General features: G+C 41.8%; 3 protein-coding genes across 6 annotated transcripts; all 3 read left to right on the top strand.

Annotated features, from left to right (window-relative positions):
- The first annotated feature begins 1,077 nt into the window (after window positions 1-1,077).
- On the top strand, window positions 1,078-59,222 carry PARVA (parvin alpha). The gene is made up of 13 exons (XM_010211804.2): window positions 1,078-1,345; window positions 42,022-42,111; window positions 42,211-42,281; window positions 42,972-43,074; window positions 45,151-45,291; window positions 47,212-47,327; window positions 51,084-51,142; window positions 52,212-52,231; window positions 53,522-53,583; window positions 54,230-54,298; window positions 55,652-55,753; window positions 56,007-56,079; window positions 58,865-59,222. Exons 1-13 carry the CDS (start codon window positions 1,210-1,212, stop codon window positions 58,939-58,941), a joined length of 1,119 nt encoding a protein of 372 aa, XP_010210106.1. The 5' UTR covers window positions 1,078-1,209; the 3' UTR covers window positions 58,942-59,222.
- A 33,845-nt stretch (window positions 59,223-93,067) lies between these two features.
- On the top strand, window positions 93,068-239,235 carry TEAD1 (TEA domain transcription factor 1). 4 transcript variants are annotated; one of them, XM_088525821.1, is made up of 13 exons: window positions 93,068-93,214; window positions 146,296-146,549; window positions 201,193-201,257; window positions 204,099-204,161; window positions 211,915-211,926; window positions 213,058-213,192; window positions 213,384-213,430; window positions 214,266-214,327; window positions 216,293-216,417; window positions 226,738-226,911; window positions 236,312-236,452; window positions 237,920-238,072; window positions 238,994-239,235. In XM_088525821.1, exons 2-13 carry the CDS (start codon window positions 146,402-146,404, stop codon window positions 239,105-239,107), a joined length of 1,239 nt encoding a protein of 412 aa, XP_088381947.1. In that variant the 5' UTR covers window positions 93,068-93,214; window positions 146,296-146,401; the 3' UTR covers window positions 239,108-239,235. The 4 variants fall into 4 exon arrangements, with proteins under 4 accessions (XP_088381947.1, XP_088381948.1, XP_088381949.1 ...); XM_088525823.1 differs by lacking the exon at window positions 93,068-93,214 and adding an exon at window positions 203,948-204,010; XM_088525822.1 differs by lacking the exon at window positions 211,915-211,926.
- Window positions 239,236-280,590: 41,355 nt separating this feature from the next.
- On the top strand, window positions 280,591-281,856 carry RASSF10 (Ras association domain family member 10). The gene has a single exon (XM_088525944.1). The coding sequence runs from the start codon at window positions 280,591-280,593 to the stop codon at window positions 281,854-281,856; it is 1,266 nt and encodes a 421-aa protein (XP_088382070.1).
- The last annotated feature ends 6,502 nt before the right edge of the window (window positions 281,857-288,358 follow it).

Raw genomic sequence — 288,358 nt, forward strand, 5'->3', positions numbered from 1 at the left:
GGCTTTTTGCCTAAATTGTTAATTGAGTGATTAAGTGGGGACTGATGGTAGTACATCCAGATGACATTAATGCTGTTCTAGGTGTCTCCTGGACCAACTATCAGTCACAGCAAGTTACTGCTTTTAAAGACATTTTCCTCCTAAGCTACTCATCTGCAGATCAGCAGAAGATTGGTACAGGCAGTGGTTTATTGTGCTAAATAACCTTTCTCATATTTTTATTTATAAAGGTAGGCTTCTTTTGTATAAAGGGATAACATGATGCCACCTCTGATGACGCATGTAATGGAACCCTACAGAGCCAACCTGCTCCCCTCAGTCGACTCGAGGCCCAACTGTATGTGGTAACCTGCTCTTGAGCCTGCTTGCAGTTATTTAAAGGCACTTTATTAATGATTTAGTTCTTTCTCATTTATTAGTCGTGATCGTGCAGTGTGGAAATATCCGCCTGTGCTGCAGCCAGATGAATTCCAGTCACTTCAGCCCTGGGCCTGGCTCTGTTGCCCCGCACTGGGATCCGGGAGACGGAGGGGGGAGCCCTTGGGCAGTGGGGGCCTTGAGGTAAACGGCCCGGGTGGACAGCTGGGGCCGTTAGGGCAATGGCAGTGACCGTTAGGATAAACGGCCGGGGCGGGGGGCACTGACTGCGGTAAAGGGCGCGCGAGCCGTGGGCGCCGCTGAAGTAAAAGGCGCGGCAGGCAGGGCGGGGGAGGGGGTCGCTGAGGTAAAGGGCGCGCGCGGCCGTGGCGACCGTTACGGCAGACAGCGCGCACGGCAGTTGGAACCGTTGGGTAGTGAGAGCCCTTGAACTAAACCGCCCGGGCCGTTAGGGGTAAACAGCGCGAATGGGCGCAGGGAGCGTTGAGTTAAGCCGCCCGGGTGGACACGGAGAGCCGTTGGCGGGGGAGGCCGTTGCGGTAAAGGGCACGGGCGGACAGGGAGAGCCGTTGGGGTAAACGGCGCCGTCCGGGCGAGGCGAGGGCAGTGCGGCCCTCCCCGGCGGGCGCGGAGCGAGCGGGAGGGCGAGCGAGCGGGAGGGCGGGCGGGAGGGAGGGAAGGAGAGGGAGAGCCGGAGAGAGTGGAGCAGGAGCTGCCTCAAATGCCTGAAATAATTCCGCTTCCGTTTAGAGCTGGGACCAGCCTCCCACTTCGCCTGGGCTTCAGACCTGTCTCCCTTCATCCCTGAGCGGCAGCGGGGCCGGGACCACCATGGCAAGCTCCCCCCAGAAGTCCCCGTCTTCTCCCAAGTCCCCCACCCCGAAATCGCCGCCGTCCAGAAAGAAAGATGACTCCTTCCTGGGCAAACTTGGCGGCACGCTGGCAAGGAGGAAAAAAGCCAAAGAAGGTAAAAATTTCAGGTTTGCCCATTTCCTGGGAGTTACCTTAAAATGGGGGGTGGGGGGGAGGGAAGGTGGAGGAGGAGGAGACTGGGGGGAGAGGAAAAGGCTCTGGGGAGCAGGAGGAAGGGGCTGACAGGGAAGGACGCGCGCGGTGGGCAGGCGAGCGGCGAGGGAGGAGCGCGCGCCGCCTCGTCCCCGGCGTCCCCCCACTGCGGGGCCGGGGCTCCGCTCTCCTCGCAGCGGGGAGACGCGGGGTCGCGGGCCTCACCGCGCCGCTCCTGCTCTCCGCCCGCGGGCCTCTGCGCGCCGCCACCACCAGCAGGCCGCGGGGTGGCGCGGGCGCGGCCCGGCGGGCGGAGCGGTGCCCTGCGGTCAGCGCCGGGCCCGGGGCGCGCCCCGGGACGGGCTGCCAGCTGGGCAGGGGTCTGGGCGCCGGGGTGTAAACGCAAGCGGGGGGTCGCAGTGGAGAGGCAGCGCCTCCAAGATTGGGACGGTTGCGGCCCAGCCAGGCGTGCCGTGATGCCGTGCGGCTCGATGAAGCTAGACGAGGAGAGCTCCTCTCCAGCCGGGTCGATGTGTGCACGCATGTGGCTTCAGTGCCTCGGGGCCTGCTCGAGATTACCTGTTTTTAAGTTGTGGTGAGGGAAAAACAACAACAGAAGAAAACATGAAGGAAAAAATTCTTAATCTTTTTTGTTTTGACTTGCAGTGTATCAGTTTATATTGGTGTACAGCATGCTCACAATGTGTTGCTCTGAGAGAATGGTCTAATTATATTAACTCTTTAAAAGCTTAAATTTTAACTCAGACTAAGCTGAAAACCTTTGCCTCATGGCAGTAGTCCTTTGAAGAATATTGAGTGTGTGCAAAGGTCTGCTTCTTGGTCTGTTCATGTAAACTAATATGCAGCCCCTACTGAATTTGCCTATTTAAAATCCTATGAGACAAAGAAATGGAATTTGACCTCACTCACCCGTCGTTTTTGCAGCTGATGTTAACTTAAATATGATACAAGTAAAGCTAGAGTAGCATCCACTTCAAAACAAGCTCTCAAATAATATTTATTATTATTAAGTGAGAAAAAGGGAGTCACACTCAACAAACAGTGAAACCAGGCACAGTGTTTCATGGACAAGGGTGATAACTCCTTACTTTGAGGAATGCACCTGTTGCTGTAGCTGTCTCGGCTGTTCTTTGAGGTGCATGTCTTTTAATAGAGGAAAGAAAATGTATTTTACATGATTGTGCTCACATTATGCAGTTTCTTCGGGCCCAGAAATTTATGAAACAGTAACTGGTGTCAAACTCTATTAAGAATCCACTTCCTTATGTTATTTACCCAAGAGTATTGATGAACATTAGCAGCAAGGGACTAGAAACAATATTCTGTGGTGAGTCTGTATTGTAGTTATGAGACCTTTAACTTAGCCTATTCATTGTAGATTTAGCATGTCCTCTATTAGTATCAGACAACACTGTTTTTATCTGTGATGTGCAGTGTTACATCTGAAATCTTCAGGAGTCTGTCATAGACAGCACAGTTACTTTTATCCGTGGTCTTGTAATTTTATTTAAAAAATGTATTGTATTAAGTGCCACTCTGCCACTCTGTTTATAGTTCCGCCTTAAACCAGAGCATGTTCTGACTGCATACCTGGAACCAAAAACTCAGAAGCATTCCTGGATCTTAGGCATTAGTGGTTGCTCAAGTCAATGGAAGTGACTTGAGCAACGAAAGTCAATGGAACTTATTTATCTTAAGATAAATAAGGGGGCTAAATAAGATAAATTCCCTTCCTCTAATTGATATATGCTCTGCTAATATATAGAAAACAGAAACTTACAGATTTTCTTTGGCATTTTACCAGAGAGTTTAAAAGTTAGTGTTTCTAGATTTTCTAGATACCTAAAAAAATAGTTTATTCCACAACAGAAAAAACAATTACATTGTAGTACTATTTGTATATATATCTAAGCAGCTGTTATAGACAGTATATAATTATATATATTAGGTTTTGTATTTTTGCCATAAAAGGCTATTTTGATCGCTGTCAGAACAATATTTTCTTTTACTTCACAATAATAGAGCCAGTGCTAGAAAACTCTGACAAATAAAAAGCTATTAGGATCTGAAATGGTAATGATATAGTCATGCACATGACTTACAAAAAGACTAAAATACACATTGTAGCAAAAGTTCTTTACAATGCAATATAAAACAGATTTTGGCAGTATAATTTATGTATAGCAATCCCTTTCTTATGAATTTCAAAATTCTTGGCAGTAGTCATGATTAGCCTACCCATGCTACAGATGATAATACTGAGCAGCCTAGAAGTAAAGTGAGTTCTCTAGTAACACAGTACAAGTTGGTGGTAGAGCAGAGGATACATACTCTGCCAAAATAGAGAAGGTTGATCATCTATTGTATAATATACATCTGTTATAATGTAATTATTTTAATCTACACGAGAGCAGAACAAAGAATAAGTTGACATACCGTTACTTGATATATCACACATGATGTAAGTGGGGATTAGTCAAATACTGAAGTGTATGTGATTTGAAAAAAATCAATTGTCATTATTTATTAGAAAATATTTATGAAATACAAAATTTGGCAGTAACAAAGGCAAAGCTGCTTAGGTCATCTTCTGTCATGCAGGGTTGTGGCTTGGATTTTACTTACAATATCTCATCTTCATTGGTCTAATTCAAAGATGTGAATATTGTACTTTTGTCTTTCCTGTGAGGGCATGAACAGCTGCGTCTTGCATCTTTTTATCCAGCAAAAAGGTTTAGATAATACCAGATAATTTGATGACCTGTTTACAAGTGAAGTAACTGTCATGTGCAAAATTGAGCTTGTAATAAGATTCTGTCCCTTTCATTTATGAAAAATATTCAAAGATTAAGCTACCGTGTGTGTGTCTTTGAAGAGTTCCAGTACTTTTCTATTGGGAAGTAAGAACCGCAGGGAAGCTGATTTTTTCTTGCCAAGGCCAACCACATTTTTTTTTTTTTAAATGTAAGCTTCTCATAGTACTTGGTATTGTGTAGTAAGCCCATCTTTATATGCAAGGAGAGAACAGAATGACCTCTCTTTTGGGGATGTGGGTGTGTATTATGTTGTCCTATGAATTTTTCATGGAGAGTTCGTTAAGGTCATGTGTGATTGTCCTCCTTAAATTTTCCTGGCATGACATTTATAGACATACAAATTTTGCTCCTCATAATAGCTTACCTTACCAAAGAGTTGTAAGAATTGGAACCTGACACTCTAATAAATCTGTGATACGTTCAGGAACAGAGAGCAAAGTTCAGAATTGCTTAAATTGCATAGGAGCAGATGGAAAACAGACAGCCTGGACCCATGAATTGGGTAGAGAGCAATTACTGCTCATTGTATGGGCTCAGCCAGTTTTCCAATTGATATGACATCAATTTCAGTAATTCGACTGCTCTTCTTCCTAGCTTATTTGATGTTGATGGGCAAGAGAAGGAATGAATTTTCTTTTAGCTTCCACTTACATGATATTTCTTCTTTATCTTTCATATGTTTTGGTTTTATTTCATTTCAGTATGTGAGGCCACAAAAGTCTGAAATTTCTATGTGTGCCTGAGGGAAAGTTATGATGTTAACAGCATAAAAAAAAAGTAGATATGCTATTTCTTAGTAACTTCCTTCCATTTCTTTGTCTCTTGTTATCGTAGTACATTTCTAACAATAATACAAAAATTGGAACTACTATAAATTAAATATAAGCATAGGGTTAAATAAGCTGTTCATATACTTTAAATATATATATATATATATATTTGTATTTAAGGAATTGATTACTGAAATGCTTTGTTGTGAAATTTATTTCTTAGTATACAAGTGTTTTGGTGAATTTTGAGGAGATATTTGTACTATTTTCTTTGGAACTGTTTCCGCAACTTTTCTTTGAGCATTGGGCTATAGATATAAAGGGATATTTTTGTAACAGTAGGGCTTGTCTTTTGCTCATATCTTTTTCTTATGTGGGAGATTCTAGATTAGCTTAAATGTTTTGCAGGCTTTTTTTTTTTAAAAACTACTGCTGTTTCCTGATGTATCTAAAATGTAAATGAAGTTTAAAGCAGAGCTGCTGTACCTTGCCTATGGATATTAGAAAATATGATAGTATTAATGCATAGATGAACAAAATAAATAGGTCCACGTATGCTAGTTTCATACTGGTGCTACAAAGGTATATGTAGCATTTTTTGTGAAGAAATGGTAGGCTTTGGCATCAGTTTTGTATTCTTATATTTACTACAGCATATCACTACGTCAATACTAGGCCATCTTGTCCCGTTAGAATAGCAGAATAATTGTTTTTTATGTCTGACCTGATGTGCTTTACATCTAGTCTTAATGTGAAGCAACTGAAATATGCTTACACTCTTCTTTCTCCTGCAAACTGTGTTTAAGTATTCTCATGCTCTTGGTGTACTGCCACAGGCATTATAGCTGCCTGTGTAACTGATGCTGGACAAAAGCTATTAGTACCACCCTTGAAATAATTATTGCCTTGGAGAAAGTTCTGTAAAGAAGATAAAATACTTCTGTTAGGTGGAAGGACCATGGAAAGTGAAAGGAGGAATAGTAGAGGGAAGGCTCACCTGCTTTGTTTGTTGTCATTTCATTGTTAATCATAGAATCATAGAATGCTTAAGGTTGGAAGGGACCTCTAGAGATCATCTAGTCCAACCCTCCTGCACACGCAGGGTCACCGAGAGCACCTGGCACAGGACTGCGTCCAAGCGGGTTTTGAAGATCTCCAGAGAAGGAGACTCCACAACCTCTCTGGGCAGCCTGTTCCAGTGCTCTGTCACCATCACTGTTAAAAAAAATTTTCCTTAAGTTCATGCGGAACTTTCGGAGCTTCCGTTTCTGGCCATTTCCTCTAGTTCTGTCAGTGGCCCCCACTGAAAAGAGGCCAGCACCATCCTCCTCACTGCCTCCCTTGAGGTACTTATAGACACTGATCAGATCCCCTCTCAGCCTTCTCTTCTCCAGGCTAAACAGGCCCAGCTCTCTCAGCCTCTCCTCATAGGGCAGATGTTCCAGGCCCCTGATCATCTTCGTGGCCCTGCGCTGGACTCTCTCCAGCAGCTCCACATCCCTCTTGTACTGTGGGACCCAGAACTGAACACAATACTCCAGATGCGGCCTCACCAGGGCTGAGTAGAGGGGCAGGATCACCTCCCTCGACCTGCTGGAGATGCTCTTCTTAACACACCCCAGGATCCCATTGGCCTTCTTGGCCACGAGGGCACACTACTGCCTCATGGTCAACTTGTTGTCCACCATGACACCCAGGTCTTTGCCTGCAGAGCTGCTCTCCAGAAGGTCAGTCCCCAGCCTGTACTGGTGTCTGGGGTTATTCCTCCCCAGGTGCAGAACCTTGCACTTGGCCTTGTTGAATTGCATGAGGTTTTTCACTGCCCAGTTGTCCAGTCTGTCCAGGTCCCTCTGGATGGCAGCGCAGCCCTCTGGGGTGTCAGCTACTCCTCCCAGTTTGGTATCATCAGCAAACTTGCTGAGGGAGCACTCTGTGCCTTCATCCAGGTCATTGATGAATAAATTGAACAGGACTGGACCAAGGACTGACCCCTGGGGGAATAGCCTTTCTGAACACACCTACAGTGTATGGAAGGAAAAGAGACCTTGAGGTTTTGCTTCCCTCTTTTGAACTGCATTGTTGAGGGTATCTGGGGAGGACTTTCTGCTCTGCCACTGAATGGATTACTTAGTAGGAAGAAGAATAATTGCCTCTGAAGTGCTTCTGGAAGTGTAGGCAGAAATCCCAGCTGTTGCTGCAGCTCTTTAGATGCGTCGTCTCAGAGGTATACTTCAGTGGCAACTCTGACACTCTTGAAGCTGTTTGTCACCTGCCAGGCTTTGCGTGTGGGTGAAAGAGTAGCTGCTTTTGCATCCCATATCTTTAGGTCTGCTGCCTCTGTCTGACTTCCTTGTCTCCTCTTTCCCCAAGTACTACCCTCTGCAATAAGCATGGTCCACTCAGCACTGTTGGCTGTTATCTTTAAGACGCTGATAAGCATTATGCATATGTTTCTTAGCACGTGTTTAAGTCCAGGAAGGGGCTAGATCACATAGAACTGTAAAACATTGCATATATAAAACACACTGACTGCACTGGCATTTTCAAAGAAACCCATGACACTACCAACCTCTTCTTTGCTAGCAAAGAGGCACAGGAGACCCCAGAGTTGTTATGCTAGGGCAGGCGGACCCAGGCATGCAGTAGGAAGCATATGTGGGAAAACAACATAAAGCCTGGATCCCCTTTCTTTTTGGAAGAGAACTGCAGCCACTAGGTTTGTCCAGATGCTTTTGAAGTAGCTGAAGTGTCCTGGAATTTTATCTTACGCAATGCTTAATTAAGGTGTGGAACTTACTGCTACAGGATTCTTCGGATACCAGAAATAAAAACAAAAGGCTGGTACTGGGTGGGGGAAGGAAGAGGCAAAGGAGAGGACTTAAAATGGGATTGTGTGGATTCTAGATGAAAGAAAAAAATGTCTGTGTTGGCCGACATGTAACTTTCAGTTCATGAAATCCCTGAATGTTAGAAAGGTATACTAAGGAAAAAAAAAACTGTGTTTGCTTTTTTCTGTTTGTAACCCTAAGAATCCATCTCCAGCAACTACCAGAGGGTCAGGATGTAGATCGAGAGCCAGGACTCTGGACTTAGATCTGTTCTGATCTAATACTGCCATTAATTCCATTGTGCTCTGGAAATGCATGTAGGTGTAGAGCCTCTGAGGTCTCTCTCTTCACTTAGCTTGCAAAATTGGCCTTAGGTTAGGTGGCCAAGTTAGTTGCACACTAAGGCTACAAAAGTGTGCAAAAGTGTCCTGTATGTGTTCCATTTGAGCTCTTCCTTAATTCTCTGAACCTATAGGTTTCATACAGGATAAAATTAAATATACATAGAGCAGGTTAAATAACATCTGCTGTAGAGTGGCTGCTCCTGGGGAGGTGAAGGAGAGAGGGGAGCAGAGACGTGCAGCAGGACTGGAAAGCAGCTGCTCTCTGGTGGGAGTGCTGGGCCAGTGTTGCTGGCTGGGAGGAGGAACAGGGCTGGGGGCAGGGGTAGGGGCCAGGAGACAGTGTCCATCTTTGCCCTGTGTCTTCGGCAGCAGCAGCTGTTCTCGCTGCTCCTGGCTGTGCCGTGGGTGAGGCAGCGGTCTCTGCTGAGCTCTCTAGATTGCGATGGGCAGGCACGATAGGGTGCTTGGTGGTTTGGCAGCGCTTGCTGCTGTGGCAGCTGTTCCCTGTCTGTGGGGAAGAAGTGGTGGGCTGCAAGCTGCCAGTTGGGCGATGCTGTCAGGTAGATTGATAAGCCTGGGGCACAGGGATCACAGGCTCGTTGGGGTGGGAAGAGCTCTCTGGAGATGGTCTAGGGCGTCTGAAGGTTCAGGATCTCAGCTGAGGGATGCTGGGGTGGCCCAGTCCCCCAAACTCATGTCTGACTGACCAGGCATGGGGAAGGCGTGGAGACTGCGTATCGTGTCAGTTCTATTCAGTCTGCTGTAGCTGGCTAGGTAGATATTGATTGTCTACATGAAAAGTGAAAAAAAAAAGATTAAAGTGGTAAAGTAAAAGCAGCATTCAACAAGCGGATGAATAGCCTCAAATTCTTCCAAAATACAAGACAGAGCCACAGAAAGAAGAAAAGAATAGCTAGAGACCAGTTCAGACTAAAATGCCTTTATTTTATGTGTTAATTTTTCACTTTCATCTCCAGATTTAAAATACAATATCCATAGTATCAGGCTTATAAAGACGTGTATCCAGACTTCAATGTTAGTATGGATGTAACCAAGTAAAGCCATCAGAAGAAGGTAAATATGAAGTTCTCATTTTCATTTTCAGCAAAGTCAGCATACCGTCAAGGAAATCTGTAATTTTAGAACTGGAACATTTCTCTTGCTATTTAAGAAATCTGTCTTGAAGGGAAGTTATTTTCTTAGCTAAAACACAGCCCAAATGAGAAAGAGATGACCCTTGAAAGGACAATTAATATAGTGCTAGGTGCAGTGAGTGCTATGCTGGAAGCAGTGTGGAAACTGCAAATTCAGATTAGCAGCCTTAAGTGAATCTTTAGCTTACCATGCAACTTCTAATTGGCAACTGGTGTTCAGGCCAGAGAAAACCAAGGACTAGAAAAAATGAAAAACATGGATGTGAATGGTCAAGAATGAGTTACACTGGCAGAGCTGTATTAGGAAGATTAACCACCATCTGTTCACACTAAACCTGCACCTGACTCTAGTCTGTTGCTACTGTTCCATCAAGTGATGAGCTTACTCAAAGTATTGAAGAATTTCAGGGTTAAGTAACAAGGCTTTACAATCTCCCAAATGTTTTAATTTCCATTTAGCTTTGCAGTAGTTGCTGTTTGAAATAATTGCACATGTTCTGAAGTAATTACACATGTTCCTATAAAGTATTCTTACTGTGGGTGTGGGTTAAATACAAAGTTCAGGAAGCCATATTGGTTATGAGCTGATGCTGATGCTTCTCTTTTAGTCTTTCATTTCTCTTCCTGACTTCTTACTGATGTTTGCAGTGACCACCACATAGTGTGCCTTAGTTGACAGATGCCTTAGTTGTTTTTCTTAGACAATTATTTTTGCAAGCAACCTGCAATATTTTTGCAAGACATTCTTGAAAGTTGTAGCCGTGATTGGGGTTTTTTTATTCTCTGTGATTTCTGCTTAATGTAAAGCTGATTCTGTCCTCTTCCCTTGGAGTGAGTGGTCTGTGACACTAACATAGAAGCAGATACGTTTAACTTTTGTTCAAGGTGAAGCCTATGAAATTACATTTGGAAAAGAGACTTAATTGGGCTGGTAGGAGAGAGGCACAAAAATTGTCAGTAATTGCTGCCTTCCTGCAAGAAATGTCCATCCTTGGACAAATAAGTGGAGAAAGAATGGAGTGGAATAGTGAAGTGTATTTATTCATTTCCTGACCACAGAGATTCCTTAGACATGAAAATACAGTCTGACACTGCGAAAGCTTTGAGTGCATCCAAAATCCTAAATGTAGTCAAAACATTATCATTTCCCTACTGAAGGTTTCTTGTGCCGTGTATGTGTATAAATATATATAAAAGGGAATGTTCATTCACAATAAGAAAAATCTGTGACCACATATCTGGTATTTGTACTGAAATAACATGCTGTATTTGAATTTCCTTTGACTGCCTGTGCAGTAAGAGAACTTTCAAGCACTTCAGTTGGATCTGGCCTGTTGACTTTGGTGACTGCACCAGTGCACAAACACACACCTAATTCAGGTGAATTGGAAAGACAGGATGGGGAAAAGAGGTTGTGAAAGCTCTTTTTTTTTTTTTTTAATGCATATTTTCCTGTGTTTTCCTTTGGAGAGATCAGCCTTTTCCAGTAGCTGTATTTTTCTGCTTACGTTCATATAGTGCTTTCCTGTGTGTCATGTCTACTAAAAAATTATAGAGCTGCATGTGATATTCAGTGGAGTTAACACAGAGCTCTTCAGACAAAGTGCAGGACTTTGCTGTTTTGACTGCTGTTTTGGTCTGTGTTAGGACTATGCTCCAGCCTTTCATTTTCCCCAGAGGAAAAAATGCAAGTTACTTCTTAATGCCTGGCGATGGATGTTATGGCCCTAACTCTTATCAGATACAAGTAGTTACGTTGGTGCTGTCTTGCCAGTCATGACTGCGCTTTCCATTGATTGTGTCCATGGAATTGACAGAGCACTGGAACAGGCTGCCCAGAGAGGTTGTGGAGTCTCCTTCTCTGGAGATCTTCAAAACCCACTTGGATGCAGTCCTGTTCCACGTGCTCTAGGTGTCCCTGCGTATGCAGGGGGGTTGGACTAGATGATTTCTAGAGGTCCCTTCCAACCCCAAGCATTCTATGATTCTATGATTCTATGAATTGCAGACTGCGACTTGGGCGTCAGGCGACTGCAGGGCTGTGGTGGAGCAGCGTCCTAGCTCAGCAAACAAGCAGGTGTCATGCTTTGAAAACAGATGGACAAGAGTACAGGCAGCCTAGAGACCACATATGTGCAGCGAGTGTGGGTGTTAAGGTCAGAATTTCGCAAACAAGAATGTCTAAATTGCTGTGCCCTACTTATCCAACTGCGAGCTGGATTAATGAAAGAGAGTTTGGACAGAGAGGTACTTTGGGTACACTTAGTGGAAGAAGAAAGAGATGTTTTCTTTTGTATCTGTACAGGTGGCCCTTTTGAAGCAAGCCAAAATAAGCTTCCTCACCTGGGCAACAGTCTGAATAGGTTGGCAGGGTGTGAATCCATTTCCAATGTGTGTAAAGAAAAGCATTACAGTTTGCCAGTATAGCCTTTCATTTACTTTTTTTTTTTTTTTTTTCTCCCTTAAAAAATTTCTTCCTTGGCCATCAAGTTAGGCTAAGGCTTAATAATTTTTTGTTTCTTTTAACCTTAGGCAGTTCTAAAGCAGAAAACTAGTAATAGTGAAATATTGGTTTAGAAGAACACTAATGTACAGGGGATTCTAGAGCGAATGAGGCAGGGCTGTCAATGGCTCAGATTGTTCTTAATTACAATAATGGCATTAGAGGAGCTGCAGTTGCTGTCGGGCACAAAAGGAGATAATGATAATGTCAGAGTGCTCAGCGTAAATGCAGTATAATGTATTGCAGTACTGGATTCAAAAGATGATATGCCTAACTTGTCGTCAGAGTGCATGAAGAAGAAGAATGGTAAAAGGCCAGAACAGTTCTTGTTGCAACTTTTTTTTTTTTTTTTTTTTTTTGGTAGACTATGCTTTTAGGCTTAAGAAGAAATGGCAGCTGCCATGTGCTTAAATGATGTATATTATTTTTACCAGAAGGTGTCATCACATCTGTCCCCTTTTCTTGGAATTAAAAAATGGTCCTTGTTTTTAGAAGGGAAGGAAATAGGTATTGGCTCAGGACCATCAGATCCCAACCCATTTGATTTTGTTTCTATTAAAAATAGAATAAAAGAATATAAATACTGTAGATCTGGCCCTGAGTCAATATTTCCAACCCCAGTAGCCTCTGGAAATAAGTCCAGATCTGTTTGATGCATGTGATCCCTGTTTATAATGAGCCAAACAAACAAAACAAAACAAAAAATCAACTCTTGAGTTCTGGAGATGTCTCAAAGCTGGATTTGAATTTTGTGGCTAAAGGCCAAATCTGTACTGCATTGCTTGTAAACATTATAAGGCCTATGCTGTTCACTTGAGTTCATTACCATAGAGAATGAGAGTTTACCATCTTACTAGAGAAGGGAAAAAAAAAAAGAAAGAGGGGGAAAAAAGACATCTAACAAAGTGCTTCACAATCTCAAATTCTTGTCGCTGCCTTGTAATTCTGAAATGTAGATAGGAACAAATATAACCTGGGAAATAATTATGATGGTTTTGTTCATTACTGTGAGTGTTTTACTTCATTTATATCTTGGATTGAAAAAAAGTAGCATCCAGCAGGTTTAAATCTTTGTTATTTTCTTATTGGTTAATTGAGTTGAAACTGTTACTTACCATTGAAACAATTTGTATAGAATCTGTATACATGTTATTTTAGGAGTTCCTGCCCAGTGCCAGCACGTTTTGTCAATAACCGTTTTGCATAAAGGGCAGCAGGGTGCAGGTGCTCCGTAGGGCACAAGGTGGCTCCAGTTGACGAGGAAAGCTGGCGAGAGTGCAGTGAGGCCAGAAGGGAGTGGGGAGGGGCGGGGGCGGAATCAGCTTCGAGCGTGTCGGGGCATCGCGCAACAGTTCCCTCTGCCGCAGACCTCTCATTCTGAATGTGAACTGAATCGTCATGCCTCTGCTTGGAGAAAGCTTGTGTCCGGTTTTAGAGCAGGGCTAGTAGATTTTGAATGTGTTTTGCTTCTCTGATTTAATTTTTTGAAGTGCTTATCCCACTGGATTTTGTCAGACATTCTGAGTGAAGTTGTTTTTGTTCTGAGTGAAAGGTAGTAACTCCATGTAAAGAACAGCATTGCCAGAGTGTGCTACAGAGAAAACAGCTTACGTGTGTTCTTTGGGAGTGGAAATGAAAATAAGCTGGGCAGAAGGATAAAGCAGAGATTCAAAGGTTCATGAGAGAGCTTTTCTCAAAGATCATTAAAACCTGAGAGTTTCAGGGAAAACAAAATGAGTTGCCTAGAAAATCTCATATTATAAGCAAACAATCAAAAATACTTTGTGACTCCTGTTGGTCTTGCACTCTACCAGCATTTTTATTTTCAGGTCTTCTGAAATGATTTAGTTTACTGTTTCTATATCTAATGCAGTAATAGTGGCTAATAATGTACCCTTGAATTTTCATCTGAGCAATTCAAAACATTTGAGAACTTTCAAACAAAGACAGGGAAGGGGAAAATGTTGTAGCCCTCTACATGAAGAAACTGAGGCAGGGAAAGGTGAAGTTAGTTGATTTGCTTATAAGACCTTATGCAGAATAAGGGGTGGCAGTTGTCCTATTATTCACTGGTTTCATTATATATTTCTTTTAATTCGGTTGCTTGATAGAGTTTAGATTTTTATCTGAAGAAGAACTTTTAACTGTAATCTCGAACTATTATTTAACAACAGCTTGTCTGTCTTATATTTCTTGTTTGTGTGTGCGTGTGTGCGTGTGTGAATTTCACATTATGGTCTTTTTTATAGGCTAAGTGCTATTGCAGCAGTCATTACATTAAATTAAAGGAATAGCATTTCTTCATGTGCGCTTTGCCTCTGTTAGAGGAGAAGGATTTGGTTGAGAGGTTTAAGCAATTTTATTTAACCGTCTTTAGATCTTTTGTGCTGTAATGGCATACGTTAAAACAAAATTGTAAATCTAACTTTGTCAACTTATTTATTTTAGAAGCCTTTAAAAGTTTAGTTTTATTCTCTAACATCTGTCATTAAATATAGAAAATACACGAGGCATAAGAACTACCTAATATTAAAAATAGAATGGTGAAACCCGCAAACCTTACTTTATAGACACCCCAGATTTTCAGTTTTCAAAATTAATTTTGTCAAAAGTTAACTGTAGACAAAAATACAATTAGTAACTTCCAATATTGGATCCAATCCCCTTGTCCTTCATTCAGACAGAATGCCTGTTAAGGTCAAAGAAAGTTTTGACTGAATAAGGAATACAAAACTGGGCCTAGTTTTAGTACATATAGGGCCAGATTGTGGGTCACAGCCAGCTTAGAAGTATACAGCTCCAGTGACTCCAGATCTCATGCATAATAGGCAGATTTTTCACACTGTTATGATGATACTTTATTAACATGTCAAACACAGAAGAAAAAGCTGTCAGTTTTATGGCTGTTTACAACCTTATTAGCATGTCTTACTGTTTTGTATTTTTGAGCTGAAAATATGCAAATACATCTTTAAAAACATTTCCCTGTTTTCATTAGAGAATGAAGAAAATAGAAGTAATCAAAAATTGGAATTAAGTACTTACATAGTTTGGCCAATTAATAAATCTGCAGTTGCAGAATAGAAGATCTGTGGGCTGGAGCTGGCTCTTAACTTAATGTTAACTTACGTTTAATTAGGCAGACCAGATGGAAACTGGCTAAGCTTCGTATGAAGACTTATGGGAAAAAGACATAATCTTCCATTTTGTCAAAAGAACTAATACCACAGATTAAAGGTTGGTGTTCTTTTCAGAATTTAAAGAGCCTCCTCATAGTGGCATACAGCAAGAAACAGCAAGGGCACTAACAAATTAGCTTAACCCCTAAATGCCAGCTCTGCTTCATTCATTTCCACAGATCACTCTATTGGTCTGCATTAAAAAAAAAAACACAGAGATAAGGATGTCTGTAAATTTTATTTTATCTGGAAAGCAGGTTTGTGTGTCGGCAGTTCACATAGAGAGAGGAAGCTTTGAAGAAAGTGTTCCTGTACAACTGAGTAAAAATTCATGCTGCTCAAATGCTAAGCGATTGGGATCGATCTGACAAACTACTTAATACTGTGCTAACAATAAGTATGCAAGCAGGCAGTTCAAGAAACCATTCATGTTCATACATGGATCAGGCCAGAGTGCACAGAGTTGAACCATAGCCACCTATTTTGTTAATGCTTGAAAATGTAATAGAAAGAGTGAGGTGAAAGTGGATCTGTCAGTTGCCATCTTTGCATATCTTGTTTACAGTGGAAATACTTGTGCAAAGTCTAGCCTGGGAATCTCTTGGTCCTTTGGAGCTGGTAGGAAACGTGCTATTGATTTAAATGGATGTTCTGGATCTTTGGGTCAGAAAGAGGGATGACTACAGTTAGGAATTTGGGGCAGTTGCTGGAGAGGAAAATGTAGGTTCTGCTCCCTATTCTATTGAATGTCCCACAGAATTATCTTGTGCAAAGTGAAACAAGTTCAGCAGAAAGGATCAATAGAGCTCTACTTCAAGCTACTATATAGGCTGATGATTGTAGTGTTCACCTGAAGCTGGGAGTTTTCACCTCAGACTGAAGGAACTGATACTCTTGGTGACCACACTGTTGACTGGGATGTTGGGTAGAGGGAGGGTATTGCATTTGCTTTGAATGGGCTTGAACATCTTTTGAAAATGTCTAAATTGAAGGAGGATGTAAATCATCTTTTATGAGTCAGGATTATGCCTGAGTTTGGGTTTGAGCAGCTGTGTTCACATCCAAAGTAGAGAGTTAGTTATCTGGTAGATGTTACCAGCAGAGCTACATGTGCCTGTAGAGGTGGTAGGTATGTTTTGAAACTTAAATATAAACCAGGCTTAGATGCCTGAAGATATGCTCAGTTCCTTGCAATCTCCTACGAATCTAACTGTATTTCCTTTCAAAACACTCTGGAGCTTTCTTCAATTTTATAAAACATTTTTGTTCCTAAGAGTAACTTGCCTATGATTTACCAGTTCTAAACTTTCTAACAGTGGCCTGAAGTTTGTTACCATTTGGTGGCTGCACCAAGCAGATAAAATTATCTGGATGAGATCAGTTCTTAAGAAGAGTTAGAATATCTTGCAAATCTCTGTTAATAATCTGCATTTACTGACAGTCCCAGGAGACCAAGGTAGGGGATTGAATGAACCTGAAAAGCTCTGTGGCCTGCTTAGGATTCCCATACAATATGCTGTGGTAAGAAAATCTCTGCTGCTGTTCTCTGTGCCTTTCATAGAGCATGGATAAGCGCAGGACTCCCACCCTACACTCTGCAAGGTGGAGGAAAGGAAAACGCGTCAGGAAGCAGCTGCGATTAGAACATATATGGATTTGGTATCCTACTAAATACTCTGAAAGATGTATTGGGGAAAAAAAATCCCTGAGTATGTATATAACTACAGATGCTTTACTCACTTTTCTCACTGTATAAGAGTTATATCCTGAGGATGGAAGAATTTTACTAGTCACCTCTTACTAGACCATGTTTATCTACAGTTACCAAGTGGTGGCACTGGAGATACCGCAGTTATTTTCCATTTTGAGTTACTGACATATTTCAGATAGCACTTGGTGACTAAATATTTGCCCAGAATGGTAAGTTTAAAAACAGTCCTAGCTGCAAATGACGGAAGTAGCATTTGTTTGTCTTATGACAGACGTCAGCCATTGTAAACCGAAAGGACTATAGGAATAGGTAATTTACTTTTTTGAGATGTGTAGGTAGTAGGTAAATATTTTTTTTATAAATATTTACTATGTTAAAAAAAAATTCCAGTAAAATAAAACTTGCATTCCACATCAAAACCTAGCATCTCTTCTCTGACAAATGCACACTACCTCAGTTGGAGAGCGTTGTGCACCCCAGTAGGATTTGACCGAGCAATTATATTGGAAAAGTACAGTTAGGGACAAAATAGCTCATTAGCCTGTGATAATAGTATGTTGGGCATCTTCAGATGGGGATAATATTCAGTTTTGTAAGGGCATAAGTATCTATGAATTCTGTTTTCATTAAAATTCTGTTACAAAAGGCATTGCTGAAATCAAGAGTTTGAGGACTGCCCTTTTGATCGAAGTACTATGCAGTACGCAACTTGCCAGAAACTAATGGATCGTTTACAGGAAATTGGAAGTTAAAGTGAATGAGTCAGTCTACTTCAAGGCTGAACAGTTTCCACTGAACTTAAATAATGAATGCCAAGGCTTAGAGACAGCACAGTCAGCTGCAGCATTTTCTCCTCTTCTGCCTCATCCAGACGTTGTAGAGGATCCTGTGTTTAGGAGAGTCTTCCTTGTCTTTTAGTTCACCAGGCTTTAAAAGTGTTGACATACATGGTTGTTAACATCACAGTAACCTTTGCAGAAGCATCAGCATCCAAACATTTTTATCTGCTGTTTCAAAGCAGTTACCACAGAGTATGGAACAGAATGTGCAGTTTCTGCTTTCAGGGATTTCATCTGCAGAAAGCTACCACACGTTTTTGTGACATCAGTCTCTAGAAAAGGAGAGGAATAAATAAGTAATCTGCATTAGCTTCACACTCTTAAAGGACTCAGGCCGTTTATTTCTTGGCACATACAAGGATTTAGACGTACATATTGAAATATATAAAGCATCAGATAACAGAAGAAAGAGAAAATGGAATAACTCCTAATAATTCTGATTTGTAATAAATTCTGTGCCCGATCATGTTTGTGTTACCAAGATACTGAATGAATCTATCTCTTTGTAGGAAATAAAGGAAAAAATGAACTGTTTCTGTATACACACATAACTTTTTCCTTAATGTGAAATATTTATTTGATGGCTTTGCATGTTAGGAGTGGTAGAAGGTGCACATGACCTTCTGGATAGACCTCAGTTCTTTGTTCCTGCATTGAAAGTCCCATGCTCCAATTTGTATCAATATTTAAAACTTCTGAGGATTTTGGGGTTGGAGAATCCCTTCACATGCAAAAGCCGTGGGTCTCCGGGCGATGCAAGAAGGGTGGTAGAAGTAGGTGGTGTCTCCATCCATCTACTATTACCTGACCTCTGTTCTTGTCGTTTCTGAAGTGCAAGTGCAGAGCTCCTCTGTTGCTCCTAACCTTTTTCATCCTGCACAGTAGCCCTGCAGCTCCCAAACTTAGGCTTAAGATTATGGGTATAAATTTAGGAAAACTTTGGAATGTTACCATATGAAGTTCTTGCAAAGTTGGTCAAATGTTTCATGGTGAAATTTAAGATGAACAAGATTAATGTTATTCAGAAGACTTAGCCAGTCTTTCAATTAAGGAACTGTCCTGGATCAGGAGGGAAGAATTCTTTCTTTTTTTTTTTTCCTCCCCCCTTTCTTTTTGAAAACATATGATTGAGGCTTGTAAAGCCACTAAGAGAATTTTGCTGCACTGACTCTCGCTGGAAGTTCTGTTTCTGAGTCTACTATTTGAAATCCTGGCTAGGGCAAACTCCTGAGTAACTGCATCAGACTCAGCTGCATTAATGGCCAGTGCTGTGTGCCTGGAGAGGAGGATGAGAACAGGGGAGGCCTCTACTTCTGTATGGGAATGCTCCCTTGGCCTCTGACAATTTGTTGCTTGAAAGCTTTTGCACTTACATTTACTAAAATTCCTTGCAAAGATTTTCTTTCTATTTGGCCATTGACAATGTGAAATTTTTAGTATCTTTAATGTGCTGCATAAGGAGTTTCTCAGTTCTGCTTTCTGAAGCTCCATCCCTTAATCTTGGTTGTGTTTTTTGGGGAAAAAAAAAAATCCTTTCTGGCTGCACATTCCTTCTTGTCTTTCTCTATGCTGGTCATATGGTACTGAGAATATGCTGTGTCTTGTATTTGGTGCTAATGCTGTAGTTTGAGAGTCCTGTAAATTAGCTGGAAGATGGAGACTTGAGTCTCTGTAACTTCCTTGGTGCCTTCTCGCTTGTGCCAACCCAAATGTGCGAGGCTGTGCAATGAAAGGGATCAAGGAAATGACACAGAGTAGAATTAACCTTTATGTGTTGATTGCTTCGTTATGAAATGCTTTGCTGGTCTGGTTTACCATAAGGTCATATGAATGCATGTGCTAGCACAAGAGACAAAGGTTTTGTGGGAATGAGAATGAGCAGCAAGTTTGGGCAGAGGTATGATTACTGCTTTCAAAACCATTGACAATTTATGTCAGATTAAACTGCTGGTCAGATTATGGCACAGGTCCCTGCATTAAATTTGGATACTTAACTGTTGTGTGGTTCGATTTCCATGCATGTAAAATGGGCCAGTAATGAGGATTCAATTTGAAAGACCACTTGAGCTTTCTAGATGAGAAGTGGTAAGGGTTATTAAGTGTGAACGCGGTGAATGGCTTATGAGGCAGGTGTGGCTTAAATAAACGGTTTGAAATCCAGTGATTTAGTTCTAGACTTAATTGCAAGTTGTAGTTCCAACAATTGGTGCCACTGTCTGCTAGGATTTAAAACTAAAGCATTGAAGTCTGTCATTTAATGCTTTACAGAACAGTATTCAAGAATATGCACTTATCACTCAACATGTGTTTGTACTATTCCCGTGGAATGCTCTTAATTGACATCCATTAGTTTCTTATAGTGCGTTTAATGCTTATTATTATGCGTTCAGCTAGGTCAAGTTAGCAGAAAAATAAATTTAAGACAGGAATTATTTTTCTCTGAGTTAAAACATAACACTTTTGTAAATGATGTTATCATTGACATAGGAGAGTTTTCAGCAAGAGTATCCTTGTTGACGGAATGGATTTCCTTTCCCAATACTAATGCTAGGTTTAGTATTAAGAGAGAGGTTAGGGGATGTACAACAAAAAAATAAGATACTTTTGCAGAAGAAGAGCCATTAGAGCATATCTAATCTACACACTTCACACATTACACACACATTCAAAAATAGGCCATTTTTTTTGAAAAGGTCGCACATGGTTAATCTTTGACAAATAGGAAATTTTTGTTTTTCTGTATCGAACCAAAATGATTGTTTTGTATGCGATATTATTTCTCACCTAAGCTTTACATATTTTTGACTGCATAGAGAGATGTAAAATTGATACTAGGTAGAGTTAATGGTTTCAGTGTGAGCAACCAGAGTTTTAAATATGAATCCTAACTTTTTTGGCCCCATTAATCGTAAAACTGCCTAACCTGTCTTGCTTACTGTAACACTGTTTTTCATTCTAGTTCATGAGTCACAAGTATATAATAAATGGGATTTTGTTAAAATCTGAAAAACCCCACAATGACTGCTTGCATCTTAATGAGATTTTGAAAGCTAAGAATTTAGCATGTGTATGTCTGCACATATTGCAGAGGGCTTATTATATAATAACTTCAATGAAAATTAGATCCACATTAGACGTTAGAAGAAGGTTGTGGACACATGTTTCTGGGAGTGGCTGAGAGAACTTACTGCAAGGGAAGAATTCACTCATTTGTACAATTCTGCCTAAAAAATACATAGGGTAGTGTTTCTGTTCAAAGCAGTGATAAAGAATTTAACGGCAGGAAGCAATGAATATCAACATTAATTTTTGTGTTGTTTACCCTATAAAAACCTCCAGCTATGCACTAGTTCTGTTTCTTTCCTTTGCCTTCCAAAAATATTTTTAGAAATCAACTAAAATCTTAAAATATTTCAACAAAACAGTCTTTTTTTAATGTCATTAAAACTTTTTCAGAGAAATAAACTCTTCCGTCCCAGCACAGCCAGACAGGACTGCAGAGCTGTGGCAGAACAGCGTTTAAGCCACTCCTTGTGCAGTAATTGCAGGGTTAAAATTGGGAGACATCTGAGCAAGGACTGATCACAGGATTCAGTTCCAGCTGTTTGCCTGAAAACAGTGCATTCTGATGTCTGTAGACTTTTAAATGTTTAAGAATATTTAACCCTTACATGTCTGTGGAACTGTTTTTTTTTTTTTTTTTTTTTTTTTTGATGCTTAGTATCTGAGAATACATTGCAGGATTTAAAGGAGTCTTTACCGTGTTCTCGGTTAAGTGGGGAAATCGAGGCACAGAGCCATGATACAGCTCCCTGGTGCTGCACTAAGAGCAGCTGACTCCAAGACTTCACGCTGCTAGTTCTTGGTGCTCTGGACCATATGCTGGCTTTTGACTCACTCAGTGACTCTTTTTTCTCCCTCCTAATTTTTCCTTACTTTCAAGGTATTTTGTTCGTGTGTTGCTTTAAAGCTTTTCTTGAGGAACCAGCCACTTGCTAATTTATATACCAGATGAGAAGTTGGACATGATCTTAACAAAAGCCTTCTTTAGTTGTGTTCCCCCACCCCGTTTTTTTTTTTGTTTGTTTGTTTGTTTGTTGTTGTTGTTGTTTTTTCCTTCTGGTTTCTGGTGACCCCGCTTTGACTTTTATTACCTTTTAAGAAGTAGCAGGATCAGGCTGTTAAGTTAAAGTGAATTAGGAAATACTCGAACCTCTTCTCTACCCACTGAAATGCCAACCCCATACAGACCACCTAGTCACAGAGGCTTCTCAAAGAAAATCTTAGTGGACATTTTTTTTTTTCATAGAAAAATGTGACATGTATATGTTGATTCTAGCCTACGTTGTAGGATAAAAATAGATAATTGACTTTGTTGCACTCTGGATCCGTCTTGCCTTCCAGAGTTCTACTTTTTTTTCGTTTTTAAAATGAATTTTGGATTAAAAAATTTACTACAGGGTTCTACATTACATTCAAGGAGTTAAAAGTCTGGAGCTGTGCTTGATGAGCCAGATGGTCTTTAACAGTAACATTGTTCATATTGTTTAGATTATCCTGTTGCAAGTACAGTGCCTCGTTTACCTTTTATGGAAGAAAGTGTGGAAAATTGACCACAGATGTAAGTAACCAAGAATGATGGCTGAGGCAATTCTTACCAGGCCTCCCTCTCTAACGCGCCTGATCCTGCAGATAAAAATAAATAGAGAAATGTGAGGCAGCATGAGAAATATCTAGTGTTACCTATTTAAGTGTTTAATTTAAGCGCTGTGAGTTACTAAACTTTATTTTCTTAAACTGAGTTTTCCTCACATTGAACTGGTTTCAGTCTTTCAGTGTAGGTAGTCTGAATGTAGATTTTTATCCAGGTGCTAAATAGAACATCATTATATAGTTTTTCCATTCTGTTTAAAAAAAAAGGGGGGGCGGGGGGGAGAAGCCAACTACACTGACCTCAAACGGCTTATAGTCCAAAAATCTTCATGAGAAGATTGGTACCCGTTTTGTGCTGTAACAAGAGAACACAAACTCCCCATTAATATTGATTTGATTGGTATCAGAAGCAAAGGCTGTGCCAAATTAATTAGAGGTAGTCTATTGTTACTTGTAATAATGGACTGCTGAGTCTGTGAAGCATCTTGCGAGACAGTTCCAGATTGAAATAAACTTTTTTAGACAGGTATCTCTTTTGTGTGGTATTTGGAATTGGAAGGCTCAGCGCTTAAACAGAACAAAGAGAATGTCACAAATTAAAGCAATGAAGCTCTGTTTTATAAAGTCCTTTTGTTTCCTATCACTTTTCTTTCTCTCTCTCTCATTTCCTTCCTCTTATTAGGAGCTGCTGTCAAACCACATTTACTTATGGCAAGTGGTTCCCCTCAGAGCCCCTAAGCTGATATCACTGCATTTGCATGTGGGTGCTACTGTGGTCGAGAGCAGCCTCACTTTCCTGTCCTCCTCTCCTGCCCTGACAAAGCAAAGAGAGTTATAATTATAAACCAATAGGTTTACCATGTGAGGGCCCAGAATCTGAAAATCTCCTGTTTGTTCATCAAAATGGATTAGCTGGTTTGTACTCTGGCATGTGGCTGAAAACAAGATGGTAGATTCCTGTGGCTCTTAATAGCAACATTCTCCTCTTGCACTGAGCCTTGATGAAAGCCTTGATTGATCTAAGAAGTATTTGCTTCTGCCTGTGCGCTGCTTTTATTCTAAATTCTGACAGCATTTCTGAAAGCACAAATTATATCTCTAATTTTTCCAAAGACTTAAAAAAAATTGTCATGAGAAAGTGTCTGTTTCACAGGAAGCACAGAAGTTTGAAGGCTGTGCTGAAATTACTACCCAATCTAGGGAGCTACCAATGTAAAGTCAGCAATTAATACATTCTGCTTTTGAAGAGAAAACCAGCTTCTAAGTTGGAAGGTTCATGCAGTTGGTTTAAGATGCTGCTAAGTGGGGCAAGAGTTAAAAGTGCTTTTAAAATAATTTTAATACCTATATTCAAGCACCAGTTGCTCATATGATAGGCTGAATTGGCAGCATGGAGCACTTTTTGATACATAACTTCAGGGTCTGCTCTCTGCAGAATCTGGAAGTTTATCTGTGTTGGGCATAGCAGCTTTGGCCCAGTGGCAGGGTGAAGAAGGAGGAAGCTGTGAAAGTGCATGTGGGGAGGAAGTAGCTGCATCAATAGCACGAGAGGTGGGAGAGTGGGAAGGAGACCACAGCAAAGCCTGGGGGGACAAGTGGGCAAGGTGATGGTCCAAAGACTGTTATCAGACTGCAGGCAATTTTTCCGTTTTGTTGCTGTTGTCTATTTGATGACCTTTATCTATATCCAAGAGGAATCATGAGGCTTGAGGTATCCCAGTAGCCCCTTCACAGCAGAGATTGTTGGATATTTATCTGTACCTGGGACAAATAGATGCTTAGCTCAGTGGCAAATGTCAGATTTTACTTTCTTCCTGTTCCCACTATGGAGCAATGACAGCTATAGAAAGAGAATTTGGGCACCATTCTGGCTGCTACAGAAAAGACCTCTAGGACTTTTTAACAGCCTCAGCTGTTAGCTGAATTGCAATTGGGCTGAGCAAGCATAACAAAGGACAGAATTTGCTTGGTGTGCTTTGCAGTATCAATGAAGGTGAAAATATTTGAAAAAAAAACCACGATCTTTCAGATCCCTGTTTATATTTGGAGACAAATATAGTTCACAAATGTAACATTTTGCAGCAGAATTGTAAAAATGGATTGACCTGGCACTGTGATCGCATTTAACACTTGGGCTACTCCTTCATTCAGCAGGGAATTATCTGCATTTTAACTCATTCTAACTGGAAATAAATATTAAGATCACCTAAAGTCAGTGTTTCAGAAGAGAGGTTTAAAGCAAGGTTTTCCAAGGATGAACACAGATTTCCATCTAGATTAGTTGCCAACACATGATCCACAAGACTGCACAGATGGCCTGTTAGATAGCAGAAATATTGATCACTGTTATTTTTCCAGAGAAGTAAGTGAGGAAAATTCTCATTATCTGGTTAGGGCCAGCTGAAGAGAGAACAAGGGAAGACCAACAATTCCACCCTACATAGTTAAGATTCTCACATGCTATACACTTTGTAGGATATTTTGCAACAGCAAAATTAGACATACAAGCTCAGGACAGAGAGCCCACTACAGAATTCACTTATTCTGGTAGATTTTTATACCTTTACGCATTAAAAGAGTTACATATTAAGCTTTATAGGAAGAATACAGAGAATGGTTAATCAGTTGCAGCTAACTGAAATAGTAATTCGTAACTTGGTCTCTATACAATAATCTAAAAGAGGAGGTAAAAATCCGCATGGTAGAAGCGTTGCAGTGGCAATTGCTTAATCTTTATCCCTGTATTTTGCATTCTCATAAGCCTGCATCGCAAAGAAAATAAATGATCTCTTTAAAGTCAGTGGTGACTCCTTTCAGAGCCTTAAGCTAGACTTTGGCAGTTTAAATAAACCAGATTTTAGAGTTCAAACCATATTAAATGTTGGGGGGAAAAAGAAAAAATACCCTGAGGGGTGAGACCACTTAATCTCTTCTATTCAAGTGTTGCCTTGAGGTCAAAAAGAGTATAGGGAGCCCATGTTTGTGGAACCAAGACCCTGGATAATGTTCATAAATACTGAAACGTAGCCTCTTCAGCTAACTTTCTTCCAAACAGGATGCGGATTCAAGTCGGACCCTAATAAGACCATACAGTGAATGTTAGGTCACCCAGTTACTGACTGTTGAATTTCTCCGGATTGAATGCACCATGATCTTTGAACAATGGCAATAACATTTCTGGATTAAAATTCAGATTACAAATACGTAGGATAAGCACAGGGTTTACACTGTGAGTTGCAGAGTTACTTTGTTCCTTCTCTGTTCCACAGTGTACCCACACAATAGACATGCTTTAGGCTCTTGGAAAGAGGCAGTGCAAACCCCTGCAGCCTTTGTGCAATTCTGTAAAGGCCTGCAGAAGCCCATAAATAATCCTGCTCGATTTGAATTTGCTTCAGTGGGAGCTAGTTGCTGGCTCTGTTAAGGAGCAAAGCAGTGGTGTATGTATTGACTGCTTTAGCTGAAAAACTAATAGGAAGTTAGGTTACTGCAAGTGGAATCAAAAATACTCTGTGTGCATGTGATGGAAGAGATGATATTTGTTTTGGTGGTGGTTTTGTGGCATTTTGACTTGTTTGCTGCTTTTCATCTGCTTGTAAATGTAGGACTCTGGGAGTGAAGCCCTGCTGCAGCGGCATTGTCAGGGCAGGGAGCATGCTTTCAGTGACGCCAGAGCCCTAAGATCAAGTGACAGTTGCGTTGTAAAACAGTGAGGTCTACTGAGGACTAGCACTACATAAAAATCAGGTGCTTTTATTTTTAAAGAAGTGGTGCGCCTTAGTACGTCTTGTTCCTGATACATATGCTGGGAATTTCCTTTTTTTTCACAAACAAGGCCTGTCTTGGTAGAAGCCAGTTTCCATGACTAAAATTATGATGAGAGCCTCTACCTAGTGATGATTCCTTCCAGGAATAACCTACACATCTGCTAAACTCTGCCAAGAACACAGAGGCTGAATTTTGAGATGAATGGTTTTGGTTAATATGTGCCACAAAGCAGAAAAAAAGAGATGCCTATGTATTTTAGCTCATAGGTAATCATCAAGAAATTGTGTATGGAGAAAAATAATATATGGTCGGGAAATCGAAATGTAAGCCTTGACTTCCTATCCTGAAACTATAAATCAGTGCAACTTTTAAAGCAGTTCCATGACTCATCTGCAGAGGTCATAGACCAAATTTGCTGATGGATGCAGGATGAAACAAATTCGGTTGCATTTTGATGATTTTTTTTTTCCTGCTGCTGATGATAGTGTTTTATTTACCCAAGATAATGCAATTTTCCGGAGTGTAACAACTCCAGCATATGGAACTGCTCTCCAGTTCACTGCTTAGGTGCGAAACTACATGGGAACAGTGGTGCGTCAGTAAATAGCTTAGTGCAAGTAAGGGAAAGTAGTCTCTTAGGATCCTTATTGCTAGCTTGGCAATATTCTGGAAAAAGAGTATACATTGGAACTGATATATTCATGCAATTTTGTGACTAGGACCCAAATGTGAAAGAAATCTGACTCAAGTAACACGAAGATTAAATGGAAGGCAGTGACAGAGTAACAAGAAAGAGGGGTTTGTTAATTTGCAGGCCTGTGTGTGAATCGAGGATTTTCCCCCACACTGCTTGGCAAAAATGTTGAGCCCATTTTGGACCTTGTTGTAAATCAGTACTCAGTAGTTTTTCACTTGGGAAGTGTGATCATGACACTGAGCAAAGTATTCAGTAATCACTTCTTTTGCCTTTACTCCTGCTGAGTAATAATTTTGTGCCACAAGAGAGTTACAGTTTAGATCTGATTTGCATACTGTAACTCTGGTGACTTCAATGTAATTTCTCTATTTTCTGTAGTGTAGATTTCTGTAGATTCATAACTTCTTTAGAAACTGAGGAGAATAATTACAGCATTCAGTTAATTCAAGTCAGCATTTAACAGGTTTGGTTCTGGGTGAAAGTTTTAGAGCTGAGTATGTCCTGATTTAATGGCAGGAAATGGAAGTTATAGTATTCAACAGCAGAGAGTAGTTGAGCATTCCAAGTAATCTAATTTTTGCACGCATATTTTTCTGTTTTTGTTTATGATATAAGGTATCAAGAAGCACATATATTTAGAGTTAAAATGTTATACTGTCTCCTGCAAGAAAAAAAAATAGAGACTGGCCTGTATTTAATAATGCCTAGACCTTGCAAGGTGCACAACAAATAATAGTACATCTGGGGGGACCACTAAGCCTTTTGTAATCTTGTCAGTATCTTTTGAGCAATTTGTCCGCTACAGTATAGGTGAACTGTGTCATGTCAATTATATTTGCATTTTTGTCAACAGTAATTTTTTGTGATTGTCGCTTAGGTCTATCTGGAATTGCCCCATTTGAATTACTTTTGCCAACATTCATCTGTGCTTTTCGGGAGGGACACAGTTTGGTAATTTGCACATTTTAAAATATAAGTGATATTTACCCCCTCCCTTAGCATTACACAGTCTGTTTTGGAATGATTTACTTGCAATGTTTAGCCTTTGTTAAGATTCCTGGTAAATGTTGGGAAGGAGAGGGAGTTGGTGGGTAAGTTTACATAAGCTTTGGGGTAAGCATAAAGATTAAAATCTATGTCTTTTTATTCATTTCCAGGAAAGCAAAGTTTAGCCAAAAGCAAGTGCTTTTGAAAATCACCATTAAATCTTCACATTTAAATATTGAAATAAATTGTTAGCTAGTGCTAACAATTTTTTCTAAGGCAGCTTCCTGGCTGTACTTCCTAGGCCATTGCACTGGTGGTGAAAATGATGTCAGATCTTTAAACCAGATCTGTTGGAAGAGCTCACTATTTCCTCAGCATCATGAAATCTAGACCGAGGTTGCAAAAGGTTGCATATGTTTTTTCATGACTGTGAAAAGCAAGGAACTTTTCAAAGAGCTGAAGTGGTGAACCTGAGTAGGTGTAATGGACTTCTGAGCCCTTCAGTGAAAAAAAGATAATGTCACTCAGCCCCCTAAAGCACTTTTTCAGAAAGACATCAGAATTCTGCCTACTATGTGATGATAGAGAAAGGCAGGAAGATCTTTTGAAGAGACCTTTCTGTTACTGCGATCATATGTTGATGGAGTTTGGCACTGCCATTGATCTGACCTGCAATTTTTTGGTAACCAAGCATTTTCTATGACTCCCAGTTTGAAAGACTCTGTTTCCATTTACATGATTCCTAGCATTTCAAATCTAAGCGGATTAGATTGAGACTTTTTGTAATGAATCTGCATCATGTTGTGTTCCACATACTCATTAAATTGCCTGGGAGAACCCGATAGATGTGATATAGGTGCATCACTTAGAGAAACAAAAAAGCTTTTGATTGGCTTCCTCTCTCCTTTTTGCTGTAATTCTAGTCACTATTGGGTTGTTGTGTTGCGCTATTGAGGAAAGTACGCTTTTCAAAGGCAGCGTGCTTGCCATATTTAGAATTGGTGGTACTTAAAGAAAAATGGCTTGGGGGGGCGGGGAGGAGGTTCTTTCCAACAGATTTTTTCCGGCTAGTATTAGTGGTTGCTGAGAGGGCAGGGTGCAAGGTAGAGATAAATCTGACTTCTGTTTCTCTGACAGTGTGTTTCATTCACTCTTTCTGGAATCGTTTCCGGACTTTAGTAGGATATGATATGGGTGGGATGCTTCTGTGCAGCCCTGAGCTTTAGCAGTGAAAAGCAATATGTATGAGAACAGCAGCACATGGCATGTGGCAAAGGAAGAAAAGGAGTGGGAAGAGATTTGGCAATGTTTACTGCTCTGGCGGTTTGTGTCTTGGGCATAGCCCACAGGTCTCTGTCCATTTTGCGTAGAACAAAGTGAAGGAAACAGAACTATTAAGGACTTGGCCCTATAATTTTCTTATTAAAAACAATCAGTATAAACACTAGGCCAAAATGTGTTCTGATATCAATCAAGACTTTTCTGCTGGCTTCAATAAGGCTGCACCCATTTACAGTAGCTGAGAATTAGACTCTTGATCCCTTTCTGATGACTTAACACAATTTTTTAAACATGAAAGTTTCGTTACAGATCTGGGTTGTTGGCTTATAGGTTTAAATTGGAGTCATGTCAGTCCTCATGTAATCGACACTTCGAAGAAGATCCATGAATGAGGTTAGATAAAAACATATTTTTTTTCCTACTACTATCTGGATTTTCTCAGAACCTAGATAATTTTATCCCATTTGCATCAAGCATGCAGGTAACTTTAGAATCCTACATCTGTATTATTTCTAAGGAAGCAAAATACAATTACAAATGACAGTAATTGACATTACATGCTTTAATTAAATTTCCTCCTCTGTGAACCAAAACCTTTTAACCAAGCATTGCAGTGCTATTTCTGTATTTATTTGTTGCATGGGTTAATGTGCTATGTGGCAGATACGGTATTTATCCATTTTCACAAATTAAGATATCAGTGTCATGTTGCTTTTGAATTGTTTCCTGTATTGTTGGCCAAAACCTCTTGAAAAAGACTTCACTCCTCCCTGACTATACTTCTGTTTTTGCAAAGCTGAAAATTGTGGGGTTGGAGCCCTTAGGAACAGTTTGGGAAGTGCTAGGCCCAAAGCATCCTGCCACTGCACTGTTTTGCCTTGCAGTGATTGTAGGGAAGGGGGAGGCACTTGGGTTTTTTTTAATGACAATCTTCTTGTCTCTGCTGCTGTTGGGTTACAGGAATTGAAAATTAAGTCCCACTTGAATTTATGCTTGTGAGAAATGAAAATGAATTGCACATGAATGTATGTTTAGAAATTCCTCTCTTTGCTGTTCCTGTCCCCCAACTATGCCCTTCAGGCTGTATACTGTCAGCTTCTTGACTTGTTAGGCCCTTTGAGAAAGCAGTTCTGGCAGCTCTGCATTAGCTTTAGCAGTTAGTACTGTAACTACACTCATTAAAACAGTTTACATGGACGTTATCTTTTGAGTGCTACTCTAATATGTAAGATCCATCACAAAAAAAACCCCAAAACCTTTCACTGTTTTTGAAGAATAGCTAGTTTTGTACACATGAAAAAGTGATATGTAAGGAATCACATATATGGCAGATGTTATAGATGATGCACATTGCTGTGGCCTCCATCTGTAAATTTTCATGGGGCAGATACAAACATCTTCAACACCCTGCTTAACACTCCAAGTAGAAACTGGTATTTCTTTAGCAGTACTTATTTCATTAGAGCAATTCTGCTTTGGAGATAATCTAGGACACTTACTGTTCTATTCAGAAATTAAGAAAATGAAGGCTTGGTTAAGAACTTTCAGCTCAGTTTTGTCCTATAATTGAATGCTGTTATTCAGCAGTTCAGCATTCCAGTTTCCCAGTGCCAGAAAGCAATGGGACTCCAGGAGTCAGACTGGGAGCCCCATTACTGAGTGCAAATACAACATAAAATAGCAGTTTTGGCAGGGAAAACTTCTTCCAGGAGTGACCCAGTAACTGCAGACCGATGTGTATCAGGGACTCCAGGACTGGCAGAGAATGTGGCTTCAGAACGGTGATGAAAACATGATGACTTTTTTTGCGAAGGTTCACATCTGAAACAAAACCTGGAGGAGGAATGCCATGTAGCATGAATAACGGTCTTCATTCTCAATACTTGTCTTTTGGCACTCCTATTTTAAGTGAATCTCAACTGGGAACAAGAAGTGTAACCTTTTTCCTGCACTTAAGAGTGAGCCAGGGATTTGTCATTTCCCTCATTCTGATCCAAGTGGAAACAGACTCTTAAACATTTTACAGTTTTTGAGAAGTTTTAGGTTTAGGAAACTTCAGAGCAGTTTGATTTTTATCCCGAGTAAGTAATTGGTCTAGATTACTCTCCCTCTTTGGAAGGGTACACAGCCTGTAACACTAGTTCATCTATTACCAGTGGTTTATTACTTTTTTGATGGCTCATGCCTGTCCTTTCCCCTGCTTCTTAGTTTTGTATATACTTTTGTCTGTTTTAGAGTTTAATCCTTTTTCCACGCGAGTTTTGCCAATTGTTTTAGTGGGAGAAGTGTTTATAGAGGAAGAAGTACAGTGACTACAACTTGAATTTGATCACATTATACCTGCATCTCAATTCTGGCAACAGGCTTCAAGAATTTTGTGGCTCACATTGACTTTGGTCTTTAATACACCTTGTTTTTCAAAAAGCGAAACAAACAAAAAAATGCTTTCAATATTGCCCTGACCATGACCAGGCCTTCCCTATCCTTTAAAGGGAATGGTGACTTTGTCAGAGGTGCAGGGGAAAAATGCAAGTTATATACAGCAAAAATGGACTGGGAGATTGGTAAGAACATGCTTTACATATGCCATTTGAGCCTTTCACTCAGTTATATGACAGATAACAAAAGTACACAGTCAAAACTGCATCCCAGCTTTTAGAATGCAACTTACCAAGCTGCAAAAAGCAGATTTAGTTTCTTTTGCAGATGGTCTATGAGTCTCATGTGGCATCATATTAAATTATATAGGCAGTCAGTCACTTGTTCTGAAGAGATGCTCTGAGCTGAGAGTTGCAATGTGCTTGGACCATTCTGTCGGAAAACAGTCTCCGAAGCTAACACAGCTTCTGAGCAGAGCAGAGCAAAGGGGCCTGCAGATCCGGGGGCTTGGCACACCTTAAAGACCACAGTTCTGCCTGAGAAACACTATGAAGGTGGCCTGGCGACCATACAATGGGCTGTGGAGCATTTTGCCCTAAAGGTAGGAGACTAGACAATTCTCATTCGATTATTTTTTTCTTTGATTTCTGTGAGTAATACTCTTATGAGTATTACTTTCTGTTCTTTGTTGTTTATTTGTTTTCTAGTATTTGGAAGAGTAGGGGTTTATTTTTGTCCTGCTGTTCTTAGACATTGCTTTTCATGATTAACAGGAGAAGATAACACTGTAGCCTGTTCATTACAAATGCTGCATTACAATTTCTGCAATATCAGTGAGATTTAATTAAGAGTTTCATCCTGGGGGTATTTCAGATGAATATGTGACGCTTTTAACATCAGTTTGGTACAGATTCAGTCCCAAAGTAATACTAGATCTGATGTGATAAACAGTGATTTTTATCATTCGAATCTCCACCTAGGGAAAATTGTCATTTGTGATCAAAAGCATGATTTAGATAGGCATTCTCAAATCAGCTGTGTATCATGCAGCAAGCAAACTAATAGTCACATTTAGTATTACATTATTTTCATTTTATAAAATACTTCTTAGCAGGTATATTCAAAGCAGATCTTCCACCAAGAACTGTAGGTTGCAGCTTGTTTCTGGGGAAGCTGTAAATGTGTGAGTACTGTTTTTGAAAAAAAATGTTTAAATCCCACAACTATTAAAGGTTTGTTTACTTGGATGCTTGAATAGTAATTTTCGGTGTGTTCACTTCCAAAATGGGAAAACCTGTGCTGCAGCTATGCTTAGTATCGATGTTTTGGATGCCGAACTTGATAACTTGGTAGTGACTAAAACCCATGGAAGGCATTTAGCAGGAATATTACACTGAGGTGTTTCCTGTGGCTGGCAGTGTTAGACAGATCATAGCAAATACTGCTCTGAACTCACTGCTTGTTTGCAATCCTTGGAAAGAAGGTTGCAGTGCGTGTTCAGAGTGGTGGGTTTAGCCTTACACTGCTGGTGCTGATAGGGCTTGCTACTTGTTTCCTAATTAAGAAATATGTCAACAACATATTCAGATGAACAGTTTAGTCAGGTAATTTTTCTGAGACAAGGCATTTGCAAGTTGGAGCATATGTTTGAGGTTTATAAGGAAAATAGTAAGATCAGAAGTGCACAATAGGGTACCAGGAAAGTGCCCTTGAAGGACAGTGAACAGGCTGGGTGAAAATTATTACTGCTGATTATCATGAAAAGAAGGGTGACCTCCTCACTGTGACATGGGTTTGCAAATCAAGAGCATGGGTACTACTGTCCATTTTACTTCAGACTTAACTGTAACGTCACACACACTTAACTTACTTAAGTGTAACGTCATGGCTCAATTTTTATGTACCTAGTTTCCCTTTTCAAGTGTGATTGTGTCTGCAGAGAGAAAACATATAAATGTATCCCTTAATCTCAAATTGCATCTTGTTCTGTAAAATGGAGTTAATGTTAAGCAGATTGAGAACTTGCTGTGCTTTCTTAAGCCAAACATAATTTCCAGCCTGTGCTACCAATGCCCTGTCTTGCATCATCCTCTTACACTTCTGTAAATGAGTAGGAGCTTCCCACAACCATACGATTGGTCACACTGTGCTGTTTTATGCCAGCTGACCAAAGGCCTCAAACAGCTACCCTGAAGTTGGGAATTGCTGTAGCCACTGTATATTCCTCTTTGTCCCTGAAATGACCCTTCAGTCTGGACAGCTGGGCACAAGAGCAGGAGTTTTTTCACTAATCACATTCAGTTATGCACATAAGTCATAAACCTGCATTTTGTAGCCACTATTATTTTTATCTCTTCAGACTGTTATCTTGTGTTTGCTATTTGCCCACATTTGGTGTCACACTCAAATTTTCCCTTGGTTGACTTGGTATCTAAGAAAGAACTTGAAGCACGAAGGTTCCTCAGAATCTACAAAAGTCTTTTTCTTTTTTCTTTATTTTTTTCCTTCTCTCTGGGTTGTAAAAATATCTGGCTGCTTACTATAGAGCTTTTAATCCTTTGTCACAACGTCATACCTTGAAAGCCACCAGATGTTTTTATGTAAGCTGCAGTTTGAAAACTCTGTCTGTATGCAATACGTAAACCATTTCTCCCTCTTTGAACAGAAATGTTAGCTTCCCAAAGAATGTAGTCATTTTTCTAACTCCTCTGAGAAGAAGTTATTTAGATTTTTGGGATGCAATGGATCCAGCACTTAATTTTTTCTCCTTCAAAAACAAGGCTTATATACACAAGAATAAATGAAAAAAAATCCAGGAAATCATCAGCTTGCTACTAGTGTGCCCTTACATTCCTAAAAACTATTTTGGGGTTTTCCCTTAGGAAAAACTAGAACTTGTCGAGCTGGGAAAGACTTTTTGGAACAGATCGTTGGTTTTGTCTTTTCTGCATGAGCGCCCCGTGTTGTTGTTGGAAGAGCTACTGTTGGCTGGTTGGTGATTCAGAGAACATGAGGCAAAAGTCAGTCCTCTAAAATCAGCTTCTCCGCTCCACAGTATTTGGAAACAAATTCTTATAAGCAGTTGGTGAATATGTAAGATGAACCATTGCCTCCCCTTGGTTAGGGTCAGGACTGCACCAAACAATCTTTCTTGCATGTTTTGCTACCTCTAAATTCCTTATGACTCAAGAAATGGCGGCTGTTGGTGTGGAGGATGCAAACACTCTCTCTGTCTCCATGTAACCCTGAGCAATCTGTGTATTTCTGTGGCATCCAGCACCTTAATAAATTGGAACTCTTAACTGTGAAAGGATTTACTGTAATAAAATAATTTGCATGTAAGGATATCCTGTGCAGAACAGTTAAGAACAACTGCACAAGGATCCTGCTGTGGCATTTGAGACCATTTCAGGAGTTTCAAGCTGCTGTTAGATTTGCCGTAGCACGTTTTCATAAGGTCCAGGAATGGACATAAGATCTTGTGTATGCATAGTTAGGTTTTCAGTAGGGGGAAAATCAGAGTAGTTTGAACTGCTTTTGTTCCTGATGCAGCCTTGTGGAGTTTCTTTTTGTGTGTGTGGTTTTTTTTTTTTTTTTTTTTTTTGTGTGTGTGTGTCTGTTTTTTTTTCAGTGATATTTAAGGACTTCTATAAGGTGACAGGCTTTACAAAACATCTGCAGATACTGCTTATGATTTTAAAAGATGTGTTGAGAGAATACGTTGAAGGAATGAATGGAATGATAGGCATCTACTTAAGCTTGATACCACTTGTTACCTCGTAGAAACTACAGGAAAGTTCTTAAGAAGGGCCTTCTTCCCAAATGAGATGTGAAAGCATGTAAGGTTTAATGAGATCACTTATGTTGTGGCTAAGAAAATCACATGTATGCTTTAAAAGGATTGGTTTTGCTTCTGTTTTTTGTTGTGGTTGTTTCTTTTTACCTACTTAGACCAAGGATTAGTCCATTTATGGAGTATTTTTTTTCTGATTTATTGGAAAGAAGAAAGAGAGCACTAGGCAGAACAATGAGGTACTTTGAGCAGCTTTGGACTTTCAAGAAAGTTCAAGGTAATGAGCATTTAATTTGTACTGGATGCATGAGAATGAAATTATAACATTTCTCCCTTTTTTGTGCACAGTATTTTTATCGTTCTTTTTGCATATGTGCCATGTTTGGTTTAATGGAGAAATGAGAAAAGAAAATAGAATCTTTTTTGGAGACTGGGTACTAATGCAGTAACATTAAAGGGAGGCACATTGTTGTCAGCCAGTTTGCATATTTATTTACTTTTACAAATGGCTGGCTTGGAGTCAGCAGTTAATGGAATGAGAATGATGTTCCTGTACAGATCATTTCCTGAGAAACATTTTCAATTACAAACATATCTCTGCTTTTCTTTCCTCATTTGTTATGTCTTGGAGAATAAATGGGGAGTAGCATTTACAACTTAAGGTTTATGTTCTGAAGACAATTTTAACAATGATCCCCACATAAAAAGGCCCTTTTGTAGTTGCAGACATGTGTTTATGATGTTTTGTGCTGTGAATATCGAATTTCTGGTGGACGCTGTGTCACACTCTGCAAACTTGTAAACATCTATAAATCCATTGGATCATTTTAGTACCATGTGTAATGCAGATTTATCGTTTCTTGTGCAGATTTCTTTTGTTTCCAAGTTAAGGCTGAGCTGCCAAAATGCACATTGGATGAATTATGTATTCAAGAAAATTAGACAGTGCCATTTTAGATTAATATTTTCTTTTCTCTTTGTAGACTTACAAGATGCACATTAACATTAGAAAATAACATTGTGGATATGGTCCAGAAAGCAATTGCATAAGTTTGTTTGAATAAACAATATCATTTTGTGAAAGCTTAAACTTGGAATTTTTGAAAATATTTTTGTGTGCGGGAGCGTGCGTGTGCTCGCTCTCTCTCTCTCTCTCTCTCGTGCGCACTCTCTCTCTCTCTCCCCGACCATGTTAGGTAGTTTGGATTTCTTCTCATGTTTGCTAGTACAAGTTCAGAATTACTCCATTAGAATGATATTCAGGATATAAAAGTGGAGTGTGTGAGGGAGAACTGGAATCATACTGAGCCAATGAGCTGGTGTAAATTGGGATAAGTCTGCTGAAATACATGTAGCTACAGTTATTTATACTCTGCATTGCAGACTCTCAATGAAAGAAATGAAGCTGTGTAAAGCTACTCTTGTGCATAAGCGGTTACAAAAGCAAGCCATCAAGGTCACAAGCATTTGTAAGAAACCTGTTCCTAGTAAGGAGAATATGGAACCCCAAACAATTAATCTAAATTTGACTCTGCTGTAATTGAGTGGATATTGCTGGCTGTACAAGAGCAGCAAAGACATTTCCTATTGGAAATCCACATTTTTCTAAACAGGCTGTAATTTCTGACTGTGAATGTATGTAGCATATGCATGCATGTTTGAATGCGAGTGTATATAAAAATATGCAGTGTAACTCTGGCAAGATGTTGTCCGCAGCTGGCTTTCAAAGTTGTGCTCATTCCAGGAAAAGTAGCTTAGACAGAGACACTGTACATAAAGTTTCTGTCTGCTATGGTAGTTTACAATAACAGGTAGTTTTTCTTTTGGCTTTTTATGTAAAGCTTAAATTCCTGGAGTCATGGGGATGTCACCAACTATCAACTTCCCCAAGGAAAACAAAGTATTCGTAGACTTAAAAATGGTGGAGAAGATCTTGAATGGATTTTATTTAAGGCATATATAAAGAAATGCAAAAGTATGTATGTATATATTTAAGTGTGTGTGTGTATATATATGTGTGTGTGTGTGTGTCTTTAAATCTTTTTAACTGAGGTTAAAAGTAAGAAGTTAAAGACTAAGTGCCAGTAAAAGACTGAACTTAAAAATATTGTATCACTGTGCTCTTCCAGCATTAATGTTCAACTCTATATAATCACAAATTTACAGAATTGATCTATTAGTGTTGTAGCACATGAATGCTTTAATGTTTTTAAGTACAGAATCAGTGATGTAGAAGTACCTGGCTTAGTTCTCAGAGAAAGAGACCATTTAACACTATGTTTTACCTCATTTGTTTAATGATTATTCAGACAGATATGGTAAAATACATATAAGCTGCAGAGAGTACATTGGATGATATGGTATTTCTGTGCTCTGTTAAATTAGAAGATATGTTTTTACTTGAATCAGAATGTTATTAAAACCTGAATACTAAACAGGGCAGGACAAAGCCTTCGGCACAGAAAAATAAACAAGTAAAAAATCCAAATGAAACTGTCTAATAAATACAATGTGGAGCAACAGGCTGCATATACTAGAGGAATTAAGCCAATTTAAACTGTATGGGCAGCACTCCCCTTTCCATGCGTTCGGCTTCCAACAACTTTGATGGCAGGTGCATGCCTGCATTGAAGGGTGAAGTTTGGCTCCTAGCTAGCACTCACATGGATTTGTTAGTGTAGGTTTTTGACTTGTAATCCTAGATCATACGAAAGAGTAAGAACTCTGTCCGGCTTAAAATAGTTGCTATGGTTGATGCTGATAAAAGCCTGTGGACTCCCCAGCTCTGGGGCCAAATTTGGTGCTGGCATGATACGAGGAAGTCTGTTGACAGCTGATATCAGTGGAGTTGCACTTGATTACATCATAACAAATTTGGCAAGTGGAGATTAATCAGAAGTCTGAGGAGGAAAGTATCCGTTCATTAGCCAGCGTTAAAATCGGGATTTCCATATTGCCAGTGCTCAGAGTCTATGCTGTGTGCAACTCCCATAATGCTTTCAAGGATCTTGCATTAAAAGCACATTCAACCCTCAATTCCATTGAGCCCAGTGACTGTAAAAACCTTTAGGGCTGGGTTTTTCTCTCAGGTCCAAAAATACAAAGCCTCTAATTAAACCAGATTAAGGGCAAATGGGAACTGGCCTTATGGTAGTCCATATACTGGCTGCATCTTGGCTGCAGCAGCAGAGAAGGGGAGAGAAGGAAAATGCCCTTCTCTGCTGCCGGGGCCATGCCGCAGCTGGGGAGCCCATGGTGAGGAGCAGGCATCCTTGGGGGCATGCTCCTTCAGCTGCCCTTCCCCTGGTCTCGTGGGGCAACTCTTACTCCTAGACATACCTGCTATCGGCACGTGCCCTCTTCTCTTCCTGAGTTTTTATACTGTAAGACACTTGCTGATGTTGTAAGTCTTTCTTCAAAGTCCTTCGAGAAATGAGATGGTGTTCTTTTAATGTCAGCTGCTGCAAAAGGTCTCCCAAAACCTGTGTACGTTGTTTTTAGTAAAATGCAATATTTGTTTGAGTTTTATGAAAATTAATTAAAATGAATGAAAAGCAGTTGAAAAATGGATTCCTCTGCTGAAACTGTGGTATGCAAACTCATAGCGTCAATCACATTTTTGTGGTTCCTCTATAAACACTTAAGTGTAGTGGTTTGTCATGGAAGTTTTTTGATGGAAATTCTTAGAAATCTGGCTATATTACATAATATATTTTATTTCTCATTGCATACAACTTGATATAATGCATATTTTCCTACCTGGTGCTTTTAATAGTGTTACTAGTCTGTGGCAAAATCTTTCCTTTTCCTATTTTGGGAGAGAAATGCAAAAGCTGCTCTCGGGCTCAGGGTTTCCCCATCATGCTGGGCACAGGAGGACAGAAGGAGTCTGTGGCAGGACTAGCATCAACCTGGAGCGTTCTGCACACTGCAGAATGCTGCATTGAGGAGGGAGAGCAGGGAGCATCTCTGTCCTCTCCGTCTGGCAGATGGGGTCCACCTGGATTCCTCGGTCATTCGGAGCTGTGCTCTGGATTGGGCAGGCTCTGCAGGTGGCTAGGGCAGGTGACCGGCGCAACAAGACCACTGCCTGCCTATGTCAAAGCAGGGATTAGCCTGTACTGCACAGATACAGTACATGCCAGAACAGATTGATTATATTGAGTTCATGTATTTTAATACAATTTTATTTGTATTTAATGTTCCTGTTTCACACACAAAAATATTGATCATTTACTTGATAATGTGATTAAAAAGCTGAGATTGGAGAGAATGTATGTGGTTCTTTGATCACATATTCTTTGTTTGTTTTCCCTTTTCACAGGAATGTGATAAATATGGCGATGGTGCTGTTTTTAAAAGTGTTATGTAGTTGTCACGTGCATTAGAAGGCAAAAATAGGGGATTTCAGTGGGCACCTACCTTGTAAAGAAGGCCTTATGAAAAACTCATCTTTCTAAAGTCCGCTCAGTCTCCTTGGAGAAGTCTCAGCAAGCTCTGCCGTTGGGTCTCCTCCTGGAAACAGGAGCCAAAAGCTTTCCCTAACTGTCCTTCACTTAGGAAAATGAGCTGATTGTTTCCTCCAGTGGGTCCTGCCCAAGCAGAGCATCCAGACCTTTGGGATAGCAGACCACAGTGGAGCCATGTAGCTTGAACAGATTTTATTTACTATGCCCCTCCTGGGACTGATGTTGAAAAAGTTTTTTTGCCTAGGAACCTTTGTGCAGAAATCTTCATAAACTACAACATTTCAGAACAGAAGAACCTCCATGAGGAAGTTTTCTATCCACTAATATTTTTTTAATGTCCATAACAATTTTGAACCTCCCTTAAAAAAACTAAATAAAAATCAAAGACGATAATAAAACCAACAATGATTTTCTCCAGGGAGTGCTAGCTGTTCAAAAATTTGCTATTAAGTGTAAACAGTTCCTGAGATTGTGCATACTAGACCAAATTCATTCTTGCTATAACTCCTCAGAACTTGGAGGAGTAACATGAGGGATTAATTTGGTCCATTGCTTTTAGCCTTCAGTTCTAGAGGATATACAACAATCCAGGGAACTATTATTGTCAACATTATTTTATTGCTCTTTAGAGCTGCTCAGTAATTGTATTTTACAGATACATAAGCAGGATGAGTGTATGGAATGAGGTTAGTATGGAAGGTAGTGGACTTTTCAAAGTTGTTCTACGCAATTAAAAACAGTAAGCATTCTAACAGCCATGAATTATTGCTAAGAATCTTGCATAGATGCATGAGAACTGCTACACAGACTCTTAAAATGTGCATAGGCCATTTATCTGGCAGAGCATTTCACAAAGCGTAGGAAATATCTGGGAAGTTTTAAGTACTGTTACTTAAACAGTTAGTAGTTACACTAACTAACTAATGATCACAGTGTACTGTGTGAAATTGAGCTGTTTTTATTGCACACAAGAAGTTAAGGGAGAAAGAGCTAAATTACAAGGCAGTCATAGGGTTGGGAGCAAAACACAGAATTTCTGCTGTCACTTTCTACTCTTTTTTTTTTTTTCCCAAAAAAATAAATAGAGGAAGGCCTGTCATTTTCAGGTAATGAATCTGAAATGCATGTCCTGTAAAGCATGTATTTCAGTTCATTAAGATACTTAAGTTTAAATAATAGGTGTGCTAAGGACCTGTTCTTTTGAAAGTCTGTAGGCTTTAATGGGAGTGGCCCAGACAAATTGTTTGTCATTCAGAAGATAGTGAACCTTTTCTCTGGTTCTGTGTATCAGATTTATACTGACTGCTTGGTTACAAAGCAGCTACAAATCTGCCTAGTCACTGAAGCCGGTGCCCTCCCTGTGCAGCGCAGTGTGCAGTAGTGTCCGTAATCGTAGGGCTTGGGTATTGGCTTGTGTTGTTTCTCTTCTGTTAGAGAGAGCTGCTTGGGCAGTGCAGGCATCGTTCCGTCTTTGCAACCTGTTAAAACTGGGGTCACCTTGTGGCATGAATGAAGCTGCTCCAAACCATAACAGTCAGAGAACCTGTGCACTGCAGAACTAGTGGCAGGATTAATTTACACCAATTCTCTGGATTTCTCTGTTCTTACTGCTTGCAGAGCCTGTGTCACAAGGATATTGCTTCTTGCAGCATTAGGGGAATTTGGGTCATATTTCGTGACAACTATGAACATGGTCAAATGGTGGGATTTTTGATTACTTCCCCACTTCCATTTCCAAGTTCTTTCATGGCTGGTGTCTGGAATGCATGCTGAGGCAGGACTTCTGAGGGTTTGTTACCTTCCCCATGTCCTACCGCCATGGTTTCTGCCCAAGAAAACTCAAGGTTTCCCACTGGAAACTATCTGCCGTCTGCTCTGACTGGTCTCTGACCTGAATAAAGGAGGGAGCAGCCTCCCAGAGCAGCATGTGGTATGGCTGCACCTTCAGTCCTAAATTGTCACTCCGACTGGTCCCTTGCAGATGTACAGCTAGACCCAGGTCATCTTAAGCAGTGGAGCTTGAGGCATCTTAAGAGCATTGGTGACATAGCTGAGAGGAGTAATTTTTTCTTTCATCTAAAATGATTTGTTTTTTAAACGTTGAGATCATTAAAATGTGAGTATTTTAAAATTTGAGGAATAATGGAGGTTATGACTTAAAAGAAAAAAAATTGAAAGACTTGAAAGAAATTATATTGATTTCTGTACCATTTCCCATGCAGAAGCTACTTGTACAGGTAAAGATTTGTTTGACTGCATCTCCCATATTAGATAGCTATATTTCATTGCTGTAATTATACTGTGGCTTATCTAATAGCGATGTTCCTATAGAGAAATTAATACAATTAATGCTATTTTTAGCAAGAGTGAAATAGTAAATAAAATTGAATTGAAATTTGACAAGCTCTTTTTTTTTTCTTTTTTGTTTCTTTTTTTTTTCTCCTAGTGTCTGAATTACAGGAAGAAGGAATAAATGCCATTAACTTACCTCTCAGTCCAATTCCATTCGAACTAGACCCTGAGGACACTATGCTAGGTAATTCATAACAATTTTACATCTCTACATAAAGGCTTGATGTAAAATAAAGTTTTATGCCTGTAATAGTTTCTAATATCTATCTTTTAAACCTTCCAGAGGAAAATGAAGTCCGAACAATGGTTGATCCAAATTCCAGAAATGACCCAAAATTGCAAGAACTAATGAAGGTAATGAAAAACACGTAAAAACTTTCAAGAAAGTGAAACTTTTTTTAATGGAGTCCTTGCCTATTTCACTGAGCACTTCAAAGCACTTAGATAGTAATTAAATAAAACCATATGGTGCACAAATCTCAGTGAGAAGGGTACATCATTTTTTTTGCCGTATCTTTAGGTAAATCACATAGAGACTAATGATTTGGATTGAAATACCGGGTCCTGATTCTTACTCCCAACCTGTCCCCAATCTAAATTTACACCAACTTACCTCTTCTTGATTCTTGGATTTGAGACTTCTGTGAGAATCTTCATTAAAAATTACTTCAACGCATTTGGCCTCCCAATAAAATATTAATACACTACTGAACTAAAAGTACAAATTTCACTTAAGAAAGTACTGCATCAATATTGTATTGGTCTAGACTTATGTTGCATTCACTCAGCTACCTTAGGAAAGTCGAAGTGGTGTCTCAGTGCATCAGACAAAACTGTTGGAAATAAACAACATGTATTTCTTATCTCCTTATAAACCTAAATCCTTACTAATTTCATCTGATGGCATTTCAGACTGCTTATGTTTTGAATCATCGCAGCTTTGGTATTCTTTTTGTTAAGTATGTTCATCATTGTACAAAATGACATGTGTTTTAAATTGCAAATGAATAGTGTATAATCCTGCCAAATTTGTTTCCCATATAGGTATTAATTGACTGGATTAATGATGTGTTGGTAGGAGAGAGGATTATTGTGAAAGACTTGGCTGAAGACTTGTATGACGGACAAGTATTGCAGAAATTATTTGGTAAGAAAAATATATATGCATGCTTTTGGGATACTTTGTCAGTAAGTGGATCACTTGTTCCTACTCAGTGGTATAAATGTAAGATGATACCAAGACTCCTAAGTGATGTAAAAATAGCAGCGTATTATGAGACTCTTGAGCAACAAGCTGCATGCTGCAGCACAGAGGAAGCAAAATCCTCATAGCTACAGTGCAATGTGTGGTGCTCTCTAGTCGATGAGAACAGCGTAAAGCCTACCTGCAGTGCTAGGGAGGGAGGGTTCTGGTCTTGGCAGTAGAATCCACTCCAATTATATTTATTTTCTGCATATGTGCTGTACAAGCATAACCATGTTACAAGTGAAAAGTAAGTTTGGAAGTAAGAATATTTTAAGTACAATGGTCGATGTTTTTAATCTGTGCTCGTCCCATACTATTTACTTCCACACTAGTATATTCACACTTTGAAGTTTGTCTGGAAAGTTGGAATTTTTCTGATTTGCTGACTGGCCCTTAACGTTACCGAGGTAATGATGCCCAGTGGACTGCAAACTGAGCTTCAGCTGAGAAAGAGATAGCAAAAAGAGGCCATTACTGCAGAGCTGGCATGTGATTTTTAGCTGTTGGCTTGGAAGCTACTTTCTTAGTTATTACAGCTCATAAAGTGTCTAGTAAATTTCTTTTCGGTGTCTTAAACGAATCTTGAAACATCATGTGAGCACTTCCAATAAAGGCTATATAAACTGTTTCCCTCTATGAATGACTGTGCTGTTGAATACATACATTGCAGTAGAATGGATATGGCCCAGACTGGGCAATTTGATTCTCATGGGCAGACATCCAGTGACTTCACACAAAGCGGAAAAAGGAAACCCTAAGAAACAGCAGCCTTTTAGGCAGCTTTCATATGCTAGTAGTCCAGCCTCACTGTGTTTGGGAAGATATTCAACTGATGTGAGAACAAGATCAGCTCTTACAAAGTGTAATAATATGTTCTTTTGTAGAAGCACATTCATAGGAGACAGTGTTTTGTTTCTGTGTTTTTATCAGGGAGGCTTTATTACTAGATTTTCTTCTCTTAGTGTTAATGATCATGAGATTCCTGACAGTTACACAAAAGCATTAGCAACCATTGGCTTTCTAGGTAATAATAATGAAGCTTGTTTAACTTTTGACTCACATTTCTGTTAAATCCGTGGAGCAGAGTGCCACTACTCTTGAGTTAGGATGAACATCACTTACTTTTACTTGTTTTTCATGTTCCAGGCGGGTTGCTCATTTTCATCTTAGTCCGTCCTCAGTTAACTGAAACGTTCATGCTCACACTCTCAGTAGTTTAACAAACTCATTTCTTTTTGAATGATATGTCTAAACCAGTAAAGTTTAACGTGTGGACACAGTTCACACCAGACTTTTATTGATTTTGTTTAAATATGGTTCAAACAAGCTAAGTCATGTTTATATAAGCCCAGCAATCTGTATCCATTATTAATAAACTAGTTCATAAAATGTTTTAAAATCTGTTGTAAATTTTGAGTGCAGACAAGGGCTTATTGTTTAACAGATAAAAATTGTCCATGGCTTTATTTGCTTTTAAGCCTCCAAATATACTTGTTTGCATTTAGGATGCATCTTTCACCTGTGTAAATGTGGTATCACTTCACTTTTATCACAAGTGGGCCAAGTAATATCTGTAAATCTCTGGACACTGAGGGAGAAGCAGTACAAATGGAAGTGGTGAAACAAGTCTTTTTCAGCCAGCTAACATGGAGAATTCACTTCATTCAGTAGTAATAGAATAAAGGTACTTACCTTCTAGTTTGATATTTCCTAAAGGGAGTTGCAATACGTCTTTGCTGGTTGGTAGTGTGGTTTTCATTAATACTTTACTTTTCCCCTGGTAATGGGGAAATAAAGGAAAAATGTGGACTGTATCTTTAGGGGAAGTGCAGAAGAAAGTGGCTCTGGAAGTAAAGACTGAGAAAACTAGTTGTTTAAAATGTCTCATGTCCCCTGAATATATGTCTGGGTGCTTGGCATGTCTTTGTGTTTCTCATGGAGTTAACTGGCAGCTTTTTTTCTGCTATTATCACTCAGAGAAACTTGAAAGTGAGAAGCTGAATGTGGCTGAAGTTACTCAGTCTGAAATTGCTCAGAAACAGAAGCTACAGACAGTTCTTGAAAAGATCAATGAAACCCTTAAACTCCCGCCAAGAAGCATCAAGTGGAATGTTGACTGTAAGTTGCATGTTTCCAATGCTGTTCTCATTTGTTGACAGCCAAGACGTTATTGGTGTTATCTAGAATTCTTGAATATTCTGTGTTAAGGGGAGACTAAAATCTCATATTTATGGTAGAAGATACTCTACAGTAGAGGGAGGTAAAAGGAATGGGTGAACAGATGCAGTATAATCCACTTTCTCTACTGCTGCTCAAACTCCAGTTGGAATAAACTTGTTGTCCAGTTGCCTTTTTAGGAACTATCAAAATCCAATATTTTTGTTCTTAAGCCTGTGTACATAACAGATGAAGTTTTCTATTAGTAAATCGGATGCTGAATGGAGCAAGTACCTTACTTGAATGTAAAAAGTAGGCTGAAGGAAGGGTCCAGAGGCTCCTCTTTTGAATGGCACATACATGTGAATATATATGAATCGTACTTCTGATTGCTGAGGATAAAAACAGAACCACTAATTTTGCTTACAAAAGTCTCATCAAGGTCAGGACTTCAACCATCCTGGGTTACTGTATTAACAATGAATATAGCAATGTCTACATAGAAGGGGCCTCAGGAGCACAGCAGGAGTTATCTTAGGGGAAATATGTTGCAGGCAGTAGGTTTTCAACCCTTTTAGAAAATTAGCCTTTTCAATCTGCTTCAGAATCATTTGACACTGGTGAATATTTCAACCAGAATATAATTGTTATTTCCTGTCTTGTCTACCCATCTTGACCTGGGCTGTTTTGCACCAGATGTACCATTCCCAGCAAATCTGTGACAAGGAGAGAAATAGCTCCGGGGTGGAAGAGTGAACTTTAGGCATTGCTGAGTTAACCTTTATGTGGTCCCATTGAGTTTCCTGTCCCCTTCTGTCTCCCCAATCTCCATTTTTTTTTTATATTCTCTGTTATGCAGTTGGATGTGGGGTGTTCAGAGGGGCCTGACAATTTAGCTTCTAGTTTAAATTTTATGTTTTACATGTGCTCGAGAACTAAAATTTAGCTAAAGCTAAAGAGAGAGGCAGCAGCAGCTGCAGCCAGCTGCAGTACATATCAATGCAAGGCAGGCAGACTTCTTTGTAGTGTTCTGTTAAAGCACCTCATCCCTGATCCCTGGCTCCCCAGCAAAATTTGCAAGCAATGCTGCATTTCATGGGTATAGGTAGGTGGTGGAATCTCCACTGTGTAGTTGAGACTTGGACTGGAAAAATAAAGGAAAATAATATTTTAGTGAATATTCTGCTGCTGTAGCAATGATAGAGGATAGGAACAGGAGGAGGAAAGAAAGTGCTAAAAATCAGAAAAAAGCCAGTGGTTTGATATTTGATTAAAGACTTCCCACAGAATGTTTTTTGATATCTTGTAAGTCGTGTTAGTGTTAAATACCTGTATGAATCCGTCTGTTAAAAAGCTTCAATAACAAGAACTATAACAACTTGATGGGGAATGTTTGAGTCATTGAGTTTAGTAAGTTATTGCTTAAGGCTTCTGCCAAAATAGGCTCATTTGTTATCCTGCAGACATTGTGACACTTAAAAATGAATAAGTGCATGTCATGAATACAAAAATATCTTTCTGATAGCCCATAAATCTTTATTGAAATAAACGGAATAAAGGAACAGCAAGGAGACTGCATAGACTTCAAGTTGCTGTATGTGAAATCTGGCTTTTGCATTAGGTTTAGATTTCCATCTACGCAAACCTAAGGCATTCAGACATGTTGCAAAACCTAACACTGTGGTACTGACACCCATTATTTAATGAGCTGGATTCACATGAGCTGCTGAGCAGGAGGAGACACATAAAGGAGAGGTGCCTAAAAATGCCCTCTGACAGCAAGAGGATAAAAGTACTGTAGCCCCCTGTATCCTGAAAAGTAAAAATACTTCCTCTAGTTAATTTGCATTTTGTAACCTGTGCTTTTACTATCTATTTCAGCTGTTCATGCCAAAAGTCTTGTGGCAATACTTCATCTTCTGGTTGCACTGTCACAGTATTTTCGAGCTCCAATCAGGCTCCCAGATCACGTGTCCATTCAGGTTGTTGTTGTGCAGGTAAGAGAGGTGTTAACAGTTCCTGGCAGAGTTTGTGTTTGTTCATGCGTATGTCTGTATCTTTTTGGCTCACAAGTAACACACGTGTATGCTTCAACCTGAAAAAGGCAGAAGTGCTTTCGTAGTTTGAGCTGTGGCTCAGACTATCCTACTACTAAAGAAGTGGGCAGATTAACATTAAAAATATATGAAGCATATTGTTATAACATAACAGCATTGTTGTTATTGTAATGTATTTATTTATCAGCCAGTATGATCTCTTTAATTATTATTTTTGACAATCTTCTCACTTGTGTAGAGATGCAAGTCATCCTTGGCACTGAGTGATAAATTGTCACTGCTTATTACGTTCAGATTCATGTGAGGTGACTAAATGTTCTTTCAGCCTTATGCATGCTAATTTAGATTGCAGTGTTGGCTTTCTCATAAGCATGCAAACCCCCCCCCCCTTTTTTTTTTTTGCCAGTTTCCTTTTTCGAGTCTCATCCATGTAAGCTTTTCATGTTATTCTGTTTGTTGTTTTTCTTTCAGTTGGATTTGTTTGCTTTAGCTTGTTTGTCTTCCTCTCATTTAATTTGTTTTTCTTTCTCTCCAATGAACTCTGCCTTCATTTTTCACACTGTAACTACCTCTGATTTTATTTTTCACACTGCAGTTCTCTTTATTTTCTGTCTATTTTTGTCTTTTAACCAAAGTAGCCCTGAAGTATCTGGTGCTAAGAGCTATTACTCAGGTTGTGCATGATCGAAAAAATCCGTGAGACACATCTCAGAAACTAATCACTGCTTTTTAGTGTTCACATCAGACAAGTTTGGGAATAAGGTAATTTGCTGTGGGAGAAATTTGAAGGAGAGTCTCAGTCTCCTAGATGCTTCTCCAGAGCCTGATATCCAATTCTTTGACTCTGAAATTCTCCACATAGGATAGAGATGAGAGAGAACCCCAGCAGATCTGTACTTAACTTGTCTAGGGCTTCAGACAAAATTTATTTCCAAGCAATTTCTTTTGGATAATAGAAATACATTAATCACACACTTTTTTCCCCTCAAAATTCTACCAAAATCAGCTTAAAAAGTCAAGACTGTAGCAGGGCATCTTAGGGGACAAAACAAAGGGAGAAAAAAAAAAAAGCTAAACAAAAAGAAGAAGAACACATACATTAAAAAAAAAAAATCACATCTTGCATTCTGCTGTCTCTCCCTATGTCCAGACAAAATTCCCATTGAAGTCAATGGACATAATTCTCATTTAATAGGCTAATGTAGTTCAACAGCAAATCCACTGAAGTCAGTAAAGATAAACCAATTTAAAAACAATAAGTAGTGGGAGAATCTGGCTGACTCTTTTGCCTCTTAGCTACACAGCTGTAGCTCAAGTGCCGCTATAGTGCAGAGAAAGTGGTTGCACCAGAAGAAAATCCAAGTAATGTTGCAGAAGATTTCACCCTGCAGACCCAGATCCTTGCTGAAAGCCAATCAGGGGAACTCCATGGCTCTGCCAATTCCCATTAACTGAGCGTGGGGACCAATATTTTTACTGTAATTGTTTTTGTGACTTTTTATATTTTTATTTTATAGAGTTTTTTTTCTTTAAAAAAAATCTGTCTTTGATATTCTGTGGGACTGTTTCTGTATTATTCATCATGTGCTCTTTGAACTCAATGAAAGGTTTAATCAGCAATCAGCAGAACCAAAAGCCTAATTTACTATTTAAGCTTGCAAGGCTGGTGTTTCAAACCCTGCCTGATAGAGTATGTACAGCAAGACCATGTCCAGGGAGTCTCAGTAGACTATGTGGTGTCTGGTTTTAAATCCTCCTGAACAGGGTTTGCTAAAGATAGAGGATGTAACAGAGGGAGAGAAAAATCAAAGCATGAAGTACAGGAGGACTACCTTAATGCATTTCAGAATTTTGTTAGGTCTAGAAACACATAAAATGTGAGAGTTGCCGTGTTGGTTGTACATGACTTATTGAGCAAAGATATTTATAAAACATATGTCATGCCCAGCAGGTAACCAACAGAATTCTTAGGAAACCTTATGTTACCTTTGGCAGTATTGTACAAAAGCAGTTAACCATGAGAATTATATGAAGTCAGGGTTGTGAGCTGAGTTGGGAAGATTTGAGATACTTGGACCTTTTGCGGTTATTTTGTTTTACAACTTTGCTTTCCTTCCATACTGACAGCTTAAATAACTTTAAACAAAGCTTGTGCTCTATTTGATAATTTCTACTGAAACCAATGAATTTTTGTGGAGAGCTTGATCTGGCCATCATTTTGCCTCTTTTATTTTTTCTTTTTTTTTTTTTTTTTTTTTTTTTTTTGGTACTGCAAAAGATGATTAAATCATAATTTCCTTATGTGCTAGAGCTGGGTTTGAGAGCACATAATAATACTTGTGCATTTGCAGAGCAGCCAGGAAGGATTTAGAATATTTTGAGCATTGGAACAGCATTTCTTGGGTGCCCTAACTGCTGTAAAGGAAAGCTAGGAAATTAAGAAATGCTTAGCAATATGCAAGGTATTTAGTAACAGGCTTGTAACAGCTGTAGAGGAACATCCCCTAAACCCCATCCCGTTGATCTAAACCCAGGACTGCATCTGCTGAAGGGGATGTGTTATCTTCTTCAAGGCAGGAAAATACAGCAGCCCTGTTCATGTGCTTCATTGCTGGGGCAGGAGCCGTCTGGTCTCTTACCTCCCTTTTTAGAGAAAAAGTTGAAAAAGTTGTTTGCATTAAGGACTTTTCCAAAAGGTTACTTCTTTCTTTTCCATGTAGAAGGCAAGTCTAAGACCAGCATAAATATATTTTTTTCATTTTCTGATAATGACAAGGAATGAAGAATCTTGAATAATTGCCTACTGTCTAGACTTTACATGCAGTTGTCAGCATTTGCCTTACTTTCCTCTCTGTATTGCAAAATTTCACAAATCCCAGTGAACAGAATTAACAGAGAGAACACAGAGAGTCAAAACATACGTGCAGAATGCACACCACCAGCAGATGACTGTGATCTGCATGCTGGAAGCAGATGCTCCTGCTTTTTCATTATCCAGCTGACTCAAATGGTGACCATTTAAGTTGGCTCCTGCCATTTTGTGTACTACTTCTAGGCACAGGCCACTAAGCTTCACATACAAGAGGTTTCTTGTATCAAGAGGGCATTGGTGTCAATAGATATATAAGCAGCAACAGGGCTGGGGTCTGGATCAGGCTGTGAATGGATTATCTTCCTTTTTTGTTTTCCTTCACAATCGATTTAGCCCTCTATGTGGAGAGAAGTAAAAAAACAGAATGACTGAAGCAGAAAACGATGTCCATGAACAGGACAGAAGGAACAGCTAGCCAGGGGTGGGAGGAGGGCAGATTTGCCGAAGATGAAGCCTTGGCACCATCAGCCTTGCTGTTCATTGAAATACAAGACTTAGTTTGCCTCACCAAGATATACCTCTCCTAAAATACTTACATATGTGCTTAGGTGTTTCAAATGTCTTGCTGAAATGGACCCTTTGAAAGACAAGTCAGTCAAGAACAATGGAAAGAAATACTTCCTTGCACAGGTGGAGTTTCATGTTTCTTGTTATTAAACAGTAGGGCCTTCTGAAATGTTTGCAAGGTGAAAAAGTATATTACAGTACATTTGAAAATGTTATTTTTCAGGTTTCTTAACAGATTAAATGTGTAGATTACAATTTTTACCATACTCAAAGCATTGAAATTTACTGAGAAATATGTCGCTTTTTATTTTTTCCAGAAACGAGAAGGAATCCTCCAGTCTCGACAAATCCAAGAGGAAATAACTGGTAACACTGAGTATGTCAACACCACTCTTGCCAGCAGTTCAGTAATTGAACACAGATGCATCTCAAAAATTCAACCATTTGCTGATATTTAGGTTTTGGTATTGGGGTTCCAGGAAAGATGATGCATCAGCCAGTGATTGTATTTTAGCCTTTGCAGAAGCTGCAAACATGCTTCTAAAAATAAAAAATAAAAAAAAAAAAGCATTGTGAAATGCAGAGCTGAGAAACTAAAAGCAGGAGATGAGCAGGATAAATGAGAAGACATGAAAAACATAGAAAATTTCTGCATGTAAAGGAATTTATTTTGCAACATTTCAAGTAACATAAACACAATACTGTATTCAGTAGTCCTTTAAACAAACCAGAACGATGTGTCTTATTCTTTTATGTTGAAATTTATTTGATAACAACTAGATTATTTCAGAAAGGAATATAATACAATTAATATTTTGCTAGGCGTTTGGATTTTGGAGATGGAAAGTGACAGTAGTAAGTCTTGTGCATACCATCTAACTGGGCAATTTATAAAGGAAAAGTTATTTCAAAGCCAACAGAAAGCAAAAGTGGAATATTCTAGTTTTTAATGGAGAGAGTTCAGATGATTGACTTATTAATCTTTATGGATTTACTTATATGTACTGCAGTTCTTCAGAACTTAGTCCAGGCATTGCTTTGACTGGAATTGTTTTGCAGTTGATGTGGAAACTGCAAATGGAAAAAGTTTTCATAAAATAAACATGAAAGAGCCCTTTTTACACAGGCAAGGTGTGTTGATTTGGTTCAATAGTAGGAAATCTGAGATCTGATCTCACCATGAGACTTTAGTGAAGCCAAGAGATATTATGCTGACTGAGTCAAGATTAATTCAAATTCAGTTAGAATAACTTGATGAATGTTCTCTTAATTCCATGGGTCTAGTCCAGTTTTCACCAAGCCAAAGATCTGGCCACATATGCTGTTTTCTTTAGCAGCACAATATATTTAAGTGAATTATATGTAATTGTTTTTCCTTTTTCTTTTTTCTTTTCTTTTTTCTTTTCTTTTTTCTTTTCTTTTTTTTTTCTTTTTTCTTTTCATAGGGCATTATCAGGAAGGCATGGTAAGTTCATTTGCTTATTATCTTTTTCTTCAGGCAGCCAAAGTATGCATTAGTTCTTGTACAGATAGACACTTTGATCACACTGCGGAGAGGAAGGAGATGATTTTTGTTTTCCCTGGCATATACATGAATGCAGTGCATGTGTTTATATAAAAAAAGTATATGTAAAAATATAAATGCACACACACGTATAAAACATATCTATAGCAGACTTTTATGGTACTTAACAAAAGGAGAAAAGCATCAAATCAGTCTTTGCATCTCTAAAACGTTTTTCAGTGCTTTTCAGCATGTCTTAAGTTTACAACTTTGTTTTGTTGTTTTACCTCCAGAAAATTATTGTAATAGTACTGATGGTCACCAGTTCCCTGTATAATACAAAATCATGTCTTATGATAAATCAGCTGGTAAAGTTGTTGCCTTTCTTGCATACACTGCCTGCTTACACCATATTGAGTTTGGGTAATTTTTAAACAGTTCCAGTTTCAGTGCAAGTTTTCATGGCTAGTATTGCTTATTGTCCAATACTGAGCCAGGCTAAATGCCTGGCCAACAGAAAACACTGGCCTGAGAAGCTGAGGCAGAATCCCACCAAGAAATGAGCATTTGCTAATAATTTCATTGTAATAGTTGTCCTGAGCAAACTCTTGCTTTGTGTAACACGTCTTCTACAAGTGCAATTGAATCTACTTCAGCAAATTTTATTGACGAATGTGACTTTTTGTGCAGTCATTCTGTATCACTCAGGAGACTCTGTATTACTCTGAGCAATTTTCAAATCTCTGAAAAGACTCAAGCTTTTTTTTTTTTTTTTTTCCTTCTCTCTAGAAGATGGTACCACTGTAGTGGTCCTACCACTGCCAGTTACAGTATGACTAACCATAAATGCAGTCAGCTCATCATAACATGCATACTGTAGCCCACAGGGAAAATTTTCTTAGATGTAAATTCATGTTCTACTGCAGAAAAATGATTTGGCTACTTAGTTCCCTGTATCTGACTGTTTAAAGTTTTATGTACAAAGATACTTGTATTTGTTATTTTTTTGAGAAGTGGAGTTAATAGTTATTCTGAATCCTACTGCAAAACGATGCTTTCTGCAAATAATAGAGAATAATAACAGCTTATGGCAAGACAGAAATGTGCAAAATATATAGTACTTGGAAAACAAAGAATATCCTGAAACCTTTTGCTGACTCTGTCTTCAACAATTGTGGTTTTTAATAAGTGTTTATTATGCAGTCAGACAACTGCTGCTCAGCATTTTAACATCTCCAAATGTTTTTTCAGAACGAGATGCATTTGACACTTTATTTGATCATGCTCCAGACAAGCTCAATGTTGTGAAAAAGGTTAGAAGGACTATATTTCTCAAGTATGTCGTATGTGCATGTCCATTCTTTGTGTGAGCATATTTATGTGTGTATATATATATGTAGTATATGAAGAATACATGCAGAATACAATTATAGTTTGCATACATTAAATACGATTATGCTTTAGACTGAAAATGAAAAATAGCTTATCCATTATTATAATGTTATTTTTTTATGGTTAGCAGCATGAACTTAACTTTAGAACACAGAACAAGATGTAGTTGTCAAAATTTCCATCATATAAATATTCTCATATGGTGTATGCTGAAAAGAACTGGGCTGGTAGATTTGGTTTATTGCTATCAAAGATGTATCCAGTTGACAACTGCTAAGGGTCTGACCTTGAGTATTTTGGCTGCTGTCGGATTTGAGTGGAGTCCCGTTATCTAGTTCTCTATAGTCTGCTACTAGTTTTTTTTTTAAGAATTATTGTTTTTGACAATATGTTTTTTTTATTTGCATTGTGCTTTTTATATTTCTGCTCTTCCTTCTAAAAAAAAAAAGTTTTTTTTTTTAATATCACATTCCAGTTTTAAAAATTGTATTGCAGCCTCTTTGTTTGTGCAGGTTCTCCTCTGACTGGAGTTCATACTATATGGACTAACTTGTTCTCATGTTTCAGACTCTCATCACATTTGTGAACAAGCATCTCAACAAACTGAATTTGGAGGTCACTGAACTGGAGACGCAGGTAGAGTTTTATAGCCTTTCCTAAATGGGAGGAATAGTTGTACTGTGTTAAACACTATTGCCCCACATTTATCCAGAAATATAATGGAATTAGTACCAATGATCAGTTAGGTTGGTTAGGTTGTTATTTCAGCTGAAAACCCTTCAATTCTAAATAGACTCATAAAAAAAAACTTCACCTATTAAGCAGAGATATTATAAAGACAATTGCATTTCTCTAGAAGAGTTTTATGCTTTCACTGACATAAGTAACTGATACTAATTCTGGCATAATTAACTGATGCTAATTCTTTATACTGCTCTAAGAAGACCTTGTGCCAGTCTTGGTCAGGAAAGAACTGTGCACTTGGTTAGGTCCAGCTTCAAGTTAAATAGTTATTTCCTGCTTACCTTTACAGAAACAAGTATTCTCATGGGATTCCGATGAATTTTCAGTGAGACAGGTTCATGCGACTAAAGCTACTCAAGTGTATAGGTAGCTGTGCAGCTAGGCTGCTGGCTTTATTACACCTCAAAAATAATTTGATACATGGGCTTTTTTTTGTGTACTTGGTTGCTAAATTGGCTGGAAAGAAGCTGACAGAAATAACTTATGCCCTGCTGTATTAGAACATCCCCATGTGAACAAATGCAGCAGGTATAAGAAAATTACAAGATCAGACAATAAGGGTGGTATCTGTACCCCAGGTGCAAGAAATACGTGGGTGGTATTATTTATCAAAATAAGAAAAAAAATGTCTTCAAGACAGGCTTTATTCTATGTCTTTCTCAGTGTACTGAGACACTTGATGCCATAGTAATGAGACTGAGACACTCTTTACAAAATATCCATGGATGTTGCTGTTTTTCAGATTGAACTGTGTATGCATTATAGCAATTAGCTATCTTCCATTTATAATTGCATATACTGAAATTTAGATTGACATAGACTTGTGGAACATGGAAGAACATAGTTCCTTGTTTCCTTGTTTCTTTCAACATGCTGAATTGCAGTGCATGCAGTGCAGTTGCACCTTCATTCTGCTTTTCTCACCTCTGGGAATGAAAGCTGTTTGATGGCTGGAAGGGTGGCTGTTCTGATTCCCCACAACTAAGTAAATAGAATATAAATGAAAGCAAGGGTGCTTTCAGACCACCTGTCTTTCCAGGAACTTTATTCTGCGTGTGTGTTTTAGCATGAGGTCAGTTTTGGTCAGGGCGCAACACAATATACTAACTAAATAAAATGTATGCATGCAGTTTAAAATATGATAGCTTGTTGACTGTTTTGCATTAGACAATATATATTTTGCTCATTAAGCAAAGCAATGAGATGTTCGTTCAGGCAGTGTACTGAGAAATGTCTTTTTTACAGTTTGCAGATGGTGTATACTTAGTCCTGCTGATGGGTCTCCTTGAGGGCTATTTTGTTCCTCTGCACAGCTTTTTCTTGACTCCTGATAGTTTTGAACAAAAGGTAATTGGATTTCATTTTTCTCTTGAAAACAAATAAACAAACAAACATGTCCAGCAGTACCACCTTCACCACTCAAGAAAAAAGGTGAAAATCCACAATGGACTGTCTGGATTCCATGGACCAGATATTCCCTTTGTAGAGAGAGTTCTATTTGCTTTCTCCTTCCAAGTTTCTGGGTTTAACCACAGCTTGTTCTGACAGCTTACACTGTATTGTATATGCTTGATAATGACTACCTTCATTATATTACTAGGTCCTTAATGTATCATTTGCCTTTGAGCTAATGCAAGATGGTGGATTGGAAAAACCAAAGCCAAGACCAGAAGGTATATATTTCACTTCTTTTTCTATCTCCTTAACCTTTAGGGAGGATCCAGATCTAGGCAGAATAAAATGAAGGTTAAAGGGCAATCCAACAGGGAAAGACAAGATACATTTTGAAGTGCTCAGATACTCTGTGTTTTAGAAAGTTGATAGGTGCCTTCAAATGTTGTGAGACTTCCCGACTTGCATAGCCAGGGAAGGATTTGTTTGACTAAACACTGGTTACAGGACACTGATTCACCTTGCTTTGTGTGGGACACTCTTGTCATTCCTCTCACAAGAAGTTAGGACTTCTCACCATACAGAAACTGGACTTCCCAACAGGATTAGTAGCTGGGCTTTGCCTGATTACTCACCGTAATAATCAATGTATTTGAGTTTTCAAGACCCATTGCAGAATCACCTTCCGCCATGCACACAGGACTTTCCAACCATAATACTGACTTGATTGTCAGTCTCAGAGGACTTGGAAGAAATATGCTATCAATATTAAGCTAATGTTCAGTTTTACTCCTAATCCTCTGAATTAGCCTCTCTGGAGATTCAGACTCACATCTTTGAATCAGGTTTTGCACTGTTCTGTCCCTTTTCCATCCCTCCGATCTTCCAATTCATAACAGCAACAGACACACTTTAAAACCAAACAAAACAAAAACAAGAAACCCAAGCCTGGTGGGACCACATGTCGCAGAACTGAACCTATGCTGCCTGTGTCTTTAAGCTGGATTTACCCAGCCTCTTTTTTCACTTCTTTTGATGACTTGAGCTCTTATCCACAACCCTGTTTTAACTATGTCAGTGGTGTTTCTGTCACTAACTTTTGTGTTTGAAATAGTCAAAGAGAGAACAGGGAAATAGTGAAATCTAAGGATCCAAGTAAAACAGAGAATATCTGTGATCTCTTACTCCCCATGGAGGTTTAAAATTCTTATGGCATTTAATTTTTCAGGTATTTATTGCTCTAGGGGACAGATAATTTTTCCAATATAAATCAAGCCATAAGGATATTTCAGCGTATATAAGTCATTTCTTGTGCAATTATTGAAATGCTTAATATGAAACTTCCTGTTCAATGTGAATGGAAAAACACATCTGGTTTATGTGTTGTTACATTGGGCACAATGCCCATACTTAAAATTTCCAATAAGCAAAAGAGTATTGAAAAGGATCTTACTCTAAATGTGTATGTTAAGTACTCTGTAAATTCCTATGCTGTTTCTCTGACGTTCTGGAGGAAAAAAACACTGAAAAGTGCTTCAGAATATGAAAAACATATTTAGTGCAAAAAAGAATGTGGTTAAATGAGTATGAAAACTAATGGTTTTTATGAGTTCAACAGTTTATTTGGATTATTCACAATATAATTGAAAATGTTTTAAAAAGCTTTCTATGACCTTTTACTTTAAAAGTGGTCAGAACATTAATCTACTGAGTCTATAATGAATTCATTTGCAGTTTGAGCTCTTCCAAATAACTTCTTGAAACATGTACATCAAAACCAAACCTAAGTTTCTCTTTTTCAAAATTGCAACTAGTAAAACTTTATACATGTTAGTTGAACACAATATAGCAATAGAAATGTCTCTTCTTTCTTTGGAATTGCACCTCTTTTTAGTGTAGTCCTTTCTTTCTGTTTTCATAGTGGGATCTCATGGTAACCTTGCAAAGACTGTCAAATTTGTCTATTAGGAAATGAGGGAGATGTGTGAGTTGCTACTGACAAGAAAGAAGAAACTGGCTTAGACTTGTAAAAACAGTATTGCAAGGTATAGGAAAATGGTGTGGGGCAATATGCCCTTCCTGTAGCTTTCACACTTAGACACAGTAAAATAAGACCTTAGTGTAGATAAATATAATGGCAAAACTACATGGTAATTATACAGTTTACTAGGTTTACTTGCAAGCTCTGAAGATAAGAGAGATAAGAGTACTTACACACTATCTGCTTTATACCTTCATGCTCAATTCCAAAGACCAAAATATGAGATTAAGATACACGGTCAAGAGAGATGGTGCTTTTCTGATGGGCAATGCAAAGCCCCAGCTTGAGATGGTGTGAATATCCCTTGACGCACTAACATATATTCCTGCAATAGTTAATGTCAATTTGTTTTATAGATTTCTTGTAAAATAATATTGACTTTCTCTACAACTTCTCTTGGAAACAGCAAGTATTTGTTAGCGTTTTCTTTCACAGAAATTCTTTACTTTAGATATTGAGTGTCAAAAGACTGAATCAGCCATGTACATCAGCTAACCAAAATAATTTTCAGAAATATCTTCTGGGCCACCTGCACATCTTTAGATCTTCTAGAAAAGCTAGCCTTGCCTTTGCAAATATCTTGCTGAAATTAGGCCTAAAAAAGGAAGTTGTAGCCCAGAATGATCCATGCCCTGCAGTTCTTAAATAAAATAATTTCACTAGTTGCTGCCAGCTGATTTTTCAAAACCATTAGTTTTCAGCCACAATCACCTGAAGATTCAGTTTTGTAAATACACATGACCCTATGAACAATCTGTCTCCTGTAGGTTACATTTGTACTTCAGTACCAACAGAGATTTGTGTCCTTAACTACCAGTAGTTGAAAAACATCTGGTTGAGTTGGTTGAGTTTAAAAACTGTCCCCTATATTTCTACTCTTTATTACCATCTTTGTGGTTGTAATGCTTATGAATATGCATCTGAGCAATGAAAGGGAGAGAAAAGTGGACACTTTATCTGCAAATGTATTGGGCCTATGGAGTTACTAATAGGTTTTTCCCTGTGTTTTTTTTTTTCTCCCCTAGATATTGTAAATTGTGATTTGAAGTCTACACTGAGAGTACTGTACAATTTGTTCACTAAGTACAGGAATGTGGAGTGAAGAATTGATTTGGAACAGCGAAGGAGAGTTAACAAAGAAAACATCATCACTAGCACATTTTTCATCGGTATTCCTGTGCGTCTTTAACCTGAAAGGAACTAAATCATTTATCTGAAGAATTTTTAATTGATTATTCTTGCACTAGTATTTTCATAGTAGATTTACAACTAAGGCTGTGTAAAACTGATCTAAAATATAAAGAAAGATGTTTAGAGGAATCTATCTGGGTATTTTTGGCAAGAATCCATGTCTCAATAATCTCTCAGTCTTCATGCTGTTCTGCAATAGGTGAAAAGCAATCAAAAAGATTTAATTCATATTAGGCTTTGAAATCAATAATAGGAAATTTCTGTTTTGAATATCTATCTGTTTTGAATATCTATTTTATTATTTTACCTATATTTTTTCTAATCTGGGGAGGGGAAAAGTATTCTCTATCCACAGTAAGATGGTTGCATTCTATTTGTGAGAAATATGCACAAGCAGAAACAGTTCAATACTCTTGTTCACATCACAGCTAATAAGAAAAGACTTTCTCAAGCACTTAACCTGATTAATTTGGATTTCCAGTGCTGTTGGGCTTGAATTTTATGGATACAAACTGAAGTGACTACTTATTCCTTCAGAGTTGCTATTACGTGATGCTCTGCTTTAGATATATATTTTTGAGCATTCACCATAAGCACACTTTTAAGATTGCTCACTTGATTTGGTCCAATGAAGAGATCTTTTCTGCAAAGTCCACATTTCAAAAAGAAAAACTGTATAATGCAGTTCCCTGTTTGTATTATTGGCATAGTATTAAGAAAGCAAGAGAATAGCCTCTTTCACTATTAGTAGCTGATTGTCAGGTTGTAAGCTTAGATTCGTTACTAAATGGGATTTAGAATCTGTCACTTTGGTTGATTTTATGATGAATGTATATTTCTGTGTAATATCCAACACCACAAAAAAAAAAAAAAAAGAGAGAGAGAGATTTTTCATAAAAATTCCCTTAGCATTTCATATGCAAAAACACTGCTTTTAGGTCAAAGCTACTCCCATCTGTAAAGGCTTGATTAAAGGTTAAGCTTCTTTGATCATTTTATGTGACTATGAGGAGTACTTTTGTTCTTATCTTGACCAAGTATAAGCTGCGATCTTTTTGGTTTCAGTTTTAAACAAAGCCACACAACAGAACTGGGAATGGATTCCTCTGTCAGACAAATATCAAGCACCAGTCTGTTTCCGTAAAGAAGCCTGATAGAGGCTGTCTGGCGTGAGTGTAAATCATCGGACACTACACTGGCATAAGTTGAGGAGTAAGTTAATCATTTGCTAGAGGTCTTGATGCTACTATTAGATAGCTTTCTAAAAGAAGTTTTTATTCCAACCACAGATTCTTGGGCTCTTGAGTTACACAGTAAGGGAAAAAGTCCTTAGGCAGAAATTATGGGACTATTTAGAAATCTTTGGGCTGTTTAGTGCAGGAAGGAGAATTTTGAATAGTCATCTGATTATGATTGAACTGGTATAGATGAAAGAGAAAGCAATCTGTCCACTATTGACCTTGCTATAAATTTTTTTTTCAAATTTTTGGGATTTTTATTTTAGTTGTAAATTTTTAATGTATAAATTTCTAGTAAAACTCTAGTACAGAGTGAAGGCAAGTAATTACATTCTGTCTTTGATGAACACTAACTGATGTTAAATAAGTTGATACTGGCTTCTGCTGGGGGGGAGCTATAGTAATTATTGTACTGAGAAGTAAATATCAGCTTTTGCAAAAGAAAGGTCAATATTAATTCAAAAGACAATAAACCTGGACGTCCACTGAATCCAGAGATCAATATCTGTATCATTATATCTGTTCTAAATATCTTCATTAAAATGCTGGATTCCTCTATTTTTTTTTAACTGAACTTCTCAAGTTAGAGGTGCAGAAAAGAACAAATACTTGCCTTAGCTAAATCACTAGGCATTTTGATCTCAATGAAAATAAGCATATGTTTTCACTAACCTATTATATCATTGATCTTTTGGAGAAGCTAAACATTAGGAATTTACCAAGCATTTTTTAAGCAAATTGTGAGATGAAACATCTTGTGTATATCCTGGCTGCAATATCACATTGTTCTAACATTTCACTTTTAAGTTGTTCATTTGCAAACCTAGGCTGCAGTAGTTGTAATAGTTAATTAACAAATGTGTGATAATTTTTCTGCAGATCATACTCAGCTGAAATACTTTTTCACATCTCATCAGCAGTGCCAAGACATTTTGAATGTCCTTTTCAGGAGTGCACTTTCCTTAAAGAGAGTTATTCAGGTAAAGGAAAACAGTTAGGAACAGTGAGACTGGGTTTTTGTTTGGGCCTGAAAATACATAATCCTGTGGTCTACGGGTGTGACATTTCTGGAGATCACGAAGCCTGTTAGACTCCACTTTCCATCTTTAAAAAACATAAAGCTGATACAGAAAGGGGAGATACTTGTGCTAAACTGCAGTTTTGCAGAACAGCAAAATGCAAATCTTAAAAACAAACAAACAAAAAGACTGTCCTATGGTAGGAATTCATGTAAATTAAAATGTGTTATAAAAACAAGAGCATCATATCTAAATGTAAACCCATGTGATACTTTTAACACATGCACACAAACAGTAGTATATGCTGCCATGTAGGAGTGGATCACTGCTTATATTTTTGACAGTACAGATTTAACAAGCTATCAGATAAATACAAAAAACTAATATACAGATTATATCTAATATTTATTGCTTTGGTATAGAATATTATAGAAATATAGACTACTACTATAGAAAGTTTGCTCTTCAACATTCAGTGTAGGCCAGCAGCTTCCTTCAGGGAAGTGAAATGTTATCTTAGCTGGGGCAAATTCTGCTGACACCTAGGATGCTTTTATTATATGCACAGCAGTGTATATGAATGTATGGCTGAATGCAGAATTTGCCTCACTGTTTCTATTAGGGTAGAAGTTGTTTATGTTTCAGGTCAATCTTGGTCTTATTTATATTACTATGAATAATATCAAAATCAATGCATTTAGCCCACAAAATAAGATCTGAACAGTACCTGGAGAGGCCTGTTCCTTCTCTGACTACAGAGGCAGCCTCTGGTCTTGAGACTGCTGAGACTGCTCTCTTTGTGCTTTGCCTTGGTTCCTAAGGTCAGATGGCATGAGTCCAGGCCACTGCCTTAACATCTCATGATGATCTCTGGGTATGACCCACTGAACCAATGTGTTCCTATGGGGTGTTCTGTCTCCTGGAGGCCCACAGGTTTCTGAGCCCACAGAAGCCTGTTAGAGGCTTGGCATGAAAGTCAAAAGGACAAAAAACGTTTCCACCATCAGGGCACTATGAAACTGACAAACAAACAGGGTGTTCTCTGCTTCTGTGACTTCCATTTGCTATAGCAGCTGTGGGGTATCAAACTCTGGTGGAGACAGGCCTCTTCTGTCTGCTGACAAAACCCAGGAGATTCAGACACATGATTTTTTTTTTTCAAAGGAGAGCTACAGATTTTTGTAATATGTCCAACAGAGATTGTCAAAATAGTTATCTAAAATCTTAGTAACCTCAGGTCAGCTCCTTTCAAATTTCTTTCCCAGCTCACTAGCATTAAGTCACTTTAAATAACAGGAAAAGATGTCAAAGGAATCCTTGCATCGTTTCACCTGACACCCACACATCAAGCACATAACTGTTTTGCTCTATAGTTCAGGGAGAGTTAGGGACTCGGTGTGTCTGTTACTGAAGTGGATGAGCACAGAATACCTTGTTTGAGCTATTTCAGGGTCTGTAGATATCTCCCTGTTATAGGGGAAACAGCAGCCCTTGCAGCCCCAAAGTTCAGACACTTGAATGGACCAGCGCATGCTGGATAAGATCCTAATCTACTTCTGTTGACTCTGGACCAAGTTGCTTGTTGGCATATTTCCATATAAATCAATGGCATGTCATCAACAGAGCATTTGGTCCCTTCTCTTTTACAGAGGCTTACGTTATTTGTGTATGGTTTACATTCAAGCAAACTACACAACTGAGAGAAATACTACTTGATTGACCTTTGTTTATACTCATTTTCAAAAAATATGTTTTTAAAATTGTATTTCTGACTAGTTTAGCAAACACCTTTTGCCAAAACACAAAGCTGTAAACGAGAATGGCTTCTAAAACTGGTATTTTTTTTCATTAGAAAGATATATATTATATTTAATATACTACATATTAGCTTTAGGTTTACTTTTTTTATTCTTGTTCTATCAAAGCAGTCTTCATGCATTGCCTGTGTGTTTGACAAGAACTCAAAGAAGAACAGTGCCTTTGAAAACTTCTGCAAGATTTTCTTCACAGTACTTTTGTTATTTTACTATGAGTATTAGTGTGGGTTTTCTCTTTACAGATAATGTACACTTAAAGGCAGAAGAAATCCTTTTTAGAAGCTTAAAAAATATTATTTTAAACTAGTTTTAAATATCACATGAAAAATAGTCCGTTACAAGTAGACAATGTCACCAAAATTAAACATACCTCAGTATCTGCAGATTTTTTAAAGAGATTTTGATTCATTAAACATTTACTAGGGCTAAACTTTTGTATTTTGATGATACAATCTTTGTGTCTATTTCTATTTATAAATTAAGAGGTTTTTTTCTGTATTATATTACACATTGAAACACTTTTAGTATCATTTAAATATTTGATTATAAATTTTAAGATCAAATTCATTAAAAAAACACACAATAAAGATTTGCAAAATTTGCTTAAAGTATGTATCTCAAAATACGGTTTAGTCAAAGTTAAGCTGCCTTGCCTTTAGCTGCAGAGTTAATAGCTTTCAAAGGCTACATTTTATGTACTGTGTAAATAAGTGATACTCCATTACTGATTTTGTTGCTTTTTCCTGAAGCTTTTGTTATGATCCACAATAAAATTTGCACCTGAAAATCAGCATTGTATGTTTTTGTTGGACCAAATTATGATATGTTTGAGAAAAACTAATAAGGCTGTATGATTTTATGATCTTGGAACTTCTAGACTCTCTCTGCATCTAACCCACTCTGTTACCTCCTTGTGGGTGTACTCCGTGTTTGTTATTTTTTTCTGTGGGGGCTGGTGACAGCTGGAAGTGGGTTAGCAAAAACAGCCATGTAAACATACACTTGAAATGATTAACAGCAGTGGGTTAGGAAAGTGCTGTACCTAACTAAAAATGGCAAAGTTTACCTTCACTTTAGTAGTGTTTTGCTGAAAACTTTAATGATGATTTTTCAGTAATAAAATTTTTAACAATATTTGATTAAATTAAAATCTTTAAAAATGGTTAAAATGATTGAAATTAAAACTCTTAATTACAAACAAACAAACAAACCTGCATTTGGGAAGCTTTTGAGATCTAGTGTTATAATCTCATTTTGTTATAATCCTTTAATGCAGGAGTTTCAGTGCAGGACTTCGAAGCAGTCAAAGTATAGGCATCTAAAGCCTACAGCCTATAGCCACTGCATGACTGGAATGAATTGAGAAGCAAGCATTTGATCCTTAGTTTCCTTGCAAAGTTGAAACTACCAAGCCAGAGCTGCCTGATCCACAGGGAACGCTAAGGACAGGGTGAGTTATAGTGCCATTCTTCAATCCCAACCCTGGGTATTACTTGGAGCTGGAAAAAAAGTTACCTCCATCAGCTTACAATCCACAGCCTTAAATCCTACTGTATGCACCTACCCCTTTTTTCCAAATAAGTAAGTAGAATTACTTTTCTTCAAACATGGCAGGAAGACAGAAGGTGATTCATCCAAAAAATGCAGGGCCTAGATTTGATACCCTCCTGTGGGGTTGTTTTTTTTGCTCCTTCCTCGGAGAGTGTCTTCACCTGTCATATGAATTTAAGGTGATAAGCTTTTTTCATGTTGTTGGAGGGGCACTCCATGCGCTGAAGTTGCACTTCTGTATGTAAGTTATTTCTTCAGTAACTGAAAGAGAGAGAAAGAAAGCAAGAGAGGGTGCATAACTGGTGGTTAGATTGTGGAAGGTAGAAAAGAGTCGTCTGGAAGAGCCTATGTTCTCAGCCTCCTCTAAGGCCAGTTTCTGCATTTTAACCTAGTAAAGTGATTAAATACAGAATACTGGAAGAGGGACAAGAACCTACAGGACTCCTGTTCCAGTGCAAGGTACCTGCTAATCTTTGTTCACACTTTAACTCCTATCTTCCAGGACTCAGGAATTCTTCCAATTCCCTTCTACACACAGCAGCCTCAGGAGAAGGCATTCCAACCCTCCACAACCTCTGTTAGGGACACATTTCCTCAGTAAAAGCAAATGCACTTGGGGCTGAGTAAGCTCCCATGAGCAGGTGAGCACCCGCTCAGCTGCCAAAGAAAATGGCAGCCACAACTGCATTTTGTCTTTGAACCTGGCCGAGGTTTCTTGGGCTTTCTGTGAGCATGAATATTGGATTGAATGCTAGTGCATTTTTGGATCCCAATTGGATTTAAGGTAGAATGATTCAGTCCTATTGAGACTGGATCAGTTCTAAACATGTGCCAGGTATAAAATGCTAGGGAATTCCCATATAGAAAGCAAGGGCGAAGTCTAGGACCCTTCAGGAGGGAGGTGCTGACAGAGGTTTTGCAAGCACCCACCTTTGGTGCCTGTATTCTGCGTGAAGAGCTGAAGTCAGCCTTGGGTGCTGCTCTTCGCAGGAGCTGGGGAGGGAGGACAGAAGGAGCATCTACTGCTTCCTGTCTGAGATCTCCACCTTTTGGCAGACTGCATGGGCTATTTTCTACTTGGCTCAGTTTAATTTTATGGGGAATAAACCTGACAATGTCCTTTAAGTATTCCTCCCTCTCCTGGATGTTTGCACTGTTCCAATTAGGTGAAAATTAATACTCAACTAGCATGTTGGAGCTCTGAAGTCTTCAGCTGTGACTAATCATCACCATGCACTGCTTAGAACCTTTGATGCTGGGAGGAATGAGTGGTGCTGACTGTAGCTATGTCTCTGAAAGATTAGTCAATTAGATCATATGCCAAATTTATAAGTGCTGTGTTAGAGGAACACCTGAGGGCTATTAATTTATTTGGGGGAATTGGGAAGAAGGGAAAACTATGACCAGTACTTTTTTGTTTTTTTAACATAAACTTTCTTATTTTTTTTGTTGGATGCCAATACCATGCTGTTAGGTGTATATATATATGTGTGTGTATATATACATATATATGTTCCTGTGCACAGTCAGAAACCTCCAAGGTGCTGAGGACTATAGACCTTATCCAACAAACTCTGGATTAACTTTAAGTATGGTTCATGTGGTTTCTTTGTATCTGTTTTACCCAGAAATGGGTAAACATTAATATTGCCATGGGAAGCCTCTGTCACATTTACACTGAGGCCTGCATTGTGTTGTCTTCACATCCAAGCATGTCCCTCTAAATTACAGCCACAAAACCATTACTTTTAAGGCCTGCTTTTCTCAAAAAATCCCTTACAGTTGTTTTGTAAATTAGCTCATAAAAGGTATATGCTTCTCGTCTACTCTTGTGTTCATTAAGAATTTCATGCATGAGGGTTGAAAGAGGGAAAAAATTTATGTCTTCTCATGTCAGGCCCTTGGAGATTAGATAACTGAATCAACTGCAGAGTAGCAGAATGTTGCTGTTCAACTTTGGCACTAGGTTTTTGGCAGATGCAGTTCAGGTGCACTTATTATTGCTGTTTGCCTCATATCCAAGCCTACAGGGTCTGGTGCACTAGCAGCTCCATGAGTGCATGCTATGATAGAGCCCTTGTCCTGAAAGGCTGAAAGGTCTTGCCTGAATGTGGGAGGAGGAAGGCTGCGAGTGAGCTGCTTTGACTTTACACAGTAAAGATGATGGCAGGCATGAATTAGACCTCAGCTTCACCTTTCCGTACCCTATCTACGCCTTTCCTACTGTTGTGGTGCAAAATGGGGAGCTAGGAAGGGACAGATGAGGCTTGTGTGGAATGACATTCCCCAGGGGAAGAAGGCCTGGAGGAGTTGCAAAGGCTCTTGGCCTAGTTTTATCACACTGCCTGAAATAAAAATACCTGCGTGGCCAACGCCAAGCCATTGAAGCAAGTAAATGTGTGGGCTTGGTAGAGTCTGGTGGGGAACTTTCATCATTGAAGTCTGAAGAGGTGCGAGGCCGTTGGCTGGGAGGCCTTTGCCAGCATTACAAGGTAAATGCATGCAACTTAGGCATTCGTCTACATGGTAGTACTCAAACAATGTGATGTGCATACTGTTTTAATGAAGAGTGGTAAAGGTGTCAGTGCAAGATTTCCAAGTTTTCTGAATCTCTACATCTTTCATAATGACTTGCAGCAGCACTTGCCTGAACATAATTAGGAGCAGATCTCAATTCTTAACTGCATAAAAATATTCTATTGTCTGTAATCAGCACTCAGTTCAAACTGTCATAATTTCTATCTTCATTTTTTTTACTGTGTTATCAATATAGATTAACCCATTAGCTGTACAGACTTTATTGTGAGTCACAGCTATATGACTCCTATGAATAGAACACATTTCTGGTTTTAATTAACTTGGCCGGTACCCAAATCCTCCTTACAAATCAAAGATACCAGATTAGTCTTCAATACACTTTTATGGATTGTACTAAACTTGCATTTTTATGAGATAATGCTAACAAACAAAATAATCTGAATACTTAGAAGAAACAAACATTTGCCTTATTTGACAGACAGCTAGAATTGTAGTAAGTCCATTACTTTGTTTGCTTTATAAGATAGAAAATTATGAAAAAAAAAACAAGTAGAAACACTTTCAACATACTGGGAAATCTCAGTCTTGATTCAGATATGTAAAAACTAAATTTGTGGTGGCTATATTTTCAGTAAAGAGCCAAAAAGTGCAGTTGTAGATGACATTTCTCTTTGTGCTTTTCATAATTTGGTGCCTGGAAGCTTTTTTTTCCCTTTCTAGGACAAAATGAAAAAAATGAATTGATCAGGATTCCTATCACTGTTTTTTGGGGAATTACACCGGCTTGTCTTAATGAAGCAGTACCAAACCTCAGTGAATTTACATTCTCAATGTAAATTGCAGAGTCATCTGAGTTCCTAGTGAGTTCAGTTTGAGCAAATAGAAGCAGTACTAATTGTATTTAATCAGGTAGTCAAAAAGAAATATTGTAAGAAAAATAACAAACCTCTCTGACCCTCAAAGAAATCAAGAGCCTATTCTTATTTAAAACTGCACTTCCTTCATGTCACTAGAGGAACCCTCAATGCAAATGAGAAGCAGGCATAGGAGGTACTTGGTCGAGCCTTCCCACAGCACCGCTATCTTGGAAGAGCTCAGAGAAAAAGCGGAGTGTGGGAGGAAGAAAGAGAGAAATGTATCTTTGTGTGAACGCTTTATAATTTGCAATGCGCACATGTAACATCATGAGGGTGGGCCAGCTGGCCGTGAAATAACCTAGAGAGATAAATTCATCGGGGGTATGCTCCGTGTGCCACCAAATGCTCTGTGACTAAGAAGTTAGTGTTCTGCTTTGGCAAATTATGTGGACTTGTAACATAAAGAGAAAAGCTGAAGGAGAAAGGCCAGATTTTTAGAGGGACTTAGTTTGAGAAGCTCTGAAATGGAAACTTGTGCACGAGTTGTTGTTGTTCCCTAGATTCCACAGGTCTGTGGTTTAACCCCAATTGCTTAGGGCACTTAATCAAGGTCTGCCTTCGACTCTGCCAGCTGCTGGTTAGTCCTCATAGGACCCTAACTGTCCTTCACCTTTTTTAAGTGGGGACATTAGACACTTTCATCAAAGCAAAGAAATTAATAGGCACAAATCAGACTCAGCTTTATTTAGCCAGAGCTCTGTCCAGGTTCAGAGATTTTCTGTCTTGGAGTGAGATTGTCCTCCTGTGCAAGCAAGATAGTCTGGTGGCAAATTTACTGCAATTTGCACTTTGCAATCACTGTGGAAATTACTACGTTGGTGATAAGGTTTAGAACACAGACTACTGATATTTTGAACAGTTATGCCACTCTTCTGCTACATGCATATTCCTCAGTTGAAAGTTTTGGGTGTTAATTCCTGAAATTCCACTGCTGATAATTAGACCTTGCCCTTCATTCTTCATTAGCTACAGTAGATTTTCAGTGCCCACGTTACTGAAGGTTGGATTATCAAAATTGCCCAGGATTCCTATTTTATTCTTATAATAATGCCCACCCCTTGGACAGAGCTCCTTAATATAGTCTGGAAAGTACTGTGTGATCCATCAGGATGCAGAACATAATGTGAATATAGGATAATTTGGGGCAAGCTTCTCTGAGTCAGCTCTGCCTCCACTTGGAAACTCACCCCTTAGGATGTCCCAGTCACTGTGTGCTCTTAGAAACAGAGAAGAGAGCTAGAGCTCTCCTTTACTTTGTGGTTAAGGAAGTTATGTGAAGCTGTACTAGCAGAAAGGGGAAGGAATTGAGTCAGATGTACCCTGATATGAGGGGACAGATGTTGCTGGGGCAGCACAGTCCCAGCACCTTTAGTGTTCTCTTTCCTAGCACACACACAAATAGTCTTCTATGCACCTTCAGGAAAGAAACTAAACTATCTTGTATTGCTGGGCCCTTTACATGTACCTGGATTTTAAGAAAGTATTTTGATCCTCCATTATGTCCTTTAGTATGACATGACCTCAGCCAATAATTTAGATATTGAGCCTGTAACTTCTGCTGCTTCTGTGTCCTCTTCCCCGATAGTCCAGTTACCCAGACAGACAGGATAAAGAGTTAAACTGTACTGAGCAACACCAGCAGAAAAATTCCATCTCAAGTCAGGCAAAATTTTCCATTAGGTGAATTCCCCTGATTAAAAAACATAATGTTTGTTCCAGGGAATCAAGACACGCCTCTTACTTAAATGCAATTTCTCTTTTATTGCTGGCTTATTAAAATTTACCTTTTTCTATTCATCAGCATTTTTAATTAACATAAAATTCCCAGGGTCTGGTACAATTTCGCCCCCCGCATATTCAGAGCTATCTTATTCCTTTCTATTTAGACAACATATTGCTGGAGTATGCAGGATTATATTCCATGCCACAGTTCTTTTCAGAGAGGATTGTGACACTTGGCCTTGATCTTGTCTCTCTCTAGCCTAGAGCCCTGTAAGGATCCTGTATTTATTTTTAACTTGTTGAGGGGAACAACAGAGGCTGTCTGACACTGTGCTCCCCTTACACTGTAGTTCTCAGGATGGAGCTCTTAGGAATTAGAGGGAGGAGTGCTTTGCCATTTGGAAAAAAAAAAATCTTACAATTTAATCAGAATACTGTTTTAGCAAACCAGCAAGTTCAATCAGCCAGTCCAATTATGGTGTGGGTTGAGCAAGTCTTCATTCCGGATTCCCTTGAGTTGCTTCTAGTTACGAAATAAAAATAAGAAATTAGGTCAGTTATACTCTATTGACTTACTCTAATCATACAGCTTCTAAGAGCATATAGCCGTGTAGCTTTGCCTAAATTAATATTTGGCATCTTACACTATGACTAGGATTTGCCACCACTTGAAAGCTAAATTGGGATTGCTGATTCCAAATGGCAAATTGCATATGTGCTTGTCTCTGGGCTGGTTTTAACCCTTTCAGCACTGCAGACAAGTATGTTCAATTCCATGCTGAAGAGCCTCCACCATTATCTAAGGAAAACAGAACCTCCTAGGTGCCATTGCCCTACCATTGGTTATCTCCTAGACTGACCGTCCTGAAATCTCATGAGCCTTTCCAAAGGCTCACATTTTCCCTACCCACTTGAAGCTTCCATGAATGCCTAGTTCCCAAATCCTCCCATCTCATCAAACCTTATGACCTACCTCATCTTTTAGCTTAACCATCTCCTTGGTTAAGACTACTGATCGACCCAACAGCCAAGCTATTGAGATCATGCAGCTGAGCTGTCCCACCAAAGGCCTGATTTAAGCACTGTGTCATTCCTGCTGCTTTTTCCCAAGGAAAATTAAAGATTTTGAATGATATTCTCATCTTGCTGCATACAACAGTTGATATTTGTATCCTCCACTTCTCCTGTTCTGCAGACACATACTTAACTCTGTCCCACTCTTCCCTTGTTATAATTTTAAAGGTAGAATTGAATAAGCGCGTTTCAGAATTTTTTTTCCCTAACTCAGTGCATCTTGCAATATAATCTGCAAACTCTTTTTCTTCTCCCTTGAGGATGTTCCTAAGGAAGAAGAAAACTGAAGTCCAACCCAACAAATAGCCTGGGGCTGTTGCTTTGTTCGTGACTGGTCAAATATGTGTCTCTTCATCAAGGGTGCGATTTAGTGACTGCACAATATGGAGACTATGAGTGTGTTTCTCTGCCCAGTTACACTGCAGAACAATATTAAGCTAGAAAAGTGCTGGGAAAACCTCAAAAGTGCCTGAGTTTGGATGTATCCCAAAGAGTTTGGTTTCTTGTGTGCACTTACAGAAATCAGAAGAGAAAAAAGACCTCTAAATGTGCTATTGTTCCTTTCCCTCCTTTTAATTCTTTGCTCCTGTCCTTTTAAATTGCTACAGTCTTTACTCACTCCTGAGTCTTCAGTTCAGCCCTGAATTGCAGGAGCGTTCTGCTTTGCATACAGTGCCATGGAAGCAAAATAGTCATATAATTGCAATTTGAATAGGGGATTTTGAGGAATTAACTTCTCATAGATTAGGGACAAAAACATGAAGCTGATGCATATTAAGGCACTAACCTTATTTTTTATGTACTGAAAAGTTGGAAAATGAAGAAGTTGCGCTTCTCACAGGAAACAGTGTTTTATCTCTGTGTTTCTCCATAAGAATTACTGTTTTTTTAAGCCCTCCTGAAATCAAGTGATAAAATCTGCTTCTTTAAAGTTATTTAAATAATAACTGAAGACAGCCTTATGCACTGGTACTTTTTTGAAGCTTTCCTTCTTACAAAATAAAAGTATAGCTGTGTTTCTGGCATTAGGTGCTTCCCACACTGTGGAGCTGCTTTTTCTGTAAATCACTGTTTTCATCCTCTCTAGCAAGTCATGTTTCCCTTCAAAGCTTGCATGCTGACTGACTCTTTATCATTAATTACAAAGTCAGTGATAGTCTTGTCTCATCATCACTGGACTTGGGTTAGGCCCAGTTTCTAGAAAACAGTAACGTTTAGTATTTTCTATTAAGCTCTCTGAAGCAGATAGATTGGTTTAGGTTACCAACAAAGTCAGAATTCATAGTGTAATATACTAATGTCTTACAAAAGGTAAGTTAGATCTTAACATGTGAGAATTTGGATATTCAGGATACCATGAAAATAAATTCCAGAAACAAGATATATTCATTTTACCTTTCTTGGCACTATATCTTGCTAAGTGAAAAAATCCCATTTCATTTACTATACAATTATCCTCATGTTTTCTTGAATAAAAGCATAGCAAAGATCACATTTCTGGCACATTTGGGAGCAAAACAGTTAAATTGCTAACAAATAATGTTTTGTAGCTTGTATGAGAGCCAAGAAGATTAATGAAATGTTCATGAGAGAGTCTGGCAAGTGGCCACATTCCTATGGGAACATTGCTGCAGTGAGGTTTAACGGAGCATGAGGGACATTAAGAAACAAATGTGTGGGAGTTTTAGGGTGAACTGTAAATGATCAAGAATCTAGTAAAATATAGTGTATTTTGTCTTTGAGGCTTTCCAGGGGATCTCTGTAATATTTCTCATCCTTATCTAAAGTCTGTGAGGAAGATGAGATAGTGCATCCTCCATGAATTCTTTTTTTAAGAGCAGCTGTCAAACACTTGAGCTCTATTGGCTTCTTTGAAAGTTACAGCAGATGTAAGCTCATTAAACAAATGGCTACAAGAAATAAGTCTTTTAGCCTGACCAGTTTTTGTGTAGAAGTTTCTCAGTTAAATGCTTAGTCTGCCAGCCTGCCCAACTCTTGCATATGCCTTTAATTGCAAAAAGCTGTGTTAATTTTATTCTTTCAGACAAGCCAAGGAAAAACTGCATTACTACAACATGATTTCTATTTCTGCTGTACAGTCACCTCCCCTTTCACAGCAGTGTGTCTCTGAAATACCTTATGACGATGTAAATCCATTAATGCAGTATATTTCATTTTAGATCAGTGAATTAGTGAATAAATTTAATTAAAGTTAAGGACACAAGCTAAGTTTCTTCTCTTTTGTAAGAAAAACTTCATATAGTTAGATAACTTAGAAAGAAGTCAAACACTTCTTTTCAGGGGCATGCCAAAAGATAAATTGGACATGAAGCTGTCAGTTGCTGTAAGACCGGAGCAGGCATTGAGAGATGTATGGATTTTTCAGTAAGCCTTCTAAAGGGTTTCCAAATTTCTAAGAGTCATAAATGACCACGAATGGCAAGTCTTAGTTATTAATTTGAAGGAAACCTATGTTCTTACCTTTCCACTAGATGGCAATGGTACATGGTAGTTACGTGTATTTTAGTATAGAAAAACTTTTAAAAGGGGAATTTTATTAGAGGTCTAAATATCTCTTTTAGATGAGAACAGCCGTACTGTTAACATATGCTGTAACTCAGCTGTCTTAGCAGTCACTGTCTCAAGTAGTAAAGCTAATTTTCTTCCTTTGCATAACAAATGCAATATCCAGATTTAGAAGGAATACAGATATGAATAATATGTCTCTTCAAAAGCAAATGCGCCACTGTGATGACTAGGCAATTTAACACACCGGAGGTTGTGTACGAAGCTTCTGCTTACATGCTGGATGAGAGACTTTGCTGATATTAAAACCGAGAGACAAACCAATCCTTGGAGTCATTCGTTGACTTCAGCAGAGTTACATTAGCAATGGATTTGACTCAGAGCTTTTGGATTAGAACATAAGAAGAGCACACATTACTCTGTGAGAAAGGGAGAGAAATACTCTTTCTGGACTGAGTCAGGACGACGTCCAAAATGGGACTCCTTTGTGAAAGCTGCAGCACTACATACTAAAGATGACAATGTTGGAGGACAGAGTGGGGAAGGGGAGAGCCAGCAAATTTTTTTTTTTTTTTTTTTGAAATTTATCCTAACAGGCTGAAGAAATATTCTCAGACATTCAAACAGATGGGATATCAGAATCAGGCTATTTGTGATTTGGCATCCTGTGGAGATTATTTGAGGTCTTTAGGATAAAACCATGACGGAGCTGCTTTTTCCTAAACTGTGGCAGAGTATTGAGATACGTATCAAACTGTTTTGCTGTAAGGTAATTCAGAGTGGTCCACCTGATAACATAGGAATTGTTTCTCAGGGACTATGTAGAAAATGCGTGGACATTCAAACATACAATGTCTTGATAAAACATTTGCCATATGGTGATAATGTACTTCTGGAAGTACAGAGACCAGAATTAATTTTGATTGATACTGCCTACAGAACTTTCATATTTATTCCAGGACGAGTCAAGATCGAATTCAAAATACAAAAGTTTAACTTCCTCCAACCCTAAATGTTAAACAAGCAAGATTAATAACCAAACCTGCACTGCTAAATAGTGTTCTGTTCAGTAATTAAATAGTGTTTAATTACTGCTGTAACTTTATTTTGTACTATCAGCCCAACATGTTATTATTTCTATTTAGATCTCTTTCTGGTTACAGCAGTGAACCAGACACTAACATTATTATCAGTTAAATACGTGGAGAAGAGTTTGATTGGTTTAGTCCGTCTGTTGGAACTGCTGGTAGCCCAGGTGTCTGGAGACAAAAATATTTCTTTTCCTCACTCTGCTGCTCTCCTTTCAGCGTAGGTGTGGTTTACTTGGACTTGCAGTCAGCTAACTGGAAGTCTACCTCATTCCCAACATTGAGCATTTCTCATCACTTGGCTCCAAAGCATAGCCAGCAGGGAACCTGAAGTACAGTAACTATGACTGGCATTGGACTAAATGAATCTAAACTGTTGTCCCACATCCTCAAGGGCTCTGTTGCTCACCAGCATAGACAGGATTCAGGAACCCAAAAATTGTGAGGGATGAGGCCTTACATTCCATTTAGTCCTCTAGATTGTCCCCCATGGGAGCAGTTAAATTGATCTGGGGAAGAACTGAGGTAACTAGTCACTGTAGCTTCTCAGCCTACCATGGAAACATGGCTAAGAAATGGCCTTTGAAGGCCTGCTTAAGAACATCTGTAAGGCCAGCTCTCCCATACCCTCAGCCTTCCCCTCCCCTCTGCTGTTAGAGAGCTCCACTGGAGCACGAGGAAGGTGAGGAGACTCTTCCATACAGTATCCTGGCACCCAGTGCTCTGGTGACCCTACAAATGTGTTCACTGCTGTGTACTGCTGAAGAAAAGGAATAACTTCTGGTCCATTGATTTCTGTGATCCCTTCTCTCACCTCCTCAGAACCAGCACTTTGGTTCAGGAAAAGGATCACTGTTGTGCTCTTTGTTTGCCCAGTATGGCCGTTTCAGTCTTAAGAAAGCAAGCTGGACATGGAGTGCCTCTTTGGAATGGTCAGGGAGGCTTACAGTGTCCCAAAGGTCCCATTGTTCTTTTCAGAAGCTTCGTTGTTACAGCTGTATTAAATCAATCCCCACAGCTGATGAAAATTTGTGTTCACAGTTGGTGGACATGGCAACATCTCATACTTTGCTACATTATTGAAGAACGAGTTGTTTTGCCCAGCTCAGCTCTAGTGCAGGGGTCTTTGCAAAGGTCCTGGAATATTATCAACCAGAATATTAGCTCAGAGAGCATTTGTGAGGATGGAGTTAAGGGAAGAGAAGCAAACAGTAAAAACATATGATCAGGACCTGGTTTGCCCTAGAGGAGCGGACTTCATTAACTGCTGGAATAGGCCCAAATGGTCTTATCTGAGTGGACGATCTGGCTCTTGTCTAAGTATGATGTTGTTTTTATTTTATTTTATTTTATTTTATTTTATTTTATTTTATTTTATTTTATTTTATTTTTGTTTTGTTTTTACATCTATTGGCTTGTGACAGCAAGTGAAAGATGTTGGCTGCGCACAAGGAAATGACAATGCCCATCATGTTATTCTAGCATCACTTAGATTAATGCATATGGTTCTACGTACAGTAGAGCACTTTTCGGTATGCTACTAATGAGTGGACAGTTAGGCAAAGGAAGAAATCTGTCTTTCTTCAGTAACTGAAGAGTGGAAGTTGTGCACCAAAGCATGGTTTCTTTGTTTTCTCTGTCAGCAAAAAGGATGAACACCTGTGTTCCCTTCTTAACTCTGTGCATTACTCTCATGTCCATTTAGCACATAGAGAATCGTCGCTCAAGGTGTTCACATGCTGAGCCCTCCAGATGCCAACTCCCAAGGGTGCACAGGACAGCCCTTCAGTACATACGAAGGTGCAGCCTTCAGAGTAGATCAATGGCAGTTTGGTGGCCTTGTGGCTCAGCGAGCTGTCTGGCTGAGAGTGTCCAGCGCCTTCCAACGGAGCACATCTGGTGGCAGCAAATCTGAGCAGCCACAATCCCCCTTCCTCCTCTTGCACAGGGAATTATTTTCAGTTTGATCTTCTGCTCTTACCTAAAGCCTATTTTTCTGAGTCATGCCCTAGCAGTTCTAAGTACCACACTACAAATGCACTCCAGTAAGTTGGCCATTGGAAATGCAATGGCCAGGTTATATTCCTGGGTGCATACAAAGAATGCTAAATGCAGTCTCCTGTGTAAAAAAAAATCACTATGTCAACACCACTTTTTTTTAGGGCCTGAGTCATTATTTTGTATACATGTCAACAGCAACTCTGCTTTTGATTTAGTGAGGACTGTAGATTCAGATCCTTGGATTTGATTTTATCTTGTCTCAAATTCACTGGAAATGGTCTAAAGAGTCAATACCTTGGTATATTTATGGTGTAACTCACAGTGAAAGTGTAGTACCACACACAGGGATAGTTCTTGGGTCTTGTTTTTTGTTTTTTGTTTTTTTGTTGTTGTTGTTGTTTTCTGTTTTTTTTTTTTAATTTGTAGCTGAACGAACTATGGAAGTAAGCTTTCAGTGTTTGTCATGATTTAGACACTTTATTTACTCATTACACGCATCTCTACAAATTCAGTAAGCTTAAGGAGGAAGCTTAAAGTAAAAACCTTTAGAGGAATCGTTATCTAAATAATTCTCCTCAAGGACATGCTTTGTTTGGTCATAGTGTGGAGAAAGAAGGACACAAAACATGTTCCATCTCCCTATCAGCTGTTTCAGACTATCTTGCTGTCATATTACACCCAGGATTCAGAGCACAGGTATATTCTGCCACCTTCAGCTGATTCATAACCAGAGCTTTCACCCAATTCCCCCTAAATAGCAGTCAGAGAAATCGTTCCAGGACAAGACTCCCACCCACAGCAGACCTTAGTAGTAGATTAGTATATGAGGAGGGCAAAATTGCAGTAATTCAGTAGTAAATGAAGAGAGCAAAATTTCGCCTGTGAGAGGGAATCGTGGGCTTCTTCCTGGTGTACATGAGGTCCATGTTACTGCAGGAGGACTCATCGCAGCGCCTCGCCAAGCAGGGCTCTGCAGACCAGTTGCCATCCACATTCAAACATCTAGCAACACCACAGACTGGTACTAGTCATGCTGTGAAGAAGAGGTGAGGTCTAAACTAAAGTTTCCCAAAGTCATCTTTACTAATTAGTCATGAAAATGAATAAGAAATATGTTCTTTCCCTCAGAAGTCTCTAATCCCGCTTGACTGAGTAGTATTAAGCAATCCTATCAAAGAGAATGTATTTTTGAAACAGTCCTTGGGGCAAAATTAGAGCTTCAAGAATAAGAAATAATGAGGGATGTAGCGGGGAGAGGCTTTTTTATTTTTGGAACAAGTATTAAAGAAGAGCCTTTGCTCCTGAGTCAAGTTCCCATGCTTTTTCATTATGTTCTTTGGCTGAAGTGGTCTTTAGATAACAAATGTGTCAAGCTGTTCTGTCTCAGTAAGTTAGAATTAGGTTATGTCTGCAGAAGAAAGTTTTGGAATAGCTGCAAAAACAATTACAATGCTGCTTGATTCACTGATGATGTTAATTGTAAATCCATATTAATCTGGGGCTGGGCAGGAGTTGCCAGAAGGATTCATTTTCTGTGTACCATGACAGATGCTTGTCTTTCTCTGCTTTTTTCTGGTGCCTAAGACCCTAGATATCCAGTATTTTCTGAAATGATAAACAGTAGCCTTAAGCAAAGTTGCAGTTGGTAGGAAGGTTACAACGGCCTATATAAATCTCCTTACATGACTTAGCTCTCATAGAAGTAACTCATAATATTTTAATCATATTTTGGAAGCCCTTGAATATTAATGCACAGGAAATATTGTGCCAATAGCCAGCTTCTACTTAGGAAACCTTAAGGAGAGTGGTTGTTTGTTTCTCTTTTTGATGTGTTTCTTAACAAGGGAAAGCTATAAGATGCAATCTGGGAGAGAGGATCAAAATGAAAGATAAAACTCCATTTTAAATCAAAGGCGGAAAGCTGTTCTTTCCAGTCTGATTCTGCTTCTCCTTTTATCTGTAAGAATTATCACACCCTAAGTCTGTTGCTGATCTGTGGATGGCTATTTGTGAGGGAAGAATTTCTTTGTTTGGGGCAGTGCATTTCTGAAAGTTTCTCAGATCTGTATGCTCTAGTGTGCAATGGTCTGAAGCTACTCACGTGTTTACACATTGTACTAGCGATGAGGAGCACATGAAAAAATGCAGCTCAATTTTGCCTCTTACAAATGATTTGGTGATTTGTGACATGATAATACCAACGTATAGAGAAGATTAAAGACTCAGAGGCATGGTGTGGGTTCCAGGTGAGGTAATTTCAGTGTGGGTCACAGGTCACTGCTGTAAGTTCAGTATGGCCACATTACCCAGGGGCTGATCCGTAGGTGAGTTATGCAGCTGCCTGACTGAGTGGAGAGATTGGAAATGATACACCATAATCCCACAGATTTCCTGCTCGTGGGGAGTGGTGCTGAGATAGAAACAGCTGCTGAGAGAGTTCGGTAGAGTATAGAAAAGAAGGGAATGTCTCATGTCTGTAGCAAAACCTGCATGAAAAATCCAATGAACTTTAGGGTCTCTTTGACAGTCAGTTACCGGTTCCGTAGCTGTGGGACTGTGAGATCCATGGCGTCACTGATTTTTATAAGTCAGTGCATATTCATAAATGTCTCATTAGGCTGTCCACACACTCAGGAAGACTTTTCTATTTCAAAATTTGTTTAAATCACATTTTCTCAACAGGTTGGAGAAGGGGAATGGTTACAGAACAGCAAAGATGGGTGCAAATTCACATTGGAGAAGATGAATAGAGATCACAGATTTTCCGGGCTTTTTTTCTAGCTAACACAAAACAGAGGAATCCCTAAATTGTTCCTGGGACACAGGCTGCAGAGCCCGTGAAAGAGTCTCATTAAGTGCACTCTCACCCAGCACATCTGTGACTGCAATTGCTAATACTAGCTACCTGACACAGCAGTTGACAGTCTATTCATAACGTGGAAGCTTCTCCATTAATAGCTTACCCCCTAAATAGCTCCTGTGAAGGTGTTTCATGAAATCATAGTCATATTTCTGCAACTTCTCCAGGATGAGATTTGCCCCACGCTAACCATAAAGGATCAAAATTCACCAGTCTGCTGAGCTATAGTTAGAAGATGACTGGGGATGAGAGAAGATGTGAAGTGGTCTCTGTGCTTCTCAGTCCCAAAAATAAGGGCTGAAATAGCAGCAGCATCAACCAGGGCTCTTGAGACTCCTGAGCATCCGAGGGGCTAGAATGAATATCTGCAGTGGAAACTGGCATAAAAACCATTAATTGTGGTGACACTGTGTCGTCTGTGGTTTCCCCTACTCAGATAAGAACCTCATCTATGGAGTTCCAGGGATCTGACCCCTGATTTCATTCAATGTCTTATGTTTCCCTCTAGTTTTTCTTAAGAAAATCTAGTGTCTTTTCTGTAGCTGATCCAAGGAAAAACTGACCTTCCTCTTTTTTGCTGTGCTTCCTCATCCTTCTTTTGAAGGGTAATAATGGACTATCTCTGCCATTCACTTTTTTCTCTTCTGGATTGTTTAAATGAATTTCTAAGTCAGTGACCTTCTGCATCAGCAGTACCATCTGCTTGAGAATGGCATTTTCATCATCTTGGCAAGCAAAGACCTAGAGTTACAGCTCTTTACACAGCCTGTAACTGTGCAGCAAAAAGTGCCTTCTGGAACAACAACAACAAAAATAGATAAAATATCAAACTTTTACTTATTTTGTAAGTTGTCTCACTTCATGCCTACAGATGCAAGTCTAGAGCACAATTTGTTCAGTAGCAGGTCACCTTTCAGGTGAAAGTCAATTATCTGCAACCAGATTGCTCAAATGAGACACTACCCTACACAATTACCTGAAAACTGGGTTAACTCAGGCTTTTCGTGTGAGTTGTTTTCTTTAAGAGTTAGTGGCTTGAATTTTAGGTTTGGGTAGGTCTGAAGTTGTCTAAAGGTCGTCTCCGGCAGCATACCTACTGGTTGTCCCCCGAAGAAGAACGTGAAGCTTGGCTAGGTTCATCTTTAGGAAGGAACTCTCACCTCTGTAAAATGTATCTAAGTGTGAGCTGAAAAGTGCAAACCTTCTGGCTAGCATTTCTTCTAGTCACAGTCCCAGCCTTCAGCAAGTGCAGCTTTCTAATGCTTTTTGATAAAAGGTTCTATATAGGCCAAGTACTTTGTACCTGTTTTTACAGATGTAGTACTACTACAGCTAGGTCTCCATTAGTAAACACAGATTTCCTGCTGTTACCTTATTTATTAAGATGGCTCTTTCTTGAATTGAAATTTGAGATATCTATTACCACGTGATGAGCTGAACAGATGGCTGTATATTTCTAACATTGAAAATACGTTTTGTGCGGTCAATTCAGCTGTCCTGCCATCCAGAAAGTCCAAGTAAAAAATGACGATAAACTAAGTGGTACCTAAAACCTTTATATTCTTTATTAAGTTTTTACTTATAAGCATCCGAAATGCAAATATTTATTTCCCTGGAAAATTGCTAACTTTCAAACTACTTCACATGATATTAATGATCATCCCAACATAGGAGAAAGCAGCCGATCAAATCTAATGACCAGCCTGTGGAGCAGCATTTTAAAATTTGGAATCTCTGTTTACAAAATGGCTTACACAAAATGATCAGATACAATCATTACTTGGACAGTGGGTGGGGACAAACTTGTAATGACTAGTTTTTCAAGTGGCCAGAGTATAAAGCCATGATAGGGAGTAAAAAGTCTGTCCCTGTATCAGCTTCAGACCTGGAATCAGGCACACTTTTAAAGCCCCTGCTGTGCTTTCAGCTGGAGGGAAAGAAGGGTCTGCCGGGGCTTGTGCTGGCGGGTGAATGGTGAGGGGTTGCAGAGAGCCAGGAGGCTGCCCAGCATGGCCTGAGCCTCTTGATGAGCAGAGCAGTGTTGGTAGCATTGCTGTGTGATGCCTCACTTGTAGTCATGCCAACTTACTGCTTAGCATCAAAGTCAATTTTTGTAACATTACTGCATTCTTATTATTTTTCACAACACCAAGTTTTATGGGGTTTCTGTTGACCAATTGCAATAGTAACAACACAATAAAAAATATGCTTGGTTAGTGAGCACAGTGCTGCTAAAGGTCCTGCATTGGCAGCCGCAGGAACAGAAGCTCTTCAGTTATCTGGGAGCAAGTATCTAAAGTCAGCAAGTGGACAAGCTTCCTGAGCCTTGCTCCCCAAGTGCACCTCAGCCCACACCTCCACGCAGCTTATCAGAAAGAGGAAGGTCCTTTTCCAACAGTTGCTGTAAAACAGATGGGGTCAGCTCTGCTCACAACGAAGGAGATAGCTCCATTATAAAAGCCATGTTTTGAGAAAAAATCAGCCTTCCATCTGGACAGAGCAGGATGTGAGGCTGTTTTGGGGAACTTAGAGATGAGAGGGAGTAAGTTTTAGATTGTTTTTTTTTTTTAAGCCCACTAGTTGGATGTCCTTAGAACCACCGTTTGCAATTTAGCTGGACAGTTTTGGACAGTTTATGGAGCAAGGAGAGAGTACATTTTTATACTGCAGTAAATACAACAGAAGTGAGCTTAACTAAATTACCAATGATATCTTTTCTGTTTGCTTTTCTTTAGTATGTTGTTGGAAAGCAGGCCGATTTCAGGAATGCAGGCTTGTAAAATTTTCACTACTATAGTGGGTAAACTGATAGCTTTTGCAAAAATATGGAGCGATGTTTTGACCGCCCTGACTGGCACATAAAGAAAATGTCTTTTTAGAAAAGACAGCCTTTAGAGCTATAAAACTGTGAGGGATTGCAGATCGCTCAGTTTAACCTTGCCCTTAGGCAGGATCACTGACCAGCCTGGCACACCCAGTGAAGGAAGCTCCACCGTCTCCCCAGATGGTCTGTTCTGCAGTCTCACCATTACAATGTAACATAATGTCTATGTAAAATAATGTAGCTTAACAGATATTCTGAACATGCCTGTGTTATGTTTATAGTAGGGACAAGTTTATACTTCCTCACAATGTGAAAGACTGTTAAAGTGAGTTACAAATTACGTTTAACTTAAACTTTTAAGACCTTTTTATATTGCCAGGGCATTATAAAGAGACCATTAATGTAAGTGAAAGTGAAGCTTCCAGTGTTGCTTTCTATCTTTCAGGGGCTGTATATGAGGAAAACCCTGAAGGGTAATGATCATATTGGTTGTATAAAGAAAAACAAATCATGTACTCCATCTCTTCTCTGATAGTATTGCACAGTGCCAAAATTTGAGTTGTCTGGAAGCAATAAAAAGAGTTGTAGAGTGATAACAAGAGAGGGTGCAAGATTTTGAAACCATCTGTTGCATATTTTAACACCTATGCAATAGACTTTTGATGAAATTTAATCATTTTTCTCCATAATTTCTGTATTCCACCTTTCTCAATTTCTTCCTTAACATCTATGAAGAGCTTTCAAATACGCCCATGAGCTTTCAAATACGCCTATGTCACCGCCTGTGTCATGCTGCCTGTGCCCAGATGAAGATGTGCACAATATCCTGCCCCATAAGGTAAGCCTGCAACTCCCAACACCTACATTTTTGCCTGCCCTCTCTTTTGAGGAAGACATTACGGCTCTTTTCTATTTCTTTCCTGAGCTGAAATCACCTGGTGATCTCTAGGCAGCTCCAGGCCTGCATCTTGCACAGTTGTAGAGCAGCCCAGCAGCCTCTCCCCTCCTCCATGACCCCATATGCTAGAAGCAGCTGGTCGGGCAGATCTGTGATCTATTAACCAGCTGCACTTGGCACCCGGAGCTGTGGAGGAGCAGAGAGAGGCTGCAGGTGAGGGTGTGCCTCTGCGCAGAGCCCCTGGCTCGAGGGAAGGCGCGCTCCTGAGCCGCCCGCTGCCGGGTGGCCCCCGCTCGGGCGCGACCTCCACGCGCAGCGCAGCAGCAAGGGCAGCTCGGAAAGTCTGCTTTGTTGCACGATGCGCCATAACTGACAGAAAGTGTCTGGTCTTCTTTGGGAATGCCTATTTTAGGGATGTTTTCTTGCTGTATGAATTGAATAAACCAGTTATGCAATCTGCTTTGGGCCCCACCCTGCCTAACCCTGGCTAGTTAACCTGTAACAGATTGCAAAACTGGTTTGAGCCTCACAGTGAGGAAAACCTTAAATTAGCTTCTTTTTTTCTTTTCTTTTTTTCTTTTTTTTTTTTTTTAACATCAACTGTTAATTGTGGCTGTGGTGCAATGGAAAAAAAAATCAACATACGTGTCACCTGGCCATTCCTTTTCTATGTTTTAATGGCTTCTGTCAAATCTTTGGAGATGAAAAGTTAGGCAGTTAGGAGAAAAGCTGTCTTCTCGGTACTGCAGCTTGGATGCCTAACGTATATTCCATCTATAGGATTCACATATATGCTATGAATAGCTCGCATGTGACTGAGCTGCTGTGGCTATAGCTCAGCTGACTTGTATTACCTTGCTAAGCTGCTGTAATGGCCTTGCGCGTCTGAGCCAGGGCTGGAGTGAAATGCAGGCTGACCTGCGCAGAATTGTACTTCAGCTGTCTATCTTATCCCATGCACTGTCCATGGCTTCTAACACCAAGGCAAACCTGTAAATCAGGCGCTGCAATGCAGAGAGGCGTTGTTTTGCCCCCTCTTTTTTTTTTTTAATCTAAGAGTATCAGTGGTAGGGTCAGCTACAGGAAATTTTTTTTTTTGAAAGAAGGAAGGAAAGGGAAGTAAAAGTAAAAGTACTTGTGTTGCATTTTTGTGAGGGTAATTTTTTGCACCAGCAATACAACCCAAATAAATGAAGGGCTCAGCAAGCCTTTGGGTGCTGAGGGGCTAACAGGTGGTGGTGCATTAGCAGAGTTCAGCCATGTACCACTATTCTTTGCTAGTACAGGCAAGATTAGATGGAGAAACACTGCCCAAGGAAGGGCTTATAGGTTTCTAATTTTGTGTACTGCTATCTGATGCTTCTTCTTTACTTGCCTGTGGCAGTTAAAAGTGACTCAAAAAGCTTCTCTTGACTATAGCTATATATGTAAGGCTATTATTATTAATAAATCAAACTAATTCACTTTGTGTGTGCTTGGAAGGAATTTAGCATTGCTGAATGTTCTGCAGCTAAGAATGTAGCTGCTCTAAATTTCTGTTCTTTCCAGCATTTGCTGATATCAGTTCTGCCTTAGCTTTATTTTACAAGCCAATTATTTATACTTACACTAAAATTTTACCCAAAACTTAGCTAGGGCCTGGTTTTCAGTGAATCTCAGTTCTGTACCCACGTGAATTTAAATGGTTATTTGACTAGAGTAAATTAAAAAGCTGATTTTTAAAACTATTCACTAACAAATATTGGCGATGCAATATTTCAGGGTACAAAAGTTGTACCCATTTGTTTTTATAGTATTTTAGAGTATATTTTAGACTAGGAACTTGACTCTTACATTGTATCGGAGGCCAAAAAAATAACAAGAACTAACAGAGCCAGAGAGAGGAATTTTATAGGCAAATATGCAAGTAAAAAGAATGACCGAAGGGTAGTGTGGTAGCTGAGTTTGCGTTAGGAAAGTGTGATGTGCTAGAGGCATAAGGAGCAGTTAAAATATTGGATAGTGCTGGGTTCTAGTGTTACCTTAGCTATTGGGATGATTGCTTTGACTTCCTGTAACAATTTCCAATTGGTAAAGAGGGCACAGGAGTAGTGTGAGGATCAACTGCTTAAAGTTTATGAAGTGCTTTGCAGATGATAAACATTATGTAAATCAGGAAATGCTGACAGACATAATCCATCTGGGGCTGATCATAAAAAATAACAAATTAACTAATTTGCTCAGGTTTTAGAGAGTAAAAGAAACACATAAAACACAAAGCTATGCAGGTGGTGGAGTAATTGCATTTTGTGAGGTCGCCTAAGATGAAATCACATGTGAAGTGAGGTTAGGATACTCTGAGTTTCATCACAAACTTTTGGCCAATACAGCATCTCATTGTTTAACTTGCTTCTACCCAACTACTTCATGGCCTTCTAGAGGATGTTGCGTGTAGTGCTTACCTGTGACAAGCACAGTGGGCACAAGGACAAAGCTTTGCCCTGTCCGCCTGATGCCCAAACATCAGCAATGCCCTTCCTGACCAGGAGATTTGGGGTCGTCACCACCTTGCTTCTGCAGTTACTTGTTAGTTAATGCTGTACAGTTAGTAATCATCTAGTGGATTTTCTGTTCCATGCCTGTGGGAGGAATTGCTCTTCCTGAGGGACACCTGTTTGAGGTGGTCCTCCATTCCCCTGACCCTTTCATGAGCCAGCAATGCAGCTTGCTAGCTCTCTGTGGGCTGCAAAGCAGCACAGACCTATGGCAGGGGGGAAAGAAGGGCTTCATAGCAGCCAGTCCACCCACTGGAGCTTGCTACACGGCAGAATTCTGAATTTTAAGGGTATTAAAATGCTATTTTAATACAAGTAGCTCTGTCCGTTCAATTACTGTTTGTCATTACTGGGACATGACAGAGAAAGAGCAGTGAGAGAAGAGACCATCTAATATTAATTAACAGTGGGAGCAAGATTGTGATCAGACTAGAGGAAAAACTAACGTCTACATATTCAGCTGAGTTTTCCTTTTCCTGTTTCCCAAACTGCCTTCCTAAATACAGACTGGATGAAAAGCCTTTGTAGTTCCCCTTGGGAAGGGGGAGGAAAGCTCAGGATTTACATGGTGATATTTACTACTAAAAATGCTGTAATGACCATTACAGAAACTTCTGTAGTTGTCATCCTTATGAACTGAGTGCATCTAACTACTTACCCATACAATATTATGATTTCCCAGCAGCTTTAGTTATTTTTTTCTTCTTTCATTACCTAATGAACTGCAAATTATTCTTCATAGTTTTTCCTAGTGAAAAGCCACCTAAGCCTGGCCTTCAAGGATTTGTTGCAATAAGGAATACATTACCTCTCTTCAGATTTCCTATTATACTCTTTTGAGCATTCAAATAGTCAAGTTTAACAGGAAAGAGCAATACATGCTCCAGGAGGCCCTTCCCACTGCCTATTCTTCTCTCCTCCAAAAAAACCTAGAAAGACCAAATCCTACCAGATTTGAATCACCTCACGCACAGTGCTGAGCTCTTGCGGCTCCCTAGCTCTGCCTTCAGCAAACCCTGAGCTTTGAGGGGGTGAACAAGTTTCTATCTTATACCAGGAGAATGTGCTCTGCAAAAATAACAAGGCAAGAGAAACTCAGGTACTTTTTGCATTTCTCATTGTGTGAACAGCAGAGAGCATGGCAGGAAGATGTATCTCTTCTGACTTCCCTTTCTTGTCAACATCACGTTTAACACCTTTTCAGAGCTCAGGCTGTCTCACTTAAGGTTCTCCCCAACTTTTTTTTTGCCATATGTAATTCCCATCAATGAAGAAATGTAGAAAGTAGTATAAAATAAGGGTATATTCTAGTTAGACCTTTGGTGTTCATTCTGTCCTACCTGCCTCAGTCATATAGTAGGTAGCATTTCCACTGTGGATCAGGTTTGGTTTTGCATTTAGCAGAATGCCCACAGGTACTTTGAAGTCTGCACGGAGGAGGGGGATTAATGGGCCTTCTTTGTCAGGGATGTTTTGCGTTCCCCTCAGGTGCTGCCACTCGTGGTATCATCGCTGTGCAGCTGTTGCCAGTGCCTGGCCAGCAGTGTCTGTAGCACGGGGCTGGTGGAGATGGGTCCCAGTGCAACTCAGGCCATCACAGCGTCTTGTCCTCAGCCTGCATCCGTGGAAGGCAGGTCCAAAGGCTATGAGGATTTCTTGCCCCTGCCATCTCAGGTAAGTAGATGGGGAAAGTACCATTAGTCTTTTGAAAAAGGAGCTGCTGCCTCTGATGGGGATGCCTGGCACTTTCTGTGGTAAAAAGTCTTCCATTTCTTTTGTCAAGATGATATAAAGCCTCCCACGTTTTCTGCTGCTCTCTGAAATCCAGCCATTGGAGTTGTTTAAAGTCTTACCTGCTCTACAACGTGTTCCTGTCCACAGAAACAGTAACAGACAAGCTCCCTCGGGTTTCCTTCTCAATAACTGGAAAAGGCTTACTTAGAAAGAACTCATTTTGGAAAGAGGAAAGCCTGGTTCCTTTCCCTGCAGAACTCCCCTGTGGCATCCTTTCTGTCAGGTAAATGAACACATGTTACTGGCCTTGAAGAGCAGAGCTCACTGACCATGTTGCTTTTAAGACCTTGAAATAATCCTTAGGTGTAGATTTTGATCATCCAAAGGAAGCTTCTAAAGGTTTTTAGGTGTTCAAGATAGGCATTAAGGTGTCTATTTTATTATTGTTATTGTTATTATTATCATCATTCAGGTGTATAGATAAAGTACCGAGATTTCCCAGAATACCTACTCCCAAAAATATAATTATGGAAATCAAAGGGAATTAGGCATTCAGGTACCGAAGATTAAAAACACCTCTGCTTCTCTTCTTGCATCTAAATACTATTAGAAATCTTGGCCAAAGTGGAGAGGGGGAATTAGATATACCTTTTGCATTTTAAGTAATTATCATTTACATGAGAAGTCCTCAGAGATCTGTAATTTTGACAAACCCAGGAAAAGAGATTCTGGGGAAATTGAATAGGAATTTCCCCCCTTTTTTCCCCACCAGACAATCATTGTAATGCTGCAAAATTTGTAGTGCAAAATATTTTAAAAAGCAACCACGCAAATGGTTTTCACAGTAATTTGTTTCAGTCAGCGGTGCTAAGAATTATTGCTATTGGTAGAAAGAATGGGCTGCTGTGCTTATATTGTTTGCTCTAAAGCAGGACAAGAGCTGCACCATTTTGGTGTTAGTGATTTCATCAATGGGAAAAATACACAGCCCTGGACTCTGGTCGTGTAATTTAAAAATCTCTCAGTTCACCTTTAGAAATAAGCAACCAGAATTGTCTGAAATTATATATTTCCACTCTCTGTACTATTTTAACTCAGTTGGGCTCTGAGGCCATGGTTCATGTCCTGGCTTCCTCTTGACTCAATTATTGTAATTCATTATTAAATTGTTATTTGTTTTCATTCTTTACACTGTCTGCTGCTTTACAAAGCTCAGCAGCTAGATTTATAATATGGATAGCTCTATTCCATTACATTACAGCTTCCCTGAAGTATTTTTGTTGGCATGTTCAACAACACATTGGTTTCAATATTTAATTTTTTGCTTACTATAGATTAACCCTAATCTACATACTGTTTTTACGCATTTTCTAAAATTTGTGGTTTTCCTAATCTGAACTGCAGTCCAAGTTTAAGGTTTTAAAACAATTTCAGTGTTTGCAACCAAAATGGTGTATTCAAGTATTGTTGAAGTTTGAGGTTCATTCCAAGTCCAGAATGGTCTCTGGATCTAAAGTTTGGAAAGTCTGTCTTGTTTTCATCTGCCAGTAAACTATTCTAGGGATAAGTAAACTATTCTAGTAACTCTGTATCTTTTTGGAGATTTAAAAGCTTCATTTATGTTTGACTGGCTGGAATGAGGCATATAAGTAATTTGCCATATAGCTGGCAGAGCTAACGGCAATGAGGAAGGGACTACAACAGTCTTATTAGACTTTCTGCTGCTGTGAGATCACTACTTAACACTGATGGCATTAACCAAAATAAAAAGTGATTCCTACATGTAAGTCACAGTCCAGCCTCCATTTAAGCATATTCACACTTGCCTCTTTGCAAGTTGCAATAGGACTTCTACTTAAGAAACATTTTGCTGAAAAATTACACACTTATATATCTCCTTTCTGGCTGAGATAAGCATTTGTCCCAAGGAAATGCTCCTGTCCAGGCTTGTCCTAATGTCCCTTTGTTTTATTAAGCTTTGTAATTCTCAGCGCACCTGTGTGCCTGAAGAAGCCATTCATCAACAAACACAGAGCAAGCAGTTTATTAGAGTAAGCTCTCTGTATACAAATGTGCCTCAAATATTCTTTCCTTCCACAGGCAGAGAGCCCACAAAGAAGTCTACCCTTGCAGGAAGGAAATGACTGGGTTAACACACTGCTGCTGCTGCTGCCCTTCCTCAGACCTCACCTTGCTGCCAAAACATGCAGACCTCTCTCTCCCCAGTGGAAATTCGCTGGGATTCCAGGTATGTATTTTTTGAAGTGACTGATATGATATGTTATGATATGACTGCTACAGGGTATAGTCGTGTCTAACAAGAAAGATCAGTACTTGTCAACATTTCCCTCAATTTTTAGAGGCTATTGTTTTTATCTAGAGCTAGAGGGCACTGGGCCACAGGCCCGTGCTCAGCTAGTATCATGATATAGACGCCATATTATTCGCTGTCCATCTTGGCCTTGTTTCTTTTGCCTAAATTGGAATAGTTTCCTAGGACCAAAATTTTGTCAGGACAGCATTTCAGCCGTGAGTTGGAAATTCCACTGTGGATGAATCTTTTGTGTTAATGGGAGATCTCCAGTCTTCCCTGAGCATTTATTTTTAAGCCCTCATTGCCTGTGAAGAACACCAATTCCCAATTCCAGAAGTTTAATCTATAATCAGCATTTTGTGAGCTTTTTTCCTGATGCTGGCAACTAACAATAAAATGCTCAGGCATCAGGCAAATTTACTTTTTCTTTTGGAAAGTGTTCTGGATGGCAAGGACCTACTGAGCTGTGTCTGCAGATACAGGAAAACAGCTATGTCCTGGTTTGTTTGATTCAAGCTCATCCACAATCACAGGTCTAGAAATTAAGGTCCTTTTTTTTTTTTTCTCCCTGTGAGTAGAGGATAATGCTGCACATCTTAATTGCTTTCATTTGTGAGAGCTGCTACAGTTGAAGAGTCTTCAAACTCCTTTTAGCCATTGTCCAAAATCTTGCCATTCTCCTTCCATGTTTACAAAGTTGTGACACCTGGGCCCTGCAGAGGTGTAAAAAGTAGTCAGTGTTCTCTGCACTTTCTCTGCAAGCCCCATGGGGAAAAAAAATCTCATTCATTTAAATGGGTTCCACATCTCTGTGCATGGGGTGAGTACAGTGGAATGAATTTCATCTCCATTGTGAGTCCAGTAACATAAAATTGAAAATCTGTGGTATGAGGAAAGCTATGATTTTTTTTCATATATATATATATATATTCCCGCCTTGGAAAAGTGTCAGTAAACTTTGGTTATACTCAAAAGTCTATGGCTTAGTACAGACATTTGCCAATCAGCTGCAGATTGTTCAGGCTCTTAGGCACTTATTAGGCAATATTATTAGACTTGTTTGAGAAAAGGAAGAGGGGAGTGAAAATTCTGTGTACATGGGGGTATAAGGGGTTCCCCTTTAGGGCTGGGTTTTGATAGGCCTCAGGTGGTCTCAAGAGTGCGATCTCTTGCTCAGTGCGCCTTTTGCCTCTTCTCACTGCAGTCTCCAGCACACAGGCTCTGTGCCTGGAGTGCAGTGCTAAAGCCAGTTGCAGCCTCTCTGCAGATGGCGGCCCGACCCTTCAGTAACTCATATTTCGGGAGGCTCCAGGGTCAGCCTTGGGCTACAGTGATGGCTCTTATCAGCAGGACAGTCTCATGAAGCTGGGTGCTGGGAAGGCTCTGAGAAGGGCACGTTCCTGGCAGCTACAGAGAGACGCGCTTGGCCTCTGGTCTGAGTGTCACACGCTGTACCGTGCAGGCTACTTATTGCAAGTGCTACCAGCCCCACCAAGCCGTGTCAGGAGGTTACACATGATGCGAGCATGTTAGTGTTGCCTGATGACACCAGTGTGTGGCGGTTCTGGGCTTGTAATGTGATTTTCCTTACGCTGCCTGACATTTCCAAGAGTGGTAGCCCTGCTGGGCAGACTTTCAGAGATGGATAGAAATGTATGTTTGCACATCAAAATAGGCAATTTATTTCACAAACAGGCACTGAGGTGTCCAGTTATCCATTTTGCTTATGCAAATACAAGTTTTCACAGGCACAACAGCTGTGCCCGCACTGTGATTGCTTCCATAAGGTAGCTCATATCATAAGACTGCTAACCAGCGGAGACAGGCACGGTAATAACGATGATAGTGCTCAGTGAGCGTCGCGAGGCTAGGGACATGCTCACCACCCCAGTGCTGTGGAACTCGTACACGAGACACGCTGCTGTGGCCATCTGGGGGACAGGAGAGGGCTTCACATGGGGTGAAGCACCCAGTGCTCCTGTTGGGGGCTGTAATGTGAATGAACCTTTTTGCAAACACTCCGTCACTCAAGGGGCTGGGGTAGGCCCGGGGCAGCCACTGGCCTGACTCACATGTCCCAGGATTCGGGGGAGCACCACGGAAGCAGGGGGGTGTTACCGGGGCCGCAGCCTGCTTACTCACTCCCCTCTGTCGGGGCCAGCCCCAGGAGGTGCAGCGAGTGCCTGCAGCGTGTCCCAAACCACTGAGCTCCCCGTGCAGCGAGTGCCTGCAGCGTGTCCCAAACCACTGAGCTCCCTTTGCAAACTCAGTGCCCCTGCAGCTGCCTTGCAAACCATCGCAATCCAAGCAGTTTCCCTAAAGTGCTGCGGCGCGAGCCGAGGCGGCGCCGCTGCTGCGACCTCCGCGGGCCGGGCCGGGCCGCCCCGCTCAGGTGCCGGGCCCCGCGCGGGCTCCCCGATGAGGTCAGCGCGGCGCCAGGCCCCGCCCCGCCCCGCCCGCCGCGCGCCGCGGCCGCAGGAGGCGCGGGCCGCGCTCCGCTCCGCCCCGCGGCGCCCGCTCCCGCCCGCTCCCGCGTTCATCTCATTCCTCCCCTCATTCCGCGCATTCCTCGCATCGCTGGCGCCGCGCAGCCCGGCCGGACCCGGCCCGCCCCGCGCCCCGCCGCGCCGGCCGGGCAGCAGCGCGTCCCTCCGCGGGCTCCGGCCGCGCGCCCCGCGATATAAATAGCGAAGCGGCACATTAAAAATAAGCGCGGCGCTATAAATAGCTGCGCGGCCCGGGGGGCGCCGGGCGAAGTTTGCGCGGGGCCGCGGCGCGCTGGCGGCGCCGGGAGGCGGGCAGCGCAGCGCGGCGCGGAGGTGAGTGCGGCGCGCGGGGGAGCGGGACCGCCCGCGCCGCTCCGCGCCCTGCGGGGGGACACGGGGTGGGGGGAGAAGTGGCCCCGCGCCCCGCCGCGCGCGCCCCGCAGGTGCCCGGGAGCAGCGGGGCGGGCGCGGGGCAGCGGCGGCGCCGCGGAGGCTTCGGCCGCGCGGGCGCTCGCGGAGCCGCAACAGGCGGCGGTGGCGGCGCTCGGCGGTGCCCTGAGTCACGGCGCGGCGCCCGGCGCGCTCACACACGCTCTCACACGCGCGCAACGCGCACTCTCGCGCACCCCGCGCCTCTCTGACATTCCTCACGCTTTTGCCTTTTTTCAGCCAGACGGAAGAAGTTAGCGGTACCCCCGAGTTCGAAAAAAAGAAAAGAAAAACAAAAAATCACAGCAGTAATAAATTAGGGAAAAAAAAAAAAAAAGGCCTGGCGCTTCCGAGCTTCCCGACCCGCCTCGGGAGAGTGGGGCCGTGAGGTGCCCGCAGTTTCGTTCGCCTCCCCCTTGCTCTTTTACTTTAAAAGATGAAAGAAGGAATGTCCTTTTTCGCTGCTTCTTCTCTAGAGCTGCTGCCGCTGCTGCTGGTTAATTGCACATTCAAGTGGAAAATTTTCGGGAGTCAGCAGAAACATTGTATCCAAAAAAGACAAAGTCGCAGTTACAGCAACACCGAGGAGATTGTCCCTGGAAAACTTCCTTTCGGTAGGAACCATAGGGTTATTTATTTATCCGTAACGTTTTACAGAGATCTATTCCACAGATGTCCAGAGCGCTGATGTGGAGGGCCGGTTGCAGCCTTTGTTCCCAGAAGGAGCGTTTTCAAAGGAAGTACACTTCTGGGGGGAGGGAAAAGTTATACAGTGCCGCTTTTGTAGCGCGGCTCAAGCAGCGCGGCCCTCCAAACAACTAAACAAAAATAATGGAGAGAGGCAAAGCAAAACGGGGAGGGGGAACCCGTGCTCTCCTCAGCCCGTACAAAAGTCCGCGCTCCTACCTCTGCTGAACGTAATGCTGCGCGTGATTGTGCTCCTCTTGAAATCTGGTTTAAGTTGAATGGTGTTACAGTATAAAAATATTTATGAAACAATGAAATACCAGCCACCCATGTTTCTCAGGAGAGTTGTTAACTTATTAGAAACAAGTGCCTGCCTTTGATAGTAAGAAATGAAAAGTGACCTCCAGAAGTGCTGGAAAGTTAGGGAGCAGTTGTGTTCTGCATTTTCTGAATGAAAATGGATCCCTATATATATATCTAACGCATATATACACTCATATGCATTATATTTATGTATAATTAAAAAAACCTTCTTCATTATCAAACACTGTCTGGGAAAGAAGCTCCAAGAAACATCAGATTGTGCAGGCGTTTTCTGGTGTAAAGTGTTTTGTATAAGAAAGTAAGCTGAAATGGCAGAGCCTCAGGGAAAAAAAGTAACCGTGCAGCTGTATTGCTCTAATAAACGTATTTGCTTTCCCTTAATGTTGATAAAATTTGGAAATACATTATTGTTAGTTACCAGTTTTGGAGAGATATCTAGATAAAGGCAGAGTGTGGAGATGTACAGATAAAATACTGTATTTGGTAATTGCACGTTCAGTTATTAGGCAGTGCATCCAGGATGGAAATCTCTGTGGGAATGCCCCTTATTGGAAAAATCAAAGCACTACGTGCAATTGAATATGAAGCAAAACAATTACAAAATGATTATAATAACATTAGGGCTTAACTTTAAATTATATGGGACTCGCCATATATCCCTACGTTGGGAATGTGTGTCTGTAGGATATGGTGTGTTCTATCGCTATAAATAGTTGGGGAATACCATTGCAAGTATATTGGATTGTACTAGTGGTAAGATCGTGCTATCAAAAACAACACAGAAGTGGATATTAAATTTCTCACTTGGAGGAGGAGGGAAAGCTAGCATGTTTGTAAGTTTGTATATTAAACATGTATGCACACTTTATTTGGAAGAGAAATATAGGAATTATTACAGTGCATGCTCTTAGAGTGTGAATTGAAGATTTTATGTGTGGGTCACATTGGTAACTTGCATCGATTTAAAATCAAATTTTTCAAATAATTTTGGTTTAAAGGTCAACTTTTTTGAGATGCTTTTCTTTTTCACCTCTGCAGTAAAATGCACACACTATGCTGTGCAGATTTCGAGTTAGTCATGGTGTATTTTCTGTACCAGTAGGGATCTGCATTTTGTTTGATTCAGGTTTATATCAGCAGATCTGATCAAGCAGAAATTTTGGATGCAAATCATTTGTCTCTGTTTTTCAACTTAGTAATCTAGAAATACCTACTTCGCTGATAAACACATATTAAGAGTATTTTGAACATCAATCTTAAATATGCTGTTTTGGTGAGGTAAATATTACTATTTTTTTACACCTGGAAGAGTGTAACAACAGCTTTTAAGATTCAAATTACTGTTTTATATTCTCTATAGTTATTCAGTTATAGTGCTGAGTGGGATGTACACGAGCACTGAAGCAGAGAAAAATTGTGGTTTGACATGAACCTTAGTGAAGACAGCCTCTGCTTAAAGGGGTTTAATTAAACAGCTGAAAAAAGGACAACTATACTTAATTGTGAGCTAGACCCGCCGTGAATTTCCAGCCAAGGAACGATAGTCGTGATGTGTGTGTATGTGTGAGCATGCGTGTAACATGTTTGGTATAATTTGTAACTAGCATTTCTTTTTGTTGTTACTGTTGTTGCTGGACAGTGTAGTGGTTTTGGGTATTGCTAAGTGGTTTTTAGGCTTTGTTTACGACTGAAAACTTCAGGCTGAGTAAAGTCAAATGCAGAGGAAGAAAGAACTCTTGCTTCTTTCTTTTTAAACTACCTCTGTAGATAAAATTGTAAGCAGTCTTTCCAGATAAAATATAAGGAAAAAGTGTAATATAGACCTCTGAATCTACAGAAATAATGGGGTGTAAGCAAAGAATCTTTTGCTTAACAAAAAGTGAAAGGTAAAAATAGCTATGTATTGTGATATAACTCACAGCGCCCAATCTATGAAGTAGGGTGGTTACACAGTTGGAACAATTTCAGTAGACATAATCTGATTTTATTGGAAGGTGCCTAAGGTTGTTCTCAAAACATGATCTTGCATACGGTTTTGAATGTGTGTGTTTGTGAAAAGATTGCCTTCAAACACTGCATTCCGAGTGTATGACTTCTGACTGCACACACGTGCGTGCCCACGCGCTGCTTATTAATATGTTATTTTGTCTTGGCATTAATATTAATGTTTTATCTTTCGAGAGTTGGTAAAAACCGGCACTGCGTTTCTGAAATTATTCTATTTAGGAGAAGGGGGTGGGGGTGGGGTGGGGGGGAAGATTTGTTAGAGCCAGTTCTTGCTCAGGTTAAAGTGATGAGGATGACTCATGTACATAAACATTTGCTGGATCAAATACTAAGATATTTACAGCATATGCTTTATATGCATATTTAGTATGATACTTGATGTCTAACAGAAGGAAATGGGTGCTGCTCTGTGTGCATCTTTTCTTAATAAAAGAATATCAAATTTGATACATTAGTGGTTTTTTTTTTTCAAATTTTTGTGTTCAGCTTTGCTCATAATTTAAACTTGCAGGCAAAATTCTATTAAAAGTTGGCCGCTCCCTCCATTTGTGCTCTTATCCACACCCTGTGCAGATTCAAGGTGAGGGCTGAATCCTCACCTTGAGGATGTGGGTTTTGCTCTTGATCCCCCACCCTGCCCCGCTTCTCCTGGTGTAAATTCAGGTTAATTCCGTTGACTTCCTGCTGACCTATTCTGTACAGCTATACTATATTGCTCTAGTGAGGATGTAAATTGGCCCTTAAATATTATTTTAGAATGCCCAGGTCTTTAGAGGACCTATGTTCAGTATGAGAAAAGTAATATTTATTTAGTTCTGAGATTTGAGATTTAATTAGTATATTGTCATTTTGCAGCACTATGCTATTAATGCCTGCTTCAAGTAGGAGTGTTTTATATTCCTAAACTACAGTCATTTATTATTAAAAAATGTTAAGTGAGTCTCAACTAACTTTTAGAACCTAGAAGAGATAATTTACCTAGAAGAGGTAAATTATCTCCCTAGTGGAGACTGCTGCTAGAGATTTCATGGCAATGTATACAAGTACTGTAAAACTTAAATTATATCCTGTGATATATGACCAGATTAATGACATTATTTATTGTGAAGCCAACTTACTCTAAGCCACACTGAAGACACTTCTAGAAGAAAAATCTCTGCAATAAATTCCTGCTTTACAGCCATATCTTGCCCTCTGTTCTTGCACAAAACTCCTTTTGACTTTTGCAAGTGGAACAAGGATGGAATAATATTTCCTGGAATAATTTTGTGTTTGGTTTTAATGATTGCTCATTTCCAAAACACAGGAGAGTGAAAAGTTGCAGACCTCAATCCTTTGAGGCACCAGCTTTAAATCTGTTCCTTGGATTTGTTATATTAAAATTCATCTAGAATTTTTCTGATTTTGTACTCCTGACCTCTCTTGATTTTTTTTTCTTGTTTTCGCTGTGAAATTCTGATCCTATTGCAATCCCCATGAGTTTTGCCTTGTTATTAATACACCCCAAATTTCACCATCTGTGTTTGATGCAGGTTCAGTAACTTTGGGGCTGTTTCAGGTTATTAAAGTTCTCCCAGAAATAAATTAATTTTAAAATACGAGGAAAGAAGGGAGAGCTTTCTAACAAGCTTGTGTCAAAATCTGTTTTCTAACAACTAATTTGAAGTATCTTGTATGGGAAGCCTGTGAATGCCTTGCAGAGCAGCTCATCATGTGCTATATGCACTTATTTGTTACATGAATTTGTGTCGGTGCCTTAGTAACACTCTGAAAACCCATTCTGTGTGTAAAGCATAGCAGAAGCTTGCCCATTTGGAGAGGACAACAGACCCCTTTTCCAGGCTTTCCAGCTTGTGCACAGGTTTCTCCAAGGCGGCCCATTTTGTTTTGGCACCAGTCCAGTAAAGGTATCACCTACAACTTCTTGTTCTTTGTCTTCTAGTCATTGTTTACTGGAACAGCGTGATTACTACGTCCACATCCTGTCGTACGTTTCCACATGGCCTTCTTAGATTTCTAACTCTTATTAGCTCTTCATTAAACTTTTGAATCTGACATAGTCTGTGTGGTAGCAGAAGAATATGACTGCAAAAGGGAGTTTTGCTAGCGGGTCAGAAGGTAAAACTGGGAATCTCTGAGTGCTGGGGGCAGGGGAGGAAAGTTGAGGATTATGTGTAAAACTATTAAAATGCTATTGACTGGGAATCTAAAACAATGACGAGTGCTGTTGTTTTTACAGATACATAAACTGAAAACTGCTGCTAATGATGGGAAATGTTAATTATGTGAGAACATATTGAACTTATATTCTCTGGCATGAACTTTTTTAAATGCATCAACTGTGCTGCCTTTTATGCGCACAGCTTTCTAATTATCATAATTCAGTACAGCTCTGGCTTTTGGAAAGAGTTCAAGTGCAATCTCAACTTAACATGAAAGGAGCTCTTTTTTTAACGAGAATGTTCAAGAACAATTTGAAAAGATAATCTAAAAATGCTACATACTTAACTGGGTAAAAGTCAGAAAATAAATATGTTCCCATAACTGCCTATCAAAGCAGAACAGATTATTAGAGCAGAAAGTTACCTATTTTTCTCATTACATCTTTCACACTCCTACAAAACACAACTAAAACTGCATTTTTGTAATTGGATACTCTAGACACATCTACTATATATATTTTATATACATATATATATATATGTTTTTCTGTCAATTTTTGAAATGTTAAATCAAGTGAGTGGATTACTGTATTGCCATCAAAAGACTTCCTTGGACAGTACATAAGTAACAAAAATGTTTTTTTGTTTGTTGGTTTTTAAAGTAAAAAACATCTCTCATGATTTTTCTGGTATTAACAAATTGTGTCTCTGTCATGTATTAAAGCCCCCTTGTAAATCTTCCTTATCTATCAGCATTCACACCTTGCCTTCATGGAGCTTGCAGGGTTGTAAATACCAATTCTTTTGAATGTTTTCAAGAGGTTTTTTTTTTTTTTTTTAAAGGGAGAAAATTACTTTAACTTCTACTTGAAATATGCTTTGACAGATTTTTATTTTGATATGCAATCAAATCATTAGTTCTCTCCCTCTCCTTCTGCCCAAGATCTGTCTGGAAAAGGGCTGCATATATGATTTTTTATTTTCATATACTTGTCTTTTCCTTTACTGCAGTACATGCTACATTGCTAAAATGCAAAGAAAGCCCCAGTGAAACAAAATGACTTCATTTGAGCTGGCACTTAAGAGCAGAATTCACTTCCATAGTACTGAAATAAAAGAAGCCAAGTGTTTTAAATAGCCACTCCCCTAGGCCAGAGTGTTTTTAGAAAAGCTCATTGTCTGGGTGGGTGCTGTAGCAGTATGCCTGCCTCTGCTAAATCTCCCCAAGCAGACAGCTCCATCACTAAACTTGACATCTGGTTTACTCTTTGTTCACCTGTTTAAAAAAAAAAAATGCAAATAGATGAGTGCGCTATTGCCCTAGAGCTCCGCAAAAAAATAAAACTGCTGTTGACAGTTTGTCAAATAGTGCTTCCAGCCTAAGACGGCAGTAGCCTATTGTTATGCCAGCAACAGGCAACAGAAGTTGTGGCACCATATGGCTAGTATATGCTTCAGATAAGCTATCTGTTAATTTAGCTTATCACTAGCATTTTGATATGCTTCATGTTTGAATCGCCAACCAGTATGGCCTTGAGTGTTTTTGGTGCCAAATTGTTCCTTAACGTTATAGACATCACGGTTATTCCCTTGGTGGAATCTCTCTTCATTCATCCACCTCATGGTGCCCTGGAACAATGGTGATTATTTTTGGAATTAGCTGGTCTGTTTTTTTTACAGGGTTGTCTTTCTGTGAAGAGATTATAATTCAGGAATGACATTTTGGTTTTAAGGGGAGAAAATGTCAGAACAGACTTTGGAAGAAAAACTAAATTCATAGAGGTTTAGAGGCTGAAAGCTGCTGTTGTGTGGATCTTGACTAAAATATTTATTGTTTGGAGATAAATATTAATGATAGAAAGGAAAATTTATTTTTGTGTTTATCTCATGACTACTGCACATGTGCCTGTTTTTTTTCCCTAGAACTGTTTTGTGTCTTAAAATAAGAGGCAAGGCTCTGAAAACAATTTCATTTTCCACATCCCGTATTTTACCTTTATTACTTCAGTAAAGCAGCCCCTAAAAATTATACATCCATTTAGCAGCTGATCTTTAAGAATTTGTCATTCAAGATCAATGGAGAGTGGTGGAAGTTCCTTCATTTTTTCCTCATCCCCCTATGCCCCCCCAGCTTTTTTTTTCTTTTCTTTTTCTTTTTCTTTTTCTTTTTCTTTTTCTTTTTCTTTTTCTTTTTCTTTTTCTTTTTCTTTTTCTTTTTCTTTTTCTTTTTCTTTTTCTTTTTCTTTTTCTTTTTCTTTTTCTTTTTCTTTTTCTTTTTCTTTTTCTTTTTCTTTTTCTTTTTCTTTTTCTTTTTCTTTTTCTTTTTCTTTTCTCTTTCCTCTTTCCTTGGCCTAATCTGTTGTGGGGCAGGAAGGAGTCTCGCCCATGAATAGAGCCTTGCATTGGGAGCTGCGCTGGTGGCCTAGGGCTGCATGTGGGTGCTGCTCCCTGACCCGCTGCGTGCTCCGCGCTGCCTGGTGCCCCCAGGGCTCGCAGGGCGCTGCGCGCGGGGCCCTTGCTGCTGGCTGTGTGCATGCTGGGCGGCCCTCGCCGGGCGGCCCTCGCCGGGCTCGCCTACCCCCGGCTCCTGCATGCCGTTGTCTCCCTTTGCTCCCTAGCTACCTTGCTGCTTCCTCCGCCATTGCCGCAGTCAGGTCTTGCCGCCCACCTTGCTGTGCTCGTCCTCCTTGATGCTGGTGGTGGCTGTTTGAAAGAATGTGCTGCTTGTTCTGATACACTGCCTTTGGGCTTCCCGGTGCCTAACGACTGAGCTGAGGGCTGGATTGTCACAGAGAAGTTTGCAGTTGACTTATAAATCTGTGCGCTGACACCATTTTTCTGGTAATGGAAGGAGGTCAAAGAGAAGAACTTTTTGTCCTGTCCCTTTTCAGTGTAGCAATGTGGCAGCTCAGAGCAGTGTTTGCTCTGCGGCGGCCCCTCCAGCTACGGACAAAGTGGAGGTGTGGGCAGGGGCAGGAAGCTGGTGGGGAAGGAGGTGTCAGGCCCCTGCTCCGCACACCCGTGCGGTGCCCCAGGTCGTGGTGAGGCACTGCAGGCTGCTCCGAGGAGGCTTCGTGCCTCTGGTGAGACATGGTGCGTTGGCTTAAAGCTGCTCTGGGGATCGCCAGTTTGGTTTAAGATATAGAGCACTTGTCCACGGCACGTCTTGTACTTAGGAACAGCTGGGTGAAAATATTTTCTGTCCTCTGGCTTAGTGCAGATTAGACAAGTGATCTCTCACACTATCTCCTGTGTTGGAGAGGAAAGAAAAGGGGAAGGTGGGGAAGGGTAGGTGTTCAGGGTTCTGATTCTCTGCAAGGTATTTATACATCTTCCCTATGAACTGTTTCTATGTGCCTAAAGGTGAGAGGCAATTTTCACTCCACTGACCGATATGGTTATCACCCATAACATGTGTGGACATTTTGGACTGACGCGGCTGTTAAAACACAGCAAATCTGTATTTATTTGGTACAATAAGGTGACTTCATGTGTTTGATTTTTGTGGGTAAACTTTAGAGCCTCCCATCTGGTGTCTACTTGACCGGGGCTGCTCAGCATTTTGCTGATTCTCATTATTCTTTTGCGACAGTAAATCTGTAGCTCCAAATGAGGTGTGTTTTGCTCATTAAATATACTACTGTGTACTTGCAGTAATTTGTTTCCTTGCTTTGGGCCATGTTTACTACGTTCTTATTGACCAGCTATAGTTAAACTTTTGAAGGGGCATATCTGAAAAATGTTTTTAAAATATACAGCATCCTTTACCAGTTCACATGTGCTAGTAGTAATTGTTTGTTGGTGAGACAATGACCTGTAAACAACTTGATCTCTCAGATCTCCCAAAACAATACAAAAAATAATAGAAGGGCAAGAGAATTGTCATAGTTCTGTGGTACTTGGAAAATTAACGAATATTCTGGTCTCTAGGATGCTGGAAACAAATTTAAGAACCCTTTTTTTAGGTAGCAGGATGCTTTTAATGGTTCCTCTGTATTAAGGAAAGTACAGTATTGTAGGTTATTTATTTCTGGGCATGCAGTACAGGGTGAAGAGCCTGCAATTCAGCTAGCTATGCTTCTGTGCCCTGAGGTAAACTCTATTTCACAAAGGGAATTTTGATTATGGTCTACTGCTCTGTAGCATAGCCGAGGCTTCAAGAGGCAAGTGGTAAATGCTACCAACGAAAAGCTGGATAGGAGCCACTGACGTCATCTAAGTAAATCTGCTGTAGGACTATAGCCATAAAATGACTGCCAGCCACTGAGCGCACTTTGGCCTTTTCTTGTCAACTGTTTTAACTGCCGTTCTTTTTTTTTTTTTTTTTTCCCTTTTTCCCCAAGCAACATGCATTTTGTTTTCTTTCTTTTTGTGCTAGTTGTGCACATGGTGGAATATAGAAATGCTAAACTCGCCCACCCGCCCAGCACTGTACATCATATGGGAGTGACTGCAGATTGCAGTTCAAAAATTAAAAAGTAAACCAGTACTTTTCTGTACATGTGCCTAGCAGAATTAAGCTTCCGTCTTGAGCTATTTTTTAGGTGCAAGGATTTGGCAGTTCAGATTACAGCATACTGATGAGATTTGTGTTGTGGCCAAAAAGCATTTTGATGCACTGGAGGGCATGTGTTCCTCTGGAAGAACTAAAGGCATAAACATGGCTGCTTGTGCATTCTGAATTAGCACAAAAACGCTGGCATTTCTGAGTGCGTAAGATCCATGGTGTTAGTCATGGCTTTCAGAAGGACCAAAGAAGCCCCAGTGACCCCTGAAAGAGAACTTTGTTGTTCTTTCAAACATCTAAAGGTATTGTTACCAGCTGATCTTTGATTGCACGTATTACACATAGTTAAAGAAATAGAGTACATCAACAACAGCAACTCTGGAATGTATCCATTCAAATATAGCCGTAGATATTTGCGTACCTAAGCTATAGTAAAAAGTACATTTGATATGCTACCTGCCCACTACTTGAAGTTTAGATGTGTCAGGGCTGTAACAAAGATAACTCTTTCTTTGACAGTGAATTTTGAATTCATTGTCAACATTCACTTGAAATGAATTTCAGAAATTTTAAGATACTTTTTTTTAACAGAGTATGTTTTTTAAGGAAAAGGGTGCATAGTAAACATATTTATAATTATTAGCCAGTGTGTTCCTTGACAATGTTTGTTTACTTGATTTATTTACTTTTTTTACTTCAAAATGAGAATTAAGCATCACTGACTGTTTTTGAAGTTTATGAGTCTTATGATCAGAAATATATTAAAACCAGTATCTTATCCATGAATCATTAGATGAGTCAGTTCCTGAAACCACTACAAGCCTCACAGTTCTTGGCTACAACTGAAAGCAGGAAATCCAGGCTTCAATAACTTCCTTTCCCAGTACTGGCTATGGCAGTGTTAGTGGTTAGTATATGCTGCTTTTGTAAGCAATAGGAAGATGTATGTCTGAGGAACAAAGGCACTCGAGTCAATTTGCTGAAACTGTTTATAATTTGTGGTCTTGATTTGAATGTCAGGATATATTGGCATATACTACATTCTGCGCTGCAATACATTTTCCAACAGTGATATTCAGAATATGGAACAGAGGGAGCACACTATGGACAGGTCTTGGACAAATCCCATCTCCTCAGTTTACCAGAACAAAAAAGGAAGAGAGTTTTAGTGATATCATCAAACTGCTGAATAGTAATGGAAAAGAGAATTGAACCCATAGGAGTAAATTTGAAATGTTTATTTAGCAGTTACTTTGTTTTATGCTTGTGCAACAAACTATTTTTATGCTGTTTCAGTGCTCCAAAAGGACTTGAAAAAAAACAACCCAAACTTGGAACATGTAAAATAAAAACACATGATTTGTTTTTCAGTTGCTTTTTTTTTTGTAGTGAAAACTGTTTGCCTCCTCATAATCAAGGACACATTGATTGTCTCTGTGTCAGCAGAGCAGTGTTGGCTACAGCATCGTTCTCTTTAAATGTGGAGTGCCTGTACACTGTAACATCTGCTCGAGAGGATGTACTATTTACCTTTTGAGCTAGCGGGACCAGCTTCACGTTTGGTACAATGTTGATGTTAATGTGTTTGCGCCTGGAAAGAATTCAACCCTTTATGTTTTTCTTAAATATTATAAAAGATCATTTGGTATCTTGCACATATTATTTGGTTAATTTAACTCCCTGATTAATTAGCTGCACATAAAAGCCAAACCTACCTTCCGTAATTGTTCCTTCCTCCAAAAAATAGTCTGTTTGTAACAAACTGGGAACACAAGTATTGAGAGCAATGAGGTAGTTAGGCACTGCATAAAAAAGCTATTTTTGGCAGTGTTGATTAAACTAGAATTGATGATGTATATGCAGCATTGATTAAAAATGAATATAGGCAAAAGGCAGCAAGGTTTTTTTCTATTAATAATACATGAAATCACCTTATAAGCAAGCTACAGACTGGATTCCTTCTTAGCTGGTGTAAATCAGTGTTGATAAATTGACCCCAGTGTAACTAATGGCCATTTAAAGGTTATGCTGATCCCATAGTGATGTGCAGTCTGGTCCTTCTTGAATGTTGTGTCTGTCAGGCGGTGTGGGCTGGGAAAAAAGCAGGGGGTCCACACTGTCCTGCAGGCAGCTGAATGCTGAGACCCGTTTTAATACGGAGACACATGCCCTAAGAGTCTTTTCCCACCTCCTCGTTCTGTCCATGGAGGTCTACATTGATGGGAAGGCCTGGAGATAGTCAGCTCCTCGCTCAGGCAGCAATACCAGAGTTTCTGAGGAGTTTTCAGTTAGAGGGTGAGGTTGCCCTAGGGGAACTGGAAACACCATTCTCTCCCGGTTGGTAGGTGTGTGTCAGTACTTTTTTCTGGATGCTTTTCCAATGGCCCATGCCAACCACTCATTTTTCCCACAGTGGTGGCATGAGCGGCCCTCAATGGCCAGTAAGGTCCATCCTGGGATAAGCCATTGGGTTTATTTTGGCAAAATACAGTAGTTCTTGATGTGCTCTATCGCAAGCTGCTCTGTCAATGTGGTGGAATCAGGATATCTCTTGAAATATTTAAGTCATTCAGCTGTGAACAGGTAGATAATACTATATTAAAAAAAAAAAAAAAAGTAAATAGGGTAACTGGTCTGTAACTGAAATTCTGCTTTTGACATTAAACTTTCCCAGGGCAAGATCCTTACTATGAGCAGGGAGCTTCCCAGGGAGGCAGGTGTTTTTTCTTCCTGTGCTCTTGACTGGTTCCTGGAGCTTTGTTCACAGGGGCTATGCCAGGGCCCAGGCTGTTTGCGTGCCCAGGAGAGCCCACGTAGCTCATGTGGGTCCTGCCTGGTGCAGGCAGCCAGATACTGGAGCTCCAGGGTTTGCAGCGATCAGCATCACACGACCTATTGTGGATTTCACTCACTGCATTGTAATTAACTTCTTGTAATAACAATAATTATGATAATTAACTTACTGAAATTACAAAGATGATCTTCACACTACTTTTGCATGTTGCTTTTGGGACAGAAATTTTCTTTGTTTTTTTTTTTTTAATGAAAAATCAAGCACTTTAGCAGCAGAGAATAGCCATGAATTTACACAGGATCAAAGCATGCGTAAAAGTCATTGTTCATGTCTGTGACCATATGAAGGGTAATTTTCTATTAATATTAAATAACTGATTGTTTAAGAACAAAGAGAAAATCTTCAAGTGAAATAAGCATCTAAAAGTTTTAAGTGGGTTATAGTCATGCTTGCTTTCATTTATTTCATTTGCAAAGAAATGTAAATGATTTAATATTGTTTCCAAGTTACACAGTCCTTAACATGGGAATTGTAATGCGTAAGAGCTATATTTTTAGGAAGTTGATATTCTGCAGATGTGTATGAACTGAACATCTTTGTGTTACTATCGATCTGAGAGGTACCCTGTTGCTCTAATGTAGATTTTGGTGTGGGATTAGAAGCCTGGGGCTTTGAATTACTTGCTGCCTGTAGACCAAGTCATCAGTGGCTAGTGATTGATTCATTAATTAAAATCAATTTAAATGGATTTGTAAGCCTCATGTAACAGATTATCTTATTAACAGCATGAGAAAAGCAGTGTGATCTGCAAGGAATGTGTAGCTTTAGACAAAATGTGTCATGATTTTGACGGGAGAATTTTGTGAATTGCTGTTGCTCTAAGTGATCTATGCAAATGGAAGTGCCTTGCCTTAAATCCTACATTAAACAGACTCTTCCTGTTGAGCATTTTTTTTGTTTTTTGTAAGACTCCTCCAAAAGACTTGATTTTAATATAAATGTGCATGCATGTGCTTGTGTTTGTGTACGTGTTCATGGTCATGGAGACACATTAAGTATTGCCCAGAGTCTGACATATTCTGATCTTTGAAACTCCGTTTTTTTTCTTGAATCTCTCTCTCGTTCTGTCAGAAAAAATTCTCAACACGAAAAATCATTTTCTAAATTACTGGGAACAAAATGACAGAAAGAACATCTAATACTGCTTAATCTATGGCCTGGCTGCTCAGCAGTGCTTTCTATTGAGGACACTTGGGACAGCTGGAGGGGCCACATGGGCAGAGGGGAATTCTGGCAGAGGTGAAAGTGCCGAAGAGATGGCAAGGAAAGCCTTCCTGGCTGAGAGAGGGGGGACTTGTCTGTCTTCTTTGCATTCGTTTTTAACTTCTTTTTGCATAGAGCTCTACAGTGAGCCATTCCTGGCAGTTACATGTATTATGTTCCTGTGAACAGGCATCAAGAATATCTGTGCCAAGGCCTCGGCAAAATCAATGGGAATTTTGAATCCAGTTTCAAACAGAGCAGGGCTGTTCCCTTGAAATCATAGGCTTGCCCACAACTTTTCAGTAATCTCAATAATGCGTGTACTCTCCAAAGTGATTTGCAACCCAGGCTACTCCAATAAAGGAGATTTTAAATGGTGCATGCTTTGTTGTAGCATCTGTTCTGCACTTATTCCTTTCTTCCCTAGTTTGTGCTCTCTGTGCATTTGTAATTAGGGGGCAAACTGAATTAAATTATGAGCTCCCTTTTTGATTGCACTGAAGCTAGTTTCACTTCGTGTTTCCTCTGTAGTATTGCAGAAATGAAAGAATCTATAAAAATAGACAATAATAAGTGGTTGCTATCAATTTAAAAATGATAATGACCTTTTAAAATGTGCACTGCTATAATATTTTTATGGCCTTAGAGACATCATCCTTTCAGTGCACAGGTAATTCTTTACAGCAAAATGTTGATGCTGAATTTGGTTTGTTAGATAATCCTAACTGTCATTGGCAGTATGGGTTGCAAGTCGTTAAGCAAAGAAGAGTTTCCAACTGGCTTGACACAGCCAAGCCATTTTTAACTGGCTTTGATGAAATTAAATATGAAATTATACAAATGTGGTCTCTGCTAAGCTAGAAGGCTTTTTTGTCACATGAGGAAAATTGAATAAGGTGTTTGAGACATGTCATGCTGAAATAAGTGCAGCAGCTACTCATTTGTCCTGTAAGAACGCGCAGTGGTGAACATCAGGTTTGCTCCCTGGTCCTCTCATGAGACTCTTTGGTTTCTGGCCCTGGTGTTTACCCTGCTGTGATGCTGGTGGGCTTCTCCCTGCCCACTGCCTCCTGCCAGTTCCGCTGAGGAGAGGAGACCTGCAGAAGCACCGAGAAGTGCCGATGGGTGCGAGACCGCCCCACAGCAGCTCATGCGAGCCCTCGGGGAGCAGAGGTGCTTCCCGAAAGGCCTGCATCGCTTCTGCTGGCAGCACCAGCACCTTCCTTTGGCTGAGCCTGTGGGGCAGCTGCTCCCACGTGGATGTATGTGGGCAGGGAGGAGCTGGCCCGCCGGAACCCGGCCTGCAAGGCTGACGTTGAAGTCCGGGGAGTGTGGATCTCATCATCACTGACACAACTCTTGAATCTTCACATATCCATGAGTGTGAAGGGGAGAGGAAAGTTTTCTTATTGTGATGTACATTAGCTTGTATATTAGCATGCCAGGTTGAAATGAGAGGGCTTGCGCATTAATTATTTGTTTTGTAAGCCCTTTGGCTTGGAAAGGAGCAAGGAAACCCCCCAGCCTTAAAGAATTGTTCTCAGCGGAAGCATTTTCTTTAGAATTAACTTAGAGTACAAGGCAGTGTATGTGCAGGCTGTAGCCCCCACATAGTGGCGGGTTTACGGAGAAGTAGCGCCGGAGTAGGAGTCCTGTGTCCTGACTCCCATTAAAGATTAAATGGAAAGTGCCTATTTTTTTCCTTCAGCTACTTCATCTTACACTTCCAATTCCTCAGTTGTAGAACCACAATTTCAATTAATTGACTTTCTTCAGTTGAATTTCTACCGTAGGGTTCTGGCTAAGAGGAAAAGGACATCGTTGGTAAATAGCTTTTAAATAGCATACTGCATAACCCTGCCATTATGACTTCAGGGAATATTTTCCATTCCACATTTGTCTATAATGTGAATCTTAGTAACATTTGTCTTTTATTTAGGCTGTAAAGTTTTTTTGTGTGTATGTTGCAGATCTTGAGATGTTTTTTATTTTTAAAAATTAAAAATAGTTCAGTTAGCTCAAATATCCCTTTTGTAAGCACATGCTCCTTTACAAAAGGACGTAGTTGTGGGGCAGTGTTGTATGAAATGTAATTGAGTTGTGCAGTAATAAAATTTCCATGGTGTTTTATATGAAGGTCAGTGGTATGCAATTAACTGCTGGACTGGTGACGGATGCTGAGTAGGAAGTGCTGCTGCCCTAGACACTAAATATAGTAATTAAGCTCAGGGGCTAGTATTAAAAGCATAGAAAATACATGACTTTGTCATTAACAGCAGATTTGTGATGATGTTTGGTTTAACAATACTATATTAGATGTAAGCTTATGCCTTAATTTTATGCTTGCAATTTACAGTTTGGATGTTCAAAGAAAGCTGGTTGTTATGAAGCTTGTTGGATAAGGTCTGAGTTAAGAGGATTTGATACTTAATTTCTGTCCAGATTTTAGATGCTTGCTGAGGCAGTCTTCCTACAGGAAGTCATCTGTGTATTCAGAGGAGAGAGCTGTGTGCCTCTGAAAGCTTCTAGTGAGAGATTCTGGCCATCCTTTTTCTGTGTCTAAACCCAGCTGTAGAATGGAGGCTTTCTTGGCTTAACAGTGAGAAAAACGAGGAGTTTATTTGGGTGGTTGGGGAATGGTGTCATTAGATATGGAAATTCAGGTGTGGATTTGAGCAAGGTATTCCTGTTTTACCTAGTGTTTAGAAAAATTGTATGAAGCAGCCATAACATTACTGTTTGTTTTCCCCTTTTACAACTACAGTCCTGCGAATGAAGGCTGCCTGTTCCTATTGTGCTCAGTGCTGCTGCCGTCCAATAACTCTGACTTTGATAACTGGAGAGAATTTAAAATGTACTATGTGATGGCCGCCTGCGCTTGAAACTGCCATAGTGCTCTTCTTACTGTGTGAGGCACCGTAACAAGGCATAGCTGTGAGGAGCACAGGCTGAGTATTCTGCTGGAGCTGAACACAAAGCATCTAAGTGTGAAGACTGAGGGTAAATCCTGTTTCCGCAGAAGTCAAAGTCACAAATGATTGACAGAGTAGAGCAGCTTCCATTGACTGGCAACCAGAGTGCAGAAATTAAGGAAAATTCAGATTTGTCAGATCAAGCCCCCACCTCACCCTTAACCCTCCAGTTTTAATCCCATAGATTTAATTGAACTCATAGTTCTCTTTACTGACTTTCAAAGATAGCTAATGCTTTTGTTTCTCCCCTGTTTTCCAAATATGCACATTTTATGGGAGGATCAGTGGATGTTAATATAAAAGGGCCAGTCTGCGTTGTCTTAGTTCATCTTTGTAAGGATAGTGGCTTGGAAAAAGGAGAATGGTTCCCCATGGAATGCTCTTGCTGTAGGAGGCATTAAAATCTGTTGTGATTCCCTGAGGCTAAGTAATGTGGGAAGCTGTGAATTAACATTTCAACTCAGGACGTGGAAGCATTCATGGATGCTTCAGTGGAACAAACCTTTCAAGTCACGTTTCAGAGTGTATACCATTCCCTTTTTGGACTAAACATAATTAAGTTAATAAAATACTGTAGATTTAGAATAAATAGAAAGTTTAATATCCTGCAATATATACCAATTTCTACCAATTTCTGTTGAAAGTCATCGGATTAGAGCTCTTGTAATCTGTCGGGTTTAATCTATGTGGCTTTTTTGTTACTACTTCTGGGAAGAAAGGTGATCATGCAAATAAAGCATGAGGCAGGAGACAGATTTATATTTGCTGTCTGGGGCAGAGTCATGTGAGGAAATTGGGGGAATTGTTCATTGCTCAGGTTCCTAACATCAGGAAAGTTTGGGAAAAGGCAGGAATGATTTTATGCAACCCATAGCACAGCTATATGAGTCAGTATTTGTAAAGTCCTTTTGATATACCTGCATATAACGTGCTGTCAGTATAAGTGATTGTCTCTGAGATGGAGATTTCCCTAATTCTTTGCTTTACACAGTTTTCCGTAATTGGCTTGGAGTGGCGAGACTGAGTATAATTAAGTCTCATAATTAATTAATATGAGAAAGCCTATGCAAGCACCGAATAAGTATTTCAGATTTTATGATTTGTTCTCTTATGTAAAATTGAATTAATAATACCTTATTACTTAATGCTGGAAGCAATAATCGAGTAATAGTTACAGAGTGCTTTATTATGAAAATTTATGTAAAGAACCATTTATAGGCAGTGAAACTGATGCATAGATGTCAGTCTTTGCAGCAAAGTTGATGCTCCTTTGAAGTAATGTGCTGAAACTGTCATTGGCCAGGACTAGAAGTACCATGTCAGCCTTACCAAGTAAGGCTCCTCACAGACTGATTACACTTCTTTGAAATATTCTTTTGAGGACTGGTCTTTTTTTTTTTCTTTTTTTTTTCCTTTTAATTTAAACAATGGTTTAAAAATATTTCTTAGAGGTATAACAGTAATTTAGATTTCCCAGTATAATAAGAGTGCCCAAACAGGCTAAACAATCATATACATTATTTAGGACATATAATCCTTAAGCATGTTTTATGACAAACTGCTAAGAAACTACTTCTATGGATCTGTAAACATGCATCAGTTTACAGAGTTGAGGGTCTCTTTCTGAGTATAACCTACCAGCAGCATTTCTTTGTCTCTCTGCATTTGTAAAATCGAGTACAGCTACTCAGCTGGATGTTCACTCCAGCAGCTGGACACTGATGTAAACACGGGGCTGCCTGCAGATGTATCTGCAGCAAACTGTGCTCCCCTCAGTGCAGGAAGGATCATGGGTGCTGCATGGCCAGTGGTGTGGCAGCCCTCTTCAGGCAAGCAAAAAGGGAATGAGTCAAAAGCCGAGAGCCCTTCCAAAGAGGGCTCCTTCTGAGAACTTCCACAGCAGAAGTAGGTGGTGGGGACAGTCGTCTCTGGTGAGACACGTTTCATTACAGTCACATTACTAGCATCAGGGAAGCAGCTGCCACTGTATTAACTTCTTCCATTTTGAGGGAAACTTTTTCTCACTCCAAAGCACAGAATTAATAAATAATCCAAGATAACTAGGGAAATCCTTTGGAAGACTGAGTTGCCACCACACAGGCATGAATTCACTGTTGTGCCATTCCCTGGGCCCTGCAGTACTGCTGGCACTGAGGACAGCAAGTGACTGCTGTTTGATACTTTTCTGAGAGTAATGCTTGGACAAGGGGTAGGACATCAGAAAGCTCATTCTAATTGCTGCCTGGAGAGGTGGAGAAAACCATGGAACTTGGCCAGAATGGTGGGAGATGAAGCTTTTCCATGGAACAAGCAATTCAAACCCATAACCAGACCTAAGTTTATCATGTCTCTGACTTGACTGTACCAGCTTTACAAAACTGAAGAATGACAGGGAAGGAGACCAGAGCAGGAAGGATGAACCTGAAGGAATTAGCCTTGCAATCATTCAGCAAAATGTATTTGTACCTGGCAGGAGGCCATGCCTTCCATAGCACCAGTGAGGATCTGGTGAATGAAATCTGCCCGTGAGGTCTATGGCAGCCTGGCCCAAGTGGCTCTTGAAGGCCTTTGCTGCAAGATCAGTCATGGGCCTGGGCAGACAGTGCTAAAGCTCTTCATCTGCAGCTCCTACAGCTCCGCTCATGTTTCGAGTTAAGTGATGTGGTGATGAAGTTACCTAGTGCTAACTGCAATCAATAGAAACCTGCAGAACTAACTTGAAAAGGGAAATACAGGATAGATACTCCAGAACATGCCTCCTGCAGATGTAGTATTATTGATATTTTGTGCGTATCAATTCTTTTTTTTTTTTTGTAAACGGATCATCTCAGTGTAAGATTTGCCAGAGAAAAAGTAGCATTCTCTCTTAGTGTAAGCTATAAACTTTTCCTGTGAGAGCTTAAGAGAATATTTTCATACTTAACGTTTCCTCTCCTTGCTATAGTTCATCTGCCAGTCTGACCCACCCAAGGAAAATAAGCTGGCTCTTTGCCTGTAATTGTCAAAGAGACAAGAGGAGTGTATTAGAAAAAGAGCAGGCAAATGTAAGATTAATCCATTTCGCAGAATTAGGCACAGTTCTAAATAATGCAAAAGGTAAGAATTTAAAGTCATGTGTGTTTCTCTGCATGACTTAAAAAAAGGCAAGATAAATACACTGTCCCTGCTGTAAACTTATAGGAGAATTTTAGGGTAAACTGTTGTTCATAGTGAAGTAGTGGCAGCTGCTGAATAGTTAAAGCTACAGTTGAACTGCCTGCCATTGTATGTGAGATTCTTGTTGTGTCCCCTCATTAAAAAAAAAAAAAAATTACCCCAAAATGAAATCATATTTCTTCTAGAAGTGGAAGGCTTGGAATGATGCCTTGGTAACTTTTTTCTATCAAACCTGAAGTGAAGCTAGCTCACTTGGAAGTTTTAAGGAGTTCACCTACTTTTGTTTAGAGAGAGGCAAACAAAAAAGGGGTGGCAGAGAGGATTGCACGCAGTTTTTTTGTTTTCCCTAGCACACTTGCACTGCCCTACATGAAAGATTTTTTTAAATCACAGTAAAATTTAGAATGTACTTAATATTTAATTAGGTCTGTCCCTATTAAATTTTGGCTTTGCTGCGTTTAATGCAAAAGTCAAATGACTTTTGGAGACATAAGAGAAAACAAATGCCTGGCACTTTTCCCTAAAAGCCTGAATGTGAGTCAGTATCTAAGAAGGCATCTCAATGGAAAGTGAGAAAATAATCTTAAAAAAATACAAAATATTCAGATGAACAGCTTTTAAATTAAGCACATAAATATAGTAGTTGCCACAATGAGAAACTTTTCCTAGCAGTTTTGGCAGACCTTAAGTTAAAAATAAAGACTGCGAGGTAATTATAATAATTATTATTACTACTGCTGTCATTTTTGTTTGTGCTGCATTAGCATTAAGAGGCCCAAATGAACATCCAGTCTCTGTTGTGATATGTTATAAGGAGACATTCTCAGCTCAGGAAAGCTTCCTTTTTAAATGCCTAGGTCAGACAGAAGAGAGGCTGAATAAAACAGAGGCAGAAGATAGGATGTCAGGCAAGGGAAGTCAAGAGTCCTGCTCAAGTCCCACAGGAACTCCTGGCCAGGTTTGCACTTCTGCAAGATCAGAACAAGCTACTGGTGTCTTCTCAGAGAGATTTTACTAGACTCCAGTTAAATATGTCTTCAGGAGGAGGGACTTCAGGATACTTCATTACTTTTTTCTTCCGTTTCCCTCCTCCCTTCTTAAGTAATACCCACTTTCCCCCGCCCCAATAGAGTGTACCTCCCTCTCACAATTTGTCGTCCATTGCGGAGCGTGGAGGTGCAGCGTGCAGAACCAAAAGAGGAAATGTGCTGATTTTGGCTGTTGACCAAAATGACCTCATTTCTTCGCTATTGGAAGTTTGTGCACTTTTCTGGCAGGCAGCACAGTTGAAAATATGATTGCCTAGTTCATGACATGTCTTCATTGAGGAAAATGCTTGCCAGATATTTAAATGCTTTATTTAAATCCATTCTAGTAGTGGAATATACCTGAAAGGCATAGGAAGCTGGATGACCTGGTCAGAGAGAGCAGAAGAGATGCTCAGATGCCAAGGACAGAGGAGACAGAGCAAACCCTCCCCTATTAGGGGATGAGACCCCGAGCTTTTAGCACTCCACACATGCATATGGGCAGAGAAGAGCACAATGCAACCCCTGTGTTTTGTATCTGGAGCTCATCCAGCAGCTCCTGCACTCACCACATTGGGGAAATGGCCCCTTGCCCCTCTGTGGCACAGGATCCAGGAACAGAGTGGTCAGGGTGTTTGGGAGCCATTTCCCTGTGGGGAATTTTGCAGGGAGTTGCCTGCTAGTGGGGCACTACTGTCCCTGTCTCGCCCCAGATGAGGCCTGAGCCTCTGGAAGCTGGTGAGCGATGCAGATGTATCACTGAATGAGATTGTTGTGGGACATGCTTTGCCTTTGGCTTGCCTAGAGGTTCTGATGGAAATGAAACCTGCCAGTGCAAAAGGATGCAACAGTCTGTTAGAATGATTTTAAACTTTTCTGCAAGAAAAGAGGGCATGTTTTGAACTGATGATGAAAATTCAGGTGACAGTTAATTGTTCTTTTTTTTATGTTAACAGTCCTGAAAAAGTTAATTATTCCAGGTAATAATCAGAATATGGATGGAAAAATAGCTATCTAGATGTGAATGTTGATTGCGTGATTGTATCAAAGGTATATGAACGTACATGTACATTATAGTCTCCTAGAAATATGCAATCTTCCCAGAAGAACCTGACTGCAAATGACAGAAATCTTATACTATTTCCCACCCCTCTTGAAAATGTTTTGGGTGTGTCTTGTGCATCAGAAAGAGATCAGGTTGTTGTCTGAAGGCTTTGTCTTGGAGAGCATAAAGGCCACTGTAATAGTTTGGCAAAGGAGTTGAGCAACGTGAATGGCCTATTTCCTTTCACCAGCGTCATCAGGTAAGAGCTTTCTTGTGCCCAGCATGATTGATTCTCCTCTTTGATTTATCTTGCAAGGTTACAATTTTTGGCAACCCACTAACTATTTTGATTACTTTTGGAGACTGAAAATAAAGTGACAAAAGCAAATCTGCTGCAAAGCTGCAGATGTATTGAGGGACCATTATCTTGCAGGGAGCTCTTTATGGGTAGACTTCTAGAATCTGCTTCAAGTACTGGAGAACTTGAAGCATCTCGCCAGATTAGTAGTCTATAATTAAATCCTATCAGGTTCTTCCATATAAAGGCATTCATTGTAAGACATCACTGCTTTTGGTATATGAAATTGCTTGTCATATTTGTTTCAGTGCAGATGTGAAGCTTTGAATTTCAAGAAGGGGTTCCTAAAGGTTGGTTAACTTAGAGGTTAGCTGTTCAATCACACTATTTTAGATGTAGCTGTAAATAAATAATAACCTCAAGTAGGAACTCAAACACATGAAATAACATGCTCAAAAGTGCTTTCAGGTTAAGTGAGAGTGATCATAGATTTTTGAACAAAGCAGAAGCACCATATTTAAATAAGTAATTTCTCATATTGCATACAGCATATGATATGGCTATGTGATGTTTTTTAAAACAGCAAAAACAGATTATCTATGATTGTGTCACCAGATGGTGTATAATGGGCAATAGAATTAAGGATTATGAGACATAACTTTCACTCCTAGGTAACATGACTGAAAAAACCCTTTGTGTCTTATGAAAACAAGATACTCGGGGACTGAGTGGATAGTGGAATTATTTTTCCCCTGCCAGCAGAAATTCTCCTTGACCAGGAAACAACTTTACATGTGTAGCTAGAGAAAGAAGCATGTAATGCACTTAACAATCAAATGAAACTATTTCTCCCTTACTCTATTGCTTTTCTTTTTAACATTAAAACCAAATTTCCATTTAAAAAGGCGCTCTCCCTATTAATGTAACTAAATTGTATTAGTTTCTGTAACTTTAACCTTGCTAGTGTTCTTTGTGATAACTAAACTCTAGAAGGGGAAGGAATAAAAAGATTATATCGACCACTTAAAATGCAAGGCCAAGCTGTTAATGATTTGGAAAAGACATAAGTAATGCAATTTATTCTCTGTTTACCTACCTGAGTTGTGCACTGCTGTAAATCCTTGATTTAACAGAACCGCTTGTGAGAGCAGCATGAATCAGAGTCAATGTTCCAGCGTGGAAGAAGCACAAGGGAACGGGCTGAGTGGGCCGTTTCCACCTCCAAACATTTCCACTGTTTCCACTCTCAAAGAGGCCAGGTGTTCAGGAGAATCATCAGCAGGCATAAGTTTGAATGTCAATACCTGGCTTTCAGTATCAGCATCTGATTCAGATGGAGGGCAGAATTCCATGTCTGTTCCATAGCCACTGCTGGGCTAGCTCCAGCTGAAGGGATGCTGTAAACTGACATGTTGAGTTCACTGACAACAATGGAAAACTTTGATTTATAACTTCATTTTCTGGAAGTCCAGAAGGTCTAAGGATACATATATTTTTGAAATGCATGCAGATGTAAATTCTGAGTGGACACTGTTGGTCACCAGAGAATACCAACTCTGCTTCCCAGAGCACTGTTCCTTTAAATTGATGCATTCACATTAAAGAGAGACATTTAAATAATGCAAAGGGGTAAACTAGCTTCAGTTATGTGTGGTTTTAGCTGGGTGACTCTTCCGGCCTTTTATGGAAATCTCTCATCTAAAGTCCTGCACAATTATCCCCAAGGGCAAGTATTAACCCCATAAAAGAAAGGGTATCTACAGTAACACATCAGACATTACGTATCTGTGTGATGGCTGTGGTTGACTTTAGCTGAAGATGGGGCTTTATTAGAGCATAATGCTGGGACCTGGATAACGGAAAGCTGGATTTCCTTTATTCATGAAAGAGAAAGAAATTCTCTAGGCGAAGTGATTAACCCATAGCACTAATTAAGCACTCGCTTCGTTCTGCAAGTAATGAGGCTTAGTTTTGTAAAGAAAAAAAAAAAAAAGAACCATAGCGGCCTAAATTTGCAGCCTGCGAGCCTGATCATACCCATTTGCCAAGGGAGCTCCAGAGGGGAATTTGGCAGGGTCCCTCCGCACTTTTGGAGCAGGCAGCGGGTGCCCCCAGCCCGATGGCTGCAGACAGAGAGGTCCCAGAGCACCCGGTCGTCACCTCCTGCTGCTGGTGCATTTCCTGCTGCCGCGCGGCTTGCCTGGAGCACGGGGTGGCCCGGGCTTTGAGGCCTGTACAAGGGGCAGTGCAACTCAGGGGCTGATACAGCAGGCTTGTGGGAAAGTTGCTTAGTGACTGAAGCACAGTGTAGGGAAGCAAGTTAGCACTGCGTTACGGGATATGGAATACAGGACTGCCATTCTCCTCAGGGCTGGCTGCCCACTGCCTGGGCTGCTAGACCTCCACTGTGTGTGTGGAGCAGGTGGTGTCACACGCTCAGGCCGCTATGTCTGCTGTGGCCTCAAAGCTTGTGGAGATCAGTCTCTGAGAAAACCTGCACTTGCAGCAGGAGCAGTGAGCTACATTTTGCTGCAAGTGGTACATCCATGCCTCTTGGTCATGTCACTCTACCCTCAGGACAAACGCTGGCCTTTTCAAATATATTTCGAAGTTTATGTGGAAGCCACTGAGGTTATGTCCGCATGTGGAATCCAAGGTAACAGCTACTGAACATCAGATAGCAGCAGCACGCTTCAGTGTATTAGGAAAAGAGGAAAAATATTGTCTCCTATTTAAGATATGAAGTGAAACCTAAGGAGCAGTGAAGCTGGAACGAAGCCCTAGTTGAAAGCTAGACAGAACATCAAAGCCTCAGTAATGCCCTGCTGCATCTAGGAGGGGGTCTTAAATAACTGCATGACCTCTTGTTTGTCCAAAAAATGGAGGGGGAAATTCTGACCTTAAGGGAATTGTTGAGGCTTCTGACAGGTGGGAGCTGTGAGCTCTTGGGTATCAGCTGTATTTAGCTTTTGGAACTGCCTTGCATTTTGCTCCAGCCTTGGGGTTAGAGGCTAGACAGGAGAAGTGGCAGTAACACAGATAGACTGTAGATCATTTTGAGTCCTGGTATTTTATATTAAATTTCTATGTATTCTGATTCATTAAGAAATTGTTTTCCATGATAGCTTGGACTCCCTCCTTCTCTTTTTCCTTTCCTTTTGTCTTCTGTCTTTCTCCACAACTGTTTTTCATTTTTCGTGCGATAAAAACAGACAGAAATATGTAATTACAAAAAAATTCTTTGAACTTATAAAATGCAGGTTGCTTAAATTATGCAGTAAAAGGATAAAGAAAATCACAGAGCAATTTTAACAAATTGCCCTTAACTGGATTGCACAAACAAACCTCTCATAAGAAATCTTAGAAAGGTGTGTTTGAGGATGTAATCTTAGCTTGTGGCTAAGTAGAGTTAAACTTGTTTTTCAAGTTGGTTGTGTATAACTTTCTCATGCTAAAGATTGTGAGCATTCCAGAAGGAAAGTAGTTTGTCTGTAGCATGAATTTGATGGTAAATGTTGATTACTTCCAGTAACTCTGGCCCCTGATCCATGTACAGTGACTTTCTTTTGATGTGTATTATCATTGGCTGCATTGTAAAATACATGTGTAGATATTTCTAAAAAATAGCCTTGATGTTTGCAAATAGTGCAGTTTTCCTATAAACCTGAATATACCTGTTCAGACACAGTTCACTCACACTTTCAGAAATACTTTCCTAACCTGTCAGAAGCAAATCAGTTTGGAAACTTTGCATATGTGAAATACAGTCATACTAAAAATTCCCTTTTTCGTAAAACTGTTGCTATCACAGTCTTGGGTTCCAGAGACTTATAAAGTTTCTGAACTGTTCTGTAGAATGATTAACAGGTTTACTCCAACACTTGTAATTTTTCTCCAGCAAATATTCTTTTGTTGGTGATTACGTAGCATATGCAAAGTAGAGTAAATATTAGAAGAATTACAACATATTTGTGTAAGGAAGCATGCTACCTGCAAATCCTTTCTGTATAAGATCCAAGTTTACGTACATACAAAAACTGTTGATGTTCTATTACAGTTTAATTTGTTAATGAAACACGATGGACTTAGCTCCTGCTATACCTCTCAGGATGTTTGAGGCTAGGCACAATTAATTTATTTGTGCTGTGTGTGTAGGCGTATGCCAACTAATGTAGTGTAAGAGCTTTTATCTTTATGCTCATAATGAAGAGGGGCAGGTTTTTGGCAACTAGACAAGGATTTTCTGATGACTCATCCTCCCTGGATTGTAAAACACTTTCTTGTAAAATCAAAAAGAAGAGTAGTTCCTTAATAGAGGTGGGCTCAGCCAGAATACTTCATATCCTTCATCATCAAGCTGAGAAGCAGAAAGAAGAAAAGGTTACCTGTGCTGTTTTGTTTTAACTGTAAATGGAAATGGGCCTCAGCTGAAAATAAATAACGCTAGTTGAGAGAACATTGTCCTATAAGCTATCAAAGGGCTTAACTAGAGATCCTGCTTAGACTGGAAGAAATCTGGAGCCCAGGATTTGTTAGGAGACAGGTGTGAGTAGCTGAGAAAAAAGCCAAATCCATTCAAATGTAAAATTTAGTATTGCTTTCCATTCACATGAGATATTAGCTGATATCAGGTATATACTGCCCATTCCTGCAGAAGAAGTACAAGCATGGACTATTCTAGGAATCTACTAGTAATAAAACAGTGTAATAAAATAAATAAGGATAATTGGAATGTATGACTAATCTATTTAAGTTTGAAGAGGGAAATATTGCTTTTAATGAAAAATTTTCATCATCATTTTACTTCATAGTGCCTGTCAATGTTTTTTATGCATGCACACTCCTATAAACAAACACTCTCCCACTCACAATTCTGCTGGAAGAAACCAGAGCATTCCCTCATTCCTTCCTTACGCTGTGTCACAATCCTTTTCTTGAATGACTTCTTGGGTAATGAAGCTCCCCCTTATTATGGTGAGGTTTATGCAATTCAGAGTGGATTATTTAAATCTCTGATTTTAATCTCAATTTAAATCAACAAGCAGAGCACTTCGATTTAAATAATTAAGTATAATCTTGCTTTGCATTTTTGCTTTCCAGTTATTTTCCTAAACAAAGGCTCAATTTTATTGGTCAATGTCATCTGCTAACCAGAGCTGGCTGTTGCACACAATTGTGTGCAGCTTACCATTCATATTCTAAATTCTTACATTTTTAATGCTAGAAAGTGATGACTTGCATTTCTTAGTAGACATAAGATTTTTTTTTTCATCTCTTATGATTCTTGAGCAGCAAAATTAGATTTTTTTTAAATTCAATTAGAATACACAAAAGCAACATTTTAAAACTGTTTTAGCAGTTTAAGTTTGATGTACTGGCACACAGGGGAAAACTATATTGAAGCATTTTATGTTTTCATGCTGACACACTCCTCATTTGTCACTTAAGATTCTTGTTGATCTATGTACCGTCGTAGCCATCTAAGTAGTATATATTTTTTTGGCAACAGATTGTGACTGTGCTGGCCAATCTTACCTAAATGTCTTGCTCATTTGAAGCGCCAGAGAGTAGGAGGAGTCACAGAATGAAAGATTAAGGGATTATATATTCTTAGAGACTCTCCTGGAACACATGAATTAGCAGGTCATAGCTACCACATAATGTTAATACCTCCATTCACAGAATAAGAAGGGTGATTTCTGAATTTCAAGCAAACTATTTAAATAGTAGATTTGGATTCTGAATCATAGAATCATAGAATGAGAAAACAATAGTTGAATCTAGATAATATGCACTCCAAAACATTTTTTAAGTGTTTGTTTTTCATTGCTAACTCATAAAAGACCTGTTAAGACAGCAAGTTTGTAGTATAGCAACGGGGACTGTAATATTGGGTATTGCCAGGGATGTTGCACAGCAGAGATGGGAGCTTGCTCAGTGTTAAATGTCCGGTTTTCCTTCTGTTTCTTTCCTAATTGTATTTTTTTTGTCTTCTCGTAAGTTGAGGTAGTGAGTGGGAAGCTGATTTTATTTAATTCATCCCAGATTAATTTATCTGGGTTCAGAAATGTTAGCTCTTAAAATGAGCTTCTAAAAGTTAACAGTGTTTTGGTATTTTCCTATTTGATTTCCTACCTTGAAAGAAGAACGTAGTGGCTTGCGTGCCTAGGAAGTTGAAGATAGCTGGTTGTTTTTTTCCATTGCTGCAGAGTGATATTATATCTGGATTCATATCTGTTCCTGGAAATTTTTAGGCTTAATTTTAATTCCCATATGCTTAAAAGGGAGGGGCTGAATCCCAGGGTTTACCTTCTGCTTCATCTCCGCACAATTCAACAGGGAAAGAGCCACGGTGCCGGCCACCCCTGGCTTGTGTGAGTTCCTGTGCTGCTCGGAGCAGGATGGCGAGGCAGAGCCCGCTCTGTGGGGCAGCCGCGACTCTTGTGCAGCCTGTGGGCAAGGGAGAGGGCGCCAGGTCCTGGGGGACGTGCGGGCCTTCCTGCGAGGGCGGCAGCTCCCGCAGGGTGCACGGGTCCCTGCCCTGCTCCGCCAGGCCCTGCTGGGCTCAGTGCGGCGTCCGCACCGGGGGCACCGCGACTGCCGCAAAGCTGAGCTGCACCTCGGCTCCGCACCCCAGGGCCTTTACCAGAGGCCGCCCGGGCCTCACGCTGTGCTGCTGTGCAGGGCTCTGTTTTGCACTTCATGAGGTCTGTGGCTGTACTTGACAGCAGTAAAATACATAGAATAGATTTACCTGTAAGGGACCTGTAAGGTTATTTTGACTGGAGAGAAAAAAGGGTGTGGGTAGGAATTGAATGGAGTTTAGGGAACTTTTTTACCTCTCCCAGATGAGAGGATCTGGTTTGTTTCATGATGATTTTTTTTAAGTGGAATTCCAGCAGTGCTCTATAAGAGACACCTGCACAAAGAAAATGAATTTCCATGTGCCAAAATCACTCAGTAAGTGCTGTGTTGTGTGGGTAATTTGACAAAAGTTTTGCAGCAAACCATAAACATCTGTAACACACTTGAAATTCTGGCCCCAACTTGGAGCTGCTTGAATTCTATAGCATTTGTAGTAATTTAATGTTCCACAATATGTAATTATTAGTGTGCACCTTAGGACTAATTTTTCTGGCAAGAGTAGAGAAAAGTAGTATTTTATTAACGATGCAGGAAATGACTACCTGCACACTTCCAAGATCCATGTGTTTATCTGTTACTTCTGGAATGTATTTACTTGTCCCTATACACTTGACTGTGCGGCATAGTTAGAAATGGAAAAGAAGGCAGCAAGGTGAAGCCCAAACTGCAGACGTATGTTGCTTTTTTCCCCATCTTGGGAAATGGAGAGGACTGAAGTTTGAAAAAATGCTCCATGTGTGCTTGTAGTGAAGCCCGGGCCGAATCCAAAGTCTCTGGAGTTCAAAGACAGGTTAGGGTGTCCAAGAAATGAATCATCGGGCTGCATGTGAGCATCAGCTACAGTGTTGCACAGGGCACAGTCCTGCCCATCATATGGTGGACGGGGCTGTTCGTGTATTTAAGGAAGGTTTCAGGTGGGAATTCCCTCTCATGCAGCTTCAGCAATGCACAACACAAAAAGCAAAAAAATTCCTCTCTGGGTGAGAACATGCAGATACTTGTTTTCATCACACATCATCTAGGACCAGATTTCCAAAGCGTTCAGTGCGTGTGCTTGGTGCCAGATTTCTAAAGACCTCGGCTTCCTGGAGGCACCTAAATAAGGGTCAGATTTTGAACAGAGCTTAGCACCCAGCCTGCGTAGCTCTTGAGAAAGTCTGGCCCCAACTGGCGGTGCGGAGCCTCCCTGGAACTGCAGGAAGAATGTGCCTTGCCACACACGGCACAGGGGCAGCCCGCGCCATCTCCCTACAGGCTGGCAAAACCTTGTGGAAAAGACCAAACAGCCACAGCAGAAAGGAGCCCCTGGCCCTGCGTTGCAGATGCTGTGGGGGAGGGTCCTTTCCCCTTTCAAAGCTTCAGTTCAGGCATTGTCCAAAGAAATAAATACAGCAACATCATTTAAAAGCCTTTGGAACAATAGTCTCTTCCACTTCCCTCTCTCATTGTGGAGCCCTGGGCCCGGCTTTTGTTTATTTTGTGCTGCCAGCCTCCTGGTGCCTCATTGGTCGGTGTCTGATTTCATTCCTGTGGGTGATGTCAAAAGCTGACCCAGAAGTTCTGGGCAAGTTTGCTCTTAGCTCTTGGTTGTTGTTTTTGTGCGTGTATCCGTGTGCACAAGAGCACTTTTCAATCCTCGGAGGATTCTGTTACAGGCTGAATATTATTCAGCTGCAAAGTTAGTAAGGAGTAAAATTGGTGTCTGCAACTGCACAACACTTGTTTCATACAAATACCAGGAATCATGGGCAGTTCAGGCCCTTTGAAATTATGAAAGCTGTAATTAACATTAATTCTTGTTTTAGTAGTACTGTAGCATAAGAAAAGGGGAGATTCAGATTTTATAAGACATAACTGAAAATCAGGATGAATACGTGGAAAGACTGATTTCACATTCAGGTGTAGTGCTACTACCTTAATTTTCTTTTTATAGCTGTACCAGACATGTAACACTAATCCTTATTTAATATCGTTTTATCAGTTGTCAAACTGATAGTTTAAGTATTAAGTTCTCACAGAGGTGTGCATACCACTAAATATAATAGTTGGTGTTTCTTTTTAAAAAAAATAATAAGCAATGATTAAGGTTTTGTCTGTTTTAACTGCAAACACTCCTATTGTTGCTAAACTTTGTTTTCCATTTTCCTGGACTTAATGTTTGGATATTTTTCCTTCAGCAGCCTCTGACCCTCTCCTGTGTTTCTCTTTGTTAGATAAGTAAAAGATGAGTGTTACTTTATAAGGACATAGTTTCGTATCCTTGTCCTCCGTTACACTGCAGTGCAGTTGCTTGTATAAACATGAACAGTTTTGCTTACTTTTCAATTTATTCAAGTGTCAATGCAAAGTTCTGGAGTTGGGCTCCCCTCCCTTGATTTCTTTTCTCCTCCTCATCTCGTCTCCTCTTCATCTCCCTCCCTGTAGGGAACAACGCTGCGCAGCACGGCAGGCGCCTGCACGCGGAGTAGGGAACTGGTTCCATAGGGAGGCTAAACTGATGCTTCTTATTGCGCAGGAAGGTGTGTTTAAGCTCTTGCGTTACACAAAATACCATACTATGGCCTGGAAGGACATTATGAAATGTCCCTCTCTACATATATTTGCTTTTGGCAGAGGTTTTTTTTTTTTTTTTTTTTTTCTGTGTCAGATTCTATAGAAAATATAGTTGATTGGGGATTAATTTAAGGAGCATGAAATGGCTCTCCAGCTCTTCCTTGCAATTCTGTGTCTTGCGGCACAGCCCTCATTTTCCTGCCCTTGGCCTTTGTTGAACTACCAAGGCAAACAGAATTCTTGCTGTGATTTTCCTTGGAAGCCCAAACCTGAGAGTGCTGTACAAATGTTTCAGAAACAAACGGAAGTGCTTTTTGCTTACAGATAACTCACTGCATAGATTTTAAGCATGCTATTTTAATCTTCTGTTTATGGGAGATGCGTCTTCACCGAGGGTAACAGTTACCTGAGGAGCAGAACATCCGCCCAAGGCCGAAGCAGTGTGTGCAGGCTTGCCCTGGGAAGCCGGGCAGCTCGTGGTGCTGCTTCCTTTTGCTCCGTGTCCTGCTCAGCTTGGAGCAGCAGTGTGTGCGCAGCCCGAGGCCGGCGTGTGCTCCGGCCTGCGCAGGGCCCCGTGCGAGCGCTCGGCAGCCCAGGTGCTCCCTTGTTTCACAAGTGGCTGCATTCAGAAACAGTCTCCTACAGCTCCTCTGGCCCAAGGCAAACACTGCACTGCAACTGGCGTTGCAAGGGTCTCAAGCTTCTTTACAAAGAGCTTTGCAGCTGATGGTGCCTCCAGCTCTGGTGGAAATAGTCAGAAGGGAAAATGATTTTATCTGCGTTCTAAATCTGTTTTAAATGCTGTGCTTTTTATGATTTCCATATGATTCTTGAGGATTTTAACATCAAAAGACTCAGATTATCCTAACTGGTGTAAGAGGTTGGAAAGGTTTTCTTCGTGTTGGACTTTAAATAGTGTCCCTGCCTGGCTGCTTTTGCCCTGGCTTAGTCCTTTTGTGATGTGCAAGCTAGTTGCAGTTAAGCAGACTCCCCCTTTTGTTTAATAAACTGCAATAACTACACTGTTAAGCATTAAAATGCAGAAGCATGGTGCTTTTTAAAAGTTTCCAGAAATAGCCTGCAATGCATTGCAAAAATTAGTGAAGCCATACTTATAATGAAAAACATTCGGTAATGGCCTTTGGATCAGTTAGAAGCTAATTTACTGCCTGTCCTGTGTTTTCTCTCCTCACATAACCTATCACAGATAGGAACAGTGAGGATTTTTTGGAAACTTTTTTTGAGAGGAGAGAGGAAAACCCCTTAGATTTGAAAGTGCAATAAAATCTTTGTAAGGTCTCACTCCTCATAATTACTTTCCCCATTTAGGAAAAAAAAAAAATCCCTTTTATCTCACGGGTAGCTTTCCCACAGAGAAAGATCATGCCAGGGTCGCTGCTCCCATACAATGGCCGATCCAAAGTGTGCAGATGGCCTGGGGAGGCGCTACCTGGGCCCGAGCCCCGAGCGGCGGCTTGTGTGCGTGGGAGGCTTCCCTGTAGCTAAGCCCTGGTGCCCCCATGCCCCCTGCCCGCATGTCTCCAGCAAGCTCCGGAGATGCATCGGGCTCCCTGGGGCGCTGCGACGCTCGCCGCCTTGCCAGATTCTCCCTCGCTTCGGGGCAGCGCGGCAGAGCTGTGCAGCACCCAGCGCTGGAGGCCTCTCACGCGGGGTCGCAGGGGCAGCGGCTGCTCCAGCCCGTGGAGGGGATTACGGGGGCACCGGCTCCAGTGGTTGGAGAGCTCACCCCTTGGCTGGCAGGGCAGCTCGGGCAGCCAGCGAGCAACTAAATGCCTTGCTGGCCTCCCCCTCTCAGCGTGCGTTGAAAAAGGCTCAGCTCCAGCATGCATCCACCCAGAAGTGGTCAAGGCTACTGGTGCATGAGAGCTTCACTTACTGCGTGGTGAAGGATTTATCGAAACTCTGTTTTCCCATTGCTTTGCACTTTCAGTGATGATTTCATACTCCCCCACACAGTAGATTAGAAATCTTCCTTTTGCTCTAATGGCCTGATGTACAGATTTTAATGACCATATTGGACTCAGGTCCTGAACTTCAGGTTAGACCCTTATTAATTTCCATTACTTCCTGGTCAATTACTGGGTTGAACACTCGAAGAAAAAGTATGTTCTGCTGTTTCAGCAGCTACTGAGAATCTGAGTTACACATTGATCCCAATTACACTATTTTTATGCCTCTGAAACACCTTTCCAGGTGCTACTGCTGTTGCCAGTAGCATGAGAAAAGAAGCCATGTATTCTTCCAATATCTCGCAGATATATCAGCTGGAGAAAAATTATCACAGGTGATGGTAGGTTGTGTGCTCTGCCATAGTTCCTGGAGGCAGTATGGGTAAACTACGCGTAGCCTACTCACTGCTAGCGACTTCTTGAAATATTGGGCACTGTGCACCTATTTAAGGCTGAAAACATTCAATTTGTGTTTTTTTGCATAAAATTTCAAGCAAAAACACAGAACAAAAAAAGAAGATTGGTGGGAGGGGGGATGAAATGAGTATCTCGATTTTCAGCATGTAAATAACCACATGCTTTGTTGTGCTTTTGCTGCTTAGCTATCTCTGTAAAACATTTACCTGTTCTGCTTTAATCACCCCCTTCCCTGAATGTTTGCTTTGCACGTGAAACAAAGCCATCCTTAGGACTGTAACAAAATAGTTAGCTAATGTTCATTTAAAAACAGCAAAAAGCAAAGTTAAGTTAAACATTAAAACATCAATCAAGAAAGAAAATAAGAGGATAGGTCCTAATCTGGGGAACTCGGTGCTCAGGACTTAAGCAGATCCTGCAGCTTAGCTTGCTCAGCCGGCTTCAGCTCATCTGGGCTTCTGTGGGCACAGGCCTGAGGTCGCAGCAGCCTCTTGATGTGACCAGCAAGACGTGGTTTTTATTATCCACATACTCTTCATTTCTGATTGCCATCTCTGGGTGCAACTAAGTGGACTCTTCTTGCCCTTGTCTAGGTGAAGTATTTGCTTGTATATCCAAAACTTGCTTTCTCCTTTCACCCCGTGGAAGTAAATCTTTCAAAGCAAAAGAGTACCAGACAGAAAAGGATAATTTATATAGCAGAGAAAGTAAACATGAAGTATAATAGAATCCTACAGAGTTTTATGCAACAACTGTCTTCAAGAGTGGAAAAAAGAGTGAAGTGGAAAAGCAATTGGAATTTATGTGAAACTCTCAGTGGGCTCATAGACACAGATAAAGATTCAGTGCTAAATGCCTGGAAAGAACATTTCCTAGTTTTTGCCCTAAGAATAGTTGTTTGCAGAAATTATGATACTAAAACGGTGCAAGAAAGACACTATTAAATGAGGAAGGCCAGATGGAGCAAACGAGGCCTTGCTGCTCAGATTTTGGAATGTTTTTTTATAGAGAACTTTTTCACTTAATAATCAAATGCGGTGTGAGTAGACAGAAACGGCGGACCTGGTTTCAGAAGGCTCAGCGAGCTTGCGAAGCGTGCCTCGGAAAGTCCCTTGTGCAAAGCACTCGGCATCATGCAGGCCCAAGTGTGAAAGCCAAGCCCTCCAAAAATCAGGACAACTTTACTGGAACGAGATGCAGAAACGAAATATTCTGTGCTCCACAGTGACTATGCACTAACTGACAAGATATGACATTTTCTTCACTTTGTGGTATTAAGCCAAACATCTTTTCCAGCTGTGCTCCTGTGTGTGGATGTGAATATATTTGTTTTTCAATTGTGCATTAATATTCCTGTGAAATCAGTCTGCGTATTAAGCAAAACCTCTATGCATTGCCAACTCTGTGTGACTAGATAGCTGTTCCCTGGGCTAAGCAGAGGTATGATGTGCCTGTACTAAGGCTATTTATAGTATGGGGGCTCCTCTGTGTCTTGTGCTGACTTTCAAAGTGTTGTCCGTAGATTTCACTGTGAAACTGTCAGCAAGTCAACTGATAGTAAGACAGAATCAGTCCTGCCTGGCCGAGAAAGCCTAGGTGCAGGATCCTAGGCTACAGTTGTTTCCCCCGTTATCCAGTCTATGCTCAGCTAGTCCTGACTCGCCACAGACAGCCCTCTGTAAGCTGTATTATCTAAATGAGAAGAGAGAGACGGCCAGGCATGTGCTGCTGTGAGCCAAGTTGCCCTTCCCCTACTTGGAGTATGCTGAAAGCCTGCGAAAGCCCCAGGAGGAGGTTTCCTGCCAGCTCCTAACCGATGCAGTGGAGGGTGCAGGGCAGCAAAAGCCACTTGTGGCTTCCTTATTCTGCATCACTAAGTCCCAGAATGCAGCTCTGCTTTCTGGTTTTGGTGCAAAATCCCTCTCAGCTCACACATTCTGTAGTGAAGCTGTACATAGTCTTAGAGATGAGCTGAATGGCAGTGAGCTGTCCTGAGAGTTACAGCAGAAGCAGGAAGCTCTTAGAAAATAATGTTCACAATTGCAGTGTGGGAGATAGAATACACCTGTCTTATTTTTGAAATTTCATCCTTCGTTGCTGCTTTGCTGCTCAGCTACCTTTTAGTTTGGTGTTGCCACCTCTCATGTACACACTGCCCTCTCCTTTGACCTGCTAAAATACCTGAAAGCATTTGAAGGAGAGTCTGAGTAAATTCACTGTAGTAAATCCTCAAGCCATTCTCAGATCTGCTTTTGCTTTTTGCATCTGCTTGCCTAACCCTGATGTTAGCCAGGAGGAGGGAGTTATAATTCAAGTTATTAGTCCGCCTTTCAAGGATATAAGCTTCATCCCTTCTGCCTGGCATCTAGGAGGGAGCGTAATCTTGAAGTTCAGCTGTCTCATCATCAAAGTTCTTCTTAGCCAATCATGATTTTTTTTCTAAGGGAGTATTTTGCCCTTTTTTAGGTAGTCAGAGACAACTGGAGTTTCTTCAGTCCCGGCACGTCATTCTTGCAAGTCTGATCAGAATGACAGGCCTTCTATCATGGACTTTGCCGTGGAGGAAGGGGAAGTCTGAAATACAGTATACTTTTCCTCTGAGTTGTAATTATGTTTTTGTGGTTGCAGACTAAAGGAGGTTGGAGAGTTTCTATAGGACATCAGTCACAGAAGCTATTTTTGACTAAATTAAATCCTAAAGGATTAATTGTCCACTTCCACTGTCAGCCAGCTTTGAATCTTTTTGACTAAGTATCAGAGAGATTTTTTTTTCAATAGCAACATGGTTTTCTGACCCTTTGGTGTTGGAAACTGCATCCCCATTTGTGTTATTACATCAGAACAATTGCTTGCTTCCCAGTCTGGATTTCAAGGCCTGTGTGTCTGTAAACACGTACTATTTATGCGCCATGCAGGAAGGTGGAGTACTTAAGAGTGCAGGAACACCAACTTCTCCATTTGCAGCTGCAATGTAAGACAGGAGGCATAGGTGTACTTCTCAGTACTTCTGGAGTGATCTGCAGACCTTGCTGGGTGAGCCTTCACAAACCTGTCTGAGAAGCTCAGAAAGTGAGAACAAGTAGGCTCTGGTCTCTGCAGTATCTGTAGCCAGCACACATGTGTTGTGATATGCAAGCACTGTAATGCTGCAGGTCAGAGAGTTCTCTCCAGGAGCACTCTCACCGCACAGGAAAGGGTTGGAGTAGCCTCATGTGTCTTGACTGTGGGAAGTGGGCAAAGGCAGTCTGGGGAGGTCTTGGAAATTAGGGAACTAGACACACCATTGCTCTTATTCTATGAGTTAGTGAAATTTCTATTTAAGAACTAAATGATTCGCAAGCCCAGGGTTCTTAGCTGATACTGCCGTTGCACAGTTTGGTGCAATAAATAACTCTTCTTCTGTATGGACACAAGTGGGTGGTAGGCAGGTTGCTAGGTACTTCAAGCTTCCTAAAACAGCTGCATGTGCTTGTGGTAATCTGAACTTTACACACCCATTCTCTGTAAAATGCTGGAAGTGGCACCTGTGATTCTGTATCTCACATAGACAAATTTAGCTCTTGACCTTGAGGCGATGAGGGGCAATGAGTCCCCCTGTGACACCAGTTCGCTTCAGTGGAACATGCAGCCCTCAAAGTCTCTTGCACCCTTTACAAACATGGGCAAGCATGGGCTGAGGTTCTTTGCATGGTTCTGCATAAGAGGCTCTTCCAGGGCCCTCAGAGGGCCTCAGTGAGCCTCTGGTCCTGCAGGGCAGTTTGCAGAGTCAGTGTCCAAGGTTTCTTGTAAAGCAGTAGAAAGTACAGCAGATGAAGCCTCAACTTTTAATCTTTTACATCTAAAGCAAAGCTTGAAAGCCTGTGGTGATTTTTGGTACCGACACATGGCCTCCCAGAAGGCTGAATGCAGACATCTTGCTCCAGTCATCTCTGAGATTTATGTTCACCATCCAGGAAGCAAAACTGGCCATCTAAAAGCTGAAGGGGAGTACTGGCAGCTTGATGTTAACTGCTGGGCCTGTTTTGCTCAGGGCCCGCTTTAGCAGCTGCAGCCACAAAGGCCTCTCTGTATTGCTGTAGCCTCTTCCCCGAAGTTTGGATTTTCCACAGTAGATCTCTCCTTCTTCACACTCACCTGTTGTTATCCCAAGGCCAGGCACCAGTGTTTTGCTACAGGCCAGCTCATGAGGGGGCCTCAAATGGCAGTCTGCAGCTGACTTACCTCACAGCACACGGGCCAGGGTCTAGGGCCTGTGCCTCCGCAGTAGGAAATTTTCAATGTGTAAAAATTAGATAAGGCCACGGCTTCCTGGCAGATGGTCAGCGTAGCCCTCAGGTGGACAAACTTTATCAGTCGTGGCTTCAAAATCCTTTTGTAGGGAGATCTATAGTAGTCACCTGTGACTTTATCACTTCCCAACTGGATTAAGATGACGTTATGTAGCCTATTTATGGTTGTTTTTAAATGACATCTGAAAATGCAAGGAAGTGCAAAATGCCATCAGATTCTTGTGCTGAGCTTGCGTATTAAGTGAATAGGCATGGTGTTAAATGTGTGCTTACATTCATGCTTACATGTAAGAGACTTAACTGAACAGCACCAAAAGGCCTGTTTGCTTCCCACAAAATCTCTGAACAGTTGATTACCTGTAGAGCCCTGAATCTTTTGGGACCTGGTTATCTATCTCACCAGTGGCCACTGTCACCTCAGTGTATGAAGTATAGGATACATTCGTAGTCTAGCCTGTGGTACATGATTTATGTGTAGTTGTTTCCATTTGGTTAAAAATTGTTACCTGTTTGAATTAAATTTCCTAATGAAAAGCAGAAGAGCTCATAATGTTCACCGTGCATCTGCTGACGTTTAGAATTAGCCCATAAACTCCTCAGAGCAAGAGCTTGCTGTCCCTGTGTATGCCTACCATGCCAAACATGCTGGAGTCTTGATATTAGCTGAGATGCCATTAATAATAAATAGAGAGTAAAAGGAGAATGTGTAAAAGCATTCAAGCGTGTAGAGATGCTTTTAAGTATAATTGTTACCACTGCAAATCTCTGCATGGTTGGCAGCTGGGCTGCACCTCCAGAGTCCCTGTGATTGGAATTTGCACATTCAGAGTCTGCCCGTGATGGGTGCTGCCTAGAGCACCTATAGGGAAAAACACAGAGGGACGGATAAGCTTGACAGTTTGTGTCCAGCTCCCTCTCTGAGAGATTTTAGAATGCCCACATTAGGATATGTCCCAAGGTTAAGTAACTTCTCAGTAATTAATATGTAAATACAGAGGAGCAGTTTTCATTCTGTGCCCTGCCTTTTTGAATCCTATGAAGGGGAAACTATTTCTAGGACTCAGAGTTGGGATGAACTATCTTTCCAACTCGAAGAACACCATGAACCTGCACTCTGCATCATCCTTACGTCCGTACCGCCACGAGCAGCCACATAAAGGCTGAAACTGGCAGTGGGCTGCCTTATTTTTTTTGCACATTTTACTTGCTAATTTTATTTAGTCAGACTTCAGCATTCATTTGTTCACTGCCTGTTTTGATCTGGTTTTTATTATTTATTTGGATTGGTTCGTATTTTGAGTAATATTTGTGCTAGTAACTTTTTCTTTTGCCAGTTTAGCAGCCATACGAGTTTTTAAAGTAGAGTATTTGGGGCTTGTGACTATATAACTACACAATTATTACTTAGGTTAGTAGTTAGTTGTTAGTTAGCTAGGTTAACTTTAGGTTATGTGGTTACTGTTATAAGCAACACAGGTGGATAAAATCAGTAAAATCTTTGGGAGAATCTCTACTGGCAGTTTATTGGTACTGTGTAATGGTCACAGATGATGGAAGCTAAATAGAGCTTCATAACTTTTCTAAATTTTAGCCTCTGTCAGTTAGATAAACTTTTTCCTTTAGGTAAATAATTCCCTTCTTCTTTGGGCATTGTATTCCTCCTGTAAGAATTCTCTAATTTCACGTTTCCAGAAAAAATCTGTTTTAGCCTGGATCAACTGCAGAAAGAGGTGGAAAAGTGCACAGGGAGAGCAAGAATGATTTGGTAGGCACAGCTGTGAAACAGAAATAAATCAATGTGGCAGAAAGGTGAGTTGGGGAAAGAAAATGGAAGAGTTTGTTATTGTAAGTCCACACGGTTAGTAAATCTAGCTTTTGAATTGCAACTGTGCTGTCAGAAAATACTAATTATATTCAATTTTGAAAAGAAAATGGATTAGTAAAACACAGTATGTAATATAACATCTCCCATGCATAGCAAATAAAACAACTTTTGAGCTCTGACTACAACTGTATAACATTTTGCTACATCTAAAGCCTCATAAGCTCATCTGCCCTCCCATCTCTGTTTCACAGTGATATTGAGCCAGGAAATGCTGTTTAAAAAATAATTCCAATATGAAAAATAAATGTCCTTGGATCTAAATCATAATGTTTCTCTACCAAGAGCCAAGCTTCTTTCTATTATAATGTTCATCACCACTTTTTATTTATATATATTCCAAAAAAAAAAAAAAAAAAGTCATTTAAGGAAACCAACTGCTAGTCTGAAGAAGAAAGCCAAAATACTTCTTTTTTTTTCCCCCCCTAGGTCATTTCCTGGCTCATTCACTTTTTGGGTCATGCTTTTTTCCCTGGGTCACCCTCTCCTGCCTTTAATAGTAATAATAAAAAATACTGAAATTAACTAGATTTTCCTAGGTTTTCTAAGCATTTTATTGGTAGTGAATAGAAAAAGGCCTGTTAGGTTTTGAAGGCACTGGATAAGAGCCTGACTGAGCTTCTCAGCAGTTCCAGGAAGGGATATCACAACTAGGCAAAGTGAAGTATAGGAAGGCATAAATAATCACATAGAAAGTCAGTGTCTTGAGGAGAAGTATCAAGAGGACTCTGATCTTTTTCTTAAAGTGTTAGATTCACCAGAAACACCACTAGATTGATAGTCTGGTCTCTCTGAGATACACCATTTTGACAGCTGCATACTACGTGGTCCAGAAATTCCTCTAGCTTAAATAGTTTTTTTACAGTTCAAGGACTTAAAAGCTTGAGAAACTTGAACTTCAAAAATGTGGGTTTTTAATGGTGTTTTGTGGTAGTGAATTAAATTGTAAAGTCTAAACAGCTATCAGCATGAAAGTCCTTTTGCCTCTAATTTGAAATATACTGGAGATGCAATGCTGCAAGTGTTCAGTTTTCCCTACTATAAAAGCACCCGTTAACGGTGTACAGGCAACACTGTGAAAAGAAGAGGTCATTTAAAAAGGCAAATGACAAACATGGTCATTTAAAAGTATGAATGATTAGAATCTTTTTGTCTTTCTCTTAGCTTGTCAAAATATTTTATTGCAGGACTGAGTGCATTCAATAAATTTGACTTTTTCTGGATATAGATTTTGATAGTGTCTAGCCTTTAGATATTGAAAAAACATTTGTGCTAAAAGCACTATATTTATATCAGCCAAGGAAACTATCAATTTTAGCAGGGTATTCTTGGTCACTGCGAGCAGTGATACTTTTGTTTTTTCACAGAAGACCATTGCTGGAATTGACTGTGCACAGTCCTTCCCCCAGAGAATCTGTAGAATGACGTGTATTGTCTTATTTACCACAAAAATAACTCCTATAGATCCCAATTAGAATGATAAAACTCTATTGAAACACTGAAAAACTGTATCCCTTTCTCCTTCAGAGCCCTTGCAATCTAAGAGTGCTCCTGAGGGAGTATTTCTGCCTATGGTGGTCAGAAGAACTGAGCCGGACACTGCAGCACTTGTGCTGTTGCAGGTGCAGCAAGGCCAACATGCAGCTGCCACAACTGCCCCAGGTCTTCTTGAGTTCAGTTGGAGTCTTCTCGAGAAGACATACCCTGAAATTAGTTACAGTAGACAGTTTACAACTCCCGGTGGCAGCACAACAGAGGTGAAAGGTCCCAAGTGAAGGCATTCCTTGCGTTCCCTTTCTGTTTCTCTTTCATGCTCAGTGGCTTCTTTCATTCTTTTGGACCTCCTCCTTTCTGCAGTGCCTTCTAAAAAGCTTATCTGGCCCTCTCTTATTTCCCTCTCTCACTGCACATGGGACAGGGCTGGATGTTAGTCCCAGCTGTGGTAGAGCAGAAAGAAGTGAAAATCCCCAGCACAGACCACCTTGCTGGATAGGCTTGGCCTGAGCAGTGCTTTCCAAGAAATAGCACCAGCTTCAGTGGCTGTGCTGAGCGAGAGGTGCCTCAGCCAGGGAGCACTCACGGTGGGCAAGCTCGGCCCTCTGTTTCCTTTCAGCCCCCTCGTGAGGCCAGGGCAATCCTGGTCCTGCCGCCCCAGGCTGGCCAGTGGGAATGCAGCCTCTGCAGGACGGCCCGTGGAGAAAGGCACGTGGGTCTGTCCCAGACGCTGAAAACAGCAGCGAGGTTTGGGACGCACAAGCAGCTCTTCAGGCAGGGAGAGAGACAGGTGATGATTGCCTGCAAATCTGTGAATGCTAAGTGGAGGGGAGGAAGGAGTGCTGTGGGAGATAGGACAGCGGGCTGTGAAATCAGGATTTCTGTTGAATTTGAGTTCTTCAGACTCCAGTATAATTATGAGCTTTAGGCGCCAGACTTGGGCTTGCTGTTAGGGTTTTTATATGCATTTTGTTTTCTGTTGGCTGGACTATGCCATCTCTTCTGTAACTCTCGTCAGCGTCCAGTGAATTCACAACCCTAATGGTTGCCAGCAAAGTTATTTTTGTGGAAAATTGACACCTTCTGAAGCAGGATTAAACTCCAGTGAACAAGGAGTTGAAATAGACTGGAAGCATAAGTCAGAGCTTAAGGCAAAAATTGCTTCCTCAACAGGCAATAACTACAAAATGATTGTATTTGGTTTTGAAAGTGCCTTAGTTGGTCATTGTAGGTTTTACTTAGTATTTAGCAATTAAAGATTGCCACAGTGTGGGATTGTTCCCGTCTCTCAGCAAGAGGGTGTTTTCTGCTCCCTTGTAGGAGATGCAAGTCCTGGTGTATAAAAACATTAATGTTTTTACGGAGATTAGTTTGAGATGTCAGTAGTAAGTTTTCCTTTATGGACAAAATGCAGGCTATAGATCTGGCATTATCAGTACAAGACAGTCATACTGCGAAGTAAAGCTGATCCCAGCATATTCACCACCTGTGGAAGAGTAGGCGTTGGAGGGAAGTGTGAAATGGAAGAAGCTGGAGTGTAGAAGCACTGTATTAGTCATGCTCACTCCCCTACATTGGAGGCTTCCTTTGTAGTATATAGATAAACAATGCAGACTTAAAATTTAATTTGGCAGGTAATTTGCCCATAACACTAGTACTAGCAGTTGGAAAACAAAAACAGTTAATGTATTTATGTTTGACTGCTGCTGCACTTGGAAACAAAATTGTTAATTTGATTTTTTGCTATACACAAATACATTAGGTGAGGTTTCTAGTATTGGCTTGTGATGAGGACAAGCCACTGAACATGCTGTGACTAGTCAACATGGATCCCAACTCCTATGTGATCTCACATGTTGGTTTCTGTCACTTTAGTTACTGGAAGTCAGAATAGGGCTAGAAACCTGGGGTTAAACCCCAGTCTAATAAAAACTGTGGTGCTGTGGGTTCACCCCTTCAGTTTTTGTCTTGTGTGGATTCTGTGTCCTATCACCAGAACACCACAGCATCCCCAAAATAAGCCTCCCGGTGCTGTCACTCCTCTACTTCCAGGCCTCTCCAGGACTCATAGGCAGGGGCTTATTCCAGTCAAAACAATTGCTCATGGAGATAGGAGAGCTTTGTGAAACTTGGTCTCATTATTTTGTATCTACAAAATGGCTCTGTGTTGGCAGGATTAGAGTCCAGGGCTGTGGCTCAATAGTGGCACTGAAAAAAACTGTTTTCCCTTGATTCCGCCTGGTATCAGATCAGCTTGTTTAGATGAATATGAGGCATTTGCAATGTCCTTGTGCTCTAAAGGTAGGATCCAAGTAGCTGCTTTAAAGAGTTATGGAAGATGTTGGCAGAGTTTCTTAATTTGTAAAATGACTTTGAACTAAAATTTCACTCTTTCAGGGTCTACATATGTCTGAGAAAATACAAGTGTGCGTGTGTGCATTGCCCTATCATGAAGGAGTGGCTGCATGACAGCTCCGAAGCAGAGAGCAGGTAGACTGGAGGGATAAAAGCTGCTAGCTGCTGAATCTCAGGGGCATGTTTGACCCATTGGATGTTGCAGTTATTAATTGCAAAACTTGCCATTCTTCTACTGGGTATAGGGAAAGGGTTAATCCTGTGGCTATTTCTTGTTTAAACAAACGCACCTGAGTAAATGAACGAACCTTTTACTTTACTGTGTCTTTTTTGTACCTTTTTAACAGAATACTTAAATCATTATATAAAATATTTTTTATATAGACGAAAGTTTTATGTTACATATGAACTAGTTGGATGCCGGACCACCCTTCAAATAGCGCTGGTTTTCCCTTTCCTGACTGAACTTACATAAAGTTGTTCAAGCAGGTGGTTTTCTGTCCCTTTTCCCACCTCACTCAAAGCTGTTAGAATGAACACTCATGTTTTTGCAGCCATTGTGGAAAATAACTTTTCATCCTGAAAACATTTTTTAAAGAGAAAAAGAAATTTAAGATTGCAGTAGAAAACCAGTTAGTCATTTGAGAGGAATAAAATAGCATAGTTAGGAGCCTGAAGGATTGAAGGTGGTTTCTAAAGTGCATGTGACATGGGGACCACCAGAAAATTAGGGATGCTAAGGGAATTGGGCAAACAGATGGTTTCAGGGCCATGTCTAGACAGAGCAACTTGTTGCTAGGTCTGTCATAGGTATGAGCAAAAGATCATATGTGGTCCCAGCAGGAAGCTAGTAACACGCAAGAGATCAAGGTCTTACCTAATTCTAATACTTATAATATGTGGTATGTGGTATTAATAGTTGCAGTTTGGCTTTGGGGGTAAAAATTACCTAGTCATGCTCAGGGATGCTGTGGGAAGGCAGTTGCAGCAAAATACAAAGAGGAGATTGTCCATTTGCACATATGAAAACCATTGACTGCGTTTACATAATTCACATACTTCCAGGTAGATGAGACTGAAATAGTGGAAAAAGCACCATTAAATACCCATGATGGCTGGCAGCAAAAAAGGCATCCAGGTCATTTGTGTCTGTCCCCAGGTCCAGACTGGAAAATGATATGTATCGAGGCACTGGGAGAGGTGAACACCCATCTGAGCTGAAGGAATGCCAGGGCCTAATTTCCCGTTGCTGTTGGAACGTAATTGTGAATTAGTGGAGTCCCTTGGAAGGCACTGTGCCTCGTGAAGATGCAAACCCTGCTGGGCCTCCATTAGGTGACAGACATTAAGGCGTTGGAGAGATACATTTGTTAAATTTAAGCAAGAATTGCATCTATTTTTGTTGCCTTTTTTCCAGTCTTGTTGCTAAAAAGCCCATTTTCCTAATGGATACATATTCTAGTTTTTATTTTCTGTTTAGACGTATTTAGTGTTGGCAGCAAGACAAATTGGAGCGAACTGACAAATGCGGGCGCCACATGCGTGCCCAAGCAATGCCGTGCCTGCAGGCTTCATCCTCAGGGACCTCTCCTGTCCTGTGGCCTCTGCTTACAGGTCTCCAGTCTGGGAAGAGTGGTTTTTTTTTTGTTTTGTTGTGTTTTTCCACCGATCAGCAGCAAGTTGGTAATTTTGGTGCTGAAGACTTGACTTACCTTCCAGCAGGCACAAGTCACTTGGCCTGTCCTGCAATTATAATTCTCCTGGGCAAGGGCAGACCCCCGCATGACAGTGCACCCTGCTAAAAGCTGGATAATCAGTGAAAGGGTGAAATGTTAAGAATCCGCACTTCACAAAATAGCAGGTCTTGCCCTAGAAGAGTCGCAGCTGGAATACAGCTGGGCTAAACACGATCCGGTGTTATGCTGGTAAGAGATGTTTTTGTTGCCATCCATAAATGATCCTTTCAGATAGTGCTAGGTACGTATCCCGCTGCCGCTGCAGCAAGCAGCAGCTGGGTTGTTGTGCAGTCACCTTCTGCAGTTGCAGGAAGAATGGTTTCTCCTGAGAGCTGCTAAATATTTTATCCTTCCTTTGCTGTATGTTGGTAATGAGGAAAAGCAAGTCAAACATGATGTTCCGTATTCTTCATGCTACCAAGTGCCAAGTCATATTTAGAATCATCTTTGTTAGTTACTACCACAGTGCAGAATTTGAGCTGGGTTAGATCCCAGGAACAGCCTAATAATTGAAAGCAGCTGGGAGTAAATGAGTGCTACACCTAGGACAAACGTGGCCACTTCAGCATCCCGTGCGGAAGGAATTGTTTCTCAGGCAGTTGTGACCTTAATGGGCTAGGGATTCACAACTGATATGTTAAGATTCACCTATCTGGTGATAAGGTGGTAACTGGTGCAGATCATGTACCCTAAGGAATGGGTAGCCCCTAAAAAGCACTTTGCACGCTGCTCTGGGTGCCAGCTTCAAATTTTGGATGGTTTGAAGCTGACAGTGTTTGCAGAAGGTGTTCTGGCAAGCCAACAAAACTCTGACAATGCCATAGATTTGCAGGCAGTTGCAATCAGAATCTATTTGGTTCCTCACTCAAAAGAAGAGCCCTTTGAAATAATTTTAGTAATCTGTGTGTAATTAAAACTAATGGAAAAGAAAAATGGCTTGGAGTCATTGACTCCATCATCATCCTTACAATAGTAATTACTTCTTAAGAATATAGTTTTTGGGACAAAAATATATAGGTCATCAGCGGTGATATGAAGTATTCTTCTTAGTTGCATAAAGAGTGCAGAGAGAGGAAAGTCATTTGCAAAGGGAAAATTCCCCTATATCAGCCTAATCTTTGCTGAGTAATCTGTTTCAATAAGTACAAAGTGACCAAGTTGAGGGAAGTGTATAGTTTCTTTTTAAAAACAGTTCATATAATCCTAATTTCGTATTCAGACCTAGGTGTTACTTACTGTTGCAGATCTAACTAATGTTTGGTTCAGTAGTTTCCTCATAGTTCATATATATTTTCATGGAACAAAAGTATATTTTTAAGTGAGTGGAATAGAGAGTTGCATTTGAAGGAAAACATCATTTTATCAGTGTTATGTATTTGGGATATTTTGTACCCTGGCTTGCCACTGTCTGCCTTGCCTCTACGATTATGCACAGTTTACGTGCTCTAGGTGAAGGGAAGAAAGTCCTTCCTCAGTTCACCCACTGCATATTGACCCCCATCCGAAAAACCATCCTGCTGCTTCTCACAGCTGCTCTATAGCTCTAGATGAACCTTCATGTCATTCCTCCACCGATCTCAAAGAAAAATCTGAAGCAAGCAGCTTGCAGGCTGTGCATAAGCTGATTTCAGAGCAAGAAAAACCCAGTAAAGTAAAACTAGTCAGACTTGTTCAGTTCTCATGAGATTAATGTGTATGATAGCAAGCATATGGAAGCATCATTGTGTGCAACTATTTGATGGCCAAAATTGCACAGCGTCAGAATTTCTCCCTGAAGTGCTCATGCATTCAGAGAAAAAACTCTTTTTATTTCATTTCAATGGCAAAAATGAATGGCTGAATTAGTCTGGCTGAGTTGTAAAGGAATACTTTATCCTAGAAACGGTCATCGTCTCTCTCCTGGTGCTCTATCTTCTTAGAGGGAATAATTGCTGATAAGTGAAACTTTTACAAAAATGCAATAAAGTCATTATAAGTTAATGATTTCACCCTTGGAAGCTCTGTAAATGATTTACATTTTTATTCTTAGTACAATTTTATATCCCTTCCTCATAAAACTAAATTATATGAAAAATTGCTTAAATATTTCTCACCAAAATTTTCCTGAAAGTAATGTTATTTGAGCTCCTCAAAGAACTTAAAAAAAATCCATAAATGGCTGGATATTGCAGCTACAAAATCTGCAGTATGAATCTTGTTTCTTTTTAAATAAGAGGATTTTTTTTTCAAAAAAAAAAAGAAAAGAAAAAAGAAAAAGCTTGAGCCTATTGCTTGTGAGTTGTCCAAATATTGCAGAGATGCATTAACTGGCATTATAGATGCCTTAGCTTGTTTTTTATTGGAAAAACTGGAATTTTGTACAAAACCCCCCTTTCAATATCTAGCTGCTTTAGCTAAGCTCTCGCTGCCACACACTGCTTGGTTTGTTAGGAGAAGGCTCCTACCTGGCATTTTCCGAGTGCTGCTTCTCAGTGAGTCAGGAGTTCTCCGTGCGCCTTGGACACGTCATGACTTTTCTCCAGCTGTGTTTCCTCAGTCAGTAATACCTTGACCCATCATGGAGATGTACAGATGAATTTTTTACTGATAGCAACAGTAGTACTAGTTTTGTTGTCATTGAAGGCTAAACAGACACCTGTTAGGAGAAACATAATATCTTAGGAAAATCAAACTTTCCACTCATTCATACTTATTATAATTGGCCCCGAGAGAGGTTGAGAAAGCTGGATGCGATCTGGGTGATCGACGGCTCCGTGGAGCTCAGGAAGGAGAGTGAGGCAGCCAAGCACCAGGCATCGTGGTATTCTGGTCTCCAAGCTCCCTTGGGGCACAGCAGAAGGATGGCAAGCCTCTTCTTCCCAGCCCTCAACGTCTGCTCTCCCTTCTCCTTCTGCGCATCTGAACGTACACACATGGCTTCTGCCAGGGATGTTTGGGCATCAAACCACCCAGCAGGCACGTGAGGAAAAAACATCAAGAAGGGGAAACAGCTCCTCAAGCATCAGATGTAGGAAGACTGGTTTTAAGAAGCCTGATTTCCTGTTGGCGTCTGCCATGATTGACTGCATGTGCCCGCTGAAGCTGCCTTGTCACTGGGATGCTTGGGTAACTGCATTATCCTATGTCTGGTGGAGTGTATGCTCCGACTGCAGGTTTTCCCTCCGTAGGCGCCTTTTATGCTCTCTTTGCTCTTTGGCTGCTGAGTTTCATGACACCCCCTAGTCCATCCCCCTGCCTCAAACAGGGCTACGTGTGAGCACGTCATTCCCAAGATGTTTGTGTCACGAGCTCCACACACGCAGGTAGCAGTGCGGTTCCCTGACATCTCTGACCAATCCATTCGCATTCTAAGTAGGGACAGAACATTCTTCCAAATACCTAACCTACATTTTTTCTTGGTGCAACCTAAATTCTTTACTACTTATTCTATTCTCTTAGAAATGGCAGAGTTTCTTCTCTGCTTCTTTGCAGTTACCTTTTTCTTATTTGAAATTGATTATCACCTCATATCAGTCTTCTCTAAATCTAAACAAACACAATTTCTTTCCTGGTACGTCATGTTTTCTAGATCTTACAACTTTCTTCCTCTGGATTCTCTCCAAGACTTCTTTCCTGAAGTGTTGGTGCTTCAGCTATGCATTTACATCTCTGAACAAAGCAGAAGGAAAATCCCATGGGCCTGTAACTTTTCAAATCTTGAGAAAAAAGTTGCCATCTGCAAATTTAGAATTGGTTGGTTTTCACTCATCTGCTCGTTATTATCTTGATATTTATAAAAAGCTTGTTGGATTCCTGGTCCCATTGTTTTTCCAGAATTGTAGTTAAGATGAAGTTGTTCACAAACTAAAAATAAGACATATTCTAAAAAGCATAATTAACCATTTCAACTCTTAAAATCCTTTACCTCAAGAATTAAGAACTTTCTCAAAGATCCGTTTTAATGCCAAGAATATTGAGCTAGTTACAGTAATTATTTGCTAGTGCATAGCTACTCTGCTGCTTTCTAACATGAAAATTCTTAAAGGTGCCATTGCAAGTTATCTCAAAAATATTTGAGTTTGATCTCCTTCAAGAGGGCAGAATTCAGAAAACTGGACAGAAATGATCCTTTTTTTGGCAGAAATCTCTCAGAAACAGTGTATGTTTTTAATCTTTCCAGTGTCCCTGTATCAGTATCTGCAGAGTATTAAAGTATTAAACCTTTTCTAGTTTATATATTTTATATATAAATATATGTGTAAAATATATATTATATATAAACATACCCCAGTGAAAGCAGCATTCAGCACCTGTACACTGAAATTCAAGAAAGCAGATTATTTAAACACACAGAAAAGAAGTTGAACTTTTGCAGAATGTTGTAAGGTTCAGATCTGAAGACTCTTGAAAGACAGTATTTGCATGTTAGTTCATAATACAACTATGGAAGGATATGAAACATATCTGGGCCTTAAATCTGCACTTGTCCTACATGCCTGTGAAGACTGTTGATCTCAGTTGTTGGTCTGTGAGCAGCAACTTTCTGGGCAAGTTCAGGTTTGCCTCGCTTGTAAAGCGAAAGCTAAGATAATGCTTTATTCACACAAAGACAAAATTCTCTTGATAAGATGTTCCAAGCTGCCATTTGGTTTTGATTAAATTCATTGGTTTTGATCAGCTCTGACAAAAACTATCCTTGTTTTTCTAAGTTTTTAAAGTAACTTCTTAACCAAGGAAACATAATGAAAATAAGTAATTTTTTCTGTACCTCATTAAGCTGCGTTGGATGAATGTTCTCTATAAAACTTATTTATAAAACTCAGTATTGCCCCTAATGGTTTCTTCATTGCTAAATGGAAAATATCCTGTTGTTTGAGGGAAGGATATCTCTGTTGTGCATGGGGTCTTCATGGATATATATGTGAACACCCACTACACTAAATATTTACTCAATAGGAGAGCATAGAAAGCAATTGTAATAAAGATATGGTCGGTTTGTAAATGAAAGAATACGTGCATAGAGAGGTGTCTTGAGATATGTAAGAGGGAGAGGCTGGTGTTAAAAGGAAAGGTCTTTTAAAGAGATCTCTTAAACTGCAGTAGCATGCTTTAAACAATCCTAGAAGGTACAAAGAGGTCGGCTAAAATCTGTTTTTATGTGTTTTCTGAGCAGTATTGAGTTTTAATATTTATTAACACAGGGTGCAGGGATGAAATTGGTTCTGTAAATCATCTATTCAGCTATTATGGAACCCTACAACTTCATGTGTGCAAGTGCATCTTCTCTACCACCTTTTTTTTTTAAAATTGGCTTCAAGAATTTAACTCTTTCTCCACCACAAGTTGATATTTTAAGATTTGAAGTTTGTAAATATAGGGAGGACATTTTTTAAATTTAAACTGGGCTGGAAGTCCAGATACTTCAGATGAGGTTTATAGCCCATCAGAAATGTGCAGCACAGCTCAGCTATTGACAGCTTGTAGTATTTTTGATAATCACGTCGACCTCCGGCATAACGGCTCTGAAATATTTCATCACAGCTGGGTCCTTAGAATTCAAGCTAAGGACAAAGTGGAATTGCCTTTTGATACATAGAGCTGAGCTGGAAGTGATTAACTGAGTAGCTCATTATATTCCTGAAAGAAGAGGAAGCCATTTAGTGCTTGTAATACCACTGTTGTATTTTCTTTTATATGCACATTTATTTTGCTCCTTGGTCCTCTGTTGGTTTTTTTTTTTTCCCTAGCAGGTTTCTCCCCTCCTATCACACAGATGTTTTGGAAAAAGTGCATGCTTATCTTGCATTTTAGAGGCAGCTACTACTGCCTCAAAATGATATCCAAGTAGGTAGAAAGGAATAGGAAGGCAGATAGCATAGCACATTAGTGAAAAATCACCAGTAAACACAAGGCAAGATCCAACTTGAATACCAAGTTACATTAATTATTTTAGAGCTTCTCTGTTTTCCTCATGTGCATTGTAATTATTATTTCAGCCTAATGTTGTAATAAGTGTTGCTTTATAGGTCGATAATAAGACTTGGGGCTATGACTCCAGCACATTTTGTAAGCAGAGCATGGGCTGGGCTGGGCTGGAAAGATCCCTATGGCTGAGCTGTATGTTGCAGAAAGCGGTGCCTGGGCTCGGGGAGGTGAATGGTTTCCTCTCTGGGGCACCTCTGAAGGACTGACCCCGTAAACAATACCGCTCTGTGCTGTCCTCTGCTGAAATGCTCAGCTCTGATCTCCATCATGTGAGACCAATAAAAGCTCCAGTAGTCAATTCTCCCTGCACCGTGGCAGTAAAACCGAAACCCTGCTAATTATCCCAGTCAACATTTAATCACTTCTCGTTTACCTAAAATTCCCCATGTATTTGAAGGCTTAAGTGGAAATGATTATTTTCTTTTAGTTCTTTCCCAGGATTGTAGTGGGTATGTTTTTGTTAAATCTCGAGCACAAGGTTCAAATCTGGTGAGGACTGAATCAAGCCCACCGTCCTTCTGAAAACTATGAAAAAAAAAGGTATTTTGGTATTTTACAACTGTTTACATCTCCTTCTTTATGATGAGACTTTGTAAAAAATTGCATTACCTTTTGGAGTGCTTGGGCTTACAGTAAGCAGTGTATTTAGCCAGACTTCTCACGCACTTAAAATTTGCATGTGGTGCCCTCTGAATCCATCTGCTGCCTCATTATCAGTTATTAAAAGGTGTTCAAGACACTTGATTAGCCTTGAGATTACCAGTGAGCAGGCGCAAGCATTTTAAGCTGTGCTGAAATGTTAGGAGCAATGTGAAATTAAGAAACATGCAAGTAAGGAAAACAAAGTTTTTGAGACTTCCTCTCCCATGTAGCGATGCAAGCTTCTGGAAGTGCTCCACACGTACCCCTAACACGGCACGCGCAGCCTCTGATACACTGAGCTGTCAGGGCTGGGTTATCTCTGGGGATGGCCGAGTTCAGAGGAGGAACTGTGGAAAGAACCTACTCTCTTCTCACCTCGTAGAATAAGTAGGTGATAGTATATAGGAGTTCTGAGGGTTTAGTCCACTAACAGAATTTTTAAGTGTAACTCTTGTATGCACGTTTGAACACTCCCGTCTATTTAGATCGGTTAGAGTCACCGAACTCCTTCTTTTCTCAAAATAAAACTGCATTTTGCCTAGACATGTTGATCCAAATCTGTTCCTGGTGTGATTTCACTGACATCCCAAAGAATTATGCTAGAGATGAATTTGGTCTGGTATGGCAGCTTTTTGGCCTGGAGCAAATCTTTATAGCAGAGTTGTATTTCTCTCAAAAATATAAAAGGAACGCTGACAGCTCTGTAGCTCTGGTGGTGTGAGCAGGTGCAGCTATATTAAATTATTTCTTATTAAATTGATTCAGCAACTTGAAGCTTGTAATTTTTGTTCTGTTATAGTTCTGTGACAAAGACCTTTTAAAACAGACAAAATATATATTTTTTCATAATCCCCTTGGTATTACCATTTTAAAGATTTCAGTTTGTGTGTATCTCAGATTCTGATTGTGCTGTTTATTTGGGTAAGATCTAAAAACTACAGGCTTTTGCAGTTAATCACATTGAGCTGTGTCATCGCTAGTGTAATTCCATTTACTCCACTGACATCTGGATGAATGTGAACAATAGTTTTTGCTTTTGTTTTTAGGTTGAAGTGGTTTTAGGCTCTGGTGGTCACTAATGGTGTAAATTGGTTTATTTCCATTCCAGTTAGTGGAAATATGTTGATTTATCCCCCACCTGAGGACCTGGCTTGTTGTTCTGAAGGTGCCAGTCTTAAGCCAGATGAGAAATCATGTGTTGCAGAGCTTTCCCCAATATTAAGACCCACTGTGACTCTCTGTGAATAATAACTTGATGCTATATGCATTCATATAGTAACACACAGAAAATTAGTGAGAAAGTCCCATTCTGACTACCTTATCCTTACACCTCTGCTGGCCTGGAGTAGACCTGTTATAATCTTTTATTTTTCCTGGGTGCTTCCTATGGTTGCATTATTGTCATTACTGGTCAACTGCTGTTAAGTTAATTTAGAGTCAGAAATAGCCAGAGATGTTTACATCATGTCTTTAATGTCTTTTCGGGTTGTTTGTTTGTTTTGTAGGTTTATTTCCTTTAAGACTCCAGGCTTAGGCTTGGAGACCCCAGCCATCACCATTGAGCCCAGCAGCTGGAGCGGCAGCGAGAGCCCTGCCGAAGATATTGAAAGAATGAGTGATTCTGCAGATAAACCTATTGACAATGACGCAGAAGGTGTCTGGAGCCCTGACATTGAACAGAGCTTTCAGGAGGCTCTAGCTATCTATCCACCGTGTGGGAGGAGGAAAATCATCTTATCAGATGAAGGCAAAATGTATGGTAAGTGGTGCGCATTTAGCCTTTGGAAATAATTGTCCCTGTGAAAGTCATAAAGCCCAATTTGTTTTTAGACAAAATTTCTGGCTCTGATTTTGATAATGTTGGAGCAAATCTTGCAGAAATCTCTGAAGTTGAGGGAGCTCTGCTGGGCAGATGCGTCACGCGGGGCTGGCTACACCAGTACCTTCACAATGGGCACTGGGATACAATGTGCAAGTGCAGAACTGCAGATCCAATGAATGCTGTTATCTGGCTGAATGCGAAGGGTTTCAAATGCGTTGCTACTTCAGTGTAAGAAGTACATTAATGATTTTTATTTATTTTTCAATAAATGGTATATGAGAGGAATGGGAAAATACCACTTGAGTGAGCATGTAACGGAATCTGCAATATGAAATTGCAAAGGGATAAAGTTCTTGTCATGTTCGGGAGTCTGGATGAAAGACGCAAGTTAGAGCTGTGGGTCTTCCCCTTGCCCCCCCTTTCCTTTTCTCAGTGCCAATGGCTGTAAATCAGGTGACGTGCTGCCAGCATCTCGTAAATACACACTCCGTCTGGGAACACAGACACGAGGATATATTATCCCAGAGCATTTTGTTTTTTTCCTTTCTAACTTAACGTCCCTCTCTCACTCCCAAGGCCTGTTGCGCTTTCGTCTTTCCCTGCTTGCCGCCCTCGTGTGAACGGTGCAGACCCCACCGGCCCTGCGTGGCGGGCGGTAGTTGCCGCTGCCGCGGGCCGGAGCTGCTCGGCCGCCCCGAGCACAAGCCGGGCCGCTCGGGCCCCGCGCGGCCGGTGCGAGGCGGCCGGCAGGCGCAGCCCCGCGAGCAGATGGTGCCGCAGCTGCCACCAGCTGTGCCCCCCCGCGCCCCCGCATGAGGTAATGGAAACGGGGCCGGCCGTGGCGGGGGGAGCCGCGCGCGGCCTGGCCCGCGCAAGCAGCAGGCCCGAGCGCCGCGCCTGGGCCCAGCTGCCATGTGACCCCGCGGCCCAGCGCTGCGCAGCGCGGCGGGCGAGGGAGGGAGCTGCCGGGAGGCACCTCAGCTGCCGCCCGCGGAAACTTCCTGCTTTCCTGCTTTCTTAATTTTTTTTTCCTTCCCCTCCTTTATTTTTTTCTTCCCCCCTTTCTCTCTCTTCCTGCAGTAGAGAATATAATTTCTCTTGTCCTCTGCTTTCTGCCAACTTCTGTCTCTTTTGATTGTGGGTCACTGCTGTTGTTGTTTTTCCTTGGAAAAGCGGGAAAAACTGTTTAATTAGAGGGTTATGTTATTTTAGGAGGACATAAATGTGTATATACAAACAAGTTTATTGTATATTTAGGGTTGAGAGCTATACTTTCATTTGAACAGCCTGAGCGGCTAAAATAAGGTTTGATTGCCTTTTTTTTTTTTTTTTTTTTAATCGGGATCCCTACATCTACAGTAGATCACTCCTGAAATCTAGTTTCTGATATTTTAAAGCATTGTTTGAGATATTGTGTAAATGAAATTAGCTTATTTTTTCCATGAAAGGTTTTCATTGTGACAATCACTTATTTTAAACAGTTCTCTAATCCTGAATGTTAACATTTGTTGATATACATATGCAAAAACCGTTTACACAGATCAATTCCCAATTAATACTTCTACTTAATAATACTGTACACATGTAGGTGTATATGATAATAATGTGTATCCTAAAACAAACATTGGTAGTTTTTAATCAAAAATGAGTTGTGCCTCTTATGGTGACAGCTCGACTTAGTGTTGCCTTGATTATGAAGAAGAAATGTGTTAGGAAGTGCAGAATCCTATACTAGCAGAATTTACACCCTGACTTTATAGTGGATGAACTCATGTTTTCATTCTTCAAGCTGAGTAACTGCTTTGTAGTGTTTGAGGATTTATTGAAACCATGCTAGGTTTCTGAGGACTTTATAATAGAGTCTTATGGCCCTGAGAGCATAATTGTTCTCCAAGGATTTTGAAATCAAAACAGTGTAAGTGTTTTAGATTCTGTGTGGCATAATGAAAATAATTTAATGCCTTTTAGTGGCATACCAAGTTTATTTCACTTACAAGAGAGACATTGCAATATCTCTAAGCGTCCATAGTGTAGGGGGATATTGTAATGTGTCAGTAATTCATGCGCCATGTAAGACAAAAGGTCAAGAGAGCAGCATTTCATTTTCTGACTGGAATTAGCTTTAGATATAAGCACTAGAACAAATATGATCTTTACAGGAGCAAATATAATGATCAGTCTGGGTGGATTAAGTTAAGCAGTGGTACTTTTTTATTTTTTTGAGAAAGACTTTGAGAAGGGCAGAGATTTTGCTCGAAGAAACATTTTAAGTCTCTGCCTTTGATTTAATGAGAACTTTGCAGTGTTTGTGTACGCCGCAGCCAGCATTTCTTCACTGCTCCTCGTGGCGATCCACAGTGATCCTTTGAAGTGACATCTCCAAAGCTGGCTGCGTTTGGCTGGTGTGACTCTCCACTTGGAGGGACTTTGAGGATTGTCTAAGCTGGAGGGGGCTCCTTCGAATTGCCAAGGCATCCAGGGGCAGGAGGGATGGTGGCGTGTGGGGCAGGCAGTGCTGAGGGCCAGGGCAGAGCCACCCTGGTGGTGCTGGCGATGTCTCAGCCTCAGTTCTTCCCCTGCAGCTGCGCTCTGCTGTGTGGGACTGGAAGGGCATGGGGCTCTTCCTCCCCTTCCCTTCTCAGAAAAGCACCGTAGTGCAGCAGGGGAGAAGGAAAGCAGCTTTCTGATGGAGGGATGACTGGCCTGCATGCAGGGGGCACGTGGGGCATCCTGGCTGTGTGTGGCCTCGGGCACTTGACCCTCCCAGCAGTGCTGATGGCCCATGGGCAAAGTGGGGCTATGAGGCAGTTGTGTCCCGTGTGAGGCTGACACCAGCACAGGAACACAGCTCCTGAAGAAGAGCCAGCAGGGAGGAAGAAAAAAATAATCTGTGTTTTGAAATTTATAGAAAGTAATTGGGTAAAAAACAAAGATCTTCATTTGGTTCAAAGGGTCAAATTCCAGAAATCTTGATTTGGGAATTCTTGAGAAAAAGGGATTTTGAAGTGAAGCCAAATCACTATAAGTGATAAGGTTTCTGCAGGAAAGCAGTGCCAAGTATTCTTTTTTTTTTCCCCACGAAGTACGCATGTGCATGTGTGGCTATGAGAGTCTTTGGGTCTTGGCAATACTGCTACTACTGCAGTATTGCCAAGCAGTAAAAATAAATAAATAAATATGAAAGCTTGCACCAGAATAGAGATGCTCATCCATAAACTGATGCTCTGCTTCTTTGGGGAAGCAACTGAGGAAAGGCCAAGCAAGGGACAATCCATTCTTAGATCCATCTTTCATATGTTTAACAAGGTATTAGCAAGATTTTCTTTTTGTGTATTACGCTATTAAAAAAAAAAAGATAAAATGGAGATATAACGCACAAATATGAAGTGGGCCACCCTATAATTTAATTCACCTCGCAGAGATCAGTTATGGTGACTTTCTCGATTTCTGTTTATCTAGCGTAGAGTAAAACTCCAGCCCATTAGAGGGCATTGGCTGTCCTGTATTTGTCAGTGTCTTACTGCTGATGGTTCAGTTACTTGTAACAATTCCTGTGAACTCACTTATTGGCAAGATATTTGCCTGAGCTTGTCTTTGCTTCTGGAAGCATATTTTGGAAAAAATTGGAAGAATGCAAGCTGCTATGAAATGCAGCCCTGCTTTACCCTGATGTAACACTGAAGGCGCTGGAGTTACCAGAGCAATAGATTTGGCCCCTTGTGTTTCAACTTTCTCCAAAATTTATACCAAATCTAGAACAAGATGTCAAAACAAGTTAAAATTGCCGGTAAGCGTAAAAATGCCTGCAGACTAGTTACCATCAGCATTGCTGACTTAGCTTTAAGGTAGCAAAGATGGCTTTTGCCTTCAAAATAGGAAAACAATTTGATCTTTGATTCTTGATCTTCCAAGTTCTTCAATTATGAATCAAATTAATCATCATGATTTGCATTAACTCAAAACTACAGAACAAAACTGCTTTAAAGGATATTAGTGATTACTTTAAAAGAAAGTTTCACAGCCCATTTAGTTGTGTTATAAAAAATAAATGAGCACTATTTAAAATGGGAAGGTACACAGCAGCTCTTCAGAATGGTTATATGCATTTGTTAGGCATAAAATTTCTTGGCCTAAGTTACTATGATAGTAAAGGGAAAATGGTACTTTTGTCAAAAAAAAAATCTGCTCAGATAGTAAAAGTTTTTGCATGATGAGTAAAAAAGAGTCTTTGTTTCCAAAGCACCTATCTTTTTAGATATTAAAATTCAACTTTGAACTGGTAAATCAGAAAAAAAAATTATATCTGTAAAGCTTATGTGATTCTGTAATCACTAGTACTAGTCTGTATCTTTCTGGGTTGCCATTAGGAAACCAGGTAGCTTTATGAAGAATAAGGTAACATGGTACAAATTATTTTTACTATCCCTTTTAATTTTAAAAGTTCTATGCAAGTTACTGCCTCTATAAAGACATCAGTACCTTATAAAGTTTCCACAGTATTAAATATATTTGAATGCGAATAAGGTATTTGGAGTGATGAAATACCAGATGTGCAGTATCAGGTTGCATGTTTATTCATCTGTTATTGCAATCATTGTATAAAGATACGCTTTTTTTTTGGTCTCTCAGTAACATACACAAAATGCACCAGAGATAGAGCACCTATTATGGAAGTTACTATTTAGGTTAGTGAGATTGTAAACAAATCTGCCTAGAAGCATTCTTGCAATGCTGGGATTGTGCACGGCGTTACGTCACGGTGCTCTGCCTGCATGGAGGGCGGTGAGCCTGTGCTGAGCAATCTGAGCAGGGTGGAGAAAGCGAAGGGCCAAGGAGACAGCATCTGTTTGAAAAGTTACTATTTAAATTACTCAGATTCTGAACATATTTGCCTATAAATATTTTTTTGCAATCTGGTGATGTTCTTGCAACATCACCGTGCTGTGCTTGCAAGAAGGCAGCCTGCATGTGTGAGCTGAGCAGTGGGCACCGCTGTTGTTAGAAATGAAGGATGTCAGGCTAATGTGTAGTCTAGAATTTCTAGAATATGGGAGAACAGAATTTCATTTCTGAGCTTTCAAGAGCAAATTATTAACAGTCTGGGACAAAGTGATAGATTCTTAAATGAAGGAGAATCTTTCTTTCCCCTCTGTTGCAAGCAGCCATTCTCAAGGGAAAGCCTGAGTGGGACTGTAAGAAAGAGCCCTGTGTGATAAGCATATCAGCTCCTACCTGGGGAGCAGGCAGGCAAGAGCAGCCTGTGGGAAGCACCACATCTGCAAATGTGAGTAATGTTGTGCAAGGTCACGCATGGCATGGCAATCATGTACTCCCTTTGGCCATGGCGGGCAGGAGAACGATGTATTCCAGAGGAAATCAGAATAAGGTATACGGGGAGGTTTTGCTGAAGAGAACTTGCACCAAGAAGGGGACCAAGTGCTCTGAAAGTGTTTTGTAGTGTTTTGTATCATTCTCTCTCTCTCTCTCTTTTTTTTTTTAATCCTCTGTGTACCAAATATCTTCTATTCAGACATCTGTTGAGAGGAGGACTTACAGAAAGTTCTTTATAGTCTGTTTATGGGAAGCTCTGTTAAGGTACCTGCCTAGCTGCTACGTAAATTTACTAGTGTTCAGAAGCTACCCTTTTATAGAGGACTATTTACACCACTAGGGTTTGCCTAGAACTAAAAGTGGAAGATACAAGAACAGGTTCAGATCAGGCATTTGACCACTTATGACTCATTTAATGGCTATTTTTATTCAATTGACTATAGTAAGTAAAGTAAGAGGATGTTTTCCCTTTATGAAAATGTTCCTTTAGTAAAACCGTTGTTTAGAAACAACACATATTAGAATGAGAACACTGAAATGAAGTAACCTCACTGGAATATCCATGATACATTTAGGAGATTGTTTAGTATGATTTATATGATTTCATTTTCCTCCCAGAACTGATTTCACAAGCTGAATTTGTGATGCTGTAGTTGCATAGTTTGCAGCCTTAAGAAATAGGGTTGTCACAGCAGGAGGTAGTTGAAACAGCCCTGAGCAGATTGATATAATGTGTTAGAGTTGGTTTCTCAGTATTGAGAGCTCAGGAGAGTTGAAAAGCTGGCATGTAGAAAACATTGTAATACTCATTTATTCCATCTGATTCCTTGAAGAACCCACATCCATCAGGAGCAAGTCAGGTGCTGTATTTCTTGTTCAGACAACCAGGTCAGTCAAATAAGGCCCCCCTCTCAGTTAAGGGTCATGATGGGCTGTTTTATTTGTCTTGATTTTAATGACACCAGTATGAAATTATGGTAGACGTGCCCTCTGTCTTATCAGTTTCAAATACCAGCTGAAATGTCTCTCACAAAGAATCCACTGACTATATCCTCAGTAAGGTTCATATGAGGACAGGGACAGTGAGTTATATTCATGTTAGACACCAGTGCTCTAGGCATCCTTTTGGAAACAGAGGAGGTAAAAATGTAGAAACTATTGATTTAGAAAGAGAGAAACTTGGACAGCACAAATAGCACCTTAAAAGATGAGGTACCTGGAAATAAGTAGTCAAAACTCAGCCCCTCCACCACGAATATGGCTTGCACTAATAACTAGGAGCTACTGGAATAACTGACTTCCAGCAGCTGTTCAAGGGATGTTTGGTGGGACCAGGGGTGATTGGTGAAAGCCACTGCTTCTTCCATGTGGGCAAGGGATTTCACCCAGATGTTGCCGCTCCTGCCCATGGATTTGCTCAGCACAGGTGTGATTACAAACACTGCTACCAGGAACAAGGGACAGCGGGGACACAAAGGCTTTTCACAGCACCTTTGGTCACCTGGGGATATGCTCTCCCAGAGAATAGGTCTTATATTATCCCACCCCATGCCTCCAAGAGCAAGGCTTGCGTGGTTGTTAGAGAGTAAATGCTGTGAGTGTGACGTGATTCTTGCATAATTCCCTGAGGGCTGTGTTATTCAAAATTAATGCGTTTCTTGCCTGTGTCTTGCAGGGATTTCCTCAGAGATGCACACATGACTTCTTTGTGATGCCCTTGAGAAGCTGCAGCCTTATCATTGTATGAATATTTTCCTAACCTACAAACAGTTTGATGTGGGACACTTAGTGTGCGACATCAGAAAGAAACATTTCAGAGTCTCAGTTTCCACATGATTTTAGTCTGACCATATAGCTTAAGGAGTTGGGTGTGTTATTGGATTAACAGTTTACAGACTTTCAGTAGAAGTAATGAGTTGGCTAATATAAGATGCCTCCTTTGAAGCTTTTATTATTATTGTTTTTGTTCTAAGCATACGCAAATTTTTGCATTGGCTGAACAAAGAACGTGGTTTTGCAAGCAAAAATAACATGAATTGGGAGAAGGGGGAGAGAGATGAACATAGATGTGCTAATTCTACGTCCTGAATGCTCTTTCAAACAAAGGCAAGTGACACAGCATGGCTCATTGCAAAAGGCACAACAGTGTGTCCCAAATTCACAAGAAAATTGAAAGCCTGAGAGAGAATTGTGACCCAAGGGAGCTGCTAGGGGTGTCAATCAAACGCCACTAGAATTTTACCTAGAGAGGACTCCAGTACACACTGTAAATAGAAATCATGGTCAGTGCTCGTGATCTCTAGTGTGACAACTCAGTGTCACTGTTGTAACTGTTTAATTACAGCACTCCCACTGCAGCCATCTCCAACTAGGTCAAGCCTCCTGAGGATTTCCCTAGATTCAGGCAGATTTTATTCTTTTATTGGGATCTCCTTGCAATAATTGTGCTTCTAGCTAGAGAGAAATCCAAATATCAGGCTGTTTGGTACCTGCACCATCTTATGGTATTGAGGAACTCTGCACGAATTCTGCCCTGCCTTTGTAGGCGATGCTCTGTGTGCGAGCCGCCAAAACAAATCAGAAGAAAAAGCTGCTCCTTGTTTGCCTGCCCTCCTTGGAAAGACTCGTTGAGGCCCCAAATAAGCCCCAGGTAATGGAATTGGCTTAGGGTGATGAGAAAAGCATCTCCAGCCACTTTGGTTCTGCATCACAGTTTTACCTCTGAACTAATAGGTAACTCCTCTGTCCTGGGTATCCGAGGGGAATAGGAATCTGAACCGTTCCAATCCCACTGGGTAGGGCACAACAGGCTTGTAGTTGTTTGGGGATATTGTTGACAACTTTAGCTAGTAGTAAAATAATGTTCCATAGTAAAAATAGTTTTTGAATCATTTTAACAGATGTCTTTCTGTGATCTGGCAACTTAACCATTTAATTCTTCTTTGAAAAGAATTGCATTTTTATTTCTTCTATTCTTCCTTAGTAAGTTCTTCCTTGGCAATAAATTTTTTAGTACAACTAATGGAGAATGCATGCTGCCAACAGATCTATATATATGTACACGCATATATGTGTGCATACATGTGTGTGTGAATAAAATTTGTTCCCTTTCTGGCCAATTAAAATGTGAATTGGCTCCCAGCTGATAGGATCCCATCCTGTTTTGTTTGGGTGACCGAACTGTGAGAGGGACCTGCAAAAAATATTCTCATCCATGTTCCTGCTGGGTACTTAGGCACATGAGCTACAAAGGCACACACCTGTGTGGTGTAGCTAGATTGTATGGTGTATTTTTTAGCCATGGGACATTTAGTCACCAAAGCCTGTGAAAGTGCTGAGGAAAATTCTGTAAGGGACGGCCCATGGAGGAGCCACGCTTGGACTTTTGCAATCTGCAGGGCAGTGATACAAGACTTATTGGGCCTATACAACAGGGCTGCGGGGGGAGTGTCATTAGCAGATGGGACAGTTCAGAAAACCCTTTGGCCTGGCCTGTCTGCCTCGAAGCCTCTTTTGATCTCTTTGAGCCCACATTTGATAGCGGTTGTCCCGAGTTACAGCCTCCCCCTGACCTCTGCGAGCAGGGAATTCAGACGAGCTAGTGAGCGTGGATCGGCGCCGGCCCCAGGAGCCAGCCGAGTGGTGGTCATGAGGGAAAGAAAGGGAAAGGTGCTTCAGAGCTGGGAACACTGAGCAGAGCTGCGATTAGGTTAAAAAACCAAACCAAAACAAACAAACAAAGTCCCACCAAAAGCCCAAGCCACTTTTGTTAAAATTATGAACTTAGAAGTTTTGCATGCTGTTTTCATTCCAATGAGGAAAAAAGGTATGGAGAGATTAAATAATTTGAGCAATGTCACCAGGAGTTTTATAGAAGAGCTGGGATTTGAGCCCTCTCCCCTTGCCCTGTGCCATCTCTGTTTTAATGAGGTAGGGGCCTCTTTCACGGTTTATCCAGTGCTCCTTGGGGAGCCTGGGGCAACTGTGGCAAAGCCGTGTTTCCTAGACCACTTCCTGTGCACTGCAAGTGCAGGCTGCAGTTTCTTAAAAGTACGATCTCTTAATAACTTGACTGCAGGGTGCTTTGCACCTCTCATAAGGGAATTGGCTAAATGCCATTTTATTATTATTAGACATTTATTTAATATAGTAATTCCTTGAAACCAAGTAAGAAAAGGTACTTGTAGTGCTATATACTGCATGCACATAATGGACAGCTATAAGAACTTTAACTTCTATGTGCAGAAGAGAGAGAGAAAGTGGATGGGAAAGGGAGGCAACATTTAGCCCTATGTTGATCTCCCATGGGATGATGTGAAATGTGTACCTTCCATAGAATAATATAGAGGCTGGTGAAAATAAGATGATTTAATTTATTCATAACATCGTTATTCAAGGAACAGAGAGGTATGTAGTCTTATCCAGAGACGTAATCTAAGAGGTCTTTACTCTGTGCCAAGCTAAAATTCTGCTATTTAATTACTGATTTAGAAAATATCTTGGGCTCAATTTCCTCCTCAGCTACACTGTTATAAATCTAATGGAGTTGTTAAAGATTTATGGCAGTGTAACTGAAGGCAGAATTGGGTCTCTTATGTTTAAAACTTAGTTTGCCACATAAGTAATAATTTCTACTTTCTAGGCAAGAGTTTAAGAATCTTGCAGACCTCTGTTTCTGTAAAAGAAATATGAACTACAGTAATGTGGGTAAGTGATTAATGTTGGAAGGGATGTCTAGGGGCAATCTGAATTGGCTGGTGTGGAAAATCCATGTGCAATTCAGATTTAGGATCTGTTTGCAAATGCCCCATAATTTAAAATGTCAAAAAAAGGGGGGGGTTAGGTTCTCATGCAGTAAATTAATACACTGCTTGCTTGTTCAGTATGCAGCAAGCTTTGCTGAAACAGTGCCTCATACCAGGTGTGAACTCATCCCATTCCCCTTAATAGGGGGTTAACGTCAAAATTGTTGTGATTCTTTAAATCCTAAGAGTATCTAACTAATAAAAAAAAACCCTTTTGATGTTATTTAAATTATATATTTTGTAACTTAAGAAGGAAAAATGTTGTTGTATTTATCCAAATTTTAAGAAATCCCATGTTATCACAGATGTATTTTATCCATTGGCTTTTCAGCTTTAATGAAAGGGACTTTCTAATAAGCAGCTGCCTCTTTCCTCCTTCTCTCAGGTTTCACTTAGGAAACAAGTCGACATTTGAAGTCCCCTCGGAGGGGCTCCGTGCCCCATGGTGCTGCCGGCGCCGCCGGCTCTGGGCCCGCTCAGCTCGGGTGCAGCCGGGGCTCAGCGCTCTGCTGGCCGCACAGTTTGCGGCCTCTGACGCATAAAAGGGCCCAGCGTCGCTGCGGGCGAGCGGAGTTAATCCCTTTACTTCGCACTGAGGTGGACTGAAGCACTCACAGTGTCAGCTACGAGGGCGGTAACCTGCAACTGATGGGTGAGGATGAACAGTGAGGTGGGACCTGTGCTAGCGCCGTCTGTCTGTCCGTCCGTCCGTCTGTGAGTCTGCTCAGTCGGGTCTGAGCTGACGCCCTGGCCCCGAGGTGAGCGCGAGGCTGCTGTGTCCCTGCTCGCTTCCCGCAGCTGCTGCCCCGCGGCTCTTGGAGCTGCGTAGGTTGGATATGAGCATTAGGTCACTCCAGAGATGTTTCCCTTTCCTCTGTGAGGTGCTGTAGGCCTGGGGCCTAAGAATTGTGATACGCATCTATCCCTAAAGATAAGCCCTTTGTGGTAATGTAGATCAATGACTTTTCCTAGCAGCTATCCCAAAGAATAAGTCCTTTACGATAACATCGATCAACAGCTTTTCAGAACAGACCATTTTAATGTAAATACACACTGTAGGCCCAGCATCTACTCCTGCCAGCCTCACTCAGGAAGGAGCTGGAGGATTACTTATTCTGAGCACTGAGCTAACAGTTTTCAGACACAAGAGGGAAGAACAGATTGGGGATGTCATATTGTCTTTGAAGTGTTTTTTTTTTCCAATGGCATTTTTATTAGCTGCAAAAGCAGTAAATCTCAACCTAAATCATTTAAATGCTTAATATAATCCTGACTTGATGCATTAATTCACAATACGTGCGACTTCTACATATGGATTTCATGGATTTTACTTTTTTTTTTTTTAATACTGATTGAACATTAATTAACTGAAAATGAATTCAGGCTTAAATGAATAAACCACTCTATCATTTCTTGAGGTATTTTGCAACCTAAGCGAAGGCTCAGGTATTCCAGATATGATAGATGTGCGGATTGCATAAGACGTTAGGCATTGCTCACTCGAAGATACAGAGTTCTCTCTGCCCTTAAACCCTTTGTTCTCCTGGCTGAATGCAGTTAATTAGCAACCGTCACCATAGCAACTGCCTGGGAGTCCAAAAACATTGTCTCGTTTTTGCAGTTTCGCTTATCACACTGTTTACCTGAAGGGCTTTTCACTGCGCTGCGTCTCATTTGAGTTGGCTGCATGCCTGCTCACGGAAGTGAATTGTCAAGATAGAAAAACACCATGGCAGCAAGATGCTGAGCAGGGCCCTGCATGTGAAAGCAAAAACATGTAAAAAGTTCTGTGGAAACAAAAGTTGAAGTTTGCAATGATTTACATGCAGCTTTAGAGCACGCGACTTGCCAGGAATACTGCACTTTTTCAAGCGCAGCGTCACGTAGCAGAGCCGCTCGGTGCTGCCTGGCTGGTGCCGTGCCCCCAGGGCCGCAGCCTCGCAACTGCAGCCTTCCCCGAGCTCCGCGAGGAAACCTGCCTGCCGCCAGCGACGCGCCATTTCAGAGCGCTCGGCTGGCACGGGCTGGCGGCTGCGCTCCGTGCGCGTTAGTCAGCTGCGCTCAACGCGGCAGCCTTATTTGTCTTCTTTTGCATTAACATAATTGCAAGGGAAATCCGGGAGTGTTGTCTCCATATGATTAATTAGGAAGGAAAGTAGAAGATCTATCCTGCTCATATAAATCAAAGTGCTAGGGAGATTTAGGCTTGTTTGCATTCACTATTGAAATAGTGCTAATGTATGTTGTCATGTATTCATATGACTCAGTAATCATAGGCATGAATTTGTACTAAAATGACTTTTAAGCAGTTCAGCTGGTACTGACAATTAAATTTGGAGTTTATGCAGACCTGTGTCCACATGTATACACCAATGTAGAGGCTTACTTAAAAATATGAGCGTGTCATTTAAACAATAGAGAAAACTTAATGGAATTTTGATCTGACATTTATATCTAGCCTGCAATCCGAATGCTCCTGGCATGAGAGGCCACAAGAGGAAGGCTGCTACCCTATATATAATACATATGTATTTTATACATATATACATATATATACACACACCCATATACTTTTTTTTTTTCTGGACTTTTTGCTCATTCAAATTTGTGAGTATTTTTTGTTGTTGTTTGTTTGTTTTCCTTACGAGGCAGTAAGATGGCTGAGAGGCAGAGTTTAGACTGGGGTAGTGCAGACCGGGAGTCGACTGTTATTAAGCTTTTGTGGGTTCTTGCTATGCTGTCTTCCCTTTTCTACTGACAGCCTCAGGTGACAAAAGCCATTCTCCTTTTTAGGCACGAACTGTGTGAGGGGCTGCTGCATATTGATAAACAGACTTTCTTTAATGTGGCGTGTTTCAAATAATGTTTCCGTACCTTTGAGAAGGTATTGGGGGCTCTTTCAGGATGAAAAGCAACCCTGACAACAATACTCATGTGTACCATTATTCCTGTAGAGCTGTCGGTTGATAGAGGATTATTCTCTGTTCACGCTAAAGTCTCACTCATATTATTTCACATTCACTATCATTACTACTAGTATCTGAATTACAGCAGTGCAGAAAGTCTGTAGTTAGGATAAAGGCTCCATTGTGGTAGGTCTTGTGCACAGAAGACGAGACAATCTTGGCTCTGGCTGTTTACAGACTGTTTTAAAACCAGTAGTGTGAGTTTATCATACAAATAGTTGAGAAGGAAAGAAAATGCTAAAATTATAGAAAATTCATGATTGCATAGAATAACTGTACATTTAGGAGGCTTTGAGACATTCAACATTTGTTATATTCATAGCTCCAGAATGTAAATAAAATGATTTCCTTTTTCCTGCCGCAGTCAGTCTGGGCTGATCCTCCTGAATGCATGGGGAGCTGCAGCTCCCTCCAGGCCTTGCAGCTGGAGAGCGTTGAGAAAGTTGAAGGGTTCATGGGTGGGAAGAAGGAGCAAGGAAAGTAACTGGTGGAAGACAGAAGGGTAGGCAAGGTTGGCAACGGGAGAGCTGCTGAAGACGAGAACAATTCCGAAGGATAAATGGCCTCGCTGTTTCTGGGCAGCAAGCTCTGCGCACCTTCCTCTGGGGTGGGTCATTACACCAGCTTGTTTTCTCAGCTCTTGTACTTGCTTACTGATTAGTGGAAACGGTCAGGAACTTGAAGGCAATCCCCAAGTAACTCCAAACCTTTGAGATTGTTTGGTCACATTCAGAGTTTTTACACAAACTTACTTTGAATGGAAACCACAGAAAGAGACCAAACTGTTAGAATATTTTCCGACTTCTAAAAAGACATTTAATGTTGTCAACACCTCTGAATCTATGGCTTGGCTGTCCTGAAGCCAGGCTCTCTAGGTGTCTGTAGGGGTCCAGAAAAGGAAAACTCTAATGGCCTGAAAATGCCTGCTAGAACTTGACATTATTTAATTAGCTTAAAGTAGAGCTTGGCAGATGGCAAAACAGTGGAAAGGACCTCCCTCTTTAAAAATATGGGCCACATCCTCAGCTTGTATAAACTGGCAGGGCTCCACTGAAAGAGATGTTCGGCTTCTGTCAATTAGCGTGGAAGAGAGAAACTTTTGAAAACTGGCAAAATAATTTATGTGGCTATATAAAATATCACAAGGGCTCAGGTACAGACATCATTTTTAATATTTTTTAAGACCATGTTTCAAAGTAGCTATATCTTTTAACAGTCTTGTTTTTGCTGATGTGCAGCTTGGAGAAAGAATTCAGCTCGCTTTCCCAGAGCTGCATTAACTACACAGTTTTCAGGAGCAAAGTCATTTTGCAAGTCATTCGTTTTTGAAAGTAAGACACCAGTAACTCCTTCTAGTAAAGCCAGTCTCCGAAGTTGTTCACATGCACCTATTATATGATAACAATCAGCATCCTCAAATCAGCTCTTTTTAGAAATAGAGAAATCTTTGATTGAAAGTTGTAAGCACACCTAAATCTTTTCCAGAGAAAATTCTTGCTCATCTGAAGGCTCCCATATGTTTAGAAGCTGTTGCATTTTTACCTTTTAATGTTTCCTATTAGTTGTCCTTTTTTGTTGTTTTTAATTGCCAAGCTAAAAACAAAGCTGACTGCTCACTTGCCCCATTGCATGGTATCAACCTGACAGATTCATTAAATCTATAAAAATATCCAATTAGAGTTGGAAGTGAATTGAACTTGTTGAATTGTTTACAACCTGCTTTCAGACTGGCTTTTCTGTACCTGCTCATTTTTCTTTGATTTAAAGCATCTATGTAATTTAAGAAGATACTGCAGGTTAGCCCCATGCTGGAGCATATTGTTAGACCTTGAAGTACACTGACTCCAAGCAGCAGAATAACTGCAGAAATAGAAATATGAAGAAGTAAAACGAACTTTAAATGAAACAATAAGAGGGATTTAAAATCCTGTTACAGGTTGCTGGACTGGCAGGCTGAGCCGCGAGCTGCCCTGCCATCGGCGGTGCCGGTGCCGCCCTGCGTGGCGCCGCAGCCGAGAGCGGAGCTCCCCGCGCGTGCTGGTGGCGAGAGCCCCGCTGCTGGGGCACGGCCTCCTCCCCGCTCAGCTCTTTGGGCTCTTTGCGTGACCGGCGCTTGCCTCGCCACCAACGAGCCTGGTGATTCATGCTCCAGACATCTCTGGAATTGCTGCCCCCCTCCCGCCACGTGGGCCACCTTTGCCCTCTGGAAGTTATTTTGTCAATAGAAGACGTGCAGAAGAAGTGGTGCCTCCAGCCCTGCTGCTCAGGAGCTGGCGAAAGTGCCAGCAACCTCTGGCAAAAGACTGATGCGGGCAGCTGCGGGCAGCGACTGTTGCCTGTGCCAGCCCCCGAGCAGCCAGGTGAGGGGCCTCTCTGCTGTGAGATCCCAGGGGAGAACGCAGAGCACCCCTCTGCTCTCATGGGAATCTGAGCTTGTGTTCAGTGGGCTAAGCTGACCCAGATTTTCCTCGTCTTCACCATCAAGGAACACTCATGTACCCCCCTATTAATGAGTTGCAAACCTTAGTTAAATGCCTGGCACCTCTGATTAAGCGGATGGAGGGCTCTGCTATTTATGAAACCATCTGTTAAAACTAATGGGTTCTGCTTATGCTGCCCGTGGGTTAGGGAAGTTTTAGAGAGTTCATGGGAGTGGGCAATTATGCAAGCTGCAAGACAGGCATGTGACATTTTTGTGATAAGAGTAATGTGACGTGTTGGCCTATAATATTTCTGTTATCGAAACATCTAAATTACCTGAAAATTCATGGTTAAATGAGTAGACTTGCAATACAGTAATTTCAGGTCTCATTATTTTTACAGCACTAGACTTCATAGCATGCTGTATGAAATACACTGCAATCGTCAAATTGCTTGTGAGAATTGGAAGCTGTACTGGACAATCGAAGGAATTGATGGGCTGGCTACCACAGGCAAAACTTGATTTCTCAGCTTGTTTAGATTAAACTACAAAAGATAACCTAAGGTCATAGATACAAAGCCTAATAAGAGCTTTCTTTGAAGAAAATTGTCTTGCAGGTTGTTAAGAAGAATGATGCTAAAGTACAGAACAAATTTCCCTGGACAAAAATGTTGTACCAGGTTACGCATAAAAGGCCAGATTCACCAGTGCAGCTCTAGAGGAGTTTGAACTCGATTGCCTGCACAATGATGAGGTGAGGTTTGGCCTGAAAACCACCACCTCTGAGAAGCTGCATCATGAAAAATCTGGCCCATAGCCTCTGCAGTTGGGAGAAGGCTGACAAGGATTTTCTTACATATAGTATTACTATTCCATTTTGGGATGTCATAAGCCAGGATTTCACATTGTAGTAGAACTTGGCAGGCAGGTTACTTTATTTCATGTGCTGTACATAAGTAAAAGACCACTCGCTGGCAAAACTGTGCAGCCATGGAAGGTTGAACTGAGGCCACAGATTGTTTTTCATGGTATTCCCTCCAAATTAGGGTTGAATGTATCAGGATGCTAGATGAGAAAGCCAGTGGGCTTTGCCCAGTTTGTGAAGTGATCCCACTGTGTGCATAGCTGCTGCTCTGCCTGTGGTCTCCGCAGGCGGATCGCGTTCGACACCTGTGTACATCCATGTTCTAGTCTGAAGAGCCCCAAAGAACCCATAGAAATCAGTCACTTCTTGAAAATGTAGGCCTAAATACTTTTCTTGCCACAGACAGAATTCCTTAAAATGTAATTTAAAATTGTGTTTAGAGTTCTGATAAACTACCCCCAATATAAACCCACTATTTATAGTAAATAGGTTTCTGTGTGTGCCTGTATGCATTTGACCATTGTGTGTGTGTTTTAACATAATGGGTTTTATTAGAGCTCTGGGAAAAATCAGGAGGAAAAGACATGTGACCGGTGAGTTTATTTACTGCATTTCCCTTTCAATTTTTAGTCTTAAGATATCGAAGTCTATGATGGGTCAGAGGGACTGAGGCAGGAAGGCTGAAATGCAGGCAGTATAAGACGAGAAGAGAATTGCCAAGTCTGTAAACGTGAGCTAGGGACATGAGGAGCTGCTATCTGGGAAGAGAAATTAATCATTAAAGCCCAGGAGGAGAGACATAGTTGCTGCTGTTGGGGTTCACAGGTGCTAAGGTCCCACTCAAAGTGAAATTCAAACCTACGTGCAGAAACAGGACAGGCTTGTATACCTTTTAGGACCAGTCCAGTTTAAACTCATATTAGCAGTGTGTCTGCTTAAGTGCCCGGGTTCAGTTTTGCAGCACGGACAGTGTCACGCATTTCTGAGTCAGCAGTGGGACTTTCGGCTTTGTGCTGGCTTCCCATAAGGACAATTCAAAGGGTTGATTTTGCCCTTTCGGAAGAGCGTTGTTCTGTTCAGTTTCCAAAGCTCTTCACAGATACTTGTGACCTTGGCTATGCAATACCCCTGTGGAGAACGGAGCATCATAACCTGCTTTACGCTCAGAGCCTGCAGAATACAAGGGGAGCAACTTAATGCTTCAAGTCACAATGAAGATCTGCGATGTTGTTGAACATAAAAACAGAAGTCAGAATGCTCAGATGTGGAAGCTTCAATCTAGGCCCTTAAATCCATATACAAGCTACATAAAAATGACGAACCAGGTAAAAGCGACCCAACTTGTACCTTATTAATACTGTTTTAGCCCCAAGGCCTGTTGCTTTTGTGTTCCCCAGCCACAGGTCTACATCCCTTTACTTGCCAGCTCCCAGTGCCCCTAAGGTTGTATCAGGGGAGTATTGCTATAAAATGGAAGCTGTGGGAGGAGTGTGCTAAATCAAGGCATCCCAAGGAGGGCTGCTCGTACCCGCCCTGTGCCAAATGTCTTTGGGTTGCCCGATGCCCTGGAGGCTGCTAGCTGGACATCCACGTGGGTGGCAGCTGGGGACACGGGCGCTTGCTGAGGCTCCAGCAAGTTGAGTGCGAGCAGTGCATGTTGTGGCTGTGCAGAAGCAGCTGACAGGTCACATCTCTCATTAACATCCAGTGAGAGCAAGGAGGACAAAGACGTCGCGAGCCGGATCGCAGAGTTTTAGCAGAAATATTCAGGCTAGGTTAAACAGGAACAGCTGCTCCCGTCAGCTGTGACACACTAAATGGATTGAAAGAATCTATGGCCAAAGAGAGGATCAAAATCAGGAAATGGGGAACTGGAGAGAGAAACTTCAGAAATTGAGATAAATTTGGATTTTGGCTCTAGTTCTGTGCTGTAAATAGAAAATAGCGAATGAAATGGGCACAAGAGAAATGTAAAGCATTTGGAGTTTACGCTATGGAAATTTGGTGTTAGTGCTCTTGACTCCAGGGAGGTACTAAGCAGAAAGAAGGAAAAAAGTCGATAGAACTCAGAATTTACTGGGTAATGAAAAGTAAGTGTATTTGCAAGCAGTGAAGTCCTTTATATAGGAAAATCTAAAAGAAAATATAAAAAGATGCATTGTGTTTTAAGCCCAAAAGACAAAATGTTTGAAACTGATGGTAAATCCAGACCTCTAAATCCATAAACAGGGAACAAGTAAAAGGGACGGGCCCAACAGAGACACTCACAGCCAGTTACTGAGCTGTCCCTGGAGCTCTGCATGGGCCAGCTGCACACAGGGCCCCCAAACCCTCCCAGGGAAACCAGGCTGGGCATGCGTTCCAGGCCCTTGCCACCCTGCACCCTCTCCAAGTCAGGTACTGCTGGTGCCATCCAGCTTCCATCGAAACCTGCTGAATTCAAAGGGGGGTTCTTCTCGATCGTAAAAGTTGAGTGCAATTTAGTGCGTGCCTGGAAAGGTGAAAGAAAAGAGGGGCTTGTTTCTGTCACTGAGAGCAGTGGAAGCTCATCAGCACCTTCAGCAGGACGTGATTGCTCCAGCAGCCTCTCAAACCAACACAAAGACTTTTCTTGACTTCCAAAGGCATGAAGTACTGTCCTCATATGGAATTTTTTATTACTTATAATGATATAATTCTTTATTGTTAGGTGTAGTTAAGTGGTGTGTAAGAAACATCAAGTAGAAGGCTATGAACTGTACAGTCCAGATCTATACAGCAGAATTGTCTTTCAGATGGCAATGATGCAGGGAAGGCGCCAGGACTCGGTACCGCAGCCCTTGCTCAAACAAGACTTTAGTTTCCTGTGGGCAGCAGAAGGCTTGAAATGAATAAGGAAATTGTAGGTCATCTCAGTAAAGGAAAGCAAGTGATTTTATAAGAGCTGAAACGTTTGTTTAAAGCTAATAGGTTTGTAAAATTACTTTGTCGCACTCTTTTTTTCCTAAAGCCCCTCAACTGTAGTTCCTATAATTATGACTCTGAAGTTCAGTCAAGTTATTTGCGAATAGCTGCTCCCAAAGAAAATAAGGCTATTGCAGCCAGGGATGCTGACGAGGCAGTGTTCGATCACTTCGCACGTTTTTATTAAGCAGTGGGTTGAAAGGCAGTACAATTTGAAAGCCCTGTCATATCTTTGATAAATGCTTTCTAACATTGCTGTATTTTGCCTAGTTATGACAGAACCGATTAGAATGACATATATTTCAGCTGTCATCAGTTTGGATTTGCAGAAACTCCAGGAAAAAAAGTGTTTTTCCTCTCCTAACATCCTAAAGGAAAAGACCTCTTTTGCAGGAGGGGAAGTCTGTTCAGTATAGGATTTGGGCAGTGGATCACATTGACAGGCCCTGACAGCACTGTTTTTTAATTATTATTATGTTGTTTATTTATTTATTCACGCATATGGCAGAAGTAGGAGGAAGTTAGTCCTAATGGCTTCATTAGTTGTGGACCTTCTGCAATGTATTTGTTTATTTTTCTGTTCATCTGTCCCAAGGAGTTTCTACTCTTGGATTTGGAATGCAGGGCTACTCAATATAAGTAATGACCAGGCAGGTAGGTTGCAGGTTCTTAATGTTAACATTTAGCTTGATGCAGCATTTTGTGAATCATTTCCATAGTTTCTTTTATGAAGGAAAATTCATGTAGTAGTTTTTTTATGGCAAATATAGAAGCTGACTGAACTTAAATAATGAGCATTATTTCAAAGTGTTCCAACAGCTGTTAAGACTCTCTGTTATGTCAGCTACTATGTCGAAAATACAACAGTAGCTAAAATAGCCTAATTTTATTCTGTAGATTATTAATTTCAAAGTTGCTAATAACATTCATTAGGGGCTTCTGGACAAACACAGACAGGAGCTCCAGCACTTTTCCTCTTTCTAAGCAGTTTCTTAAAGAACCTTTTGCATGACCGGAAACAAAATTTGCTACCTTTCAGAAGGACTTACAAATAAAGCTAGGACAAATTTAAAATCTAAAACTAATTGTCAGAAATTAGGCTTAATAAATGAAAATGATTAAAAAACTAGGATGGATTTTGTCCCTTTATGTATATCAAAAAATACAGCATGAAATGCCATCATTATGAGAGTTAGCAGTAAAGTCAGCCTTGGATCAGACACAGCGCTTGAAGTAAAACAGAGCTATTACTCTAATTTTGCATTGTAATAATTATTTAATGCTCACAATGAAGCCTTGTCCGTCGGGATTTATGCTTTAGCTGTGTCTTACCCACGCCTTGTAGTTATTAGCTGCAGACAAAGCTGCCATTTTTCAAAATGACATAATGTATATCAGTGTGTCAATGAACAATATCAAAAATAGGCATTTGCTGGTATAATACGTTAACTGTATGAAGTCTGGAACAGTTTCCTCTTCGTGTTTGGAAATTTCATTTAGCAGTGCGTGTATCACAAATAGATTTCTTTCACCACCTATGGCTGTCATTTCAAACTTTCAGCAAATCTTAATTTTGGGAACCACCATGTGTGTTCTTGTCATATAGTTTATGCTAATTGTAAGATTTTTCTTTTCATATTTAGCACACTTATTTCATCCTATTAGTCAGCAAGATCACTGCAATGGCTGCCTTGTTTTTTATTGAACTACTGCAAACATGCATCTCTTGCCCTGCTGTATAAAGAGTTTGCTTGTTCCTGTGTCGTTTGGCTTTGGACGCCTTTCACAAGTCTATAGTGAAAGGCTTAGTGCAGTATTGAAAGTGAGCTTTGCATGGATTTTTTTTTATTGTAAGGGCTGTAGGATTAGATCTAAACATTGCCTGTGTCCCCGTAGTTGCGTGAATGGAGAAAACCTCCAGACTGCTCACAGTTTTCACTGCTGTGAAAATACTGCAGTCCTAATATTCAGATTAGACCCTTCTAGTACTGGAGTAGCACTTCGGGTGTGAGCTGGGGGCTTGCACCATTTATGGCCAGGGTAGCTTAGGTATGAATAATCTCTGAAAGTTTCAAGTTGATGTCAGTATCTTTGCTGAGCTGAGGGTGGGAGAGGCCAAGTACTAACACACGTTAAAATTACCCAGTAAAAGTGATGAGAAAATCAGGTGCCCATTGGTAATAAAGCCATGGGCTGTGTCTTGCCCTTGGGAGTCAGTCCTCCTGCTCTTGGAAAAGAGCCAGGTGCTCTCATAGGATAAAGCAGCTTGATTCTCCTTGGCCTCCACAGGACTGTGCCCATGGACACCAGGCAACCGGGTTTTACTTCTGCTTGTATTTCTTGATGTATACTTAAATATCACATAAGTGCCAGCACTGACTAATATTGTATTGAATATCAAAAAGCTTCTCCTTCTCAGATGGCAACTGAGAGGCTGAACTAAGGTAGTGTGAAATTGTCCTGAGGCTGTGGCAAGCTGTGTGTATGGATGCAATTTGTACACGCAGAACAAATACTTATGACCTTTTCCATACTGACTTGTAATTATGAAAGCTATGTGACTTAGGAAGTATTAGCGTCATTTTTTAGCCAACATTTTATAACTGATTTCTAGAAAATTGAGCAAAAGCAGCACATAGTTTGAGGAAAATCTTCTTTTCACAAATATATGTGAAGTAACACTAACATGCAAAATTAATAAATAAAGGAGGTGAAAGGTGCCACCATAGTACAATGATTTATTTTTCTAGAATTATTATTAAACAATATTAGCTCATTAAACTGCATTTCAAAGAGAAAGATCCACAGATGTTATTTGAAAAGGCTGGTCTTATGGACATAAATGTTGCATGTTTTTGTGAAGTTCACAAAAGAAATCCCTCCTTTGGTATTTCCTCTGGGAATTGTGTGGCTGCATGTTCTATTTTAAATGTACCTGTATACTCATATCAAACTCCCCATTTTTCATATAATATCACCGTGCATTTTAGTCCTTAATTTTAACCTTGCATCCAATTCGTAGCTAATTATAAGAGTCTCTGTACTATTTTTCTGCACAAGACACTCTTAACAGGAATGTTTACTCTGACAGATTGTCATTAATCTGTCAATAATGAGATTTTTCATTTTATGCTTAGATATAAGCTCTTTGGGCAAAGGATCATCTCTTTGCTCTGCGTTTGTGCAGTGCTTAGCACGGTGCTGTTTTGGCCCATCATGGGGCCCTCCGTCCCTTTGTCATATGTAACAGTGATATAAATCATCATAGGAAACAAATCAGTGAAGCCGACATGACTTTTTTCTTCCTCGAGCAGAATGGACTGGTCTCTTTATAGCACGCAGCTGATGGCTGGCATAGAATGGCACGGTGAGGCCCTGCGCAAGGCAACTGCAGCCTCCATGGAAGAGCGGGAACAAAAGGCAGCCGGCTCCGTGGCACCTGCGCGTGCCCGAGCACACGGCAGCAGCCCGCAAGCGGCGCGGTTATTTTCAGGCTGGGTGGCGTTGGCGGGCTCCTGCCTTTCCCGAGCATGCCAGCGGAGTTCATAACATTTGCACGGATTTTCTGGCCGCTGACCCCCGCCGGGCAAGGCAGCTGTTCCCCCGCTGCCCCCAGGCATGCGCGGGGCCGACCCTACGTGCTGGAAAGCTGATAACAGCTTGGCCTCCCCCAGCCCCCGGAGCGGAGCGAGGAGGGCTGCTAAGGAACAAGCTGGGCAGCGCGTTTGAACAGGCTCGAGCCCCCTCTTCTGAGCTTTGAAATGAGCTTCTCGTCTCTACAGCAGCTCCTCACAGAGCTGACACTTTGGCCCTGCCTGGGGGCAAAACACGCTTGGTAGACAGGAGAAGTCCTAAGATCTCTGCCCAAAATGAGATTTACTCTTCAAAAGTGAAGGAGGAGTTGCCAGTCAGGGCTAGGTAGCCGTTAACAGCCAGCATTATGTCATGTCTCTGCTACTGCTGCCAGGGCAGGTTGCTGCTAGAAAATACCTTAGAGTTCAGCAAAGTCAAAAAAACAGTTAGGCTTATTTGCAACCACTGTGAAAAATGTATTTGCTTTAAATTACCCAAAGATTAAAAGCGCTGATAATGGAAGAAATCTTACCTATGGCACTTCCAGTTAACAAAAGTTCAGCCAGCAATTAAACTGCTAAAGAGGGAGGAGAGCAGGGATTGCATTTCAAAGGAAAGTTCAAGCAATGCTTTAACAATTATTAATGTATGTTCTTGTTAAAATAATCATATTTATTATGGGTCGAGCCTAAAGAGAAACAGCAAAAATGGAAGCCTTGTTCTGGAGACTGTAGAAGCAGACACTGTAGGTGGTCCCTGGTCTGGGGCCTGCAGTCTAAATAGTTGTAGACAGAGCCGGGGAATAGCAGCAGCTCCATTAAGGAAACGATGGCAAGAAATGCTTAGTTTGCATCAGTTTGACAAGACCCTGGATATTATCTGCTGGCCAGTTCATCTTCCAGTATTCGCTATAAATACGCAAGGGCTTCCGTATGATCCTGATTTAAAAAGAAAAAAAAAAGTGATGTGAAGAGTAGAGAGCTCGTGATTTATTGCTAGTATTGGCTTTCAGAGTCATATTGGAGGCCAAGGATGGGAGATGGGATAACATGATTGCTGTTGTAGTTAAGCCACAGGCTTGCTTCCTGCTTTGCCATACGAACAGAGAATTTTACACCCACTTGCGCAGATATAAATGTCACCCATGATTCAAAGTAGCAGTTGTTTAGTTGCCACTCAAATATTTTTAATTGTGTTCTGCTTATTTTAATCTCTTTTCTTCTGCTTGGCTGCCTGTGTCAGTGACTGCTCACGTACTGGTAGCAGAGTTACGGGTTTCATTCCTGGGCGGTAGCACCGCGGGCGCGCGGCGGGCCGTGCAGGTGGAGCCGCCTGGTTCGCTCTCCTCAGTGCAGCACGGGGAACGAAGCCTGAGCTCTGCGGGCAGGCTGTGGCCGAGGGAGCCCTGGCCTCGCTCCATGCAGCGTGGAGCTGTGCTGCGTGGCGTCGCACGGAGGGAGGGAGGGAGCTCTCACATCCCCCCTGCCTGGTGAGCAGGGCAGAAAAAGCAGCTCGGCCGCTTCGCCTCTTTCCTTTGTGCTGCGGTCGTGCTATCAATGGCCAAGGCCCCTTATCCCGGCTCTGCCTTCTTCGAGTTATAGTTCAGCCTGGGTAGTTATTAAAAACTAAACTGTCTGTAACCCTGTCAGAGCATTAAATCCCCTAAAAGACAAGGAAACAGCCTTCAGATACCGTCACTGCCTATGCTGGGGCAGATAAAATCATCATTTGTGGGTCACGCTGACACAGATCCCTTAATGTACGTGCTACATTACATTGACAAGCAAGTCAACAATAATATTAGTAATAAATGAGCAATTAAATTCCTAGTCATTCATCCCTCTGGGTCTCCCAGTGTGTCTGTTGTGTTTTGCTTGTTTTGATCCTAAGCATTTTGAAGCAAGAAGTGTCTTTATTTTGTGTCGTGTGGTGTGATCCTAACCCATTAAAATGGATGACTGTACTTCTGTTGACTTTAGTTAGAAATCAGTGTAGAAAAGAGCACATGGTGTGATTCAGTAATTAATAATCACCATATATCTTGATTTTAAAGACAGAGTATAAAATTGAACTTTGCTACTGAACAGATTCTAATTCAGATTGTTTTTTGCAAGAGTTTTTCCAACAAAACAGATTAAAAATTAATTTAAAGTCAATTAGAATATTTTTACTTTTCTGGACCAGGAGCAGTGACGAGGGAATCACCATTGCTACGCAGCAATAAAAGATGATATTTTATCCACATGAAGTAAACTATAGGTGTGAGTAATTCAAAGCAGAACTGAGGACATGGGCTGCTAATTTTAATGGAAGGTAGGGCTAGATCCTCCTCACTATTTCAAATAGTGCAGCCTAAACATTTATATTGTTTTGCTGGTGTTTTCTGTCGATACACAGACTGAAGCTTAGCTTTCTTCCAGTTTGTGGCTGTAGCTTGGTTCCAGTCTGTAATGGAAAATTGCTTATTGGACTCTCCTGATCAGAAATCACTGATTATGGGATATTATCTGTAGTGCTTTTATGTTGAAGATTATTAAAGACTGAACTGAAACCACAGCCTCACTCCTTTCAGAATTAATGCTCAGAACAGAACTGTCTTTTCCTGACAGGTTAGTGTTCAGCACATGAATTCTTGCTTCTGTCTTGCCAAGCACATTGCTCGCAGAATTGCACTGGTGGCCAGAACACTTCTAATCTTGCCTCGGTATCCAAACCTGCAGCACCTGGTAGCTACACCTGATAGCGATTGCGCGTAATCAACTACGGGACATTAAGTATTACAAGTATAACAGGGCAGGTAGGGAAGGAGCTTTTGTATGGCACTCTCATGGCACGTGCTCACAACTGAATGTGCATTAGATCTAGTACCTGTGCTAGAGGAAGTAAACATTTTGTAAGTATAAACTTACGTTGTTCTGGAATAAACTTCTCCTGTAGGTCAATTATTTTGTCATGTTTGTTGAACCTTATTTGGAACTCGTACAAGTGATAACTGGCAGGAGCATAACATTAAACCGAGCGAACTACTGATGGGGCCAGGACACCAGTATTTATGTTTCCATTGGAGTACATGATATCAAATGCTAAAATGTTTCCATGTTCTTCCATCTTAGAGTTTGGTGGATTTTGCTTGGATCATTTTCTTTCATCAGACTCTCTCGATATAAATTTTTTCCTTATGGCTTCCTTAGAGCAACTGACTAGTCTAGATCATCTAAAATAAATATAATGTTTAGGTGTGTACATTTTCAGTATCATATTTATTCTCTTCACTCATTCTTCCCAGGAGTTATTAGGCCATTTATTTTTCCACAACATATGGACTCAATTGTTTTCTCTTCTACATCTCTCTTTCTGAAGCATGCTGGATTTCTGCCCTTCATGGAGTCTGGTGAATTCTATATCTTTCTCTTGAACCTGTCTAAATGCCTTTGCTAAATTACTGATAACTCTGTGTGTCTTACAGGTTTGAGTACTGATGTTGCAGTGAAGTCAGCGTAACATTTTCCCCATAGGTCATGACTTGTTGACCAGTGTGGAAATTTATGAATTGCTGGAATTGTGATGTCAGTTGGCAATAAATTCAAGCAAATGTGAACTTTTCAGCTGATATAGAATATTCTTTCAATTACAATTCTACACAGTTAGGCAGAGCTGGTTACTAGCAATGAAATGAGTAAATCCTTAGGAATACTGGCGTTGGCTTCCGCCCAGGGGTTCTGTCTTCCCAGATAATCCTTTACAACAGCAGTTGCTGGCCCTCCATTATGAGACACCCCACTCAAAGTATCACTCAGGTTGTAACGTTTTGTTTTCATGCAATTGCTGATCTCAAAATCTGGTCACTCTGCTCTTGCTCAAGTTCAGTTTAGTGAGCATTTCTTAAAGCTGTTCTAGTTTCTTAATGAATCATTGAGTATTTCGCATAGTTGGGTCACTGTGAGAAATTAGTTGGTGCCTGTGAGTGTTTGCCCTAGATAGGCCAGTGTGCTGTCTCTTAGGGGGCCTCTCCAGGTCCAAAACAGTGAACCACAGATGTGGATGTATGTGAATTTATAGCGTGGGAAGTGGTCAGCAGATTATGTCTAAGCAGTTTTGAGTATATACAGAAAGTTCCTGGGCACTTAGTCGTCACATACAGGGCAGTTTGAGTCAAACTTGCTTGGTCCTCAGAACTCCTGTTTGGCTGCTTTTTGAGACGCTGAAGAACAGTGTTACTCAGACTGTGGCCTGTGGATGTCCGGAGGTCCGTGAGCCATCAAAAGATAATTTGGAGAGTACTGTGCATTTCAAGAACTGAAAAAAAAAAAAAAAAAAAACTGCAAATGTTGACATACTTGCAATTCAGCAAAGAAAATGGAGGAAATGAGATGGTGAGCGATTATTTGATTTTAGCCAATTTTTTTAAACAGAAATGAGAATCTTTGTAGCAGCACTGCACAAAATGACTCTTAGATTTTTTTTTTCCAAGAAATCAAGCTTTTCCTTGCTGCTGAAAGCCTGAGGAAGATTGCTCTGTCTTGAAACCAGTATGGCCTTAAATACCACATGAAGTTCTGTTCCACCCGTTTCAAAAAGGAAATGAGCTGACCTGGGAAAGGTTCAAAGAGGGTAATAAGGAGGATCAAAGACCTTCTCTGTATGCAGGCTTAGCACAAGGAATGAGCAAGCAGACTGTACCTCCAAAGAGGTGACTCAGGGAGCATATGGCAGAAGAGTGTGGGAGTCAGCTGCACAGAGCAGGTGAATGAGGACCAGCTGAGGGCTGCTTCCTGGGTAGTGGTTTAAACTGAGGTGAGAAGGTCAAAGCAAGTGAAAGGAGATGACCCCCCATGCATGATTTAGTTCAGCTAAGGAGCTCCTTGTAAGATGTAGTGCATATGAAGGGATTATGTAGGGTCGAAAAGCAAATACAGTAGAAAAATCCTGTTATACCCTGAGGCTTTGCTTCTGGCTTTGGAAACTGTGTGCCAGCAAGTTATCTGAAATGGGGAGGACCCTGGCGAGTTGTCCCCACGTTTGCGCCCTTTACCCTTTGGCATGAGATGCTGGTGTAGCTGGGCCTTGGGTCAGGCCCCATGCTAGCCCACTCACACCCCTGCGAGCTCCCTGCTCTTCAGGGGGTTCTCTTTCATAATCCTGCGTTCCCTTTGTTGTTTCACTCCTGATCCTCCAGCTATTTGCCTTTCCTCGGGATCCTTGTGCTCCTCGCTGTGTTTCTGCCAGCCCAGACCTCTCCTGTTTGTTACAGATTAGAGAGGGTGATGCTGGGGCACATTCTCTGTCCTAGCAGTTTGGGGAGTGTTTTAGAGGAAATGCATTTTCCAAAGAGAAGCAGCACACAGTAGAGATGTCAACAGGGCTCTGGCAGTGCTTGAATTGCTTTGATTTGCCTGCCCCTACATGTGCCAAGATTTATTTTAAAAGAGGAAAATATTGGTTATATTAACAGGCACAGCTGTCAGGCTATTCTTATTTCTCTCTGCTGTGCCTTTTGCCTGCCTACTGCATCTACCTGTTGTCTCTGGTTTTCTATGCTAAACAAGCTCTTTGAGGACCCTGTTTTTAAACAGCCAGTACCATGAAACTGAGACCTTGAAGTACTGTAAATATTGCAAATAACAATGTTATAGCCATGTAATTGTAATGTGCTACTAATTCCTGTTAAAAGCATCTTAGTGTCAATCTGAGTGTGCTGTGTTATTATGTATTGGATAAGTATTATGGTATGAGAGCAATTCATTTTGCAACTGCCACGTCATCAGGAGCTTTTAAGATGTTTCCAATAAAAGGAAATGCAACCATGAAACAAGCTGGCAATTACTCTATATGCAAATTTTTGCTTTTCAGTTACAGTAGACCAGATGGAGTATTGATCTTAGCCTTTACAAACCACTTGTTGCAGGTTCCATTTTGCCTTTTTGGCCTACAATGCTGTGAGTAGCATTTGTGCAAATGATGGTGCTCTCCATCAAGGCAGACTTAACAGAGGTCAGGAGGAGAGGCGCCCTGTACCACCTGGTGTGGTGACATGTTTCCTGGCCCCAGAGCTTCACAGGTGTGGTCATATTGCAGTACTCTAAGCCTCACCATTGCAGAAAAGAGAACGGCAGTGGGAAAGGAAGCCAGAGTGCAGGCTGGTCGTGCAGAGTCGCAGCTCTGAGCACCCTCCTGTTGTGCAGGGTTGCTGGGTGGACGTCACGCAGAGCAGGGCACTGCAATGACCAAGGCTTGACAGAGAGAAAGGAAAAGGGTGGCGAAGTTACCTTGCTGGAGGGTGTCAGGAAACATGTTACATAAGTCTCTGCCCCAGTTCTGTTGGAGCAATCTGAGCAATTACGGTCCAGAGCGGAAGCTATTTGGTGCTTTCTTGAGATGTCGCTTATGTTTCTTTGTGCAGGAGTTCACTTCTGCCCGCACAGCTTCATAAAGAGGGCTCTGAGGACTGGCCTGCCAGTTCTGCTGTGGGGTGGCCCACGGCGGGTTCGTCCGAAAGGAGCCGTCGCCTCTTTGGCTGCGATGCAGCCGAGACTCAGCATGGTAAGACCCTACCATAAGGGCCTTAGTGAATCAGAGATCTGCAAGGAACATCTCTGCAAAATACAGTCTTAAAAAATTGCTGTAATGTGGTGTTTGGGAGACGTACCTGTCTGGTTTATCTTACTTTGCACCTGACACTGGCTCTCACAGCAGCTGAGGGGTGGCAAAATTTCATCTGTCTTGAAAATTAGAATGTGTTTTGGTAGTGACTTGCAATTGATCCAGTTAGCTAAATACATTTAGGATTTTTAATTAAATTTGAAAAGCCATGTTCTTCAGTGAATGATATTGCACCTATTATGGATTTTTCCCAGACATTTACCTTATGCAAAGTTCAGGTAAAAGAAGTTACTTCTTCTGTATAAACAGAGTCTGCAAGAGTCTGAGAGAGGTTGGACATAGTTCTGTGAATGAGTGTCAGAAGACAGCATAGCTGCCCAAGATTTATAATAGATTTTACTGATTTATTCTGATCTAATATAGAAATGTAACATTTATTATGCTAAGCCTACACCATGTAGCCCACGTACATCTGTCTTACAGAGCATCATCAACGTGATGCAGCAGTTCAATATCTTTGTCAGCATAGCGGAAAAATGCAAAACATTTTTGATTAACTTAGAGAATCATAGAATCATAGAATCATAGAATGCTTAGGGTTGGAAGGGACCTCTAGAGATCATCTAGTCCAACCCCCCTGCACACGCAGGGTCACCTAGAGCACGTGGCACAGGACTGCATCCAAGCGGGTTTTGAAGATCTCCAGAGAAGGAGACTCCACAACCTCTCTGGGCAGCCTGTTCCAGTGCTCTGTCACCATCACTGTTAAGAAATTTTTCCTTAAGTTCCTATGGAATTTTTGATGTTTCAGTTTCCGGCCATTTCCTCTAGTCCTATCAGTGGCCACCACTGAAAAGAGACCATCCCCGTCCTCTGCACTCCCTCCCTTGAGGTACTTATATACACTGATTAGATCCCCTCTCAGCCTTCTCTTCTCCAGGCTGAACAGGCCCAGCTCCCTCAGCCTCTCATCATAAGGGCAGATGTTCCAGGCCCCTGATCATCCTTGTGGCCCTGTGGTGGACTCTCTCCAGCAGCTCCACATCCCTCTTGTACTGTGGAGCCCAGAACTGTACACAGTACTCCAGATGTGGCCTCACCAGGGCTGAGTAGAGGGGCAGGATCACCTCCCTCGACCTGCTGGAGACGCTCTTCTTAATGCAGCCCAGGATCCCATTGGCCTTCTTGGCCACGAGGGCACACTGCTGCCTCATGGTCAACTTGTCGTCCACCATGACACCCAGGTCTTTCTCCGCAGAGCTGCTCTCCACAAGCTCGGTCCCCAGCCTGTACTGGTGTCTGGGGTTATTCCTCCCCAGGTGCAGGACCTTGCACTTGGCCTTGTTGAATTGCATGAGGTTTTTCACCGCCCAGTTGTCCAAAAATAAGTTGTCCAAAATAAGTTTTAAGCAGCATTTGTATACTGTGTTTGTACAGCACATCTGCTTGCTCAAAAGCATGCGGGGCTCAGGATCAGTTGTCCAAGAATGTAAATCTTAATAAAATATTAGTTGATTTTAATTCTACATAGATGTTTGCCCCAAAACACTCTCTGTTGTTTAAGCAGACTTTAGCATGCATAGGTCTCATTTTAACCTCGAAACTAGTTAGAGATACGATTTACAACTATCGTAGATAAATATACAGTATAAAATTTACTACAGAGTGGTTGTAGTTAGATTTTCATGGTACTGGTATCCTTTGTAGAGTGGTGATCAGTCAGAAGTGTTGGGGCCCACCGTTTTGGCTAATAGCAACACCCTATGCAAACAAAACCCTGACAGCACAGTAAAATACTGTTCCCTAGAGAGCAACAGGAGAGAAATCGTAGGTGCACAGAGAATGTATGGAGCTGTGGTTCTGCTTTTCAGAGCACTTATTTCAAGGGGAAAAAAGTTTTAAGGCTTTTGCTTAATTTTACATTTTTACCTGGCATAAAATTACTGGCAGCATGACAGAGAGTGCACTAGTAGGAATAACAAATGACTAATAATAAATGTATATAGCAATAGAACTCAAAATCTTACCTTCAGGTGATTTTCTTTACTAATATTCTCTTGTGTATTTCTAGAGACCTGTCTGCAGGTCATAGTGATTGCTCTCTTGGTTCACATGAGTAGCCAAGAGAGCGACATAGCTGGGGCCTGGTGGGCTTTCCACACTTCCACCTTGGAAAGAAATCCTGTTCCTGCCTTCTCTCTCCTGGGAATTTGTTATTCCGTGAGGACCCTACTGCGCTGCTGTTGTAGCAAGGTTGGGATGGATCACGCTGATATTGGAGAAGCTCAAAACAAATCAGTTAATAAGACTGTCTGAAAAGGAAATAGAAGTGTTGCTGCCGTTGCTCTGGGGCATCATGAAGTTACAGAATCATACATAATCATAAGAGCTTTCCTGTGGGTCCCTCATCAGTGTTTCCCTCCAGCCTGGGGAGTTTTACTGGGTCAGAACCAGAAGGTCTGTGAAGTAAATCAAGCTGTGAAATAAATCAAACAGAGGAGAGGCACCAGGCAGTATGTATTAGTTTTAGTCTGAACGTGTTTACTTTGTTTTCTCCCATTGTTGGCAATCTGTGCAAACCCCTGCTTGGAGGCTGTTATGGAGGAAGTTACAGAATTGAATTTTTAGATGGAACAAAAATGTCACTTTGTAAAGATCAAAATCTGTTCCCGAGCAGAGGAAGAGCAGGCGTTTTGGAAGATATATTAGTTGATGGGGGACGATAGACCCACCTCCTCCTATGCGATCTCTGTAACTGCATAGAATACTGAGGCAACATGAACAATAACTGAACTTGAGGCTGCTTTGCTACCACACTGCCAATACATGCTACTGCGGGCCTTACTTGTACTTAAATTATGCATTCTTTATCCGGTGGCGTCTGGTGCGAACAATCGCCACGCTTGTTCTGTGAGCAGCGCATTGTTCACCAGCAGAGTCTTTTAATGTAGTCAGCTGAGCTGTATGTTCATGCTGCTCTTTAGGCACTTTATTTTACAGTTGTGCATACAGAAGACAACTGAATCAATTAGCTTCTTGTCTCACGAACAGGGCCCGGCTTTCCAGCAGAGCTGCAAGGGTGTGTCTGGGAGGGAGTCAAGCTGGAGATCTCTCTTGGGCAGTGCGTGGGCTGGTTTCAAGTTACTCCATATTTTATTGTCTCCGATTTGCTGAACCTTGGTTTCAAATGATCATGCTTGTTAGCTGTGCTTCTTAAAGCTGTAGGGTCTTTGTGTTCCCTTCATCCAACGTGAGGAAGGACATACATGCTGGATCCTCTGTAAAGTCGGATGGTCTTTTTTACTTGGGGCGTGTAAAAGGAGCCAGAAACTCACTGATGCGCAGTGTGTAGACAGAAGCATTAGGCGGGAGAAAATCTATTGTCTGTATGCCTTAAATTAGAGGGCTGATCTTACCTGCATTATTTTTCGAAGCATAAAAATACCATTGCTATCATGTGCTCTTTCTCTTATTAAATTAATAGGGACCATTCTAGTGAGAAGTATTGCCGTGTTTTGCATTCCCAGAGTGTATCATATCTGTCTTATAGTGTATCTGTGTACTTTGGACCCAATGCTCTATGGTGTGCAGTATTCCTCATTTTGCTAAATGTATACAGAGAATAATGAATTCTTGGAAAATGTATTGTGAACATTGGGCCAGTGGCATTGAATTTGACATTGGTAATAGATTAGCTGGGCCAAATCTGAAACAATTAAATCAGTTCTGGTTATTTTTTATTTCTTTTGACTCAGCAGCCTTCTTTTCCAGTGAAAAGGCTGATGAAAAAGAAATAACTCCTACTTTACCTGCAGCTTCTAATGTAAAGCTTTAAAGGGGCTGCAGTTAGCTGAAGTTCAAGTGCTCTTTATTATTTTCACCTGTGTCAGTCCAGGTTGCAACTTCTCTTAAAACAGCAGCCATGGCACTGTTGTTAATAACTTTCTGTAACAGGGAATTCACAGGCTGACCGTAGGCTGAGAAGAGAGATCATTTCCCTGCTCTGCTGCTGAGAATGCTCTGAGATCTGTGGAGGAAAGGTGCTTCGATCAGAGGTAGCTTTTTTTCTGTATCACAATCAAGAATATTATCTTGTTATCTTCACAATTAAAAAACAGCCAACAAAAAACATTTAAAAATGATATTTCTATCTCTAATAATTCATGGAAGGGGAACTGCATTAACATCTTACTTGTCCTTGTGCAGGTTGCCTATGAGTTTTAAGTCCAAAATAATGATTCCTTTTACCACAGCACACATACAGACATGTATATGAATGGGTATGCTTGAAGGATATGTACTTTCTTTAGGCATACATGTTTCAAAACGTATTTTGTAATATTTCCTCTCTTTAACCATAAGAGGTTTCTTCTTGTTTTCCTAATAAAACACTTTAAGTTTTATAATCTGAAAAATGAAGGCATGTGTTTCTGATCCATTTGAAATAATAGGCTTTAAGAGTTGGGTGTACATCATGGAAAAGCTATAGCTTATCCTGTCATCACCTGTTTGTTTTTTTTTTTTTTTTTCCAGATAAAATAATGTCACTTGCCAGTGCTAGGTTTAAAATTTTATGCTTCCACATCTCAAGATTTGGCTGTGCCTTTACTAAGGTGTTCTTTTAAGAATATATTTTCCTAACTCATATTTAAGTGTGTTGCTCTAAATCAAATCTGATTTTATCAGAATAGCTGGAGACTTATTTTAGTGAAACTATTAAAATATAAGGGCAGAATTTGATACCTTTACGTTAGAACTGCAGAACGCAATGCCAACTCACTGAGTCTGACTACATATGGCTTTAAAGCCAGCAGTGCTAAACGGAAACAATTTGTAAGGTCACTTTTTTCTTTTATGTTTAATTGGGAAGGAATCACTTAATGATTCTAAGACTCTTCCATGTGAAACAGCATAAAAGTGAAGTTGTACCCAAGATGTCAAGCTGCATTCCTGGTGAGAGACTTTCCTAAAGCTATCAAGGTTTTTTTCTGCTTCTTGCACTAATCATTAATAACTATGCTGTTGTCACATCTCAAAAAACGTTCCTATTGACACTTCAATCATTTCTAAAGATCTTGAATGTTCAGCGTGTATAAAAGTAACCTTTTGCACTCTATTAAAATTTAAGAACTGCTAGATTTTTAGTGAATGCCCAAGCAACTGGATCATGAAAGCATTACCTTGTGCCAAGGGCATGATGCGGAGCACTGCTTCCTTTTTAACAAATAATAAGAAGTTTGACTTTTCATTTACACATTCTGCCAATTGCTAACAAGTTTCCATCTTGTTCAAACACTAGATTGATTCTAAGAAATTGAAAATATTGATTTAACCCTCTGCCTGATTTGTGCTGTGGGCACCTGCTAGTACAGTCTTAGCACATTGCAATTGCTTGCCCGTAATTCCTCAGGGGACCACTAATAACTACCACATTTGTCTTTTCATCTTCTGAAATTATGCTAGCAGTTGTCCAAGTCAATTGTGATTCATTTGATACTGCTCTCCTTCAAGACATATTGCAACCAAATAGACTTGCTCACCAGTAATATATCTGATGACATAGTTAGTTCTAGTTAATTGACAGAATGATTCAGGCTTTTATGGATGGCATTAATTGGTCCCTGGTGTCCATGCAATAATTGACCAGACAGTGTAGGCTACATTAGCTTCTCATCCAGTCAGGATAGTGGTAAGATGAGGTAAATGTGGTACAAATGATAAAATGGCTATATTTTAAATCAAACATTTATAAACTGTAGAAGTGGGAGCTTGTGGCATCAAGAGGGTCTAAATAATGGGAATACATAAATGTCCACATTCAAGGGTTGTGTTTTCTCTTTTTTCCCCCCCCAATTAACACATGTGGTAAGTCACATTTAGATGCCTTAATGGACTCTGTTTGAATCGTGGTTTAATGTGTAAAGTAGATGGAAGGGCTGCTGTGTTTACGTGGTACAATTTTAAGCCTGATATTAAGCACTCAAAGGAAGTTAAAGGTGGGACAGCTTCTTGCATTGATAGTAAATACATTTATTTTTTTCCTCAAAGTGGAAAAGAAGATAACTTGTGGAATTATTTTGCATATTCTGAATGCATAACAACAGGCATTGACTGAATATTTAAAGTGTAATTTATTAGGAAAACTGAGATAAACAAAAAACATGCTCTCAGTACGACATGGCCTTGTCCCAGCCTTTCTTGCAGAAGACGCTTGTAAAAATTTGTCATCTCCTTCTTTTCTTACCCCCCGTTTTGCCTGAACAGAAACAGTAAGGCAAGCCGCTTCTGCGTGTGGCTCAAACCAGTACATTGAGAGGACTGTTGCTAAAACGAGGTGAAGTGAGTGCTGGTGCTTGGTGCAGGGGCAGGTTGGAGCTGGGGCTGGCTGAGGGCATCCCGAGCAGATTGCGTGCTTTACGCTGTGCTCGGTTCCTGGGGCTCTGCTGTGGGCATAGGTTGACAGCTCATACAGTAAGGGAAAAAAAACATATATGCACAGGGTAAAAAGGGAATTGGATAGTAAGGTTCATCCTCCTGCTAATGGAAGGTTACTCCCCTCAGTATATTTTCTAATACATTGCCTAATTTAGTTTCTTAGTGCCTCAACATTAGGCGTTCTTTGGAGCCTAATTTAAAATTTTAGGGGTGTCTTGCCTAACATTTAAACTTTTCTTTGTTAAAGTCATTCCACTTGGTGTATATTCTTATGTGTTATATTCTTATGTGTACATCTGCAAATGTAGTGTAGTGGCGGAGCTGACCTGCAAACCTCTCCACATTCAAGACCCACCATCCTCTAGATTAAGCCTTCTGAAGCACTTCTGCCATGACTAATAGGAAACCAGTATGTGAGTTTTTATGAGTTGTTGAATGTCCTGAACTCCCACTGGTTCCAGCTTGTCAGTGGGAATTGAGGGAATTCAGAGATTGCTGGGGAAGCCGTCTTTACAGCACATACATGCTGATTGCAGTGTCCCCACTTTGTTGCGACTTCTTCATAAATCAATCTTTCCAATCTACTGCTGATTTACTGCTCTTCCAGATGCCTTCAGCATGCTGGTATTTGCCTTGGAACTGAATCCTGCATTTGTGCTGCAGGTTGAGTAGGGTGCTGAAGGAGAGAAAAAAAAAAAAAACAAAAAGGGAACATTTTGTCCAAAGAAAGTCTCTTGGAAATATGGTAGTTTCTAGGATTATACACTAAATGACAGGTGGATGAGACTCTTCCTAGATCAAACAGTGTATTTTCTTTGTCACTGAAAAGAGTGTTGAGTGTTTATGCTAGAGATCTGTTGATCTGTTCCCATACGGCTCAGTAGGTATTTCTGCCGTACTGGATGCAAGCATGTAATGTCCTTTGATTGACTAGAATAATCTTCCTGGGATTACAGGAAGTCTTATATGTCTGTATGTCACTTAACATACGATCCTTCAAAATCCTGGTTTTGTTTAAAAGGATATTATTTTTGGATGAACAGCCTGCCCACTGGTTAGGTCAAATATAATGTAATCAGGTTTTGGATGTATTGGCTTTTATGTTGTAAATAGCAGTGCTGAACTTTCAGCCCCATATTTTTACTGAGATATCCTCTGTCCCCCATACTCAATGCTGGATGGCTTTGCTTCCACTATTTTAGGAAAAAGAAATAAATTTAATCAGAAAAAATACGGATGTGTGTGGAGGGATGAAGTTTGTTTTACTTTATGATAGCAACTCTCTTGATTCATTGTGAGTTTTATTGTTCTTTTCCTGTGGTCCTTGCTGCTTTCTGCTACAACAATAAGAGAATCTAGATGATAAAATTAGTTTTCTTCAGTGAGTTCTTCAAACAAGTTTTCTCCAACCTCACTTTGCCATCATGTTCAAATGCCATAAGCACCTGGATGTTAGGCTGAAGTGTGATCACAGCGGTGAAACAGGACTATCTCTTGAACTTTCCTCTCTCCGCAGCTCCAGAGCAGCACAAAACTCTCTATGGAAAAAGGAGAGGTCTATGCAGAGAGAGGAATAGATATGGTTACACAGCTGAGTTGTAAAATCTGTAGGTAGAGGAACCGTTCTATTTTTATTTATTTATTGGGCCAACATTGGTTAGCAGCTTCCTTCATAGGAAGTTCCCTTCATAGGAATGGGATATTTGAGCATAGCTCCCTAAAGAAGAGAAGCTGCAGACAGTAACACTCTGGGCAGTGTTGCTTCTTTCAGTTACCCCAGCAGCTTCCATATATCCTTTACTCACTGCCAGCCAAACTGCAGACAGACGCGACGTTCCTAAGGAAATGCGTTTTTAAGTTTTTGGAAAGCCTGAAAGCAAGCAGAAGGGAGGGAGCGCCTATTAATACCTTGCTGGGAGAAAGGCTGGACGTAGCCCATGGGAGGCATCAGGATCTGTAAAAGCTCCTTGCCAGGATCCAGGAGCGCAGGAGATCCAGCTGCAGTGCCGGAGCACGTTGGAACCTGCCTTGGCATCAGTGCGAGACCAATTCTTGTGCCTCTTGTGCCTTTTTCTTCTGGGAAATGTGGGGACCCAGCAGAGGCATTTCGATCCTGTAGCAGCAATCCGTTCTCCTGCGCCGTTCTAGCACGGTGGTGCATCACTTTGGGATGCACGTTACCATAAAGTGCCTGGCCAGTGGACATAGAAAAGTAAGACTAAATTCCCTCTGGGTAAATATCTGGCTATTTAAATATATGACTAAATATCTGGCTATTTAGACCACTCTGTTAATAGACAGGGATGACCCCTTGCACCTCTGATTTGGGAGACTACAGAAGACAGGCTGAGAACTGAGTGAGAAGTATTTTCTAGAGATTCACTTTTTCAGACACATGAATCAAAATATTTTTAGTGCAAATATTTGAGAAATAAAAGTTTGTGAATTAATTTTTGAGATGCTGAGGCTATTTAGTTCACAGTCATCCTTGAAAGACTTTAGTTATGCACATAGAAATGTCTGACTAACTTTTTATCTGGAGAATGGAAAAGAGCCCTTTGATGACATTAGAATGGGAAAAGATGCAAGCAAAATCCTATCATAGTGACAGATGTTACAACATAAAGTAATTACTAGAATGGAAAGATCTGAATTTTAAGAACTTTTATAAACTGGTTTGCATTTTAGTTGATACCTTTAATTAATCCAATGGAAATCAAAAGATGAAGGAGTATCCAGAGAGATCATTTTCAAGGCACTGTAATGACACTCTTTTCAATATATTAATACTGTTTTTTAACAAGACTGGAATATCAAGCACTGGCAGGTGTGGTAGGCACTTTGCATGAGTTTCTGTAGCTGGTGAAGACTTGGTCTGTTCAGCTTCAATAATGATACTGCAATAAGGCAGTGATTTACTCTCTCTAGATTTGAAAAGGCTTTTGGCCCTATTGATTTGTCTTAAGTTTGCCTTGGTAGTGATGTGTTTCATCAAACCTGCATGCACCTTGAGTGTCCAGCTATTTGCAGCTGCTGCTGTATTGGGCATGCAGTTCCTTCTCTTCCGAAGTATTAATATGGAGCAGGAGCAGCTCTGAGGGGCTGTATTTGTTACTCAGATCTGTGTTTTATTTAGAAAATCTTTTAGCACGAGTGAAAGCCATGTGTCTGGTGTGACTGAGAAAACAATTTTGGAGGTTTACTTTTTGTCTAAATGCTATAATGCTTTTAAGAGTGTCCTTTTGATATCTGAAGCTTATGTTGCACGTACCCTCTATGAGAGGGCTGTGAGAAAAATATGACAACCCAGAAACTGCTTCTTGAAATGATGGACAAAAGCTGGCATGGTAAAACCAACATGCAATATATGGTAGGTCCTGCTGTGGTTCACATAAAACTCTGCCTGGCCTTCGTTCTGTGTTGCATATGGCACAAATGGGTGCAACTTGTCTTGGCCCTCCTGAAGTTTTAGTTGATAAAATTGGGGAATAGGTTCTCCAGCTGGATGGAGAGATGTGGAGGCTTGTTCAAAGACAATAGTACCTTGTTAGCAGATAGTTAACCACAAGGGTGTCAGTCTTTGCAGCAGATGGGGGACAGAGCCGAGAAAGACGAGGACTGAGGAACACCTCCCCCTGCCCCGTGTGCGACGTGTCTTGCCAGAAGAAAAGAAACAAAGCCAGACAACCGCGCAGGTGGCCAGATGCTGATTGGTTGTGAGCTTTGCAACACTTGTGTTAAGAAAGTATAAAAAGAAGTTGGTTTGGAAATAAAGTTGTCTCACTCTGCACCCCAGACTGAGTCCGTTTCTTCACAAGGTGCAACAAATGGCGCCCAACGTGGGGCACGAAGACTAGCTGTCTCTCCGGTTGCACCGCCCAGCTGAACTCCCGGGAATCACGCTGAAAGGAAGCGTAAGGATCAAGCTGAAAGGAAGCTTACTTTGTGTGCACACTAAAAGCCTCTTGAAAGGAAAGAGGTAAGCGGCTGGGAACTATGGGTTCATACCTAATGAAGGAACAAAAGGACGATTTAGAAGCTTCTCCTAAAAACTTGAAACCGCAAAGAAAAAAATTAGGTGAAGAAGAGCTGCAAAAGGTTCTTGCATGGGCTTCTAAAGACGATCCTTCGGTGAATAGTAAGAATGTTTTTAATCTGGAAAGATGGGACCAAATTGGGGTCCGACTGTGGGATAGTGCCACGCGCGGTGATAAGGCTGCTGCTAACCTGTTGCCACAATGGCGAGTTGTACTCGAAATATTGAAATCTCATAGTGGGTTGCAGTCGAACATAAATGACGGGATCGGGGCCCCTGCCATCCCCTCCGCGCCTCCTTTACCTCAATCGTGTCCTGATGAGAATCAGAAAAGAAAACGTGCTGCAAAAGCCTTTGCGGTACTGCCACCTGATGACCAGGACGATGATCCTTTTGGTCCGGGTCCTATTGACCCTGGAAAGGAGCCAGACCTATACCCCCCGGATCCTCACGATAAATGGGCCTCAGTAAAACGAGGAGCAAAACAGGCGGGGGATGTGGGCATGCTGAAAGCCTTTCCCGTTATCTGTGCACCAGACCAGAATCCGCGTTGGGAAGGTTTGTCGTATAATCTTATTAAGGACGTGCGACGTACGGTGACAGATCATGGCCTTGGCGCACCATATACCACCCACCTTATACAATCTCTTTGTGATTCTTCGGTTTTTACTCCCCATGATTTTAAAACTTTGTTTCGCCTCATTATGACTGATATGCAATACACGATGTGGGAATCGAAAATGAGAGAGCTTGCTCGAGCTCAGGGGGAGGAAAACCAGCGGCTGTCGAAAAAAGGTCCTTTACGGGCTGTTACTGTGGACGTGCTAATGGGGGAGGGCGATCACAGTGCTACAACAGCACAAGCAGAAATCCCCCCTGAGGGCTTGCAACAAGTTAAGGCACTTGCTCTCCGCGCCCTTAAGGCCGTTCCGGAGAGTGGTAAACAAAGACAACCTTTTGTTAGCATAAGACAAGATGCGAATGAGCCATATATGAAGTTTTTGGATCGGCTTAATGAGGCTCTGGAGAAACAAATTGATAATGAACAAGCACGAAGCTACATTTTTAAGCAACTAGCAGTTGAGAATGCTAACCCTGATTGCCAGAGAGTTTTGCGGCCACTAAAGGATCCTACTATTGATGACATGCTAAAAGCATGTATTAATGTCGGTACCAAACAGTATGAATATTCACTGATGGCCGAAACATTTGCAACAATGTCTATGAAAAGGCCATGTTTTGCTTGTGGCCAATTTGGGCATATTCGTAAATACTGTCCGAAAACACAAGCAAACAAAGGAGCGCCTGGACTATGTCCGCGCTGCCACAAAGGACAACACTATGCTAATCAGTGTCGATCAAAATTTGATAAGGAAGGTCGACCGCTAGCCCCTTCGGGAAACTTCAAGCGGAGCGCGGCAAGGGGTTGCGCCATGACAGCAAATCACCCCTCGGAGTGGCCCCCACCGGGAAGCAGCCGCCACCTGTGCACCCGCACAAGGGGCAGCGCCGGGGTGGACCTGGCCACCACAATAGAAGTGCTAATTACTGATACATCAGTTGTGCTAATTCCAACTGGTGTCCACGGCCCCCTGGGGCGAGGAATGGCAGCACTATTGATTGGGCGATTTTCAACAACGAGACAAGGGCTGTTTGTGTTACCTGCAGTTATCAACGCAGATTTCATAGGAGAAATTAAGATAATGGTATGGACTCCGATACCACCCTGTACTGTGCCAATGGGAAGATATGGACGATATATTGATTGCTGCAGAGCAAAAGGAAACAGCAGAAGAGGCTCTGCATCAGATTACGCGAGCAGCATCAGCTGCAGGATTAAGAATTGCGGAAGATAAAGTACAGGAAAGTCCGCCTTGGCGATATTTAGGATGGAGAATTTCTGATCATCAAATTCGACCACAATCATTGACCCTAAAGACAGACATAACGACTTTGAATGATCTTCAAAAACTTTTGGGAACTATTAATTGGATCCGTCCCTCCTTAGGGATTTCCACAGAAGATTATCTAGTCCAGTAAATCCGTTTGTAACCTGTCTAGTAGGACAGCCTGTTGATGTTTGGCATATTTCGTTTATTGTTAGTGTGCCTGCTTTGTTTCTTGTTATGTGTTTAAGGATAGATCATTTAATTAAGTCATGGCTGTTCAAACAAAAACAAATAAAGAAGGGTGAGATGTGGAGGCTTGTTCAAAGACAATAGTACCTTGTTAGCAGATAGTTAACCACAAGGGTGTCAGTCTTTGCAGCAGATGGGGGACAGAGCCGAGAAAGACGAGGACTGAGGAACACCTCCCCCTGCCCCGTGTGCGACGTGTCTTGCCAGAAGAAAAGAAACAAAGCCAGACAACCGCGCAGGTGGCCAGATGCTGATTGGTTGTGAGCTTTGCAACACTTGTGTTAAGAAAGTATAAAAAGAAGTTGGTTTGGAAATAAAGTTGTCTCACTCTGCACCCCAGACTGAGTCCGTTTCTTCACAAGGTGCAACAGAGAGATGCCAGCATTTCCCAATTTCTTTAATAGATTTTCTCTTTCATTGTGTATTTTAAGCAAATCTGTTTTTCTTGCTGCCACTCAAGATCTTGCGGCTGTTCTTACAGATGTGTGACAGAAGGGACACAACATCTCCCATTTAGCTTTCATCTTCAACAAGACATTCAGATTAACATCACTTACTAAAACACCTGCTTTCAGATAGTGGCTTTCACTGTATGTAAATAAAAATTAGTGGGAAAATACAGCATCAGCCTTCTGATGCTTACACCTCTCTCTTTCAGCATCTTCATGTAAGTTTTGTGTTTCCTTTATTAAGAAAAGATCCATTTTGGAACAAAATCTTGCTCTCCTGCCCAGCTTTTTTTCTCCAGCTGTTCTCCTAGTAAGAGTTGGAAAGGTTCATTAAGGGCAAGGTCTTCCTTGGCACCTTCAAAGCCTCACACCTGAGGCTTTTTGCTTCATGTTTGCAAAAACTGTCATGAAGATGGTCTCTGCTTTTGAATGTCCGTTTGTCACGGCTCTGCCATCTCTGCTCATTCACTGCTATAGGTAGGGACAGTCTCCTGTGCAGCAGACAGTCTCTGCTGGGCATTGATGTTCATACACTGGGGCAGGTCCTTACTTGATGTGTTCTGGGGCAGAAGGTTGTATTGAGAGGTACATGAGAAGATTGTTTTTTCTTGTTTTTAATCCTTTGTATTAATTTTAAAATTGTTTTTTTATATGCTTATAGCTGCTTGTGGCAATGTTGTGGTAGTAATGCTCTCCATTTGACTGACTTTCCAAGAGCAAAATGTTACTTTTTGGCAGAATGCATTTTTTTCGCCAGCACTGCACAGCACGCAGCAAGGACATATCCTGAAGTATTACTGTTGACATCAATAAGATCAGTATTAGACCCTTGGGGAGTACTGCAATATAGTCTCCCACGTGGCTTAAAAAGAAAGAGAAGGAAAAGACGGAATCTCTTAAGTCTAGGCAGTGGGGCCACACAGGTTTTAATGACATATACGTTTTAAAGCTTGTTTGCGTTTGGGTGATAATGTACTTTAGTAGAGTTGGGGAAATGAGAAACTTCACACATGGCATCTGGAAATCCTTGTGGCTCACTGCCCTCCTTGACAGCAATAATGTGGCTATAAATTTCCCCCGAAAGAAAACTGCATCAGCAATACCAGAAACAACCTTTCATTCTCTTTTAAATGAATGTGTTGTTTTAAATCTCAGCTTTTTAATAGCTTCATATAAACATTTGTGAGCCTCTGAGGTAACTATGTATATTTTTACATCTCATTCTTATATTCTATGGAAAATCAGTCTGTTGGCTCAATTTAGTGTCCGGGGGGGGTGAGTACTGCTTTGTTCAGATGCACCTCACAAAAGATGAAAGGGATGTTGCTCTTTGCAAGCACCCTTGCAAAGCCTCTGCAGCACTAATTTAATCTCTTCACACATATTTTACCATAATTCTGCCCACTATTAGGTGGAATTTCTTCGACGGGTCTGTGCACTGTTTGTTTATGTCTTTCAACAGCAAAAACCTAGTGCATGCTAAAACATTGACACTGGTGCAATTCCCAAGTTCAGGATGGGTTTACCAACTGCCTTGATGTGGCAGTGATATAACACTTTGGTGAAACAGGAGGCTTGACCCCTATTGCTTCTGCTTCCAAAGAAAGCCAAAGTTTAAAGTTCAGGTTTCTCTTTTGAAAGTGAGGGGAACTGCAGCGCAGCTCAGAGTTGCTGGAAGGGGTGGAAGGGGGCTGGTCTCTAAAGCTGAACTAATGCAGGGTGGAGAGTTATCCTAGAAACACGCTTTGAAGTAGAAGGATGAAGATAGTTTGTCGTCACTGTTTAAGGTAAATAGCTCGTTTTGAGAAAGGGAGAGATCACCCTGAAGTGGGGAGGAGAACAAAAAAAATACATAAAAAGCCATCATTCAAGGGGAAAAAAAATAATTTTATGTGCCAGAGACCACAGATTTCCATATCAGCAGATTAGACAAACCAGACGATAAAGTCACATGAGCAAACTAGGGGCTTGATAGGAGTAGAAATCTGTACGTGGCGTGAGTAAACATTAAATGCAGTTCCAGGACTCTGTGTGTTTAGCTGCACGTGGCTGCCGTGCTCACAGCTGCTGCCGGTGCGAGTGTCCTGGTCCTAGTGAGGGCAGTGCAGTGACTGCGCTGCGACAGCCCCTGTCCTCTCTGTCCTCATGCCAGCCGTGGCCTGCAGCCCCAGCAAGGCACAGCCCGACTGGGAAGTGGCATCTCCAATTCACAAACAGCTTGGCATGTTTTGATTTCTGAGTTAAGAATGACATTAAGGTTTCTTCTTCTCCCTTGGGGCCGATGTCCTGCGTTTCTTTCCCTACAAGTGTAGGGATATTGTACGTCCACTCATCCAAACTCAAATGTGAAGTTGACCTTACAGGATCGGGAAGGAAGCAGCAATGGAGAAGGTTCATGTGATACCTGGGAGTGCAGTCAAGCTCAGCTGTTCTTTCTTTAGGCTAAAGAGAGTTAAATTATTCACAATTTTAAGTAAGTTTTTAGTCTGAATTTGTAAGAAATGAGTTACCCTCCAGCTTAAGTATGTTGTGGGTCTCTCTTGTGGGCTTATACATTGGAGCAATGTGTTTATTGTACTATAGTTAGAGCTACATTGCTAGCTCTAAAATCTCCACAAAGTGTTACTTTGTGCTTGTGAAATAACTTGGAAACCAAGGTTGGTGTTGGATGTTTCCCAGGCTCTTTCACGTGTTGGTCAAATGTTTCTCCACTTGGCTCGTTTGTTGTCAAAACCTGTCATCTAAGACAAACTGATTGCAAATATCCTGGATATAATGCAAATTTAAATACCTCTTTTCACCTGCTGTGAAAATAAAGCATGCTAACTGCATGGGACACAGGCATGAAATAATTCATTAACTAAATAAACCATTTTTGCAGAGAGCTGCAGGAAATGCCAGTGCAGAGGCTGTGGTGCTGTAAATGAAGGCAGTGGGCATCACCACCCTCCCAGGGGTGACTTTCCAGCTGCCCTGCCTGCCGTACGATGGGACACGAGTCCTCGGTACCAGGCCTACTGCTCACCTGCCCTAGGGAACCACTGAATTTGGCCAGGAGCCCGATCGCTGAGCAGGAGAAGTGACCTGCTCTCTTAAAATCTCATTAGAGTAAATGCTGAGTTGAGAAATCTTGTCACAGCTTCTCCTGTTTGCAATGTCTTCCGTGGAAGAAATTTACCTCCCTAATGCTTCAGCTTGCCTCTCATTAATGCTGCTCTGCTGCAGCGTGGAGGATATCGCCAGTGTGACTGTGCTCCACCATTAAAATCGAGAGCAGGTTTGGCAGTACACTGACGTGTTTTTAAAAATTTACTGGATTTTCTGAGAGGTGCAGATTGGATGCATGAGCCTTTCAAAGAGCAGGAACTCTATTATTTTTACAACTACATACTCTTGTTTAACACACAAATCTTAATTCTTTTCTGCAGGAGCAAGGGCAAACTGACTGGATGTTTCTAGACCTTCCACGTATATTTTCATTGCTGTAGGTTCTCTCTTGGTTATACAGATTTCTTCCAAAATGATATTGTAGGAACAACATATTGCTGCTTTGTAAAGTGAGTCTTTCATTACGTTATTTTGTGCAGTCATTTCTGAGTCTTTTAAGTGCAATATAAATCTAGCAATATAAATCTAATGAAAAGAAACACACATGCAGTATTTCTAGGATCTGCCTCTTGCAGTTCTCGAGCAACAGGCTCACGTTTAGAAGCCCAAGGAAGCATCGATGTTCAATACTTCTTTTTGAATTCAAAACATTTTTTGGATAAGTGCACCTTACATACATGTGAATGCTAAGCTATGTCTACAGTGTAAAGCACCTTTTAAAACACTAGTTGTGTAAAACCATATTTTAATATTAAATAAGAGGAGAAACACTGTTGTATTCGTAGTTGAAATGGTTTTCTGAAAGAGTAAACAATAAAAAGCAAAGCAGCATCCAAAACTCCACCTATGCAAATGGCTATTACTTAATCATAATTCCTTTTAAAATGGACTTCATTTTTTCTAGGAGAACAAACAGAAATGAAGCCACCTACTGAGAAATTATATTTTGCTAATTTTTATCTATTATAATGCAAATAGTGGTTTTAATCTCCTTAACTCATCCATCATGCATGACAGGTCAGCCAGCCTATTGTCTGTGCATTTGAAGGATTTCTGTCCCAATCGGACTTTTGGTGAATAGCGCTGGGCAAAAGTCTGCTTGTTTCTGAGCCATTCACATCACTGAAAAACTGGAACTACCCTGGAAAAGAGCACAGTGATGGTCCCTGCACATGGCCATTGCAAATGTTCTTCACACTGAGGTTACCGAGGCTTCCTATCCTAGCAGGAGATAAAAAAGGGGGGAGTCAGATTAAGGACATCTAGGTTTTTATGTAATCCACTAAACATGTGTAGCTGATCCAAAGAGATGGCAAAGGTCAAGTTTGTGTTTTTTTTTTTTTTTTTTTTGGCATGTTGATTTCTTTCTATATTCTGAAGCCTGAGTAATTGTTGTTTGTGTTTAAAATGCATTTTTGGATGAAATCAAATGCAATTTGTATTAAGCAGAAAACTGTGCAATTACAAAGCAGCAAAGAAAATCCACCTATTTTTGTAACATTTAAATTTTAATTAAATGAGGCTTAGACTGAATTATAAAAACCTTCTTTTTGTTGAGTCAACTGACACTGACAAAATATTAATTAATGCATTGATATTCAGAGAGGCCAAAGCCACTCTGGACCATTGTTCTCTCTCTTTGAGATATGTTCTGTCCATATTTTGAAAAACTCGGAAGAATAAAATTAATAAACATTGCTTATATGGAATATTTCCCAGTGAGAAGACGTGCCAAGCCGAATCCAATGCACTGCATTAGTGTCACTGCAGATTTTTGAAACAGATGTGTACATGGGTCTTTTGTTGTTATCTTCAAAACTGAGGCTGGGCTAAAACCCAAAAGGTTAAGATTTCAGCATTTATCATTCCCTGCTGCTATTAGGTCATTTCCCTTTTGCTGTATGAATTAGGTTGTGGTATTGCTTCACTCTGGGATCACTCTCGTTTCTTAATACAATGCACTGAAGTTCTTTTCTTGGGGGGCATCACTGTGATCCCGTTGTCACCACTCGCTCGCTAGCATCCACAAGGACTATCCCGACTGTTTTGTTTTGGGGCTCTTTTCTTGTCCCTGTCCTCCTGGGCAGCCCAGCTACAGTACACTCTGCCAGCAGTTAATTTGTGTAGAATAATACTTAGCAAGTGGCTTATTGTACTCGTGCGTATGTGTGTCCCCCATACGCACCGGGGCAGCCCTGGGCGCCAGCCCCGCGATCCGGCGCCGCTCCGAGCGGCTCCGCTGTGGAGCAAGTGAAAAAGCAGCTCGGGGCCTCTCTGCGCTGGGCAGCAGGAGATGCCCCTGCCGTCCTTAAAGCTGCCAAAACCCAGTGGTCTCATCCATTTCCCAAGTCTGGCTGTCTATCTAATACCCGCATCTTTAAGCACTGCATATGCTTATCCCACTGGTAATTAAAATAGCAAAAATGTGTGGGGTGGGGGATCAAGGGAATGTTTGCATTGGCTCATTTGGCAATTAAAAATACACAAGTGAAAAAGTTGCCATGAACTTGCCCAAAGGGCTATAATAAATAACATCCTGCATAACCAGTACGTAAAGTGTGCTCTACGGTTTTGAATGAAATAGCTGTGTTTGTTTTTGGGGTTGCTGGCTTTTTTTTTTTTTCAGATTCCTAACAGTTGGAATACAAATAGGCTTATGTTTCTATAATTGTGGTAAACACATTTGTAAAATCACTGTTTGATTAACTGTAAATATTACCGGTTCAGAGGTTAAACGTGTTGTTGAAGTCATTCAGGAAAATCCAGCAGAAGTGTAAATATGGCAGAAAAAGCGAAACAATATGGCAAAGGAATATTTGCTGACTTCAGAGTGCAGGATCAACACCAATATTTTTCCAGTGATGCTAAACCTCTTGTAACTGCTAAATTGGATTTGTAGCTGAATGAAGTATCAGCTGCTGTTGGACAAGCCCATAAAGGCCGGATGGCTGGCCTTTTGTAGGCAGGGCTTAGGGGACGATTGATATGTTTTAGCACTTTTGGGATTATTGTGATTAGGAGGAAGCCATTCTGAATGATAGAGAAAAGGGTGTAAAAAACACAGTCCACAGCTGGTAAGCAGCATGTGTTTGCTATAAGGAGAGGTCACGACTAGTTGATCCTGCTGATTCTGGCATTGATTGACAGTTAAGAAAACTTGATATTATGAAGCAGATTTTTTTTTAAATTACACTTCAGTTGGGTAAGGCCAAATATCTGCTCCAAACTGGGAACGCGTGCAGGTCGCAAGCTAAATGCTAAGTGGTCAGGGATGTAGCTGCACGTACGGTCACTAAAATAGTACCTAGAAATCAACATTTGCTTCAGATTCGTAAGCGTGCCGAGCAGGGCTTACAGAGTTAGTTTTGCTGTTTCCCTCGTTGCCTTTTTCGTGCTAGTTAGTCCCAACTAAAATGTGCCTTGTCATATGGTAGGAAATGTATGTGAAGTATGTGGAAATTTCATCTTTGCTGAGTTTGCTGACAGGGATGCCTCTGGTACAGCGAACGCATTTAGTTAGGAATAGTACACGTAAAGCAGATTTTACCATCGGAAAACAGTTTTATATTTATTAAGCATCTGCCTCAGGAAACATTTTGGCTATTTCATCTCCTCCCCTCTGCCCGCTTGGAAGCATAGCCTGTGCCACCGTCTGCTTTTTTTATTTTCATTTTTGGCCCCCTTTTTAAAAGCAACCCTCTGAAAGCTCGCGAGTGCCCATTTAAATAGTTGGATGTGTGACTGCCTTTAGCGGGGCTGCCCCTCTTTGAGGACGAGTGCGGAGCATACCACACAGGAAAGAGCCCCAGCTTGCCAGCTCCTGCTGCGCGTTTTTTCAAGCCTGTGAAAAGAATGAATTATTCAGCAGTAAGCATGCTTACAGCTGGCCATTTGGGAGCTTTGATGTGCGAATCAGGCGGTTGCATGAATGCCCTTATTGTCATGTTATGTGTACACAGTGTGTGAATTATTGAAAATAGTGAGGCCTGAGCCTCATCTGGTAGAGATTACAGTGCAGGCATGCTGGGTGAAGGGCTGTAATTGAAAATCCCCAGATGCTGTTTATTTGGCCTGCGCCACGTGACCTTGCGCGGAGCTTGTCTGAACAAAATGCTGCCCGTGCCGCCCGCCCCCCCGCGCCCAGCCCGCCACTCCAGCACCTGCCCCTCATATTTTTAAAAGCTCAAATTAGATTTGCCTATGCCGTTTAAATAGAGGATGCCTTACTTGGGGGTTTAAACTGCTTAGCCAGTTGTTGACTTGCAGAGCGCTTTTATCTACAAGAGGCTTTTTGTTAGCCAATTTGCCTTTAAGGCGTCTTCCGAAAGCGTCGCCGGCAAGTTTTAGGCAAGCCCGATACTCTGCCGACAAAATGGAGCGGCAAAACTTCCCAGCGGCCGCCCGGCTGCGCCGTGCCCGGCTCGGGAAGCGCCGGCAGCGACACTTCGCTGGGGGAGGAGGTTGAATGCGGCCTCTCTCCCAGTGAGGCCCTGCGGAGGGACCCCCGCGAGCCAGGGTGGCTCCTGGATCCGGCCGCACTCGGAGCGGGACAAAGAGCGAGCGGCGTTGTGGCTCGGGCTCCCAGTGCGGCCGTCTGGCTAGTGTTTGGCCCTCTGCGCGCATCAGCTCCTCTCGGCAGCCCCGAGCTGAGGCGCCGGGAAATAGAGGGTACCAAAACCAGGCTGAAACGCTTTGCCGGGGGGGGGAAAATACGGCCCTGCGTGTGCCTTGCAGGTAGTGATTCTGTTCTGCGAGGGGTTCAGCATGCAGGGCAGCGTCCAGACCTTGTGCTAAGCCTGGGAAATACCTTTGCCAGCCGTGGGCTCATGGAATTTGGAGAAATTCATAGTATCGTTATTTTGAAAAACAGAATTTCTCCGTAGTCACTACTTGATTGTTGTTGTTGTTGTTAAATATGGAAACTTTTTAAAATTAGCTGATTATTTTCAAATTACTAAATGGTTTAATGTCCCATGCTTATCTGTTTTTATCCCCTTCAGATGGTGCCTCTTCCTGGGGACTTTAATTCAGTGCTTTAATTCCTGTTACTGGCACTCTGAGCAAAGTCACCAGCCCACCACGCCGGCCTGCAGCCCCGCAGAGACGCTTCCCTGCGCCAGTGTTTGCTGGAGCTGGTTTGTTCAGGCTGGTGCTTCTTGGGGAGGGGTAGCAGGACTGAACCAGGCTTGGGAAAGCAGACAGAGGCCTTTGGCCCTGGGGCTGCCGGCATCCAGCAGCGCGAGCACAGGCCTGGCTTTGCGTAGGGCCGGCTTCTCACCCTGCCCAAGGCTCAGGTACCGAGTAAAGCCTCGCTGGTAAATCCCTGCACCGTTTCCTCCCTGAAGCTCCTTTTTAGATACTTTCTGGCACGGCTAAAAGAGATGTCCCTTTGCTTAAAATGCACCTTCCACAGTATCTGCCAAGGGAGAAATTTATTTTGTTATTTAACTCACGGTACAGAAGGGCATGACAGATAAAAGCCTGAATTTAAAAGAAACAAACAAAAAAAAGCCTATATAAAATATTTTCTGTGGTCTTTTTCTGATCCTTTCATGATCCCTAGAAGGATTCCTGTGCCATGAAGATGTTTTATCTGGCTGGGCGCATCCCCCAAACTCTCTCTTTGATACCTGAACCAAAACATTCAAAGTCGGAGACTGACAGAACTGATGACAAGAAGAAGGAGTTGAACATGTACAGTTCATAAACATGACCTCTTCTTTTCTGCCAGGCAATTTCCCAGATATATGTGTCAGGGAAAAAGAGTGAGGGTGTGTACATGGAAAAAATTTCCACAGCTGAGCTGCTCTTAGCGAAAAACAGATATGTTCATTGATGGCCTTTATTCACCCTGTGATTTCTAATGGCTGGTCTGAGCCATTAGAACCTTGCTTCAGGTTCTTCTCAGGCTCTAAAAGAAGGAAAGTATCTTTCTAGGATTATTCTGCCTTCCTTTCCTTAAAATTCTGTCTTTTTCTTAGTCCTCTGCAGAGATTTTATTTTCTGTTAGTTTCTATCAGAGCTGGAAAAGAGCAGCATCATCAAGTTGATAAACTTTACCTTGGGGAAGTCTATTTTTTGTTCATATTGGGTAATATGTAGATTTTTGTGTATGGCATCGTAGGGGTCTAAGAAAGACATTAGGGCTTTTCAGGTCATTCTGTAAGGTAGAGGCTATTTACTAAGCCCTGTATCTTCTGCTCTGGTTAAACCTGGTGCATATTTCTTTACTGGTTGAAAACATAATTGTTAGGAAAAAGTAAAGCTGTTGCCTCGGTCACTTTGCACAATTCCTCCTAGGGCTGCACTTGCTGTCTGTGAGCTCCGGCTACCCAACTTGGTGACTCTTCCCAAGCCAGGCTTCACCTGCAGTGAAGGTGAGCACTTCGCAACACCACCATCCAGCCAGTGATGCCCCTGCGGGCTAGATGGCGGCCGGAGAAATCCCTCCTTAGTCATGCCAGAGCGGAATGGGAGATCACTCGGCTCTAGAAATGATTCTGAGAAAATTTTTAAGTTATGGATCTGCTTACAAAGCTGTAAAGAAGGCCCTTCCCGTGAGGGAAGAACCATGTGTATTTAAAAAGTGAAGATGTTCTTGTCGCCTGCCATGCAGTGACTGTGTGAGTGGTTTCAACCCCAGCCTGTCTGTGTGGCGAGCTCTGAAACCTCCTGGATCCCAGCGTGCTCCTGTGTTTGCATTCCTGGTTGCCCCGACATTAAGGCTCCCTGCCTGCAGGCAGTGAAATGTGTCCTCCTGATTTTCTTTTTAACCACCTCCTTACTCCCTGCAAGCCTCATACTCACTGCAGGGACACTGAGGAGGCGTAATATACAACCCCAGGCAAATGTTTTTGGAAAACTCTTTCCCAAAGCCCCTGCAGCATGAGGTGCAGCCACCATGTGCTGTTCCCTTTTTCTTCTCATCGCCACGGCCTCTCCCTCATTTTTTATCCCCAGTCGCAGCCCTGTCACTATAAGGACGCTGCTGTTATTGCGCGAAGCTGCAGAAGGAAGGACAGCCACATAAATGAAAATTCCTTCTCCATAGAGGATCTTAGTACTCAGAATCAGTCTCATCCTAGGATATTTAAACAAAGGCAATGTCACTATTATATACTGCAAGTTGTCTGTAGTGAGCTATTGGTGCTAGAAGTGTGGCCCTTCCTGCTTTGGGAAGGATTTGTTGGTATAGCGGAAGCAATGTTTAAAGTCTCTCCAGTTTTCCTCTACCTTTTCTATTGAAAGTGAACTATTTGGATGATGATAAAGAGAGTTTGAGAATACAGAGATACAGAAAGTGCACGCTGCAGTAGTTTCACTCTGTGAATACAAAGCTTTTGTTCGCGGAAAACAGCAAGTACCTTCTTGGCACAGCGCACTGCAAAACTGCTGTCCAGCCTAATGACAAGGTCTGCGCGTGGCATTAGGTAACTAGCTGCGCCCTTTGCATGTGGAAACCCATCATTTATGTGTAGAAATGCTGGTGTTGGTGTCTGGCATAAGGTTCAGACCAAAACAAAAACGGAATCAGAGAAACTGTAGCTCTCCTCGGGATAACAGTGGTATTTCATATTCCGGTACTCATGTAGCAAACAAACTATCCGAGAGGAGGGAGCACTCCGCTGCTGGCAGTGAGACGTTTTATGCCAAGGGTGTAAAATAAGGTTCAGAGAGGAAGGCAGAAGGAAAAAGGAAACTGAAAGCCTAATTAAACTAATTGTGTTCAATGTTCTGCTTGTGAAAATAGTCTTGCTACCTAAAACTGCCCTGTCTCTCCGCCGCAGCATCAGACTGGTGGAGTTGGAGCCCCTGGCTGATGTAATAGCTTTCTGCACTCACCCACTTCAAAATAACTTGGTGGGTGACGAGGTATTTTCTTAACCTCTCCTCTAGTGCTACTGAATCCATTTTCTCATGTTTTACAGATGGGTTGCTTCTCCCCTGTGCTGAATGCAAATAAGCCCATAACTTCAGACTTGTTGAACAAGTATATTTAAGTTATTACAACTCACGGAGAAGAAACATACTATGTAGTGAAAATAAACAGGGTGCCACATAAAACTTTGTTATCTCCCATGTCAGCAAAATTTAGGAAAGAAATTATTTGGAAAGAAAATGTTTATATAAAGTAGCATAATGTGTGACTGAAGAAGAGTCAAATAGCCATTTTAGAAACTTGGAAATACTGCACATTTCCAAGAGAAATAGAGTTGTAACTAACAAACCGCCGCGTTTATCATTCCCTCCGCGGCAGGGAGCCCAGGCTCGCGATGTGACTACTCGTGTGCTTAAGCTAAGGATGTGATTAGTAAGGTGCGGAAGACCCAGAGTGCTTCCTGCTAAATCGGATAGGTTTTGTGGTCCTCCCTGTAAGATTCAAGCTCTGAGAAAAGCTGCGGTGCAGCTGTTGACTCTGGACAGTGCTGGGTTCAGCTCGTGCGGCTTCCCAAGGTGAGCTACCTTTCCAGTGGCTCTCTGCATGGACCTGCCTTGGAAACGTTGGCCTGGAGGGCAAACCCAGACCTGGTGTCACCTCCCTGCAGCCGTGGGGAGCCCTCTTAACCTTCCAGCCACTTTGCACCTTGGCCAGAACCGCCAGCTCGGGACCTGCCTCACTGCTGCTCTGCCCCACTCCAGCAATAGCTGCTGCCCCGCTGCCAGACTTGAACAGGGGAATATTTTAGCCATCTGTGCACAGCTCATGTGGCAGATACAATGTCTGTTAAGGAGGGAAAAGAGCAATATTGATGAATAATTAGAAGTACTGATGAATGGTTTGTAAAGTCAAATATGTGTAAAAAGAATGTCTCGTATGCGCAGAGCTTATATTTTTAAATGTCATGTTTTGGTGATACTTACAGATGTGGTGCTACTCATCACTTATCATAAATTTTTCTTTGTTTCAGGTAGGAATGAATTGATAGCAAGATACATCAAACTTAGAACAGGGAAGACACGGACCAGGAAGCAGGTAAAATAACCCAGTGGGGAAGTATGCATGTCAGTGAATGACAAAACATGGCATTTTTGGCTGCAGTGGCTGTCTTTGCTTCAGCTCTTTTGAGATGATATATTGACTTCACTGTTATGATTAAATATGTGCCTTTTAGAAAATATTTAAAAATGGGTTTTGTGTTGTACATCATTTCAGTGACAGTCTGAGATGCATTTTTATTAACCTGTGTGTACATGAAACTAGCATCCCCCTTATTTGAAAAAAAAAGTTAAATTCAAAGCAGAAAACAAAGTATTGTGCCTTATCTTTCTAGAAGGACTTTCTAGAAGGAATTATAATGTAATTATAATTTTGGCGTGGTGAATAATGAAACTTCTACATGTCCAGGCAATTTGCCTATATAATAAAGGTTATAATCCTTGGATATGAGAAGTAACAAGTATCTAGCAGGACAGATAATAATCATACTGTCAGCTCATGGATAGTTGCTGCAGGATGAAATAACAGAAATAAAAAATCCCCATAAGAGCCTTCAGGCTCCTAGTCTGTGACTATGGAAAGATTTCATTCTTCAAAGTGGCAGAATAAACCTCTAACCAGTCTTAAGTCTTTCTCCAGTGATTATTGCATGACCATTAACTTATCTCGTATGACTAAATCACTTAATTTATAATATCCATGGTGATCAGCAGTCCCACAGAAGACAAAATGTGTCTCGGTGTAGTTTGTTGTGGTGACTAAACTATTGCGCTGTTCCAAGTTGCTTTGCGAGGCTCAGAGCCCCTTGCTTTCTCTAACGTGACGTGCTCGGTGCCAGGTCTCCTCTTGGTGCGTGACAGAGGCGAGGCCTCGGCTTGCATGTGCCGCGGGTCTGGTGATGTGGAGAAAGGTGCTGATGAGATGGCACCAGCAAAGGTGGCCTGCTGCCAGCACTCATCTAAAAGCACTTTGAATTGGGTGATATTTTGCCCTGGGTGATGTCCTTTGTCTATTAGGAGGAAAACATATGTACAAGGGAAGAAAAATGAAGTCATGAGAAGGCAGAGAAACTGCAACACACAGAGAAGGAACAAACAAACGATTACCAAAGAAATCTAACACTAAAGAAGACCCAAGTTCTGCCCTGTTATGCTTAGATGAGCCCTGCTAGTTTGGGGTTACACTGGTGATCTTAAAATTGCATCTGGAGTCAAAATGCAGACTGTATGGGCTAGATCCTTGGCCAGTGTATGCTGGCAGAGACGCAATGAAATCAAGAGGGCTGCAATGACTTACATATGATGATGTTCTGGCTCTGTACGTGTGCCTCCATCTATGATGTGTCTAGTGATCACTGTGATGAGTGTTTAGAAAAGTTTGATTTTCCTCGCTTTAGAAATTCTACTGAGCAATTTAGCATTAGAGTTGTGCTCCTTCTGTAACCTTTAACACCACTAATAGCCCACTGAAGGTGTGTGAAAACCTGATCTACATGTTTGACTCTAAAATTACTGAGTAAGCCATAGTATAACCCTGAGTGAGCACAGGCTGCCTCCTGAGCTGCTTCTTGGAGGATTTCTGAAGGTGGCCTTCAGAGACGGTGCTCATTCATGTGTCACTATCTGCTTCCCACTGAAAATACAGGGTGTTCTGATACTACTGTCATGGAATAGGCTTTAAAAAGGGGGAAAGTAGAGCTTTGTCCCCCTTCCCCCCGCCCTTTTTTTTTCCATTTGTCTTATTTCCCAGACAGGAATTGTCCTAACTTGAATGTGCACAGCCCCTGGTACAGTGGCTGTAGGTCCAGTAAGAGATCCCTCTCCTTAGCAGCTTATACCACTGCGGGCTTTAAACACTGACATTGAGGTCTGCAGCCCTGTGCTGTGCTGAGCTGTGCAGTTTAAAGCCTCCTCATCCACCCTGTGAATTTTGATACATGGCGGAGGAAACAAGAAACAAATCAGGGCCCCAGGTCCTTCCCCGCACTGGCAACAATTTTGGCTAATAATATTGGTCCAGTGTGGAACTGGGTTTACCCAGGTTTCTTACTGCCATGTAATAGGTACTAATGATGAGCCAAACCTGGGCATTGCTCACACTGGACTTGGGATCTTGGTCCCCACCATCAGGAGTGTTTTATAGGTAAATTTGATGCTTCGCGTACAGAGAAAGCCAGCATAGGTTCTGCTTTGGAGACCTATATTGTGCCAATATTTTCCTGTTCATTCCACAGTTTAGAGGATTTGGGTCAAAACACAGCCAAAGGCCCCTGGTTAGAGCTGTAGAGCACAACAAATAAGGGATAAAATTAAACGATGCTGAGCGAAGTCACGAGTGGCAGAAACGATGCCCTGCAGCCCTGGGCTGGGCCTCGCTCGGGCAGGCGCCGCGGCACCCTCGGGCCGGGCAGGACGCGCGCGGTCTGCGCCCGCCGGAGCGGGGCCGGCCTCGCAGCACAGCGCCCACGCCGCTGCGTCCGGCTTTTCCTCCCGCAACCAAGTCCCTGCAGCGACGACCCGTACGGCCAAGCCTCGGTGCTAGGAGCGGGGTGTCTGCCTGGTCACGTGGTGTCTTTAACAGCAGAGCTTACTGAAGATGCAAATAACCTACCCCTGCGGAAAGAAAAGAAAAGAAAAAAAAAGTTATTTTTAAAAATAGATATTTTAAATTTGATTTGCTTTTTGTTTTTCTTTTGTTTGTTTTTTTTATAAACCTGAACAATGTAGGTGTCTAGTCACATACAGGTCTTAGCAAGAAAGAAAGTTCGAGAAATTCAAGCCGCCATTAAGGTACGTTTGGCTTGCCCAGTTGTAGGGGGCTTTTCATCTCCATGGTTACAGGCTTTTCCTTTGTTTCCTCCCTTCCCCTACCCTGCAGGTGTCTAGTCACATTCAGGTTCTTGCCAGAAGGAAATCTCGTGATTTTCATTCCAAGCTGAAGGTATGCGCTTTTCTGCTTTTGGGCTTGTGGTTGCTATGCATTTCACTTCCTGTTTTCCATGGTGATTGGTGAATGCCTGGTGCTGTGATTCTCGTAACCTAGTTTTCTTGCATGTGGTAGCTGTTTACATTTCTTTGTGTTTAATCTCTGATTTCTGCACTCACATCCACATTAAAAAGATTATTTTAACACTGTCCAAATGCAAAGTGAACGACTCTTTGTAACAGCTCAGCACCTAAACCTGATTTTTTTTAACCCATTAGTTTTTTTTAACAATTGAGTAGTGCATTTAAATATACAGGGGTTTTTATGCACTTGTAGAGGCACTTTTGCTTTTTCCAGAGGGCTAATTGAGGGAGTTCTTTTCTGCTCCAAATTTTTTTTTTTTTTTTTTTTGTCTGTGCTTTGGAAATACCATCAAGAATACTTAAAATAGATTGTTTATTGGAAGTGCTAGACAGCACAGTTTATCAAGATTGCTCTAACTATAAGGTGTTTCTAGAGTACAATCTTATACCACTTTAAGTGAAATTCTATTTTCAAGATTCCCTGAAAAATTATTTTTTAAAGTACAATATTGACATTTAATCTTTGGAGAGCCCCTGTCAGAATCCCCTTCAAGGAATATTAGGTATGTCTGCTTAATCTGACTTGATGAATTGTACAGGTCCCCATTTTCCCTGTTTTCCATAAACTATATTCTAAGGCTAAAAAGAAACTCTTGGAAACGTTTATAGGGGTTTCTTGGTTTGCTTGCCTTTTCACATTTTCCAGTGTAGAGCTTGGGACTCTTTTTGTTTTGCTTTTATATTACTTGAAAGTGGGAGAAGAGGGAGCTTTACCATTTTTGTTGCTGATTTTTATTTTTAAAGAAAAAGCAAAGGAACTTGCAAATCTTTTACTTCCCTCCTTTTTTTTTCTCCTTTTTTGTTGATTTTTTTTTCCTCAGATGAGAACAAATCATGTTTTTGTTCTAGCTGAAAAGCAAAATGTTTCAGAAAGTAATTTCACAATACTAAGTGGTGAGCTCTGTGGATCTTACCACAATCCTGGAACTGCAACATATAAATAACAGCCCGGCTTTATAACAGGCTTTCTTGACAGAAGCATTTGGTTTTCAGTCCGCAGTGGGCAGCATGCTGGCAAGCTTGTATGGCTGTTGGTGGCTGGCTTTTTAGCTGCACTGGCTGAGCAGTTGGGGTTCGTAAAGAACAACTAAGACAACTTAAACATACTGCTTTTTAACCGAGGGTGCAATAATACAGAGATATGTGGCATTTTAAGCTTAAATTGTCAATCCTTGATGCCTAAAATTAAGTATGAAAAATAGAAGGCCCTACTTTCGGAGGTGCTCAGCACCAGCAGATCTCAGGGATTTTACAGGAATGACGAGTGCTTAGGGCCACAAAAATCAGGAAACGTATTTAGATGTCAAAATACAGACCTAGGAACCTACAAAAATATTGGCTTTAATATTCTAAAACATTTCCCATTCTGAAATAACTTTTCCAAACAACTTCAAACTATGAAGACACTCTTTAAAACAACAAAAAAATCTTTATTACTGCACCTGCTGTCTGATTTTTATTGAAGCTTTCCAAAGAAGAAAGAAGCTAACTAAACCCTGGTGATACTTAAGTCCTCCAGCCAAAGTAATATTTGCAGTAAACAGAGATCCAACTTTTTTTATTATTATTATTTTTAAAGCATTGCCTGAAGAAGGAGAGATCTGTTAGGACAAAGAAATATTTTGTCAGGGTTTCTGAACTTCCTGCCCTTTCACATCCATCAGCAGGTTGCAGCAGACACTTTCTTCAGCCCTCAGAGAGGGCACACGAGGATGGAGAGCCTCTGCAAAAAGGGAAGTTTACCAGGCCCTGCATTTGCCACGAGCCTGCACTCAAGGCGGCCCGTTCCATCCTGCTCTCCCACCTCTCTGCAGGGATCGCAGGCAGCAAAAGCTGCCTGCACTTTTCCCAGCCACCTCGAGCGGTGCTGGCAGGCAGCCCTGTGCCTGCCCTATCTTGAGTGTCTTGAGCTGTGACACGATCGCACCTCTTCTGTGGGACCCTGGCCTCAGGAAGGCCTGAAAATTTGCAGAGGATCCAGCGAGGCTCTCCCCATCACTCATGGGCTTCTTGTCCCACTTGTTCTAAAGGCTCGAGATCCTGTGGCTTGACCTGTGTGCTCTTTGCACAGATCCCATCCAGAGCATTTGCAACAAACATCCGGTGTTTGTTCTCCCCAGGTGGAAGAGACTAAGTGTTGACGAGAGCAGTTGCTGTAAGGATGCTGGCTTTATGAGGAAGGGAGCTTTTACTTCATGTGCCTGATTGAGGGGCCGGCCGTGTTTACCAGCTTGCAAGTGGGAGGAACCACTAGTTTTGAACCTGAGAAGGAATCTCATCCCCCTAGGCAATTTTTTAGCGGCATTGCCAGTAATTCTCTTCTTATTCCTCTTATTGAACCATCCATATTTTCCGGTATACTTCGAAAACTGCTCGAGGAAACATTGCTGATTTGAAATGAAGACAGGTCAAATTTATTTTATCATCCAGGAATGGCCATTGTTCCGGCGGGGCCCGTGCTAGCAGCAGTCTGCAAAGGCCCATTGATCTCCGGGAAGATTATGCACTCTGCTTCTCCTTCTTGAGCAGGTGCTGCCTGCATTTTGCCATGAAGGGATAATGGCTTTCAGCTTCGTTTCTCCAGATTAGCGTTCAGGAACAGGTGGAAACTGCCCGTGAGCATCTGAAGTAACAAAGACTGCCTGGCTCGCTGCGCTGCACCCCGCTTCGTGCAGCAATCCTGCGTCCTCTTGGCCAGTCTCACAGCTTCGCCCATGACCTGGTACTTGCAATTACTTTGTGAAACGTGTTTGGTGGCATTATTACTTAAAATAACACATGCCTCCAATGTCAAGTTTCTTAATTACCGCATGAGAGGAAAGCACACTATGGAAGACGTCCAAAGATCCTTCTTGCCAGTCCCTAATTACGAGTTCAGCAAGGTCAGACCTGAGGCAGTCCCGTCTCCTGCTGCTGCAGAAGGATTCCCTCAGCGCTCCTCCTGCCCGCGCAGGCAGGTTGTTACAGCGACGCGGCCTGCGGCTTCGGTGTGGAGGTGCCCTCCTCCCGCCGGGACATCCCCTCACACGAGTGGTGGTCTTGGTATCCTGAGTTCTTGACCTTTCAGGGTGCAGCTGGTCTGTCTCATTGACCTCTGCTCCTGATTTCTGTACCTTGACACAGGATATAACCAGTAACTTTTGCTCCTGAGACACCTTGTCGGTTTATTTCGACCCCGGAGCCTTTGCTGCTGAACCGAGCGCCCAGCGCTCCCACTGAGGAATCCAAGGCATTCACTCTCTTGTTTATCTTCTGCAAAAATCCAAACGGATGGAAAAGCTTCAGAGCTGTCCTTATCCAAGGCACTGTTACAGTATTGCTGAAGCTTACCTAATAGACTAAATTCTTAGCCACTTGCTGTCAACTCTTGTTCGTACCACAGAGTTTCTTTCCTTCAATAGCAAATACCAGAAATCCCTTAAGTTGATGAATCCTTAGCCCACTAGAAAGAGAATTTTGACCTGTGATTGCTGTCACTGCAGTTCAGGAGCACAGCCCTTCCGGGTATGCTAAACCTTTTCATTCCTTTTGCTACAGAAAAGCACTTTTTAGAGATTTGTCTTGTCTGAGATGATTAATTTTTTTCTGAAGTTAGAGAAATTCCTTCTCATGAAAGAGTTAAGAGAGGTCGGAATAAAGGAGTTCTTAAAGAAGGATCTGAGGGGCACTTCTCTTCATGACATTTCCTCTCACTCAGAGACTGGAGGAGGGAAAGCAGAATTTTTATGTTCTAATGTTGTTTTTTCCACCTCAAATATACAAGTCCATAACATCAGGTTGCAGCATTTCCCACCTTTGCACTGGCAGGGAGCCAAAATCATCTCTATTTCTTCTTGAAAAAGATGCATTGGAAGTTGTGCCTAAACAGAGAGTCAAGAGTCTTCACAGCAAGATATATATCTGTTATATATCTTAGACTTTCATTTTGGATATTTTTTTTGTAGTGCAAGATTAATTAGAGACAAAAAGAAACATTAAAATGCCTACAGTTCACATGTATTACATATTTTAAAATCCATTATTCTACCTTCTGCATTGAAGGATAAAAAGAAAATATTGTTGTCAATTATAGAATGCTAAAGATAGCTCTATACTTTTTAAATGAACAATGATAAAAGCCTTGAAAAATTCCCTTTGATGTGAATGGAGTCTTCAGCATTTTGAAATACAATAAGATGGATTAATTGCTACTCATTAGGCAGCAAGTTGGGACAGCTTTGAATGCGCATTCTCTTCTTGGCATTAGCTATTGCCTGGCTGAAATAGCCAGCTTTTGTATTTACTCCTGTCTTCTCTAATAATAAGCAAATTGGAGATCAGGGCTAGAAACACTGAAGTGCTCTCTATCTTTTGTCCAGAACAATTGTATATTTTCATGATTTGTTTATCTTTTTTGAGCTACAGCTAATTATTGCAAAGGTTATTTGAATCAATACAAGATCTGAGCAGAAATAACATCTGCAAAATTGCTTATTAGGAAACTATTTTGTGTTAGTGTTACTGTAATTTTGTGAGCAAATTGTTGTTTCCTCTCCTATGTCATTTTTTTTTCTTACAAGAAAAGTTTTGTATTTGAAATATTGGTACAGGTTTTATGCTTTCTTGAATTAATATTGTATTTTGATGTACTTAATTTTCTCATACTGTCTTAGACTTTCTTCCCCAAAGTCATAGATAATGTGGTATTCAAAGCCCCATTTACCATTGTAGGATAACAGTTTTTTTTTTTTTTTTTCTGTAGAACTAGTTTGAACTGATTGAATTATTCTAATGTTTATGTTGGATTAAAAGAAAGTCAAGCACAAATCTTTTTGTGCTTGGGATGTAGAAGTCTTGTTTCACATGGGGCTTTTATGTTATGGCTAGTAAGATTTATAATTGGATGACACTGGGGATTTTTTCATATCTAATTTAACTGTGTGTATTATATTCCAAAATTAATGGGCAAAAAGTGAAACTCAAGGGCCTGATTCATTAAAAGTTACATCCTTGTTTAGAGCTTGCCTGTTATGGGCACCAAATGTTTGCTGCTGCAGTCCAACGTAGTCAGCTAGAACATGGAAGAGATCCCGGTCTGCATTTCAGTGGTGACGTTTTTGAGACCTTTGCCACCTTTCCAGCCTCCCAGTCCCGCCCAGCACTGCTGCTACTGACATACCAAAGAGCGGGAGACTTTCATAACGAGAGAGGAAGAGAGTAGTTCAGAAGTGAAGTCTATTACTTAGTGCAGCATCATTCCTGGGCGGCAGCAATCCCGTGAGAGCTCGTAAATTCAGGAGGGTCAAGGCAGACCGGTGCCAGATGGGACGTATCCAGGGAATACCTAAAGCTGCGGCAGGAGTTAATGATTCGGTAGGAGATGCTGCTCCCGCAGGCTCCCGCTGCGTGGGGCACTGCGGCTCCGCCTGCTCTGGGCCGGGTTTTCAGTTTACTTGCGTGAGTATAAACCTCACTGAGCTGAAAGGATTTATTCCAGATTTACAGCAGTGTGAGTGAGTGCAAAAACAAACCTTTTATGTCTTGGACAAGATAGAAAATCAAAGTCTTAACTATTTGTAGTCGTTAAAAATCCCACAATGTTCCCGTTCGGAGTGGGGGTGTTAACCCACTTGTCCTGGCCAAATTCCAACCTGGGTAATTACTGTAATCTGCCTGTTTAAATTACCCCTGCCGTTTTAATTGGATATATTACTTCTCTTGCTGCCTAACCTGTGATGTAATCCCATTGTGTGGTGCTAATCGGGGACCGAGCTGCATCCCAGGAGTGGCTCTGCTGCAGCAATAGGTGGAGGATTCCCTCCGTGTCACATGCACTCTCCCCTAGAGCTTTAAAAATGACATACATACATACACTATATATATATACACACACACACATATATATATATAAATTGGCAGACAAGGTCATGTTTCAATTTAAATAAACAACTTTTAAGTGTGTTTTTCTCATTTCTTTCTGAAGACTGGCATGTCTGCCTGATTATACAAGTACAGGCCACCAGCTTGCAGCTCTCCAGAACTTTCTTGGAGCTAAAAATGCTTTGTACCGATGGACATCAAGACCACTTACATGTCTGTATTTGATTTCTTTTGTGTTTGAATGGGAAATTACAGTAATTTTGAAAAAACAAAAAAGCACTATTTTTCTAACTGTGGTTCCTAACCTACAAAAGGTGGAACTTGCCCTGATAGACCCAGAGCCTGCTGAGGTGTAGTGGAGCTGGCAGATTTGTGACTTACTGAGAAACATTAGAGGAGTCCCTGAAATTCCTCGAGACTCTAGCCCAGTCCCAAGGGCTGCATCTTGGAGCTGCTGTCCTGTTTTTGCCGTCTCTTCGTCCTCTTAGGAACGTCCAAGAGGATGAGATGAATGGCCACACGAAATGCAGGACACTCTAGGGCAAAAGGCAACTAGTGGCATGAGGGCACCCCTTCTTGTCTTCTGAAACTAAAGATGTTACTTCCCTCAGAAATCCTGATTGTAGCTCCTGAAATTAAGTAGTGTCAGGCTTATTGCTAACACTCATTGTCCCTCCATGGCAGTTCAGAAGCTGCTGCTCCTGGAAGCAGGCAGGACACGTAAGCCTTGAAGCAGTTGCCAGCCCTGCCCAGGTCATCACTCAGGATGGGCCTTACGTGGGGTGGCTGCTGCCTGTGGAAGTTGGGTCTTTAGAATCCTAATCCCTGGGCACAAGCAGCAGCCTCCAGAAAGTAAAGCCCTCCGCTTGCTCCACTGACAGTAGCGCCAGGTTAGATGTCTGCCTCAGGCCAGAGCCACTTAGGCAGCTAAAGCGAGGCCTGTAGCTTGCCGGGGCTCAGGTAACTCCCAGGTACAGGCTTTCCTGTCACAGGCAAAGACTTCAGGAGATTGCAACTTGTTGTCACTCGCTACCACGTATTTTCAGTCTGCCGACATCAGAGAGCAGCCAGTAAAACACCCCGTGTTGAGCCCTCCTGGCCTCCTGCCCTGTCCGCCCCAGATCTCTGTCCTGCTCTTGCCAGTTCAGATGGTTGGAGTTGTAAGGGCAGCCACTACTTGATAAAACAACTGAGTTTCGTTCGCCCTAATGCTAAATGCCACATCCCCTGGGCACAGCGGCCGGGTAGGGGCTGCCGCGTACACGAGTTGTCAGGTGCAGCAGGCAGGGCCTTACCTGGGACGGGGCAGCACCATGTCTGTAGCAGCCGCTGCGCTGGGCTCCTGCCCGCCGCCCGCCCGTGGGGGCGGCCGCGCAGAGGCGCCCGCGGTGCCGCGCGAGCAGCGCCCGTGCGCCGGCCTCCCGCGAGGCGCCACCGCTGCCGCCACAGCAGCTTCTCCCTGCTCCACCTGCTGCCCTCCCGCCCAGCGGTGCCGCTCAGGGCTCCCCGAGCTGCGCACGAGGGGCCCCACTTTGGGCTCTGCCCCTCTCGTGCTGCCAGCTGGGGCTAGTGTTCCCCTGTGCTTTACCTTTTTTGCTTTCTTTTAATGAATCAGTCCCTGGGTGAAAATGATGCATTTGTTTAAACTGAATATTTAATGTTGAGCAAACTGCTCTTCCTTTGTTTCTTATTATTCTGTTCATATTTTGCTAAAAATCTGCTATTCTACACAACCATTTTAATAAACTGTTTGTTGTTGTATCCAGGTAACAAGCATGGTAAGTATTTTAACTAAACCAAGTATTATGTACCTTAGCTGTGCTTGGCAGAATTTTTGGCTAGCTTTTTTTCTGTACTTTCAGCCTGTGCTGTTTCTAAAGGAGCTATTCAAAGGAAGAAACTGCTCACCTATATTATTACTACTACATACAAGCTTTAGGGGGAGCATATGTGCAGAGTCATGTACCATATATAAGAGCATGCATCTCTTGCCAGCATGCTTGCTACTTTGCTTGCAAAGTAAAGCCAGAAAAACAGAAAAATTCTTGCCTAATATTGCTTGTGTTCCTTCATTCTAAGTCATGTACCTAAATATTAGCACTTACGCAGTACTGGAGATGAGGAACCCTCCTTTGGCAGATAGTAACAGTCTACTAGTTCCTTCTTTTATGTAACAGTTAATTCTGTTGCATTGGAGACATTGCTTCCCTATTCTGTGGTCATACACACCTGGCAGTGACCAGGATTCCAAGTGCTCCCTTAGTACAAGTAATTGATTGGAAACCCCCTTTTCTTAAACTAGTTTCTATGTGCTTGAAAACAGAGATTTTCTGGCTAATTGTTTTCTTTGGGAACACTGGAAATTGGTAAAGCACCACAGTTGGAAATGTAAAATGTCATACGTATTTTTGCGATACAACTTTTAAAATACTTTCTGACAAACAGAATTAGAAATGTTTTCAAACTTGTGTCATGTTCACAAGTCAGTCGCAGTTCTGTGCTCTCATTTTCAAGTGCAGTATTAAAGGTAAACTTCTCAGTGCAAAGTCATAGAGCCCAAGTGCCAGGGATCCCTGTCCTGCAGGGATCAGCAGCAGACCATTTTCAGGCAAGCCTGGTATAAAATCAGCAGAACTTGCCCATGTAAATGGTGGCAGCAGTTTGCCCTCCCTGCAGACTTGGGGAGCAGACCGAGCGTCCAGGGCTGTCACACCACGTCCCAGAGAGGTGTTGCCCTCAGCTAGTTTGAGTGTTAGCCTCCGTGCTGTATTTTTTTCCTGCATGGTTTGCTATTTTTGCATTTTCTGTGTGGCTTTTTAAGTTTTTAGTTATGTGCTTGTAGCTGCAATTATTTAACATCATTTGTTGTGCCAAATGTTTTAAGACTCCATGTAATTGTCATGTTAAAGGATCAGACAGCAAAGGACAAAGCACTCCAGCACATGGCAGCAATGTCATCAGCTCAGATAGTCTCAGCTACTGCTATTCACAACAAGTTGGGCCTGCCAGGAATTCCCCGTCCTACATTTCCTGGGGCACCTGGGGTAAGTTGTTAGCTGAGTCCCAAAAAAAACCCTGTGTTTTCTAACAATGTTCAGTAGAAAACTAAGGCTGAGTGAATGGATTAATGCTTTCGTTTGTGTTTGCAAGAGGAATCATGCTTGTTCAGAAATAGCCAAAGTCTTTCAACAAAGAAAACAATTGTGGGTCTGTTTGTTTGTTTTTCCTCTTTCAGTTCTGGCCGGGCATGATCCAAACGGGGCAGCCTGGATCCTCACAAGAGTAAGTCTGAAAAATAAAACATCCTTCTCTATGCACTGTGGGGCTGGCTTGTGGAGTTTGCTGCCTGAGGATATCACTAGGCAAAAATCTATAAATCTTTCTAAAAGGAAGGAAAAGATAATACTATGGAAAGAAAGGGTCCTTGCAGCAAAATGAACTAGTATTCAAAAAGTTAGAAGGGATCCCAGATCTCAAGCCTGGCGCTGAGCACCTCATGGTAACCTGCTTTTTCCTCCCCTGGGAGGGGGCAGTGACAGTGCTAGGGAAGCCCCTGATTAGGTTTTACCCATGAATAAGTTTCCAGGACAAAACCTTCCACCTTGTTCACATATATGAGTGACACTGGAGGAGAAGGGAGGTTTCCCTGCAGGACAGAGGCCACTCAAGGCCTGTTGGTGTTTGGGGGCACCAGCCCTGGGCACCTCGATGCCCACAGCACCATGAGGGCAGGAAGCCTGCGCCCTTCCTTCGGTGTTTTTAGCCCCGCAGCAACATCTTCCTGCCTTATTCCCTTTAGGTCAGCGGGAGTCTTTGTGGCCTGTGGGTTGGTGATGTTGGGATTAGCAGGGAGTCACGGCGGTCACGCTTAGCACAACCTTGTGTGGAGTGGGTCAAGGCAGGCCCTGCCTGGGAGCCTTAGGGGTGTTGGGTGCAGTTCCCCTGCCCCTGTCTCTCTGTTACCTCTTTACTGCCTGACTTTTAAGCATGCAGTATAAGGAGGCAATATGTTTGTGGGTAAATGGCGTTAACCATGTATTTTCTTATAGTGTGTGATGCTGGTAGAGTAAATTGTGAGTGATGTGGTGTGTGATTTTTGTGTAACTATTTATTCCAGTGTAAAGCCATTCGTTCAGCAGGCTTATCCCATACAGCCATCAGTCACAGCTCCCATATCAGGTAATTCTGCCGTTTGTCATCTCCTTTAAAAAGACTTGGCGTGTGCACTGAATGTGATATATTAATTCCTGAGATGGACAGAGCCTCCTCTCTGGGTCTAATGTCTCCTCCATCCAACCCCAAACTTGTCCCTACCAAATACCAATGTGCAAGTACCTGGTTATATGTGAAGGAAAATCACTGGGGTTCCTTTTTAGTTTTAGGTAAGAGCCACTAATATGTGTGCAAAGAACTGTTGTGATATGCGATCTCCAGGCTCCATTTCATATCATAGGGAAACAGCTTGTAAAAAACAAAATGAGTAATAGGATGCCTACTTGTATTTTAATAGCTAAATCTTCCATCTCTAAAAAGAATAAGCATCAATTTATTTTAAATGGTGGCTAAACTGTTCCCAAAGCATTTATGTTTAGTTTTAAGTGTAAAATATCTTTGTGCATCTGCTTGTTGATAACTTTCCTCTCCTGAAGGCTGCTGCTGTGCCCAGTACCACTTAAGAGATATCGAATGTTTATTCTGACTTTACTTGCTTTTTTCTTGACTACTTCTTTTTCCCAACTTTGTTTCATTGCTAATTTCAGAGAAATTCATTGTGTATTTGCAGGTGGCAACTAGTAATCAACTTCACATCTCCCTCACCAAGCTGCACCAGGCTTCTGGTTCTCCTTAACCTGCAGTTTTCTGGCTCTTACTTGTTTTTTTTAACTGCCTGCTGCTTTATGCTAAAACCAAGGCTATCTCTCTGTATTCCCATTTTTTTCTTTTGTTCTTGATCTTCCTAACATGGTTCTCTAGAGTCAGGCATCTTGATCATCCTCATCTTTTATTCTTCCATAGTTTCTTTCAAAATATGATTATTAGGATTTCTAAAACAGTCAAAGAACATTCATAAGTTTTGAGTTCATGGGAATTCCTATTCATATTTACACAGGCAAGTTTTGACTGCTTTAATTCCCTGTTCCATACAAGCCTCAAACCTTCCTTGTCTAAATTTGGGGTTGGGAGTCATTTACTGAGCTCCCATTGTGAGATAAAAATAAGTTCCTTTGACCTCTCAGTTCAGGGTTATCTTGCTTTTCTAACCCTGATGCCTCTCTCCTTCCCTGCTTGTGCCTGCTTCTTTCCCAAGAAGTGTCACTGCCTTTCCACTGCTGCCTCCTCTTCCTTTACTATCCTGCTTCCTTCTCATCTAATTTTCCACAAAGAGGAGCAAGAGAGAGTGTTTATTCTTTCTCTTGAGGTGAATTAGAGTTGGTGGTTAACATCCCTTCTCTCTCTAGATCATGTCATTCCCTCTTTATTATTTTTTTTTGTCTCTTTAGGGTATGATTCAGCTCTCTGCAGTAATTATTTATTATTATCTGTAATACAGTGATGTCTAAAAGCTCCAAAAGAAGTCAAAGCCCCAGTGTGCAAATACATAGCAAAAGACAGTCCGTGCCTTGAAAAGCTTGTACTCTAAATAGGAAAGAAGAATCGAGAGCGGCAGAAGAAGTAGGCAAAAAGAGAGGTGATTTACTTGCAACATGTAGCACATTAGCAGCCAGAAATGGAAGCCCATTCTCTGGACTCCCAAGGCAGTGATACCTTCTCTGTATCTTGCTGCCTGTTTCCAAGAAAGGGTCAACTATAAGTCTTGTGTGAAGTCTCTATAAATTTATATAATATACTATATAATATAAACAAAGATCCTGCAGTGACTTACAACCACAAGGAAGCAAAGAAGTAGATTTTTTTTTGCACTGTTCTTAGCTCATCTGAATTCCTTCATACTGGGCTGGGACCTTTCTTCTACATGTTATTTTGCATTTGTGTTGTCCCGTTTTAATTCATTCTGAATTTATAACTTGTTAAAACTAATATAAATAATCAAAGGCAACATGGGAGATTCACAGTTTTATTTAATCTGGAAAATGTAGATGAGAAATGATCAACAGCCTCATTAAAACAATCCCCCTGTTTTAGGATTTGAGCCCACATCAGCTCCAGCTCCCTCAGTGCCTGCCTGGCAGGGTCGATCGATTGGCACAACCAAGCTCAGACTGGTGGAGTTCTCAGCTTTCCTCGAACAGCAGCGGGATCCCGAATCAGTAAGTGCTGCCCTTTGAATCCACTAATTTTGTTTTTCTCGTTGCTCCCCACTTTCTGAGTGCACTACCGGTTTTAAATTTGGATGGAGTACACGGGGTGTTTCTATGTTCACTACTGCTCGGTGTCGTTTTCTTCCTTTCGTGCACTGCTTTTTCCCTTTCGCTGAAGGGTGAGGCAGTGGTGGTGGCCTGTGAGAGCAAGCATGGCTCATGGTGCCATGGCCCTCCCTGTCGACCTAGTTTAGCAGTAGTACCAAAGTACGTCGCATTTTTTCACAATAATTCAGTTATGTACTTTAAGTTAAAACTTAATTCCTTTCATAACAGAAAGAGAAGAAATGGCCAACATAAAAATATGTGTGTTCTTTGACACTATTATAAAGATTGACTTTTGGGATTTGCTCTAGGTATCAAAGAGAGTCTATTTTAGTTTATGCCTTCCAAGTATGAACCATTTCTCTGTATCCCTTCTTTTTTCTTTTTTTCTTTTTTTTTTGTATTCCTGTTTCTTATTTTCTTTTTTTCTTTTCAAGGTGGTAAGGAAGGATACCAACAATTAAGCAAATGTCTCTTTTGAGCATAGCCCACCCCTTTCCAAATGTGATTATAAATTGAACAAGTTGAGGTTAGTTATCTGAATGTTGAATCACTGGCTCTTCCAATCCAGGGTTTGAATTCTGGGGATTTTTGAGGAGAGTTTTGCTTCTGTGTGTTTTTTTTTTTTTCAATTCAGATAGTTGTATCTTCAGGGGAGCTTATGAAGCTGGCTATAATATTTTATTTACTCCAGTTAGCCTTGAACTTTTATATTAATCATTGTGTATTTACCACGGACATTTGTTAGCAGCCTAGCACTGCTTCTAGTGCGTCACAAAAAAAATCAGAAAAGCTCCTTGCAGTTCAAACCTGAGAATTTTTATTGAGATAATTTCGCAAAAGCAAATACTGTTATGAATGAGTAATACAGCCAGGCCATTCTTGTTCATATTTCTGGTAAAATGCAGTAGCTTGGAGCAGAAAAAAGCTATCACATGCTATTTATAATTCAGTATTGGAAACCATAGTATTTATGGGCTCTGGCCAGGGGTGTTATCCAGGGAGTGTTTACCCTGCGTAATGGAGATCAGAGACGCAGCCCAGAAGCCTCGCAACAGAGGAATCCTTCTGGCAGAGAAACACCTCAATGAAAATATAAGGTATCTCAGCCATTGACATACTAAATATGTGGCAGTGTTGGGTGGCTGTGTTACATGTTGCCAGGTGGAATTAACTTTGAGGGAAAGGTGTTTGGCAGCAATCACTTTACTAATTACATGGCTTTGGATATCGTACGGGCTCCCCGCAGCACGGCCACGCTGGTCACAGGTTCCAGCGCCTCCCCTCGCCCCCGTGGCTCTGGAGCAGACTGCGCCACAGCCACATGCGAGCGGGCAGACCTGCCTGAAGGTCAGCACTCCTGCTCCCATTGCATGCTTATTCCAGCAGTTTTCCTATTTCCCCTGATGTGCCAGAATTGCCGTATGCAGGGAGTACCCATGCAAGGATTAGAGCTGCAGTAGGGTGAGGGCTTCTGCACCATCCCTGGTCCTTGGTGCAGAGGTCACGCACACGACATGCACGAATTTCTTGTGTCGCTTACACATCGTGCTTGGCTCTTACATGCCTTTTCTCCCCCACATGGTTATCCAGGGCCTAGCCATGCCACCCTCTATCCTTTCTGCATAGGTTTTTATAATGCAGCCTCCCATGCAAAACCCATGGGTTTGTGCAGCATCGGGCTGCTGTGTATCTGCGTGCACTTGCACACCAGGGCAGGAGTGAAGCGGTTCAGTGGCCAAAGAGCTGTTATGTCTGTCCTTTGCAGCAAACCCTCTCAAACCGCGCGTGCCTTCAGCAGACAGCGTGCGAGGGCCAGTCACTCCTGGTGCCCAGGCCACGACACTGCCTGCGGAAGGGAGCAGATCTGCAGCACAGCTGACAGCAAAAGACTAAAAGATGCTGCCTTGGCCAGCGAGGGCGGCCGGGACCCCCCGCTCCGCATACTCCCCGCTGGTGTGCGGGGCCCGACGTGCCGTGCTCGGCCGTGACGCGTGGGGCCCTGGGCTCAGCAGCCGTGTCGGGGCTCTTGCTTTTCAGGCAGGTGCTGACTCTCTGGGGAATGCGACGCATCCACGTGTGCTGCAGACAGAGAGCTGCAGAGAAACGTGGTTGCCCAGATGGCCGTGGAACTGCGGCAAAGCCTTTTTGGAATAAACTAATATTTTCTGGAATTCCTCAGGTGTACAGGGAGTTTCACAGGAGCTTGCCCTAGCTTGCAAGTGTGCTGCTGAAAAACCTGCCTTTCGAGTGCAATGCATTTATGCTGGAGGTTTGCTAGAGCAGCAAGGGTGTGAGACTACCCAGGCATATTTTTTAAAACCCAGTTACTTGAATGCTGGAATGCTGTAAAAGTAAGGCACAAAGCAAAGTAAATTCCTCTTCATGGGGGGAATGGTATAGAAAGATTCGGGTTTTTTGTTTGTTTGTTAGTATTTTTAATTCCTTTTTAAATACCAAAATCAGCATGCAAGGCACGATGAGCGTTCCAGGCAAAGTGCACATTAAGTCCTGTATGCAGGTGCTGTGCTTGCAACTTACCCTGTGCTCCTTTCTGCTTTGCTGGCCTTATAAATGAATATGAGCTTCCAAATAAGAATCTTGTAAGAGCTTGCACATATCTTCTGCAAGAGACAGATATATGTTCATGACACTTCTGACTTGTCACAGAGAATGTCACAAGTATCATTTTGATTAAATGCATTTCCAACATCTATTTTAAAAAAGAGAACTTCTCTCCCCCTCCCCTCCACAAAAACCCAAACCAGCTAGAAATGCTGCTGGTAGTGGAGCAAATAAAGCAATTGCACTTGAAAAGGAAGGTGGAAGTTCATTGAGAAGGGATTATTTGGCGCGGCACCCGGGGCCAGGCCCCTTGCCGCGCTGCTCCCCTCTGCTGCCCGTGCTGCCTCCCCCAGCACAAAGGTCCCCCCGCGGAGAGGTCACCGTGGGATGGGGCTCTGAACATTGCTGCGGTTCTTCCAGTGGCAATTGGCATTGAAAAGTACAAAAGCCCCTCAATGTCAGGCAGTTATGTTAATGGAGAGTGGGCATTCTGGTGGGTCGGAAATGTGCGCGGCAGAGCCCTCTCCCTTGTTGAGGCTGCTGACTTTCTTCCCCTCGCCTAGCTACAAAATGGTGCCATTTACACAATGAAAGGACACAGTAAGCTGGCCTCACACTAACCGTGCACAGGAGATAGGCTGGAAGATCTAAGATGCCACGGCCATTTCCAACAGCTTGGAACAGGGATTCTGTAAGTAAGGGGGAGCAAAATTTCTCCTTGTTTTACATGAAAATCAAAGCCATTTACCAGCATTGAGCTCAGGATTCCTCATAGGGCATTTTGTGTTCAAATTTGGCTTCTGAATGGTGCACAGACCTGCCCTCATGTGCCCAAGCACCAGGGCTCTTCTCACTTGCCTTTAGTTACTACCAACCCCATGTATTCTGACTACATTAACAAATTTATTTGCCAATCAGCTGCTTTCAAGAGAGGATTTATTTAACGAGGGGCTTCCCGTTTGCACCATGGTGGCTCTGTGGTAGTTCGGGGCCAATGCTGAAACCAAATAATCCCATGTTCCCCAACAAGTATAAACTCCCTGAGTGCTCAAGCAGACTAGAAGAGACCCAAACAACTGTGTGCTACACAAATAGCTACAAAATTCAAAGGCTGCAATATTGAAATGATAATAATTCCAAGTTCTCTTAAATATATTCAAGCCTGCTTTCCAGCAAGGAAAAAAATACCACTGCCCAACACGAACAGAAAAAAAAAAAAAAAAAAAAAAAAAAAAAAACAAAACAAAAAAAAACCTTTCTTCTGCCCCTCTTCAAGCCTTTTCACGGTTACTGCTGCATTCATTTCTACAGCCAGCTCTTCAGGCAGGTTTACAGCTAAAACGACCTAGAAGAATAAAGAAGGTGCCTGATAAGCACTTTTGGTTTTAACTCACCTATCCAAACTGTCAGAGAGTGTTAGGTCCAAATTTCAAAATATATTTTTTAAAAGTGGCAAAGAAATAAAATATTCTTTATGTTTTAATTCAGGTTTTACAGATGCTGTAAAAGGGCTTTGTGAGCCCAGGGAGAATTGTGCCTGAGAACCAGAAAGCAAAAGCAATTGCAAAAGGGCCATAAAAACAGCCCGCCGTCATTAGGCAACTGCCATAAAATTCACCAAAGTTAATCAAGCCACCTAAGTGATGAAAAATAAATGAGATGTTCTCAAAAAAAAAAAAAAAGGCAAGTCACCTTTCTGGCCAGTGGGCAGTGCTAGAGGTGTTGCTCAGCTTCCTGCAGCCCTCTAAGCAGGTGCAAGGTGCCTCAGCGTTCTACTCTCAAAGTCCTCAAGTCATCTCCAAGTGGCATCTCGGTTATGTGGAAAGAAAGAGAAGTAACACTCAGCTTTGGGCAGATCTGTCTTGGAGGGTCCGACTCAGAAGTTTAGGAAATTTTAAACTAAAAACAGACCAAGTTTAGCCAAATCAAAGGTGGTGTTTGTGCAGCGCTTGGGGAGGGGGCACTGTATTCGCTAAAACGCTCCCTGCGGGTGTCTCCAGTGCGAGGCACCGCGAGCCCCGTGGGGGCGGGTAGGGAGGGCATCGTGGGGCAGCCGCCGGGCGCAGGGCAGCGCTGCCCGGGCCGGCTCCGAGCCCGGCCGCGCTCTGGGCGCTGCTGCTTCCCGGGAGGCCCCGGCTGGGCGCGCGGGCAGCAGGTCTGCGCCTCCGACTTGTGCAAGCTCTGCTCTGCAACCGCCTGCGTCTCGCCGTGTGCATGCGCACTTGAGGCCCCGTCACACGCGCTCGCTCCCTTTGCTCGGAATCCATCCCTGCTGTTGAGAACCCCCCAGCAAAACAGTGAGTGCTATTTTTGTGCAACTAAACAGAAGCACGAGGGCCAAGCGGTGCTGTCAGCTCCCTCTGCCGGCCCTGGCAGGCCCAGCTCTCCTTTGGGCCCTGGGGCTGGCACGTTGCTGCGTGGCCTTCCCGGGGTTTCGGCCCTGTTTCGCTGCCCTCCCTGCTCTTTCTGCCGCTTCCCCTCCCCAGGTGGCCTTGTGTGGCAGCCGAGCTGCAGAGCGGAGCTTGCGCAGGTTGGGAGGAGGCCTCACGTGTCTGCGCTGCGACGGCCGCCTCCACTGCATGCCCGCACAGAGGGTTGTGCCTGCCTCGTTCAGTGCATGGAGATGGCCCTTGATTGATGAGCAGCTGTTGAGTAGCTTGTTTCCTTCTACTGCTGAAATGCATGGCCCCGTGCCCTGTGTACAGTGGCACTGTCTAAACTCTCCTCCAAACACAATTATTAATTTCCCCCACTTGCATTTTGCAGATATATTAATGTAGTCATTTCTTCAATGAAAGGGCATTATTACTTCCATTTTACAACCCAAGAAATTCAGGTGCAAAGAAATGAATGGGCCCTTGATTTTGAGGGTTCCCCTTGAGTTGTCATAAGCCTGATTTTTCAAAATACTTTGCATTATTGAGAGCTTCGTATATTCAGGCATAATTTTCCCACATGAGCATTGAGCACTTGTGGATGTGGGATCCAAGGTCTCAAATGAGGCAGAGCTGAAGGACACGTCATCACTGTCGCGCTCTGTGATGAGGGCGATGGCACCAGTCCCGCGTAGCAGGGACGCCCAGGGAGCGGCTGGGAAGCACCGGCAGGGCCGGCTGCTTTGGCCGGGGCTGCCACGTCCCGTGCGCGGCTCCCACTCCAGCAGCACCGCCCGTGCGGCCAGGAAGGAGCCACAGCCAGAGCTCCCCTTCTCCTGCGCCTCCTGGCTCAGCCCCTGGGCAGACCTGGGCAGGGGATGAATGGGCAAACCAGTGACCACGCGGTTGTGCAGCAACAGCGTGTACAGAAATAACTGCGCGTGGCAGTGTTAAACACCCTTAACAACAGGAATTGCTACGGACTCTAGTGACAGCAATAACATGTTAAAACTCCTGATCTGTTTCAGTGGAGGGTAAGAGCAAGTGGAATGAAGTATTCACTTACTTGTATTTTGGTAGAAATAAGAAAAAATGTTGGCAAAGCAAGTTATTCTTCTACATCAGCAGGAAATTAAAGAGTATGAGCAGTATGAGATGCGGAGAGCCAGCAGAGCTGGGGCTGGGCAGGAGCACACAGGCAGCTCATGTCTTAGCGGTTGCTTTCTAATCCACACATCCCATTCGGTTCCTCTTTCCTCCAGGAGCGCAGTTGCTGCCTTAGCGCTTGAAAACGATGGCGTGGCCCGGTGTGCGGAGGTGCGCTGGGAGTCGCTGCACGGCGCCTGTCCCGAGGAGCCAGGCGCTTTCCCTGTGCTGTTTTTGGTCCCTCTCTTGAGGCCAAGTTGAGGTTGGCCCCATCCTTGCCCATCTGAGCGGCTGCGGCAGCCGAACACTCACGTGCAATATCCAGTCTGAGCGCAGGGGCTCCCCCTCTGTCCCAGGGGAGGCAGCAGACAGGCAGCAGGGCCTCCTCGCATCCTCTCCTTGGGCTGAAGGGTTGTGAGCCAAACGAGCCAGCGGTCATTTGAGCTCGCCAGCCTCTGGTGGCAGCGTTTCTCCCAACAGTTTGCTGCTCCAGGAGAGCAAGGGCCTCGCCTCAGGTTGTTACACTTGGCGTTTGCAGGAACTGGCCAATGTCATGCCACGGCCTCGCTAGCAGCGCGTTCCTAGCGGCCGCTCGGCGCGCTGCCGCCCGGCGCGGCCCAGCGCAGCCCCAGTCCTGGCCCCAGGAGCGCTGCAGCCCCCTGCACAGCAGCGGCACCCGGCACTGCCTCTTGCTGAGCGCCTGCTCCTGGGGGCCCAGCCTGCAGCTGCAGGTTGAGCGTCTACCCCTCGCTATCGGGCAGGTCTGGCATGTGCCCCTTGCTATGGGGCATGTCCAGCGCATGTCCCTTGCTATGGGGCAGGTCTGGTGTGTGCCCCTTGCTGTGGGGCCACTCTGCGCTGCGGTGGGGAGCAGGGCAGCGGGCAGGCCCTGCCACACGCAGCCCCTCGCCGTGGCCCGCGGTCTGCGAGGAGCTGTGACGAATCCGTACACTGGCTGATAAAACAAATGTAGGTGATTTGTCTTTGTTCCGCTCCAGCTTAAGCATTACCATCCCCTGCCACTGGCAATTTGTCTTGGTTCCTTTAAATTCCTAAGTGGATTATAATTTTTCTCGTGGTACTATTTGACAACAGTCATTTTTCATGGCTTTAGTGCATTCTTCAGATAGATAGAATTTTTTTAAGGAAAGGAGCCCAGTAAGAGGCAGCCATCTCCAGGGCATGTCACATAGATGCAGATGCAGAAGACAAAGTAGCTGAGAACGTTCAGTGCATTTTAATGTAGTTTTTATCCTTGGAAAATACAGGAATTGACCTATGGTGGTTTACAGCATCTAAAGCATGTTATTACCCCCATGGCAGATGCAAATCCATTAAATAGTGTGGCTTGAGTAAATTCCTCAGTGCCTAATGTCTCTCAATGGCTCTGGAATACTCACCCTAAAATATCAGTGAATTCTGACTGTAATTAGGATGTTTTTGAGCTTTTCAGGCAGTAATAACCTAAAAAATATAGGTACACAACTCAGCTTTATTGCCTTTATCTGTACACACAGTTTCGTCTTGAAGTTTGTTTATATAAACCTAGGGGAACATTTCAGTATCAATTTATCCAGCTCCTAATATTTATTACATTATCATTATTAGGTTGTAGAAATATGACGTATCTAATTCGATTGGTAATGATTCTACTTAGGATAGGAATTACAGCACATAAGGAGAAAATAATGACACGTCGCAATATCAAAATAAACATTTCAGTCCGAAGAATGTTGTCAGGTGATGTCATACCATCTGTCCCACTGTACCCTGCTGGAAATGCTGCTGCAGCAGCATCTGGTACTTTGGCAAGCTCTGCAGACAACTGTAGTAGCTCTGCAGCTGCCTTTTAACTTTACTTTTATATTTAAGCAGCACGAAGACTTCCTGATTTGCTCCATGCTCCTAAAATATGATTTCTTTAACTGCTGAGTTCTGAGCAATTTATATGTTTTCCTGGTTTTCAAAATACGGTGCAGTGTGTAAATTTGTCTTGGGAATTTGCATTCACCAAGTTCTTAAAATGAAGCTCTTCCTCCTCTTCCCTCTGCAGTGACCTTTGAGCCCAGCAAAGAAACCCCTTTGGAGGGAGGACATTTCCTAGGCTTAGGAGAACTTGAAATCTCAGTTCTTTTCCAATAAAAACGTGGTTATTTGTGTGACCTGGAACAATTCCATCAGGAAAGAATGAGGAAAAGAGTCCCAGAATAAATAATAACCCAGTAGCTAATGGGGAGATGTTTGCAGTGACACGGGAAGAGCAGAGCGCTGCTTTGGAGCATCGCGGTTCCCTGGGCACAGCACAACTGCTGGGCGCTTCCCAGAAGGATATGGGGGTGCTGCGGAAGGAAAACGTTTCACTTTAGTTTTTCAGACTTGAATTTTAAGTGCTTGCTTCCCAGAGGGGAATTTTCATCATTCCCCTTGATAAACAGAGATGTCTTGGGCCCCACTGGTGACTCAGCCTGTGCGCGCAGCCCTCGCTGCCAGCACGAGCAGCTTCCCAGGAATGGCTGTCTCGGGCTCCCGGCAGTTCCTAGGAAGTTGGGAAGCGTCTGCCCTTCCCTTTGACTGGGTTTACAGAAGGCTCCTAGGGAAAACTGTATCTCACATATTGAGCATGTATGTGCTCACATATTATATGTATTGAGCTTAAGACTTGTTTGTGCAGACACCGTATCAAAGTGTAAAACTCTTCTCCTTTCAGGAGAATTAAAAAAAAAATGTCAGGAATAGACAACATAAACTCATTTTTGGCCACGTACTCAGATGAGTGTTCTCTGATGCTAAATTCAAGTTTCACTGTGCTGGATGATTTCAAATACATTTCAATTTAATCTTCTAAGCAGAGAAATCTAGCCAGTCCATTTTCTTTTCCCCAGAGTTTTGGACATCTGCTCGGGAAGACTCCACTTACACCGAAGGAAGGCTCTGAGTGGATGTCCAATTAATTTAGATTTGTCATTTCAATTTGTTCATTCTGCAGGTATATTGTAAACAAAATAGCTTAAATGAGGTCTGCTTTGGGGTTTTAAATATTTTATTTGTGCTTACCAGTTGGGAATTGCCCTTTATATACAGCATCTGTTCAATATGACTGGGTTTTCTGTGTTCACTGACTGCGTATCATTTTCCTTTAATAGAGACAGCAAAATGTTTCGTGATGGGCATAGTTAAAACCCCAAATGTTCAGGCATGCCACGAGCAAGCTCCTTCTGTCTGCCCCACGATGCTGAGAGCTGCTGCCTGGCTAGTGCAGCTTCTTTGCTGTCAGTCCCTGCATGGTAATTTTAGGTGCTGAAAGGTGCTCCTGACTTGGAGAAATGGCAGCCCATAAAAGATCATATTGACGGCAGTTGGGGGCTGCCATGGACCTCCCTGGGCCTTGGATTTCACCCCAGAAAGGAAAAGGATTGCTTAGGTGATTGCAGTGCTTATGATTAGGTGCGATGGGATGAAGTTAAGAAATAAGGAAACTGAAGCTGAGCACATTTTGGCAGAGATACTCATCAATGAAACTAGCTCCCCAGGGAAGTGGTAAAAATGTGTTTCTTTAATATTACATGGGTCGAAACATTGGAGGACATACAGGAAGGAACAGCAACACAGTGTAACTGAATTCCAGCTATTGCAGTTCCAGGGATTAAAGGAAAATCTGTTCCATCTCTCGGAGTTAAGTGGCATTAGCGTGTGTGATTCAGTGTTTTGTTCTTTTAAATGGGAGCTGCAGCGATGCGGGGTCTTGGGCACTAGCAGAAATTCAGAGAGAGGCAGAAATTGGCTTTCCTCTTGACTGTATTGATCTTGTGATGTTCTGCGAAGGGCACTTCATCACCTCCCTGCCACTGGGTCTTTGAGTGTAAATTACTCCCTTGAAGATGTCCATGTTGTGTGGCTGGCAGGGGGGACGCCGCCTTCGTGACGCTGACCCTTGTTCACTCGGGGCTTGTGCCACAATCCCTGAAGTTGTTTGTGGAAATCGTGCTACAGATCATCGTGGTCCCTGGAGTAACGTGCGAGTCGCTCAACCCAGGAAAGCTGCTTCTGCAGCAGCAGTGCACAGACCTGCCCTCAACAAATGCCTGCTCTTTCTGCACAGCTCTGATTTTCCTGTTTGTTGTTTGTTTTTCCCTTGCAGTACAATAAACACCTCTTCGTACACATTGGACATGCAAACCATTCTTACAGTGACCCATTGCTTGAGTCGGTGGACATTCGTCAGATTTACGACAAATTTCCTGAAAAGAAGGGTGGCCTAAAGGAATTGTTTGGAAAGGGGCCACAAAACGCTTTCTTCCTCGTAAAATTTTGGGTGAGTAAGACATTGAGATGTAGAAACTCTTGTTGGTCAGGCCCATGCTTGGCCTTTGGCACCCTTTAGTGCACTCATGGACGTTTTCTTGCATCGCTTAGAAGAGCAAAGCTGTCTATGCTCCGAGCGGGACGTCAGCCTGAAGCCGCTCCTGTCTGCGCTGCAGACAACCTCCACGGGAGGCGCGGGCCGGAGCGGCCTGTTAGGAGCAAACAGATAAAGTGGGTGCCTGTTTGGAGATGGTGAACTGCCATCTAGCGGTCTGAGGCAAGACAGGAGAAGCCACTTACGTGGAGAATTTGAAGTATTTTTGTGTTTCAAATGTTGGCCCATTGATGAATGCAAATAATACAAATATGACTCCTGACATCAGCCCACGCTGACACAGCAGGTACCAAGCTATGTTTGAACCCCATGGTCTGCTGTAAGATTGCAAGCTTGAGAGAGTTCCAGGACTTCCATAACAGTTTTGGTTGCTGGGATGCATCTGCTTTCCTCTTGCCTCCTTGGGAGCCAGTCACGTGACTGAGCTTCAAAAGTAAAACCTGCTCATGAAGAAAAAGTTTGAGTGGAAGGCCGAGACGTTAAAAAATGTGCTGATCTAGTTTGGATGAATTTCTTTAATACATCAGATCTCCTTGGTTGCATTTACAAAACCCCACGTTGGTGATACTACAGGTTCATCCAAAAAGATCGTCAAATCTCTTGGGTAGACCTTACGCTCACAGTGATGCTTTTTCTACATATGCACTTGGGGTTTTGTGCTCTGCTCGTTTTCATCCCTACAGTTATCATCGGAGCATTTAAAATGCTTTTCCAGTGCTTGTCTTTCAAAGCCACATCAAAAGGGGCATATTCAGGATCTAAGCACAGAAAAGGTTGATCTGGAGTCACTGATTATTACTAGGTTTTCTGGTTGTCATTTTCAATCAAAGCTGACCTACCTGGCTGAAATACTCTAGATCTTATACATACCTCAGGATTCCTGTCTTACCAAAAGGCTTCTGTGGCACCAGATATGGGAATAGAGAATGAAGGAGAGGTATTTTTCAAATGTGTTTTTAGAAGGGATAAACCCTGAGCAGGAGGAGTGCTAAACTGCATAAGAAATCCATTGGAAAATTCCCACGACATAAAACTCGGGAAGAGAGTTGTAGACCAAACACGTGAGGGCTGGCTGAGTGTAGGCCAGGAACAGGAGGTAGCAGAGAACTGCAAACAGAAGGCAGATAGGAACAGAGTGAGAAAGAGGGAGGGTGAATTTGGGATGAGGAGCCTGTGAGAGACAGAGAGGCACAGAGGAGGGAGTATGCGAGAGGGGGGAACGGGACAAGCACAAGGGCAGAAGAAATCCCGCTGTGGAGGAACATGCTTAGAGGTAAGGTCTGTGACCACTAAGTCAGTTTCCTTGCAAAGCTTAGGCTTGAGCTCACGGACCCTCATCTCACCAGTACCCTGAGGAGTAAGTATCTCCCTGAGAAGTAAGTAGTGAAAGCCACTAGCAAAAAGAACGTGGTTTTGCCGCTTAGCTCACACCGGGAACGACAGGCGATGACAAGCCCCAGGCTTCATCCTGGCCCACGCAGCAGCAGAGCTGTGCGACAGTCATTGACGTACGTGCAGGTTCTGCTTTTCCTGCATGTGGAAACTGATTTTCAGATATGCTGAGATGTATCAGATATGCTCAAAGATGTATCTAAAGCCAGTAAAGATCTTTGGAACATGAAGGTCTATGTCATATTCATGACTTTGAAAACTTAATTACGAGGCTTCTCTGATGATCACCTACAAGCAGCGAACACCTTTAATCCTCTCACCTCAGCTCCCCAGATGTAACATGGACAGGTCTGATAACCACCCACCTCCAGTGGTCACTGAGAAAACAAACTCAATGACATCTGTAAAAAGGGAAGATAATGCCATGAAGAAAATGTTTGTAAAAATAGCAGTTCTATGTTCAGTGTGGGTTTTGAGCAGTGTGCAGGATATAAGGACTGTACCACGCTGATGAATACTGAGTAGATGCTCAGTGGGTGAGTGTGCAGTCACGTAACTAAAGACTCATAATGCAGTTCCACTGCCAGGATGCAGTAAGCGGTACAAGCAACTTAAATCCAACGGTTCCTAACTTCGCCTGTGCCTTGCAGACTTAATGGTCTTTTAATTGAATTTGGGGTCTGCAGTAACTGAGAGATTGAAAAACATATAGTGCTAACATCCTTCTGAATTAGGCATTAAAAATGTGGTGAGCGTGCCTTCCTGAGCCAGGGCCTCGGAGCAGGTTAGCTCCGAGGTTCCCTCTCATAGTTTGAGCAAAGGCCGGAGGGAGGAGCACAGGGCAGTGCTGTCTGTGTGAGAAGAGTCATGATGAATGTCCTGCTAAGAACAAAGTTCACACCAGGGCCCCCAGCTAGAAATATATATATATGTAGGAAAAACAGAAGATGGCTGTCATGAGAGTTAGATCCTAAATTGTCAACTCACTGTCCTTTGCTTAATATCTTTTGTGCTAATAAGATATTTCTTCAGAGAGAAAAAAAATGAAAAAGGTACTTTGCCATTTTTATGAAGAATCTTTGGAAATTATTCTAGAGCAGTCTCATTTTACCAGAGTAGAACTGGCAAAGGTTATTGACTCCTTTTTGACCTCTCTAGGAACACTGGGTTTATTAGTGCAAAAATAGAGTAGATTTTTTTGTAGTCTTGTTCTTTTCTTTTAAATTCAGTATCTGCTTCTGAATCAGTAACCATTCTCCAACTCCACCCACTCTAAATGACACAACTTTTCCCAGGTTCTGTCCATGTAGTATGGTTCTTGCTTATTTGCAACACTCTCACCCTTTATATAGCTCTTTCACATTTCCCATTGTTTCTGTTGCCTTCTACCTTTTCTTCTTCATTATCGTGTAACCCCCAATAGTTTCCCCAGTGCGGCAACCTACTGAGTATCGCTGAGCAGCTGCTAGTCAGCCAAGTCCAAGCTTTGGTGTAACATGATAGTAATGTGAGTAAAAGAGAAATAGGATTTTGTGTTGGGCAAAGTACAGGTGGGAAAGCACTGCAAGGAGAATCAAGAGAAGAAAACCAGGGGCTCAGAACGAGAGGATTAGAGGGAAACCACATCAGAAACACAGGCAGGTGCTGCGGCATGTGGCACCCTGAAAGTGAAGGATTTGATGCCTGAAGTGATGACAAGCCTGTAAAAGGATCTGAAGTCAGCACATCCCTGTAGGTGGCAAAAAGCATATTTCATTTAGTCATTAAATCTAGTACTAAAAGGAAGGATGGGGAGCCGGAAGCCCCGAGAGGTGAATTCACGCTGAGAATGACCTAAGGCAGCAAGCAGCTTAGCTCTGGTAGCTGGAGGGGATGCTCCTCTGTCTCTTTCCCATTTAGCTTCACCTGAGGCTTGTCAGCAGAATTGTTTCCTTTTGGTTTTCCCTGTGATAATGGTTATAAGATTTGATTACAAAAAAAGGGAGAGGACAGGGCTGAAATGTTGCAAGGAGACGTTTGGCAATTGTGGCGTTTGCAAAGCATTAAAGGTACTGAGTACAAAGCAGTGCCTTGTTTTGCTTTGCAGAGGTTTATTGGTTCATATGGATTTTATCTCCTGTGAAATACAGCCTGATGCTGTGAATAGATGAGCTCCTGGCCTCAATCCTGGTGACACATCTGGATGTCACACTTGCCGGCCTCTTCCTACCTGTCCATGCAGGAGGTGTAAAAGGAAAAGCTTCTCTGCCATTACTTTGGCATACATCTGACTCTGGCAAGGTAACTGCTCTACAGGCAAAATTAGGACCATATCTTCTTTTTATAACCCTGCTGTCTTTGCCATTTTTATCTCTTTCTAGTACTAGACTAGTACTAGTTAATCTAACAACCAATTTTTACTGTAAGATCACCTTCAACATTAATCGATCAGTGAATATATGTCTCTAATACAGCCCAGACCAAGTTCTTTCCTGTTCTGCTCTGGTTGTGAATGCTGCGACAGGGCTTCTCTTCTCTCCTGCCTGCCCTGCGGGGCGCCCTGTGCCCGCGCGCGGAGCCCCCAGCCTCGGGCGGGCTCTGCAGCACGGGCGGCGCAGGGCGGGCAGTAACGTGGCCGCGGATTCTGCGCCGAGTCTGAACGCTACCTTCTGCTGCTGCAGGAACAGGCATGGGGAGCAAAGAAATCTGAGAGGAGGAGACATCTTTTCTAATTAGTGATTCAGGAAGAAAAGAGTTGAAATAAGCTAAGATTGGGCTTTCCTACTGATCCGATCCACTGGCTTAATTTTAAATGCTTGCAATAGCTCGAAATATCCTTCAAGCTGATGGAAGCTTAGTCGGAGCTCAGTACAAGTCTGAAACAGAGACCAAAACTTATCTGAGGATGCACGGATGATATGAATTGATGTTTAAAATTAATGCCTCAATTTGCAGGAATCTGCAATGCAAACTAGGAGTTTTAGAAAGTATTGCATATTATAATTAGGGCAAGTGTTTAAAGATGCTTTGAAGTCCTAAACATTTTTGAAATTCAAATGTAGAGTAGAAATAAAGGAATCTACACAATAAAGGGACATTAAATTGTGTCCCCCAAAATTTCACTGTTTTATAGATGTAAATATATGCCATAATTAGTGGTAAGTAACATGAGGAGGATGGTTACGTTTATTCCTATTCTTATTCAAAACAGCTGTGGCATGAAAAATAATTCTTCTTCTCTTTGTGATACATTGGAACAAACAATTTACCCATGTAATCAGTGCTCAGCAATGGCTTGTGCCTCTGGTCTGCTCCCACCCCCTCTGCATTTATCCCCATGTGCCTCAAGCAGTCTGGAAAGGTGCAGCGACTCTTTGTGCTCTTCAGTCACGCACACGCACAACTGCCCGCTGCCCTTTTCCGTTTGCGTGTGATTGATATTGCACAATGCAGAAGCTCGGATTTCGCACACACGCACACACACATGCACACACTTGCCAGCTTTGACTGGCAAATGATCCGCGCCTCGCCAGCGGGCGCTGCAGTGTGCATGGCTCTTTGGCCAGCAATGCAAATGTATGCAAAACAAATTAGATACGGACAAAAGCATCCCCCGTCTCCCTCCCCTCTGCCCGGCGCGGGGAGCTCTGTGGCCTGAGCCGGGCCGGGGCTCAGTGCTGCAGAATGGCTAATGAGCGGGCGCAGAGCAGCTGGGCCGGCAGCGCAGCCTGGCCTGTCCATCACGGGCCCAACCATGTGGCAGCCTGGAAGCAATTCCAAAGCTGCAGCGTAACCATCAGTGAGCTCTGCCAAGGATCCAGATGCTCCTGCTGGAAAAAATTGCTTCACAATTTGGAATCTCTGCTCTTTGATCACCCTTGTAGAGGAGGAGGGGAGGCACGATGTGGTCGCATGAGTAACACACCTCCCCACAGTCAGCAGCAGTTAAAACCTGCATGTTGTTAACAAATGACCTTATGTGCTTAATGTTAACTACTGCATGCTAGTGTAAATTGCCCTGGCCCTCCCAAACCCCGCGCTGCTCCCCAAGGTTGCTGTGTCCCCTCGGAGCAGCAGGAAGAACCTTCTTAGCAGGTTTTGCTCGTGTTGCTTCTTCTGTCAGGCGGCAGCGTTACAGCCCCTGCCGCCCGCTCTGCCGGCAGCCGGCGTGCTGCCCTGCGCCCCGCGCTGCTGCCAGGGCTGGCTCCGGCACCCTGGCAGAGGCTGCTCCATGCACTTGAGATTCCTCCCATGTCACATTTTCAGGGCTACACACGGCAAGCTATGCTGTATTAATGAATTAATCACTGGGGAAAGGGTGCCAGAAAGCTGAGTGGCTCCCCCGCTTCCAAATGGATTCAGCTTATAAAGCTCCGCTCTCAGAAATAAATCAAGACTAGAATTTTACTTATGAAATCCCTCCCCACATGTAAAAAAAGGAATTCCATCTGTGTTTTATAGGTTTGGGATTCTTTTCCTAGATTATAGTTATCTTACATTTTAAAAATCAGTGAGAAAATAGGCTGCTGCTCATCAAATGTGATCACACCATCATTTGAGCAGTTATTTATCTGTATGTGCTACACTAGTGCCTACCCCCCCAGCACTGTGGGTCACCACATTGCACTAGACACCCTATGCACAGGAGGAAAAACAGTTTGCAGCCCCACGAGACTCAGTGCTATGTCTAAAATGGGAGATAACAGACAGACACAGCCAGAAGGACAGCTCAAGGAAATAAAGAGGCCAAGTTGGGTAGTATGAGAGACCACCAGCGCAGCACACGAGAGGCTTGACTGTTAACAAGGTTTTTCATGGTAACGTTGAAAAAGAAAATTGTAAGGAGAGTTAACTGAGGTTAGTTAGATAAATTGACAGATTTCAGTTTTGGAATGGATTGTGTTTAGCTAGCCTTGCCTCCTGTGTAACACAAGCAGTGAAGCCCTGCCGTAGGGACAGGAAGGCCACTTGAAGTGGAGCACTCCTGCTGGATAGATGTTAAGCTGGCTGAGGAAGGCCCAAGCGTTGGGGATGCCTCCACACTTCCAAGTTACCCCCAACAGGCCGCTGTCAGGGACGGGTTTCGGCTTCTGCCTTGGGTCTCCTTTAGCTCTGGCCCAGCGTTAGCGTTCTGCCATGTCCTTTCCTGCTAGATTTAATCTATCAGAAGGCTTTTCTCCATGTAGCAACTTGTAGGCTATGACAAAGTCGTGGAAAATCTTCCCTTGGAAAAACTAAATAGGTGGAGTTTCATTAGTCATTCACTACAAAGGATGTTTTCCAGACCTGAAATCATTCTTGTAACTCTCTTCTGAACCCCTTCCAATTTTCCAACATCACTTCTAAAATGTAGACATAAAAACTGGAGTCATAGTAGCAATAGGCTTGCTAAAACCAAACACAGAGGTACCACATCACCTTCTTCCTGCTCAAATTTGCATCTATAACTCGTAGCCACAGAGCTGCCTCTTCAGAGCACAGCCCCATTTTTTTGGTGGAGTCGTCATCTTTCAGGATAAAAAAAAAAAAGCCCCCAAAATCTGTGACTCACTTTTTGGTTCTAGAGATACAACTTCACCTTCAGGTTTGTTTAAATGAACCCCTTACTCTGTAAGCCATAGCAATGTATTTCTGCATCATCATCATCATGATCACCAAACATTTGCCCCAAAATTTGTATTTTGTGCTAAGTGGTTTTCTTTCCTTCCTTAAGAAGGGTTTTCAGCACTTCTTCCTAGTGTTGTACTCGGCCTTTAATGAAACAATCTGTACTCAGATTGAGAGACAAAGTTTGTTTTGATATGGGAGGACAATATTCATGCACTGTTAGGAGAGTTTTGGTCACACATTCATTTAAGAGTATTTGCTGTTGCCAACACTTATAATTTTTATGTCCATGTTATATTTTCAGGAGGAGTCTTAAAGCTTCAGCTCTCAGCTGAAATATTGCTTATGAAAAAAAAAAATCTCTTTAATTGTTGTTTTTGCATCTTGAAATGAAGAGGTCTATGCAGCTCACTCTTTTGACAGCATGTGAGTGTTTGTGAGGAGTATTTTAATAACAAAGTCTTAATTATTTTGCCGTTAGTTGAAAAAATACTTTGCCACTAAAATCATAGTTGTGGTAGCAGCAGAAATAATTGATCTTTAAAAGGTTATTACTATCATTCACAAAAATAGAGGTATTTTATCAGAAACGCCTGTTCTTGGGGAATTCCATCGGAGCAGCTGTGGCATAGCTGATGGCTGCTCCTGGTTTTTAAGTTCATATGTAATTGCAAACCGTCTGTGATGGCAAATTGCTGATTTGCACTTAGCTCAGAATGGTTTCTCATGGGTCACTGTGAATACACTGCTTTAAATGTACATTTAATATTTAGCTATTGACCTCATAAAAATGTGCAAGAAACAAAGTGTAATAGCAACGGGATTTTTTTCTGTTACCTAAAATATGTGACTGCAGCCTTGTGTGTGTTACTGTGTGTAAGCCTCGGGAGCCTTTTCCACCAATTAATTTACCAACGCCAGCCTAAAGCAGTATCAATCAGACCTATGATTTCTCCCTACCACAGACTAGCTCATACACTATTCTCAGCATACTGCTTGAAAACATAATGCTAGAAAAATAGGCTGTAGACATAAAGTAGGATTAATGAGTTGTTGCCTAGGTAAAATTGAACAGTAGTTACAAATGACCTGATATATAGTGAAATAAGGATTATAAAAGGCCGTTGTTTCTAAATTCCACTATTAAGTAAGCATACTGGGCTTTAAAAAAAGTCTCCATGTAAGAAAAGATATGTGAAAATTTCTTATGTTACATCTCTGTATTGGCAATAAGAACAAAGAGCTAAAACCACAAGTGAAACAGCTGCTAAGATGCATTTCCCTGTTAAAATGCTCATCTGAAAGTAAGTTAAGAATGCAGGTGACTTATATTACTTTACAGTAGTTGATCTGTTATTTCCTCCCAAAAAAACAGGAAAATATCACCAAAAAATCCAGCTGTGGGTAGCCATTAGCTTGTCTGTCTCTGTATCAGGGCTGTCTTCATTGAGGGCTTCTGAAAATGGATTCATGATTGAAGCAGAAGGCGGTGGGAGAAGCGCGTTGCGGCTGCGGAGGCAGAATTCAGCCCCGAGCTGCGAGCAGGGCCTGCTGTGCCCAGGGCTCCCACAGAGATAACTGGAGGTGCTGCTGCTCTGCCTCATGCAGCCCAGCAAATCTGCTTCTGTGGTGCCAGGTACCAGAGGCAGGGGGGTAGTTCTTCAGCCTGCGGAGCACTATTCAGAAAGAGGAACACGCTCAGAAACGCTGCACGGCCCCAGCTCACTAAGCACACAGCTAACGGGGAGCCCTGAGTGGTGTCGTAAGCTCAGTGAAGTTCAACTATGTTGCTGAATCAGGGCCATATGGCTTAACTGTCTTTTATCAGCCACTGATTCCTGCGCTGCACAGCTGTCTGCCTTTGTAGTGATGATTTCATTGATTTAAGAAAGAAAAATAAAGTGGAATATGGGCCGCACAGGAGGAGGGTAGTCCTGGTCTACTCAAGGCATCAGGGCAGCTTCCTCTAGAGGAGCCATCACTGGCGCACATAATCATTCCCTTCCCTCAGTGAGTTCATCACTGAGCTGCTAGGCAGGAACTTCGCATGTAGCAAAGACAAATAGTGTGGTGCCTTTTTGCGGTTTAAATTTTGAGGAAATTGTCACTTCCTTTTTTTTTTTGTTGTTTTTTAATTGCAACATTAATGTGGGTATTTTCTTTGAGACGTTTTTTTTCACTGCCATTGCTGTCTCTATAAAACTCCTTCTCTCTTCCCCTGTGTTAATTCTGGAAAGACTGGTGAGCTAATCACAACTTATGACACTGACAGTCAAATGAAGAATATCATCTTCAACATGTTATCTTTTCCCAACAGGCTGATTTAAACTGCAACATTCAAGATGATACAGGAGCATTTTATGGAGTCACTAGTCAGTATGAGAGCTCAGAAAATATGACAATCACCTGTTCCACCAAAGTCTGCTCATTTGGAAAGCAAGTAGTAGAAAAAGTAGAGGTGAGTCTTGCGATGGCTTTGAGTCCCTCTTTTAACTCCAGACAGGGCACTTCTGCTACACCAGTGGCACTGTGAAATGGACAGTGATTCCCTGGTTCCCTTTGGTTTTTTTTTTTAGGCTCTCTTTCCATTGCTCTTATCTGTCTTTTCCTTCCCTCCTGTAATCCTTCGCACAGGAATATTTTCCTTCCCGGCAGCATTTGGGTTAAAGTCCCCATGTGTCTAACAACACTACTGAAAGTAAAATGCTGGCTGCCTGCTGCTCCAGAGCCCCTCTGCCCTGCTCAGCACCCGCCTTCTGGGCAGCCTGCAGCCTCCTCCAGCACCTGGCAGAACGATGCCAAGGCAAAAATGCTCTGCGCTCCTTTCCAGTGGTCTGGCTAGCTGTGTGCACACAACCTGCGTGCAACTGTACTGAGGTGGTAAACTGCCCCCTATGATCTAAACTTTTAAAAATATTTTAAAGGTATGGATGGTATATGCTCCATTTCTCTTCTCTTCATGCTCATTTTATGCACAGAAATGCACACTCTCCACAGTTGCCAGCAGCTTTTGGATACGAAGATGTGTGTTTTTTAACATACCAGGGCCTTTTTTTTTTCCCCCCTCCTCCCTTTTCCTCTTAGCACAGAACTGTATGAATTGCAAAGGTAAGTATTTGGTTTACTGCACTATGATGCTGCAGCTATTATACTTGTCCTTGGTGTAATGAGCCTCACGTGATACCAACAGTGCAGTTTTTGTACAGGCACTTTTAGCCTACAGCTCTACAATAAGTATTTGTAGATAATCTTGGTCACTTTGCATGTCCTCCTTATAGTAAGCATAGTTCTTTAAGCATAAAGAAGCTTTCCAGGATTTTGATTATTCCAAGCTTAGATGAAGCCAAGAAATCCCACAAGCCTCTGGGCGTTGGCATCTGCACAGCTGAAGTCCAAGAAATCACTACCTGATGCACCTTCAGTCCCTTGTGAGCTACAGCACTATAGACCAGTCTATGCTTCTTCCAGCTGTAGCCTTTCCTCCTTTACAGTCTTTCCTTTGTAATTCATAAATTTCCTATAATAATATAGCATGTATAGCTGTGTTTATAAACACGCACAGTCTCAGATAAATATATAAGCTTATTTTGGCTATTTCCTTTGCAGCTGGCTGCCTGTAGTTGCTAATTTTATCACAAAGTTTTCAAATTAATTCATTGCTACTTGGTTTGAACTTACCATGTATAACCCTCACCTCAGTTGTTGATTCACAAGCTAGGAAACAAGCAGTGAGCTTATACCTTTTACTGTTTAGCCAGGCACTGCACAAGTGGGGGGTGAGCATGGTGCCTTCCTAGGCAGGGCTGCAGAAGGGAACTCGGCGAGGCTTCAGACCCGCTTCCGCTGTGTTCAGTCTATGCAAAGAAAACTGCCAGATTTAGCATTTCCTAAAATCATTCAAAAATCATTCATTTTTGTTTTTCAGACTGAATATGCAAGGTTTGAGAATGGCCGATTTGTGTACAGAATAAACCGCTCTCCAATGTGTGAATATATGATCAACTTCATACACAAGCTGAAGCATTTACCAGAGAAATACATGATGAACAGTGTGTTGGAAAATTTTACAATTTTATTGGTATGGACTCTTTTATTTTCCACTTCTAAAACAAACACACTCATGCTTTGTATGGCTTGCTTAACTCACAATATTTAGAAGTAGTTTCTGAATCCCTTAGTCATATTGCTTACTAAACATATCATACCAGTGACTTCTGGGTAATATTCTTGGAATTTTGTACGACAGAAACTAAGAATGAAAATGATAAAGCTGGGAGAGAACATGAACAAACATCTGTGTCACTTTCCAGAAATTCAGCTTGTTTCTCGTTTCTTTTTTTGTTTGTTTTTTTAATGCAAGTCTCTGTTTGGTGTTTGCAGTGAGCCCAAGGCAGTAACTTTGAACCATCCCATCCATCTAATGAGTGAGAAGCCACTTGTAATACTGCAGATGTCAGTGGTGTTAATTAGTTCTCTTGGTGGCCCAGGGAGAGCAGGCAGCAATGGCACACTGTCCCCCTTAGCAGGGGATCCAAGCACGAGGAATGGGCCTCGCAGCAGCCTTTATGGCAAGGTCATCCCGCTGTGCAGCATTTCACTGTGCCTTTTATGTGGCCCCGGCCAAGCACTTCGAGCCATGGGATGCTGCTGCCCCCAGAGTGTGGAGGCAGCGCGAGGGCAGGGAGCAGAGTGCCCTGCAGGCCCTGCAGGAAGGGGCTCACGACAGCAAGGGGTGGGCAGCGCGGTCAGGGCTCAACCTCTGTGTCTGTCGAGGCCCGTGGTGCCTCTGGCCACGCTCGCAGGGCACGCAGGGATGGCCCCTGCGCCCGAGCGGAGCCCCTGGGAGTGCGCAGGCCCCGAGCGCAGCTAAATCACCACGGAGAGAGAGCGCGTCTCAAACAGCCACCTCCGAACGCTGCCTAAACATAACCAGGCATTTCTCGCTTTGCCCAGGCAGTTTCTAACCCACGCTGTCCACCTCTTCTTTCCCCTCCAACAGGTTGTAACAAACAGGGACACACAAGAAACCCTACTCTGCATGGCTTGTGTATTTGAAGTGTCCAACAGTGAACACGGAGCACAGCATCATATCTACAGGCTTGTAAAGGACTGAGCAGTTATTTATATATACACTTCATTTCACGTCTTTATCAAAACACAGACTGTAAAGCTCAACACTAAGTGGCAGTGCCTCTGGCCCAACTTTCACCCACATTTTTCTAAATCCTGTTTTAGTGAAGTCATTTTTAATGTGTTCATATATAATTGTAGCTGTGAAATTCTGGTACAGTTGTAAAAATTATTTCTAAAACTAAGTGTTCTTCAAATTTGTAAACCACAGTTCTTTGGGAAGACTGTATTTAAGAACCTAATACCTCTGTCTGTGGAGGCCTATTTTTAATTCTGATAGAAAAATGTATGACAGAGCATTTGCCATGGGAAAAAACTGACAGCATTTATAAGAATTTATTTTGGGTTTTTTTTTTCCAACATAAAAGACTTTGTTTTATGATGCAAGTGAAATTGAAATGAATCTTTAGCTATAACTGTAAATGAGTACACAAAGTTAATAATCTTTACAGAATTATCTTTGTAACTAATTAGGGTGGAAGATACGGACGAATGTAACTCACTAAATTATTTTTTAAAATGAAGCATTCTTCTGTTTGAAACCAAATGAAAAATATAGCCTTAAGAAATGCCTGATAGAAGAAGACAGGTCCTGAAATTAATTAGGCAAATTTTGTTTTTTTTTCTCAATGCTAAAACTAATCTTCTAATCCATTAAACTTTCAAACAGATGTTGCAGAGAAAGAAAATGTCATCCCTTATCCCTAACATATCTAGTGTATTGTAAAAGAATATAAATTGTATTGTACTAATATGAAAATTTGATTATTTAATGAAAAAGATGGTTCATTTTGCAATAAGTAGGCAAATACTGAAGATTTAGACTCGCATTATATGTAGTCTTGTGTGCGCAGTTATATTTTATACGGACAATTATGTTTTCTAGTAAATTGAGTGAAAAACTTGCAACTCTGAAATTAGCAAAGGAACAGAAATAACAGACGTGACAGGACTGTAACTTGCAAACTGAAAGCAAAACACAAATGTGCTTGAGAGAAGAACGCATATGCCTCTGAAAGGATCAACGGCTTTAATATCTGTGAGATGCTAGAAATCACACCCAGCATCAGGCAAAACAATTTGGAAAGTGGGTGTTTTTTCCTCCTTCTGCTCTTTATTCATGGTGCTCTAACCCCTCACCCGAGTTCTCTCCAGCTCACACAGAGCTGACACGCTTGGTACTGGCAAAAGCCTTCTAGGACTATGTATTTGTACCACGTGGGGTCTGATGTCTTTTTGAATGCAGATGTGGTAGTAATGCTCCTTCTGGTAAATCAGGGAAGACTCCAGGAACTGAAAAACAGCTGGAGATACTGTCAGAACTCAAAATGTGCATGTGGATGTGAGTGAACCTGAGGTACGCGTGTGTGAGCTAAGTCTTCTCTTTTCTGCTGGCTCGGCTAGTTACTGCTACTCAGCTTCTCTCCTTCTGCTGCACGCGCAGCGCTGGCCTCTCCATTCCCCAAGCACCAGTTGTCCAGACAGGTGTTCGGCCAGCAGTGCCCTCCCGCGCACAACATTTGTCTGAAAGGCTCATGGAGCACTTGGCCAACCAAGACACGGTCAAGATCAGTCATGAAAAGACCACATAAAGATCACCCCACAAAGAGTGTTCTTGCAAGGGCCTCTTGCAGCCATGAATCAAAGACATTAACATTTAGCAGATGCCTTTACTAATATGTGCCCGTGCGCAATCAAAGTCTGGACTTTGCTCCTGGGCAGTGTTACAGATGCCAAAAAAGTCAGTCTTAACTTTTGGGATACTGCATTTCTACCTAGCGCTCCTTGCTGGAATTGCCTCTTGTTGAGTTCTGGGGGTAAGAGTGTTTCCCAGCAGAGATAGAGGGTTGCTGTAAGTCCGCATCAGACCATGTTAATGCTGAACACTGGGGAGGACTCGCGTTAGAGGAAGATACAAATGGCAATGAGGGAAGGGAGACTGCTCAGATTCCTTAGCCTGCCTCTGACCTAAGCCCAGTTGGGGAATGACTGCTGTGATGCTTGGCTGTTATTTGTTCATGGATATTAGGGCTGGTGATCTTTCAATTTATATTCTGTGAACTCAGAAAAAAACAGAAGAATTTGTCCATGGTAAGGTCTCTTACACTCAATTTTAACACTAACAATCACATCAGGAAAAGCACTGCATTGTAACAGCCTAATGGTAGCCCTTTATTCTAAGCACTTGGTGTTACCAGTCAAAAACTACTTTTTGTTTTGTTTTGTTTTGTTCTAAAGTTGTCTTTTATTTAGGGTTTGAATTGTGGGTTTGGTGATTTTTTTTTTATAACAAGCAAACTTTTTAAGGCATATAAAGTATGTAAGTCAATTTGCAAAAGCAGGTACAGTTTTTTTAATAGAATCTGGCACACTACGTATGTCGTAACTATAGGGTATAAAAAGTCACAATGTTTATTGGTGTTCACATATGTAATATTAGGAGAACTACTTCCATCGTCTTTTCTTTACACTTCTGTAAATGATCCATACCCTGTATGTGTTAATTCTTAAAAGCCTTAAATCCTTCAAATGTTCAGTGTGGGGTGTGTAGTCCAACAGGCTGCCTGTAAACTGTGAGCTCTTTTGTAAGCTGGAAGAATTTAGCTTGTTACTGTTACTTTTTAGGAACCTTTTAATTGAGAGCTGCCAAAGCATTACAATATGCAGTGCCTTAGCATTATATTAGAAGTATCCTTAGCCTCTTAACATAAAGTTTATATCTTGTTTTATTAATTGGTTCCATTTTAAAAATACATGTACTTTTTCCCATAAAAAAGCTATTTGACTGCTTGGTCTAAACCAACCTTCAATACAGGTCAGTCCCATTATGACGCAGATAAATGTCTATACCAAAAGGAAAGGTTACAGATTCATAGTTTTCCTTGAAAAGTGAATTGTATTAATAATGCTGCCTTTTTAAATTTCATGACCAAAAAAAATTAACTAATTGTGACTTCTGCACTCTAGCATGAAAGTGCCTTTGGTTTGAAATTCCAGCTTAGAAAAGTGCTGCCATAATAATGACAATTTGTAGAGAGACCAAAAATACTTAGTTATCACCGTAATGCCTTTGGTTTATTGGAATAGGTTGAAACTACAGGCCTCCATTCACAAAAGAGCACCATTTCTAGCAATGTAATTTTGCTAATGATGAAACTGCAAAATGCTGGAGAATAATCTACTGTTTGCCATTTCTGACAGCACTGCAAACCAGCAACTGATGTGTTTATGATACACAAATGACAATGATTCACTTTTATACTCTCTTCATCCACTTGAGCATCTGCATGATGTGACATCCACATACTGCAGATTTTCAGACAGTGGACAAGTGCAACCTTATTGTTGTCCTCTAATAATATTTCAGTATCTGTGATTATTTTTTGTTTAGATAAAGCTTTGTTTACAAAGTTGTGAATGCTCAAATTTGGATACATAAAAATTAAGGTGAAAACAGAGAACATACGATAATAAGGATAAATGGAATTGTGTGTTTTTAATAAGTACTGAAATGTTAAGTGTGAGCATTGTGGATGAAGGTGCTGTTGGAGAAACTCTGGTCAGCACTATTCAAAACAGGGTTGTTTTGTTTTGGTTTTCTCCCAGGTGATATCTTGGTAGAAGAAAGTTAGCTCCTCCTAAAAATGTATCTGTATTTGAAACCTTCTGTGAACGGGGGCCATACTCAACATTCAACTAAAAATGATGGGAAGGGGAGCAAGATTTTAAGAAAAATATTTTAGAAAGAACAAATATCAGCAAAACCAAAAGCTGTCAGAGGGATTATATAGTTGTGAATACGATTTTAACTTGATTTTTAAAATATTTGATGAAAACTAAGATTAACTTTTTATATAGAGAAATATTGTGACACTGTGTGGTAAATATTGTGATAATTCAAGTTCCCTGTCTCTAAAATATTATTTTTGTTATTCCTTCAAGGTCTAAATCTCACTTACCTCTTATCACACAAGTAATCCTGTTGAACTCAATGAGATCGAGGTAGGGCAAAGACAATTTCGCCCCACAAGTAGAGCATGTATTTTAAATTAATAGGAGATATTTCAACTGTCCTAGTCAATATTTGTGATAAACCATACTTCTGTCTCACAAAAATAAATATTAAAATAAGTATAATGGTACCACTTGGGGCTGTTAAAAATTGCTACTAACAAATGTATTTTTAGTTACTTGAATTCCAAAATCATTTATATAGGTACTGCACCACTATTTTGAAGGAATTGCAGATATAATGCTTGTTTCTTACTTTCCCTTCTTACTGCAGCTACAGCTTATTAAGTCTGGCAGTAGCTTCTTCCATTAAACCTCCACGGTATAGGTTTTTTTTTTAATAATGAAGGGTGTACATTAATGTTGAATGTAAGTAACTGGCCAGTTCAAGGCGGGTACAACATTTGACGTGCTAAGCCGTGTCTATTTATTTTTCCACTGCAACTTCTTGGGCATACTTGCTTTCTGAAGCAGTCCCCTTATAGTTTCCCTGGATTCTTCATACCAAGAAATGTTTTGTCTACTCCTTACTTGACCCATACCAATACACGTAGCACCCAGCCACAGAGCACGTTATGAGTCCTGTTTTGTACCTTTCTCAGGATAATCTCTCCCCCTGCCCTCCCATTTCTGACTTTCCTAACAAGACATTTAGCACCCTGAAAAAAAGATTGAGGCTGGATAATTACAAAGTACAAAGTGTTCACTTTGTCTTCAAGTCTTCATCTTTTACCTTTTCAAGTCAACCTTGCTAGGATCATGTAATTAGTTTTAGTGTGTAAATTAAATCTTAAATGCACTCAGTTGACAAAAAGGAGATGGATCCCTGTTACCTCCTTACAAAATATGTGTTATGTTTTTTGTTTTGTTTTGTTTTATGGGCCTCTGATTCAGGCTCATGACTGCAGACAAAAAATACAATATGTGCCTGAAAAAAAAAGACAAAAGAATTTTATAACATTAAAAACCTGAATAGCCTTTAATTCTTCAGTACATTTTATGTAAAACAGGTTGGGTTTTGTTTTGTTTGGGGTTTTTTTGCCATGTGCATTTGTTCACATTTGTAAATGACTTAATGGAATTCTCACTTTATGTTTATTTGTGTAATGTGTATAAAATGGGTTTGTGACTTAAGCATATTCATATATGGTCAGTGGTTACTTTAATATTGTACTGCTGCTGGTAACTTTTGATGTAGAACTTGCCTTTTGATGATAAAGTACCTCTAGGTTAGACAGGGAGGGAAGGCTCTTTGGAAAAAAAAAAAAAAAGTGAATGTTCTCCAATTTTTTCTTAACATATTTGCAGAAGCTTTCAAAAGGAGTTTCAGTCAAACCTCTTGGCAGTACAGTATTCTTGTATTTGTTATTGTCTGTGTGTAGGTACTGGTACCTTTTTTGTTTAAAATGTTTTAAGTGTTGGCTTTAAAGTGAATTTATCTTTAGTATGATAGTAATATGAAAATTATAGGTTTTGTGTGCAGAGAATTTTTTTATAAAGTGCTTTGTAAAAAAAAAAAATGTATTCTAGCTTTCGCGGTACATATGTGTGATAACTTTAATATCCATGACAGTTAAGTGCAATTATTTCATCACTCTAAAAATGCTATTTTTGTGTCGGTTACTGCAGGTGTTTTCATGTCTTTGCAAAGTGACACATTTTGATGCCTTCTTGATAAAGTGGTAGAATTTTTGTAGCTTTCTAGAAACTTTGTATTCATACAGTATCGATTGAAAAATAAAGAAAACGAAAGTGTTTTGTGCATTTATCTTAAACTCCTACATCAGTCTCTCTAATGCTGGCTACAACTTTCCACAAATATTTTCCAAAATACCACAAGGCCAGATTTACCAAAGTATCTGGCTACCTAAAGATGCTGGAGGACATGTAGCAACATTTACAGAAACCTGTAGCGACAGCATTCTCTGCAGGCACATCTGGAAGCCATGCTCAGCCTAAGTCCAAGCACATTCTAGCATTAAGAGGTCAGCAAGCAAAGGGAACTAAAGAAACAGTGTTGTCTTTTTTTTAATAAATACCATTTAAACAATACTTTTTAAGTGTGTGAAAAAATCCCATTCCCCTTTATTCCAAAAGCAGGAATAATCTATTCAAAATGTTATGTAATAAAGGGATATCAAATTCCTCAACTAGCATGACAACAAGAACTGACTACGAAACATGATAGTTATCTGAGGTTGAGGTGTTTCTTTCAACCGACGATGAGCTCAGCCAGAGCAGAAGTCCTAAAAACACTACCTTTTCCAGGAGCTGGAGTCCCTGCTCATCTTAGTACCCCCAGCTGGCAGCTGTACCTGATATGAGGAGAGGATGGAATGGGAATAACATTCTGCCGCATTTTTGAAGTGAAACCAGGTACCTATGGATTAAAAAAAAAAAAGAAACAAAAAAGAGTAAGGAAGATATCCCAGATTAACTGAAGTCAATGGACACATGACCAGCATGTAGCAGATAAAACATAAATCTGGCTCATTCCTCTGCCTCAAAAGAGTGGGGCTGAGAGCAGGGAGGGTTGAATAAACCATATACCCAAACCATATACAAAATTCCAATTTTGTTTGGGTGGCAGGTGTTCCACTGTCATTTCACAAATACCACCAGTGAACCTCCCCCCCACCATGTGCAAGATGAATGGTTGAAAACAAGGCAAACATGTCTGTTTTGACCCTTTTTCTTGTTTCCCATTAAGTATACAGCTTCAGCACTTTGAAGTGGGGTTGCTGTTTCAGCAACAACCTGCTTCTTAATTAACCTTCTGCTTCTTAATTAATTTAGGTTAAAACCCATAAATCTTCCACCTTGGGGAAAATGCCATGCAGCGTTTCAGGCTGGGAGTCCCTGTGTAACGTCACATCCTCACTTCATTAACCAGCTGCTTTCTGCAGGAGCAAGAGCCTCTGCTCAGTTCGGCGCAGCCTGGGGTATGTGACCGTGGCAGCGTGGCTGAAGGGCTGGAGAAGCACGGATAGTCCTCCACAGCATTCACAGTGCGAGACGGTGACGGATGAGCGCCAATGGCCTCTTGGGAATGTTCTACCACTTTTTTTTTTTTTTTTTTAAGTAACATGCAATCTATTTTACCCCACACATACAGAAGCCATTTAATGCTCACAAAACGGCGCAGGAGGACAGCGCAGGGATGTGCAGTGCGTTAGCAGATGTTCACTCACACAGCTCTCATTCACCTCAACCCTGGCCTTTAGCAAACTTACTGTTATTGTCTGAAGCTCTTTCAGCAAACAGCCAAACAGTTAGCTTAGCAATGCTTGTAAGTGCCCACCTTGCAGAGAGGTGTGACACTTCACTGGCTAGCAGTGAAGAAAAGAAAAAAAAGCAGTGAAAAAAAGAAAAGAAAAGAAAAGAAAAGAAAAGAAAAGAAAAGAAAAGAAAAGAAAAGAAAAGAAAAGAAAAGAGAAAAGAAAAGAAAAGAAAAGAAAAGAAAAGAAAAGAAAAGAAAAGAAAAGAAAAGAAAAGAAAAGAACTAGCCCTTCTCAATAATATTCTCTAAGCTGTGAAAGGGCTTCAATTTAGAGCTTTAAGTCTAATAGTTTCCCCCTTGCTTCTCTAGTTTTTAGAGACCAATTCTGTTTGAACAGAGCTCTGAGCTGTGCAGTCAGTTTTGTCAGTAGATTTTAAAAAAAAGAAACTATAAACTGATTGTTTTTTTCCTGCCCCAAGCATGTATGTTTATTAGGCATATTTAAAGTTCCTTCTCTATTTTCTTTGGCAGAGCCTGAAGAATAAGTATTTTTTTCCAGACTTTTAAACATTCCTTTCTGCTAAGATCATATGTTCTCTACAGCATTATCAGAGAAGTTATTTTTCCAGGATACTTGTCTTGTCTCATCCTTTCACCTGTGATGTTGGACTTCATAGAGCACATTATACTTGGCAAAACGCACACGCCCTGCATTCAAAATTACAACAGTTCTTTCTAGTGCGCTATGAGACTGCTTCCCTTTTTTTGATGCAACTCTACCATTACTAAGGGGAGAGGAATACCTGTTAACTCCCTAATGTTCAGCCTTTCCATTGTTTTTAAATTGAAACTACATATAATATAGGCAAAAAAAAAAAAGACACACATTGCAGCATTCTGAAATACAGCTATTTTTACAGCTTCATTGTAAAATGTATGTATTGATTTTATTATGTGTATATTGTATTTTTTATAGGCTTTAGACTAAGCTTTATCATCAGAATGCCATGATGGGTGGAACCTCAACAGATCCTAGCAACAGCTTGGAGCACAGCACATTATCTATCTCAGCAAAGTTTCAGTTCCCCTATGTCTGGCAGCAATCGCCTGCTTGGAGAGGGGCGGCAATGAGCAGTGCTTGGGCAGTGCCTGGGGACTCCCAAATGACAGGTTTGGATAAGCACAGCTAGGAGCTGTGATGCAGTATCAAGCAAACTCCCAAGCTCAGATGAGCTGCCAGCTGCAGGAGGCACTTCAGCCTTCCTACACAGGAACATCCACGTTTCCAGGTCGACATAAGGACATAATGTTTTGTGTGGACGCTGAGCTAACACAGGAGCAGCAGGACCAAGATCTGACTCCTTTTTTCCAGACTTTTTCCTCTGGCTACTCCCTTCTCTGAAGGGCTCTTACAGATCACTGGTGTGTAATATCACCAGGCTCGCAATTCCTACCCTTGCTGCCTGAGGAGCCCCAGGGCGCGCAGAGCGTTTACAAACAATGCTGCTGGGCAGCTAGTGCACAGGTTAGGCTTATGGGATGTGCCTGTGATGCATGAGAAAAGTAGGGCTGCCTTGCTCACAAGAAACACAACTATTCATGTATTTGGGATGGTCAGGATTAGCAAGGAAGCGTATGGATTCTGATATCTACACAATATAACTTTGGTAGAAATATGTGCAACGTGACTGGTTTTCTACCCTCCTAGTCAGTCCTCAAATGCCAGCCACGCGACAACCCTCTATATTGCTCAGTTTCTTTAACAACCAGGAAAAGAAGATGTCTGTATAATATCTAAGCATTCTCTTCAAAGGTTAAACACAAAGATCCTGCCTAGCCATAGCAAAATGGCTAATGTTCAGCAAAGGGGCTGAAGAGTAGCAGAAAACTAGGACTCTGGACTTTGAGTATGGGCTGCTAAATACGAGGAAACAGTCTTTGTTTCCGAGCACACATGGCCCAGCATTTCGGCTCCACATCATACAGGAATGGCAGGCACACAGACACCCACAGTAAGAGGCAAAACAAAAGGAAATTCTTTGCCTCCACGTGAACAAATAAGCTTGAAAGCCTAACCAAGACGACCTGAAATGTCTCAGAAAAAACATTAACTACTGCTGCCTTTCATTACAAATCTGTATTGACCCCTGCAACAACTGAATTTAAGCTGCCATATGATAATGAAGTTTTTTTTGTGTGTTTTTACAAAGGCCCACCTTGTGGTCTGAATGTCTGACAAAGTTCCTCAGCCAGAAGCCTGTGAGGTTCATGCACGTTCCCGAGTTTCTCCTTAGACCGCAATTAGAGAGTCCCAACCCTTTGGGGATGCTCAAGAGGAGAATATGTCTCTAAGAACACAGCTAGACCTTGAAGGGTTCTGGTGCCCACTGCTGCAAACAATCTGTTGTAGAGCACGATGTGACACTGAGTCTTATCAGGTTTTGTTGTAGTCATTTCATGACTACAGCATGGCTCAATCTGTTTACCTGCAAGTACTAGGTATAATCAGGTTAGATAAGACAATTACCACAGTACGTAACCTTTGGACTTTGGCTTGAGGCTTCTACTTTCCCTTCTGGAGAGAGCACATTATATTTCATTGTCTGTTTTATTTCTTTCTCCTTTATTACAGCTATGCTCAGTGCCCTACACAGATTGATTTTCCTGGAGGCACAAACAATCAGACAGAATCTAAAAAATGTTTAAATAAAAAGAGAATCATTTTAAATGGTCTGTGAATTTATAAATACATATCAAGATAACTAGGAAACACAGAGATATATGGGACATACAGGTAGCACAAACAAAACGCGACCCATCGTTCAATGATGTACTCTGTTTACACATGCACACAATGGTGCATTCAATGCTAGGGGAACCTCAAAAGTTCCTTTACCTCTCTGGATGAATTTGTGATGCCACCTGGGACACAGAAAATTTTCCATGATCCTGAATGAAGGATGGTTCCCTAGATAATGCATTTTTCCTAGCAGGAACAGTTTATCCTAAAAGAAACCCTAAAGGCACAGTCTAGGCCTTGACTAACTGAATCTAAGTTGACAGAATATGCACTTCCACTGCAGCTCCTAGTAATCAGCATAGGAGAAAGGAACTACCAATTTAAGGATGGTGGTGACTTGTAGGGCGGCAAGTTAACAAAATCATCTCCCCTTTCATCGTTCCCTCCCCTCATCTTCCTGCCTAACCTGCTTTTGATCTCCTATAAATCGTGATGGTTGTCTCCGTCCTGCTTTCTGCATCTCTATCCAGAAAAAACAGCTGCAGGATTCATCATAAAAAACTCAGTGAACATCAGCTCCTTCTGAGTCTCCTTTAGAGGTGGGCTGAACCCCTCCTGCCTAATTAATACAGTATGGAGTGGGATGCTCAGCACAAGGTGAGCAGGAGTTGGTGAAACATTTGGTTCATCTTTTTCTCTGTTCTCTCCAGACCACAGTCTGAATACACAATGCAGAAATTTATCCATCATCAACATCAATTAGACATAGCTAAAGCTGGAAACATTTGATCCACCTAAATAATCGCTATGAAAAATATCTGTTCCTCCTACTCCCCTTTCTCACTACTGGTACTGTGGAATAGCTCATGTCTATCAATCACCTTAGTCTATATGTATTTTTAGGGAACTACTAACTTACAGGCAAATACAGTACATCATTACCTTTATCCTCTGAAGCTCTCGTGCCTGCCCACTGCATGCTACCTGCCCCCTTCAGTGGCTAGACATCAATGAAGCATTAGCTCAATTCCCTGCTGAGCTGCAGGAACCCGCACCAGCTAACCTAATGTACTGGCTTCTCATCTTCTGCTGAGACAGCGAAGACAGGTAAAATGCTTACTTCTGTTTTTCTTAGCATCGTAGCCAATGCAGGAACGCCAGGTATTCTGTTGGCTTGTGATCATGCAGTCTATGTCTGACCCGTGGGATACCTCATGTTACATGGCACCTAACCGAATGGAGGGCCTGTCACTCCTGCAGGTCTCTATAGGTCTCTGCTGCAGTACAAACAGTAACATGAAGCTCCGATCCATTTCCAGCCTTGCCAACAACTATTGTTGGAGGAGACAGACTTGTGATTTTATTCAGTCAAGCTATACCTTTAAGCCTCTGACAAAAGATCAATGCCAAGTATTGCAGGATCCTGCTCTTGCAAGAGAGGACTTTGTCAGCCCAGGAACACAACCGTGCTGTGTGATACACTGACAAGAAATAGTTTAAGAGCTGAGTGGGGGACCTCAATTGAATTACGCAGTTCAAGGCAAACTAGGACTACCAAGCATATAGAAACCATCTGACTGTCCGCAGGAAAGTTATTACTCAAAAGGCTTTTGCGCTTACCAAATAATCTGATCTCTAGTTACTGAAGAATGGCTTTCCTTCTCTCTTTGGCCTGAATTTCAATACGTTCTTGCATGAAAAACATAAGAAATACATGCCTATGGCAAGGGCTGTTTAAAGGACTGTCCTCTATTTCTAGAACCACTTCCAGGAATGTGATACCATGGAATAAAACACCTCTGTCTTTACAGACTACCTTATCTGCACCGTTGGTGCCCTGCTGTAAAAATATAATTGTTCAGGTTATGCAACAAGAGGTGACAGCAGGAATCATCCTTCAGTTCAAATATCACAGCCTCTGTGAGGTGGGACATCCAAAAGCAGAGGCCAAACACATAGCTCATTTTTAGGGTGGCCTGTTGACCTATGGGTAAAATGGGTTCCTTATGGGTATTTCACGTTGGAGCCTCAATATAGTCTTACAAGCAAAATATGAAATGATACTTTTATCTCTTTCTGAGGTGCCCTCCAGACAGAACCCTTCTCCAAGCTAACTGCTGGCTAGGTAGAGAAAGGCTTCCAGGCCTAGGGGGCCTGGGCCAGGCAAGAAAGGACATACGCCTGTGTGGCGAAGCATGGGGAAGAGGCCAGTCTCTCATTAATATATCTTAGCCACACATGTGAGATCTCGCTGCTGCTCCACCCCGAGGCCCAGGGAGCTTTGCCTTCACTGCACAACACAGCTAATAGCATCAGATGAAGCAGTGATTTTTCTGATGCTTGGCCAAGCTGTTAACATTGTCATTCCAACACATGTGCATGTTAACAAGTACAGGCAGGTCTAGGCGCTAGTCATATGTCTACAGGCTTCTCTTTTTTTTCCTTTCCTCTCTCTTTTTTTCTTTTTTTCCTATCTTACCCTTTTTTACTGGGCTTCAAAACCATCAATAGAAACAGACGTGTGACTGTTATGGAATTATACTGCTAAACCATTTTTTTTTCCTGATTTTATTCAAGCTCTATGTCAAAGACACTAAAAGCTTGTAGGAGGCCAGCCATTCTGCATGGGAAGAAGTTCAGTAAAGAATCTCAGGTTGTGAATCAAACACCCAGGCTTAGGGTATACCTAAATTAAAACTGCCCTCTCAACCTTAATTTAATTCCCCTGTATATACATGTTATTCTACAGCGTACAATCCCTGAATTAGGGCTAGCGTTTTTAGTGGGAAACACTAGTGGGAAATCTGCCTCACGAGGCACAGCATGCAGAGCTTCTCTGTACTTCTCTAGTCAAAATGAGGCCTTAGCATCATGTATACTGGAGTTAGAGTTGGTCATTCCTGCAATGACCTTAAAGATATCTGAATCCTTTAAGAATGTGGATTTAATTTTCCTTGGGTCCCTCTGAGTGTGAGTCTGGCCTACAGAACCCTGCAAGGCTGTGTTTTAGCTGAAGCCAGCCAAAGATTTACTTCCATTTGTTCCAAAGCACTAAAGCTGGTACATGAAGAGTTTCTGAGGAAACTTGTGGTATGCTCAACTTCTTAGCAAATTACCAGGCCATGTTGCCTAAATCAGCTCTTTGTGCAAGAAGTGCTTGAAGCAACGTAAAAGTATCCCATTTCAATCCTTTCTGCAAGACAGACCAACTCTCAGACTGGGGTGTGCTCATTCTGCATGAAGCAAATGCAAACAGCACCATTAAGGCCTGTAATGATCAGTTATGGACAACATTGCTGTGAAGGTTGTCCCCAGCACCAAAGCAATTGCTGTTATGTGATGGATGCCTGCTGAGCAGCCCAGACCAGGGTACAGAAGCGCTGCTGCAGGGCTCTGCAACAGCAGCTCCTCCACAAGCCTCCAAAGCCGAATGCGTGTCATGTTCCTGACTATAGTCCTGCTCCTTGGGGGCCCAACAGGCTGCACAAAACAGGACAGCAGGGCTCCCGCTCTGCAGAGTAATGGATTGCAAGGCATCCAGCAAAAACAGGGTTATTCTGATGTGGCAAAATGTGCTACGATGTGAGTTGGAGTGCTTGCTACAGTATGGCAAAACAGACTGCAGAGCATTAGCACTGGTGACAACAGGGCATTCATTGTGTAGGAAAACAAGTCACAGTAGAGAATGTGCAAAAGTGATTGGTTGGGCATATTTAACATATGCATAGCAGAGTGACATATGGCCATTGGTGACTTTCCTATCACAGATGCTGCAAGGCTTTGTTTTGATACAGTGTGTGGTGCGGATCCAACACATCTTTTCCCCCTCTGCCAGGGGAGCCGTTTTTGTGCCAGAAGCACTTTCAATCCACCTCCAGGCACCATGAATTTCTACTGCTGCAAGTACTGTGTGCTGTGTTGTCCAGTCTTTCTATTTTCGAAATCTTACCCATCAGTCAAAACCTGTGGCATGCTGAAATAAATACGTTTAACTTAAAAACATGGCTGAGGTGGATTCCTACTTTAATTCCTTGTGCACTTTGCATGTGGATTTCTGTTTACATTTATAATAAAAAATCTGTTTCTAAAAGTGTTTACTTTTACATTAGAATTTTTTGTTTTCAATAGTTTCTCTCTATTAACATTAAAACGGATAACTTGATTACAATAAATAGTGACAAATAGATTATTTTTGCAGTTCTGTTAAGCAAAGTTTAAATGGAGGTGAATTTTCTGCCTGTGAAAATGGACAATGCAAAATTATGTTTCCTGGCCATGGGACAGATACAAAAAGAAAAAAAAAAAAAAAGGGGGGGGGTGGTATCAGCCTGCTTATGCACTTAGAACAGGGAGGAAGACTTTGAAGGTGTGGGAAGAAGTTTGTTTCACCCAGTGGTTCAGTCTCACCCTCTCCCCAGCATGGATTGCACTATGTTCACTTGTGCAGGACCCTGAGACAGCACAGTCTGGTAACTACCAGGGCTAACGGACTGAGATATGCTCTCATGTCTGCCACTGGCCATCCGTGTGACCACTAGCAAATTGCTTAAGTACTACATGCCTCAAAATAAAGACAGTTTTATTCACCTCAGTGCAGGGCTTTGCGATTGCCTGATCGTGGCAGAATGGAAGAGGCTGGGGCTACTCTCCCAGCACTGGATCAACTAACGTGGGCCACAATTAACTCTTCAGAAACAACTTCTACCAAGCTGCACCTCTTGCAGTCGAGGGGCCTGGGAGCAAGGTCTTGGCATCTTACTCTCTGTCCGTTTCATTATCAGCCTTCCTTGACTTCAATGTTTAAATGTTTCCAGGATAAAGAGGAAAGCAAATCAACACAGATTTAAAACATTTTCTATACACAGAGTCAGGGGCCAAGCAATCAAAGCCTGATGACAACTAAGTGCTACCTCCTGCAAAGGGATGGGAGTTGATACAGACGCTGTCCCCACCAGATTTCTGCTTGACTAGACCACACGACACAGAATCAGATTACAGCATGGAGAGGGCAGCTGCCACCACAGATGAGCAGCTTGGGACTTGCCCAGCTGGGAGCAGTTTTCTTCTCTCTGTGCTCGTTTTGCTTTTCAAGAGCCAGTCAAGGAAACATGTTGCTTCAAACTGCGGCTATAGGGCAGCCACACTCCAAGTCAAGGCACATTAATGGCGCACTGCTAGTGCTGCTGACCAGTTCTGATGGCATCCTATTTACCCTGCAAGCACCAACCACCTGTGCAGCAGTTGTCCAAAAAGTCCAGGCTGCATCAGGCTCTCTGGGCCTGTACTGCAGTGCTGGGCTGCACATCTGCAGGACTCAGCCAGCAACTCCAGCTGACTAGCTGGTCACCCAAACCTACAGCTTTATCCATGCTCTTATGAAGAAATCTCAGATAAAATAGTCTCAGTCCTCAAATTTGACCTGGAAAAAAAAATGTCCAGGTGAGGAACAAAATACATATGCTGGGAAAAATGGGTTTTCATTAGTCCTGTTTCTGAAGAAGGCAACCTGAAGAGATGGCGCTGACAGGGAAAGGGCATAAGGAGGAGTTTTACCTTGAGACTAGCTCCCTCTACAGACTGATTCTCAGCACCTAGGACATGCACGTATTTTTAGACATATTTATTTAACTGCTACTGATAGCTGGAAAATCCTTCTGGAAATGGAGTCAGACTGGGAAATCTGTGCTCCCCATCCTCATCAGGCTCATCTTATGCTTTCCAATATCATAGTGATGGTGGATTACTGCACCAGTGGTTTAGGCTGAAAAGTAATCATCCATTTGATTCTAAATGCTTTCACTAGAACAAATGTCACATTAATAGTTGCTGATAGCATGGCAAGTAAGAAGCTAATTTCTGAATTTCCTAACTGTCAGCAAAAAATGTTCCCCTCTGCCCGGACCATGCAAATTTCCTGCAACTCTTCTCTGCTGTTCCCTCCAGCAAGCCGGGCTCATTCCTGGTGGTATGGCAGCTAAACCTGGCTGCCTGAGCAGGGCTTCTCAGCAGAGCTATCCCTACGGCCGCAGTTCCTGCGTCTTGGTGGCCCCACAATGACACCTAGTGGCTTCCCAAGGGCCACTAGGCAGGCAGTGAGAGCAGCTCTCTCCACTTCAGCCCTGCAGACCACTTCAGGGATGAGCATGCACTTAGTATGGGGAATCACGAGCCCAGGGTGCAACAACATAACTTCTAAAAGGAGGAGGTGGTGATGCCAAGGTTCCTCTCTCACGGGTTTCAAAGTTAGGAGGAGCTCTGCTTGGCTGATGCTGCTCGCATGTGGAGAGTAACAACACATAAAATGGTCTGCTAACTGCAATGAATTGCCATCACTGGAAATGTTTAAATTGCAAATGGAAGCTTATCTAAAAACTGTGTTCTCATTGACATACAGGGTGAGTATGAAGCAGGCATTAAGCCAGGGAAATTCCGTATTTTATATTATATAGGAAATCAGATTAGATAATCACAGCAGATCCTTCAGGACTTAAATCTGTGAATCTGCTGGAAAGGTAATAGCTTCTCTCTTTTCCCTCAGGAGAGTAAAAACCTCCCTGCATGACATAAAAAGCTGTTTTTAAGTGCTCAGTATCCTTTATTACACATAATGCAAAATCAAGAATAGATTTAGATAGAAATAACAGATAGAAAGACATGACCTACAGTAGACATGGCAGCATACCCGCTGGCCACCTGCCTCAGTTCTCGCCTACCTGGCAACACTTATAAATCACATCACTAGAGAGTTAACAAACTTCTGGAAGAGCAGGAGTCGTACTGGAGTCAGCTGGGTGAACAAGTTGGATGCATTTCCCTGTGTCACTGCTTTTTCTGCCCCCAAAGTCACTGCATGCAGCAGCAGCACCTATGTCAAGCATACGCCGCAGCCAGTGCTTTGCATCAGGTTAGTGGAAGCCATTTGCTGAGCCAGCAGGCAGAAAGCAGCAGAGAGGAACGCTGTGCTGCTAAATCGGCGCTGCATCAATGCGTAATGGAGCTCTGAGCCGCAGGCATTGCCAAGGCACACTCTGACTTTACTATGGTTTCACTGAAAACAGATGAATGCAGTATTGTCCACTTAAACCAGCCAGAAAATGTCACGCACCCAAAATCATGCAATAGAATTTTTTAAAAAAAAAAAAAAAGCAAGAAATTTTGCCTTTACTTTTTGGTGTGTCCAGTTCACTCCATTCATGAGGATGGAAAACATCACTTATATATATAACCGTAAGATGTTTTTACAATCCACCCGGTCTAGCTTTTAGGCTAATACAAAATATTAAGCCATATCATAAAACTGTGGGAATTGTCAGCACTGAATGGAGCGCTCCTTCACAGAGACAAATAACCCCACACAGGCAGACAAAGTGCCTCCTCTGAGCTCTAAACCCAGAGCTGAGAGCCAGACTAAGCATTAGCCCAGAGCCAGAGTCCAAGTATAGCATGTCAGTGTAACCAGTAGAGTTACTTTGCTAAAAGCATTTAAAAGATGATACCACATTTATCTGACTGCATGAAGAGTTTTCAGAAAGTTCATGGCGCATACATGCATACAATACAGAGTGCTTATTTTTCAAGCTTTTTTTTACTCTGTTCAAGATTTCTGTCTGGCTCCCCAACAACCACTCCTGGAGACTGAAGGGATGGATCGCTATTATATATAGAAACTGTTAAATATAGAACCGTTAGCTGGCTAAGAGTCAGGAAAAAAAAAGAAAAAGAGTAATTGCTTCTCAAAGTACAAGATACAGTCTTCCTAGTGAAAAGGATGCATCATGTCTTCCACAAAAAAAACTACCTAATAGTATGAGATGCTTGTTTGCTTTAGTAAAGTAAAAAAAAACAAAACAAAACAAAAAAAAACCTGCTAAAATGCAAAGACTAGTCCTGAAGACATTATCTCTTTACTTGCTGCTACTGAGCAGCATAGCAAATGGCTTAGCAGCCTCACCTCATTCTCTCGCACAGATCTCCTTCCTCTCACATACGTTTCAATTGCAGATGCACTCACTGAACTTAGGTGAAAATGGCACTGAGGGAAAAACTTTAACAACATTGAGACAACAGCAATCTGCAGACTACCTTCTCCACGGAGGAAATGGAGGAAGACTGACCAAAGGTGAATTATTATCCTGGGTTAGTCACTAGCTAGAGTCTGAAGCCAATCTTGGCCACCAAGTTAGAAATAGGTACAAGTTAAATCAAATTAGTCTTTGCCCAAGTTTGGCCATTAAGTATTGCAAATGGACATTTGGGAGACTCCAGCATAGACCTACCATGTTGCAACAACTTGCTAAGTAGATCTCATTCTCTTATAATCTACTCTCAAAGGGCAGCTGGCAGAAGGCCAGACCATCTGGAAAAATTGTTCATGATGTTACGTGACACGGAAAAGCAAAGCAAACAGTCAGGCAAAATATTAGCCTGCTTTCATGCTAATCCCCATTTGTTTTCCCTTTTCTCTCTTGCAGAGCTGCATATGAACCTCCGAAAACTTAGGGATAAATCTTGAAGTTTGGCTCCTCCAGACCGGCCATCTCTGGCACTAGGTGGTCAGCTGGGGATTCTCGGCCACCTGTTTTCACTGCATGATTTGCTCCAAGGACAAGGCCAAGGCCATCTGCTACTGTTGGTGGCCAGCCTTCGCCTGCCATGACTGCTTCTCCTCTGGCATACAGAATATGCTCGCCTGAGCTTGCAGAACACTTGTAAATCTTCAGATACTGGCACACCACTCAGCTTCCGCCATACAGCAGGAGGTCTGTAACTGATATTTTGGAATACAGCTTGAAGCAGTAATTAGATCTCTTGGACTTCCAGACAATGTGTATACAGAGGACTGAGAGGTTGGGTGGTCCGACCAGCTTAATTGTACGTCTTTGACAATAATTATTAGCCACAGTCACTATTAACAGCCTTGGCCCTTCCTACAGATTGACAAACTCTGCATGGGAAAATACCTGCAACATTATTAGTGTTCACTTCCAGCTTCCCTTTCCTACTTCTGTTACCTCTCCTTTTCATCACAGCCAACATCATTCTATACAACACAAAAGAGGAGACTGGTGCAGCACAAGCCTACATGCATGACTAGACTGAAAGGTGTTGCTAGAAATTTAAAGAGCATGTGGATATGCAGTGTGAATACAATAAAGTACAATTTAATGCTGTGAAGTAGCAAAACAGTTCTTTAATGCTTTTGCATAATTTCCACGGAAATACAGTATCATCACTGGTAAGCGTCTTGACATGTAGATGTCAGGATTCAAAACTGCTTAGGCTAGGAGCGTGAAAAAACACATTCTGTTCATGAAACAAATCATGGACTTTTGTCCCTCCCTGCTCATCGGTAAGCATATGACCAAACTTCTGCTGAACAGTTTGCTGACCAGTGACCTGCCAATACTCTGGAGGATGTCCATGAAACAGGAGAGAATTTATACCCAGAAGAAATAAAGCAGCAGTTCCTTGTCCATTTCCTTGCTCCTTTTTTGTCATATCAGACTCACTGTTTGAAACGTAAGCATCCCTATTGCTTACAACCCTTTTGAAGGGATCTTTTTGCCCTGCCAGCAGTTTATTTTCATGCAGACAGAGCAATATACCACATTTCACAGAGTAAGTATGCTCATAATCCTAAGCACAGCCATAATAATTTTGCTGATTTAATATAGACATAGGCTGAAATAAAACTATTTGGTTTGGACTTCTAATCTATATCACAACTTGACACTTTTCAAAAACTGAGTAAATCTAGACATGGATACAATAACCCAAATGAGCTTACAAATGGGTCTGAAGTTTGCTATTTTAGTTTCAGGTGTATTTTAAGGTAGAGCTTTCACGTGCTACAGAAGGAAATTGAGTTGCTGGCTGAGAACTGTCTCCAAAGCCAAAAAAAAAAAAAAAAAAAAAAAAAGCTAAATAATGCCCCGAATAAACTTTGTGAGTGAATCGTGTGTTTGTAAGAACTGCTCTGCTGTTCATAGCCCTGACCTCCAATGAATCACCAACAAGTATGATTACAAGGACTTTTTCCCGTAATAATCTCACAGAAGAAAGCCCTACAAAACAGCCCAGTAATTCATCAAGTACGCTTTTATTTCCAAATCAGTTATGTTTCCTGCCAGGTCCTAGTAAACCAATATAGAGCTGACAACATAGAGGAATGGTCTATAGAAAAGAGACTCAGTAGCTGAATAAAAATTGCAAAAGAGCTTCAAAAGAGAAAACAAGGAACAGCAGGGCATCAATCTCTTGTCTTTTCCCATTGCTTCTTTGCTTCTCCTTATTTCATTGATACGATCATCTACTTCTGTGTTCTAAAGCTCAGCTGTGATGTGCAGGTTCAGCAGTAATGTCAGTCCAGTGAGCTAAAGTAAACAGTTCTAGCAGGATTGGCCTTGGGCCACTGATTTCAATGGGAACTGCTGGATGCTCAGCATGACTGACAGTTAGATTCTTTGTGGATCAAATATCAGAATAATTTTGTTCCATCTGGCATTTTCATGATGTTCACTGTGCCCCATATTGCAATCTCAACACCTCACTTCAAAAATCATCCCTAAATGAAAGGTATAAAAAGTTAACAAGCACTTGTACAAGTAAAATAGCAACAACCAAATTTGTGTATATTCCAGTTATCAGCTTAAGACTCCTTAAACAATCCCACTTTTTCAGGGAGTGGATACCCCAATAAAGCCCTTTGAGATGCTTCATGTTTTAGTAACTCCCTGATAAACTTCCACCTTTCAGAAATGCATACGGTAAGAGTTTCCTGAACTACAGAAAGTAACATTTGTTTTTAATCACTTTGGGTGAGGTTACTTCCAGGAATGTGACTAGCCTGAGTCTAGGTAGGTTTTCAATATCAATAACTGCCTATGGGAACAAGATCCACAGTCCAATACACTGTGTATGAAGAAGCAGCTCTTCATTTCTTTCTGATTTGTCACCTAATAACTTCACTCACATACCCCATTTCTTAAACTATGAGAAACAGCTACTGATGTTTTTCTAGACATACACACATTCTTTCTACTTTTCTATCTTATTCAGTTGTCTTCTTCTAAGCTTACAGTCCTCATGTACTTCAGTCACACTCAACATAGAAGCTAGACTATATAACCCTACCTGCCCTTCTCGCTGCCTTTTCTAGCTCTACTGTATTTCTTTGGAGTTGTAATGATGAAAGTGACTCACTGGTAGAAGCCCACTTCTGCAAATGCCTTTGAGTGCTTCTGAAAGTAACTCTCTGGATGTAAATGATTGGGCAAAACTCTGCATTATTAAGTTTCCATAAGTATTTTCTAAAGCATGAGGACCTCCTCCTCACACCACGTGCCAAATGGGAGAGCACTGTATAAGCAGCAGATCCTAAGAATGCATAAATAAAAGCATGGATGTTAACACTGTAATGAGCTTATTGTTGGCTCAGTGTCTTATTGTATGAGTACTGTACAATGCAGTGAACATTGTAGAGTACTCCTTGGGTAAAGAGTGTACAGCATATATGTGAATGTAGCCTTTTTATTATTTTTTTCTGAACTATTAACAGGACCTCTGTAGATTGAAGATGTTTCTGAATTACAAGGAAAATAGAGAAAATTCAGGAAGACAGAAAAAGAGGAAGAGTCTGGAAAGAGAAAATGGTCTCCAGATGGAGGATGGGGGAATGCCAAAAGTCTTGAAGACTTTTTATTTTAATCCCAATTCCCTAAACATTGAATGTTGTTTATGACACAAAATTGCTTGTATTGTTTGTATGTTACTGCCTGATTTCTAAAGCGATGAAACAAGCTGTGGAAGCCACAGCAGGGTTCCCTTTTAAACATTAAATCAATGCAGTACATCTGTTGAAATCCTGGAGAGCCCAAGGCAGCAAAGCCAAATTCCAGAGACTGTACTCAGCAGGAGCTGTGTGGTAAATGTCTGCATTTAGGTTCCAAGTTTGGCTTACTAGCTGTCATCCTCCGAAAACTCTTTGGAGGTGCTTCAGTCAAAGGGCTGGAACTGAGAGTTCTCCCCTCTATCAACGTTTCTGATACAACAGAGGCTGTGAAAGCCTTGAATCAGACAGGGGAGGACAGCGAAGGAAACTCAACAGGGTCCCTTCAGGACTTGATGAAGGCATGATTCCAAGAGGGTGCTTTAACGATTTTTCCGAGACAATTCTTCTACCTTTTTCTCTGTGCTGAGAAATAAATAGTTATCTGAGCTGAACAAAGTGAACGGTCATAGAAAACTTCACAGGAATTACTGAAAAGTTCCCAACACCCAGCTACAGATACTCCTAATGCAGAAATGGGAAAGATGATAACCAGAGATAGTGAAGAGATCCAACAGCAAGAATCAAAAACTTACAGAATTTATGACAGCTAAATGCTACACTTTTCAATAGAAAGTAAAAACGCTTGGAAAAAACATACCAAGATTTATGATGGATTTTTGTCTTATCAACAATTCTTAAATTAAAATTGGTTGTGTTTTCTAACAGAGGTATTGCAGTTCAAACAAATTAAGACGGTAAATGATCTGCTTAAATGAGAAGGTGAGCTTTATTGTTAGAGTCATCCTTCTGGTCTTACCTACAAAAACAGCCTTTTTCATTATCTAGATTGGTTTTGACTCCCCCGCCCTGAAACATAGTATGTTTTTTCGGATGTAAACAAAGTGAGTCTCCTCCAAATTTTCATCTCAATCCACTGAGTCTCTGCTAAAATAAATTAATAAATAAATAAAGGTCACTAATTTCTGCCAAGATGCATCTCTGGAGAAAGAAAACTACTTTTCAAAATAATACAGAGGTAAGAAGAAGTATCTCTGATTAAAAAAACCCAACACTTCTGAGGACAGAATCACTTTAATCCTCCCATTAGTTTCATTCAACTAATCTAGTTAATTCATCTCTTCCCTAATTTATTCTGGATTACCCAGATGAATCAATCCTACTCATCTAATTTCTCATTTGTACTGTAATAGACTAGGAGACTATCCCATAAAAAGTCAAGTATCTCTCAGGTTGCCTGTATTCTCAAGAGGAGGGAAGAAAAATGAAACAAAATATCAAAGGGTATCAGCCCAGCTAGTTTGTTAAACCCCTCAGCTCATCAGCAAACCATGACAAGCAGAGAGCTGGTAGGAAGCAGAGCGGCCGTGAGGTGGCTAGTGGGGCAGTAGAGCAGAGGCTGCTTGTGTGAAGGACTCGGCTGCCTCCTCTTGCGGGGGCCTGGCTGGCACCAGGAGGGAAGCTAAAAGCAGGAGCTGCAAAATCCAGAGCAGGTTTGATTAAACTGCCTACTTCTGCTGTTCTGGCTGCCTTAATCACATCTGAAAGATCCTGATAATACTGAAATTTGGACAGCCTCTTAAGCATTTTTTTGCTGGCTGTATCTTTTTGGATAAAGGGTTAAAAGGATCACTTCCCTCATGGCCTTTCACAGCTACATATAGGGAAATGCTGAAGGAACTGAACTGGCCCCTTTGCTTTTCAGGCTCAGTCCTGCTCCAGGCACTACCTGGGATGCTGAGCAGTGCCTGAGGAGGCACGGGCAGAGCACAGCTGCTGCTGCTGTGTATGACCTGCTTCAAGAGGCAAGGAGACATGCTCCACCCTGGGTTTCGTAATAAGATTTATGTGACGAACAGTTACGTGTTGGTCACTGCTGTCCTCAAGGCTTAAATGACACCAAATCGCTCCACTGCCAAACCATTGATAACTAGACCCCAAGAAAACTTGTAATTAACGTTCTGGCCCTCTATGGCATGTGTGAGGCAGGGTGTCTTATTTATTTCTGTCTTGACACTGAGTTTCTGGCCTCTGTACAGGTCACAACCATAATGTGGTTGTTGGCTGCCCAAGTTTCAAACATCCAAATGCCTCCTGACACATTGGAAGTGTTATGCAAAAATAACACAGCACTATTGGGATTGAAAATCATGAATTTCCAAGTGCTTTTAGAGAGTTGTTTGAAGAAAGTTTAAGGGAAATGTTGGAAAAAATAAAAGTTGGGTTGTTTGACTTTGATGGGAAAAAACATATCGTGAAATATGCCAGTAAGGAACATTTCTGTCACATCGCACAGCCACTGTGCTTCTACTATCTTCCTCAAACTGTACTACCCACTTGATTTGCGCTTCCCACAGCGGTCCAGTCTCCTCCTCACAGCGCTGGAAGTTAATATTTCACTGCATTACATTTTAAGTTTTATGTAAAACAGAATTTAATCTAATTTTACTTTCTACAGTTTAATTCATTCAGCATGATCAAATACATACTACATAATTACAATACATAGAAAAATACAACACAATACCGTACAGCTCTTACTGCCCTTTTCTACATTTTTGTATTCTTATCTACTATGTTTATATTTAAACATCTACGATGTTTATATTTAAAGGGAGTCCAGAAAGAAGCACTAAAATGAAACCGCTAAAACTGACCTGGAGGCTATACCTTCAGTTACTTGTTCTTCTGCTGGTCATCCTGTCCTTTGCTATTACTTGGAATTGAAACCAAAAACATGAGTGCTCCACAGTGTTAAGTTCTGCCTTTGTGCTAGCTGACACGGATAAATAAAAAGATTCTGGACATGTGTACTTTGCATTGGCATATTTGTTTTGAGGATAGGATGTATTCCAAGTATGAAAGTCTTTCCAAAGCAAGTGGCCTAATCAACCAAATCAATCTAACAGAAGAAAACAACCATCTTCTATGAGATGCCTCCACATATACGTTAACTAACATATTTACAACATTTTAAAATGTGCACATTCTTAATGGCAGCTGTAACTTCCTCATGCTAAAGTCCCCTGCTCCTTTGTTACTAGCAGCAGAAAGCTGTCCCTTCAGGGCTGTGCTCATTAGATATTTTTTCCAGTTACATATGCCACCAAGCCAAAGAGAACTTGCACTCCATCTTGTAACTATTATGTCTTGAATACCAAAAAAAGGGTGGGTGGCTTTTTTGGCAGCGCAGTTTTGTAAATCTGTGAAGCAAATATTTTGGCAGCTCAATGTCTCTGCCTCCATCATTGTGAAGGGTCTATATCTGCACACACTAGGCTATAGGTGCAAATGTCTGGACAGGAAAAGAGGAGAAGGCACTGGGAATAGCAGAAAAAAAATTGTTTACCAGTAATGGAGATTAATCAGGTAATGCTTATAAAGCACTTTGAAGATGAAAAGCAGTAGAGGAGTCTAAATACTAATTACTAAGTAATTGAAGCTCTCTAAGTTGAAGGATCATGCGGATAAGAGCAGGGATTTTTGTTGTCTGTGTTTTATCTGACTACTAAAGTTACTCAACTTATATCTGACCATTTGTGAGACAGTCACAAAAAAAATCCAACAGAATATGCAACAAAATCAGTAAATCAGAAGAGCTGGTAACAGTAGGGCACAACAGAGTGGGCATTCTGCCTAGAATGCAAAGCTCTTTCAGGTCCAATACATTGTGAAATACACATAAAATACACACTCATGCAGCCGGGATGAAATTCTGATAGCACACTAACCTTAGTTCCCAAAAGCTCCACCAGCATCCAAATTATAGTGCTCTGAATCCCACTGGGACACTCACTATAGAAATTGTAAGCACTGCAGTAATAAAGCAAATGCAGCATTCTTGCAATTACTTCAGAAACTTCTAAAATATCAAGTAAAACCCAGAGCCACGAGTTACAAATCATGTAGCAAAGACTGCAGTGCTGGACAATAAACAATGTGTACTTGTGAAGAAATCTTGTTGCACAAACTCCACTTTTACTGGGACTGCAAAATTAGTGCACACAAGGAGAAGACAGGTTTGGCATTTTGGAGATCCTATGAAGAACTGCTACAGCAGTTCCCCAGCCCACTCAAACCAAACCATCTCAGACATAAACTGTCACAAGATGGAAACTTTGCAAAAGGTCTATAAACGAAGGATAATGATCAGTAGGAAAAAAAGGAGGAGGCAAGAGAGTATAACGCAGCACTGCAGGGATTGTTAGTGCCTGTCTTGTTTAGAAAGACTAAATAAAATTAAAAGAAATACTAAGTCTGATGCTATTTTTAGGGTGAAAAGTTTTACTTAGTTTTACTTTTCACCCTAGAGACCAGTTAAAGGAGAACACACTCCCTGATCACTTAGATTACTACTCCAAAATCGTTGCCAAAAACTTGTTCAGTCCTCTGTGTTTCTCTGCATTCAACGTAAGAAATACAAGAGGTAAATTTTACTTGATAATAAGTCCATGGACAAGTGGCATACATTACCACAAAAGAGATGATTCGCGAGTAAATGAAAGTTTAGATAATCTAAATCATGGACAATGAAGGGAGGAAAAAAAAAAGCACAAGATCACTTGGGGATCACAAGATTTGGGGAGGGACACTAAAAAGTACATCTTTGCAGATAGTAAGTCAGTTGGTAATACAGAGCAGGTCTGGATCCAAGTTATTCTCTGAGTTAAGACCCTAAGCAGGGCTATTTAGAAAACCCCATTGGATTCGAACTGTGGGTAAGGAGTGGTGCAAAAACCTCAGTGCTCTGCAGCAGAAGAAAGATTTTTCAAATGCTTCTCCATTAAGTACTTCTGAGAAGGATCCCAACAGCACTTGGCTATACCCGAACTTTAACACAGATAAGGGAGAAATCTTTAAATCTTAAAAGTTCTTTTGAATCACACTGTAAATTTCTCCCTGAGGAGACTGAACTTCTATCAACACAAAATCAGTGACTGCCCCTATGCTAGAAATCACACAGCAGAAGAAAGGTGAATGGTAGTGTTCCTTTACCATCTGGTGTTGGAGGTGCTGCTTACTATTAGCTCAGGCACTGGTTAGCAGCTGTATTGAATTTTTAATGCTGCAGACGGACAGGGGAAAAACATTCAACTTAATGTGAAAAATCATGAAGTCTTAATTTAACAGTGAAAGAAAGCTTGCTGGACCCTTTGCTTGCCCTGTACAAATGCCACTTTATGCATTTCTCCTGCAAAAATAATGAGTGTTGACTGTAAAGTGATTCTCCCAATCCAACTCAATTCCTGACACAAACAGTTTTGATGGCTAATGCAGGGAAATTATCAAATCACTTTCAGAAGTTAGATATTTGATTAGGTGAATACAATAACTTCCCTTAACCATCAGAAACTATAAGAAGTGTAGGGTTCGGTTTCAACACACAGAATTTGCCCAGTGATGCTGACTGAAAGGACAGAGAAACAGAAAAATTGTTTTCCTGTCAAAACACTTGATCACATCTTTAATTTTAAATATATGAGTAATTCACTAATGTCAAGAGAGTACTTTGATGTAAAGGTGATAATTGTTAATGAGAATCAGCTTGCCATCAAAGTTGTCTGTAACTGACATAGCCAAAAACAAGGTATATCATTGTAACTGAGAAATGAAATCGCCTCACTTCTTAGTATTTTCACGAATGAACTCTCTCTTGCAAATATTTAACAAAGCTAATATTAAGTTAATATTTTTTCCTCTTTTTACATTTCATTTAATTTCATTTCACTACCACTTATATTCATGCAGTATATCCACTGCCAGAACACAGTAAGTATATTGTGGCACTGTGGGAACCTGCAGCTGATTTGCTGCATGTGGGTGGCTCCCAGTGCAGATTGCACAGATATCCAGCCCTGAAATGAATGTCTTCACCTTCCTGTGAATGAAGTATCATGCTTAATACTGCATGGACATAATAGCTTCTATTTCATGTGACATGACTTTTTGTGCTGTCTTGGGATTCACAATGTAAGAATACAGCTAGCAAATGCTAGTTATTATTTGTCACATGAGTGACAAATGGTTTTCGAATGACCCACAAATTGTTGTAAAGATTCAGATTTCTAATGGTGCATCAAAACGCTGTTTGGCTCTCTAGGAGCTTGCAAAACGAAAGGCAAGGCAAAGCCAAGCACCACAGGCTGGGTTTTAAACACGCAGGTAACTTTTCTGCGGGACAGTGTGACATGGATTTGGAGGGGATGTTCCCCCATAGAAGCGAGAGCCCCCAGAGGCACTGGCTAAAGCGCTAATCGATGCGTTAGCCCAGGGGTCGAGGGCCCCGCTCCTGATTAACGCCCGCCCATGCCGCCGCCGCCCAGCAGCCGCCACCGGCCCTCCGGCAACGCCGAGTGCCGTGCGGGGAGACCCCGGTCCGAGCCGAGCCGAGCCGAGCCGAGCCGAGCCACCCCGCCGCCCGCGCCGCGGCAGCCACGCACCCTGCTCCGGACGCTCCTCGCCGCCGCCTCGTGCGGCGCCCGCCGCACGCGCCGCCCAACGGCCGCCCAACGGTCGCGCAACGGCCGCCCAACCGCCAACCGCCGGGCGGCGCCAGAGACCGTCCGCGCGGCCGCCGCAAAGCGCGCGCGAGGCACGGAGCGAGCAGCAGCGAGCACCGTCCATCCCAACTCGGCACATTCATGGTGACACCTGAAATTAGATGGATCGCTTCCGATTTTTAACCCGTAGTAAGCAGTAGGAAAATCAATAAAGCAGCAGCTGGGCGGGTATTTTGAAGAGGGAGCTGAACCACGTGCAGGAGAGTGAGGTGGGAAGGAGGGACCAAGACAACTGGAGTGCAGGCAAGGAGGGAAACCCTTCTCTCACACCCCCAGCCTCTCACGGGTGAGAGGCACTGTCATGGCTTCACTGGGGGCCTCAGGCTTAGCCCAAGAAGTAGGAACATTTTGCCAAACCAGTGGGAACTCTAATGATGAAAAAGCATAATCATTACTTTTACACAAAACAGAGCAGCACCAGGGATACTGCTGGAATGTGAAATAAGAAAATCGGTAGTGGGGTTTTCCTTCAGGGAGAGAGGATCTGTGGTTGCATTGACATGTTTCATGGCTAGGCATATATTTCAGCAAGTGCAACTGCCAGCTAGCAGTGCATTCACCCAGCACAATAAAAAACCACAACCAAATTCCCCAGAAGAATGACGCTAGCAGCAATATCTCTTTCTCTCCCGAACTTATTTTCCTTTGTTATTTTGTTGGTGTTGGCACTTCCCTTTTCTTTTGAGATTATATCCAAATCAGAAGGGTCGCATTGTGCTGAGCAGATAGCAAACTTCACTGCCCGAACATCCATCTCCTCTACACTGAACTCGTCAAGCTCTGTCGGGTCGCTCTCCAGACAGCCAAATCTCCACCCTGACCCTCCCCTGCTGTATCCTAAGACGAGTGCAAAGAGAGCACATGTGTAAGCACATACAGGTAGAAGAAGCAGAGGGAGTTTCACAGACTGCAAGTTAAGGCAGGATAGTGGTCACACCCCCACCTTTTCTCTCACTTGACTCTCCATCACAGCTGTTCCCTGCTCTTGTTTTTCTAGAAAGGTTTCCACCAACTTGGGGGAAAAAAAAAGGGGGGGACTGAAGCCTTACAAATGGCCACTGTCCCACAGATTCACACAAAACAGGACAAACAAGATTTTTCTAGGAAGTACTGAATATCAGCAAGATCAGAACTGACTTGGTTAGAACTCAGGACTACCTGAAAATTTCTCAGGCACTTGATTCCCAAAATGGGCCACATGAGCACAGAAGACAAGGCTACCAAATAGTGGACAAAACTATTTCGTCTACAACAGTCTGCAACAGCCATTAGCTCAACTGATACTGAACCCTGAGATTTTGCAGAGCAAACAGCAGAGTCACCACAAAAATGTTATTTCTTTCTCAATGATTTTTGACTGAAAGCAATGATGAATGAAACCCAACAGTAACATCTTCTCCAGATTCCAGGTCTGTTTGCCTCACTAGGTCACACTTTTTATATACTCTCATCACATAGCCTCTGCTCCCCACCACTTATGACCACTGCCTCTTTCAGGGCTGCAGCTGGACAACAGACTATTTTCTGCTGAAGGAGAGAGGCTCACTTCTGCATGAGACTGTACTTCCTCAGGAACTTGTCCAATCCCCCCCAGAATAAAAGAGCATACAAACCTCACCATATTTTTGATTCAGGTATGATATGTATTTCTTTCATATACTTTGTCTATTCTAAAGGCAGACGAATGTGAATATAATGTTTTAAAGTCTATACAAACACCGCACTATCCCCACACCTCAGATACATTTGAAAACAAGGTACATATGAATATTTATTCATACCAAAAGTTGAAGGCAATGGGAAGACAGCATGGCAAAGACAGAAATTTAAGTTAAAAAGGGCATGTTCTGGCATGTTTGAAAACCTAGTTATTACTAGCAACGGTGAGGGTGGCCTGCAGTCTATTGGAACCACCTGTGGGACTTGACCACCTCTGCATTCTCCAACCAGTGGGAAAAAGGAGCACTCAGCAGCCCGTTCACTCCATTACAACATCACTTGTTTTACTGACAGGAAAGTGCTGTAATCGCATGACAAGAGTCTGCCCATCAAGTAGTGGCCAGTTTCTCTCTCTTTCAAGGAGTGTAACTCTTGCTGAAAAGGAGAATACTGAGGACATTCCCGGATTTGAAAATCTCTTCCTGCCTCCACTGTGTTCCTGAGCACTACTGAGGCAGTCAACTTCCCTTGACCTGGGTGGGAGGTGTGCATGATTAAAGCCAGCAGAAGAGAGGCAGGAATGAAAAATCACAAGAGCCTTTCTTTTTAAAAGAAAACAAAAAATACTTCCAGCAATGAAAAATCTTTTCTGTTCCCAAGGGCAAACTTTGAAATCAAAATAACTGTTACACACATATATCCTATTATTTGTTAACAGGTTTCACACAAGTAACTCGCTCAAATCACTTTGAAAACATTTCCTTTAATATAGGACCACAGGAGATAGATTAATAGCGTGCAAGCCTCTTGCTGGATGCCAGAGGCTCTGGAACACTCCACTCAGCACTTTGTAAAATTATCTCCCTTCAAAAGAATTTTCTACTATACTGATTGAAAAGGAAAAGAGAGTCAGGAGCCAAGTAACGCGAGTGCAAATTAGAGTAATTTCCATTGCACATCTATGCTCACCCTGCATCCTGCACGCACCAGCCCTCTACTCATCACGCAAACTCGGGTGTCACACACAGCTGGTCACACCTGGCTGCCTGCTGAACAACTGCAGCTCCCGACAATGCTACTGCACCATGGAAATGAGCCACAAAAGAGTATCAGGCACCACAGGAGGGGCTGCAGGAGCCAGCACCCCAGCAGCTGCTGGCTGTCACCATGCGTGGCATGCTGTGACTGGCTGCCACCAGTGTGTCCCAATGAAGTGATACAATAAGGGGAGTAGCAGCGACATTGGTGGTAGCCACTGGCGTCAGTGCAGAATACCAGCCCTCTGGGCCCTAGACTGGGGCTGCCAGCTTGACACAGATTTCCTGACAGGTCCACCACCTCAAGGTTGGCTTTCAAGGCACAGCAGAGACTTAGAAGTTTAAGGCCAAGATATTTTCCGACTTTCCTGATCTGCTTCTGCAGACTTGCTCTCCGTTTCACAGCAGCCTCACTGTGGCCCTTCTAGAGCTCCCTTTACCTGAGGGCCTCCAATGTTCCATTTGGAAACTGCAAGTGGCCCTATGAATGAAGAACACCATATACAGCAGAAGGTCTAGGGGAATTGTTCAACAGTTTCCACACTCAGGTTTAATTGCAATCTTTGTGTTAAAAGTTTTTACGTAAATATACTTCATATAAAAGCTGAATCCTGGCTTTCATATAACAGGCACTAAAGCCAGGGACAGCTTTGTGGATATTCAAACATGCCAATTACGCGGATCACTCTGTTAAATCAGGGCACCAAGCTGCAGGTAGATTCCACTTCTCAGAATTTAGTCCAGTATATTTTCAGACCCTTGCTGTCAAGCATTTTGATATAAGATCTCAGCTTCCTTTCAACTTTAAGCCAAAAGGTTTCATATAACTAACATGGGATGCAATGCGGCTAAGTATGTATTCGAATAAAGGAAAGATGAGGCCTCAACTTCTCCTAGGCTATGAGGAGTGGAGGATTGCGCCATATCGCTCTGAGCAGCTCCAGCTCCCCTTGAAGCCTATGGCAGCAATCCAAGATGTCTCTGGATCAAGTCCTCACTCATTCAGAAGGTAATTCCGGGATTTTCAGTGAGGACTTTGTTTCTCTTCTGACTTCTGATAATGCTTTCATGCAATTAGTGTTGTAGCTTCCTTTCCTCTTTCTCTACTTTTTTTAATCTTTTTTTCAAGAAGCAATAACCTACACTTTTTGTTATTTTTAATTAATTATTTTGCTTTGTTACATTTTATGTTGCACCTTTTGAAGTTCAGAGCAAAAGGGCAACTCCTTGGAGCACAGCATAGCATAGCAGGGGCCAAGAAGGCTGTTAGGAGACTAGATAAGCAAAACATGGACCAGTAAGCTACCTGACCAGTCTAAGGCCCTGTCCATGACTACAACACTGAATACTCCCAGATACCTTAGGAAAAACAAACTTTAAAGTGTCCACAGTGCTAAAACAGCAACACCTTTGCAAGGGGTGAATCAGAATGGAAGAAAAGTCATGTAGTTTTCACACTCAAAAGTTACCCTTCTTTCCTGATGTCTGTGTTGAGAAACACTGTCAAAACCAAGGAATGACGCTGGTCAAACAGGTTAGAGATGAAGTGGAGGAGTAAAGGATTAAAAATAGTCAGAACAATGTAGGATTTAAAATCTGTATAAAGATGTTTTTCAATTCAAATAATCTTAATTTATATACAAAAACAAATAGCTGACAAAGTTCTAGAGTTTAAACTGTAGTTAAAATCTGGAGCCCATTTCATTACGGAAGATGAAATCAGGTTAAGTTTTCTTCTTCAAACAAACTACAAAGGATTCAAAGCCTGTCAGGAGCTACAAGATCAAGGAACTGTAAATAATATAGCATCAAAAAGGTGTCTGGACCAAATCTCAGGCTGGTATAAGTCGCACAGCTTTGAGAAGCTAATTGACTTTAGTTACCAAAACTCAAGATTTATGATGAGTATTCCTAGAGCTTGTTTTCTGATAAAAAGAAAAAAAAAAACACTCAAATGATCACCATGAATTTGCATCTACCTGCATAGTAATTATAGATAATATAGATTCTATACCTATAAAGGAATTGTAGGCACTATAGATACTAGAGATTCATAAATATTATAGGTATTACTATAAAATACTTACAGATATTAGAGATACTATAAATTTGCATGCAGTAACTATAGATAAGTGTCACTTATTAGATATAAAACACGTGCTCCATTGTAACAGCAGTCTTTTTGGGTGCTAAATCATGAAAAAACAATGACTCTTCAGTCATTAATGAACAACAACTAAATATTATTCAATATATTAATTATATTACTAAATATATTTATTATATATTAATTAAATAAACAGCAGAGAGCACTGTAACTGTGGTCTGCCCGTGTTACTTTTGCCCCTGAGTTGCTTTTGCTTTTGACAGCTGTCGTGCTGAGCGCACAGCGGGGAGCGCACGCAAGGCACGAGAGCATCAGCCACAGCAGAGCCTCCCACGCCGGCGCCCCCGGTGACTCCCTGCCGATTGATTATAAACTGGAGGCTCTTTCAGCACCAAGAGAATCACAAAGCAGCAGCCCCAGGAGCACACAGAGTGGGTGATGGATGCAGTATCAGTCTTTCCTGAGTGACAAGTGAATGGGGCAGATGTAGCGTAGCTTCTTATACAATTGTGCTTTTGCAAGCTCACCTGGAAAATCTCTTCTGTGAAAAGCACAGCATTACATAGAATTTGCAGGGACAGTAACAATGCATCATTTTGCTTGGTGCATGTAGCTCCTGCAAGGGCCTAAGAGAACTTAGCTCTTCCAGAAACTTGATTGCCATTACCAGCTATGGTCCCTATTTTTACAAGGATCACCCACTGCATTTCACAGAGTTCTTCCTGTAAGCTTACAGAGCTTCCTGTCGCTTCCTTTAAAACCACACTCCACAAGCTGACAGATCCTACCAATTTCCTCAACATACCCCTTGAGCTTTTCTTATTTTCCTCACAATACTCTTGCTGTTGACTCTCTGCTGCTTTCGGCACTATTTAACACTTATGGCCTAGCTAGGGATCACATTATCCCATTTAGCTGAGGAAGCGGAAAGTAGAAAGATCTTTTTCAAGGCAATGTTAAAAAGCACTACATAATTCAGAGGGCATCTACAGTGTTACACCTCAGCCCCATGCTGGGCCATCCTGAATGTGACTGAGCATCTCCCTAGACCCCACTGCCTTCCCGCGACTCTCAGGAATACCATGCATCACAGAATGACACAACCTGCTTTCCTCTTGCATGTGCCCAACTCCAGGGTTTTTTTCCATGCTACTTAAGTCTGGGCTCTTTCTCATTTTGCATATTATCACTCAAATGCGTCCACAAGCATAAGCAAAGTTGCCATCTCATTTTATGTTCTGCCAGGGCAGTCCAGCCAGGACATATCAGTATTAAGGAAAACATCTTGATTTCTAAAGAGACCTCTGGCCTCTGGGCCTCATCCAACTGCCACTGCTAATGTCAGAATGGGGTCAGGGTCTATATGAATATACAGAGATTATATCCAGCCTCATATTTAGATCCTCTTTCAGTCATTTTGTATTATTTTTTATTGAAGTAACTTGTAAAAACTCCTTCTTTATTCATTTATGAATTTAACTTACTCGCTTGAACTACTCACAAAAACTTGGTTCAAGCTGGGCTAGTATTATGAACATCTACCAAAAATATAAATGACAAAAAGTTTAGAAATGATCCAAGGATGCAATCAAGTTGACATAACAATGCAAAAATTGAGGGAGTGCTTTCTGCAAAGTTCTACAAAGAGAAAGATCACAACAGAACAGAATGTGGCTGAAGAATATAATAATCTCACAAACAACCTTAATGCAGTATGGATTTGATTATACTTGAAAAGTAAACTGTAGTTTTTACATACGGATTTATAGCTACAAATTCTGAGCGCTGAAAATCTGAATATGTCTGTGATATGAAGACTAAAATTAACTATCTGCCCTACAAACAGAACAAAAAAAATATGTCAAGCATATTTATATAACAGACTTCAAAATCAAATTGTTTCATAGTAATATTTGAAATACTGAAAGTTGTATTCATTCCTAAACTAAATATTTCTTTATTCTCATACAGGTATGCCAAACCTTACTACTGTGGTAATGCAACCTGATTTTATCATCTCTCATTTCAGTTCCCAACACTTTTAACAAGCTCCCCTGCAGCGTATATCACTGGAAAAAAAACACATCACTAAATGTAAATTTAAGAGAAATCCATAAACTGTAGTAAAAACAACACTGGTTTGCACACAAAAATTCTCATCAACATCTGAGTGCATGTGTAGTTTGTAGTTTGGTACAATAAGAATACACACCTCATAGTCACAGACAGGGAAGGACGTCACCAACTGTTCTCCAGCTCAAATAATATATAATTAAATTCAAACCTTCGCTTTGTACCTGGAAGAATTTCATTATGAAAATGTACTACATAAAGTATACCTGTGAGCACATGTGAGCTGGAGCTGCTTGCCAAGATGCAATGCCAAGGTTGATCTGGGGCCTTTTACTTCATGGCAGCAAAGCTGAGGAACCAAATTACTCACACTGCCAGCATAAAAGCACCTATTAGCTTCATGCCTAACGAATGGGTTTCCAGCTATCAGCACTCGAGGGCCAGCTCCAAACAAAACCTGCCAGAGTTCTGTCATTCTCCCAGCAGACAGAGCAGTTCCTTCATCTGCCCGGTACAGAAAAACCAACAGGAGAATTTTGACTAACCCTGATTATGGCCAGAAAGGTCAGCTTTCTTCCTTATACATAAAACTGCCTGCACAAGAGGTCATCTGAGTGCGTATAGAGGAAACTCTGCATCATGTGTTATTGAGACCACAATGCCTAATAATTCAAAAAGAGGAAACACATTCTGATGGATATTTGTGAGCTACTACGAAAAAAAAATCAGCAAAAATATTTCAGCCCTAAAAGTAGTTAAAAATATTCCTAATAAATCCAAATAAGATAATGAATGACCCAGCACTGAGCTCAATGACGAAAAATGAAAAAATTATTACCAAGAGAATCTGAGACATCTTCTCAAAGGATTAGCAAAATGTTTAATGCAAAAGCAAAGAAGCTGCCTTGGGGAATAACTACACCTGCCATATGTGCAGTGAGTATGGCAGCTGAAGGGAGGGATCTCCTTATACCTAAATCTTAATTCATTTCTTGACCAGTGAAGACTATTTAAGCTAAGACTAAGCTAATTGAGTAGTACTAGATTGTTTTCAAGAACACTTAACACTTTCTGGAGAAGAGCTTGTACAGCCATCATTTGAGGCAGACCCTTCCCATGCCCCCAAAGGACACTAATGCATCTCCCCTGTCTTCACCAGAGTCAGAGCTTTGTATACCTGCTATGCGCACTACGAGGAAGAGGATTTTGATTCTCTTAAATATTGTCTCCTTTTCTGTCTATGCTCATTAGCATTTAGTAAGAAAAGAAAATCTGAAACGTAAGATGTAAAGGGAGAGGGATTTATTTCCATCACAGGAATCACAGGCACATAACTAATAAACAAGAGTGAGTGCTTAAGGATTTGGCTCAAAGATGAGAAGTTGGAAAACAGTGGTTCTTGGTACTAATCCTTGCCATGCCCCTAACCTGCTGTATGGCACGGCTTAAGCCTTCAAGGCAGGGATGGTCTCTTCCCATACGTTTATGTTACACCTAACATGCCAAGACTTCCAGGCTCTACTGCAATGTAAATATACGTCATCATGATTTTATTTAATGGTCGTCCACAGACATACCTGCATTTTCAAAGTATTGCAGAGGGATCTACCCATGCAGTCCCTACTGATTTCACTGGAAGACAGTTCCTTCCCAACATACCCACTTATTGCTTGGGTGTGTGAAGACAGACAGACAGACAGAAAGAAGGCTGGATAAAGTAATCTTAGCAGTGTAACCCTACATTAGCAGCTATTACTCCAACAGACCATACCAGAGTCTTTTGAAATGGATCACTCCAGCATGCAAGTAGCAGTAGGAATGCTAAGTAAAGAGTTACTATGTGGCATATATGTGAACTGTACTGGTCACCTACACTGTAGTGGTTACATATCAGTCTTGCTTCTGCAGAAGCAAGAAAGTCCCCATTAGCTGCAAGAAACCGACTGAGAGTTCATCAGTCTTCTGAAGAGCCATGTTTAGCAAATGTGCTAGTTCCTTCAGTGGAAAACCTGAAATGAGCTCTCATATCTCAACTGTTCACACACAATTTCAAAAGAAAATCTAAACCAATCTTACAAACTATTTTGACTAAAGTCTGAATATTCTTGCTAATTGAGTGGTTCAAGCAAGTCATTCCACGTATGCTAACTAAGGTGATTTGCTTATTCACAATATGATTTGGTTATTCAGCTTTATACTTTCAGGAGCAACTAGGTACAAAAGGAAAAAAAAAAAGCATTCGTGAGAAATGTAAGCTTAAGTAGCCTCTTCACACAGCTGTGAACACAGGCGAGCGCTGCAAAAGGCTGTACTGGATTTTATTAACAGTCAGATTATGTCTCGGGACTTCACAGGCTTCGAGAGAAAGCATCACAAAGCAACAGGTAGAGGGGACCAACAGCTAAACCTCACCAAGGAGGCTCCCAAGGACCATGGGACAGGGAGCCCGGAAAAGCCGTGTCGCTGCTCGGGATCACAACAAAGAGCAGCAACTGCAGCAGGCACCGATGGCTCAACAGATTACCAGTTGCAGCCTGCCTTTGCTCATCTCCCCGAGTCTGAATCCTTTTGAACTGTAACCTCAGGAAAAACAAGCAAATTGTCCCAAGTGTGATCTAAAAACTAAAAGCAACTTCACTGGGGAAAAAAATAAGAAAAACACCTTGTATCTGAATCTCTGGATTTTTTTCCATATAAATGCTTTTGGAATAAATTAATTACATGCCTCACATACAGTTCTCAATATTTCCTCCTCCTATACGCAACATCGATAACGAACACAGGAAATGCATGTTTATTTATCAACTTTTGGGTTCCAACTCTTCCAGATAAGGTCTAGCACTATTTCCTTTTATTTCTCAAAAATATCATGGCTGAAATTTTGTTATGGCCACTCAAGTCAAAAAAAGAGGCTGAGACCTCACTGTCCGAGCCTATAACGTGAGCTGATGTTCTGATCACAAAACGCTGTGGGTAATTTACTTGGATACTTCCAAAAAAAAAGGGGGGGGGGGGGAAGAGAAGAAACTTCATGTGAGATGCCAGAATACAGCTGATTTCTCATCACTCTGCCTTGTAACTCTTCTGCAACAGACAAAAAAAATAAGCTAGTCTACATCTGGCTTTTGAATTTTCAATGCAGCCTGAAAAGTTCAGTTCAGAAATCTCCATATGGGGGTTAGGTAGCTGTTAATAATAATAAAAAGTACATGCCACACAGCAACACACCTTGCATGCCCTATATAGTGTTCTGTCAAGTAAGTTGACGCTTCAGAAGCGGAGTCTGCTGGCAAGTGTGCACTGATGCACATGTACACGAATGGCAGGTCTGGATGGCAGATGGTGTCTGTCGGATTTCAAGCTTTCAGCTGTGGGGCAAGTGAGATTCAGAAATTACAGCAGTGCTTGTCCAGTGAGGGGCGGATTCAAGAGAGGGACAGCTGCCTTTTCCTCCAATCCGAGTTTTTAATGAGTGTTTTAATATGCCTCTCTGTGTGTTACACTTCAGGCCTGTCAGTCTGCAGGTGCCAGGCTGTCCTGAAGGAGGAGATGGTTTGGAGCAGCCTTCATACTGCTGCTTCCCCATGCCCTGCCACAGACCTACACATATTCCCTGCTGAGCTTGCTCTCCCATGTTGTCACTGTCTGTAGTTCGGGAACTAATGCAGACTTCTTCATCTCCCTCTCCCGTAGAATGATTAAAAGGAGAGAAAGAGAGGAAGGAGGCAGAGAACTGGGCAGTCAAGTTTGGTGACTAGTGACACTGGGGTAAAGAAACTTGATTTGCTTCTGACACTGTCACTACCCTGATATATAACCCTAGGCAAGATGCTTGCCTCCTTTAGGCCACAGCACTCTTATCTGTAAAACTAAGATAACAGCACAGCCTTCCTCGGTAGGATGCTTTGAGGTCTCTGGATGGAAAGCAAAGGACTCCCAGCACTCACCTGTATTTTGGATTCACTGCTGGGCATGCACTTTGCTTCAGACAAGTATTTAGAGAACTGAAGCTCTCCAACTTTCGCAGCTTTGGTAACACCTTCCTGAGTTTGCAGATAGCCTGAAACTCCCGCGGGTTAAACTTGAACTCTAGCACTACACATTTCTAAAGCCAACTTTTAAACCACAGATTATATAAACACTCATCTGATGGGCCTATCCTACAGAAGACAACCAGCTCTCTCCTTAATCCTACAGCCTCCAACTGACCCGCCAGCCCCTTCTCTAGTAGGGCTGCCTTGGGGGCTCCATGTGGAGGCAGAGCCAGTTTTCCACGCAGAGATGTGGTCAAGGGAAGAGGGAACAATCACCTCCCAGTTTCATTCCACAAAGGTAGGCTTGGGTGCTGGGGAGATACAGGCAGTCAGACGAGTTGGAGCTGCTTGACCTGTGGGGAGCAGAGGATGTCTCTTCACATCACACCCTGCTCTTCCCGTATTGTCCCTTGCCAGAACCGAGAAGCTTAAGCAGCTTCAGACATTCCCACAGGAAACATGCAAAATCAGATTAAAACAGAATGAGAAAGGTAAGAAGTCACTGGTGAAAGAGCCAGACAATTTCTCACTGCTGAGTTAACTCCTGCTCTTGCTGCACTCCATCTGCAGCAGACAACAAGGAATGGTCTTTCCAAGTTTCAGTCTCATGAGAGGAACAGCGTTTTCCTTTTCCAGTTCCCCTGCATTTTTTTTTACCTTGAACTTTTCAGAGGAAAACAAGAATTGCACAGGCCCGTTTCACATCCCCTTCCTTTCCACACACTATCGCTTTGGGGCTGTGTGAGCTCTCAAGTTTGTCCCAGGGTGACGACAGATATACGACTCGCAAAGCAAAATGCCTGCACACCTCAGGGATAACCTTCCATCAGCCACATTTCCCTCTATACAAACAGAGTGCGAAGACCCCGCACCACGGACACATCACGAAAGGAAAACAACTAACCCCTGAAATGAGCAGCACTAGACTTGATCATCTGACACTAACGTGAGGTGACCGCGGTCAGGAAGCAAAATTCAGCCTGTTACCAAAGCTCCCGTCTTGCGCGTCCTTATTGCAACATGCAGTGGTGACCTCAGTTCAGAGCCCTCTAACTAGAATAATAGAGGGAAAATAGCAACAGGTGCATGATCCGCATCACCTTGAGCTTCAGGAATGCTGGAATTTGGTGGTCTCTTAGCCCACTTCCTCATGGGACATCAGTCAGCATGGCAGAAACCACCACTGTCACCAGCTACCCTAGGGCAGACTGCCTGTCCCAGGGCTATTCCACCCAGGCAAACTAGGGGAAAGCTGGGGCAGCAGCTGCCCACGTTGACACGCTGCACTAGAGCTGAAAGGAGGGTGGTAGTTGGTTAGCCCATTATTATTGTGTGCCTTAAATTCAGGGTTTTAAACTCCAGAATTACAGCAATTAGGCTAGGCTGCCAAAACCTCGTTCCCTTCCAGTAATGGGATGGGAATTGCATCCACCCCCAGAGCCTCTCTACACTACACCCTTGTCTACTCTAGGGGCTCTAAGAAAGCCCCAGGATGCAGAGGTCATCCTGCAGGCTTTGGAGAGCTTCCCCCCTTTTCCCGTTACAGTAGTTTCTGTTGAGTAGCGCAGGACCAATACATGAAGCCCAGAAACCCACCACATCGTGAAAACTGATGCCACAAGCTTGCATGTTAGTACAGTTTTTACACAATTCACACTTAGAAGCTGGTGCTGTTCCCATCAAAGTAAACGGCAAGCTCCCATTAAAATCTGGCTCTGCTAGTATTTAAATAGCACTTAGACATTCCCATCCTTTGCATACTTCACCCGCGAAGCGCTTTACAGACACGAATTTCCTAATTACAAGCGGGCGATTTAGGGAAACTGGAAACTCCTCAGTGGAGCTGCCGTTCCCTTTGAAGAGCCAGGGCTCGCGCCTGGCCCTGGGCGGCCCGGCAGCTCCGCGGACACCGCCCGCGCGCAGCCCGCGCGGGAGGCGGACGAGCCCGGGCGGGCGGCGGGCGCGGGGGCCGGGGCGGGAGGGCCGCGGGGCGCCCACGTGGTGGCCGAGGAAAACCTGGCGGCGACAGCGGCGGCGGCCGCAGAGCGCGGGGCAGCGCCGGGCTCCGCAGCCGCGGGAGCGGAGCGGGGCAGCGCGCCGGGCCGGGCCGGGCCGGCCCCTCCGCGGGGCAGGAAGGGGTGGAGCGGCCGCCCCGGCGGGCGGGGAGGCACCGCGGCCGCGCCGGAGCCGCCGCCGCTTCCGAGCGCTCCCGCGGAGCGGCCGCCCGCGCAGCCCCGATGGAGTCCGAGGAGCGCAAGATCTCGGTGTGGATCTGCCAGGAGGAGAAGCTCGTCTCCGGGCTGTCCCGCCGCACCACCTGCTCGGACGTGGTGCGGGTGCTGCTGCAGGACAGCCACGAGCGGCGGGCGCCGCTGCCCGCGCCGGGCGGCGCGATGCTCTCGGGACCGCCGCACTCCTACTGCATCGTGGAGAAGTGGCGCGGCTTCGAGCGCATCCTGCCCAACAAGACGAGGATCCTGCGCCTCTGGGTGGCCTGGGGGGACGAGCAGGAGAACGTGCGCTTCGTGCTGGTGCGCAGCGAGGCCTCGCTGCCCAGCGCGGGGCCGCGCAGCGCCGAGGCGCGCGTGGTGCTCAGCCGGGAGCGCCCGGCGGCGGCGGCCGCGCACGAGCGGCAGCGGCGCGCGGTGCGCAAGGCCTTCCGCAAGCTCGCCAAGATCAACCGGCGGCGGCCCGCGGCGGCGGCGGCCCGCGAGGCACCGGCCGCGGAGCGCATGGAGACGCTCGTGCACCTCGTGCTCTCGCAGGACCACACGATCCGGCAGCAGCTGCAGCGGCTCCGCGAGCTCGACCGCGAGATCGACAGGTACGAGGCCAAGATCCACCTGGAGCGCATGAAGCGCCACGGCGTCAACTACGTGCAGGACACCTACCTGGTGGGGCCGAGCGGCGCGGAGCCGGCGCCGGGGCCCGGGCCGGGCGGGGAGCCCCCCGGCGCCCGCCGCCCCGAGGAGGACTACGCGAGCAAGTGCGCGGAGGTGCTGCGGCTGCAGGAGCAGCGCGCGCAGCAGGAGGAGCTGCTCGAGCACCTGGCCGCCGAGATCCAGCGGGAGCTCAACGAGCGCTGGATGCGGCGGCGGCGGGAGGAGCTGGCGCTGGCCGCGGGGCCCGCCCTGGCCGACACGGACTGCGACACCACGGAGCTGAGCGGCGGCGGCGAGGGCGAGCTGCACCTGGAGCACGAGCGCGTGAAGACGCAGCTGAGCACCAGCCTCTACATCGGCCTCAAGCTGAGCACGGACTTGGAGGCGGTCAAGAGCGACCTGGACTGCACGCAGCGCGCGCGGGACGCCAAGGAGCGGGAGCTGCAGCGGCTGCTGGCCACGCTGCGCGCGCTGGACGTGGCGGGCGGCGCGGGCTGGCTGGAGCAGGCGCGCGCGCTGCGCAAGGAGCGCGCCGACGACGGCGACGACTCGGACACGGGGCTGAGCTCCATGCACAGCCAGGACTCGGACTCGCTGCCCGTCTGCGAGTCCCTCGTGTAGCGGCGAGGAGGGGGGCGCGCCTGGGAAAGCCGCGCCGCTGCCGGGGGGGAGCCCTGCGCGTTTTGCCTGCCGAGCTTAAACTTGCTGCGAGGGGCCGCTCGTCGCAGCTCGCGGACCCCCGCGCCTCGCTCCGCCGCGGCTGCGCTCCCGTCCGACGGCTCCGCGCTGCCCGCGCTGGGCACAGCGAGCCCGGGCTAAGGCCCTCGCCTCCGAGGTAACGCGGCCCGAGCCGCGTGCGGGGCGGGATCCCGGCGCCGCGAAGGCAGCCAGCGCGCAGGGGCGGACGACAGCGCTCACCCGCGCGCAGGGTGCTGATCATTTAAAAACTGCTATGGGAATGAGGTGTCGCTACTACTGAAGCTAATCCTGCCATGTCCGAGGCTTTGGAATGTGCTGCTGTTTTTTTTTTTTTTTTTTTTTTTTTTTTTGGCAAAACTGGATGATAAATCACTTATCAAACCAAACTAAATCAAAATGCACATTAATAGGTTGTATTAATCAGCTCTGCATGGTGCTTTTTCTTATGCATAGACAAGAGTGCTTTCTTTAAAGGTATGCTAAGAAATGTATTAATACCAATGTATGTTTGACATATAAGAAAATAATTAGCAGAGCATGTAGGTACAGAGCCTTCAAGTATCTAAGTATCTTTTTTTTTTTCCCCTCCACCAGGCCAGCTGATATTTGGCTGAGCTTAATCATAGATAAAGTACCAAACCATCTTGAGCCACCGTTTTTAATAATCCAGTTTGGATCAGGCCAAGAGATACAGTGATAAAAGCATGACTCAAGCCCTAGCTGTACTAGAGCTTAATCTTTTCAGCTATTGCAGCAAAAAGCACACAGCATCAGCTGTAACACGCATTTCACTTAACTGCCAAGTCTTCCTCTGCAGCTTAACTCTTACAGAAAATATATGATCTGCTCTTACAATAAGAGTCATTAATGATTTTTTTGTATTTCAGAATAACTCCAGAAACAGTTTAAGCCAGGAGAGGCCTGAGGATGTCTGGTCAGGCCTAACGTGAACTTTTTAGAACTTCTGAGAATACTATTTATATAAGGCTATTTATATATATAAAAAAATCATCTAATGCTAAGCATAAAAAGGGATAACACGTCAACAGAAAACCTCACAGCATCATCACCTGAAGACTGGGCTCTACTAAGACTGTTCTTAGAAGCAGAAATTTGACTGGACAACAGAAAAATAGACTCTGCAATCAGTTTAAAGAAATACTATTCTTGTACTTGTTGAGGCTGTAAAGTTCCTAGGATGCTATCACTCTTGATAAATGCTATTTCACTGGATGGGTCTCAATTATAATACACTGCGGTTTATTTTAAGTGATCCAATTCTGTAATTTTCATACTTTAGTCAACCTCAGAAAATATTTAAGAAGCTATTTTTAGAGCAAATAAAACTCTTAAGACTGAGTGTTCCTGATTTAGTGTGATGAGAAAATACCAGGCGTGGGATTCTACTGTCTATTACTTTGTGGCGTCACTTACCCTCTGCCACGCAAGGAGAAAGATGCCCCAGACTGAGCTTTTCCATTCCATCTCATGCCCTCATTGACCACTCGCTTTCCAGGGGGATAGGCAGCTCCCAGGGTAGGAATAGCAGTGTACGTGCTCCTCACAGGCGCTCTCTGCAGATGTAGTGCAGTGGCATTTAAAAGTGTTGGCTCACATCCATGGAGAATTTCACCTCACTGCAATTAAAAACATTTATATGAAAGTAGAGCTGAAGTTTTGGGGGGAGAAGGGGGAGGAGAGGTGGGAGAGGTATCGCACTGTTGCAGTGCATTACTTCAGCGGGTGCACACACAATGGGTGATGCAAGTACGTGTTGATAGCTTGATGTAAGCAATAAATTTAAAATTGCTTTACGTAAGTTCTCCCATTAGCCACACCAAGCAAATAAAAAGCAAGCACATTACAGGAATAAGCTGCAACAGGCCGTGTATCGTTATGCTATTGATACCACTAGGTGTTCTGTGAAGCAGGAGGTGAAAGAACTAAAGCCTGGAGTCCAAAACTGAGGAGCAAGGTCTCTCTCATCATCCTGGTCTTAATAGGGCACATTTAATTGATATTTAAGCAGTTATAAGCACAACTACAATGAATGCAATCTTTGTTCCCCCACGCACACACTGAATTTAAACATCTTCACAAATTCCTCTCTCTCCATACTGGTATGGAAGAGGAAATCACTGTTTGCATTGGACCAGGTATTTCTCTCTTACCATCCTCTTCTAGCTATGTACATCCTTAGTTAGATGATAAAGACAAGTCACAGGATACTTGGCTTTGAGAATAAATAAATAAAGGCAACATACTGATAGAGTTCTGTCTTCCAGCACTGCCAGCTCAGAAACCCAAGCTCTGGGACCTAGACCTGATCCACCCCCTGCTTTTTAATACCATGCTCCACACTTGTATTTCCAGGCAATCCAGACCAATCTTAATTTTAGTTTCATCTTAAAGCCGGGTGATCATGAATGAAACAAAAACCTAACACCATTATGAACTATTAAGATATACCAGCACCACATTACCCTGTTTATTCAATATTTCTCACTCCAACTGTCGAGGAGCAGGGCTGGCAGGCCTTTCCCAGGCACACCACCTGAGGAATCCCAGGGAGTTCTGCCCCGGACACACGGCCAGAGCGGGATCTGGCTCTGGTGGCAGGTGCCCTTTGCACAGGCCCAGCCAAGCTCTGCTCCTCACGCCCGGCTCCTCAAGCCCTCGCTGCCCCAGCGGCGCTTCTCTCGCCCCACATGGGGCACCTTCTTCTGTACCTGTACAAGAGTTTATGGGACCAAGTGGTGAACCAGATCATAGCAAACTCTGGTGGGATTCCTGACACGGCTCAGCACACAGCCACACAACGCTTGTGCCATGGCAAGGTAGGGTGATAAAAATGACAAGTCGAAGGCACCTGGAAAGGCAGAACTGCTTCTTTCAGCAATGGATGATATCTTAGGATAACATATGTGCTAGCAAAATATAGCTCAGACTGTAAACAGCCCCGTACCCACAATCTGAGAATGTTTCCAGAGGAGCTGTAGCTTCACTACATCCACCAATACCAGACCTGACACGAGTCAAGCAGTCCAGCCTTTAACCTTGCCTTTCTTTCAGAAATGTGCCATCAAACAATGCTATCAGAATGAAGACCCAGGCAGACCTGGCTGCTTCAAGTCTTCCCCACATGGAAAGCCCTGCCAGACTGAATAAACACCCTATCAAATAATGTCACATCATATGAAGCCTTAAATGATGGGGATGAGGGAAAATATATTCAGTGCAATTAACACCACTGAAATACTAAGTGAACAACCTATTACTGCCATTAATTCTAAAGCAGCTTGTAGCCAGCCAAGTCAGACTAGGGTTGACTTAGAGCAACAGATCCTTTTCCAAAGGACCTGTGAGCTGAGCTGCAGACACAGTACAATAGAAGGAGGGAAGCAAGTAAGTGGGTGTGAGCACAGAAAAACACGTAATCAAGTTTTACTATTGACTGCTTGCATGAAACATTTTCCAAGTTTACTTAAAAAATACTCGGTGTGCCTACGTCTGGAGAGAAGTGCACACAGACCTTCCCTGCCAGGTAAATTGTACATTACTCTGAGCTGTTTTTCCCTTTTCATTTGCACTGAGCTGGGACTGTAGTCCAGTACATGAAAAGAACAGCACAGGCAATGAAATGAAGTAACAGGTCTGGTGAGCTATGCGGGTTACTGAGTTGAAATACAAGCCTTTGCGGACTGCTGGAAGCGGCTCTCCTTTGTAGTCACTTGATATTACTGCTGCTGAGCTGGCATAAAATGTCTAAAGAAACGGGCATCGCAAAGTGCAGGGAGGCTCCACAAATGCTATATCTTTTATACAAACTTGCACTGCTAAATGAACTTGGGGGAAAATCAAATACGCTCAAAACAAAATTAGACTCCACATACAAATTAGCCAAATATTTTCAAGCCGAAACATCAGCTAACACTCTTAAAACATACTACTTGCATAATTTAACATACTGCTTGTGTAAATGCACCAGAGCAGAACTTCCACGCGGGGCAGATTCTCACACTCTGCAGAAAAGGAGAAAAGGAGAATCACCCGTGACTCAGAAAGAGCTCCTACTTATTGGAAACATATTATCAAGAGCTTACTAGCAATAAAAGTAACATGGCTTAATTATGTGATTATTTGGCCTATTACCTCTGAAAGAAATATTGTTCACCACTCAAGTCGTGCTTGTAAGCAGGTCTTTGGAAAATGTGTAAAAAGCCTTAAGGAGACATATTTAATCCTTGCTTCAATTTAATATAATACCCTAATCTCCTATAGTGTACTTTTTACATATAATTGGGCTATTAGGTTATACATTTAATAAACCATGCAACCTAATAATTTGGGTTTTAATTTTTTCATTCCACTGAATCTCTTCTTGGTAGACGTACCTCAAAAATGGAGAAAATGTGACTTTGGAAATGGACAGAAACCTGAGTCAAAACATTGGTTCCTATCATTAATGCAGATTTAACAGATAATTTCTAGCTCTTCTGTATTTTTTTTTTCTTTCAGTTCTTCACTTTTTTACAGTAGTAAACAAAGTATATCCATAATTGCACTACAGATGTCCTGCATGGCTCAAACACCACCAACAGGTTGAAGGATTAAAGCCGGGATATATATCTTTATATAATCCTGTCCCTGCACAACTTCCATCTCTCCTCCTTCTCCACCTCAGCCTGGGCAGTAAACAGCTCATATCATTCTACCTTCTCACCTGGTGGGAAATGAAATACTACCTAGCTCTCTGCACTGCCTAAGTGGATTGAGGATGGAAGAGACAAGACAGTAGAGAAGGAAATCACTTTTGAAGAGAAGGAACCGAATATGGAAATAAAAACAAGAGAATAAAGAACTGAAGGGAATGAACACAGCATGAACACAGAAAACAGCAAGACTGGACAAGAGGAAAGTAACAGGCAGCACGAATCACCTCCTGCACTATAACGGGGAGATAAAACTCAGCCTGTGACAACCACCTCACAGCTGCACTTCCTGCTGTTTCACTGCAACCATCTAACAAACCTCCCTGCCTGGAAGGGACAGGAATCAGTGTCCTACCACATGTACAGCATATTAACACCACAGCTTGATGAACAAGAAAGAAAGATCAGTGAGAATTTGGGGATTTTCTGGAGGGTCTGTTAGCTATAAAAATCAGTGGTGGCAGAATTTGCAGCAAGATCTCATGCTGGGTGGTTAAAGATGAAATGTCACTCTCAAGTCTTTTTTTTTTTTTTTTTTTTTTGCATTTAGATCCTACTTCATAAATATGGAAATATGAGAGTTTCTTTAAATGACAGATTTATCTCATTAGGGGTTCACCACAACACACTCCTTTCAGACAATGTTAGGTCTTCGCTACTGCTGGATGATCTGGATGCTGTCATGCTGCTGCTGCAGGGGTTTGTTTCAACGCAGTACCAGAAACAGCAACCAAAGAGCAAACAGGGCACCTAGCTTTTTAAGGGCCCTCCTCTTCATTACATATGCAAGTTTGAGGCAAAAGCAAATCTAGGACTATGACTCCAGTTTGGACAAGCTTGTTTGCAAAACATACACTATGGAATTTCTAAGTATGTGTTACAAACCAGTTTGTATAAAACAAACCAACTGAGCCCAAATTACATTTCAGTTGTTTAAAGTCTCTTATCATGTGTCACTGAAGTGATTCACATGTAAATCACTTAATTTAGTTAATGAGCACAATTACCATGTTTTGGCAGAAGCAACTGGACCTTGCACTTACACTTCTTTCTGCATTTCACCTTCATAACCACCTCCCTAAGAACTCACTCCATTGGCTTTCAGATGCCTAGAGGAATCATCTACCTTTACAGAATGGTTATATCATTCTCAACTTCTCTCTCATTGCCTTCTCTCCCTAATATTTTCCCCAAAAAAATATTTAGAGACATTTTTTCCCCTCCAGGGACTAGCAATTAGCTTTCACCAGTCCAAACAGCAAGCGTGTTCAGAAGTCATTACCCCACATTTTGAGCTTAGGTGGATTTATAGTCATTCCAGCCAAGTTTTTTTTCCACAAGAGTATTTTGGGGGATTTCTTTTATTTATGTGCATTACAGAACAGAGCTGGTTGGGAAAACTCAGACAAGCCTGTTGCATTTTAATTCACCAGTTCATCAGAAGGAAAGCACTTCAGGAGGCCTGCCTGCAGCGTGCAAGTGTCCCTCCAAAGTGTGCCTGGCTCCCTCCCGCTGGAGCTCTCTGGCTGCTGCTGCTGCTGTCTGGGATGCAGCTGCCAAGGTGACAGTCCCCTCTCCTCCTCCTCCAGGCCTGGCCAGCTGTGCTGCAGCAGAGTGCCCCATCCCAAGGGCCACGACATCCACGGCAACATCATTCCCTTCCCTATTGCCACTACAACCATCTGACCTAAGCTTGGTCCTGAGGTCCTCCA

Source organism: Tinamus guttatus, unplaced genomic scaffold, assembly GCF_059628265.1.
Source record: "Tinamus guttatus ecotype Peru unplaced genomic scaffold, ASM5962826v1 Tinamus_guttatus_pri_ptg000240l, whole genome shotgun sequence".
Taxonomy (NCBI): Eukaryota; Metazoa; Chordata; class Aves; order Tinamiformes; family Tinamidae; genus Tinamus; species Tinamus guttatus.

Bases quoted from the DNA above. Each gene is read 5' to 3' on its own strand.
- PARVA (XM_010211804.2), top strand. From the start codon at position 1,210: ATGGCAAGCTCCCCCCAGAAGTCCCCGTCTTCTCCCAAGTCCCCCACC. The intron at 1,346-42,021 runs GTAAAAATTTCA...TTTTTCTCCTAG, and splicing joins GAGGAAAAAAGCCAAAGAAG to TGTCTGAATTACAGGAAGAA. The intron at 55,754-56,006 runs GTAATTGGATTT...TTATATTACTAG, and splicing joins CTGATAGTTTTGAACAAAAG to GTCCTTAATGTATCATTTGC.
- TEAD1 (XM_088525823.1), top strand. From the start codon at position 146,402: ATGAGTGATTCTGCAGATAAACCTATTGACAATGACGCAGAAGGTGTC. The intron at 201,258-203,947 runs GTAAAATAACCC...TGAACAATGTAG, and splicing joins AGACACGGACCAGGAAGCAG to GTGTCTAGTCACATACAGGT. The intron at 214,328-216,292 runs GTAATTCTGCCG...CCCCTGTTTTAG, and splicing joins AGTCACAGCTCCCATATCAG to GATTTGAGCCCACATCAGCT.
- RASSF10 (XM_088525944.1), top strand. From the start codon at position 280,591: ATGGAGTCCGAGGAGCGCAAGATCTCGGTGTGGATCTGCCAGGAGGAG.